The sequence below is a fragment of the Rattus norvegicus genome, chromosome 1 (assembly GCF_036323735.1).
Source record: "Rattus norvegicus strain BN/NHsdMcwi chromosome 1, GRCr8, whole genome shotgun sequence".
NCBI lineage: Eukaryota > Metazoa > Chordata > Mammalia > Rodentia > Muridae > Rattus > Rattus norvegicus.
Window position 1 is genome coordinate 130,197,602 of NC_086019.1, and position 260,000 is coordinate 130,457,601.

At 41.3% G+C, this 260,000-nt stretch overlaps 3 protein-coding genes and 1 long non-coding RNA gene across 23 annotated transcripts; 1 reads left to right on the forward strand and 3 right to left on the reverse strand.

The window, feature by feature from the left end:
• Window positions 1-48,450: 48,450 nt before the first annotated feature.
• LOC134483669 (uncharacterized) lies at window positions 48,451-51,635 on the reverse strand. Its single transcript, XR_010060541.1, has 2 exons — window positions 51,496-51,635; window positions 48,451-51,291 (listed from the first exon to the last, which is right to left on the reverse strand). It is a non-coding gene; the product is annotated as an uncharacterized LOC134483669 (long non-coding RNA).
• Window positions 51,636-51,738: 103 nt separating this feature from the next.
• Window positions 51,739-57,756, forward strand: Lysmd4 (LysM domain containing 4). 8 transcript variants are annotated; one of them, XM_017590159.3, is made up of 4 exons: window positions 51,739-51,920; window positions 52,149-52,324; window positions 52,903-53,200; window positions 55,133-57,756. In XM_017590159.3, exons 2-4 carry the CDS (start codon window positions 52,317-52,319, stop codon window positions 55,739-55,741), a joined length of 915 nt encoding a protein of 304 aa, XP_017445648.1. In that variant the 5' UTR covers window positions 51,739-51,920; window positions 52,149-52,316; the 3' UTR covers window positions 55,742-57,756. The 8 variants fall into 8 exon arrangements, with proteins under 8 accessions (XP_017445648.1, XP_063129848.1, XP_038950312.1 ...); XM_063273778.1 differs by lacking the exon at window positions 55,133-57,756 and adding an exon at window positions 53,625-53,870; XM_039094384.2 differs by lacking the exon at window positions 55,133-57,756 and adding an exon at window positions 53,625-53,870 and having other exon boundaries at window positions 52,916-53,200.
• A 2,725-nt stretch (window positions 57,757-60,481) lies between these two features.
• On the reverse strand, window positions 60,482-195,218 carry Mef2a (myocyte enhancer factor 2a). Of its 13 annotated transcripts, XM_063265619.1 has the most exons (13): window positions 194,454-194,746; window positions 167,800-167,852; window positions 140,031-140,224; window positions 124,487-124,564; window positions 119,642-119,845; window positions 95,368-95,505; window positions 93,224-93,443; window positions 92,222-92,281; window positions 79,427-79,614; window positions 73,565-73,588; window positions 69,959-70,085; window positions 65,965-66,091; window positions 60,482-64,527 (listed from the first exon to the last, which is right to left on the reverse strand). In XM_063265619.1, the coding sequence occupies exons 5-13, from the start codon at window positions 119,813-119,815 to the stop codon at window positions 64,158-64,160; spliced, it is 1,428 nt and encodes a 475-aa protein (XP_063121689.1). In that variant the 5' UTR covers window positions 119,816-119,845; window positions 124,487-124,564; window positions 140,031-140,224; window positions 167,800-167,852; window positions 194,454-194,746; the 3' UTR covers window positions 60,482-64,157. The 13 variants fall into 13 exon arrangements, with proteins under 13 accessions (XP_063121689.1, XP_038936753.1, XP_038936767.1 ...); XM_039080825.2 differs by lacking the exon at window positions 124,487-124,564 and having other exon boundaries at window positions 194,454-195,218; XM_039080839.2 differs by lacking the exons at window positions 95,368-95,505; window positions 124,487-124,564 and adding an exon at window positions 95,569-95,700 and having other exon boundaries at window positions 194,454-195,218.
• Window positions 195,219-218,853: 23,635 nt separating this feature from the next.
• On the reverse strand, window positions 218,854-220,706 carry LOC134484897 (glyceraldehyde-3-phosphate dehydrogenase-like). The gene has a single exon (XM_063280767.1). It carries the CDS (start codon window positions 220,583-220,585, stop codon window positions 219,917-219,919), a length of 669 nt encoding a protein of 222 aa, XP_063136837.1. The 5' UTR covers window positions 220,586-220,706; the 3' UTR covers window positions 218,854-219,916.
• Between the last annotated feature and the right edge of the window lie 39,294 nt (window positions 220,707-260,000).

A 260,000-nucleotide genomic window follows, 5' to 3' on the forward strand; every position in this document is an offset into this window, starting at 1 on the left:
GGGTAAAGGAGATGGCTTGTGTGTGTGTGTGTGTGTGTGTGTGTGTGTGTGTGTGTGTGTGTGTGTGTATGCCTGAGAGAAGGCAAAGGACATAGAAATCAGATGTGGATGTGTGGCCTGGCCTTCCCCATGGGGAACAGTTGGGTGGTACTATTTCCCAGCTACACATGTGAAGTTTCCCTCACTGAGTGGACCTCCTTTACCTCAAGGCCTCAGTGTCTTTCTGCAAGTCACAGTTCTCCTCCTGACACTGGAAAGTAGACCTCTCTGTCCATTCAACAAATTTGCGATTCACTGAGGTCTAGAGAGAGGAGCTCCAGGTTCTTGTGTCCCAGAACACAGAATTGTCATAGACATGTGGTTTCATCAGAGGCGGTGACAATCTATTAAGATACACTTCTAAGGAAGAGACTAGCCAGAGCAAAAAAAGATTGTTTAGTAGCTCAAAGGGCCCTGCTATACAAAAGGTATGTGTTGGTATCAGGAATTGCCTTTAGAGCGACACCATTTAGTCACTGTTGCCATGGCAATGGCCATACATTTCCAGAAGACCTTTTGGCTCATTTCACACCTCCACCTGGGATCCTTTACATCACATTCCAAATAAAAGGCATATTCCCTGCCCCCTCACTCTCTTTCTCTTTTCTCTTCTTTCTCTTGCCTCTTCCCTCTGTCTCGTTCCCCCATTAAAATCTCATCATGTGGAACTGTGTTGGTGTTGGTTCGGTGTGCTCTTTCCCCATGGGTGCAGCGCAATATCTGATATTCCTAACAACTGATATCTGATATTAATATCTGATATTAATAACAACAGCATGTCTTTACACTCTCATCTGTGCAGCATGGGCTCTCTTGCCTGTGTTCATTCACATGTTGTTGTACATACAATGTCATGTACCATGTGCCTTATTAGCATTTTAAGTCTGTACTTATGGGTGTGTGTGTTTTCGTATTAGAAGGAGCCACAGGGGTTGGGGATTTAGCTCAGTGGTAGAGCGCTTGCCTAGAAAGCGCAAGGCCCTGGGTTGGGTCCTCAGCTCCAAAAAAAAGAAAGAAAGAAAGAAAAAAGAGCCACAGGTTACCCTCAGATGCTATGCAGTGCCTCAGTGCTGCTGTGGTGACAACTGCGTTCCTCTTTGCCAACTCGTCCCTTTCATGTTAATTCCAACCTTCATTCAGTCTCTCCCAGGAACTCACTCTGTACCCCATTCTTTTGCCTCACGAGATGCCAGGCACGATCCAGGTTACCATCTGTGTCGTAACTTCTACAGAAAACAGAGGAACACATCAGTTACATGAGCTTACAGTCTGCCGCTTTTGTCACAAAGGCTCTGTGTAATGTCGTTCGGGAAGACCATTAATCATAGCCAGAGAGACTGAATTCCAGATGTGGCTCTCATAGTTTTAGATTTTTCAAAGGCTTACTTTTAATGATGGTTCTTCCAATTCAGTCATGTCATGTCAAGATATCAGTGGCAGTGGCATGACCTACCAGGAACAGCCAGCCCTCGGCAGACTAAGGTCAGCAGGAGGGATTAGGACCAGCAGGGACACCAGGAGAAGTTCTCAGATGTGCCTCTCTCAAGAAAGCAAAGATCATTGAAAATGCTCGACCAGGAAGCATTTCAAAGTTAGCTCTATAAGTATGCCAAGCCTCTCTCACAATCTGTCGAGTCCTATTTATATTCCCTCCAAACATCATGTGTCCTCCATGGGTCTTTCCTTACTACTTGTCTTGTCTGAGCATTTGAGTTTGTCTTGAATAAGCCTGGCTCATGGGAAATGGTACTGTGGGGATAGGTATAGCCTTGCGGGAGAAAGGGTGTCACCTTGTAGGCAGGTTTTGAGGTCCTATGCTCAGGCTCCATTCTGTGAGAAAGAGACACCCTCCTCCTAGCTGCCAGTGAGACAGTCTTCTCCTGGTTGCAGTGAGATAAAGATTTAGAACACTCAGCTCCTTCTCCAGAACCATACTTGCCTGGCCACTGCCATACTTCCTACCATGATGATAATGGACTGAACCTCTGACACTATAAGCCAGCCCTAATGAAATGTTGTCCTTTAGAAGAGTTGCCTTGGTCATGGCGTCTGTTCACAGCAATGGAGACCCTAACTAAGCTAGTGCCAGTGAAGAATGACCTATCTGTTCAATAGAATTGTGTGGTAGGGAGCACAATCAGGGCCTACCAGCTATGACCAGCCAGCATCCCAGCAGCTGAGGAAGACACATCATTCTATGGGAGAGAAGCAGATATCCCATATAATCCTATAGGTTAAAATCCCCTGTAGATGAGGAGGATATAGGTTTGTATCACCAGAAAACCTATCTAAGTTCTCTAGAAGCAGAGTCAACCTTAAATGCCCAGAAGGCTCAAAGTATGCTTATATCTAACAGCCACAGCAGTGCAGTTACCCCTTAGGATCCATGGGGCCTGGTTCTAAGAGCCCCACAGATAATAAAATGTTCAGATGCTCAAAACCCACATACAAAATGGCACAGTATTTTTACAGATTCTTTTTTTTAATATTCAAGACATATTTTATTAAAAGGATTACAGAGAAGTCATTGTTTAGAGATGAAACAACTCAGTGTAAAAATATTTCCTTACACTTATTTTATTTGAAGTGATAAAAGAAAAATATATCTTGGGCATTGTACTTTTAGAAAAAACCCGAATATAACAAGAAAATAATACACCTGTTATTTAAAAGCCAATGGCATTTATTCATAGTAATTCCAGAGTTGACATTTATGAGTTATATGATAATAGATACTTTTCTCTTTTTAATATAATGCTTCACAAAATTCAGGAAAAAACCAATTCATTTCTGTGTCCATGAATAATCGTCCTTAATAAAAATAACTACATTTTCACACACAAACAAGAAAAGACAACCCAGGAAACCATTTCCTTTGGTATGTGTTTGTCCTACACCTCACTCTACAAGAGGACAATATATGATTAATACTGATGTGCATTTTGAACTCTAGTGCCTTACTAATGAAGGGATCTATACTAAAATAATACTATGCTATCCAGTACAGTTTGTTTTAACCAAGTTTAGAAACATGACTATACTGATATCTTGAGCTTTAGATATGAAGAGACAAAAAACTTATTACATTTTCTAGAAAGTAAGATGCAAACATTAAAGGGAATCCACTGACATTTAACAGAGTCTCTAGATTTTTACAGATTCTATGCATATCCTCCTCTGACTTTAAATCCTTTCCAGATGACTTGTAAGACCTAATACAACGTCGATGCCCTGTAAATAGCGGCTGTTCTGCTTAGTGTGGGACAGGATGGCAGGAAAACAGTTTGCATTCTCAGTTGCCATTCTAGGGATTCTCAGTCCATGGCTGACCGAGTCTGCAGGTGAGGAACCCATGGACACAGGGGCCAACTGCCCTTGGGTAGAAGTTGTCCTTGTCCCTATTCATGTAGACTTTCTCCAGGTTAATGGAGGAGGAATTCCCAGAGGGGGAAAGCCCCAAGATCAATCGTAGCTCTTTCCTGTGGACAGGTTTCCTGCCTAAGTCTGGAAGGAGGAGCTGAACCAACCTAAAGTGAAATTCAGAGTTGGGTTGTGACGCAGAACTAGATATTTTTATTACCGAATCGGGGCCGTATTTTGCAACTTAAATTGAATTGACAAAGTGGCTGGAGAACTATGTTTACTATTTAGAAGAGTCCAGAAACTTCATGGGACCAAAGTTTTCATCTGGGAGCAGAGGAGGAGCCAGACTCCGAGTGTCTCATAGGAACAGTGAGAAGGAAGGAAGAGCACACTCCATGGGTAACCTTGAGCTTGGGGCTGATACGTCTTCCATGCTGCAGGTACATGACGTACAACTCTCTTGTGGAGTAGTGGCGATACGGCCTACCACGCAAGACTACTCTGGAACTTCAACTGTGTATACTAGTGACCGTAAAATCATTAGGACAATGCCTGGCACGCAGCATGTCCAAAGAGATGACAGCCACTGGCTACTGTGGTTTGTGACAGTAACAGTAATGGGATCAATGGTGTTAGAGAGCCCCTGTAAGTCAGAAATCTCTGCAGCTCCAAGCTTGCTGTGTGTCCTGGCCTCCAAAGTTGACTCTCCTGTTAAAGTCAGCTTTCAGTACTATAGCACTTTAAGGAAGTCCCAAATCGCTCAGAAATATGGCCTCTCTCCTCAGCCCAAAGCAACTTTTGGATTTTATGTGGAAATCTTAGACTTCGACTTCTCATTTGGTCTCTACTTAGAGCTTTGAAAATATGAGATGTGCCGTCTATGACTTCTCCCCAGACTCTCACTGAATACTAAGCACTGTTTTCCAGAAAGCTCAGCATCTGGACAGCTATCTAGCCCCTGGGATCAGCCATGGAGTTGGACTAGTACCAAAGACTGGTTACCACAACACACCATCTATGCATGAATACCATTAAAGCAAGTTTGGTTCTGAGAAACCTTAAACCTTCAACCTTTGGCTCACTTCTGTCCTTTCTCAGTATTATAGAACATGATTAATGGTGACACCATGCCACAAAAAGGTTACGTGTGGCTCCAAGCTCTAATTCACAATTGATGAGTCCTTTAACAATGGCCCCAAATAGTATGTTGTTAATGACTAGCCCTGGTGGTCTACTCTTACCAGAAGCCCATTACTAAGCCTACCTTTACAGCTTCCCTACTGGACCCTGCTATCTGTTCATGGAACAAGAGCTTTACTTAACTGTTAGCAACCATGCAGAATTGACTAGAAATGAATAGACATTCTAGAAGTTACTGCTTCAGCCTCCTGGAGATAAGACAGGAGGTGGGATGTTCTTAAAGTTATATGCCTTCACACAGTCATCGTCCTATAGTTCTGGGGTGTAATGGTTTGCATATGCTCAACCAAGGGAGTGGCATTATTAGAAGGTGTGGCCTTGTTGGAGTAAGTGTGTCAGGGTGGGGTTGAGCTTGGAGACCCTCCTCCTAGCTGCCTGGGGATGCCCAGTCTGTTCCTGGCTTCCTTTGGATGAAGACGTAGAACTCTCAGCTTCTCCTGCACTATGACTGCCTGGACATTGCCATGCTCCTACCTTGATGACAATTAACTGAACCTCTGAACCTGTAAGCCAGCCCCAATTAAATGTTGTCCTTTATAAGACTTGCCTTGGTCATGATATCGGTTCATAGCAGTAAAACCCAAACTAAGACATGGGGGAGAAGGCAATCTGTGACCAGGAACCTTGGGAGGCAGCCAAAGTTAGTGGCTGGCTGGCTGTGCAGGATGAAGTGACACTCTTAAAATCCCTCAGGAGGGGGTGAAAAAGCATTTAAACTGTGGGGAATGAAGACACTGAGAAGCCATGGAAGGAAAGACATGGGAACTGGGTAGGAAGAGCTGCGAATGGACACAGACGAACGTCAGCCCGGTGACTACAAAGGGGATCTCAGCTTTACTCATTCACTTCCATTATCATTTCATTTTGTGGTTTGTTTTGAGATTACATTATTCATTTCCCATTTCCCTCTCCTCCCTCGAACCCCTCCCACGTACCCCTTGCCTTGCTCACTTCTAAAGTCATGACCTCTTTTTCTTTATTTGGTAGTGGTGGTGGTGGGTGTGTGTGTGTGTGTGTGTGTGTATGTGTGTGTGTGTGTATGTGTGTGGTGTGTGTGTGTGGTGTGTGTGTGTGTATGTGTGTGGTGTGTGTGTGGTGTGTGTGTGTATGTGTGTGGTGTGTGTGTGTGGTGTGTGTGTGTGTATGTGTGTCGTGTGTGTGTGGGGTGTGTGTGTGTATGTGTGTGGTGTGTGTGTGGTGTGTGTGTGTATGTGTGTGTGGTGTGTGTGTGGTGTGTGTGTGTGGTGTGTGTGTGTATGTGTGTGGTGTGTGTGTGGTGTGTGTGTGTGAATGTGTGTGGTGTGTGTGTGTGGTGTGTGTGTGTATGTGTGTGGTGTGTGTGTGTGTGATGTGTGTGTGTGTATGTGTGGTGTGTGTGTGTGTGGTGTGTGTGTGTGTGGTGTGTGTGTATGTGTGTGGTGTGTGTATGTGTGTGGTGTGTGTGTGTATGTGTGTGGTGTGTGTGTGTGTGGTGTGTGTGTGTGGTGTGTGTGTATGTGTGTGGTGTGTGTGTGTGGTGTGTGTGTGTATGTGTGTGGTGTGTGTGTGTGTGGTGTGTGTGTGTGGTGTGTGTGTATGTGTGTGGTGTGTGTGTGTGTTCCTAAATATGTAAATATAATCTGCTCAATCTGTATAACAATATCTGTATATATTGTTTCATGGCCGACCATTTGATATTGGATGCGAACTGGAGTGCTCCTCCTTGGGAAAGAGCATTTCTCCTGCTCTCAGCAGTCCTTACTTGTCCATAGTTCTTGGTTCATGTCTGAGGACCAGTTATCATTAAGAACAGTCAGTTTAGGGGCAGGGGCAAAGGGCAAATTACACATCCCAGAAGCAGAAGCAATGGACTATGAAGGCAGTCCAATTAAAGTATCACTGCTAACTTTGAAAATGTCTGTACGACCAACAGTTTCCCTTGGAGGCTTCGAAATTACACCACCTGTGGCCTTAAGGTTGAAGTGTGGTTCAGGGCCTGTGCACATTAGTGGACAGCACCCAGTAGCCGTAGAGGAAGATGCAGAGTCAGAAGATGAAGATGAGGAGGATGTAAAACTCTTAGGTATGTCAGGAAAGCAATCTCTCCTGGAGGTGGTTCCACAGAGGTGCTGGCAAGTAAATGTAAGCAGCTGAGGAAGAGGGAGTCTTCCTTCTTCCAATTTTCTTTAACATCAATCGGTATTTAAGTTGAGGTACTAAAAGAATGTTCCCAAGGGACATTGAGCCATTGTAAATTTACAAATGTGTTTGCAATTATATGAGGAACAGTTATATCATGTTAGGCCTATTCATGACCATGTTATTGTTTCATGTGGACATGAGATAATATTTGTGTCAAGTTAACAAGGGGTGGATTATGATGGCTATTCCTGGTTGTCAATATATCTGGAGTGAACTACAATCCAGAATTGGAGGGCTCACTTGTGATCCAGAGTTTGAGGCTGAAAGGCACAAGTTTCTGACCTGGATCTTGGAATGGAGATCTTGAGGCATAGTGGCCATGAAAAGTCCAGGAAAGGTAGTACACACTTTTAATCCCAGTAAACTAAGGCAAGGAAATCTCTCAGTTCAAGGTCATCTTGGGACAAAGCAAGTCCCAGATCCAGGCGTGGTGGTACACACCTTTAATCTGGTCCATACCTTCTGCCTATATAAAGACATTGGAAGAAGAAAGACTTACTCTTCTTTGCCTGCTTGCATTTACTTGCCAGCACATGTGCTGTTCCATATATGCTATGCGTGCTAGCTAGATTTATGTCAACTTGATACAAACTATAGTCATCTGAGAGGCAAACATCTCAATGGAAAAAAAAAGGGATTCATAAAATCAGGCTGTGGGCCAGCCTGTAGAGCTAGCGATTGATGAGGGAGAGACCAACCCATTGTGGGTGAAGTCATGCCTGGACTGGTGGTCCTGGGTTCTATAAGAAGGCCAGGCTGAGCTTAGGTGGTGATGATGCATCCCTTTAACTCCAGCACTTGGGAGGCAGAAGCAGGCAGACCAGCCTGGTCTACAGAGCAAGTTCCAGGACAGCGAGGACTACACAGAAACCCTATCTTAGAAAAAAGAAAGAAAGAAAAAAAGAAAGAAAGGAGGGAAGGTAGGAGAGAGAGAGAGAAAGAGAGAGGGAGAGAGAGAAAAGAAAAGACAGAAAGAAAGAAAGAAAGAAAGAAAGAAAGAAAGAAAGAAAGAAAGAAAGAAAGAGAGAGAGAGAGAAAGCAAGCAAGCAAGCAGGTTAAACAACTCATTGAAAGAAAGCCAGTAAACAGCATTGACCTCTGCTTCAGTTCCTGCCTTTGAGTTCCTGTCCTGACTTCCTTTGATGATAATCTGTAGGGTAAAAGTGTAAGCCAAAAAAAAAAAAAAACTTTCTTCCCCAACATGCCTTTTGGTCATAATGTTTTATCAGAGCAAAAGTAACCTTAACTGAGATGCTATGTAAAACTCTTAGGTATGTCAGGAAAGCAATCTCCATGGGATATTATTCAGTTGTAAAGGAAAAATGAAATCATAAACTCTACAGGTAAATGAATAAAACCAGAAAAGGTCATATTGAATGAAATAATCCAAACCCAGAAAAGAAGTGTCACATGTTTTCCCACTGTGGCTCCTAGCACCAAATCTTCAGAAGTGAGCACAGAGCCTGGAGTAATTGCAGAAACCAGGAAAGTGAAAAGGGAACAGTGTTGGGGTATGGGGTAAGGGACAATAGAGAGAAGAATGGCAGGTGGTCTGATCAGAGAAGTGAAAGGGGAAGAGGAAAGGGTAAGGTAACAGTAAGGTTATCTGAAAAAGTCACAAGAAATCATATTATTAACTATCTGCCTTAAAACTACAATAAATGTGAGTTTATATGTAAATGGACATATACTGCTTAAGTAAAATTTTTCATCTAAACTGACAATGCTTCCTCCAAGAGCCAAAGACCACTGAACAAAAACCACAACATCAAGCATGAAAATCCCTCTTTTGAGTTATTGGTCAGGATTGACAAAGAAAACTCCCAAAATACTGCTGTCAGTTGCTGTTGACCTTTGTCACCCCTCTGCGGTGGAAAGTTAGTGCCTTTTGCTGAAGACACCACACAGTTCAGTCAGGGCGCAGAAGCCCTGGTCTGAAGATGACCTGAAAGCCTCCTCCCTGCGAACCAGCTTTCATAACACCAGAAGGCACCATGCAAGCTTTCCCAGCTAAGATGCCTATGAACTACAACAAGGACCAGCACGGCATGATAACCCCAGGGTGCAGCAGTGGCCCACACGCCTTGGTGGTGACCAACAGCTCTACAGTTGGACTTAGGACTTCCCGAGAAGAGGGAAATCATAGCTGGTACTGGAAACCTAGCCAACTACTCAGGTCTCTTGAAGTCATGCATCTTGGAGAAGAACCTACAGACACCACTTTACTAAACCAGCATAACCCCTTACTACACTTTAAATGTATGTCCTTGTGCCCACAATAAGTGTAGTTTTTTGTTTTTTTGTTTTTTTTCAGAGCTGGGGACCGAACCCAGGGCCTTGCACTTGCTAGGCAAGCGCTCTACCACTGAGCTAAATCCCCAACCCCATAAGTGTAGTTTTAATCCCTCATCACAAAGATTTCTTTTTGCAGCAGACAGACAGACCATTACAATAAAGCCACAGCTGATCAAAACAGAATTGTGGCATCTAGTCTCAAGTGAGGAATCTATGGCACTAGCACGGTCTCTGCAGCTAAGGCTCAGCCAACGTTTCAGGGCTAAGGGAAAGGTGTGAGTAAAGGGCTAATGACCTACAAGCCTCATGTGGACGGAGGAACTCTAGACAGGAGAGTTGACGTGACTGATCACACCTCTGCAAACTCTGATAAGGAGATCCACACACAAACATGCTGGCATCTACCACTTCCAGACGGCAGGGGAACTGGACTGCAGGTGGCCTCCATCTCCAAAGTCCCCCTTATCCATCCTATAAAACCCCAAGGTCCCACAGCACCTGTGCGGTCTCCATGCCTGCAGAAAGCCTGTGGCCTTCGGTTGTTCTGGTTAAAAGAACCCTTCTGCTCCTGCAGATGCCTGTGTGTGTTCTTCTATTTCTAAGTCAGTTTTGATCCAGTAAGAATAAGAACAGGAAGTCTGCTGTGAGATTGTGTCTTGTTTTCTTTTAAAGGCAACTGTACAATATATTATAACTAGTTATAAGTCTGTACTGGTGGACATATACTGTACAGATGTTAATTTATGAGGAGTATAAGTCTATCTTTAAAAAGAAGGAAATCAGAGTATTTGTAAAAACATGGGTGAATCAGGAGGGCATTGTGCAAAGTAAAATAATTTAGCCACAGAAAGAATAATTCCAAGCCACTTCTCTTACTTATGGAATGTAAAAAAATGTGGGTTAGGCGTTGTGTGGTGGTTTGAATGAGAATGGCTCCCATAGGCTCATAGATTTGAATGCTAGGTCACCAGGGAGTGATGCTATTTCAGAGGATTAGAGGTGCAGCCATATTGGAGTAGGTGTGCCCTTGTTGGAGGAAGTGTGTAACTGGGGGGTTAACTTTGAAATTTCAAAAGCCCATGGCAAGCTCCAAGTCTCTCACTTCTTGCTGCCTATGGGTCCTGATATAGAACTCTCAGATCTTTCTCCAGCACCCTGCCTGTCTGTATGACACTATGCTCTACAGTACGGTGACAGTGAACCAAACCTCTGAAACTTACCCAGCCCCAGTTAGATTTTTTTTCTTTTACAAGAGTTGCTGTGGTAGACAAACATTGGATGGAGGTCGGGGACTCTTATGGAAGAGTTGGGTGCAAGATTGAAGACTCTGAAAGGGATAGGAACTCCACAGGAAGACCAACAGAGGCAACTAACCTGGACCCCTCCCTCCCAGAGACTGGGCCACCAACCAAAGAGCATACACGGGCTGGACCAAGGTCCCATAGCAGATGTGCGCTCAGTTTCCATGTGGGTCCCCCAACAACTGGAGTCGGGGCCGTCCCTAAAGCTGTGACTAGGGAATCCGTTCCCCAGCAGGGCTCCTTGACTGGCCTATGTGGGAGAGGATGTACCTAAGCCTGCAGAGACTCAATGCACCAAGGTCAGAGGAGAAGGGGGGAGGGTATGAGGGGAGGGACTCTGTGATAGGGGACAAGGGTAGTGGGGGAGGAGCAGCATTTGAGATGTTAATTAACTTTTTTAGAAGTTGCTGTGGTCAAAGTGTCTCTTCACAGCAATTCAACACTGATTAAGAAGATACGGAGATGGCTGAAGGGACAACAGCAGTTGCCTTGAAAGCCTGACAATCTGAGTTCCATTCCTGGAAACCATGTAAAAAGCCAAGTGCTGCTGGGTCTCTGTAATCTCAGCATTATAATCTCAGCAGTTCGGAGGGGGACAGGACGATCAGGCTAGATGTTTACCAAACAGCAGCACAAACAGCAAGAGAAGCCCTTCCTCCAAGTGGAAGGATTCAGTCTTGAAATGTGTCATGCATGTATGCCCTCAGAAGTACATAGGTGCACATGCATGTGTGTGCCCACACACATGAACATGTACAGATACAACACATGCACACACACACACACACACACACACACACAGAGGAACATACACACGTGCACACAAAGTGCATAAATAAATAATTAAAACACCAAATTCACAAAAGCAAAGCGTAGAATGGTAATTACCAGGAAGTAAGTCAGTAGTGGGGTACATGTGGACAGGATACACATTTCAGACAAGAGAAATACGTTGAAAAAAATCAACTGTCTGACATAGTGACTATACTTACTAACCATGACAACAGATTTAATGTTTTCTCATCACCAGAAATAAGAAATAGTATGAAGATTCTTATACACTCTTCAGTATATAACCATTCCACAACATGCACATATTGCAGACCAGCGTGTTATATATCATATTGTGATTATTTATTGGTTCAAATCTAATTTTTTAAAGTTCTATTAAATTGGAAGTAGAAGGAAAGGAGCAATCAGAGCGAGACAGAATGAGTCCAGGTCCCTGAAACACAGGCGTCTGTTCCGGCTGTAGAATCAACTTCCACGGTGCTCAAACGAGAGGAGAGAGTGTCAGCCCCACCCAGCTGCAGAGCGCAGACCTGGCACACTGTTACAGCACTTGCGGGAGGAGGTGAGCTGTTGATTAAAGGTCAACAATAAAACTTAGTACAGTCAAATCAAATCTCTCCCCTCAGGGCTCAGGGAATCCTGCAGGAGGAAGAGGCAGAAAGAGTCTAAGGGCAAGAGGGAAGGAGGACACCAGGGAAACAAGACCGTCTAAACACAGCAGGACTGACACACACAGAAATCCCAGAGACTGTGACAGCATGCACAAGACCTGCACATGTTCAAGCCAGACAATATCCCAGCACAAAGAAGGAAAAGTGGATAAATGCCAACATTCCTAACCCAGAAGCTATCTGATAAGCGCACAAATGAAAAATAAGTTTTCTACATGGGAATCTAACAACACTTATAGACCTCTATTATGGGCAGGCCCCATGCCAGCAGGAGGCTTTTCAAACTGGACTCTGTCATCTTCAGAGATTCTTTGTCTCATAGTATCTTGTCAGAGCCTTTTTTTTTTATCTTACAGGTTCTTTATGTGTGTATGTGTGTGTGTGTGTGTGTGTGTGTGTGTGTGTGTATGCGCGTGCGTGTGCGCACGCACACACACATATACGTATATGTATGTGTATATGTATAAGCATATGTATATGTATATAGGCTTCTGGCTTTGTTTTGAATAGATTCCTGTGTGTACAAATTTGTGTGTGTGTGTGTGTGTGTGTGTGTGTGTGTGTGTGTGTCTACATCTTTACATACTATCCATATTTCTCGGTCCTTTTTCTTTGGCTCATTTTCTTCAGTTTGTTTTGTCCTATTCCGGCTTGTTGGGTTTCTTACCTTATTTTATTATTATTTCTTAGATACTTGTTTCTTTTCTAACAAAACACAGAAGTAGTGTTGTTGATTCTGATGGGGAGGAATGGGAAGGATCTGGGAGGAGTTGGGGGAGGAGAAATCATAATATATTCTATTTTTAAAAATCTGCTTTCAATAAAAGAAAAATAGAAAAAGAATAACAGAATCAGAAAAACCTATACTTGAACCTAGACTATGATTTTGAGGGGTAGTGGCGCCTGAGAGAAGTTAGCAACATCTTTGCCAATGTTACCTTCTCTGAAGTGTGACAAACATACCTCACATACAGACTGCTTTAAGAATGACCTGAGTGAGCTAAACAAAGAACTCTCAGCTGAGGAATACCCAATGGCTGAGTAGCACCTAAAGAAATGTCCAACATCCTTAGTCATCAGGGAAATGCAAATCAAAACAACCCTGAGATTCCACCTGACACCAGTGAGAATGGCTAAGATCAAAAACTCAAGTGATAGCAGATGCTGGCGAGGATGTGGAGAAAGAGGAACACTCCTCCATTGTTGGTGGGATTGCAAACTGGTACAACCACTCTGGAAATCAGTCTGGAGTTTCCTCAGAAAACTGGACATTGAGCTACCTGAGGATCCAGCTATACCTCTTCTTGGCATATACCCAAAAGATGCTCCAACATACAAAAAGACACGTGCTCCACTATGTTCATAGCAGCCTTATTTCTAATAGCCAGAAGCTGGAAAGAACCCAGATGCCCTTCAACAGAGGAATGGATTCAAAATACGTGGTACATCTACACAATGGAGTACTTCTCAGCTATAAAAAACAATGACTTCATGAAATTCATAGGCAAATGGAATGAACTAGAAAATATCATCCTGAGTGAGGTAACCCAGTCACAAAAGAACATACTTGGTATGCACTCACTGATAAGTGGATATTAGCCCAAAAGCTCGAATTACCTAAGATACAATCCACAGACCACATGAAACTCAAGAAGAATAAAGACCAAAGTGCGGATGCTTCAGTCTTTCTTAGAAGGGGGAACAAAATACTCAAGGGAGGAAATATGGAGGACAAAGTGTGGAGCAGAGATTGAAGGAATGGCCATTCAGAGCCTGCCCCACCTGGGGCATCCCATATACATACAGACACCAAACCCAGACAATATTGCTGATGCCAAGCAGTGCATGCTGACAGGAGCCTGATATAGCTGTCTCCTGAGAGGCTCTGCCAGAGCCTGATAAATGCAGAGGCGAATGCTCGCAGCCAACCATTGAACTGAGAACAGTGTCCCCAATAGAGGAGTTAGAGAAAGTATTAAAGGAGCTGAAGGGGTTTGCAACCCCCTAAGAACAACAATGCCAAGGGGCTGGGGATTTAGGTCAGTGGTAGAGCGCTTACCTAGGAAGCGCAAGACCCTGGGTTCGGTCCCCAGCTCCGGAAAAAAAAAGAACCAAAAAAAAAAGAACAACAATGCCAACCAACCAGAGCTTCCGGGGACTAAACCACCAACCAAAGAGTACACATGAACAGACCCATGGCTCCAGCTGCATATGTAGCAGAGGATGGTCTTTTTGGGCATCAGTGGATTCTGCCAAGGCTCAATGCCTCAGTATAGAACAATGTCGGGGTTGGGAGGCAGGAAGGGGTGGGTGGGGGACACCCTCATAAAAGGAGGGGGAGGGGGGATAGGAGAGGGGGTTAATGGTCAGGAAACCAGGAAAGGGGATAACATTTGAAAGGTAAATGAAAAAAATAAACAATTAAAAAAAAAAAAAAGACCTGATCTGAGAGTCTAACACTGGGAGGTGCATCTCTGTGATTTTGAGGCCAATGTGGTCTACATAACAAGTTCTAGGATAGCCAGGGCTATACAGAATGTCTCTCAAAAATAAATCAATCAGGGGCTAGGGATTTAGCTCAGTGGTAGAGCGCTTACCTAGGAAGCGCAAGGCCCTGGGTTCGGTCCCCAGCTCCGAAAAAAAAGAACCAAAAATCAATCAATCAATCAATCAATCAATAAATGAAAAAGAAAAGAAAGAAAGAAAAGAAGAGAAAAAGAAAAAGAATGAGTTCTGCTTTCTGGCTCAGAACCAGCAGGGCTAAGGACCACAGGCTGAACCATCTAAACAGTGAGTGAAGTAAGCAGCTCCATCCCCATTCCAGCAATAAGGAAGCTGACAAATGCAATCTGCTTCTGTGAAATAACACCAAACCAAACCTCCTTATTTCCCTGTCTTTGCTGCCATTGTACACTTGTGTGTTCCTCCAGTATGTCTTTCTAGGCTGTACTCTGTCTGGAAACAGAATTTACTATTTCATAGTATACGGAGTATGGTTGTTAGAGTAAGTAGATATTATCTTCTAAAACATGAAGGAGGGATAAAGAAGCAGAGCTGTACAGGTGCAAGGGTTTACCACGCTACTAATAGTAAGCGACAAATCAGGTTGAAGTACACATTAAGTTAAGTCATTAATGGGAACGGTCAAACAAATACTAAACATAAAACTTAAAACCATGCAGAGAAACAATAGGGAATTAGGATTGAACTATGTCTTAATACAAAAAAGACAGTAAAAAGATAAAAGATAGATTTGTGGAAAACCAACAGAATCCATGGAACACCACCCTATCCACAACCACATTAAATATAAATGCACTAAACTGTCCAATGAAAAGGCACAAACTGTCGGCAAGTTAAATAAATGACCACATGATATGCTGTCTATGTGTCAATCCACTTTAGAATCATAGGTGTAAATGTATGATGTTAGCAAGAGACATGCAGTACTGCGAACAGCACTGAATGAGAGAGCCGCACCACCAGCATCACACAAAGCTGAGGGAATGACCTAAGCTGCTACTAGACACAGGAAAAGGTTTATAATGATGCATATCACATGCTAATAGAATAGTAGTAATATTATACATATCAATGGAACTAGATAGAATGCAAAAGGGGGAAATGTGATTATCTCAATAGCTTCAGAAGTACTTAACAAAACACTACACTATTTCTTTTTTCTTTTTCCATTGACATTTGGGCTCTCTCTTTTAATTTTATTTTTTATTATATTTATTTATTTACATTTCAAATGTTATTTCCTTTCCTGGTTTCCTGTCGATAAGCCACCCCATCCCCTCCCCCTCCCCAACACGGGTGTGCCCCCTACACATCTACCCTTCTTACTGCCCCCCTGACATTCCCCTGCACTGGGGGTCCAACCTTGGCAGGACCAAGAACTTCCCCTTCCACTGGTGCCCCAACAAGGCTATCCTCTGCTACATATGCAGTTGGAGCCATGGGTCAGTCCATGTATAGTCTTTCGGTAGTGGTTTAGTTCCTGGAAGCTCTGGTTGGTTGGCATGGTTGTTCTTATGGGGTTGCAAGCCCCTTCAGCTCTTTCAATCCTTCTTCTAATTCCCCAAAGGAGGTCCTGTTCTTAGTTCAATGGTTTGCTGCTAGCATTGACCTCTGTATTGGACATGCTCTGGATGTGTCTCTCAGGAGAGATCTATATCCGGTCCCTTTCAGCCTGTGCTTCTTTGCTTCATCCATCTTATCTAGTTTTGGTGCCTGTATATATATGGGCCACATGTGTGGCAGGCTCTGAATGGCTGTTCCTTGAGTCGCTGCTCTAAACTTTGCCTCCATCTCCCCTCCTATGGATATTTTTGTTCCCCCTTTTAAGAAGGAGTGGGAGCATCTGCATTTTGGTCTTCCTTCTTCTTGAGTTTCCTGTGGTCTGTAGATTGCATCTTGAGTAATTCAAGCTTTTGGGTTAATATCCACTTATCAATGAGTGCATACCATGTGTGTTTTTCTGTGATTGGGTTACCTCACTCAGGATGATATTTTCTAGTTCATTCCATTTGCCTATGAATTTCATGAAGTCATTGTTTTTGATAGCTAAGTAGTACTCCATTGCGTAGATGTACCACATAGTTTGAATCCATTCCTCTGTTGAAGGGCATCTGGGTTCTTTCCAGCTTCTGGCTATTAGAAATAAGGCTGCTATGAGCATAGTGGAGCATGTGTCTTTGTTGTATGTCAGAGCATCTTTTGGGTATATGCCAAGAAGAGGTATAGCAGGTCTCCTCAGGTAGTGCGATGTCCAATTTTCTGAGGAACCTCCAGACTGATTTCCAGAGTGGTTGTACCAGTTTACAACCCCACCAACAATGGAGGAGTGTTCCTCTTTCTCCACATCCTCGCCAGCATCTGCTGTCACCTGAGTTTTTGATCTTAGCCATTCTGACTGGTGTGAAGTGGAATTTCAGGGTTGTTTTGATTTGCATTTCCCTGATGACTGAGGATGCTGAACATTTCTTTAAGTGCTTTTTGGCCATTCGATAATCCTCAGCTGGGAATGTTTTGTTTAGCTCTGTACCCCATTTTTAAATAGGGTTATTTGGCTCTCTGGAATCTAACTTCTTGACTTCTTTGTATATTTTGGATATTAGCCCTCTATCAGATGTAGGATTGGTAAAGATCTTTTCCCAATCTGTTGGTTGCCATTTTGTCCTAATGACAGTGTCCTGTCATTAATTACAGGAGCTTTGCAGTTTTATGAGGTCCTATTTGTCCATTCTTGAGCCTAGAGCATAAGCCATTGGTGTTTTGTTCAGGAGAATTGCCCCAGTGCCCATATGATCAAGACTCTTCCCCACTTTTTCTTCTATTAGTTTGAGTGTATCTGGTTTTATGTGGAGGTCCTTGATCCACTTGGACTTAAGCTTTGTACAGGACATCACACTATTTCATGATGAAAGTATTCAGTACACTGGCAAGAGATAGAAACTTTAGGAGTGAAGTGAAGGTGGCTGATCAGAATCCCTGAGCTCTTGTCCTCAGGCCAAATACAGCCAAAACAGTGAAGAAACCACTCCACTCAAACGAAAGCAACTGAAGGAATATGCTATGGCTGAACTTGAAGTGTCCCCTGTAATCTCGTGTGTCCCTAGGTTGGTGGCACTATCTGGGGAGGCTAAGGAAGGTGGTACCTAGCTAGTGATAGTGGTTATATATTACTCCTCAATCCTTTCTGTCACACTCTGCTTTCTGGTCCACAGCTGGGGTGTAAACAAGCCTACACACACACACACACACACACACACACACACACACACACACACACCACAGAGCCACTACATACACTTTACCTGCTGGGCTGGGCTGAAACCCCCTGAAGCCATGAACGAAATAAATCTTGTTTCTATCAACCATTTGGACACAATGACCATGAAAATTTTAACCAATACTTGGTATGCTCAGACCCTAGGGTTCCCAAAACCACCAGGAGTTGAACTTGTGTGCAAAACCAAAGAGTCTTAATTCAAGTTCGAGTTTGGACCCTCAGGTTCCTCCTGTGCAGGGGAGGGTAGTACAGAAGGCCCCAAGCACCTAAGGTTTAGCCTTTTTGTTATGGTTGCAGCAGGGTGAGGGCTTTTCAACTTGGCAGCTACATGATTGGCTTAGCATTCATTACTGGGACTTGGCACAAGATCATTGGCTAACAAGAATTTCACTTGGCTTAAGCAATCTACATCTATCTATAGTGTCTGGAACATTAGGTATTTTCCTGCTAGCTCCTGATTGGCCCATGTCTAGGATGGTGCCTTCCTGGAAGTCTGTGGTGTTTCCAGTACAGTTTAACCTCAGGACAGAGCCTAATGTATAAAATGGAGGCCTGGTTACAAAATGGAGTCCATCTTGTCAAGTTGGGCCCCTTCAATACCAAGACCAGTTGAGTCTATCAAAGAATAGCAGGTTTTCCCACAGAGCACAGAAACATAAGGTAGCATAGTAAGAAAATGAAATACCTCATTATGTTCAGAATGGGTTCTGAACCAGGAGGCCTTTCCTCCACTGTGGAGAAACCCTGCTAATTAAGGTTGCAGTCTATCAAGACCAGATTGCGCCTCCAAGCTCAACACAAAATGGAGGACTCCCTTTACTAGAAGGGCTTCCCCTTCTCTGACCTTGTCTCTGACCTTGTCCTCTACCTGGGGAAGGTCAAGTATAGTCCTTGGCTCACCTACAAGTTCAACTTCCTGTTTTCCAGATAAGAACTCATCCAGCAAGTACCTAGGGTTCCTGGAATGCCTCTTCATACAATGAGGTATTTCCAAATTTGAGCGCTGAAGACCTCAACAGAGGAAATAAGGATGCAACCAGCAGCCTTACAGCTGGAACAGTCTCTGAATTTGAAGGTAGCGCTTTTAAAATTATCCATCCTGGGGCTGGAAAGGTGGCTCAATGCTTGCTGCTCTTCCAGAGGACCAGAGTTCTAGTCCCAGCACCTGTAGCTCCACTTCTAATGAAGCCAATGCCCTCTTCTGGCCTCCAAGGATATGAGGCAGATATGTGGTGCACATACCCTTACACATAATAAAAATAAAACAATTACTACCCAGTAACTAAGGAAAAATACAAACATTTTTAAGTAAAGATAAGCTGGGATCACTGAGTGAACAAGATTGACAACTCAGTCACTGGCATTTCAGAGAAAGAGACAGACACAGGAACTCATTTTAAACAAATAACCGAAAATTTCTTGCGGCTTAGGAAGGATTTAGGCACCTCTATGCATGAAGTTGAAACCTCCCCCCAAAAGATTCAGCCTGAAGGGGCTCTTGCCAAGGCACACAAGTAAACTGCCCAAAGCCAAAGGCAACACATTTTAAAAACTGCAAGAGAAAGTCATCAAGTCATCTGTAAAGAGATCCCTGAAAGTTTATCAGAGATTGGAATGAAGTAATTTAAGTGCTGGAAAAAAAAAAAACAAGAAAGAAAATACAACAAAACAAACAACAACAAAATCCCCTGCCATCTACCAGTATTCTACCCAGCCAAACTGTCCTTCAGAAAAGAAACAGAAATAAAGGCTTTTCCAGAAAGACAGAAGTTGAAGAAAATCATTGCCAACAAAACAAAGAGAAATCCTAAGGAAGTTCAAGTGAGAGTGAAAGAATGCCAATTACTTATATGGAAATACACAAAGGATTGAAGGGCTGGGTGGTGGTGGTGGTAATGGAGGCAGCACAGCACTAAGGGAGGCAAAGGCAAGAGGATCTCTGGGAGTTCAAAGGCCAGCCTGGTCTACAGAGATAGTTTCTGCGCAAGGTTGTGCAGAAAAACCCTCACTTGAAAAACCAAAGGAAGGAAAGAAGCAAGAAAGGAAGAGGGGAGGAAGGAAGGGAAAAGGGAGGAAGGAAGGAAGACAGACACTATAGGAAGTATGGAATTCATTCACTGAAGACAACCAAATCCAGCAGTGTTATGATTCTCTGTAATTGTGCATATCTTTAATACAAATGTTAAAAATTAAAACCATCAAAAATAATTCTAGGGCTGGAGAGGTAGCTCAACATTTAAGAGCACTGGCTGCTTTTCTAGAGGTCCTGAGTTTAATTCCCAGAAACAACATGGTGGCTCACAACCTCTATAATGTCATCCGATGTCCTCTTCTGGCACACAAATGTCGTCTTTTGGCAGATAGAACACTCATACTTCAAGTAAATAAATAAATAATTAAAAGAAATTCTAGCTACAGGAAATTATTGACGAATATACAATATACAAGACAGAGGACATAGCTCTGCCATAGGACACTTGCCCAGGATATTTGAAGTCATGGGTTCAAGCCCCAGAACTGTCCAAAACTTGTCAAATAATATTATGAAATATTTAAAAATGTATATCATTACATCAAAAATATAAACTGTGTGGTCCAGGTTAAAAGGCTAGAGTGTTTTTAAATTTTAATTAATACATATATGTAACACATTCTGGTTATGTAACTCTCTCTAAGTCCCTCCAAAGCCTAACGACCCTCCTCTTCCTTCCAACAAGTCCCCTGGTCTGAGGAGGATTTACAAACAACTGACCAAGTGTGTGCAGCAGAAACACTCACCACAGGTTCTTCCCCCTGGATAACTATAACCTGAAATTGCCCCTAGAGAGGCCAACAAATGAGATTAGCAGCTCCTTCCTACTCATTCAGCTGTGGTCAATAAACTCACCCTTTTGGTCAACAGTATACAATAAATGTCAAATTTCCAGGCTGCTGGCTCATTTCTATGAGAGTGTAGAGATCACCCAATCCCAGGTTTTCTGTACATATGTCTGTGTGTCTGTCCTCTCTTCATTCCCTATCATCCTAGTCACATCAATCCTAAAGCTGTGCAGGTCACAGCACATGATCTTATATATAAAAATCCCACAAGTGTAAAGAAAACCTATTAGAACTAATAAATTCAACCAAGTTGCAGGATACAAAGTAAATATACAAAATGAAGTGGTGCTGCTGTGTGCCAGTAGCAACATATTTGAAATGGAAATCTAAAGAACAATCCTATTCAAAGAGGTACAAAATATCCAAGAATAAATCTAACCAGAGAGAAAACAGCTCTACAGGACCGCAGAGAATGGAGCAACAACTGGTCTTAGGATTTCTATCACTGCAAGGGAACACAATGAATAAAAGCAGCTTGGGGAGGAAGGGGTTCATTTTACCCACAGCTCCATAGAACTGTTCATCACCAAAAGCAGTGAGGTGAGGGCAGGAACCTGTAAACAGGAGCTGACGCAGAAGCCATGGAGAAATGCTACCTACTGGTTTGTTCAGCCTGCTATCTTTTTGTCTTTTTTTTCCCCAGTGCTGAGGACTGAACCCAGGGCCTTGTGCTTGCTAGGCAAGTGCTCTACCACTGAGCTAAATCCCCAACCCCTCAGCCTGCTGTCTTATGGAACCAGGAACATCCACCACCCACAATGGGCTGGGTCTTCATCATCAAGGACTAAGAAAATGCCCTACAGCTAGATCTTGTGAAGACATTTTCTCAATTCAGGTTGCAATCTCTATTCAAACCAATGACATTCTTCTCAGGAATAAATCAAATGACACTAAATTTGTAGAGAACCTTGAAAAAACCCTAAAGAGACTAAGCAATCGTGGGCAAAAAAGAATAAAATAGGAAGTACCACCTGATTTCAAAATATGTAATAAACTCTAGTCATTAAACCAACATGGCTTCAGCATAAAGATACAGACCATGAAACATAATCACTGAAAAGGTGACTGCGCCTGGAGCTGAATGGGTTTCCACAGCTTTCTGTACTGAAATCCGGTTGGGAAGAGAGCTAGACCCTGAGAAGTGTGGACATTCCTGAGAGCTCAGGAGAGACCTCTACTTCTGCTCACATTCCTGGCCCAAGAAGAACCTGCCTAGTGCCCTCTAGGCACAGGAAGCTAGGAGCAGTCAGAGGCAGGATCCTTCTGGTTTCTGCCTGTGCCTAGAGCTGAAAGCCAGTTGCCAAGGAGCACTGACACACTGAAGAGCAGAGGTAAGACCAACTCTTCTGCTCTGGCAACCTGCCTGGAGGTCTCAAAATACACAAACCCAGGAGTAGTCTGGGAAAGGACCCTTCCAATTTCTGCCTGCACCAGGAGCTGAATTGGTCCCATAGCTCTCTGTACCCAGATCTGAATGTAAAACAGGAGATCTACAGGAGTGCTGACACACAGGCTTACAGGAGGGTCAAGCCACTGTCAGAGAAAGCAAGGCAAGCTAACACCAGAGACAACCTGATGGTGAGAGACGAGCACAGGAACCTAAGCAATAGAAACCAAGACTACTTGGCATCATCACAGCCCAGTTCTCCCACCAAAGAAAACACTGGATATCCAAACACACCGCAAAAGCAAAATTTGGATTTAAAATCACATCTCATGAGGATGTTAGGGGACTTTAATAAGGACATAAACAACTCCCTTAAAGAAATACAGGACAACACAGGTAAACAAGTAGACGCCCTTAAAAAGGAAACACAAAAATCCCTTGAAGAACTACAGGAAAACACAACCAAAGAGGTGAAGGAATTGAACAAAACCATCGAGGATTTAAAAATGGAAATAGAAACAATAAATAAATCACAAAACCTGGGGATAGAAAACCTAGGAAAGAGATCAGGAGTCACCAACAGAATACTAGAGATAGAAGAGAGAATCTCAGGGGCAGCAGATTCCATGAAAACATTGACACAATAGTCAAAGAAAATGCAAAATTATAGAAGAAAACTTCCCTGACCTACAGAAAAAGATGCCCATAATCACTCAAGAAGCCTACAGAACTCCAAATAGATTGGACCAGAAAAGAAATTCCTCCTGTCACATAATAGAACACCAAATGCACAAATCAAAGAAAGAATATTGAAAGCAATAAGGGGAAAAGGTCAAGTAACATATAAAGGCAGACCTATTAGAATTACACCAGACTTCTCACCAGAGACTATGAAAGCCAGAAGACCCTGGACAGATGTCATACAGACCCTAAGAGAACACAAATGCCAGCCCGGGTTACTACATCCAGCAAAACTCTCAATTAACAGAGATGGAGAAACCAAGATGTTCCATGACAAAACCAAATTTACACAATATTTTTCTGCAAATCCAGACCTTCAAAGGATAATAGATAGAAAATTCCAACCAAAGGGGGGAAACTACACTCTTGAAAAAGCAAGAAAGTAATCTTCTTGCAATAAAGCCAAAAGAAGATAGCCACACAAACATAATTCCACCTTTAACAACAAAAATAACAGGAAACAACGATCACTATTCTTTAATACCTCTTAACATCAATGGACTCAATTCCCCAACAAAAAGACATAGACTAACAAACTCAATACATAAACAGGACACAGCATTTTGCTGCATTCAGGAAACACACCTCAGTGACAAAGACAGACACTACCTCAGAGTAAAAGGCTGGAAAACAATTTTCCAAGTAAACGGTCCCAAGAAACAAGCTGGAGTAGCCATTCTAATATTGAATAAAATCAACTTCCAACCAAAAGTTATCAAAAAAGATAAGGAAACATACTTCATATTCATCAAAGGAAAAATCCAACCAGATGAACTCTCAATCCTGAATATCTATGCCCCAAATGCAAAGACACCCACATTCTTAAAAGAAACCTTTCTAAAACTCAAATTATACATTGTACTTCACACAATAATAGTGGGTGACTTCAACACCCCACTCTCATCAATGGACAGATCATGAAAAGAAACTAAACAGAGACACAGAGTAACTAATAGAAATTATGAACCAAATGGATTTAACAGATATTTATAGAACATTCATCGTAAAACAAAAGAATATACCTTCTTCTCAGCATCTCATGGTACCTTCTCCAAAATTGCCAATATAATCGGTCACAAAACAGGCTCAACAGACACAAGAAGATTCAAATAATCCCAAGCATCCTAACAGATCACCACGGACAAAGGCTGGTTTTCAATAACAACAAAAATGACTGAAAACCCATATATACATGGAAGTTGAACAACACTCTACTCAATGATAACTTGGTCAAGGAAGAAATAAAGAAATAAAGACTTTTTAGAATTTAATGAAAATGAAGGCACAACATACCCAAACTTATGGGACACGATGAAAGTAGTGCTAAGAGGAAAACTCACAGCTCTGAGTGCCTGCAGAAAGAAACAGGAGAGAGAATGCACTAGCAGACTGACAGCACACCTGAAAGCTCTAGAACAAAAAGAAGCAAATATACCCAAGAGGAGTAGAAGGCAGGAAATACTCAAACTCAGGGCTGAAATCAACCAAGTAGATATGAAAAGAACTATACCAAGAATCAACAAAACCAGGAGCTGGTTCTTTGAGAAAATCAACAAGATAGATTAAATCCTTAGCCAGACTAACCAAAGGGCACAGAGAGTGTGAGTAAATTAACAAAATCAGAAAGGAAAAGGGACACATAAAAAATTTAAAAATCACCAGTTTCTACTACAAAAGCCTATATTCAACAAAACTGGAAAATCTGGAGGAAATGGATCATTTTTCTAGACAAACAAATAAAATTTTTTAAAAAAAATCCAGAGCTGGAGAGATGGCTCAGCGATGAAGAGCTCTGAGTGCTCTTCCAGAGGTCCTGAGTTCAAATCCCAGCAACCACATGGTGGCTCACAACCATCTGTAATGAGATCTAGTGCTCTCTTCTGGTGTGTCTCAAAACAGCTACAGTGTAGCAACATGAAATTTTAAAAATTCTGTGATTTAAAAGTGCACAGTAGATCCAAATAAATATTTCTCAAAAGAAGACATCAATGTATGAAAATGCTCAATATCAGAAAACATTGAGAAAATTCAAATCAAATCTCTTGAGCGATTACCTCACTCCATAGGAGTGACTAACAAGAAAGAAGGAAGGAAGGAAGGGAGGGAGGGAGGGAGGGAGGGAGGGGGAGAGACAGACAGACAGATGATCCAGCAATCCCACTACGAAGTTTACAGACAAGGGCAATGGCGTCAGTATGTTGAAGACACACCTGCATTTCTATGTCCTTTGCAGCTCTATCCACAGTACCCAAGAAATGGAAACAATCTATGTGTGTATCCACTGACAGTGAACTTCTTCCCCTTTTATTACACATAGATCTTTCCTCATACAGTATAGTCTGAATATAGTTTCCCCTCCCTCTGTTCCTCTCCATCCTCTTCACCTCCTCTCCCCTCCATCTCCTCCCTTTCTGTCTCTCATTAGAAAAGAACAGGCTTCCAAGAGATAGCAACCAGACATATCAGAATAAAATACGATAAAATAAAATAAAAGCCATCATATTGAAGTTGGACAAACCAAGCCAACAGAAAACTAAAAAAGCCCCAAGAGAAGGCACAGGAAATCAGAGACCCGTTCATTCACACACTCAGGAGTCCCATAAAAGTACTAAACTGAAAGCTGCAGTATACATGCAGAGGACCTGTGCAGCCCCTGTGATTCACGTGAGCTCAGCTCATTTGGTTTTGAGAGTCTTGTTCTCCTGGTGTCCTCCATCCCATCTTCCCCATTCCTTCTGTCTCCTCTTCCACAGGGTTCCCTGAGCTCTGAGGGGAGGGATTTGACCTCACATTTAGAGATGTGTGCCCCAAGGTCTCTCTCTCTCTCTCTCTCTCTCTCTCTCTCTCTCTCTCTCTCTCTCTCTCTCTCTTCCTCCTCCTCCTCTTCCTCCTCCTCCTCCTCCTCCTCCTCCTCCTCCTCCTTCTTCTTCTTCTTCTTATTATTATTATTTTATGTAATATCTGGATGTAGGTCTCTGGTTTTGTTTCCATCTGCTGCAGGAGGAAGTCTCTGGTGAAGAGATGTTTAAGTGTGTTTTAGATTCTAAAAATGAGTGTTGACATATGCATATATCTATCTATAACCTATAACTATTATGTATAAAATAATGATTTCTAGCATATATGATTATATTACATAGATATTCTTATATTAAATAATTAAGCTAAACACGTAAAGACAAGCACCATGTAACTGGTCTCACTCAAATGTGGATTCCTAGAAGATGATCTTCTAGAAGGTGGGAGCTGATTGGCCGTTATCAGAGGAGAAGCAGGGTAGAGTTGACCAATAGGAACCAAGTTATAGTTAAGAGCAAAAGTACTGGTGTTCTTTACACATTAGGTTAACTATAGATAAGGATAGTGTACTACATATTTCAAAACACTAGAGGAAAAAAATTTTTAATATTTCTCCATCGATAAATGATGCTTGATACAATGTTTGTTCTGACTTAGACAGTTTACAATGTATCTTTTATACTGAAGCCTCACATTTCATAGATAGATATGTACAAATTTTGTTTTATCAATTACATGCAGAGTCAAACAAAATTAAAGCAACTCACGGACCAGTGATCCCTACCTTTCTGCTTTAGGGAACCAGAAGACCCGAGTAGCAAAAGGAAGACACTGAGCATTGTTAGAGTGAGGAAAAAACAGAGAACTAATCTAAAGAACAGATCTAAAGATCTGTAAGATTGAAACCGCCTTAGCTGGACCATAAACAAGGAGAGAGTGCAGTCATGTCCAGACGCACAAGCCAGAGTGTGTGCTAGCTGGTGACTTTGGATCCTGTGTCACTGGGCACAGAAGGCTACACTTGCGCTGGAGTGGTAACACACTGCCCCCTCTGCCCCAGACAGCAACAGGGTCCAATCACTCCCCTGGAACTTCTGCTCTGGCCCTAGACCCCCTTATTTCCTCTGCGCTCTCAGGCCTGTAAGACCTACATGTGTTTCTAAGATTGGAAGACCCTAAAGGGACCTTTGGAAAGCGAAACCGATGGGACAGCCCTTAGGACCTGCTCCCACGCATCCTGCCCCACTACCACCGCTTTCTCTCCCACCTTGGTCTGCTTTGTACAGCGACTGGATGACCCTGGGCCCTCACGGCTAACCCAGAACAGTCGTACCCAAGCTGATTAGTCACTTGAACTGCTTCTACACTATAATTCTTCCGGGTCGTGTAAGGCAGCTTTTCCAAGCGTTCTAGGGAAAAGGGTGTGGGCATCTGGACGGTACCACTCTGCCTTCTACAGCAGGAGAGACTTCAGACCCTTTGGAAAGGATGTTAGAAACTGGAATCTTCTAGTCTCTCTGAGGTACCAGCTTCAAAGGGCCCCAAGTACCTGACCTGGATAAGTAACTCTAACTGTGGCGCTATACCTCTTTAAGTCCTGGGACAAAGTCCAGCTAAAAAGGAAGTTTCTTTCCTTATTCACCGGCATGGCATATGCCTGAAACAGGTGACTTCCTGGCTCTCTTTCTAAGAAGCGACATCCCATATTCAAGGAAACTGAGCCGTGGATACTGGGACAATCTCCACCATCAGTGAAAACTCAGGTTCTCATGGGCTCCTAAATTTGGGATGAGAAATGCTAGTTAAATTTGGGCTCACGCGACGCCGCAGTGCCCCCTGCCGGCCAGGAACCTCCCTTGCAGCTCATCCCATTGTAGTCCATTCCTGAGCTACACCTGAGCCTCTCAAACCACTCTGACCAGCGAGGGACAACAACCCAAACCATCTCAAGGCATCATCCTTGTTTATATTCAGGTGATCCAAGCAGGATAATGCCCCTGGGTTTGGAGGCTGGAGGTCGATGAGTGGGGCTCTTTAACAGACTTACACAGTGGCAAGTGAGTGGGCATGGAAGGACGTTTTCATCCGAGCAACTCCTAAGGCAAACATTTGACCCCACCAACTCAATGTGAGAAGGATTAAGGGTGGGCATGTTCTGAAAGTATTGTCACAAGCTATTTATTTCATGCCACTCTGAGCCAGTCACCTTCTAGCAGAGGTAGCAAATATAAACACACACACACACACACACACACACACACACACACACACACACGGATTTGCTCAAACATGTTCCTGTCTCCCTGGCTACATCTGCATTGTGCATAGTCTTTCCTACCTAAAATATGGCATGTTTTATTATTATTATTTTATCTTATCATATTATTTTTGTTAACTCTCTGGTACCACATACGTGTATGCATACACACGCTCATACAGTCTTCTGTTGATTAGCACTTAACAGAGTTGCCTAACAAAACCCAAGTGTCCACCCAATGCTCACTGGCCTCAAGGAGTTCACATTTAGTAATCAAGTTGATTCCTCAAATCCTAGGGATTTTACTCTATATTTCACAGAATTAAAACTCAACATGAGGAACGTGGCTTCTGTGTAGCAATTTCAATGCAGGGTAGAAGAGCTGGGAGGCAGCCTGGGTCAAAGGACCAGCTGTCAGGGCTCTGCTAGAATGCCAGCTACTGGATAAAACAGAGACACACAGGTGCTATCTACACGGTTTAATTCTTTTTACTAACCGATGAGTAAAGCTAATGCTGAAAATCACCCCGCATAACAGCATACTGTGTCTGCTCCAAAGCTCCTCCCAGATCCTCAAAGACTAGAAACAGAAACTAAAGAGAATTGTTCTAGATGCAGTTAAATGAATTTACATCACATTTGAATACTATGCATACATTTATAGTTCTGTTGCAATAGCAAAATAGTAGGAAATGTGGGGCCATTGAGAAGGCTCAGAGGGTAACCCCCAAACTCAAGTAAAGACAGAAGAGAGAACTCATCTCCTAAAGCTGTCCTCTGACCTCTACACACGTGTTGTGTCATGTTTCACACACACACACACACACACCATCATTCATCCGTACACACACATATACACAATAATAATTTTGAAAAATCTGCGACTTAGAAAAGTAATTAAAATTATAATTGAAATGGATTCAACAGAAATTTGAACTCAACTGAAGACTGAGAACTGGAAGGCCAAAGGAGATAAATAAATAAGATATTAATAGTAGAGTATTATTAATATGTTTCTATATATTTATATTATATATAATTAGGTTGAGGCTAAAAGGTCAGGAATTAGGAAAAGGAATGTAAGAGATAGCCAGGACACTGTGAAAATGTCTGCTGTGTTGATAATTAGGAGCCAAAAAGAAGAGGAGAAAGGGACAGTGTAGAAAAAGTATATGGGGAATTCAAAGAGAAGAATTTTTAAAACCTGATAATAAGCTATTAAACTATAGATTTGAGCAGCACTGGAGTCCCAAGAAGAATAAAAACACAAGTGAGAAAACCATCTCAGGCCAATTTCTTCGCTGTGGTGTGTGGTAACATGCAGGGTTTTTTAACATGGAGATCCAGTTGTGCCCATGTTGTTTGTGAAAAGGAGTCTTTTGTCCGTTGGGTGAGTCTGACATCCGTGTCCAGACTCCATTGGCCCTCATTTCGACGGCTGTTCTGGATCAGAGCTGGAGTACATTGATCTACATTGGTTCCTGGTCGTTTAGGCTTTGTGTTTGTGTTTTTACTATGGCTTTACAGTAAGTTTTGAAGCAGGAAGTTAGGAGCCTACCAACTTTGTCTTCAATGTTTTCTTTACTTGGTACCCTCAGCGTTCTAGGCATTATACAAACATCTTGTCTGTGTTTGATGCAAAGTAAAGAAGGCCATTGAATGGTCCTGATTTAATATTCATTTCTTCATTCTCCCTCTCCCTCTCCCCCCTCTCTCTCTCTTCTTCCCTCCACCTCCTCCTCCTCTCCCTCTCTCCCTCCCCCTCCCTTTCTCCCTCTCCTCCCCTCCTTCCCTCCTTTTTCCTTTCTTCTCTCCCTCTCTCTCCCTCTCCCCTCTCTCCCTCTCTCTCCCTCTCCCCCTCCCCCTCTCCCTTCCTCTCTCTCCCCTCTCTCCTTCCCTCCCCTCCCCCTCGCTCTCTCTGTCCCTCTCTTACTCTTTTCCCGCCACCCACCTTTTCCTAAACACCTATTACCTTTCCCATCCTTTTAAAGAAGCAACTTTTTATTCCAATACCCTCCCCATTCATCAGCTCTGTCTGTCCTCCGCTCTGGTCATTGATATTTCCAGACATTTTACCACCAGGCAAAGAAAAGGAAAGGGCTTCCCAGGTGGGGACAGTGGCAGGGATAAGGAGCAGAGTGGGTGCTTCTAGTGACTGGTGAATAGAGCTGTGGAATTTTTTGAGGAAGGAATTAGGAGACAGGAAAGGGTGGGGTTGGGTCACAACTAAACTGTGCTTTAGCATGACTGGCCCAGCCATATATGAAGTAAAGTGGAGGAGGCAAGCCATGCTACTGGAGAGCAGCTATGGTGGTAGGGATGGGGAGGGAGCAGTGGGGTAATGAGGTTTTAGGACAGTGGTTCTCACCCAGTGCGTTGAAATCCCTTTGTGGCTGAAGGACCCCTTTACAGGGGTTGCATATCAGATATATTACATATGAGACATTTACATTATGATTCCTAACAGAAGCAAAATTACAGTTATGAAGTAGCGACAGAAATAATTTTATGATGGGGGTTACTATGACATAAGGGACTGTATTAAAGGGTCACAGCATTAGGAAAGTCAAGAACCGCAGTAAGGGATTCAGCTGATCTACCACTGTCCTTGAAGGGGGCGGGGTTTAAGGATGAGGAGCTTGGGTTAGAGCAGGGTGTGTGCCAAGGCATCCTGAAGCATCCAAACAGAATTGCCTACCAGAGAGTGAGAGACACAGATTAAAGCAAGGATGTGGGGCAAGGCAGGACCAGTAGTAGGTGGGACATAGGGTTATGTCCTGCAGGGGTGGGGTGGATGTGAAGAGAACCAAAGAACTACTGATACATCAGTGCTTAGGGTCTGACCACACAAACAGGAGACAGCCAGAGGAGCAATTGGCACTGAGGACACCGGCACTGGAGTCAGTCCCACAAGCCAAAAGGACAAGCAAGATCCAAAGCAGGACAAGGTCAGTGAGGATGGAGTCCAGGAGGACTGCCTTGGTCTCTGCACTTAGCAGTGAGCCATCAATCATCCAGTCTCTCAGTGAGGGTGCAGGAGGCAGAAGCCTGCTGTAGTGGAGTGTAGAGCCACGAGGATTCCCAACCCACCCAGAAGCCTCAGGAACAAACAGAAACAAAGGGGCTGATAGGAAATCAAGACCTCAGGAAGGGTTTTCTTTTGGTTGTGTCTCAGTTGGGGTTTCTATTTGATGCAATAAAATACCATGACCAAAGGCAACTTGAGAAGGAAAGAGTTTATTTCACCTTACAGTGTATAAGTCCGTCCCTGAAGTAAGCCAGGGCAGGAACTTGGAGGCAGGAATGGGAACAGAGGCCATGACAAACATTAATTTGCTTGCTAGCCACATCTTGTTTGGGCTACTTTCTTACACAACTGGGTACCACTTGCCCAGGGGTGTAGGATGATGTCACAGGTGAGGCACATACAGGATAGAAGGAGGCCTGTCATTGGAGGAGAGGGAAGAATGGGCAGGAGAGAAGTTTGAAGGAAGAGGAGGAGACTAGGGGAGAGAGGAGGAGACAGGGCGGAGGAGAGGGGCTGAGAAGCCGTGGCAGGACAAGATGGCAGGCGATGTTAAGATTCTGCTCTGTGTATTTACAGGTTGTTATTAATGTTCTCAAGGGATGGATAGTACCGGGCATTGTATGTTTAAGTGGGCAATTATATCTTATCAATTGGATCTAAGATTATTGTGTTGTGTGTTCTTTTATGTGAGGGTTTGAGTGTAGGAAAGTGTGCGTCTGGGATGTGTTTCCGCCAAGATAATCTAGCAGATATCTGGGCACCGCGGTACAGAGCTAGTGGGGTAAAAGACACCATTACTCTTTATTATTTTTATATTTTTACAACACAGGGGTAGCATCATTCCCTGTAGGCTGGGCGCTCCCACATCAATCATGGAGACAATATCCCACAAACTTACCTACAGGTCAATCTATGGACGTAAAATTACTCAACACGAGTTTATGCGTCAGCTTGAATGGGCTGTGGGCTGCCCACTTATTTGGCCAAGAATGATCCTGGATGTACATGTGAGATGTTCTGGGTGAGGTGAATATTTAAGTTGGTAGAATGATTGAAGGAAAAAGGCCTCCTAAGTGAGTACCGGCCTCATCTAGTCTGCCTCGTGGTCTTCACAATGGCTGCTCTTTTCTGTTTGGAGTCAAAGAGAAACACTTGGTCTCAGGTCTGCCTAGTTTTCAACTAGAATCACACCATTATCTCTCCTGGGTTTCCAGCCAGAGAACCGCAGAATCTGAGTCATGTCAGCCTCCAAGGCTCTATGAACCAATTCTCTAGATTAAGCTCGTATATGGTGTGTGTGTGTGTGTGTGTGTGTGTGTGTGTGTGTGTGTGTGTACACATGCATGTGTGTGCATATGCTCTAGGCTTTCTTTCTCTAGAAGATTCCAATCAGTACAGAGAATGCTGGTGATAATGGTAGAAAGGCAGAATCACCCTACTGGCTGAAAGGAGAGGGGTTTGGCAACCTGAAGAGACATCCCTTTGGATGGTAGGAGTTTGGAACATTCACACCTAGTTCCAGGGCTTGGTGTCTTCGTCGTGTTTATCTTTGCCATTGCAGCAAAGCCCAAGGTTTAGGATGCCTTCATGATAGGATTGATACAGGAACTGGCTTTGTTTCCTTTCTGTCAGCATCCCTTCTCCAACACTGCCCCCCAACCCATGAATATCAGCTCCCTAAGAAACTGTTAGACCCGTCTTCCACCCCTGAGAAGGCAGCTTTTTAGCTGATCTCCCCCTACAAATCTTCATACCAAGAAGACCCATGTCTCTGTGCTAGGGACTCAATCCCACCCGTCTATTCCCTTGTCACCACTGAGCAAGGAAATGGGGTCTTTTTATAGCTACTGTGTCCTCCATAGGCTCAGGACCATCCTCTCTTCTTAACAAGCCTTGGGAAAGAATGAATGAGGTCTAAATTAGAGGTCAAGGCAGGGTAGAGAGAGTCCTATGAAATAGCCAGAGGGCAGTTAAGGATGATTTCTTCATGGAGGGAGGCATCAGGGCCCAGCCAGGCTGAGGACCAAGAGTGTACCTGTGGTCCCAGTGAGGGGCAAATGCCTCCCACTGTCATCAAGTCCTCATTAATTCCTGCATGTTAAAATAGAGACTCTAGATCCTACAGCTAACAGTTCAACTAGCCTGGATGACCAGCAAGCCACAGAGATATACCTCTGCCTTTTTTTAATTGGATTTTTAAATTTGCATTTCAAATGTTATCCCCTTTCCTGATTTCCTGTCAATAAATCCCTATCCCCCCTCCTCCTTCTTCTATGAGGGTGTTCCCCAACCAACCACCTGCCCCCTCCTACCTCCCCGCCCTGATATTTCCCTACTGGGGTGTGGGAGGGGCAAGTCCAACCTTGGCAGGGCCAAGGGCTTCTCCTCCCATTGGTGCCCAACAAGGCCATCCTCTGCTACATATGCAGCTGGAGCCATGGGTCTGCTCATATGTACACTTTGGGTAGTAGTTTAGTCCCTGGGAGCTCTGGTTGATTGGTATTGTTGTTCTTACGGTGTTGCAAACCCCTTCAGCTCCTTCAATCCTTTCTCTAACTCCTGGGGACCCCCATTCTCAGTTCAATGATTGGCTGCGAGCATTGTCTCTGTATCTGTCAGGCTCTGGCAAAGCCTCTCAGGAGACAGCTATATCAGGCTCCTGTCAGCATGCACTTCTTGGCATCAGTAATATTGTCTGGGTTTGGTGACTGTATGTATATGGGCTGGATCCCCAGGTGGGGCAGGCATTGAATGGCCATTCCTTCAGTCTCTGCTCCAAACTTTGTCTCCATATCTCCTCCTATTACCTCTTCCTTCTATGCTCTTGAATTATAGGTGTGCTCCACCAGGCCTGGCTTTTCACATGAGTGTGGGGAATCTAAAATTAGATCCCCATGCTTGCTTTATGGCAAGAACTTTACGAAATGAGCCGTTTCTCCACTCCACTTCCTACTTTCTTGTTTTTGTTCTTTAGGACAGGGTCTCACTATTGTAGCACTCTCTGGCTGTGATCAGACTTAGACTCCAGCTTGCAACGCTCCTTCTACCTCTGCCTCCCAGGCATGAGCCACCATGCTTGGCTTACAAAACTCAGTGCGCCAAGTTATAGCATGCTGTCCGGTTTTGCACTGTTTATTTTTACTTAATAACATGCCACATCATGATCTCTCCCGATCACTTCTTTCTCATATTGTAGCTTCATCAAGCAGATGTTCGCTTCTTCAACCCTTCCCCGCTGACAGACACTATCTCCTTGTGGTGGACTGGCACTAGACACATCTTATGCTTGCCAGTGGGGTGGAGTCTCTGGGTCTATCGTGCAGTCCAGGACTTTTGTGGATTTTTGTTTCTGCCAAGTCAGAAGGGCCCTCCACAGATGTACGACAGCTTCTGATGGATTTCATTGGGATGTATGAAGTTCTCCAAGACCCCATCCCTGCGTGTCAAGAGTAGTTCCAGCCCTCATGCTGCTAAAGGCATCCTGTGGAAGTTTTCCTACAGGAGGAGAAGGTTGCCTGGGTGATAAGCTGGTGAGGAAGGGCCCCAAGGTCTCCTTGGGATAATTCACTTGACATAGAAGACCGTGTTACAAGAGGCAGTGGTTTCAACAGTGCTGCCAAACCTCTCTATGCACCACCGAGAGAGCCCCGAGAGAGCCTCGATTTGTTTGGGAGGGAATGGGAGCCAGGGTAGATGGAAGGGTGACGTCAGCTGTGAGACTTAGTAGGAGTCTCCTCTGAACATAAGGTTTCCAAGTGTTTCCCATTGTCTGCTATCTGGTGGCTGAGGGTCGGTTAGGGTCATGGAGTACCTGAAGTTAACCTGCAGTCTGGCTATTGGTGGCTTTGAGACAGAAGTGACAACTGTAGTAGCCAAGAAAACTGCAGCTGTATCTTGGCAGTGGCTCCTGGAGGTCAGATAATCTTTTGCGGTTAAGGGTCCCTAAGCTATGCTGAAGTTCTTCCTACTTGACAAGATGAAGACCTTTCCCAGAGCCTTCCTCGGTTGTCTCCACCCAGCCACACACAGGCACAAAACATCTGCGTCCTCTAAGGATGTTAGTTTCATTGTTATTAATATCATTTTCATTGTGGTTTTGACACACATACCCCAGTCCTTGTGGACTTTCACAAAGATCATGAGAAGAATTACCCCAAGAGGGAGATCTGGTCCCAACATGATTCACAGGGAAAAAATATGAAAAAGTTGCTTACCTCATAAATATTCATAATAATCTCTTTAAAATTCACAGCACAGAGCTCAGTGAGTTGTTACTCTTTCCCCTGGGATAGCCCACTTGGCTCTTCCCCTGAAGTGCATGCCTTCCTTGCTTTGTAAAATGGAATTCTGCTGAGCTGTGTGTCTCAGCTAAACAACAACAGAAGAACATGAGAAACCTCCCAGTACAGTGGTTGCTTTCTGTGGTTTCAGGTACTTGCCGTCACCAGAAATCCTAGAGCTTTCCATTAAATGGAAAACTGCAGAGTAAAGAACTCATATGTTTTTAACTTGGGCACAATGAAATGTCATGCATCCCAGTTCAGAAGGGATGCTGTGTTAAGACTTCGTGGATAACCTTGCTGTGTCACGATTGTGTGGAATTTAGTTTATTAAGCATTAACTGTTTAAAATTAAGAAAGAAGAATTAGGCCAGACAGTGGCAGTATAGTCTTAAATCACAGGAGGAGGAGGAGCAGGAGCAGGAGGAGGAGGAGGAGCAGGAGGAGGAGGAGGAGGAGGAGCAGGAGCAGGAGCAGGAGGAGGAGGAGGAGGAGCAGGAGGAGGAGGAGGAGGAGCAGGAGCAGGAGCAGGAGGAGGAGGAGGAGGAGCAGGAGCAGGAGCAGGAGGAGGAGGAGGAGCAGGAGGAGGAGGAGGAGCAGGAGGAGGAGGAGGAGCAAGAGGAGGAGCAGGAGGAGCAGGAGGAAGAGGAGGGGGAGGAGGAGGAGGAGGGGGAGGAGGAGGGGGAGGAGGAGGGGGAGGGGGAGAGGGAGGAGGAGGGGGGGGGAGGAGGAGGAGGAGGGAGGAGGAGAAAGAGGCGGAGAAAGATCACTTAAGTCCTTACATTCGAACCTATGGGTCGAGAAGTAGCCATGCAGAGTACAGTGGTCCACAAAAGGAAGAGACTTAGAACCTACTTCTTCCTCTGTGCTCCACCCAGAACCCCAGAAACACTGACCCTGCAGAGACAACTGGCCCACGCTCGCCCCTCCCCTCACCAGCACCATGTGGCGCCTACTAAAGCCAGAAGGATGTGAGAACTTCACCTTTCAACAGAGCTCAGCACCGCCAGCAATTCATTCCTTAATTATTCGTTTCCCGTTAATTTCCACTCCTGAAAATGCGTCTCATGCTGGTTTTGCTTTCGCTTGTGTACCACTCAGCTAGGTTTTCAAGATGGTTATTTGTGTCTCTCCACCCAGTTTTCTAAAACACACTCTGTGCTCTCCAGAGTATACCTCATACTCCTCCCCTTGTTCCTATTTTATCACATCCTTACCCCTCCCTTTTTATAAACCTAATTATAACTTTCTGTAGCTAAAAAGCTATTGATCCTTACAGCATCCCAACTGTCCTCTTCTAACCATTTTATCCACCTTGATTTTCTTTCCAGAGTTAACCTAGTATTTAGTGCTTGTCCTGACCCTCCCTGGATCCCTCCCATTCCTGTTCTTGTTAACTAAAATCTGATGTTACTCCATGCTGCCCTTGGTTGTTTATCTACCAACAGGTATTGAAGTCAGAGGGGTCACTTACAATATTTGAATAACGGTGGTGCCCAGAAGCTGCGGTTGCTCTCCCGGTTAACATACTCAGGGAGTGATACGCAGTCTACGCCAGGAACTCTGAGCTCCCAGACTGAGGAAGTTTGAACTGTACACTCAACTGTACCATATCTGGGCCCCACTTGAACACTGCAAACATCTTAACTGAAAAAAAAACATATAATGGATAATAATATAAATGAAATAATGGAATAATATCAGATGTATAAAATCTCAATGCAGTAATCTACAAATCACACACACACACACACACACACACACACACACACACACACACACACACTAGCTCCTCCAAAAAGATTATTAACCAGGCATGTGTGGGGGGATTATTAACCCTACAATAACATCTAGTAAGAGTGAGCTGGACGAGGTTTCAGACAGAGAACTCGATGGTCTCCAGTGTATTCAAGATACACACAATTGAATGAAATATAGAAGGTGATGAATTGTGTAAAAGAAGAATTCAACGGAGGTAGAAATGCTGAAGACATCCCAATCTGAAATCCTGGAAGCAAACATTTAGAGAGTCAAATAACCATCGCCATGGAAAGTCTCAGCGATAGAACACGCCCAGGAGAAGCTAAACTATCTGAGCTTGAAGACAGCCCAACAGGACAAAGTTAGACTAAGGAAAAACCAGTGAGCATGCGAGGTGCGTGTGGCACCTTGAACTGAAAAGCCTACCTCTGACCTCATGGAAGGAGAAGAATCTCATCCTGAAGGCATATAACACATTCTCAGAAGAAACTTTCCCAGGGTTAGGAAAAGAAATACCAACCCAGACACAGGAAGGAGCAGCCATTCCCTTGATCACCTCTGTGTCAGAACTAACGTCAGGTAGTAAATTAAAAACAAACAAACAACAACAACAAAACCTTTACAATCTATTAATTTAGCAGACCTCATCCCCCTTAAAGCTCAGAATGTCGTCAGATAGTATCAGGTTGTCTCTGATTCCTTCAAAGGGAAGGGGCAAGACTTCCCTTTTAGTTACTATGTGTCCTGTGCAGGCTATGTTACCGGGTGCCTGACTGCTTAGGAGCTCCACAAGCTTTCTTTCAGGAAGGAGTACTGATTCCCATTCTCCATCTGCCTGTTATCTCCCTGGAGCAGAAGTCAGCTTCGGAAGGAGAAAGGAGAAGCGGTGAGTGTGGCCTGAGAGGTCTATAGTACAAATCTAACAAAAACCTCAGCGACTATGCACCAAAATAAACCTCTTCTGGGTCATTCTGTTTTGTGTGAGATGGGGTCTCTAGGCAGCCCAGGCTGTCCTGGAACTTGCTATGCAAATGAAGCTACAGAGATCTGCCTGCCTCTGCCTCTGGAGTGCTGGGATTAAAGGTGTGTGCCACCACACCGGGCCCACGCCCATTCTATTTTTAAATTGATGATCTTAGTTATGTGTGACAGTGTCAAAAGCTGCCTGACACAGGGACTTTGCTCTGCACCACCAGTCCTCACTGCCTTCTACTGAAGTGGAGGGCGTTCCTGCCTCATGACCCCATCCCTCCTCCTGTGAGGGAGAGCTGGCCCTCTTGCTGGTCAGCCTATTAATGTTAACAGTAACATGTGGGACACAGAGCCCACATATCTTGGGAGAGACATTACCAGGCTCCAATGAACCTTCACCCATCCTGAGCCCAGGGTCCCTGTCCTTCTTGTTAAGAAAGCTACATCCTGTCAGCTTCCTCTCTGGTAACTGTTTGGAGCCTGAGGTCATGCCTGAATTGTCCTCTTTTCTTTTCCATGGTGATAGAGTATCTGACAAAAACAACTTGGGAGAGGGAAGGTTAATCTTGGCCCATGGTTGCAAAGAGATGTCACTCGTCTTGGTAGTGAAGGTTCGGTGGAAAGGGTGTACTGTTCACTACATTCTGATAGGAGGCAGGAATATGAAGCAGGTACAACCTTCAAAGGCCTCTACTTCTGCCAGCCAGGCCCCACCTCCTAAAATCCACAGCCTTCAAAACAGCATCGTAAGGTGGAGGATTAGAGGGTAACACATGAGCCGTAGGGAGTCTACATTCAGTGACTGACTCGCAAGCTCGTAGGTGACCCGTTTATAAGTGCTAGCATGAGACACACAAGAAGCCTGGGACAGAGGGCAGGGCTTCATCACTCATTTCACAACAGCAAAGGTACTGTGTGCCTGTGTCACATTGCACCCTGACCCTCTAGTCATTTCCCGAGGCTCAGGGACAAATCAACATGAGTTCTGCAGGCTTCCCCGTGACAGAAGTGTGTGCTGTCAAAATTTCAAAGGCCAGAAATCTGAACTCGATACGATATGAACAGGGCAGCTCCTCCCAGAATCTAACTTCCCCCTGGCTTCTGGGATAGGAGTGGTGGTGAGCGGGTTTGACCTGTGCTGGCCTGTAGCTGCTCCATCACTCCAGTCTGGGCATGTGCGATGGCTTGCTTATGCTTGGCCCAGGGAGTGGCACTATTCGAAGGTGTGGCCTTGTTGGAGGAAGTGTGTCACTGTGGGGTGGGCTTGGAGACCCTCCTCCTAGCTCCTTCTAGGATGCTCAGTCTGTTCCTGGCTTCCTTCAGGTGAAGACGTAGAACTCAGCTCCTCCCTGCACCATGCCTGCCTGGATGCCATGATGCTGCCATGCTCCTGCCTTGATAATAATGGACTGAACCTCTGAACTTGTAAGCCAGCCCTAACTAAATGTTGTCCTTTATAAAACTTACATTGGTCATGGTGTCTGTTCACAGCAATAAGACCCTAAGACAACATGACTTTGTCTCCCAGCATTCCCAGCCCAACAGGACCTCATGTAAACCTGACTACATCTGCAAAGACCATAATTCCAACAAATAGGTACCTGGGGTGGTCAGAACCAGAATATAACTTTTTGGGGGACATACATCAACCTATCACATCCTCAAATCCATGGGCAATGATGGACACACGGACAGCACAGGTGTATAGTTCGCATCGTTCTCTACAGGAGCTGAAAACCATCTGCATGGCTTTGCACAGAGGGTGACATCATATTTGTTCTCCCAAATAGCAAATAAACCCCTCCTTTGTTCCACAGCAGGATGCAACCTGTCTACCTTCCAAGTCCTTTCACTCCACAAACATCCTTAGCTCCACAAACATCCTTAAAAGGCAGAGCAAAAGGAAGCTATTCTTGTGGTGTACTTACAAGATGGGCCACTTCAGGACTGATCCACAGAGGTCTGTGTCCAATAGGAAGCAGCCTCTCTGGGGAGAGAGACAGCAGGTCAGCCTTCTCCCATGAAGCAGGGTATCTAGAGCCACCATCGAGGACATGGCCTTGCCCCAGCTTGCTACTTCCTCCTGCTGTCCTGCTTGCTTTCCGTGGACAGACTGAAGGATCCACTGAGATCTCCTGATGCCCTGAGACTTTTCTCCCTGTCCATCCCTCCTGGCAGCCTATGTCAGGCTCAGACAATGGTCTGAAGCCTCTGAGATCAGCAGGATCTGAAGACCCCATGCCAACCATCTTCACACTACAGTAGCCAGGAGACAGCAGGCTTCCTTGTCCTTACGGCAAGCTCTGAACTAGGAATTGGGTTGGAGGGATCTCACATAGATACTCCATCTTTTCATGACTCTGTTTCCCTGTCTGTAAGACTGCCCTGTGCCTTGGGGATGAGGAGACTACCCAGCAACTAAGAGCACTTGGTGACCTTGCAGAGAACATGGATACAATTCCCAGCATCCACATGGCAGCTCACAACATCTGTAAGTTTAGTTCCGGGGCCTCGAACACCTTCTTCTGGCTTCTCTGGGTACCAGGCATGCACGTGGTACACATGTGTACAGACAAAACACTCATAAACACAAAATAAATAAATAAAAACAGAAAATTTAAAAACTACCACACCCTGACCTTGTGGTGGTGGTGGTGAAGGTGTGGAGACTGGCACACTCTACAGTACCTAGAAACTGGTGAGTGTGGAAAAGGTTGGGATGCCCCTCCCCACAACCCATGCTGCAGTGCAGAAGCCACCCCGGGTGAGTGGAGTCAGTAAAGCTTCATCCTCCTTCAGTGAAGCCAGCATAGAGCTGTGCATCAGGGATGGCGGTGGGCGCCTCCCAGAGCTTATGAAAGTATGGCTCACAGGTCGGGCCCCCCTTTTAATGTTGAAAGTAGTACTTTTAAAATTTATTATTATTTTTTATGTATTCACTTTATATCCGCTTACTGCACCCCTCCTGGTCACCCCCTTCCACAATCCTTCCCCCTCCCCCTCTCCTCTGAGTGAGTGCCCCCCCTCCCCAGCTATCCTCCCAATCCTGAAACTTCTCTGTGAGGCTAGGTGCATCCTCTCCCATGGAGGCCAGACAAGGCAGCCCAGCTGGAGGAACATATTCCACATACAGACAAGGGCTTTTGGGATAGCCTCTGCTCCGGTTGTTCAAGACCCATATGAAGACCAAGCTGCACATCTACATATGAACAGGGAGACCCAGGTCCAGCCCGTGTATGTTCTTTGGTTGGTGGTTCAGACTCTGAGAGTCCCAACGGGCCAGATTAGTTGACTCTGATGATCTTCTTGTGGATTCCTATCCCCTCCAGTGCCTGCAATCCTTCCTCCTGCTCTTCCATAAGAGTCCCCAAGCATCATTCACTGTTCAGCTCTGTCTGTATCTGTCAGAGTCAGCTGGTGAATGGAGCCTCTTAGAGAACAGCCATGTTAGACTCCTGTCTGCAAGCATGACAGAGTATCATTAACAGTGTCAGGAATTGGTGCTTGCCCATGGGATGGGTCTCAAGATGGGCTTGTCATTGGGTAGCCATTTCCTCAGTCTCCTCCATCCCCTGTGCCTGCATTTCTTATAGACAGGATAAATTTTGGGTCCAAAGTTTTGTGGGTGGGTTGGTGTCCCTATCTCTCCTTTGAGGTTTCTGCCTGGCTACAGGAGGTGGCCTCAGAAGAGACAGAGATCTGGGATAAGGAGGTGCCCAAGAATCATTGAGGGTGTCTTTAACTGTGACTCACAGCATGTGGAAACTGAATAGGTCTTTTAACAGAGTAAGCAGGAAGTAAGGTGTGGATGGCTCTGGAGGATGGCCACCTGCCTGGAGTCTCAGTTTCTCTCTGTCTCTGTCTCTCTCTCTGTCTCTGTCTCTCTCTCTTTCCCCCCTTCACCGTGTGTGTGTGTGTGTGTGTGTGTGTGTGTAGTCGTCACAACCAGACCTCATGAGAATGAGAGAGGGTGGGAGGGAGAGACAAGGGAGGAAGTTCTGTAGTGTCAAATCATTCATAGCAAAGTTCCCACCAGCAGCAAGCACCCAAATAGATCCTTCTGTGGGTGCAACTTTCGTGCTCACCATAGGCAGTGCCACAAGTGGCCATCTAGAAGGAAAGCTGCCAAGCCAGGCCCTGTTTCTATAATATACAAACACCAAGTTGGACACCATGGAGCATTTGCATGTAAAGGACAAGTATCGGGACTCAAAGCTTAGAATAAAGACAGCAGAGTCCTCTGCCAGGCCAGGCAACCTGAACAATGTAGCAGAAGAGCAGGGGCAGCGCAATTTCCTAGAGGAAGACTAAGCTCATTTGTAAACACCTGTAGGAAACCATTTTCTGTATAGGATCAGAAGGCAAAGGATACATATCTAAAGGATATGTATCTGCTAGGTTGGATGGAATGAAACAGTTGTTTCTATTCCATTACAATGAAATGTCAACCTCACAGAGTACAAGCTACTGTCAACAGGGAAGTGTGTGTAAACAGAAGGCAGCAGCCACAGTAGCCTCCAGTTGCCTCCTGCATGTTTGCATCCTTCTCAGTAAGACTCCCTGGTTCTACTCAAGGTAACAATTTTATTTAACTCAAGGACCAAGTTTCCCAACCTCATTTACTGCTAACTAGAGTTGTTGATTTCTGATAATTACCAAGACAGAAGTCTTGGGTGTCACAGCCAGATTCTCTCTTTACAGATGGAGTATGCTCTCTGTGTGTCTGCTTCCCCACAGTTTCCTGTGGCATCTGGCATCCTAGCAACCATAGTGGGGCAGGGGGGCTGAGTAGTACATCTGCTCCTGAGGAAAACTGAAAGAGAATCCGGGAAGACATTTGCTTGAAGACTCCCAGTACCAACCTTAAAATGCCTGTCCATGTCCAGACTTATTTATTTATTTTGCTTGTTTATCTGTTTATTTGACAGAAGACATAAATAAACGCCTATCCAATTTCTTGGTTTCTCTGCTACATGCCACCGTCCCTAATGCAATTAGCACCGTGGTCCACAGAGGAGCAAATCCAAATGGCAAGCATAGAGAGATGCTCAAACTTGTCAGTGGTGCAAATTAAACAACATATCACTCACATTCATCAGACTGGTGGAAAATGAAGCCAATGTCAGTGTGTACAGTGCCTAAAGATCCAGGGAGAGGGGATTATCAAATGCACTGCTAAAACATGGATTCTTATCGTTTTTTGGAAAGCAACCCAGCAACACCTATTTAAATTCTAACTACGTATACCATCATTCTAGCAAGCCCCCTCCCTGGAATCTAAGAGCAGGAAAACTCTCTCTCTCTCTCTCTCTCTCTCTCTCTCTCTCTGTCTCTCTCTCTCTCTCTCTCTCTCTCTCTGTCTCTCTCTCTCTCTCTCTCTCTCTCTCTCTCTGTGTGTGTGTGTGTGTGTGTGTGTGTGTGTGTGTGTGTGTGTGTATTCACTTGCTAGTTTTGCATGGAGGCTCCCTGCAAGGTTTGTGCCAAAAACTATGGGAAGGAAATATAGGAACTCTGTCATTGACACTGAGTGACATTGTCTCAAGTGTGGTTCCTCTGGAAGTATGTTGAGTCTGAGGAGCAGGGGGATTGCTGGGAACCTCTCTATAAAAGAGGCTTCTGCTGTATGGTGGGACCATAGCTCCCCAGGCACCCATAACACTGCCTTTTCCCCTGTCTCCCAGATGGGACAATGGCTCCAGTATTATTAATCTCAGGGTCGTCCTGGTGCCTCCTCTCTCTGTCTTCTCCCCTCCTGTGACCGTCATCTCTTTGTTGTGACTGCTCTTAGATAAACCATCTCTGCCACTGAGACTTAACTTTCCACGACCCTGTGATGTGGAAGGTGAGACCCAGGGTCCAGGACAGAGCAGATCCTTGGAGATGGGGGTGGGTGGGTGTCCTCCATGTTTAAAGAGACCATCTGCTCTATGGTCCCGTATTAGTCCAATACACACTCAACCATTATATTTAATAAGGCATGATGCTGTGATCATGTGGCAAAAAGGGAGGCATTCTAAAGAAAGACACCCATGCCCCTCCCTCCCACTATCAGGCTATTGAGACAGTAAATCCCAAGGGACTGGGATTTTCCACAGCCTCATGCTGGGAACAGGAATGGCTGGGACCTTGGCCACAGTCCGAGAGTGTATCTCTCAGAAAGGGATGTCACAGTTTGATAGGACAGCCCAGGATCAAGAGGTGGAGGCAATTATGAGTCACTGATGAGCAGGACCACACCTGGACCTGGCTGCTTAGCAAGGCATACCGCTTGCCTTCTGTTTAAACCGAAGTCTCAGGTCAGGACCCAAAGATGGACTTGGGTATTGCTGGATTTTCTGTTCCTCTTCCTGTTGTGCTGAATTGAATAAATCCTCCCTCTCTGCCTTTTAGCATCCTGAGTCTCTTTAATTGGCTTATTGAGGACAAGGGGCTGATCCTGGCTTGTTAGGCCCCATCCAAGTCCTGAGAAATCTACCACTGGACATGTTTTGTGTACACACAAGATACATGGACTCGATGTCTGTTTTAGGGTAGAACAGTTGGCATAGAACATTGGGGAGTTTACCCCTATCTATAAGCGAGGCCACCTCCATAACCGGGGAACCCTCGGGGGCTCACCCCCTATGGCCCCACTTCGGTAACCCAGAACTTCCGCAAAACAACAATCCACTGAACACCCTGAATGGTCTTTGTGCGATGGAGGTGCAGCCTGTGAGCACTGTGTCTGCCTTCCCCAGACCCTGGGTTTGCTTATTGCTCCCACGTGCTCCTCAGTCTGGGTGAGCCACTCACACTCCAGTCTCATTCCTTTCTGGTAGAAGGGCTCCTGATCATCCTCTGACTTCAGAGGCTTGGTACCTGGCCTACTTCCTTGCTGTGCCTGGTCCTACCACCAGGGGGAGAAGGTGGTGGTGGGGCTGAGGACCAGAGCTAGGAAAGGCAGCGATGTGAGGTGCAGGGGTCTCTTTTGGATCTTTTGACTCTCTTCTTCCCTATGCCAGGGACTCTCTTCTGTCCCTGCCCGCTGACTCCCTTCTGACTGAAATAAGCCTATCTCCATCAGTTAAACACGGCCCGTTAGAGAGGAGACCTCAGCCAGGGACGTCCCTGGTCACTGGATTTCAGCTGTAGCGCGGGGGTGGTGTGGGAGGCAGAGCAGGGCTATCCCATAGAATATGAACCAAGATGTGTTTATATTTCCTAGTAGCCGCAGTAAAAAAAATAAAAGGTGGAATTCAATTCAACAGTATTTTCTGCAACCAATTTGATCTCATAAATGGCACTTAAGTTATACAGAATAATACTTAAGCATATAGCACTTAGGTTATACAGAAAGCACTTTAGGCTATTTCTGTATACCGACTACTTAAAGCCTAGGTGAGCTTAGGATGATCGCTCAGCTGGTAAAGTCACTTCCTCCAAGCCCAATGGACTGAGGTAAACTCCTAGACAGGACACATGGTGGAGAGAGAGAACACTCAAGCAAGCTGTTCTCTGATCTTACATGCACTGTGACACCCACACGTACACACACATACACAGACATACATACACACATAGATATACTAAATGAAAGTATTAATCTTTAAAAAAATCTCGTGTGAGGTTTGTACTTGAGTGTTCCTCAGTCTGAGCAGCCCTCATTCAAAGGTTCAGGGGACCTGGGTGGTGAGTAGCTGCCTTGCCAGGGTGAGAATTTTTGGCAGGACAGCTGCTTGCTCAACACTCATTTCACCATGAGCAGCCAGCAAACCCACCATGCAAATAGAACACTCAGAGTCTTTTTAAACTGTGGTTCAGGATATAGCGTACTCACCGAGCACGTCTGACGCCCTGGGTTTGACCACCAGCACCCATAAAATCAGGCTTGGTGGCTCATACCTGTAATCCTATTATGCTATTGGTAGAAGCGGGAGGGTCAAGAGTTCAAGGTCACCTTCAACTATGTGATGAGTTTGAAACTAGCTTGAGAGCAATGATGAATCCATTCTCTCTCCTGCCTTCCACTACGTGGTCCATTTGCACTGTTACCGTAGAAAACTGAGATGAGGTCATCTATACAGGGCAGAGATGTTTTCTTACCATTCTGGAGGCTGGGGCGTCTAATAGCAAGGTTCCAGGAGAACCTTTTGTTGGCTGCTTGGGGGAGGGCACCTTTGCTTCAAAGATGGCATGCGGGTTGGGGTCGGGAAGAGCCATGTTTTCTCTCATCCCAAAGTAGAAAAGCAAGCAGGCCGATTGCCACTGAGCTTCCTTTATTTTCCCCTGACATATATTTTTATTATTTGGGAATTTTATACAATGCACTCTCATCGCACTTGCTCTCTATTCCTCCCAGGTCCACACTCCCACTCTGGTGCTCTTCTTCCAAAACAACCCCAAAACACAACAACAACAACAAAAGACAACGAACCAAGTTCAACTTGTGTTGCCCATACACTCACTGGAGCATGACCGAACTCCCGGTGGCCAGCCCCTGAAAGAAAGCTAAGTCTTCCCACAGATCCAGAAGCCATCAACTGTAACAGTTACACTTCAGCACCTTTATCACAAGTATTTGGAGGAGGGAAGTTTGTACAGGGCTTTTTTGTGTAACAGTCCTAGCTGTCCTAGAACTCATGCTACAGACCAGACTCAAACTCACAAAGATCCAACTGCCTTTACCTCTTGTGTGCTGGGATTAAAGGCCTGTGCCACCACACCTGCCTCTCTCGATCACAAATTTTTAAGGACTCTCTTCAATCGCTTCCTGTCTGGACTATTTATCTGGGGGGTTGGGGGCTTCTTAAGTGAGGGCTTTAATCCTGTTACTGCTATAATACAGACCACCTGTATGTATCCTAGAGGCCCCTAGCACGAACATGAAACTGTCTCTCAGGTCATATACTCCAAGACCCCATGTGAATGGAGTCGTGGGATATTTGCCCCTTGCTTATTGGCTTTACTCTCTCAACATAATGTTCTCAGGAGACATCCATGCTGTAGTGTGCATCAGAAGTTCCTCCCACTTCAAGGCTGAGTAAGATTTCAAGTGTGCCTGTCACCTTTGCTGTATCCAGGTGCTTGTTGGTTGAACTGGTGCCCACCTGTTAGCTCCTGTGAGAATTGTGCTGTGTGCATTCTGCCTACAGACCTGTTTCCATTCCTGTTTGTTATGTGCCTAGAAGTGGGCTGAACCATCCGGGTCTGTGTCTAACTCTTTGAGGAGCTTCACACCCCCTTTAACTCGAGCTTATGGAGAAGTAACTTAAATCATTAAGTTCCTCTTTGAGTTCCGTGAAACAAGCTTTGACCAGTACTGCAAATGAGATTAGACCATTGATGTTTTCCCCAGAAAGTTCTTTGAGCCACTCTGCAAACAAATCCCACTCCCCACTCCACCTCTGCCTCCATCTCTGACAACCACAGATCTGATTTCTCTTTCTAGTCTCTTGCAGAACCCACAATGATGATCGTTGAAGGACTCTAGTTTCTGAAACCCTTGGCAGTGTTTCTGAGATTTGCTCAGAGGACCACATACGTCACAGGTCACTTTTCATTCTGAGGGATAGCTCCTGAGGGAAAATGCTTTGCTGCTCATGGGTTGATCTAGATGATTATGAATAACCCACCAGTGTCTCTTCCTGTTCTGGTCTTCATGTCTTGGGTAAACACCGACAGAGGAATTTGAATGGCCATCTTCTCAAGAGCCCTAGGTCTTTGCAGCATTGCCACAGAGCACTGATGTCTTGAGGAAATACAAAAATTGGACCTCGCTTAGATTCAAGGGATCTGCATGACAAGTGATCGGAAAGCTGTCCGGTACACCATTTTGGGGAACTTGGGAGGAGACAGGGCCCTGGAGGTATTGAATTAAGCCTTCCAAACCTGGATATAACATCCAGATGCCAGAGCTCAGTTCAAAGGTTAACCAGAGAAAGTTGAAGGACTGGGAAAATGGGGTGAGGGGAGACCCTGGGGATGATGTTTTATTCCTCACAGAACGAAGTGGAGGTGTCAAGCCCCACCTCAAAAACCTTTAAATGCCCATCCACACCATACAGAAAGGAATATGGGTGTGACTCTGAGGAAACAGAGCCACCCTAAGGTGAGGACCTTCAGTCAGCCCTGACTTGTAGCAGGCAAGAACGAATGGCCAAAAGTAACCTTGTGATGGTCCACGAGAAAGCTCTAAAACAATCCATCCCAGAAGGCATTGCACTCCCCAAGGAAGTCTGAAAGGCAGTGACTCCAGTTGACATCCACTTAACACAGCTCACCCTATCCATCAGGTTCCTGTCTCCAGGTACTTCCCCATCCTCGGCCCTGGGGACAATTGTGTGTTATATAAATAAATCCACAGTCAAGAAGGATTAAACTCCACCCGACAAACCTGTCCCTGTGTAGAATAAGGCCGGGCTCTCTAGATGCTCCTGTTAGGGCCTAGTCTCTGTCAGTTTCGGCCGCTTTGATACAGTGCTTCTGACTCATTTTCCCACAGTTCCATGAAAGGAAAACACGAGTCAGGGTGGTGTCCTGGTGTGGTTTGGGGAGGGCCACCATCTAGGCAGCAGACTGCTGTCTTCTCCTAAGGAGGCCAAGCCAATCCCTTCACAAGGGCACTGACCCAGTCCCCTCTTTAAGGCTCTACCTTCTGAAAGCTCAGTTCAGAGGGTAGGATTTCAACAGGAACGAAAGGGGACACAGAAGTCACTCCACGGCAAGCCTGAATATGAATTTCTTTAATGAAAAATGCACGTCTATGCTTCTCATAGTATCCTCTTGAGGACAGTGTAGCTGGCATTTCCCTCTTACCCTGTGAGCTATGCCTGCTGAACACTCACCAGGGATCATCCCGGCAACATTTGATCTTCGGACTAGCTGGGGTAATATCAGATCCCAGTCTGTAGATGAGAAAACTCAAGTGTGAACACGCTTCCTGTGGGTACTAGGCGAGAGTGCTAGGTTCGGAGTAGGACACCTTAACTTGAGAGCGCATGACGTAAATCACTGTGATGGATGGATAGCTCCTTAGAGCAGGCAAGATGAAGAAGGCAAATCACACAACTCAGGCCCCAGACCCTTAAAGAAGGTTGTCATGCGCATGCGCACGCGCCTGCTACCGCAGGGTGGCGCCATGGGAACTTTTCTCTTCATACAGTTTGGTTCATAAGATTGGTTAAGACAGTTCTTCCAATCAATACTGTGTCAATACCTTTGCTTCAGGATTAAGTATGGTTGATCCCACTCCATGACAGAGCATGAAAAATTGTCCTCTCCTGTCCCTCACTGTTAGGAACATTCTGGTAGCTGATCTTCTAACAAGTCCTGAAAACTTCACCAGTGAATCGCTAAGCTCAGAGTCAGGCTTTCATAGGACACAGTGTAAAAGCGACTGCTTCCAGATCTTACAAGTGTTCCCATTTAGACTCACTCGTCTGTCTGCTTGCCCAACCACGTTCCACAGAATACACATGATAATGATGTGCCTTTTGTTACCTACCTTGAAGCCATTTAAGTCGCCACGCCTTTGTACGTGCTGTAAGGATAAAGGGTCTCCTCCTCCCCCGTATTTGTATGATTTGGCAGTTTTTTTCCTATCGAGGGTCATTTCTTGCTTAGATGTGAATGCTTTTTATATGTTGAAGATTTGAACATACCAGAGAAGGCAAACATTTCTATCAAATTTACAATAATTTCTTTGAATTTTCTCTTTTAAATTTCTCTGCCTCTTTCTGTCTCTGTCTCTGGGTACACTCGCATGTGTGTGCATGCATCTTCGTGTGTGTGTGTGTGTGTGTGTGTGTGTGTGTGTGTGCATGTGTGTGTCTTGGCTCATGTATGGCAGTTGAAGGACAACTTCAGAGGCCTGTATGCATTCCAGCATGCTTGAGGCAGGATCTCTTGATGTCTGCCACTGAGTACTCTAGGCGAGCTGGCCTCAGAGCTCCCAGGGATTCTCCTCTCTCCACCTCCCGTCCTGCCATGGGATTATAGACCTGCACAGGGCTTCTGAGGATTCAAACCTGTGCAGCAAGCGCTTTATCCACTGAGCATCCTCTCCACCCCCCCCCCCTCTTTAACTTCTTCATGTTATTTTATGCAGAAATACAACATACTCCTTCTACAAAGTTAGTGCCCTCCCATGAACACTGGCATCATCCTCATGCTTCTTAAAGGCTTCTTGTTTGTTTGTTTTTCAAGACAGGGTTTCTCTGCATATCCCTGACTGTCCTGGAACTCACTCTGTAGATCAGGCTGGCCTCAAACTCAAGAGATCTGCCTCCCCAAGTGCTAGGATCAAAGGTGTGTGCCACCACACTGGGCAAGAGTTTTATTTCCAACATGACTTGTCAACAAGTGAAAACCAGAGACTTTCATTCTCTTCCCTTTATGGGAGGAAGGCTGTGTCCCGGGAGCCACTAGATTTTCCTGAGTCACTAGAGGACACATCACTGTCCCTGACCATCTTGGCTGATTGGTCATGGTTGCCTTGGTTACTGACAGCCACATGGGCCTCTGTGAAGAACTAGCCATTTCTGCTGGGCTTCATGAGGAGTGTGTACACAGACCATGAGCGAATTGCCACACTTAGAAGTGTTAGCATGTCCAAGACCCTAAGAGAAGGACAGTGGCTTTACTAATTGTTGTGCTGTGACAACAGGCATGCTCTGGGATTGCTCCAGGCAGGACTGGATAGCCATCTCAGGCATTGGGTAATAACACAGAAGGGGACAAAGGCCGGAAGGCTTAGGGACTGGGGTCAGAGTCATAGTTGGTGAAAGTGCAACTGGCTTTAGACTCTGCTTCTATCCTGGCACAACTTGTGCCTACTGCTACCTGCTGTGTGCCTTGGGGCAATTCCCCTGTGTCTCTTAAAGTTCTCTCTACAAAAGGAAAAGACGAAGCTTTTGAAATTCCGTGGCAGTTCTGCTGAGCCCTGAAGTTGGAACAAGAAAGCTAAATAGTTGGCCCCTGCTACCTTGCATCCTCTATCCCAGGAGAAGACTGTACATGGGAGGAGACATGTTTGACAAGGGTTGGAAGATATCTGAGTGGACACCTCTGCTGATGGGGTCAGTCTCCACTGGCTTGGGATCAGAGCAGTAGGCCAATTATTGGGGCTGGGCCCCGGACCACTTTGCTAGATGAGACATATCTCTCATACTTCTCAGGCAGCTTCATCCAAGCCTGTAAAATGTCACAAACCACAAATATGTCCGTGGGGAAGATGTGAATGTGTGTCTGAGGGGACTGTTGGGTATATTAGCAAAGCCAGCTAGCCTCCTGGGTTGGGTGGCAAGGTAAACAAACAGCAGATGTTTAAAGCCAGAAAGAAGAGTCCTGTGGATGGCAGAGAGGACCATGACCCGGTGCCTTTTTGGCCTTAGACATTTAGAGAAAGATTCTTAGTTTTATTCTAAACCATAGGAAGAATTTCTGAGCTCTTGTTTTAATGTTGATTCCCAGAGAGGCTTAACACCTTGGTTCAGCTGCCAGTCATCTGCATACTTTGGTGTATTGCCGGCCCATGTCACTTAAGTTTCTTCCTTATTCATTGGCTGAGTCTTACTCCATTAAGGATTTTAGTCTTTGTTACAAAACAATGCCACAGGTTCTCCTCCCTTTTCCAAATAGCTGGGACTCTGACTAGTCAGATGATGATACATATTCTCATTTATCCGATTCTGATCATGACAATATTTTACATCCCTGGACTTTTGTTTATCTCCGAGCAGGGGATGGCAACCATTCGGCCCCTCAAAAGATACTGGGTCGAAGATTCAGGCTACCTGGAACAGGCCTCCCGAGTGGCGCGCCGCCGTACTGGGTACTTCCTAGCCACGGATCAGGATACACATGGGTCAAAGGTCTCTCCTGCCAGGAAGAAGACCGAGGCTTAGCAGAAAGCCGTGGCCACCCTGAAGGAGGCCAAGTTTCACACCTGGCTCAGAAGGGGAAACTGGGCACAGCTGGGACGAACCCACAGAGCAAAGGTCCAAAGTCCACGCTGGAGCCCCGCCCATCAGGGCCCGCCCCTTGAGCAGGGCGCATTCTGACCTCTCAGCACCTCCGGACTCTGTCAGGGCCCGCCCTCCTCTTGAAGTCAATTGGTTGGCTCTTAGTCCCCGCCCCCGGAAGATCTGCTTTTCGCAGCCAATCGGCGGGCGCGGTGGCGGTGGAGCCTGGGAGCGAGGTACCCGAACTTGGAGCGGGGTCTGCTGGGTTGACTTGGGGGGCCAGGGGTCGCTTGTCACCGTGGGCTCGGTGGGGGCTGCCACTCCAGGGCCAGTGCCTGTGTCCACGGAGGGCTGGTGCCGGCTCGCGGGAGTGGCAGGATGTCTAGTCTTTGGAAAGTTGGGTCCTGGCCTGTTTAGGCCCAGGGGCGGGGACATCACAAATTTGTTTTGTCCTCTGCTTAAAGACAGCCCACCTGTCATTGGAAGGAAACTGAAACCTCTTCTGGCCGTCCGGTGACAGGGGCACAGAATTTGAGACCAGAGGGAGATGCGCTGAGGTTGGCTGTTCCCTTAAAGGGCCACTCAGAAGGGACCGCCAGGAATGCCTGGAGTCCCATTCCAGCCACTTGGAAATGAAAAGGTTAGTTGTGTCTCTGGCGTTTGACTCTAGGTGACAATAAGGGGACCATGGGGTGAAATGGGTCCAGAGTGATCGTAAGAAATGGGCAAATTGAAATTTGATAGGTTTTTCCATTGCTTTGCCTCTTAGGTCAAGTCAGCCAGGGTCAAAATAAGAGAGTTATGGTTGTTCTCAGCATCTGTCCTTGGTAGTGGCCTTTCCCCCTGAAGATACCTTGGGATGCCTAACGAGGTTTTTGTCCAAAGGTTCTGAATGTAAGATTCTCAGTGTCAGGGAGCTGAGAACAGTGCTCACCTCTCAAATGCTGAGACATAAGTGGCTTCTTGTGTGTGCCAGGGGAAGGACAGCAGCGGGTGGGGAAGAAGAGTAGGCAATCTTTTTTTGCACATAGAAAGCAGTTAGGAAACGTGTGGTCTTGTTCTGCCTCAGTATCAGGTGGACAGGTGTGTGGATGTTATCCTTCCGTCCTGATGCTGTTTATTGGATATTAGCAATATTAGGAAATTACTAATGAGATTACTAATTCTCTTTAGGAAGCCAGAGGAGAATGAATAACATTTGTGTGGCATTAACTCCAGGTTTGATTTTCAGTTAAGAAAAGAAATGAGGCAGAAGGAAGTGTTAGCCAAGACCTTCCAAGGCCCAGCTGTTGTCTGTAGGACTCCAAACAGTCATGTTTACATGTTCAAGAATGGCAGCGGGGACTCCGGGGACTCCTCCGAGGAAGAGTCACATCAGGTGGTGTTACGACCCCGGGGCAAGGAACGCCAGAAGAACAGCAGCCAACCGCCAGGAACGGGCACCATGGTGCTGCTGCAGCGGGAGCTGGCCCAGGAAGACAGTCTCAATAAGCTGGCTCTCCAGTATGGCTGCAAAGTAAGCTAACTCAGTCTCTGCCCTCCAGGGTTGAGAGAGACACAGGGCAGTCACTGTAGGAGGTTCCTGATCCGCATAGGTGGCTAGAATCCTACAGAGCCAGGGGCTGGAAGCTGGTGGAGGCACCCTTCCTTCATTCGGAGCTCTGGGCTCAGGAAGGGCCGGTTAGAGTTGGGCACCGCAGTTCAGGGTATGCTTTCCTTTGCTCTGCTCTGCACAGGGACACTCTGAACAGGGCTGGAGATGGTAGGTGGAGTTTACAAGTTTCTGTGGCATGCTTCTCTCGCTGCTTTGCTTGGCGGTAGCTAATCTGACTAGTAGAGTTTTGGATTTTTTTTTTCCTTCTCCCTATTAGAACTGCATGGTCTAGCCTCAGTGCTGTGCCTTTGTGTAACCTTTTCTTTCTCTTTAATTATGTTTTTAGCACTCAGAGTGATTAACAGTGGCAAAGTAAGTTGGAAAGTGTTTCTGGAATCGCTCTTTTCTCCTGCAATGAAACAGTTTGTTTCACGCCGTTGACCCCATGCTGTATACATGCTATATACATGCTATACACATGCTATAACCATGCTGTATACGTGCTATTACCATGCTCTATACTGACAGCAGCTTTCACCAAGGCTGCATCAGCTACACAATTAAAAAAAAAAAAACACCTATCTCCTAAAAATTGTCTGTGGTTTATCTAAAAAAGATCCAAATAAGCAAAAAGACTGTGTGGGTGTGGGAGTCTTTTCCAGATAGAGGCTCATCTCCAGGGACACAGAGCATCTTTACATTGTCCCGGCCTTTGTATTTGTATCTTACAGTCTGCTTCCGTAGGCATAGCATATGCTTTATAGACCATGGCCAAAACAGCAACAACAACAACAACAACAACAAAAACAAAAAAAAAATACCAAAACAACCAAACAAAAAAACCCACCCCACCTTCCCAACAAAGTCTTCAAAGATAGACTTATCTTTCATTCATGTCAGAATGACAATCTCTGAGAAAGCCAGAATGGATATTTAATGTTTCCACTAACTAGTCCTGTTGGAGGCGAATACACGTGTTGTTCGTTGAGTGCACAAAAAGAGTGAAAGCTGTCAGGCTCCTCCCGTTTGTCAGTTTTCAGAGCGAGGTGAACAGCATCCCTCAAGCCAGTGCAGTAAGACTCTAAAAGCGGCCACCAAGTAAAGCGATGGCACACGTGATGGACTTGACCGTCAGCTCCGTGGGCTGTGCTTACACTCTACAGAAGTTTTTCCTAAGTAGCTTGAGGGGGGTTTAAAATGTGGCTTCCCATCCCTCCTTTTCTGTTAGAAGCCTTGTGTTATTTGATGAAATCCAGCTACAGTCCCACTACCTTAGTCAGGGAGGAACGTCTCAATCCCCAACTCCTGGCTGATGGCCGATTGCCTAACCTGCTTCTTGGGAGAGGTGTCTTCTCCCCAAGCCGAGTTAACTTCTGTTCAGAGAATAAGGTCCTGCGCCCGCCCTGCTTCTGGGAAAGTGCTGAGGGAGGGATCATCCTGAGGAAGCTCACTCAGGTGGCCGAGACCCTGAATGTGTGCCCAGAGCCAACTCCAGCTTTAGTGAGCTTATCTGGCCACTTGCTCAGCTGGATTCTGGTGTGAGACGGGCACACTGAGTTAGACAGGGAGGGTGACAGTGTTGGACCTGTTTCACCCGAAGCTTTTGTTGTAGTCACAACACTTTCCAGAGTTGACCGGAAATTGTTCAAAGTAGAGCGGTTGGTTTCTAAGCTATTCATTAAGAGGTAAAAACCAAATATCAAAAGCCTAGATTCCTTAGCTGAAATGAAGCTGGCTGTGGGTGTACTTTGAAGCCTTCATGAGCTTCTCCACTGGATCCTCCACAGACCTAAGGTCTCTGCTGGGTACTGGTTTTAAGGAGCACTGCTTGTTTATAATGCCTGGCTTCCGTAGGTCGCAGATATCAAGAAAGCGAACAACTTCATCAGAGAACAAGACCTGTATGCTCTGAAATCGATCAAGATTCCAGTGAGAAATCATGGGATCCTCACAGAGACCCACCAAGAACTAATGCCCCTTGGGGCCTCCTCTTCCGAGACCAGGGTGACCCTGGTAGAACTGCCCGAAGATGGAGACGCCTCTGGGGCAACTGCTCAGGGCAACCAGTTGACAGAGTTCTTCAAGGGCATCGATGAGAACATTGAGCGGGCTGTGCAATCTGATGTCTTTCACAGTGACGGCTGTTGTGTGGAGGCCCCGGATCAGCCGCTGCTCCCCATAACCCAGAAGCCAGCAGCTGATGGTGCGGACTGCGGGATTCAGTGGTGGAATGCTGTCTTCCTTATGCTTCTCATTGGCATTGTGCTGCCAGTGTTCTATCTTGTCTACTTCAAAATACAAGCCACCGGGGAAACCTCAGATAGTTTGAACACAACTGTTGTTCCCAACGGCTCGATGACACTGAGCCCAGTTCCAGGGCAAGCCCCCAGGTTGGCAGTTGCAGTGCCTACCCTCCCCGCTTCAGACAACCAGGTCAGCCCAACCACTGAAGCAGGGGCCTAGGTTCATTCTCTTCCTAGAGTTGTCAGGCTTTGACAATTGGCCCTTGATGTGTGTAACTGTCACCATCTGATTGCAGACGGCATTGCATCTTGCTTCCTGAGATATGTGGACACCGTGGCAATCTGGATTGTATAGGCTTGGCCTAATCCCAGGATGCAGGAGCCCAGACATCCACCACCCCAGCAAGAGAGACATTGACATGGAACTCGTGGCCATTTCTTGAAGATATGTAGGGACCTGCGGTGAGCGCCTGTACAGCCATTCTGTGCATGCTCCTAAGGAGAAGGTGACGGGATCTGCGGTGTTACTGCCCCCCGGTGTTGGATGGGGTCAAATGACTGTCACAGTGTCCCTGCCTGCTAAGGGGAAAGGTGGGCTCAGAGACATGCCCTGTGTCTAGATCAAGGTGCTATGTAGTATGTCACTGAGTCTGTCACAGTTGACAGCCTGACAGGTTTGCCTCACTTGGCCCCACTGAGGCAGTGCTGCTTCAGAAGTGAGGTAGCCCCAAATCCAAACTGCCATCCTTGGATTTAAGCTACACCTCCCAGAGGCAGGCCAGGCAGCTCTCTGGGGCAGCTCCCCGGATTCCCCCGGTTGGTATCTGGGTTGCAGCTGTTACTAGCAAGTGGTTTGAAGGGATTGCATCCACCATTAAGGTTCCAACACATGGACCTCGGAAGCAAACTGGTTGCCAGCCCAGTGTTGTCAAGAACTGTGGGCCTCACCCCAACCCCTACCATGAGTGCCCCTTCCTGCTGCCTCCTTGATTCATCCATTCTTTGGGTCCTTAGAGCAAACTTGCAGGTGCTGCATCTCAGTGTTAAAACCAGCACAGTGTCAGTCAGCTTTCTGTTACTGTAACAAAATCTCCATTGATAAAGGTTTATCTTGGCTCCTGGTACCAATCCATGGCCTGATTTGGGGAGTGGGGGTGGGGGTGGGGGCTACAGTAAGAACATCATGGAGGAGAGTGTGTGATAGAACAGATTGCTCATATGACAGGTAAGAGAGAAGGGGAGACAAGGAGCTTGGGCGCAGGTATCACCTTCAAAGTTCTGCCTGCAGTGAGCTAACTTCCTCCCACTAGGCCCCATTTCTTAAAGGACTTCCCGACACATTCCTTCCCAACACTGAGATGAGGTCCAAGTCTTTAAGACATTTGCCTTTGGGGGACATATCCAAACCCCTTCAAGGTAACCCTGACAGTGAAAAGCTGTAGAGAGGTAGAGGGCGACACCAGATGCTGGAGGGTGCAGGAGGCTCAGGCTTTCCCTGAGGCAATTAGCCAGCCAAGCCCTGTAGGGTGTAGGGGGAAGGGAGAAGCCAGCTTGCCTTGTCACAGCAGGAACAGGCAGAGCTTGCTGGAGCTGAGCCTCGGGCAGTCAGGTTAGCTTCTGTGACGGTTTGCAACTTGATACATAGGCCTAGAAATCTGACCAGAGGAGAAGGATAGTACATGGGCCTCCTGTCTAAACTATCCACCCAGGGTGCAAATACCAAATTTAAATCGCCTTCAGAATTAGTATTTTTAGGCCAAAAATGAACCCATAAATCTTGGTACAGTAAACATCTTGATAATGTGATTCCTATCTAGATGCTCAAGGCCATTGTGGCAGTGAAATTTCTCTTGAATGTTGTCATTAACTCCATCAGGCAGGGCTCAGAGTCCGATGGGAAATAATTTTTTGGCAGAGAATGTCTATATTTTTTTCTGTATTCTGTCTCAAGTTTGGGGACAAGCATACAGCCCTGTGTGGAATCCTAAGTAGAATGTGACAAGGGATCTGCAGTGACAGGGCTCCTGGGGTTGGATGGGGTCAAATGACTGTCATAGTGTCCCTGCCTGCTGAGGGCAGGGGTGGGCTTGGCTCAGAGATGTGTGTTCCGTGTCTAGGCAGACCACGGTGCTACACAATGGTATCAGTATGTCACTGAGTTTTAGACATGTTACAGTTTTAACTTGTATTTCTGTATTTTTCTCAAGTGGAATAAAATTTCTTCTGTGAAGGAAACATGATTCTCCCTCTTTTCATAATATGTGGGTATTGGTAACAGTTAAAGCTGAGGACAGCACTGGAGTAGTTGACAGTGGCCTCTGCCTCCTGCTGAGCCTGGGCAAGTTGCCTCAGGCCCTTGCTGTGCACATCCTTATGTGGCAAGGGAAGGACAGACTAAGTGGTAAACAGTGCATTCTGGCCCACTGACCTACAATAATATGTTTCCTAATTAAGGTAGGTCTGTGAAAGACACACCATGGAGTTCATTTTCTAGTAATTTGTTCTCTGGGATGCTTTTGAAAAGATTTTTTTTAAGGTTTTAAAATTATGTGCTTATGAATTCAGGTTGCTTGACGTTCAGGGGAGAGCGTAGGACCTACTGGGGCTAGAGTTTAGGTGGCTGTGGGCTGATGCTAACATCCTAGGGTCTTCTGCTAAGAGTAGTAAGCACTCCTAACAACGTAGCCATCTCTCCAGTCTCCAAGAAAGCGTACGTTTTAAAGAAGAATTTACCATCTTTTTGTTTGTGGGCATAGTGCTCAATGTTAAACCTAAGTGATTTTCTTAGTATTGGTGTGCTGATTTTATATGAGGGAGACAAGGCCCCAGGATGGGTTGTGCACTGCATGTCTGACCAGCAGGAGGCAGACAGAAGGGGAAAAATGCTCTGAAGTTTATGAACTTCACAGTCATATGGGATAGACTGGGCTCTGGGCCATACTTAACCTGGTAGAGAAAACTCAAAAGTCCCAAGAAAGATGGCTGCAGTTTGGAGCCAAATACACTAACATATAACCTGTGGTGTTTGCTGTTTAATGGATGCCATGGGAGGGCAAGCATTTTGTTCAGGAACTCCTGCCTTCTCAATCCCAGTCCCAGAGTCAGCAGCTAAGTAATCTGGGCTTGGCAGCCTCAGAGCTTGTGTCCTTCCAATTCTGTGGCCTTACTGCCCTGCTACCCACCAGGCTGCTGCTGGTGGCCTGACAGAGGTGCTGATGGCTCTGCCCCCTTAGTGCTACCACCTCACACCTGGCTACATTTGGTTATTTTAAGGTACAGTTTCATTGTCCTGAATAAGGAACACGGGCAACTTTTTATTTGTACTCCATCCAGCCACATACACTTTAGCTCTTCAGAATACGAAGAAGTGATGTGATAACCAGACAGGGCTCTTGTCCCCTGCCCTCAAGGTGCTGACAAGCTAGGAGGCAGTATGATGAAGCCTCTGGCGGGCCCCAGAGAGGTTCTCTAGATGAGCTGAACCAATACTTCCTTAGCTGACACCAGGGAGGGGCAGTGGCAGTCAGTGGGACTTTGGGCAGGTGCGTCTTAGTGTGATCAAAGGACTAGAGGTTGGAACATGAGGACTGTGAGTAGCTGGTGACCTGGTATGTAGGGGGTGTGAATGGAGTCATGGGAAAAGGCTGCTGGAATGGTTTGGGGCCAGATGTGCAACCACCCAAGCTCTACATTTAAGGGCTTGGCATTATTTCAGGGAAATAAGAGGATTCATGATGGCACGGGGAGGTGACACCACTGAGCAAAGTGTCCTTCCGTATTATCCCCATCATTCCTGAATCTTTTGTCTTAGACCTGTGAATTCATATAGTTTCATTTGATTTGGAAAATTGCCGTCATTGTTAAATTTAAATTCTTAAATGCCAACTGGGTAAACATTGGGGAAACCTAGTATTCAAGTTACCTCCAAAATACTTAACTAATTACAGACAGCACTTTACAGTGGAGCCTACAGGGACCTTCACCCTGTAAAAGAACAGCCATCTGTAGGGAGACACACTGACACCGTCCATTCCAGAACCTCGTTAGGACACATCACTTTGGGCTATTTGCCTAAATATAGCACCTCATCCCAGTCTCTATCAGACTCGCCCACAGCTAAGTGGCTTTAGCTGGACAGGTGGCTGGGGGTGGGCTGCAGCCTTCCGGCTGGCACAGGGCTTGGAAAATCACTTTCTTGGCTGGTGCCACTCAGACACACAAATCAGCTTAAAACCAAGATAAAGGTTCAGAGCGAGGCACCCATGGGAGCTGACTAGGAACTCAGAGTGAATTGATAGTAAGTAGCTGCAGCTGTGATTAGAATATTTTTAGCCACAGGACTCGAAACAGCTTTCAAAACCTGCTAATAAGAGCCCCATTATAGCCAGCAAGCAAAACCAGTGCAAAAAATTAACTTGATTTGACACCAAGAATCTGCTTAGCTAGGAGCTGGCTCACACGGCAAGGGAGAGGAAGAAGATTAAAAAAAAAAAAACAAACAAACTATGGGTTTGGACAACTGTATGGAGCTTTTCTGGCTTCTGGCTCGGTTAAGAGCTGAAAGTGGGAAGGATCTGCTAGTGTGCTGTAACAGCCAGCCATCTCTGCAAAACACAACTCCAAAGTCACACCCGTCCTTTGCCTCAACCTCAGTGTTGTGTATGTAATCTGGGCAAAATTAATTCCACACCGTAAACCTTAAAGATAAATGGGCACATGAGCGAGTGCTGGCACCTACTGCCCTCGGCACCTGAAGCTGTTCTCCATGAGTAGTTCTTGGAGACGCACTGGATTTGACTGAGTTGTAACAGCCAGCGGTACTGACAAACAGATGGCTGGCTGCTTCCTACAGGCTCTAGGGCTGTCTAGATGCCACAGGGTCAAACTGGGGAGCAGGGATGCCTGGTGGCCATGCCAGAACCTACTGTTTTCCCCAGGCAAACATGACAGAGTCTGGATGTATGGTCAAAGCCAGGCCATCTTTACTGGAGTGAGTGCAGGAGACAAATAGCTTACAACAACCTCTAGCATTGTCTTAACCATTTGATAAAAACTTCACTATAATATTTATTGTATAATGAAGAAAAAACAACACATTCAGGGAAAAATTGAGATTAACTTATTTTTCTTAAAAGGTTCATCTCAAGGATGGCAACAAAGTCCAGCTTGTGCCGCCAAACGGTTTTACATGATCAAACCGTGTACAGCTTCTTTGTGTGAACTGTTGACTACAAACATTTACCAAATACATAAATCTCTTTTTAAAAAAGCCATTTTAAATATAGCAAAGCAGTGTCTTCTTGCACAGCAAAGTGAAGAAAGTTTCTACAGAGAAATAAAAGTTTTACATCTGTAAAGTTCTTTTCACATTCTAATCATCTAGCTTTTATGATCCGATGCAGGAGTTTTCAGGTTCCGTATTTACTATGTATTTCTTGTGCGCATGATGGTTAATACAGAAATTATGTTAATACATTATCAGTCGTCTTTACAGTTGAAAGGAAATGGTGAGACATGTATTGTTCTTTTAGAACAAACCCCTGATTTAGTTTTGTAACACAATGGATGTAATTAGGGCTCAAAGGATGGAGTTTTGACTGGGACCACCTGTGTTCACAGAGCGGCGACACTCACTCTCAGTGTAGATCCAAAGAGTTCCGAAGGAACGGCCCACGTCCAGTGCAACTTAAAAGCTTTTTTTGTTTTTCTTTTTAATAATAAAATATGTTATCTGAAGGGAGAAAACTTTCTTGTGATGGTGTCTTATACAAAACACATGAGTCTCAAAGGGTAAGAAAAGTCAGTTTAAAGCAACACCGTCAGTGTCCTCCCTACTCTAGGCTGGCTTCCACTGAGAGCTGTGGATGTGGATGTGTTCACACATGAGCATCTGGGTGAAGGATGTCAGACCCATATGCTCCAGATCACACTGGGCATATGGGAAAAGATTAACAGTCAGATATTCAGTTCCTGAAAACGGAATACATTGTGACTTGGTCAGTGTAATTTAAGTACAAACTCCGAGCCGTGTGTAATATTCCTTTAGAAAACAGTAGTTGTACTGATTATAAACCTGCATAGAAAGACTATTGAGATACAGTCAGAGAAGCCATCTCATAAGGCACACAAGAAAATAGACAGTAAATGTGAATGTGTTAACTCCTATCCCAATATACAGCAGAAGTTCATGAACATGCATAAATAATAATGAAAGGGTCACTTAATACTTTCAAAGCTATAAATGGTTTACAAAGTGGTAAGGGGTATCTTGGAAAGTCAGTGTTGGGAGACTGTGACCTTATGAGGAACGTGCCTGTAAGTCAACTCAGTACACTTGAGGAAGAAAACCTAACCTTCTCTGAGGAAGAGCCAAGTGCTGAGACCACAGAGGAGATGAGACACCGTCCCCACTTCCTTGGCTTCCACTAACATGTGCTACCCAGACTGTCAGTGAGGCTCTCCAGTGCACAGCCTGTGCTCACCACGGTGCATGGACCGAATACCTGTGTGCGGCCAGGCAGGAAACCTGGCTGATGAGCTGTCGGGACAGCAGATGAGGAGACATCAAAAGGAGCATAATTTAGGGAATCGAGGGGAAAAGCAAAATGTAAGTAAAAACTGCAGGTAGCTGCTCAACATTGTTCAGTATAAAATAGCAGCCATTTTTAAACTCTTTAAGTTTTTTCAGGAAAAGGAGTATTTAAAAATCTAGGATAAAAGATATACAGGACTTTGAATTTTGTTCATGGCACAAGCCCAGTAAACGGATGAACTTGCCATCACCAACGAGCTGTCTCCCTGTAAGAGTAAGGCCTTGTTCAAAATCCAAGCTGAGGGTGGCACCAGTTTCCGTCAGGACAGCAAGAATTGTGTCGGGGATCTGCACCATAGGAGAGCTGCTCCCTGCACGCCCGTGCCTTCCCACGCACGGGACGCTAAAGCCCTCCTGGATTTTGTAACCAGCTGCATCATTCTATCTTTAGAGTCAAGGAGAAAAGATCCCTTCCCCTACAAATATTTTCCTAATTATTTACCACTTATAAAACCTTTGTGCTCATCTACTACTCAGCCATTTTCTCTAATATTAGTTAAATTAGGTCATCTTTCTACTGTTTTTTTTTTTCCCTCACAAAAGGCAAGTTTTAAATAATGCCTTATAAAATCTGTTACAACACATTTTATATTTATGCAGGATGAACTTAACACCAATTTTTTTGCCACTTTGCTATTTATGTACACATATAAAATATATAATGATGCTCACCCCATACAGCACAAAGATTACAACAGAACATCACACATTCACCACCAGTGAGGGGAAACCCCTTTACACAATCCTCTGAAAAACTGGGCTAATAATTAAAATCCAAAGTACAGTATATTTAACAAAATAGTAAATATTAAACAGTGAATACTCTACTTAAGGACTTCGCCTTTCCCCCCAAATTGGTGGCAATCCACAAAAATATACTTTTTAATCTGGTGACCATACAATACATAGGTACTTACATCAAAGGTGGTAATATATTTAAGATGCTATATACACAAAGAGTTTGGCTCGACTTTTAATTTACATATAGAATAATAATGTTCATGGCTTTTTTTTTTCCAAGGTTCTGCTTGCAAGATATTTTTGTTTTTTTCTTCCCTCTTAAAATAAAACTAAAAAGTTAAAACAAGATAAAGCTATTCTTTAAAAAAAAAAGTTACAACATACAGCTTTGGCTTATATAAATAATTCAGCAGAATGTGTTCAAAAGTAGTGGATATAATTTTATATATAGTCATCAATTCATTAAGGGTGTTTTCTTTCATATAAAATATACATGACCTAAAATCAGTTTCTTTAATTTTTAAAGATATGAATGTAAAAGAAACTTCTGACATATTCCAATTATAACTTAATATATTAATTTTATTTTGTTAATGCTCTATATTTCTAGGCTAGTATTTCTGAATATTTCATGCGTGTTTTCTATTCTCTCTTTTTAATAGCTAAAAATCACTTCTTTGACCCAATACATTTTTTTGCACGTGCAAAACAGTTATGTGTGGGGCTCTTTGTTTACTGTGTCTGTTTAATATAGACAGCCCTTGCCCATGCACCCCTCTGCAATAGACCCATGCCAGGTTGGGTTATTAATATAAATGACTTTATGTACAGTATTGCTTTCTTGGTTCCTGCTTTTCTACTGCTCTGTTCTACAAAGCAATTTTTTTTTTTTTTGAAGTAACTACAGTCACCGCACAGGTAAATAAAACAAATAGGGGCCCCTAGGTTTCTGCAGGCTAATGTGGAAGAATTATATATGGGTACACGTTTCTCTGCAAAAACTTTATCTTAGGAGACAAGTAGTCCAAGGAAGTGCCAGGCTGGTCTGTCTCTACAAGGTGCTCTGTGTGCCGTGTGCACACATCTGCATACCTACAAGGAGTCGCAGTAAGTGCCTGATTCTGTGTATGCAACACACACCCACACATACACACACTCACACCGACATACATATATATGTAAAGGGATATATATGTATGCATGTACATATAAATATATTGAACTCATGTCCTTATTCACCAATTTAAGATATGTAGGGCAGTTCACTGCAGTAACACAAAGAACAGACATGAACCAGGAAGCCTTAGGTCACCCATGTGTCCATCCTCATGCGTTTTACAGAGGGGCTTTCTCTGTCCTCAGCATTTGGAGGTCGGCCAAGCACAATTGGAGAATGGAAGTCGCCCCGTGGATCCTCCCGGTCACTGCCATCGTAGGAGCTGCTAGAGCTGCTCAGACTGTCCACAGGGGAGCGCCCCATTTCCTGCCGGGGTTGGGGCTGGGGCTGTGGAGGTTGTGGCGGTGGTTGCTGCTGTGGCTGCTGCTGCTGCTGCTGCTGGAAGCCTGATGGGGTCATTCTATCACGGGGAGGTGAAATTGGCTCTGACTTAATGTTGATGTTCTGGTTGGTGTTAATGGACAAATTTGAACCCTGAGATAACTGCCCTCCAGCCCTGTAGAGAAACAACAGTGGTGAGATGGTTTGACAGCACATCTGTTTACCTCACCCAAACAAAGCTGTTTACCTCAACAAAGCTCAGCAAACTGTCTGCCTGAGAAGACCTGCGAAGACTGAGGGTCTAAGATCCCTTACTTTTGCATCTCAACTCTGAAAAAAACCCCAGTTTTAGTATCAGGTGTTGTAACAACAACATGGACCTTGAATTCTGTTTTCTATCTCCCATCCCTCAGGATCTTCTGTACTGGGCTCTATGACAAGCACATCTCATGCTTTCCCAACAGCCATGAGATGTACACTGAGTCATCCTCATTTTCATGAGAACAAGTAGTTTCAGAAAGGCTAGGAATGTGCGTGGTAGTATGTGAGACAGGACTTCCGAGTCTAGGGCCTTTCTACTTATTTCCTGGACTTGTTTTTATTTATTCTTCTGTCACCATGCCTCCCGTGTTGCCCAGGGATGGTCTTCAATTCCCAGCTCCCCGCTTCTTGAGCAGCTGGGATGACAGGCAGCACTGGCTGCCCAGCTTTCCATGACTCACTCAGGACAGCCTAGGGCTTCAATAGCACACACCTCCCTAAGGCACTTGGCACTTCCATGCGCCACACAGTTCTCTAGAGTGACACTGGTGACAGTCCACACGTGCAGTTCTTTCACTGCCCAAGAGAAAGGAGTTGCTAGCTCTCTGGGCACTATGTGCAGGAGGCTAGGGTGCCCAGGCCTGATCAAGTGCAAAGCAGCCAGCTAGCTGGTGCTATGCTGTCCCTCTTCGGGATGCCCTCCTGTACTTGTTCCTTCTGATGTTCAGGGAGTCTGGCCTCTTCTTGGCACCATCATAAATCTTCTCTGCTTTATACCTTGCCTATAAGGAACATTCCTCTTATGAATGAAGTAGTTTGTAAACTGGGCCAGAAACAATCAAATGAATCCTATGGCACTGGACTCATACACAGAATATTTTCAATTCTATTTTTCTTCTACTAAGATCCAAGGAGAATGCATAAGCTTGCTGTCCTCTTCTCCAAAGCAAAGGAGAGAATGCAGATGAGCCTAAATGTTTTCAGCTCCCTTTCCTCAGAAAGCAAACTCAGAGATCATGCTGGGACACAATGGCTTATTCATCTGGCAGTGAGTGAGAAGGGAGCCTGCAGGTGCCATCTGCATTGTAGGGTTCCCTTGGTACCATCAGAGACTCTCCACATTTAATAAGAAAAGTTTTGCTCCACAGATCCCTTCAAGGAGCGCCTGGTTCCTCAGCACCCACACTGCTATCTAGAGCTCTGTTAAGAAGACACTCTCTCCTGACCCTTGTGTGAACATAAGCGAGGGTCATGGCAGGGCTTGTTCCTGACAGCCCACAAAGTCAAAGAGGACTGACACAAGTATGGGCAGGCCAAGTGCAAAAGATCAGGAAAATTCCCAGTTACTCACACTAGAGAGCTGAGGGCCGCTTGTCCTAGATGGTGCTGCTGCCAGGCTGAAGCCTGCCCCAGAGACAGCATTCCAGGGGAAGTAAAGCCTTGCAGGGCGGACAGGTCAGCGCTGGTCAATGAGTAATCTACAAAAGAAGGATATTATTACTACACAGATAAATATACCTGGCCCTTGGGAAAAGATAGACACTGGAACACTGTATTGAACCTGCATTGACAGGCGTTGATGCTCAGCAGGACAGGAAGGACGAACCATTTCTTGCTGAACGAATACACAACACAATCAACTACATTTGCTTCAGGAGCTCCCCGACTGCACATGTCACCTCAAATTCATGAACATCTTTCTATGACATACAAGTCATTTTCTACGAATGCTTCAGTCACAATTACTGTGACCAAGGCTTAGGTTGTTAGATACTGCTTACATGTACTTACTTTAATTCATCATCAACACAGGGTTTCCATTTAGTTCTGAAGAAAGGAGGCAGAGACTGCTACTTTTAACTTTTTTCTCATGTTTCAAAAAAGGTGTTTAAAGCAGTTGGTCCTCTAGCCTGATGTCTACTCTAGTAACCCTTCCAGTCCATAATTCTCTCTTGGCTTCTTGGCCTGTCCAGAGACCCACTTGACCATCTCCATAAACACCTTAATTCTGGCATAACCCAAACTGAACTCATGTTCTCAAAGCTGTCTTTCCTTTCTTGATAAGTTGCACCAACATACCCAATGGCTCATGCCAAGAAAAACCGAGTGTTCACATTATTTCTCTGCTGCATGCTTAACCTGAGCTATCAACAACTCTAGTCAATTCTACCTTGCTGTCCCTTTAGCTTGAGGAGGTTCCAATGTAATCTAATACTCTGGTCTAAGCCACCAGTAAACCATTACTTGGACCACTAAACAACCTTTCTACGACCTATTGGCACTCACTTAAAAGACAAGACTTGTTTTTATCATTTTAGTTATGTGTCTGGGTATCTGTACACATGAGTAAAGGTTCCCACAGAGGACAGAAGAGGGTGCTGGACTCCCCTGGAGCTGGAGTTACAGGCAGTTATAAGCTGCCTAAAGTGGGTGAGGGGTCCAAACATGGATCCTCTGCAAGACTAGCACCAAGTCTTAACCAAAGAGCCATCTCCTATGACCACTCGGCCATTAGAGCCAAAACTGACATGTCTGAAAACAACAATATGATCGTAATGCTCTGCAACATACCCAACAAATCCCACTCTTCCAGCTCAACTCTCACTGCCCTTCGTGTGACACTCACCTTGCTCTGGCTGGTGGCCTCCTGCCTATGTCCGTGCTGACACAATAGGAACAGGACTTTCCCAGTGCTAAGGGTCTTTCTTATGGCAGACCTCAGTTCCACTACAAGACTACACACTTTATTTACAGGGCCTGCCAGGGCACCTGTCAGACGTGCTAATGCTTTTTAAAGCTGGAGTGATGTTACTGAGGGCATGAGGAAGTGTCCATGAGACCACAGGCTATTTTTGAAAGTTGCTCCTTTATTCATATCTTTACTTACTGCCTGGCATGGTGGACTTGACACTAAGAATCTACAGAAAAAAAAAATATACACAATAATATGGGAAAAGAGAAAACACAAAAGGAAACAGCTATTCTAGGGAGGAGAATGACAGTGACCTCAGATGGAATGAGACTCATGCTTAGTCATGATTTTAAGGGCGCCCGACTCCACCCACTTTTTATGTGTTTCAGTAATTCCTTGGAGACTCGGTAAAAATATATGTATGCAATATTAAAAAGTGCTTATACATATATACATTCTTTAGAAACTAATGGTGTTTTTAAAAACGAGTAGTATCACAGTAGAATTTTGAGAATGCTGGAAGGCATGCAATGAGGCACACAGAATACTGCAGTCTAACTCTGATACTCAATCCACACTGGGCCTCCTCAGCGACACGCATCTGTGTACCCAACCTCTCTAGCTCCCTTCTTTCCTAGCTTCTCAACCTCAGCACAAACTAGAAAGTCTAACAGTGCAGAACTTTCCTACAAATGCTGACCAACTAAGCTGTGTCTGCTCCTCATCTGTAAAAAAGATCTGCCCTTAACTCAAAATCTCTTCTGCAGCAAGTAACTGATGAACTCGAACAGAATTTCTCTAAGTGTTCAAGCTCTGGTCTTTTCTGAAATTAGTTCTGTGCAAGACAAACAATGGGCTACAATTCACAGGCTACTAAGCATCTGATAGACTGGAGCAGTTTGTTTTCATACAGGTACCTGGGAAGGTAAAGGTCATCCCCTAGGCTTTGCCAACAAGACCATTACAAGTTGTTTGGAAAGAACTAGCCCTGGAGTTAAAGTGCCAATCAGAGGTATAAACTGCTTGACCCTCCAGGTAGCCCCACATAGCAGTTTTAGTACTGATGCCAAAGCATTTACTCTGAAGTCTAAAATTAGGTGATCTCCGCCACAGTCCACTTCTGAGCGTCATAAAGGAGACTCTTTTTTTTTTTTTTTTTAAGATTTTATTTATAAGTGAGTACCCTGTCACTCTCTTCAGACACACCAGAAGAGGGCATCAGATCTCATTACAGATGGTTGTGAGCCACCATGTGGTTGCTAGGAATTGAACTCAGGACCTCTGGTAGAGCAGTCAGTGCTCTTAACCACTGAGCCATCTCTCCAGCCCCGCGATGCAGCCTTCTGATGACAGAAAAGGTGTTCTTTCTTTTTTTTCCTCCGTCCGTCCGTCCGTCCGTCCATCCATCCTTCCTTCCTTCCTTCCTTTCCCAGAGCCACAGGAATTTGGCCCAAATGGGGAGAAAGTGAAACTGCATGTGCTTTCTACCTGTCTTAGAATGATAGACCCAATAGTGAACTCTCTGCTGTACACCAGTTCTTCATATGGGCCATCTGGCTAGGCTAGCAGCATCCCTCCCCATCACTGGGATCCTCCTTATCTCTCTCTGTGTCTGTCTGTCTGTATCTGTGTCTCTCTCGTCTCTCTTTGTGTGTGTGTGTGTGTGTGTGTGTGTGTGTGTGTGTGTGTGTGTGTGCGCTTCAAGACCAGGGGGTTCTCTGTAAAGCCCTGGCTGTTTTGGAACTCACTCTGTAGAACAGCTAGCCTTGAACTCAGAGATCTGCCTGCCTCTACCCTACTCCCCACCACAAGTGCTGTGGTAAAAGGTGTGTGCTACCACTGCCCAGCTACTCCTAAACTTTAACAGCCTTCTGTCTTGAGACTATTTTAAGATGAGAAGTCCGAGACAAAACAAAACAAAGAAACAAATGAATGAAAACCTCTTCTCAGCAGCAAAGCGACTGGCTGTGGGGAGAAACAAGAGCTCATTCTCCTCCACAGGTACAAACAACATAGACCAAGCCAGTAGCTACAGGAGAAAAAACACACATCGCCTGCCACACTGAAGCACCTTCCATACCCCTAAGAGACCTCTACCCTTTCCCAGAGCAGGTTTACAGCATAAAGACAAAACAATCTGATTTCAAAGTTGAGGAGGAACAAGATACTGTGCAAGAAAAGACTTCATAAAAATACCGAAGCAATTTGCCTCCTACCTTTCTTGGCTGAATGTGTGCTAGAGTTGACAACATCTACTTGCTTCTTTCTTAAGAATCAGTAAAAGTCAGACATAGTGGTACACACCTTCAATCCCAGCACTTGAGAAGCAGGGGAATGCTTTTGAGACCAGCATGGCCTACAGAGTGAGTTCTAGGACAACCAAGGCTACACAGAGAAACCCTGTCTCAACCCCCTGCCCCTCAAGAAATAAAAGCAGTAAAAGCTCATGTTGGAGAAATAACTTACTTCATTCTATTATCAACTTATTTTATGCAACTTTTTAAAGTTTTAGCATTTTTAAAAAAATATATTTAAAATTGAAACAAAAAACCCAGAGATAGCATTATCAATAAACATGCTAAAAAATTACAAAAGTACATCTTGTTTAGAAAAGGCCAAGAACAGAGTCAGGAAGGGCCCCGAGTCGGCTCACCAGTGTTGTAGGCTGTCGGCATGGCCGAGTACACTAGTCCCTGCGGAGGCAAGCTTGGAGTTGTCACAGACACCACGGGCGTGGCAAGAGGTTGTGTGGCTTGAGAACTACTTATCCTTTGGGCATTCTGTGAGAGATCAGAAAAAAAGATTAAGTGTAATTATGTGATATTTAGTTCAGACTAAATATTTTAAAAATAACTTCCAATTTAAATGTGACACTTCACAGTTTTATGTGAATATCATTATTTCTTGAAACAGTGATATGAAAACCTTAAAGATATTAATGGGAATAGCTAAATAATTAAGAGATCTATCTTTGTATTAATTATTCATTTTCCCCTTTAAGACTACAGCATATTAATCCTAGATGCATGTCTTAAAATAGAAACTTACCTTATGGGTGATTACACTTTTGTGTGATAGCTTAATGAGGATCTGATATCATTACAAGTATTGTTCAGCTACATTTAATGAGGTCTGCGTGTGTTTTAAATAGCTGATGGCAGCAAAAGTAACTTGTCTATATGAGATTATAAATCTAGGACTACAGGAATCAAAGCTACTTCCTTTGCAGTCCTTATACACTAATGCTTTAGTTGTGGCTTAGTCCATGTAGCTTGTGTTATGGCTTCCCACATGCTCACCCTGCAGGTGATTTAGGTTTTAACAGCACATTCAGATCTGTATCATTCTGGTCTTCCAGTTTTCTGAAAGAAAAGGCTCTAAGTTTCTCAATAATGTACTTTTCAAAAGCTATTAATACTGACTCGCTGTATTGGAATAAAAGTATCTTAGGCAGGTTGGGAATAAATTAAAATGTTGACACCCCTCCTCCCGCCCCCTTTCCTCTTGTCCCCTTTTCCCTCTAGTGACTAGGTAGCCCTGGCTGATCAGGAACATGCTATGCAGATCAGCCTTGACTTGAGCACACAGAGATCCATCTGCCTCTGCCTCTGCCTCTGCCTCTGCCTCTGCCTCTGCCTCTGCCTCTGCCTCTGCCTCTGCCTCTGCCTCTGCCTCCTGACAGTTGGGATTTAAGGACTACCTATTCCTAGCAAAAAAAAAAAAAAAAAGTCAACTCTTAAATGATGAAGCTACATTAGGATAGTCCCTGCCTTCCATGTGTAGTGGTTTGACAGAATCATTTTTTCCTTCACACTGACATAAAGTTGACTTTTTCCAAGACCAAGGATCAGAGAACAGAAGAGACTCCACAGTTTGTATAAAGAAGCTAAAGGGCAGGAATAATTTGTTTTTACAAATAAAGTTATAGCCTGATGACCGATAGTTTAGGGGTCTATGTCGCTATTGAAGGATCTGAATGAGACTGCATTTTCCTCCACTATTTCAGCAAGCACTGAGATGAATGAGGCCTCTGGCTAAATGTGAATGCCTAACAAGTGCCAGTCTTGAGGGTCTCGACTCCAGCTTCTCTTGTGTCAGTTCGGATTTCCTACATATCTTCTTACGGGACATCTGAATACCATATGATATGCGGCTATCACTCCAGTCTTAGTCACTGATTCCCTTCTTCTTAAGCCTGGAGAAAAATCACTTTACTTCTCTGAACCCTTTAATTTGTTACAGAAGGAAGTCAGACATGTTTGTCATGTCTGGCTTTCAGTGCTCCTGCTAATTAAGGGGGTATACAGAAATGAACCCAGAACAGCATTCTTACTGTCCCCAGACTTTGTGTAGTTGAAACTTTACATTATTGGCAATATTGGTGACTTAAACAGACAAATGTATTTATATCCTTCTAGTCCACAGCAATCCCACTAAACCTGTAATGAGATACAATGATTCTAGAAGTACAAGGCTTCTAACCTAGTTGCTGTGGCCTCACTCTTGCTTACAGGCCCAGGAGCTGGCTGCTTTCTTTCCCTTCACTTTGGATCAGAGCCATCAACAATTATTTTAGGGGATAAACTGCTTTGAACAATTTTCTGAGTTCTAGAGGATTGTATTTCTGGTTCTGCTTTGCGTTTTAAATTGATTAATTTTTAGAGTATGGATTAGCTTAAACTTTAAGGAATGTGATCAACTACACTTTCTAGTGATCTTTCTTATTTTCATCATTTCTACATTCAACACATTCAGAAACTATCTCTGAGATTCTGTAGTTACGTGTTATTTTAAAGTCATACATTGGTATGATAGGTGGAGAAATGTAGTAGTCTCAGCATTGAGTCAACAATTTCACTGAGTTTTTTGAGTGAGGGACTTAATCTGGTCTGAAATCAAACTAAGTAAAAAAAATAGTGTTGATAAAGTTTGATGTAGGCTATCCCTACTCTAGGCTCTTTGGAGTTGTGTCTTCATGGCAACTTCCTGGTATGACTCAAAGACTGGAGTAATAATGACTACACTCGTTCTACCAACCAGATAGAGAGAGATCCCTGCAGCAGTGTGGTCCATGAGTGAGTGACTTTCAGAACCACTAGAGGGCAACACAGTGCTAGATAATTAAAGCATGTAGGACAATTACTTAAGGGTAAAGAGCAGGGTCTAGTATAAGACGAATTATTTCAGTTTGAACCATAATGCAACCATTAGTGGTATCCTTAAGTAAAGAATTTCCCCAAAGACATTCACTGTGTAATCCAGCATCGCATTTACAGCTAATCAGTGAGTACATTTCAGATACCAATCCAAAAACGAGCAAGCACTGAGCAAATAAAAGAGCAACTCTTATTTTAAGGATAAAGAACAGAGAACCTTATTTGAAAAGAAACTGCAAAACACACCAGCATGCATAAACATGTCATGATAAGTAAATGAAGCCAGTGATGCTTTACACCCCATGCTCTCATGCACTCCGAATCCCCTGCCCATGCTAAAACCCGGACACTCACAAGTTTTATTCCCCTTAAACTGGAGTCATCTAAGCAGCAAATGACTCAGAAAGCATATGATGGCATCCGTTGAATTTGGGTTTTAGTTCCCAAGAAAGAGCTAAGTTATTTTTAATCAAGTTTATTTTCCAGAGGAAAAAAACAACAGAAAATACTTGTTTTGGAAAAACAGGTACAGCTGCTTTTAAGAATCATCTATCTCCTGGTAAGAAGTAAATGTGTGTATGTTCAATCACAGACATTTCTTTTTGTAAACAGGGAACCCCCTTGTGGTTCAGACTGTCTCATGCAGGATGAAATAATCAACTCTGAAAAAGGTGACCTCACCAACAATGATGTAATCTTTTTGAAAGAAAGAAACATAACACAAGATTCTGTGTTACGATCTTAGGGACTCTGAGGGTGAAGTCATTTTCTAAAAACACTTGAAATAAATTGGAAAGCCACATCTTGTGTATTTCCTTAGCAGAAAAAGCTTAAAGTGTCTTGTGCTCATGGACAGCTATTGTTTTTACAGGCTACTTCAATATGTCTTCTCCTTTACCTCGCAAATAAAAGGGACCAATATATACAGCAATAAATATAAAAACTAGGATCACTAGTACCAGTAGGTAAATTTCTTGATTAAAAAATGTTTGAATAGAAAACAAATAGAAAAATATCCTTGTAGCAAAGGTTAAATAAAGCATTTAAAATAATTAGTACTATTACATATTTTCAACTCTGTTCAAGCAGGAAAGCACACTCACCAGCTCCAACTCCTCTTCCTCCGACTGCACTCAGCACATAGAGGGATAAGAGAGTTAGCTAAGATTGCTGGAGCTCACAACAAGCTCTCTCTTTAGAAAGACATGGCATGTGGATTCTACTAGCTGTCTGAACTTTATGGAGATTATATACATAGCAAATGATGTATATAGTACTTGCTTCTTTTAAATTCTCCAGTCAATGATTTAAAGCCCCATCCTACCCCTTAATCCCACCTCTCCACACACCTACTCTTTTTTTTTTTTAAGATTTATTCATTTATTATATATAAGTACACTGTAGCTATCCTCAGACACACCAGAAGAGGGCATTAGATTTCTTTACAGATGGTTGTGAGCCACCATGTGGTCGCTGGGAATTGAACTCAGGACCCCCGGAAGAGCAGTCGGGCGCTTTCAACCGCTGAGCCATCTCCCCAGCCCCACACACTTACTCTTACATGAGCCTCTCCTACACACAGCCCATGTTTCTGGGACACTTCCAAGGGCAACACTGTGTACTTAATACATTTTAATCTCTGCAGAACTACCCCATCTGGCCAGACAGTCTACATGTCTGTCTACTACCAGCTCTAGTTAGAAAACTGTTGTGTGTTTCATTTTCCCAGTGGCCAACACAGCATCATAAAACTCAATACATTAAAAAAAAACCAAAAAAACAAAAAACCTCAATACATGTTTGCTAATAGGTGCTACAGTTTTGAGTAATAATACATGTTTACCACTTGCAAAGAACAGTGTTCACATGGATAAAACTATCTTAGTGGAGTAAAGCCTTGCATATGAAAACAAAACAAAACAAAAAGACTGGAAGAAAAGTGAACTGTTAAGCTTTACAAATAGTAAAAAAAAAAAAAATGAAACAGGTTTTCTCCTTTTCTTTTAAGTGGTTATGACATATTAATATGCTAGAAACAGTCTGCTCATTGTTATTTTCTACTTTACTTGAGTAAGTCAAGTTTCTTCTAATCTATAAAGTGTCCCGAGCCCCACTGACGGAGTCATAGTCTTAAAGCAGGTCTCTCTGCAAATGAGCAACAAAGGAGCACTCAGTACAAGTGGGCAAACATTTCCGCCGCTCAGTTAGACACAGCACTCATCTCCCACTCACACGACAGGTGTCAAAATAACTCCAACTCTTGTTGCATGAAGAGTACAGAGTACACTTTTCACGGGGTTCATGGTTTTGTTTTGTTTTTCTTTCGATGACCAGATATGATTTTATTAAGCAGTTTCAAAGTCCCAAGTAGTCTGGGTCTTCCTAACACACATTTCTGTGCCTTGAGTGACTTAATTTCAGAAAGTTCCTAGCAGGTACTTCCTACCTCACCTGCAAGGTGCTCAGGGAGCCACCTAAGTGGCTGCTCTTTTCGGGTGTACTTCTTTGTTATACACATTTGTGGTTTAACCATTTTACTTCACAGCCCTGAGAGCACCTGCTGAGAGCTCCTTCACACACCTCTTTCTGAAGTTAATGTCCCCACAAAACTGTTGAGACCAGGGATCCTATTTGTAAAGTTTTGCACTTAGACTCCACCAGCCTGGGTAGGCTGAAGAACACAAACTTTGGAAAGAATACCTGACCTTATCAGAAGGCAGCTGTCTTCTTTTTGTTTTACAACTAGTGATGTTAAGCCAGTTACCTAAACTATGGTAATGTCCTTCAGGATTCCCCACTAAAGCACAATTCCCTTTATAAACCACACATATTGAGGTATGTAAATGTTGCACTTTAAATGGTTGCCTACTAGCTGCAGCATTTACTTTCTGGCTTGCCTATAATAGTTATGGCTCTACTATGCTAATCTAAAGCTGTTTCCTATTCTCGTTTGTTTGTTTTCCAGACAGAGTGTGTCTGTGTTCTCCTGGAACTGGACCTCACTGTTTAGACCAAGCTGGCCTTGCACCTGAGTTCTGGGGTTAAAGGAATGCTTTAAGGTCCAGCTTTCCTATTCTTAGATTTCTTCCAAAAATTACTAATTAGATCTGCTAAGGAGGAGGTTTTACCAGTTCCTTATTTATTTAATCATATTTGTATGATGGAGTCAGCATTTCTTATTCCTTGAGTTATAACCTCAAACTACTGCTAATTTAAAATTTTCTACCTTTGGATTTTTTTTTTTTTTTAAAAGAATGGTCCCAGGAGCCTTTCAATAACTGCATCCCTATTCCTTGGCTCCTGGCTTATCTTGTGCTTCCCTATACCCCACCCCTTCCCCAAGGCAACCCCTAGTCTCTGAACCAGATAATGGTGTTTAGATACTGCAATCTGAGCACAGGTACACTCGGCTACTAGAGGAAATTACTTGAGGAATTCTCAACAGACAACCAGAAAACACACAAGGGCTTCTGTGTCTACAGAGTCCATGAACAACACTGGTTTATAGTTATAAACCAGTTATATTTGCTTACAATGTCTTATTCTGGCTTTGTATTAAAACGGTTGCTGCCTAATAAAATAAAATGAGGGGGAAATGTTCTTTTTTTTCTTCCCTATCTGAAATTGTGAAGAGTTGCTATTAATTCTTCCTTAAAATGTTTGAGAGTTTGCCAGTGAAACCATCTAGATCTGGAACTTCTATTTCAGAAGACATTAAAATGAAAAATCCAACTTCTTTATTTAGCATCTAGGTGAACTGAGTAATTTCCTGGTAGTTTATATCTCGGGACAGTCGGTGCCATTCCCTTTCTCAGCATTTGCATTTTGCACCCCACCCATCCTTGGTATTTAGAACCTGTATCTTCTGCCTGTCTTTGGTCAGCATGGCTAGAAAGTGATCAATTAATCTGGGAAGACAAAAAAAGGGTTTTTTTGTTTTTGTTTTTGTTTTTTTGTCAGTTTGACTGCTTTGACTCTACTCCTTTTCCATTTTAAAGTTCTTGTTACTTATTTTCTTTTGCTGCTCTGGGTTAAATTTTCTCTTCTTTTTCAAAATAAAAGCTACAGGTACTAACTTGGGACCTTCTTCTCATCCTTATCAAGAATTTTATTTATTCTCTGTGTATGCACTCACAGGTATGTGTGCAGGTTAAAGGTCAATGTGCAGGAGTCAGTTCTCTCTTCCTACCATGTGAGTGCTCAAGACTGAGGTCAGCTGTCACCTGTGGAGCAGGAGCCTTTGTTTGCTTGTCCTGGTATGGTTTAATGTCAGTTCTGACACAAGACAAAGTTATCCGAGAGGAAAGAATCTCGATTGAGAAAATGCCTCCATAATTTTGGGTAGTAGTCAAACCTGGAGAAAACCTTCTACATTAGTGATTGATGGGGGAGGACCCAGGCTATTATGGGTGGTGCCATCCCTGCGTTGGTGATCCTCGATTTTAGAAGAAAGCAAGCCATAGAAAGCAAGCCAATAAGCAGCACCCCTCCATGGCTTCTGCAACAGCTCCTGCTTCCAGGTGTCCGGCCTACTTGAGTTCCTGTCCTGACTTCCTTTGATGATGACTGTGATATGGAACTATAAGCCAAATAAACCCTTGCTTTTCCAACTTGCTTTTTGGTCACAGCAATAGAAGACACATGCTATGAAACCTAGTCTGACTCCTGGCATGAAGAAAGAGATGAAGTTTAAAACCTAGGAAATGTGTATGAATATGAATTTTAATTAATAATAATTTATAATACAGGGTCATTAATGTTAATGACTGTGCCATAGTAATATAAACTGTTAAAAACATTGTGTATGAAGTATAAGGAACCATATGATTTTAGTGATCTTTCCAATGAATCAAAAGCTGTTCTAAAGTAAAGGTTTATAAACTGTTTCTTTTATTCCCTCTGTTCTTTGGTTCTCTGCATATAGTCAAGATTTTGTGGACACTAGCATTACTTATTCAAGAAGACTATAACATTTCTTGTACAGTAGTTCTATTGGCAATACATTTCTGGTTTTGGTTTGAAAAGGCTTTTCATTTACTTTTTAAGATAATTTTTGCTGGGTTAGGTGAAGGAAGAGTTTTGTGTTTATTGTTGCCTCATTGATGGCCAGCTGAAAGATCGGCATGGTAGTCATTTCCTATCTTTGCTCTGTAAGGTACATGTTTCTATTCACTGGCTGTTTTTAAAAGTTTCTATTTGCCCTTTGCTTTGAGCAGTTCCAATATGCATGTGTGTTTTTGTGCACATGTGCACTGGAAGTATTATCCTACATGGTGATTATCTCCCTTAGACCACTGTTCCTACTGTTCTCCAATTTGGAACTCCACTTGCAGACATGTTGCACTACATGATAAAGTCTTGCAGCTTTCAGATCATGTTTGATTTTGGTTCTTCTCATGTTTCCTTGTTGGCCCTGCCACTGCGAAGTTTTAGTTACCTTTCTCAGGAACTAGACTAGTTTTAAAAATTATTGTTGCTGTGGCAGACAAGATGATGTATCATCAGTGCACTAGAGGTGACAATATTTGTTGAGCATCCCTCACTGTATTTATCCCATGGAAAAGAAAATGACTCACACAAAGGTTGTCCTCACTGCAGTGGCCAGATGGGTTTCCGGAGATCTTACCAGGTCTTATTTTACCTGGTACACAAGATGGAAAGACAAGAGTCTTTCCTATAGAGAAGTCCTCTATAGGACTTTTATAGGCTCCTAAATAGAAGTCTCCTCCTATAGAGAAAACAGACTTAACCTCCACTGGGGCTTCAGGAGTTTCACTGCATGCTTGACCTCCAGCAAGTCACTAATCACACTAGCACCAATATCTTTCTCCACAGTAACCATCTTCTCTAGCCGTTAGGCCATCTGACCACCACTGTGAATTAGCAGCACTAAAATGAATTTTCTAACAGCATAAAGTTAAAAGCAACTTATTTTAAATTTTCAGTTTTCCCAAATGAAAGAGCCCCTCCCTACACTTTTATTTATCTAATGCAGAGTTTGAGATTTAAACAAATTATGACTTAAAAATCCTGGCCATGTGTACTGCTACCTTGGACAAATAGTAACTCTTAGTTCTGTTTTCTCATCTCTACCCGGCTATGATTAAAACCTAATTGAGAATTAAATGAGAAAATAACCCTAACGAATTACTGGTGTTTTGGAATCTATGAAACACTACACAAATGCAGACTCACTTCCTGAGCCTGACAGCATTACTTGCACTTAACGAAACGCAAATGGCAAACATAGAGAGCACACAGAACAAGCACTTGGTCTATCATTTAGTGTGCTAACAGTCAAACTGTTGATGAACTCAATGTCTTAAAACGTTCATGTGTATTCTAAAATTGTCTACAAGAAGCTAAGGAGCATATACATTCTGTTCTTCAGACAAAAAGACAATTCCAGAGCAACTGACTCTAAAACTATAAGGCACTGTCGAGAGGTAGAGTAGGAAGTACACTCTGGTCAGAGAGAAGGGTTATTTGAAAGGAATAAGCAAAGAAGATTATTTAGAGAATAATTCCTTCCAGTTTGCAAGCATTCTTCCTTAGATATTCTATAATACTTTTCTTTGGTATACAGAATTCTAGCAAACAATTTCATTACTCCTCACTGAAATGCACATATTATTGAAAGTATAAAACAGAAATGGCATATTTAATTCATAAACTGAAGTCAAATGTCTGAAGAAAGTTTTTACCCTAAAAAATTAAAATTGATCATAATAACCTCTCTATATTTAGCTTTTATTTTAAATAACCATGAAGCAGTTTTACTTATTTCAATAATTTGGTTTTTAAGCACTTAAAATAATGTCTTTCTTCAAATCTATTTTGAATAGAAAATTCATTAAGAAAACAAACCAATGGACACCAGGGAGGCTTAGAAGACCTCAGAGAAAACTACAGACGACTATAAACAGTGTGTTTAAAGAACAGAGCTCAAGAGTGGGTCAACTTACAAGTGGGGGCATCATGCCCTTGCTTGAAGGGGGAATGACAACCCGTAGATCTGGTTTCCGACTGTTCATTCCAACACTGCCCCCACCTGGTGGCGGGGGGGACTTTGTAGGCATGACTTTGCCTACACTATTCGCACCAGTATTTCCAATCAAATTTGGAGAGGCCCTTGAGTTTACAAATCCATTCCCTGGGAAAGGGAAAAACAGTTGCTTATTAACACGTAGAGAGTCATTAAAATAGTTTAATAAATTTAAAATAATGCTAACTGCCCATATATATTTAATATATGTTTTTAAAATGATTAATTTTATAAGCTTAGATGATTAATTTTATAAAAAATAAGAATTTTGATTATGACATATAAAGTTTACCATTTATAATAAAACACAATGTGATTAATATTGTACTATTATTTTGACAGATACTCATTTGTATTTACATATTTTAAATCTTTTCTACTTTTGTATTTGTATCTTGAAATCTTGAAATGGGAGTCACCAGCAAAATGGCTCTTAGTGGGTAAAGACACTTGTTACCAAGCATGATGGCTTGAGTTTATTCTACAGGTCTCGCATGGTAGAGAGAACTGACTCCTGTAAGTTGTCCTCTGACCTCTACATGGACACCTTTTCACCTGCATGCCCCCTTCCAATAAATAAATAAGTTTAATAAAAAGAATAATTTATACTATAATATATGTATATTTTTGTACTTTAAGTGTTTGATATGCCTTGGAAAAGGCTCTAAGTTTACCCTTTTTTTCTGAACCTATAAACAATATTTTCTCTACCAATTTTCATACTGCTAGCCCCATATTTTTTCTCACTACTGAATATTGATACCTCTGGCTCTAAAAAAAAACAAAATAAAAGTCTCAACAAATAACATTCTCCAAGTTAGCATGGCTCCCACCTTACAGTAGGGACATGGCGAAGAGCGCAGTGTCTTCTGCAGCGGACACTCGGGACTGTGTCAACCATCACAGTTGCTACTGCACTCAGTTTTCCTGACACATATCCAAAGGAAGTCAACGGAACAAGAGAACTCACAAACAAAAGCAGGAGGAAAGGAAGGAGAGAACCCATAAAGCAGAGCACAATTCCACAGATGCATAAACACATTAAGAAACAACAACACAGGCAGGGCACTGTGCTGTGGCTTCTTCTCAGCACTGGGAAGGATGACAGCTGAGAGAAGGTGAGGCCTACCTACAACACACATCAGTAACCACAGAACCAAGTCAACAACATGGAACTTCATGAAAGGAAGCTACACACTCAACCCAAGACTCCTGCAACAGAGTTAGCCACTGTGGACTAAACAAATAAGCCACTTGAAGAAGAGACTCAAAACGGGAAGGAAACATTCCATAAGAAAAGTAAGAAGGTGAAAAAGGAACCAACTAGAAATTCTGGAAATTAAAGAACCGATTAATCAAATCAAATAAAAGGTAGGAAGCATCTACAGAAAAGATGAAGAAGAGGAACTACTCAGGGATGAAAGACAAGGTTAAGACAGTAAAACATACAGATAAATATAAAAGCAACGAAATCAATTTCCAAGAAACCAAAATAAAGAAAAAGGAGCTAAGATAGTCCATGGCTCAAATAACCTATTCACTGAAATATGTGCTCGGAACTTCAAATAGACATGAGCAATGAACTCCATGATATATCTGAGGCAAAATTTCAAAAATACAAAGAAGGATTGACAAGATGGATTGGTGGGTAAAAGCACTTGCTGCCAAGACTGATGATCTGAGTTCAATCCCTGGGACCCACATGGTGAAAGAAAAACTGACTCTAGCAGAATTTTCTTCAATTTCCACACACATTGCAGAGACATATGCATATACCCCCACACATATACACAATAAATGCAAAGAAACAATACTAAAAGCATTAAGGCAAGGTCAGTGAGACGGCTCGGTAGGTAAATGCAACTGAGTGTAGGCAGGACAACCTGTCTTCCATTCCTGGATCTTATAAAGTAGCAAAGGAAAAACCTGGTTGACTTTTGACCTCAAAGCATGTGTCATGGTACATATGTTTATCCCTCATGTCACCCCCCCCCCCATTTACTTAAAACAAACAACCCAATAAGTTATGAGGGAAAAACATCAACTCACAGAGGCAAAAATATTAAATAGTAGACCAGAAGGCCTAAAAGTAAGGAAAGTAAAAAATAGTGTATTTCACAGCGTATAATAAGCCATTATTGTCAAACCCAGCAAAACCAGCTATTAAAATTGATGGAGAACCAAGTTAAGCACAAGTAATATAATCTGTGGCAACTAAGCAAAAAGTGCAGGAAATGCTTAAAGAATAATATACACAAGGAGATGACAGTTTACCCACAACACAAGAGTACATTTTATGAAAGAAAATATTTAAAAAAGGTGAAAAGAGATAAAATTCATAAGGTACAAAACCAGCAAACTACTCTAAGAAGGAAAAAAACAATGAAAACCAACCAGAACAACTGCCAACAAAAATCAACAGTAATAACAAACCCTTCTTAATAACCTGAATGCAAGCGACTATTTTACCATTTAAAGACACAAACTATCAGACTATGCTTAAAAACGAGGTCTTACTATTCAGTTGGCTCTAAGAAACTCATGTAACTAGAAGAGACCCAAAATCTGAGAGATTGTCCAAGGCTCATCAACCTACCAAGCAACAGAGAGCTGCCAACTAGCTGACCTAGCAATGCTCACACCTGAGAGTGAAGACTTGGAACCACACCCAGTTAGGAGAAGAGAACCACTACATATTAACCAAAGGAACCTTCATCGACCAGCAGGGCAGAACTATTGTAAATGTTTACAAACAAATCCAGAAGCCTTTCAGGTTTTAGATCTGTTCTTGCTACATGGGTTTCTTAGAGGCAGCTGAATAGTTAGACTTCATTTTTAAGTATGGTCTGTTAGTCCACCTTTCAATGGTGAATGAGCCGTTTGCGCTCAGGTTATTATTGACAGGGTTTGCTGTTGGCGTTGATTTTATTAGCAGTTGTGGTAGTTGATGTTCCTTGGTCATTCATACAAACATTAAAAGGCACAAAGACTACATGAGATCCTGACACAGTACCACAGGAGACTCCATTACATAAGCAGGTCTTCCAAAAGGAAAATTAGCAAAAAACTCTTCATACCTTAAGTATTAAATAAATCAACTGGATTTAATAGGTATTTAACAAAGCATTCTAGCTAATAGAGAGAGACTATACACTTCTCAGCAGCACATGGAACCATTACTAAAACTGATATCACGGACAACAAAGGAAGCTTTAATAAAGACAAAACCCCTGAAATGACTCCCTGCAACTAATCAGATCACAAGTATACTAAACAAGAAATCGACAGCAAGACTAAGCTCAGAAAATACATAAATACTTGGAGACTAAGCTATACTTTTTTGAATTTTTGAAAGCTATACGTTTCAATTTTTAAATTGAAGCTCAGTTTTAAAATCAGGTAAGACATTGTAAAACTCTTAAGAGTCAAATGAGTACAACCTACTAGAGCCTCTGGGATCTCAATAGCTCTGTGTTCATACTTTAAAAAACCAGAAGGAGTTCATAAACAACCTAATGTACCTCAAAGCTCTAGAAGGCAAGAAATCAACCCAGGACTAAACGGATTCACCACCAAATTCTCCCAAACTTCTAGAAAAAAAAAAGTATAACATTTCTACCAGACTCATTCTATGATGCCAGTATTATCATGATAACAAAACCAGAAAAAGACACAACCAAAAAGGAAAACTAGAGACTAATCCGTATAATGAACACAGATACAAAAATTCTCAGCAAATACTTGCAAACTGAATTCAAGATCACATTAAGATGTCCTATCATGTTCAAATTTGTATCATCCCAGTGACACACAGCTGATTCAGCAGAAGCAAATCAATATATGTTATACTCCTATTAACAGACTTTAAGACAGAGAAACCCTATGACAACCTCAACAGGAGGGGTTTTTGACAAAGTTTAATCCATATTCATAATTAAAAAGCCCTGAAGAAAAAAGTACGACAGAACAAACCTCAACATAGTAAAGGGTATCTGAGGCAAGCTGAGCTACTCTCCTGCCTCAAATAGTAAAGGGCACCTAAGACAAGCTCAGCCACTCTCCTGCCAATGGAAAGAGCTGAGAACATTTCCTCTAGGAGGAAACAGAATGTCAGTTCGCACTAGTATTCAATATAGTGCTTCAAGACTTACAACTTTCAGTAGTTATAAGAAAAAAAATCAACATATAAAGTTAATACTTTATACACATAGACATAGACACAGACCAAATTTGATACAAATGGACTAAGAAATAAGAAAAAATATCCTTTTTTACGTTTTTAAAACTATAAATAAATCTAACCAAGGCGGTCAAAGACTCCTATAAGGGAATTTTTAAGAAACTAAAAGAAACAACCTGAAGACATGAGATAAACAGAAGAACGCCCATGCTCCTGAACTGGCAGGATGAACACTCTGAAATGGCCACAGTGCCAAAATTAACCCTCACAGTCACTGCAATTCTCAGCAAAATGTTAATAGCTAGTTCCTAGAACGAGAAAACTCTAAAAATTCATGAAGTAGCCAAAGTAATCTTAGGCAAAAAGCACATATTACAGAGCCATAATGAGAAATACAGCATACAGCTGGCATAAAAAGACATGTAGATCAATGGAATACAATATAGGACTTGCAGATAAATCCAAACAGCTATGGACACCTAGCTGCTGACAAAGTGCATGCACTTTGAATAGATATCCTATTCAATAAATGGTGTTGGCGAAACTGGATATACACCCATACAGAAATGAAATTAAACCCCTATTTTTTTTTTTTATTAACTTGAGTATTTCTTATTTACATTTCGAATGTTGTTCCCTTTCCCGGTTTCTGGGTAAACATCTCCCTAATCCCTCCCCCTCCCCTTCCTTATGGGTGTTCCCCTCCCCACCCTCCCCCCATTGCCGCCCTCCCCACAACAATCATGTTCACTGGGGGTTCAGTCTTAGCAGGACCCAGGGCTTCCCCTTCCACTGGTGCTCTTACTAGGATATTCACTGCTACCTATGAGGTCAGAGTCCAGGGTCAGTTCATGTATAGTCTTTAGGTAGTGGCTTAGTCCCTGGAAGCTCTGGTTGCTTGGCATTGTTGTTCATAAGGGGTCTCGAGCCCCTTCAAGCTCTTCCAGTTCTTTCTCTGATTCCTTCAACGGGTAGACCCCTATTTCTAACCCTGCACAAAAATCAACTCAATGTGAATCAAAGACCTTTTAACTGGAATATTGAAATTGCTACGAGGAAAGACTTCAATAGATAAGTATAAGCTGAACCCCAGTATGACAGCAAATGCCCCAGAGAAAATGCCAATGAGAGTATTTGAAATCAAAAACCTTACAAAGGAAACTATCAGCAGGTGGGGAAATGGCTTGGTGGGTAAAGTGCTTTCTGCGCAAGCAGGATGGCCAAAACCAGGTATTAGGATTGAAGACATAGCTCAGTGGTTAAGAGCATTTGCTACTTTTACAGAGTATATGAGTTAGTTCTTAACCATCCACAATCACCTATGGCTCCCCCTCTTCTAGTATCAAGGGCACCTACACACACACTTGGACATGCACACATGGTGCATACATGTACGTACACACACACACACACACACACACACACACACACACACAAAGTAAATCTTAAAAGAAAGACAGGTATGATGATACATGCCTGCAACCCCAGTGGTGATGGTGTGGTGGGAATAATCAGACCCAGGGATTGAAGTACAAGCAACAGTGAGACCCTGCCTCCAAAATAAGATGGAGAGGGTCAAGAAGCCAGCACAACATGAACCTCTGTCACCATCCAGCATACCTGGGCACATTAGCACACACATGCATATACCACATACATCTTAATTTTATAGAATTTCTTGAATGAAACAACCATGTTTACTTGCTATACTGAGTGGAGGTTTACAAAGCAAATTCAGGCATATTAAGTAACATACAGTCAAATGATCGACTGATATATGAATTCTATAATTTAATTTTTAAAGTTATATTTATTTATGGAGGAGAGGCATGCCTGGAAATCAGAGGACAGCTTGTACAGGTTGGTTCTTTTCTGCTCTCATGTGGAATCTGGGGACTGAACTCAGCCTAACAGATCTGGGGCAAGCACGTCTACCTGCTGAGCTCGTTTGGCAGTCCTGAATTTGAAAACTTAGAAGACTATAATTAGGGGGATGAAGAGAGAGCTTGGTTAAGAGTACTGGGTTGCTCTTTCAGAGGACCAGGGTTCGATGCTAAGCATAGACTCGGCAGCTCACAACCACCTGTAACTACAATTGTAAGGGATCCAATGCCTTCTTCAGGCCTCTTAGGGTAACAGGTACATGTGTGGTGCACAGACAGACATGTAGGAAAAACACCCCCACACATAAAAAATAATAAAAATTTAAAAAGAAATCAATACTATGCTTAGGAAGATAATAAAAGTTTGTAAAGGTAAAGTTTTGAAGAAAATAGAGGCCTTACTATAATTATCTGCTTATAAATTTACTCAGGGTTGAAAATACTATTATACTTGTACAAAAACTAGAAAATTAACCCATCAGTCTGACAGGATCATCTCTGTAGACTCCTAGCTACTACACTGATAAGCTGGCACCTGAATACCGATGGCGAAGACAAGAGAGGCAGTGGCATCTAAGATCTGTCCACTTCTGGTCAAGGTGCTCTTGGAACCTCACTATGCTTTTTACCTGCCCTTTATTTCAACTAATTCTCACATTCTCAAAATTTTTACCAGGTGACATAACAATTTTTGTATAAGACTTTACTTTGTTGTGGGGACTGTTATTTTGGTTGATTTTGTGAGGCTATTTCCTGCTTTCTGCTTTCATTGTCTTGAAGGTATCTATTCAATCTAGGCTCAATATCTTTTCCACACTCTGAAGAGCAATTTCCTGCATCTCCTGTAAGCTTCAGAGAGCAATGCGATTGGGGGAAAACATCACCTCTTCTCTAGGTCATTCACTTATGGAGCAGAACAGAACTCACTCAAGAGCTAGTCCAGATTTGGTTATCTGGAGGATAAAAAATATTTTACAAATAACATATTCAAAGTTAGAAGAACTTAATATAATTTTACACTGCAGAGCAATAAGGTTAATGAAGTTTCTGTTAATATGTATGTTCATATGTGTGTTTTGACTCTCCAGTACTTGAAAGGCTATTTCATGGACTTACACTAAAATCTAAACACCCTTCCTCCATTTTAATATTTTTATTCGATGATGCATATATGTAATTTAGAGGCATACATCATTAAGAAGCACGAATGCCACTTTCCCATGTGATATCGATAATGCATTTCACATGAGACCATAGTAACCCATGAGAATCAAGTTACAAGAGTGAAGGGGAGTTAAAAGCACAGTAACTTAGAGTTCCACCAGGGCACCGCAGCAGATAGCTAAGTACAGGATGATGTAAGTGTCTGGCAACTTGCCAGGCTGAAGCTAATCACAAGTGCATGCTTGTTTTTCTTTCAGACTGTATCGGCCATGCCTCTTAGCTTCTGTTTAAGTTCTATAATGGAGACACTGTACAGGATGATTTGTCTTTTTAATTGAACAAATCTAAGTTAGTGTGATTATTGTTAAAACTTGAATAGTAACATTACTGTAACAAAAACACTCCTGAGTAAACCATATGCTTATGCCTCCAGAAGCTTAACAGGCCTCACCTCAATTATAGTCCAACCAGTAGAAGGCATGCTGTTCCATTACATCAACTCAGCTCATATTTCAGAATATGAGTCCTATCATTTGAACCAATGTATTCAAGTGGATGGCAAGTTTTTCCCATGGCCTTAGGACTACTGCTCTTCTAGCACTAAACTGTAGATGACTATGCCATTCATGCTTTACTATGAAGGCACTTCTGAAGTCCAGCTGTCAAGCAAACTTCAAAGGACTCTAAAAGCCTCAAGCAAGATCCAAACTGGAAGTGGTAGCACACACTCTTAGTTTTAGTACTTGGGAGGCTGAGGTTGGCAGATGAGTGTGAGTATGAGGCCAGGCAGGTCAAATTGGAAGCTTCAGGCCAGTCAGGGCTGCACAGTGACAGTAACAACAAAACTGACATGCTCACCACACTACTCAGTACATAGGCTGAAATTCATAGCGACAGATTTTAAAGTGTTATTTATGTGAAGATATAAAATTTATTAAAATATAAAAATCCATGATTTTGAAGTAATCAATGACATATTCACTTAGTTTGATGACAATTCCCATGTAATAGACAATATGGATTGTATCAGAAAGAGTTAATGAAAACCGTTTGTGCCCTACTTTCAAAATACTATCTTTCTTACCCATCTGTCCTGGGTGGACTGCACTAAGGACACAACTTTCTCCTCTGCCAGAGGCTTCATCAATTCTCGAGTAATCTGATGACTGAAGCACGCAATTGCAAATTCCTGCTTTATTTCCCTTAATTTTTAGTTCAAATTCAACTTCCAGGGGCTACTTTCTCCAGATAAATGCTATCATCTCAAACCAATGTTTTAAATCCTTTTTTTGATGTCACCCTCTGCCACTCCTATGCCACCTTTATACAACTGTCCATCCAACACAGTCCAGTTCATCCATCCTTTTAGCCTCCACTGCTCTGGCACCATGCAATCCCCAACCTTCACTTTCATTCAGCACCTAACAATTCCAGAAGTTTCTAGTCCAATATACTTTTTTTCCCCCACAACATGTTTTTAAGAAAAGTAGTTAGAGGCTGGGGAGAAAGTACATGTATATAAAACATACACATATACATATACTATTCTCACCCACCAAGCCCCACAATCTTTTTTAAATGTAGGTGCTGAATATATCAATTGTTTTCCCAATCTTGACATTATAATATAGGTCAAAGGTTAAATAAACATCTGAGCTACAATATAAGCTGAGTAACACATTTATAGTCTCAACATCGAAATACTAACAAATAACAAATAGTCTTGAACAAATAGTCACCATGACAGAGCTATATAAATTATAGTATTACAACTGCCAGTTTAAGTTTTCAATAATGACAGATGGAACACAAAACAAAACAAAATATCAAATCAGAGGGAAAAAATACACCAAACAAAGCAATTTACTACAATAAAAATTTTATGACTTTAAGGATACTGTCATTATTATGTCACATAAAGTTCAAAAAGTGAAAGAAAGGAGGAAACATTTGTTATGATATAACCCTAACTACTGGAATCAATTTGGGGTTCCTTATGTTTTTTTTTCTATATGTATATGTTGTGGTTTCCCCTGAAGTTATCTGTATTTTGATGCTAATTCCACTGCCCCAAGGACAGCTGCCTAGTCACAAACTCTAGAATCAGGTGACTTCACCAGAACCTTCTCCCCATTGAATTTGTAAAGTATAGGTGAGGGGCAGGTATAGGATAGAAGGAGGCCTGTCATTGGAGGAGAAGGAAGGATGGGTGGGAGAGAAGTTTGAAGGAAGAGGAGGAGACTAGAACAGAAAAGAAGAGACAGGAGGGAGAGAGAGAGAGAAGCCGTGGAAGGACAATATGGCAGGTGACGTTAAGATTCTGCTCTGTGTATTTACAGGTTGTTATCAATGTTCCTAGGGATGGATGGTACCGGGCTTTGTATGTTTAAGTGGGCAATTATATCTTATCAATTGGATCTAGATTATTGTGTTGTGTGTTCTTTTATGTGACGGTTTGAGTGTAGGAAAGTGCAGCTGAGATGTGTTTCCACCAAGATATCTAGCAGATATCTTGGGGCACTGCGATGCAGACCAAGCGGGTAAAAGACAAACCATACTTTTTTATTTTTATATTTTTACTACAACATGTATATTTCCTGCATAGTTTTAAATCACAACAAAAAAGCTCATTTGGAATTTACCTAATTTTCACATTGCTTACTATGTTTATTTCACCCCATTTTTCCCTGCCACAAAGTGAGCATGCACCTTTACATATTTTACTTTACTGAAAGATTCATTTATCTTTATGTGAAGGGGTGTTTGTCTTTATGTGTGTCTGTGGACCATATGAATGCCTGGTAACCCTCAGAAGCCAGAGGAAACCATCAGATCCTCTGGAACTGGAGTTAGTGATAGGACTGAGCCTCCATGCGGGCTGGGAACTGAATCCAAGTCCTGTGCAAGAGCAACCAATGCTTTTAACTGCTAAGCCACCTCTCCAGCCCCTAGCTTACTTCTTTAGACAAAGTCTCAGATATTTTATAACCACTGCAATCTTTCAAAGTTTTTTTTTTTTTTTTTTTTTTTTTTTTTGGTTCTTTTTTTCGGAGCTGGGGACCGAACCCAGGGCCTTGCGCTTCCTAGGTAAGCGCTCTACCACTGAGCTAAATCCCCAGCCCCTCTTTCAAAGTTTTTAATAAAGACTATAAGGTGTCAAAAGCATGTATGAAGGCCATCGGCTTCATTACATCTTTTGGGAGTTCAAATAAAAGGGAGTGCCAGATGCAAACTAGCAAGCGAAATTCATACTGATTTCTGGCACTTTAGTTTGAATACAGGCTTGCTACAAGCTGCTGTGTAGATCAGGCTGCTCTAGAACCCAGGATTCTCTTTGTCCCATATGGCCTCTGAAATTCTGTGGTTACAGGTATGCCCCAAATTCACACTAAGACACTGGCTCTAACTAAAATACTGCTGGGTACACAATTTGTGTATACAATGTTGGTGACTAAATTCAATGCTTCATACATGCTCAACAAACAATACTGAATAGTTATATTCTTAATCCACTATGCACAACAGATTCCAAATAACAGACTAACATCATTGAATTACAAAAAGAAAAAAGTACAATACAAATAGTGTGGCTACTAAGAGGGATTGTTTATTTCTGGTTCGCTTTATATAGTCTACAGTCTTCTGGAGTATCAGCCCAATGTGATATGAGTATGCAAGGCTTTCTTAAATACTGGTGGGCTCTACACATACTGTCTTATCGGTGTCAAAGAGGGAAAATATAAGTGATAAGGAAAAGAATACATTTGGATCCAGACAATAAAGCAGGGTTACAATTAAATAAATCATACATATAATATGAAAATACACATACATGATCATAGCAGTCCCAATGTAACTGATAGTAAAACCTTTATATACTTTCCTACGTTTGATCTCTTAGTACCTTATAGCCTTATAGTTTTACTTAATCCAGTTAAATCTGCTAAAACATTATTAAAGTATTTAATGAGGTGCAGACATAACATCAAAATCATAATCTATCTTTACCACATGTCAGGCCTAGAAAGACAGGTTTATGACATTTTAAAATATATTTTAGAATCATTTATTTTATGTGTATGAATGTTTTGTAAATGTGTGTGTATGTGCGTTTATGTATGTGTGTATGTATGTATGTATGTATGTATGTATGTATGCATGCATGCACGCATTTGTACTACACATGCACCTGATGCCCAGCATAGACAGAAGGTATTGGATTCTCTGGAACCAGAATTATAATTGTAAGCCTCCATATGGGTGCTAGAATCCAAACCAAAAGAGCAACAAATACTCCTGACTGTGGAGCCATCTTTCCAGCCCTATTAAGAACCATCTTTAAACCACCGAGAAACCAGAAGGCTAGAGCTTAAGTGAACTAGAAATAAACACTCTTAGTAGCCACACTATTTGCATCACATCATTTTATTTTGTTTTAAATTAGATGGTGGTAATCTGTTGTTTAGGACCTACTGTGCATAGTATATTGGGAATAGAGCTATTTAAGTGTTTGTTGAAGATGTATGAGGCTTTAGATTTAATCACCACCATCACACATGCTGGGATAGTCCCAAAGTGAAAAAGCTTATTTGGCTATTACTATGACGAGCTGTGAATGCTCTACACATGACCACCAAAGCATAGCCTCAAGAGCAATCACTTGGATCTCTAACTTTAGTAGTATACACACATTTCTTTTTACTCTAATTTCTGAAAACGTTTAATAGTTTTAAAATAAAAACCTTTGCCAATAGTTCAACTTTAGTGATGACAAAAGTAACATAAAAGCCATCTCCCTAAGACGTTATCTTAGAAGGCAACTGCCAAACTGCCTTCTATATATGTTAGCTGCTGTCAAGTCTTAGAGAAGCTGCTTGCAGTAGGCAACGGTCAATACAGAGACTCACAGCTAATTCAAGTACTGAGAGAGCGACTGTTGAGTACTCAACCCCAATGGGAAGATCGATTATCACCCTCCCCAGGAAGGCACAGGGAACATCGTGTGAGAAGGGTGGAAAGAATGGAAGAACTGAAGGATCAGGAGGAATACTGAGAAATGCTGTCTGCTGTCTTCCAGCATGACATGACCACCACAATCACCAACGTACAGAAGCTCTAACTACCTGCACAAGATCGAGTCATCCAACATTCTAACACGGATTAGGGAGGAACTCCACCCTTAGTGGAGGAGTTGTTGCAATTAACAGCTATTGGGAGAGGGAAGGCCATTTTTCCTTACGGTTGTAGTTGTTGGTATGGTTCTGTGCTCTGGTGGATTGTCTCACTCCCACTGGCAAGCAGGTAGCACTAACTGAGCTCAGTGGATTACTTAAAAAAGAAAAGAAGGAAGGGGACGATGAAGGTAGGAGGAGGCTGTGTGGGCATGAGGGCATGGAGGGAGTAAGAAGAGGAATGGCAGCCATGGAGATACTCAAGGCACACTATGCATGAGATACGTGTACATCTACAAGATACTGTCAATACTTACCCACAGGACTATTTCCAGCTCCATTTGGTACCGTGAGGTCTGTAGTGCTCAACATCCCACCTAACAATATTACAGAGGAAAGAAAGAATGAATAAAAATTGGCTTTCTTTATTTCACAAACAGCCAAATGAAGTCATCTCACTATAATCTACACTCTGTTCTTAAACATCAAAGCAAAACAAAATTAGCTCAGTAGAAAGCTGCCACTAATGTATAATTTGATAAAATTTAACTCTCTCTATATATTACTATAGTATAATTATACATGTAACATGCTTATTCATGCTATACATAGTGTACACAACCCCCGGGCTTAAGTATTAAGCTCCTGATATAGTGGCATCCCGTGCATCAGTATAACCAGTAAACACTGAGGAGAATGAGACGGTTCACATGGAACACTATTATCAAACTCAGGACTTAGGGGAGGCAATGCAAAACTGCAGGGACTAAGGCGGCAAATACACTGCAAAATCATGTTGAACTAAGCAGGAAGAGGTGCACAGCATCCTCCCAGTCCTGGATCTCTAACACGATGCTTCACATTTAACTTTAAATCTTCACTTACGACACTCAAGTTAAATTCTCTGCCTGCCTGTCACAGCATGGCTTTCACATGATAAGGAAAAGTTATAGGTGTTGTATTCTCTATATTACTGTACTTTGGCCAGAACTTTTTTTTCCCATGAATGTTTAAAAAAAAGTACTTAAAATGGACTTAATTGTATAGCAGCGACTCTTGCACATCCTGACAACTAAGTGGGTTTTGTTTACTTTTGTTTTGTTTTTTTTAAACAAGGTCTCTCGACATAGCTGTGACACTCACTAGGTAGAAGGGTTATCCTCAAACTCAGAGATCTGGCTGCCTCCCAAGTGCTAGGATTAAAGGCATGTGCCAGCACAGCTGGCCTGATAATCAAGACTAAGGACAAACTTTTTTCTGTCAGCAAATCCTTGCTCATCCCCTTTTTACGAGAGCAAAGAGAATACTTCACAACATACCTGCACTGCCAGTGCTTGGTGGTCTCTGCGGAGCTCCTGGAGACACATTTCTATGTAGCGTGGCTGGGGGTGGAGACAGCATGCTGGACTCTGCTAATGTTGAGCTGGCTGCCAAAGACGGTGACACGAGTGAACTCCCTGGGTTAGTGTACGACAAAGCATTAGGGCTGGTCACAGGGACTGTGACAGACATTGAGAAGTTCTGAGGCGGCAAGCCAGGCTGTAAGGAAAGAACAAGAAAGAGAAAACTATGGGTTTCATTTTATCAACATTAAATAACTTTAATTTGACTACGTAGTTCTCATTATCAAAAGTAGAGGATGGGGACAGTTTCTTCATTTGCAATGTTAGGCAATTTTCTCTAGATTTATACTTGAACATGAATATACCAGACATAAACTTTTTCATTTTCAATTTTATACTGACTGATGATGATAATACATAACTATATAATATGTTTCAAATATTCAAAGAGACGAAATGAAAAGTTAAACCTGGAATTAAAATAATACTGTTGAATTAACATTATAAAATATATCACAGTTACCAAGTAAGCATTAATTAGAACTTTAGTGCAAACCAATTTAACATTACATTTCTATTGGGGGAACCCAAATATAACCAAAGGGTTTGGAAAGTATAGGTATCTTATTAATACATCAGATTTGGAATAGTACGAATAAGTCCAGTATGAGTTGATTAATGGGTATTTTTAAAGTAGAAAAGTCAAATAATTATATACAGAACACAATGTAATTTGTATGTAATGAAATATATAAAGAAATCTACACAAGATTAACTATTGCCAAGTTAGAGAGTCTTGATATCTTTGAAACTCTACTAGAAAGAATAAATTATAAACATTAAGTATAAGAGCTATCTTCTTATCAAAATATTTTATGCTTTCTCTGAATGGTTACTTCCTAGTTTCCTCTGGTATTTCCTCCACAGACCAATTTCAATATATTTGTTGAACATGATAAACAGCAGGCTCCTTCATGGTGGGGGAAAGTAAAAATAAAAAACAAAAAACTGCATGAACAATAAAACGATTTTATTATTTTTGCAGCTTAAAGTTTAACTGTGGCAACAACATCCCTGTGAGGTCACCACAATTTTATTTGCTACTGTCTGTTTTTTAAAATGATGGTATGAGGCTAAAAAATGTCCTTAAAGCTATTGTCATGTGATTCTTCCTACCAACTATGTTAAAGACATGACACACATACGATGAGGTCATCCTTTAGGGCATAGTTCAAGATATTAAACCTTGACAATAAACAAATAAATGGCAGAACACCAGCACTGGGGCTGATGGTTCCAGGACAGCTGCGTCTACACAGAGTTAGAGACTGGAGACACAAGGATAGTCTTCCAAGATGTTTCAGTCCAAGTAGAGTTCAGTGAGCTCAAAACTGACTTTTTCACAGTGTTAGCTCTCTGTACACAGTAACATTATAGTGACTATTTGTTTTGTGACTAGTTAAAGATATGGGTACCTAACAATAAATCCAGTCCTCCTTAGAGCTGAGAGTGTAAGAAAAGAGCAGTTATATACTTGGTTTTCTTGCTGTTCAAGACTTTGGTATGATATACAAAGAGCTCAACAGTCAGTTCAGCTCTTCTAAAAATGAAGATAATTATGTAAAATAAGTAAAAATGATTTAGAGGCATGAAATCTTGCAACGAACTTACCTATGTTACATTTGGCATTCTTAAGAGCAAGTTTATGTTTACATATGTATGTATATTAAGTTATGGGCAAGACAGGAACACCTAACATATACTTTATATTAAAAATCAAAAAATTTTAAAACTAGAAGCAATCTTAAAAATTATGTTAGCCAACTCATTTACTTCCCAGATAAAAGAATTGTAATTCAGGGTATCTAGATAGCCTATAAAGGGCAATTAGTGGCAGAACATCAACTAAGATGTTTTTTCTTCATTTCTACACTGAAGACACGCAACATTTATTACTACAAGACTTTGGAAATTTTAAAGTTCTGTAAAACCAAAACAAGTTAATAACTGCCATCTTTTCTCTATACTCACTGTCCTTAATCTTCTGTACAAATGAGCAGGACGTATGGTCTATTTCTTCATGCACATGATAAAAGCACAAACCATACTTTAGTACTCACTGCGATTTTATGATTCCGCATCATATTATCAAATTCCTCATTAATTTTTTTATATTTTTCTTCTGTATGTGGAGTTAGCACATATGAAGTATCAGGGTCTGGGCTGTCGCAGCCTCTGTGTTCCTTCTTGTTCAGAGCCTAAATATGAAGTTAACAAAAAGGATCAACAAATAAAAAGTAAAGGTAAAGTGAAGTACTTACAGGGCCTCGTTTGAAAATAAAATCACTATCTTCATTTAGTTTGCTGAATCTGTCCTCCGAGAGTGGACTGTGCTCAAAGTAATCGTCAGCATCAGGGCTCTCACAACCATTAAGGCCTTTCTTTCTTAAAGTCTGAAATACAATTGGAAAATTCACACAAAAAGAATACTAACTTTCCATGAGTTAGTTTGTTTGTTTTGTTTTTGTAAAATGAGCACAGGTCGAATAAACAGATTATTTAAGAGCCACTGAATGATACTTAAAAGGCTACAAATATATTACAGTTCTCCAAGTCACATAAGCCTAAGATAAGAAAAAACTGAGCTCTCCCAGTGCACATTAAGAAATACAGAGTATTTGCTTGTTTGGACTCTTCCTTTTCAAAGTGCCGAGAGAATACTAAAATCCCTTCGTGTTCTGAGTCACAGTAAAGTCAGTAAGATTATAAAAGAATCTATCAAAGTGGTGTGTTGAGAAACTACGGCATCTTAATGCACAGGCCATATCTGCCATTTTATCTACAGGAATTTCTTTCTATTGAATAAAGATTTCTCTTATTCAATAGGAATTAGCCCAGAATTCCAATAATTTACTGCTAATTTGTTCTCTGTTATCATTTCCCCACATAATCATAAAATATAAAAACTTGAAACCAATGTTTGTGAACAATGACACCTTCCTATGTAAGATAAATGTCAACATTCTTAGTGACTTTACATACTTAAAAAATCTGTAGTGAAAAGTAATTCAGACTACATCCCCTCCCTGTTTACTAGTTTTTTCTCTATAGTTCCTTCAATTTGTTTTAATCCAGAGTTGGTTTCTTGGTTAACTTTGAGTATCTATCAAGTAGTCCCCTGGACCACACTGATTCTTTTTTTCTTACTTTGAAGTAAAAATATAGTGGATGGTTAGTTTTCTTTTCTTTTTCTTTTTTAAAAGATGTATTTATTTATTAATATATAAGTACACTGTAGCTGTCTTCAGACACGCCAGAAGAGGGCATCGGATCCCATTACAGATGGTTGTTAGCCACCATGTGGTTGCTGGGATTTGAACTCAGGACCTCTAGAAGAGCAGTCAGTGCCCTTAACCGCTGAGCCATCTCTCCAGCCCCAATGGTTAGTTTTCTAATTTCTCTTTTAAAGAAGAGTCATCATGAAATAACGTCTTAATTTTTAAAGGAACAAACATCCTAGTGATTTAAAGATTTCAGAATATTAATTTATCTTCAGAATGTTTAATTCCATTTTTGTCCTACCTGGGGATCCAACCCATATACATAGAGCCTCCAAACCCAGACAATATTGTTGATGCCAAGAAATGCATACTGACAGGAGCCTGATATAGCTGTCTCCTGAGAGGCTCTGCCAGAGTGTGACAAACACAGAGGCGAATGCTTGCAGCCAACCATCGAAATGGGAATGGGGTCCCCACTGGAGGAGTTAGAGAAAGGATTGAAAGAGGGTTTGCAACCTCATAAGAACAACAACCAACCAGAGTTCCCGGGGACTACCCACTACCCAAATTCTACACATGGACAGATCCATGGCTCCAGCTGCATATGTAACAGAGGATGGCCTTGTGGGGCACCAATGGGAGGAGAAGCCCTTGGTCCTGCCAAGGCTAGACACCCCCACCCAGTGTAGGGGAATGTCAGGGTGGGGAGGCAGGAAGGGGTGGGTGGTTGGGTGGGAGAACACCCTCATGGAAGAGGGGGTATGGGGGATGGGATAGGGTGTTTATGGACGGGAAACCAGGAAAGGAGATAATATTTGAAATGTAAATAAAAATATCCAATAAAAAAAAATCCTGATGTATCTTGTTTAAGGCAGAGCTATTGACAACTCAACAGTTCTGAACTATTTGAGTTTCTAACACAATTAAAAGTAGCGCTAGAGTTAAGTGTCCCATATGCCATTAGAGCTGAAACAAAGATTATCAAAGACATGTCACCAGCAAGTGATTAACTTAGATGTAATACCAGTGATCTTAGTACCCTGTAAAACTTGACTTGTTTAGCCCCTGTTTTTCCTGGAAATGTAAAGTATGCATGGAACATTACAATTTGAGAACCTTTCCTAAGTTTCTTCAAATGATTTTGAAACTTCACTTTACTCAGTATCACAGTTTTACATGCTAGAAATCATAGGCTCCTAGCAAATGCTTCTCTCACATGTTTTATAACTCTCAAAACTCATTAAAATACAATCATTAAACATAAGTGTGTTACAAACACTACATCTATTGCCCCCAGCCCCCCAGCCACTGGTCTTAAGCTCTATAGACTTACTATATTACATGTACATTTATGTGTACTTAACAAAAAAAAAAAAAGATATCCTCACCATCCCTGGTAGCAAGCTCTACTTGACACATTTCTGAAGTTTGTTATATCAGTAGTGAAAAATATTAACAGTAAGAACGGAACATACTGAACCCTTAAAATCTACACAGCCCTAGCAAAAGAACAATAGAGTAGGTATCTGTACATAATAGCAAAATGAAATTGATGACTTATTGTAATTTTAAATCTCTGGGTACTTTCCCCCAGTTTTCATGTATCTTAAAGGGTACATAATTCATCACTGGGGAAACAAGAACTTACTAAATACCCATTACTCCCATGAAAAAGTTGGGTCAACTGTTAGCACCAAGGTAGCAGAGACAGGAGGATGCCTAGAGCTTATAGACTCAATAACACTTTCAAAAGGACACACACACACACACACACACACACACACACACACACACACTTCAGCCTTGCTCTTCTTATAGACTGAAATGTTTAACACTGAGCATTTTACAAATAGCAATACACAGTATGTATCTCTTATAGAATTTTAAATATACAGAGCAAAATAACACTTTACTTTAAAATACATGTAGTTTTAAATTCTATTAAGGAAGGTTTAACCCTATTGGTACTTATGAGAAAGTAAAGTACTGTGGCTTCCCCGGCTCTGCAAGCCTTCACTTCAGATGGTTCCTGGCACAAGGAGAGAATTTAAGAGGCACTATCAGCTTTGTAGATAATAAGCTAATACAGCTCTATTTGACAGCCAACTCTGTTCCTTATCACCAAACACGAAGAGTGGTTTTGAGGACCCAACTACCATAAAAAGAATTTTTCTCTTTATCATTACCAAATAGCATAGCAGAAAAAGTTTCTCAGCTGTCTCTGGTACTAACAAGTGGAATGCTGCAATCTATTAACAAGGCCAGGCAAGGCATGGAGAGGCCGGTCAGCTTCAGTTTCCTCACAAGCTTCCATAGCTCTTGTTAACCACGGTGAGGAATCTGCTTCCATGCAGAAAAACCAAGAACACTACACTTTGTACCATCTGTGGCTACGCTGATGGTCATCACATTCTTTCCTTAAGTAAGCATAACTTCAGAAAGCCTGAGATCCTGTAAGAGGGCTAGACAATTTATCAGTACCACTAGAAAACTTAAAGAAAGCTCATCTGTGCCAAAAAAAAAAAAAAAAAAAAGAACTAAAATTTCTGGTGTACACTGTTTAAGTTGAGTGTTCCCATTGTTTGTTTGTTTGTTTTTCCTGAAATAATCAGAATCTGAAATATACATTACAAACAACTGAAGGGACCATTGGGTGAGGAGACTTGACGCTGCCTACTGCACACACTGCATCAGTGCTCTAAGCATGCTGATGACACTACTGGTATGAAATACTAAAACGAACACACTAAATCTATTAGAAGACACTTTTAGGGGCTGGGGATTTAGCTCAGTGGTAGAGCGCTTACCTAGGAAGCGCAAGGCCCTGGGTTCGGTCCCCAGCTCCGAAAAAAAAGAACCAAAAAAAAAAAAAAAAAAAAAAAAAGACACTTTTAAAAGGTAAGTCACGTACCTTTAAAGATAAACCTTTTCTATTTATCAGCAATAAAGTTACATTCAATTATAATTTTGATGGCTTTTGTCTATGTGTGTGATTTGGGTCAACTCAAGTACTTTCTTCTCACACTTAAGTACAAAATATAGGGGTTTTAGTAAATGAATGTCATTAGGTAACATATACCTTTCAACTTTAGCTATGTAGGCATATGACATAATTTTTTTAAAAAACAAGAAAAAAACCCCAAAAACCAATGAAGTACCATGGAAACCATTGCTGGGGCACCATCTTCCATGTTGGCTGACTCTATGATGTTTATGCCTTTGTTTCTGCACTATTTTCCAGTGCCGTAGAGATGAGAGTTAATCTGTAGCAAAATGATAATACTGTAGTTCTGTAGAGACAAGCAAGTTCGGTGGACTTCTTTCCCACACCTATGAAGCAAATTCATTGGTCTTCTTGAACTTACATGTCTGCCTCTTTGAATTAACCTGCTAATGAGGAGTAACTTTTTTCCTCACCTCAAAACCATGACAGCATTCTCTCATTACCCACTACATGGGTCAGTGGTTTTATCTTTTATGCTTAGTAACATATGAAGTTTGTTCAATATCACAAATTTCCTCAGGTGTATGTGTGTGTGTGTTTTCACACAAGTCTTGGAATCAGTTCTGTCTGTCGTCTTGTGAGGTCTGGTGAACTTGAGTCATTAGGCCCGTGAACAAATGCCTCTACCCGCTGAGCCATCGTCCTGCTCACATAGATACTTAACTGTTCCTGCACCACTGCTTAAATGTTGTTCTTTCCTCTTTCATCTGTAACATTTGTATCATCTATGTATGGTTCTGTTTCTGCACTGCTATTCCACTGGTATGCTTGGCATTTAGTACCCATATCAATGCCATAGCAACTTACTATTGCTTTCATTAGTTTTCTGTATCAGATAGCATAAGTAATGCTACAGACATAAACAAATCCACAAATTTCAGAGGCTTTACACAATGAATGTTCATTTCTCACTCATTCCAAGTGCAGTGAAGATGCTCTAACTCTCACATAGCTTTCTGTGAGCTGCAGGGTCTATACCATCTTTTGCGGTAACATGAACAAGGTGCTGGCTATTTGAATCCTGAGCCGTAGAGATACTAAGCATCTTTACTATGCTGCACTGGCCAGCCTGCCAGCCTCAGCCAGGGCCTAGAATTCCCACCTGTATTTTCTTTGGCTCTTGTTACCAAGCAAAGGAGGAGGACTATGATGACCATGTAGGAAGCAGTGCACAAGCCAAGCATGGAGGTAGCGTGTGCGACTTATTTTCATTCACAGTCTTTCAATTAGAACTCAGTCATGCAGCTACATTCCTAGTCGTAAGGAAGGCTTATACAGATTCTAGGTATGTACTCAAGCAGTAAAGAAATGGTTCATTAAAAAATAAAATTATCTCCAATAAATGTACATCAACATTACAGAACAGAATAACATATACTAGAATAATTATACTAGGGTTTTACATTTGTTTATGGTGGAGGACTTCTAACTTTTCAGAATCCTCTTTGCTAGTTCTATAATCAAGACTAAGTCTGGTCTCCCATACTAAGGAAAGGAAAGACCCTTGGGCTAGTTTCTATAAGACTGCAAAATATTAACATTTCCTCTCTAAAAATCTGGGGCACTTATAATATAGACTTATTTGATAATCTTGATGGCTGTATTTTCTTAAAGTATTTTCTGGAATCTGTCCAACAAGACAAACTTGGAACAAAGGTAGGACCCTAAGGTTTGATGTGCTCAAAATGCATGTTAATGTGGTAGGGCACAAACCAGACAGCTTATTGTTACCTGGCTTATCTTCCACCTTTATAGAGGAGGGTTACTCAAGTGAGAAGGGACACAAAGACCTAACCATATCCCGGCTCACTGCACTGCTAGTGGAGAGCAGAACCCCAGCTAGAATCTGCTGTTCCCTATGTCCAGTCTCTCTCCACTATGCTGTATCCCTTAAGCTGTTCAATGACTGTATTACTCAACAACAGAGAGAGGCTAGTGATGTGGTCTCATTAGACACTAAGAGAGAGCATTTATTGAGTATGTAGTTGTGGGCATGTCTTTATATTTCTTCCTCAGTTTTTCTAAGATCCTATACATATACCTACTGATAAATGGGTGGTGTTCAGGCTTTGTCTTTGACTTTTTTTTTTTTTTTGGTTCTTTTTTTCGGAGCTGGGGACCGAACCCAGGGCCTTGCGCTTCCTAGGTAAGCGCTCTACCACTGAGCTAAGTCCCCAGCCCCTGTCTTTGACTTTTAAGGTCTTAGTTTTATAATCCTAGGTTTCACTGCAGGAACTGAAAATAAAGACAGCTGTACACCTCTTCCCTACACTGCCCCTCTATCACAGTCACTTTGGGGCTCCTGTTTTCTAAGATCTGGGTACTATGTAGCTAGAGGACAGCTGTTTCCAGAGAGAAACAATGAATACCTTCAAAAGGCACAGCAAAGTACCTCATGCGTTTAGTCTCCACCGAGAGACTGGAAGCAGAGGTAGGCAGATGTCTGAAGGCCTAAGGCCAGCCTGCTGTAGGTATCACATTTCAAGCCAGGAATGACTACTTACTGAGATAGTCTCAAAAAGGCAAACAGACAAAGATCAAGTTCTGGCTCTTGGTCTGTTTGTCTTTCACTTAGCAAACAAGCAAGCAAGCAAATCTTTGAAACTAATTTTTTTTCCTTTTCTACCCAACAAAATGTATTAAGAACATCTTATGTTCTTAACATTAGAAAATATGGCATTTGTCCATATGCAATCTCCGGCGGTCACTCAATGGTTAGTGTTTTCTTATGGTGGCAGCCCTGTTTGGTCTTGGTGAGTCTGCCAAAGCAGATGTTGTTTTAGTTTTAAAGATAGTTTATGATTTTTCCTTCTTTCCTTAAGTTATCTTCCCCAAGTATAAGATTATAGGTTATTTACTTCCTATAATGACTCCAGGATTAATGTGTTGTTGTTTAATAACTATCAGCACAGTTTTGAAGATAATCATCTTTTGTTTTCAGTGTCTTCTTGTTTGCGATGATGCATGTGTGGACATACTATTCTTACTACTTTATTTTTACTGTTTAAGTTTAGACTTGGTTTATGTAAAGACAGCAGACCTTCAGCAATTCTGGAAATTCAGTTATTATCCCTTCAAACAGTTCCTCTACCTCCTACTCATCCCCGTCCTCCACTGCCTTCTTCTGTAGTGTCAGTATAGAGTAGGCTGTCAGATTTTCTAAAAACAATCTACCTTTTAATATTTTTCTTTCTCTTTAACTCTTCATACTGAATTATAGACAATTTCTTCATTCAGTTCAGAATTTCTCTCTGCAATTGTAAGAAATCACTCCCCCGTGTATATTGAGTTTTTTATTTTTGTTTTTGAATTTCTCGATGTCTATAAGTATTTAAAGCTTTTCAATTTTTGTCACTTCTTTTATAATTTCCTATTTCTTGCATGTACTCTCAAGTTTGCTTTTCCCCCCTAAAACAAAGCTCTACAATCTCTGTATAGTCTGAAATAGCCAGGAAGCAGTCTCTTCATCTTATTTCCATGTTTACTTATTGCATGCCTTACATTCTTGCTGTTGTTTCAGACAACGACTCATACTTCAGGCTGGGGGTATAGGCCTATAGGCTTGCACCGCAACAGTAAAATTTGTATTGTATTTCTGAATGCTTGGTCATCTTTGGTGCTCAATAGCTTTGAAAGTTTATTAGATTTGGAAACACAAAAAGATATCACTCTTTAAATGGGATATAAATTTGCTTCTCTGATGCAGTGGCTTTCTTAGACTTCTCATATTATACAAATTTAGCCTGAAATCCCATCTAATGATAACACTTGGTTTATAAACTCTCAGATATAAGCTCTCTTCATTCTTCCTTCCCATTGCACATGTCTGCTCAGCACTAAAGAACTCTTTACTGTAGATCACTGGGAATAAATAGGAGAAAGCACAAGTTTAACATGGAGGGTAATGCATTAGACTCATTAACTTAAAAATAGTAATTCTGGCCTTGCAACTATATCTATAAGAACCTGGTGTTCTGCTTTTCAACTGTTGTGTGAAGCTGGATATATGGCTTAGGGTAGCCAGAACCTTAGGTATTTCTTTACCTTTATATTCTTAGGGTCCCCGAGATTTTGGCCTGGCATAGTCTTTCAGAACTTTTTTGATACCATAAAGAAATTTTTATTAATGGCTCATGTGGTGTTTTTGTCTTCAATGGGAAAACTAGTTCAGATAATTGATGCCTGAAAATACTGAATTTTGGAGTAAAAAAAAAAAAAATAAAGCATTTTCTCATAAAATCCCAATGTAGTTCTTTGTTGTTTTTTGTAGTATATGTTTTTTCACAGTTAAGATATAAACCAGAATTTCATAGCTCTTAAAAAAATTAAAGGTAGAACTTATCATACAACCCAGCAAATTCCACTTCCCATGAGACATCAAGAGAAGTGAACACACATGCCCATACGAAAAAGTTTACACAAATTTCAAAGCAGCAGGTGCACTATTCAGACTTAAGGAAAGTCCTGATACATGCTACAATTTAACTTTGAAAACACCAATAGAAGTGAAAGAAGTTACAAAAGAGGATGTATTATTATTGAATGACTTCATTTAAATGAAATGCCCAAACAGGCAAGCTAATTGGCATAGAAAACAGATTAACGGATTAATCTTGTATATAGATATTTTAATAAATATTTCAAAAATGCACTCAATTTTATTAGCAGTGAAGGTAATCTGGACAATGATTTATAAATACCAGGTAGTATGGGACTACTTAATGTAAATTACTTAAACTTTAGAAATGTTGACTATTCTACAGCAATGATGGGATTACCAATGTTTCAAATACCTCCTGGGGTGCCCAGAGTGCACAGGACAAGTGTCAGTGCCTTATACACGTGGTGAATGGACTCTTTCTGAACAGTCTAGTCTGTTAAACCACCTCCCAGAGGGGGCGGATCTCAGCAGAATAAGCTCATCAGCACATTCAATCTCTTCTCCACTACCAGAACTCGGATACGTGAAAGGGGAACATGAAAGGTGAACATGGCGGGAGGCATGTGTTCAAAATCAGTACAACGAAGTAAATTCTAGAAAACTCCCAAGTAGTTTGTGTCCTGACTTCTTCGATACTTCAGACTGGAGCTTCACTAGTCACTAACCAATGTGAGATGACCTAAACTGACCTGAGTAAGATTAAAACTCATTTTCTCAGCTGTACTAGCATATTTTTGGAGCACAACAGCTACTTAAGGCTAACTGGTCAGCCCAGATGACGATGACCATTTCTGTCATCAAAAGTCTGTTAGAGAGCCCTGCCTATGAAAAGACTATGTGCGTATAAGGCCTAAAGTTATCTTTGCCAACATGAAGAGAGAGTAAAGCAGGGGAATGAAGCTGATGTATGGGCAGCGCAGTGCAGGCCCTAGTCTGCTTCAGCAAAGTCTAAAGTCTAGCATACAGCTGAAGTTTCTGTTATGTGACAAAAATACTCCCATTTAAAGAGTATTTCAGTTACCTCCTGCTTTTAACTAGGTAGTACTGACTAATATGTTATTGTTTTAAAATACTTTTGGATACATTACTTCAGTCAACAGTTAAAGCCCATGAAGTTTGTAACTTAACATTGCTCTCCCCAACTGTTAAACACTCAGCTGAGGAGCACTCAGTAAGTGACTTATGGTAACCAGAACGATAAATGTAAAATTTTACTTTAAATTTCTAGCGAATGAAAAATCAAATACAGTTAAAAAGCCTAAACTGAAATATCTTCACTAAGTGCCTACTCACAACCACAAGGGGGGAGGGACAGGAGACGGAAAGGGAATGGGGAGAGGGAACATGATCTGGTATTGGGTGGGGGGAAAAGGACTGAAGCCCCGAGGGTCAGCAGATAGAATGGAAAACAGGCGACCTTGGGAGGAAGAAGGTTGGTAGGACCCTCTAGAACGTACCAGAGACCTGGGAAGTGAGAGATCTCAGGACTCAAAGGGGGGACCCTAGATGAAATGCCCTACAGTGGGGAGAGAGAACTTACTGAACCCACCTTCAGCAGACATGGGGCATCAAGGAGGGATAGGGTTGCTATCCCACAGTCAAAACTCTGACCCGTAATTCTTCCTGTCTGAAAGAACTGCAGGGATGGAAATGGAGAAGAGCCTGAGGAAAAGAAGGCCAATGACAGGCCCAAAGTGGGATCCAGCTCAGGGGGAGGCCCCAAGACCTGACACCATTACTGCGGCTATGGGGTGTTCACAAAAAGAAACCTATCATGACTGCCCTCCAAAAGACCCAGCAAGCTGAAAGTCAGACGCAGATATGTGCACCCAACCAACAAACAGAAGCTGTGACCCGTCTGTTTAATTACAGAAAAGCTGGAAGCTGAGGAGAAGGGCAACCCTGTAGGAGGACCAGCAGTCTCAAATAACTGGACACCCAAGATCTCTTAGACACTGGATCACCAACCAGGCAGCATCTCAGCAGCTGAGATGAGGCCCCCAACACATATAGAGCAGAGGACTCTGGGGTCTGGGTTTAGTCAGAGAAGATGCACCTAACCCTCAAGAGACTGATGGGGTCATCCTCATGGAGATGGGAGGTGGGGGTGGGGAATGGGAAGTGGAACAGTCAGAGGGTGGACCAGGAGGGGAATAAAATCTGGGGTGTAGAAATTTTAAATTAAAAAAAAAGAAAGAAAGAAAGCATTATTTTTTACTATCTTACGTGTGTGTGTGTGTGTGTGTGTGTGTGTGTGTGTGTATCACCTATATACAAATGTAGCAAATACTAACTTAACATTTAATTATCTATAATACAATAATGCTACACAAATATTAGTAGCATAAAAATCTGATTTTTCTAAATTTCTGTACAACCACTAGCTGTTATTCTGGTTTCTTTTGCATATTTTTATAAACATTTTATATACTTTTTTTTACAATTTTCAAGGTAGAGTCTGGAAATAGCAATTTAAATCTAGAAAATGTAAAAAGAAAAATTCTATAAAAAAAAGCATTGCAGAAAAATATTTTCCACTGAATTATAAAAGATAAATTCTAACAAAGCATAATTAACCTTTATTTTATTCAAGAAGGCTTACACACTCAGTGTACTTGCTAAGTTTTACAAGTTGCTAACCTTTAAAAATAATGCAAAAGGTTTACTTTCTGATGTTTTATTGTACAATAATTAAAAAGAGAGCTACAAGAAACACTTTTTGGCCGAATAAACACACTTCCTATTCAATCTCTTCACCACTGAGCAAGATTCTTCACAGAATGCTCACAGAATATAGTGTTAAAGTACTTAGTAACTGAATTAGTCAAAAAAACAGAAACTCTAAAAACTGTAAGTTATGCATCCAAATGTATACTTATCCACATATAATGCAGCCTAGTAGTATACTACCATTTGGAATTTTTCTAAGTACAGAGCTGAGTTTATAAAAGACCGATCTGATCTACATAAGAAAAGACACTTTCCTTCCTATGTACTTTAGGAACAAAATAACATTCAGAACTGAGCCACAGTATAATTTAAAATATGAAAACGGTATCATTATCAGTGTTTTAAGTCATATATTTGAAGGACTAGGTCTCAAAAACTGTATATCTGCATTAGCCAATGTTCTGTAAAAGAACTGAAATACCATTTAAACTACAGATCGCTCATTTTCTGACACAAAGGCATAACCCACCAGTGGCCCATGAGCTCCACACAGTCAGGAACAGTTATAAATGTAGCCCAACACAAAATCTTAAACTTATTTTTAAAATGAATGTTATTTTTTTCCTGCAATTGAGAGATGGGCTTTCTAATGTCAAATGATTCTCAAGAGTGAATTTTATAGATGTCATTTCTGCAACATCAAAAGGTTAGACACACCTACCACTGAGCTCAAATGATATTCTAACCTAGAAGCAGTACAATACATATACCCTGATAAATATTTGGTGGCAAACATCAGTCTAGAGGCCTTGAACCGTCAGTGAAAAGTCCCTAACAAAACCAGTTTAGTTTTAAAATAATAAAATAGCCAACAGCACCCTGTTAGTAAAGGTAGCAATGTGTCCAACTAATACTACACCCCACTATCTCAACAACAGATGCACATGCAGTATGATAAATAGCAGTGCAGTAACTGAAAATGGAGACTGCTACATACAATAAATTTACCTTTTATTTTTCTGCAACACCTTTTAAAGTAATCTTGCAATTCCTAGTACAACTTACCACCTGAAAGTCCACAAGCTGAAACCTGAGCAGCTGTTCTATTACCCTTCCGGTGGCTGGCCAAACCTCCACAGCAGAGACCGAGCCTCCCACAAGTCTGGTTTGCACTACTTCCCTCCTAACACCACACTTCAGCTACACTTAGTCATATAAACGTAAAACAAAGTGTCGACTAGATTTTCCTAATTTCCACCTAAACCACATCTTGACCTAGGACATGCTTTTTCTTTCCTTTTCTTTTCTTTTCTTTTTAACCCCATTTCCTTCTCTAAGCATATTCTGCAAAGGATTGTTGAGGAGGTCACCGCTATAGCAAATACTTCTCTGACCTTTCTCCTAAGCCTCCTCATCTCTTCCTCCTCTAATCTTGACAAAGATTTCACGAATACACTGTAGACCTTCCAGAGAAGAAATAAAGAACGTTTTCACTTGATTAAAACTTACAATGTTTATTCTTTGATACATGTAAACATAAAAAAACACACAGATATTAATCGACAGTTATAGAAAGTCTTATGGAAATGTGAGTTTTATTATAGTGATTGTGATGGTTTGAATATGGTTGACCCAGGGAGTGGCACTATTAAGAGGTGTGTCCTTGTTGGAGTAGGTGTGTGATGGGCATTAGCCTTATACCTTTGTCCTAGTTGCCTGGAAGTCAGTCTTTTCCTGTTTGCCTTCGGAACAAGATGTAGAATTCTAAGCTCCTCTGGCCCCACATCTGACTGGATGCTGCCATGCTCCTGCTTTGATGATAATGGACTGAACCTCTGAACCTATAAGCCAGACCCAATTAAATGTTGTCCTTATAAGAGTTACCTTGGTCATGGTGTCTGTTCATAGCAGTAAAACTTTAACTAAGACAGTAATATTTCAGTTTTCTTCCAGTGCACTCTCATTTCTGTTTCAACATTAATCTCATGGAGTTAAATATGATTGCAAGAAAGACTGAATTTACAGATGTATAGTTCCTTATAAAAAGCACACAAATAAAAGCCAATCACTGTATAATGAGCAATAATATCAGATAGGTATCAAAACAAGAACAGTAAACTTGAAATAGCAAGAACTATGGTGACTGCTCTGTGAGAGGATGGTGCAAGGACATGTGGAGGAGGCCTCAGGACTGTGTGCCTCACCCTGTGAGTCATCACCCTGCTGTTCCACGCTCTGTAAGAAATAAAAGAGCAGGGCGGGGCAGGGACTGGAGGTGGAGGGAAGCTCTGTCTTGTCTTCAGATGCCTCATTATTTTCTCCTTTGCCTGCTGCTCCAACTGGAGCCTTGTAAAACATTAGGCAAGCCTCTTAAATACTCCCTGTCTGTTCCATTTCTCATTGTAATATGGGGTGGTAGAGGTGGAGGTGGATGAGGGGGCAGTGCTTCCCAAAGCTTCTTTGAGGATAGTGTTAAGACTGTCAGAAAGTACAAATGGAGTTCTGTCTTCCTTACTATATAGTCCAGACCAGATGATACTCAGACACAGGAGCCACTGGACAATTTTTTTCTCTTACCTGTGGTCACAACTCCAAATGGAGTAAAAAAAAAAAAATTGATGTTTATAAAAAATTTGGCAACAATAAAAAGTTTATGAACATGCAATGGCTTCAAATTAATTCAAGGTCAAATGTAAGTTGGGCACAGTGACACACATCTGTAACTTTAGCACTTGGAAGGTGGACACAGGAAGATCAGAAGTCAAGGGTAGCCTCTGCTACAAAGAAAATTAAAAGCTAGCCTGGACTAAATATTGCATCAACAAACACTCAAAACCAAACCAAAGCATAAATTGCCTACTGCACAAATATGGGGGAGTAGTTCAGATGTCCAGCATTCACATTAAGAGGTGGGGGGTTTTGAACTCACACACTGCACTGGGCATGCCATCACACCATGGAACACCAACTAATACTGCCTCAAGGACCTCTGTTACTTAAAACTGCTGCCCACTGTCAAGAGCAGCATTCTCATTACACATGCTGAGTTTTCTGCATACGGACACGTAATAGTTCACAGAAAAACAATTAAAATTATCTACTGTCATTAGTTAGCATTTATCAAATTAGTGTGTCTGGGGATGGTCATATAGAAGAATGGTGAAAAACTGCTGCTTGAGTTGTTAATTTACACACACAGTATTGAGAAGTTTGGCTTGAGATTATGATAGGATTTCTAGCTTCTGAAATAGTCCTTATCATAGTTCTGCCATTTTGCATTCCATATTTATGTGAAATGACATTTTTACACTGTTTTTTATAAAATCAAAATATCAAACAATCAAAAAACTCTAGATCCTGCAGTATTACAAATTCAAATTTTTTTTTATATAACGGCAACTTACACCAATATTTAGTATACTATTTTAAAATTTGAAAAGATTTCTTAAAATTATGGCTCATGTTTGCTCAGTGTCTGAAATTAATTCAGAGTATATTTGTAGAATAAAATGTTTGAAAAGCTAAAAATCACTTTCAAAAAAGTATGTTCACTTCAAGCTGTTGGTTTACAACTCCAATTAGAACAAGTAAACCAAGTTTCTTAGACCTTATCTCTAAGATTTTTCTTTTAGGTCTGGTTGGGGAACAAAACACTAGGTTCTAAAAAAGTTCTCCGGTGATTTAATACTGGTAAGTCAGGTTATCACATTTTGAGAACCACTGTTCTTAAATAATGTATTCCTGGAACAATTGCTTTTATTATCATCTTTTTTTTCTTCTTAAAGAATTCTATTATTATTTATCCATATGTCAAATTCCCTAGAACTGGAGCTACAGACAGTTGTGAGCTGCATGTGGGTGCTGGGAATCTAAAAGAACAGCTTTAACTGCTGAGCCGTCTGTCTGTCTCTAGCCCACCTTGCTTCCTAGTTGACAGGTGCATTTTATAGTAATTCTCTACTTTTGTCCGTTTATTAATCCCAGCTTGCTTTGTATTTTGAATGTAGGAAAAATAAAGCCTAAAAATGGGACATTTCATGGCTGAGGAGACAGGTCTGAGTAAACTGCTTGCTATGCAAATATAGGGATAGTAGTTCCTATCTCCAGCAATCACATTAAAAGGTGGGCTGGTTATAATCCCAGCCTGCATTCTCTGTGCTGGGAAGGAGGAGAGAGGGGACCTGCATGGCAAGCTGGTTAGCTAGACTAAAATGAATTGGTAAGTTCTAGGTTGAGTGAGAAACCTTGCCTCAGTAAATAAAACAGACAACATTCAAGGAAGACACCCAATGTCAACCTCTGGTATCCTCTCTTGCACCCACAAAATATGAACACACATGTATGTCCACATACATGCAAACACAAACATACATTTTAGAATCCAAATTATCATTGTCTTATTCTATTAATCACAGTGCCTCAATGTCCTCAGTTGTATATTAGGGATAATAATATAAACTTTAAGATAATACAAATGAAAATGAGTCTATCAGACCAGGGGGCTCAAGATATAGCCCAATGCATAAAGTGCCAGCATGCAAGCATGAAGAACTGGATTTGCATCCCCAGAACCAGTGCAGAACAGCAAGCACAGTGGTACATATCTGTAACTCCAGTGAAGGGGATGTCAGGAATATGGGAAAATAGGTTGATTCCAGCCACCCTGACCTTATACTAGATTCCAGCTTCAGTGAAGAGACCTTGTTTCAAAAAGCAGGTTGACGATAATAGAAGTAGTCATCCACACTGACCTCTGGCTCCTCACGCATAATTACTCTGCACACAACCATGTACACATGCATACAGCACATGCACACAGTAAGTGTATTAGACTGTAAATATTTAATAAATGTTGCTCATTATTTTTACTGTGATGATACTAATTCTCTGATAACCATTAAAGAAAGCGATCATAGGTACTAATGCTATACATTACTAATGAAATGCATAAAACTAATGTTTCAGAGCTTTACTGGATTCAGTAGACTAGGAAACAAAGGATCCAGCTCTAATATCAGTTATGCCATTCACTCACTGCATAGCCACGGACAAGTCTTCCCACTGCAGTCCCAACTTCTCCTTCTAGAAACCTGTACATTGGGTGTGATGAGTAAATGAGACACAAGTAGATTTCCTTCTTTTTCTTTTGAAACTGCTATAGTCCTGCTGTGGGGATGGGGCACAACTACTACCATCCTCTAGGTAGAAACAGTGTGTAGGATATAAACAAGAAAGAAAATGGCCATGTCCTTCTAGCTTGACCCTTAAGTGAGCACAATAATCTCAATTACCACATTGCTAGGTTCTGAACTTCTCTAATAATACTACATCAGTATTAAAAATATTACAAACAGGAATATTTAATACAAGTATTTCTGCAAAAGGGGGTGGGGGTGGATAAAACAATCCCATGTGTTTCTTGAGTAACAGCTGCTAAAATCCTCACTTCATGCTTATAACTATAATTATTCTGATGAGCAAGTCTGTTTTCCACTTATACAATTACAAAATTTATACAAACATGTATATGTATGTGTGTGTATGTATATATGAATGATGGTGACTATGTGTGTTGGTCATTTTAATTTAGATTTATATATTCTAAGACAGAGCTAATGATTATAGTTACATTACAATTTTTTTCTTAAATTCATTCAAAAGAAACTTGGTATATTTAAGCACTTTTTGCATGACCAGATAAGCCTACCAAGTAGGGCTTGGGTTATAAGTCAGTAGCAGAATGACTGTTAATAATGTGCAAGGCCTTGAATTTGATCTCCTATTATCACACATGGTGAGTGTGCATGTGTGTGTGTTTGTGTTTGTATTGTGTATTAATGTTTGTATGTGTGAACTGACATTTATAGTATGTATTAGTGTTTGTGAGTATTGAAGTTTGTGTTGTGCACTAATGCTTGATGACATGAATATGCATGTCTTTGATAACATGCTTTGTGGAATCAGAGTCATCAGGTTCTGAGTGCATCCATGTAGGTGAGTCTTGTAACACTTCAAAAGAAAAGAGGTCTCTCTCACATCTTACTCTATGGACCCTTCCATCAGACAGTTCATCTGTATTGCAACCTATTTTATAATGAAGTAAAAAAAAAAAAAGGGTTTCCCTCAACTCTGTGAGCTACTCTAACAAATCTATCAAATCTAAAAAGAGGCTCTAGGAATCCTGATTTGTAGGCACTTTACTGTTCCTACAATCATAACGTACTATGTCCCTGAACACTCAATGAGAGCTGAGACTATCCCCAGTAGACAATGTCAAAACTGAGTAAGGAAGGTGGTAATGGGTGTCTACTGAAGAATCATTTGGTGTGTGGAAAAACACGATGAAATTTGATTAAAGAAAATGTTCTGTATATTGAGTATAAGGGCAGAGAGGAGTGAAGCTACTGTTCCCCCAAACCATGTAGTCAGAAGACTATAAGCAATAAAGATATTACTTTACAAACACACATGTCCACATTTCCTGTCTTCACTTCAGGAAAAATCTCTGAGTTATAGTCAAGACTTTCACATAAGAGGTATACTATCAACAACAGTGAGTTAAAGAACTAAAAACTTAGATGCAATTATATTCACAGGAAAAAGTGAAAATAGTTTTCGGGTTATTTCCTAATGTTCAAATGACCTAGTAAAACATAAAATGTTAAGGATCAGAATGTCCGTTTATAAGAAAAATGACATTTTATTTTTATAAAGATGAAGCTGTTAGTAACTCAAGCATTCAATGCACGTCTAGTTGCCAGTTGTCATGCTTTAAGAGGAGAGTGAATTATTCAGTACAGGAAAATGTTCCTTAGCTACCATTTGTAACTGAGGTACTATTCAATGATACACTGCAACATAAGAAAGTATGACTTGCATGATAATTGTAAACATAGACAACAAGATTATCTGTTATTATTTCCTCATCTCTAGTATCTGTTACTGCTCAAAATTCTTGAGCTGGAAGGGTTCCTTTCTGGTGTCCACAGAAACCCAATCCATTAATTTACTTCACATCATTGAATCATCATCCTTTGTCACTTCAATGACAGGACAAGAAGTATGAAGACACATTTCCTGGGCTCCTGAGTAGTGGTGGTTACAGCAACAGATAAAAGTTTAGATTATGCTGCATATCATAGATTATTACCGTTTAATTTTAAAGGTAACATTTTTGGGTATGATTGTACCCATACAAGACTATATTTATATAATAGCTGTCTACAAAGTTTTCTGTGTTCTCTATCTCCTGTATATAACCATGCCTTTGTATGTCCTTTGAAGGACAGGCTAACATGACAAGAACTGAGTGACCAATGAGTACCAAATCTTGGATAAGAAACTACTGCTAGCATTGTTGAATCATCTTTAGATTTTTGCTTACATAATCCTTAAGTATATTTAGAAAACTATGAGTCTTTTTATATATTCTTGACATCTATATTTTACCCTTGCAAATGAACAAGAGTGTTAAGAATGATGTCTCACTATTGACATTCTAAAATCAAACTGTTCCTATTTTTTTTAATGCATCTATCCTAGTCAGCTGCTGGCAGAACCACTCAGAGGACAACCATACCAGGATCCTGTCTCCAAGCACTTCTTGGCATCAGCAAGTGTCTGGGTTTGGTGTCTGCAGATGGGATGGATCCCTAGGTAGAGCAGTCTCTGGATGGCCCTTCCTTCAGACTTTACTCCATCTTTTTTTTTTTTTTTCCAGACAGAAACAATTCCGGGCTAAAAATTTTGAGATGAGTGGGTGGCCCATCCCTCCACTGAGGGTAATGTGTATCTACTGGAGGTGGTCTCTTCAGGTTCTATTTCCCTCTTGCTGGGTATTTCCGCTAATGTCATTCCCATTGAGTCCTGGGAGTCTCTTGCATTCCTGGTATCTGGAACTTTCTAGTGGTTACCCAGTTCCCCATCCCCCATGGCTACTTATTGCTATTCATTCTCCTGGCACTCTGGACTTCTTTCCTATCTCTTCTCATACCTGATCCTGCACCCCCTTCCCTCCCCCCCCAACCAGGTCCCTCCCTCCCTCTGCCTCTCCTGGTTTTTTTTTGTTCTCCCTTCTAAGAGGGATTGAAGAATCCGCTTAGAAGGTCTTTTCCTTCTTGTTAACTTTCATATGGTCTGTGAGTTGTATCGTAGGTATTCTGAGGTAAGACAAATGCAGACACTCACAGTCAATCATTGGGACTGAGACCAGGGATCCCAACGAAAGAGTTAGGGGAAGGACTGAAGGGAGCTGAAGGGGAATGCAACCTTACAGGAAGAACAAAAACAACTAACTGGACCCCACAGAAATGCCGGGGACTAAAACCACCAACCAAAGAATATACATGGTGGGTCCATGGCTCCCACTACATATGTAGCAGAGGACTGCTTTATCTGGCATTAATGCGAGGGGAGGTGCTTGGTTCTGTGGAGACTTGTTGCCCCAACAAAGAGGGATGCTGGAGGGGTAAGCTGAGTGGATAGGTGAGTGGGTGGATAGGTGGGGAAGCACCTTCTTAGATGCAAAAGGGAGGGGGGAGGGAGGGGGCTTCAGAGGGGAGATTGGGAAGGGGGACAACATTTGAAATGTAAATAAATAAAATAATTTTTAAAAAGTATAGTTTGAAAAAGTTTACCATTTAGAACTAAACAGAGCATCCAAATACTGATTTAAACTTGGAAGGAAATTTTGTAAAAAAAAAATCACAGCAATAGCCACAATTTCAATGTCTTTGAGTTTATACCTGTAAGTATACATAACATGAATAAATAGGACATTAAAAAACTAAGATGCATCTATCCAATGGAATTTAAATGTCTTACCTATGTGATAATTAAATATTCTTGATGTTGATATGAATAAACTGATCAACAGTTTTGAAGAATAAAATAGAAGATAAAATATTAAAACTAATTTTGTAAAAAATGTAGTTTTAAAAAGGAGTATATAGGGGTTGGGGATTTAGCTCAGTGGTAGAGCGCTTGCCTAGGAAGCGCAAGGCCCTGGGTTCGGTCCCCAGCTCCGAAAAAAAGAACCAAAAAAAAAAAAAAAAAGGAGTATATAAACATATTAAATAAAATGTGGTTTTTAAATGTAATACTGACTCATCATTTCAATGAAAGAGAACTCTTACTCAAAGAGAACTCTAATGACAATTTCCTAATTAACAAATGTACAAATTTCCATTGCTGCTTACTGATATCCCTCTGCTGGTTTGACTTACAATTTTTAACTGTTCAGTAATACAAAAGCATATGCATTCAGTAGAAAACATGAATTGTGGCGTTTTCTGGGGCTGTAATATGCAGTACAGCACTCTGCCGGGAGGATGGCAGGCAGTCACAGCTCTCAGGCAGTCTGGCATCATCAGATGAACAACCCAGACTCTACAACGTGCTGTGCTGCTGAGCTATGGCATCTGGCAAGTCAGGTGAATTCCAACTCACAACACTTTCCATTTCTGGATTCGCAGGACACAAGCACATTTTAAGGTAAGGGGCATCTGAACTCAACTTCCTTGGGAATAGAAAATGTATGTATGTATGTATGTATGTATGTATGTATGTATGTATGTATGTATATCCCTACTAGACACTCTAGACCTCATTTTAAAATCCCCAAATGAATTTAAAATGTGTAAATCTGTCAATTAAAAAACCTATAGAAAAACTTAATATACATTTTCACTTTAAAATATTAGGACTAGTTATAAAACATAGACATGAAATAAGGAAGAATGATCAATATTCTATGAGTTTGATAATAAGACCAAAATATTCAAATACCAAGTAGACTTATGTAAAATAACTGGTACCAGACACTTCCGATTTAAGAGCACTTCAGGTTTTCAGCTTAGTTGATGCTCACCCTGTACAGTGCTGTGGACTACTTAGTCTCGGGAAGCACATCTGCCCTTTCTCCACTGACTTAATACATACACTCTTGCATAGCGATGTGCAGTGTGGCTAACAGCACAGTGTGCCCATCCTCCTTTTCATAGTAATATCAAAAGGGCCTGTATGTTAAAGATGCAACAGAACAGAATTCATCTAAAGTAGATTATTTACAAATGTTTACACCTGTTTATTCATCCACATGATATAGTCAAGGAATCCAAAGTCTCATGAGAGCCCTCTTAGAAGTTTATTCACATAAAATCTTTAATCACAGATGTGACTTAGGATTAAACCATAGGACTCTTGTGGTTCAAATAACAAATTTCTAAATTTTTCTAATTTTACTCCCTGCAGAGCCTGCAGCACAGAAGACCCTCAATGTTTTAGACATATGAATAAACGGACACTAAAAGTGGTTGCCCACGACTACAAGTGCTTGAGAGGAAACTGTATAAAAGGGAATCAATGACAACGACGATACAGGTACTTTCAGGTTTCCCTCCAGTGAGATTTGTGTAAGGTTCGTTGAGTCTGGCTCATTAGAAGCTCTTTGTTATTACTGTTATCTATAAACTTAACTCTGGTCCACAATAATCCTTAGAGATGTTCAATATGACTGCAGCGTACTTATACACTACTAGGGAGAACACACTACCTCACCCTTTTAAGTGAAAGAATGCCTGCTCGGATAGAAACTTGTAAGGCAGGCCTCTTTTCACTTACAGAGACAATTAAGACTAGCTTGGTAAGGTTTTAATACACAATGAAATAAGGCCAGAGCTATAGCTCAGCTGGTTAAGTGTTTACCTAGCACACATGAGGCTCTGAGCTTGATTCCCAGTAGCATAAAAACTGGATTTGGGGATATATGCCAATAATCTTAGCACCCTCAATGAAGGCAGAAGAGTCAGTCATTTCCCATCTAGTTGGAGGCCAGACTAGAATACATAAGCCCTTATCTAAAAGAAGACAAAGAATAAAGCTCACAAATAAAGAAAGCCTTTAGGTTTTCCCACCACTAAAAAAAAAAAAAAAAAAAAAAAAAAAAAGCCATCGAAATAGATAGGGCTGGAGACATGACTTAAAGGGCAAGACTACTTACTACTCTTACAATGAGGACTGAGTTTGGTACCTAGCAAGTATATGGTACCTTATAACTTTGGACACATGTGGTACATATAAACCCAAGCAAGCACACATATATGCACAAATTAAAACAACAACAACTTAACAATTAATGTCCAATGGGTGACTGCCTATCAAAGTTTCGCTCATATTGAACATACTGAAGCAGACTGTAACATACAGGCTGCTAAAAAGGTTTGGGATTTACTCTCTTACACTTTGACTGCTGACCACAACAGAGATGAAGACTGGGGTAGTTTGAAAATTCTGAGAGGCTTAAACCTGATTATAGTCTTCACATTCTCTAAAAGAAGTTAGCTCTAGGTTGTGCGAAGACCCCTCAATTTCCAGAGCCAAGAACACACTGCTGTAATCAAAGAGTAGAGCGCTAGGGTTCAGAGGGCGCTCACTTTTCCCCATCAAACTAACCAGCACACCTACTTGCTCACAATTCAACTCCTTTGCTCAGGGAAAGGTTGTGGAGCTTTTGATAAGACTAATACATGTAAAAGAAGAAAAACCATTTGAAATATATTAGGGACGTTTTCCATTTCATGTAAATTTAGATATAACGTCTGTGGTAAACATACTAAATTGATCTGCTTTACTATATTATGATACAAAATGTGCTTATGAGGTCTAATAGGGAAAAATGTAAAATATAATTTGTGTTGCACATAAGTTCTTAGAATATATGTGCTAAACAACAGGCATTGTTAAATGACATAAACATAACTGTGTTAAATAGTATTCCTAAAGATAGCGTCATATCAAAATAATTAACAAAAAAATAATAAAAATATTTAAACCCACGTCACAGGCAAGTGTAAAGTAGTACTCCTTAAATAAAACTGGATAAATTGATTGTGGCTATAAATAAGTCATGCTTTTACTTCTCAGTTGAACAATTCATTAATAACCATAAAGTATATATAATGTAAGAATTTTTTTCCAGCAACAAACTAAATCACTGTCCAAAAAAAAAAGAACCTCAAAATGCAAAAAGCCTCAGGGAAAAATTATATGCACTTTTCTTAACTATATTATTATGTGTGAAGACAAATCTGATTTGTATGTAAGACGATAGTTGTAAGTGCGTTCACTTGCAGTTCAACCGCTGGATGTAAAGATATAAACTCAATGGATTTACTCTCACACATTCAGTTCTGCGTCGTCTTTACATGGTCTCAGTACATTCCCAGGAAACACTTAATGCACACGATCTCTTTCTAACAGTTATATAGATAACTAAGTCAATAAAAGTATCTTTAAAGCAATGAAAACATCCCCAAAAGTTGAAATAAGGCAAAACCTCTAAATATAATGAATAATCATAAAAGTACCTGAAGATAATTGCGAAGTTGACTTAAATATCATCAAAAGATGTTCAAAGAAATTGGGTGAGGTGGCTTACAAATAAAACCAAAGTATTTAGGAAGCAGAGGAAGGAGGATGGTTCAAGGACAGTATGAGCTGTATAGTGAAACTCTGCCTTAAAAAAAATCAAAAGCAAATCCAACAGAAAACCTCTGGTTTTACTGAATGAGGTTGACAAAACTATGAGAGATACTAAATAGAATGTGGTCAAATAAGGCAGGACAGGATTCCCTGCCTCTACACATAAGGCGCTGTTAAAAATTTGCTTCCCTTTCATTATGGTTAATGTGAGTTATTACAGATATGCATTATAGTGAAATAATTAAGATGTGTTAAAATTACCTGTATTGTTTTTTAAGCAAAATACATAATTGCTAATAAAAAGTTACACTACTTAAACATTAGGTTTGTATGGTAGAGAGCTTAATTCATTCTGTTTGAATAAACAGGAAGCTTTACAGTCCAACTGAGACATCAAATAGCAACTAAAAGTCCTTCTAAGAAATAGTTGTTTTAGAAATATCAAGCAATGTGACAGTTAATGTCATGTTCTAAGTTAAGTATTATTTGTAACCCACACACTACTGAGTATGTGTTACCTCCACAATATCCGAGTTCGTCCTGCTTTCATGAGGCTCGTTGTACTCGGTGTACTTGAGAAGGACTTTGTCCATGTCAGTGCTGGCGTACTGAAACAACTTGTTAGAGCTGTTGAAGATGATGAGTGCTATCTCACAGTCACAGAGCACACTGAGTTCATAGGCTTTCTTCATCAATCCGAACTTTCGCTTTGTAAAAGTCACCTAGACAAAGAAAGACACAATTTTAATTAAAAGCTTAGTTGTATTTGAAATAAAGCCTCCTTTTTTGAGTCTTTCTTTATACTGAGCCAGATTTTAAAGGTAAAACGTTCTCAGCTTCATGCTCCACACAAACCCCTCTACCCCTCCATTCTGCCACAGGACTATAGAGGTACTAATCCCTTATCTGTGGCCGTGGCTACACTACAGAAGGCAAGGAAATAGCGAGGAGTGGTTCTTATATGTCACCCTAAATTGGTACCATCAGAAAACAACTTGCCTAGATTTCTGTTCCTAACTGGTTAAGTAAAACCACTAATCAAACTTGCTTCTGTTCTCTGGCAAGCCTTTTTACTGTCTCCACTAAAATTCAGTCTAAAACCAGCACAATTATCTGATGCCATTAGTCTTCTTTTACTATTTCTCTAATTAAAATCTGCTAACGGAGGCAGTTCTGAGACCAAAACATTTTTTATGGTTTTTGCTTTATTTTGGGGATTTAAATGTTTATTTTCCTATTATCACACTTGATATAGTTCACTTTTCATTTGGGTAACTATTTGTATACTGGATTTGGAATGATGCAAAGTCTGTAGTCGATACATTTATATGCTTTTTAATATACTTTTCCATAATTTATTTCTTTACTTCACTTTACATCCCTACAGTAGCCCCCTCTCCCTTCTGTCTTCCCAGTCCTGACCTTGACAATATATCCTTTATGCTAAAAGTTCCTAGAAGTTTCTTTTTTCTTTTTCCCTCTTCCATAGTATTTTCCCCTTCTATCCCTTCAAAACTCTCAGCTATTTGAAAGCTTCTACCATGAAATCAAACCATCCAATGACCCTGCCAGTGGCAAGGATGAAGTGATACATAATCCTGACATTACTCCTCAAGAAGTACCACCTGACTGCCTCTCCCCTAGTTCTGCTCCTACACTGAACTCTAAACACCCCCAAACGCTTATCACCCAGTGTCACATCCTCAGTGCTACCACCAATGATAACAGCATCTTTAATTCTCAATTTCACAAAGTTCCCTCTGATGGCTTCTTTTCTAGCTCCTTTATTTTTGTGTTAGCTCTGCAGACCTTGTTTTACCTTACAAGCTCTCAAATCTAATCACCTTACCAGCTTGTTCATGAAGGTCAAGTAACACTCATCCGAACTGCTCAGAACTAAAACATGTTTCACATTTGAGGTTTCTCTGTATTTCTGAAATGTGTGCATGCTAACAATGAGTTATCTTAAAGACACCTAATAAGCTGGTTCAGTATGCTAGGACCTTGACCTAGACATATCATTCATATATACTCCACGCATAAAATTTTAATATAATTTCCCACATTACTTTTAGTGTACCTACATTTTGACAACACCCTCTCACATGAGTTGTGTGAGATTTTTCACTGTGGTACTGTGTCAGAACCCAGAGTTTCAGATTTTGGAGACATTTAGCATTCAGGTTAGAGATACATAACTGTGTCTTCTTACGTCTTACTCTTTAGGGTTGATGGTCTTTCCATAACAGAAAAAGGGTCTCTATCCCTTCAAGCACACATACATCCTTTCCTCTTCTCTCATTAACACACTTGACTGACAGAATGCCAGGCAAGAACTGACTGTCCAAATATATACCTGATTATCACAAGTACACACGCACACATCCAGTGTCTCTGAACTAACACATAAATCCCACATGCAATGATGCCTAATACTTCTAACTTCACATTTGTTATAATTATCTTCTTGTCTCCTACTACTTCATTTTCCTCCAAAAACTACTTTACACTGCGGGAGGGAGTCCTACCTCAACATTCTATCTCCAAATCTCTCCATTTTTAGTTGCTTCATCCACATTCTTCTTAACTTTTCCTTCGTTGCCCTTACTGATGTCTAGCCCTACTCATTTTGGCATGCTTTTCTCTTTTGTGTTGTGATTCTAGTCTGCTCTGCTAGAGCAAATACTATAATCTTGTACACGTACTCTGGGATCTCTACCAACTCTATCTTATCACTCTAGTCTACCTCTCTACTTTAAAATAAAAACACCAGAAAGAAATGTCTAGTTTCTAGTTGACTTCAGTTTCACATTATATACTCTATTTTTAACCAATAGAATAAGACTCCCAGTCCCCAAATTCGACCAAGACTGGTCTTAAAATGATCATAAGTAATCTCAACTTTGTGTTATTAAAGTCAATGATCACTGGTTATCTTATCCACCACAGCAATGTTTGACAAAATTGATCATGCTCTTTAAACATTCCCATCCCAGATAAACTCCTTACTTCCTCTCAGCCTTTACCTACCTCCTCTTCAGACTTCATGTGTTTAGGTGCCTATAGGCTTTCAACTGAGGCTCCTTTCCTTTTTATTCTCACACATTTTTTACTAGTGGCTGTACCATGATTTTAAAAGCAAAATATAAGCTCTTTCTGGTCTTATATGGTTTACTAAATATATTATCATCTATTCAAACAACAAAACTAATTTTAAGTTAAGCTGACTGCTATTTAATACTCCACACCATCAGAAACCTGTTGTCTTTACCTCGGACATAGACCTGATATCTTCCCTTGTCTACACACACACACACACACACACACACACACACACCACTCTCATCTATGTTGTTCATGTAATCATTACTGGATTTCCCAACTCATCCTGAACACCCCAGTAACTGCAAACTAACAACAGCCAAAGTGAAACAATCAACCTGTTTAAGTGAGAGCTTGGTATTTCTCACTACTCAGTATGCAGCAAAAACAATCTATTCTCCAGCTCCTTATTTGACTTCATTGCATCCATCACCCTTATACCGCTGAATAACATTAGCATGACTTTGGACATACATGTGGATACATGTGTTCCTTAGACAATGGATACTGTTCAATTTAGGAACTTTATTATGTTCCTTATCTGAGGAATATATATTAAATAAAGCACATCTCCAGTATGTCTGCTTCTTTTACCTTAAAAAAATTACATAAAACACATTCAACCTGTCGCTCACATGGCAGTTTTCCTCTTACATCATATACAGATGCTTGCATAAACATACAAGGAATTTTACTATCTTACTAAACTATCATGAAGGCATATTTCATACTGGTATAATTAACTACTCATTTTAATCTTTGTTAATGACAGGCATAAATAATAATTTCTTTAGTGTGTACTTAACATACAAATTTGTAACAACTTGGCAATCTCTTTTATCTGTTTTCACTTGGTATTTCCTTTCTTTATAAAGTTACTTATATTTTATCATTTTCCTATTATATAATTCATCCTTTACTACCTAAAATATTGTTATGCATGTAAACTTACTGCTTTACCAAATGCCTTTAATTTTTTTCATTTATGTATTAATCTTTTGTACTATTGTCATTAAAAAGATTTTTTGTTGCTGATTCTTTTTCAACTGGATCTTACAATAATAGCTCTGGCTAGCCTGGAATTCACTTTGTAGACCAGGCTATCCTCCAACTCATAGAAACCAGCCTGCTTCTACCTAGCAAGAACAAGAATTAAAAGCATGTACCATCATGTCCTGCCCAATGTTTAGTTTTTATTAGACTTATGAATACAGATTTTTTTGAATCCTGGCATAACATTTATATCGTTATTAAATACACTATTATTAAATATACTATTTCACAAATAGTAAAAAGCAAAGTATTGTGTTGAAATAGTTAATTTTAAATTACTTACATCTTGATTATCTGATATACTAGCTACAATGAAAATTTGAATTCCACAGATACTTTGAAAATCAGAGAGATTAATATCATAGTGTTTTGGATGAGATAAGTAATGCGTCTTCAAATTATGCACTGGGGAAGCTTAACAAACAATTCTTTAAATGTTCATTATAAGTACAGAGAATAGTTTCTGTTGCTCTTTTTTACTGTGTGTTGTGGGGGAAAGTGTTTATGTGTATGTTCTGTATGTGTATGTTGGCATATTCCACAGGGGTTTATACATGTATGGGGGCCAGAGGTCAATGTAAAGAATCCTCTTTTGCACATTTCCATCTCTCTCTCTTTTTTTTTTAAGATTTCTGTGTAATTATATATACATGTATGTGTGTCTGTGTGGGAGTATGTGCACATAAATGCAGTGCCTGGCAGCTGGGTAAGGCTGCCAGACCCTTGGATCTGGAGCTACAGGTTACTGTCAACTGCCCAAAGTGAGTGAGTGCCAAGAACCAAACTCAGGATCTCTGCAAAAGAAGTACATGCTCTTAACCACAGAGCCATTCTCTCCAGCTACCCCACTACCTTGTTTGAGTGCATGCCATGTATATGTGGGTGTCCACAGTGGCCAGAAGAGGGCACTGTATCCTCTGGCGATGGAAATGCAAACAGTTGTTAGCTGCTCAGTGATGGTGTTGGGAAAGCACGAGCACTGGTAAGCACTGAGTCATCTCTGCAGCGCTTCCATTTTATTAAGTCAGTGTAATCACCAATTGGCTAGTGTGGCTGGCCTGCAGGCTCTACCGACCTCCAGCCTGTTTCTTCTCTTCCATCACTGGGGTCAGAGGTACTAACAATCCATCACTGACTTCTCTTTGGATGCTGAGGATCAGACTTCAGTCCTCATGCCCGAGCAACACGCAAGCACTTTACCCACTTACCCATCTCAGCCTCTCTGCTCTTCCCAAAATTCATTTCAAAAGCATTTGTTTGAAGTTATACATCACAAAGGGTTGATGCTGAAGGAAGGAATTGGCGCATCAAAGAACTCAGCATATTAACAATCTCCTCTTCATTATAACAACTATAGTAAGCTTAGACAATACCTTCTTAGCAACCGATTTTTAAAAATTATGTTTCAAATATGGCACCAAGGCTGATAAATCGAAAACTACTATTAATATAGTACTTGCAAGCTTTCTAAACGCAAACTTCATTTTACCTGAAATACTGTCCATTTTTAACATTAAAGAGTACTTCTTTTAGAGTAAGAGGTACAATCTCCCATCTCTGCATATGCATGCCCTCCTCTGTTGTCAGTGTTCCCTGGTAGAATAGTACATTTATCGTAACTGGTAAGCCCACAGTGGCACATCACAATTTACATCAGAGTCCACTTCTTGAATAGTCTGCAGGTTTGTGGTTATGTGTGTGTAGATATATATCATATATTACACATTTATATTATCATGCAAAGTGTTTCCACTGCCCCAAAACTACTCAATGAGAGTCAATTATTTGAATCTAGTAAAATTCATTTCTCCATTAATGCACTGGAGAACATATTAGTATTTGCCAAATTTTGGCAATTAGAAATAAACATGTTGTAAGCAGGTATGTATAAGTTTGCATAAAATTAAGTTTTTAACTCTTCTAGCTAAATACTAAGGAATGAAGTTTGATAGTTGATCCTATGTTAAAGAGATTTAGTCTTGTAACAAAATGTCAAAAGGATGGTAAACCCAGAATCCAAATTTGCTGAATACTGAATGTAGAAAAGTCTTAAAGTTATAAACTTCAGAAGACTCAAAAGAATACTGAAGAAAAAGAACGAAGTACTTTACAACTTAAAATATGCCTACAATAATTAAGCCTATGTGGCATTGGTCAAAGGATATGGCAAAAGATACAGAACAGCAAAGAGAAAAAAAGAACCATAGACTCAGACAGTCAAATGGTCTTTTACAAAGAAGTTAAAAATACTGAGAAAAGAAGCTTTTTAAAACAAACCATGCTGAAACACCTTTATAATTAAAAGAATAAATTCATTTTCCTGTGTCCATCTACACCCAGAACTGGGGCTGCCTCACAGCCCTCAGACAAAAATCCTGCCCTCAGAGGGCTGGTCTGCCAGGAGCACTCTCCTTCCTAAGCCCACATCCCACAGGTGGGACCCTACTTTCTCTTCATTGACTGCCAAAGGACAGACACTCCAGGATCCAAAACTTGCCTGCACAGAGCTGGTCTGCCAAGAACGCTCTCACTTCAAAGATCACAAGCTTACAGGGTCACAAGCCCACAGGAGGGACAAGATCCAGTCAGAGACAAGACATCAGAGATGACCAGATGGTGAGAGGCAATTGCAAAAACCTAAGCAACAGAAACCAGGACTGCCTAGCATTATCAGAGCCCAGTTCTCCCACCACAGCAAATACTGGATATCCCAACACACCAGAAAAGCAGGATATGGATTTAAAATCACATCTCATGATGATGACAGAGCACTTAAAGAAGGACATAAATAACTCCCTTGAAGAAATACAGGAAAACACAGGTAAACAAGTACAAGCCCTTAAAAAAGAAACACAAAAATCCCTTAAAGAATTGCAGGAAAACAACCAAACAAATGAAGGAATTTAACATCTAGGATCTAAAAATGGATATAGAAACAATAAAGAAATCACAAAGGGAGACAACCCTGGAGAAAAAAAAAAAACCTAGGAAAAACATCAGGAGTCATAGACTCAAGTATTATCAACAGAATACAAGAGATAGAAGAGAGAATCTCAGGGGCAGATACCATAGAAAACATTGACATAATAGTCAAAGAAAATTCAAAAAGCAAAAAGCTCTTAAACTAAAACATCCAGGAAATACAAGACACAATGAGACGATCAAACCTAAGAATAATAGGTATAGAACAGAATGAAGATTGCCAAATTAAAAGGTCACTAAATAGCTTCAATAAAATTATATAAGAAAACGTCCCTAACCTAAAGAAAGAGATGCCCATAAGCATATAAGAAACCTACAGAACTCCAAATAGTTTGGACCAGAAAAGAAACTCCTCCCGTCACATAATAGTCAAAACACCAAATGCACTAAACAAAGAAAGAATATTAAAAGCAGTAAGGGAAAAAGGTCAAGTAACATATAAAGGCAGACCTATCAGAATTACACCAGACTTCTCAACAGAAACTGACAGCTAGAAGATCCTGGGCAGAGATGTCTTACAGACCCTGAGAGAACATAAATGACAACCCAGGTTACTATATCCAGCAAAATTGTCAATAACCATAGATGTAGAAACCAAAATATTCCATGACAAAACCAAATTTACAAAATATCTTTCCACAAATCCAGGCCTACAAAGGATAAATGATGGAAAACTCCAACAAAAGGAGGGAAGCTACACCCTAGAAAAAGCAAGATAGTAAACTCCTTTCAACTAACCCAAAAGAAGATAGCCACGCATAATTCCACCTGTAACAGCAAAAATAATAGGAAACAACAATCTTGGTCCCTAATATCTCTCAACATCAGTGGACTCAATTCCCCAATAAAAAGTCACAGACTAACAGACTGGATATGGAAACAGCACCCAGCATTTTGCTGCATACAGGAAACACACCTCAGTGACAAAGACAGACACTTCCTCAGAGTAAAAGGCTGGGAAACAATTTTTCCAAGCAAATGGCCTCAAGAAACAAGCTGGAGTAGCCATTCTAATATCGAATTAAATTAACTTTCAACCACAAGTTATCAAAAAAGATAAGGCAGGACACTTCATACTCAACAAAGGAAAAATCCATCAAGATGAACTCTACATCCTGAATATCTGTGCTCTAAACGTAAGGGCACCCACATTCATAAAAGAAACTTTACTGAACTCAAAGCACACACTGCACCTCACGATAATAGTGGGTGACTTCAACACCCCATCAATGGACAGATTATGGGAACAGAAACTAAACAGGGACACAGTGAAACTAACAGAAGTTATGAACCAAATGGATTTAACAGATACCTATAGAACATTTCATCCTAAAACAAAAGAATGTAACTTCTTCTCAGCACCTCAGGGTACCTTCTCCAAAACTGACCATATAATTGGTCACAAAACAGGCCTCAACGGATATAAGAAGATAGGAATAATCCCATGCATCCTGTCAGATCACCATGGACTAAGGCTGCTCTTCAATAACAACAATAATGACAGAAAGCCCACACACATGGAAGCTGAACACTCTACTCAATGATAACCTGGTCAAAGAAGAAATAAAGAAGAAATTAAAGACTTTTTAGAATTTAATGAAATTGAAGGCACAACATACCCAATTTTATGGAACACAATGAAAGAAGTGCTAAGAGGGAAACTCATAGCTCTGAGTGCCTCCAAAATTGGAGACAGCATCCATTATAGCAGCTTGACAGCACACCTGAAAGCTCTAGAACAAAGAGAAGCAAATACACCCAACAGGGGGGAGTTGGCAGGAAATAATCAAATTCAGAGCTAAAATCAACCAAGTAGAAACAAAAAGAACTAGACAAAGAATCAACAAAGCCAGGAGCTGGTTCTTTGAGAAAATCAACAAAATAGATAAAACCTTAGCCACACTAACCAGAGAACAGATAGACAGTATCCAAATCAACAAAGTCAGGAATGAAAAGGGAGACATAACAACAGAAATTGAGGAAATTCAAAAATCATCAGATTCTACTACAAAAGTCTATATTCAACAAAACTTGATAATCTGGACGAAATGGACAATTTTCTAGAGACACCAGGAACCAAAGCTAAATCAGGATCAGATAAACCATCTAAACAGTTCCATAACCCCTAATGAAGTAGAAGCAATCATTAAAAGTCTCTCAACCAAAAAAAGTCCGGGACCAGATGGGTTTAGTGCAGAATTCTATATCAGATGTTCAAAGAAGACCTATTCAAATACTCTTCAATGTATTCCACAAAATAAAAAGAGAAGGAATACTACCCAATTTTTCCTTTGAAGCAACAATTACGCTTATACCTAAACACAAAGAAAGAGAACTTCAGACCAATTTCACTCATGAATATCGATGTAAAAATACTCAATAAAATTCTTGCAAACTGAATCGAAGAACACATCAAAACAATCACTAGGGATGGTTCAATATACAAAAATCCATCAATGTAATCCACTATATAAACAAACTCATGGGAAAAAAACCCACATGATCATTTCATTAGACGTTGAGAAAGCATTTCACAAAATTTAACCCGCCCCCCCACCCCAATGATAAAAGTCTTGGAAAGATCAGGAATTCAAGGTCCATACCTAAACATAGTAAAAGCCATATACAGCAAACCATTAGCCAACATCAAACTAAATGGAGAGAAACTTGAAGCAATCCCACTAAAATCAGAGACCAAACAAGGCTGCGCATTCTCTCCCTATTCAATATAGTTCTTGAAGTCCTAGCCAGAGCAATTAGACAACAAAAAGAGGTCAAAGGGATACAGATTCGAAAGGAAGAAGTCAAAAATATCACTATTTGCAGATGATATGATAGTATATTTAAGTGACCCCAAAAGTTCCACCAGAGAACTACTAAACCTGATAAACAACTTCAGCAAAGTGGCTGGATACAAAATTAACTCAAACAAATCAGTAGCCTTCCTCTACTCAAAGGATATACAAGCTGAGAACGGAGATTAGGGAAACAACACCCTTCACAATAGTCACAAATAATATAAAATACCTTGGTGTGACTTTAACCAAGCAAGTGAAAGATCTGTATGACAAGAACTTCAAGTCTCTGAAGAAAGAAATTGAAGATCTCAGAAGAAAGAAAGGCCTCCCATGCTCATGGATTGGCAGGATTAATATAGTAAAAATGGCCATCTTGTCAAAAGCAATCTACAGATTCAATGCAACCCCAATCAAAATTCCAACTCAATTCTTCATAGAATTAGAAAGAGCAATTTGCAAATGCATTTGCAAAAGCAAAAAAATTCAGGACAGTGAAAATTATTCTCAACAATAAAAGAATTTCTGGGGGAATCACCATTCCTGACTTCAGGCTGTATTACTGAGCAATCGTCATAAAAGTGTGCAGAGACACCCAGGTAGATCAGTGGAATAGAACTGAAGACCCAGAAATGAACCCACACACCTATGGTCACTTAATTTTTGACAAAGAAGATAAAACCATCCAGTGGAAAAAAGATAGTATTTTCAACAAATGATGCAGGTTCAACTGGAAGTCAGCATGAAGAACATGCAAACCGATCCATTGTTATCTCCTTGTACAAAGCTCAAGTCCAAGTGGATCAAAGCCAGATATACTCAAATAGAAGAAAAAGTGAGGAAGAGCCTGGAACACACAGACACTGGAGAAATTTTCCTGAACAGAACACCAATGGCTTGTGCTCTAAGATCAAGAATGGACAAATGGGACCTCATAAAATTGCAAAGCTTCTGTCAGGTAAAGGACACTGTGGTTAGGACAAAACAGTAACCAACAGATTGGGAAAAGATCTTTACCAATCCTACATCTGATAGAGGGCTAATATGCAATATATACAAAAAACTCAAGAAGTTAGACTCCAGAGAACCAAATAACCCTATTTAAAAAAATGGAGTACAGGGGCTGGAGAGATGGCTCAGTGGTTAAAAGCATTGACTGCTCTTCCAGAGGTCCTGAGTTCAAATACCAGCAACCATATGGTGGCTTACAACCATCTGTAATGAGATATGCTGTCCTTTTCTGGTGTGTCTGAAGACAGCTGCAGTGTACTTCTAAAATAAATAAATAAATAAATCTTTAAAAAAAAAATGGGGCACAGAGCCAAACAAAGAATTCTCAGCTGAGGAATATCGAATGGCTGCAAAGCACCTAAAGAAATGTTCAACATTCTTAGTCATCAGGGAAATAAATGCAAATCAAAACAACCCTGAGATTCCACCTCACACCAGTCAGAATGACTAAGATCAAAAACTTAAGTGACAGCAGATGCTGGTGAGGATATGGAGAAATAGAAACACTTCTCCATTGTTGGTGGGATTGCAGACTGGTACAACCACTCTGGAAATTAGTCTGGTGGTTCCTCAAAAAATTGGACATAGTACTACCTGAGGACCCAGCTATACCACTCCTGGGCATATAACCAAAAGATGCTCCAACATACAACAAAGACACATGCTCCACTATGTTCATAGCAGCCTTATTTATAATAGCCAGAAGCTGGAAAGAACCCAGATACCCTTCAACAGAGGAATGGATACTGAAAATGTGGTACATTTACACAATGGAATACTACTCAGTTATCAAAAACAATAACTTTATGAAATTCATAGGCAAATCGATGGAACTAGAAAATACCACCCTGAATCAGGTAACCCAGGCACAAAAAACCCACACATGGTATGTACTCACTGATAAATAGATATTAGGCCAAATGCTTGGAATACCTACGAAAAATATTCACAGGTCATATGAAGCCCGAGAAGAAGGAAGACCAAAATGTGGGTGCTTCATGTCCTTCTTAGACGGCAGAACAAAATACTCACAGGAGGAAATTATAGGGACAAAGAGTGGAACAGGGACTGAAGAAAAGGTCATCCAGAGACCAAACCCAGTCACTATTGCTGACGCCAGTGCTTGCTGATAGGAGACAGATATGGGTGTCTCCTGAGAGGTTCTGCCAGAGCCCTACTGATACAGATGAGGATGCCTGCAGCTAACCGTTGGACTGTACAAGGGGACCCCAATAGAGGACTTAGAGAAGAGAGTCAAGGTGCTGACAGGGTTTGCAGCACCATAGGAAGAACAACAGTTTTAACCTTCCAGACCCCAGAGCTCCCAGGTACTAAACCACCAACCAATGAGTACACATGGAGGGACCCATGACTCCAGCTGCATATGTAGCAGAGGATGGCATTGTCTGGCATCAATAGGAGGAGAAGCCCTTGGTCTTGTGAAGGTTCATTTCCCCAATGAAGGGTAATGACAGGGTGTTGAGGTTGGAATGGGTGGGTGGGAGTGGGAGCATCCTCATAGAAGCAGAGAGGAGTGGGTATAGGGGGGGGGGGGAAGGGGATAACATTTGAAATGTAAATACATAAAATATCCAAGAAAAATGAAATTAAAAAATCTTTAAACTGAGGTCAACTTATTTGTTTCCATGCTTTACCCAAAGCATAAAAAAAAATAATAAATTCAGTTATAGACCTTAAGCTCTCAAAGAAATTAACTCAAAATGGATACAAGGCCTTAAATATAAAATGTAAATTTACAAGGCTCACAAATGAATTGGGGCTTGGTATGACCCTTTTCAAAAGGTCTATTAAATATGATCTATTTAGAAGACATTTAACTGAATTTTCCTGAAATTAGAGGCTTCTACTCTATAAAAGACCCTGTAAGAAAATAAAAAGAAAAATCAAGGATACCTTTGATAAACAGTACCTCACACAGTACATTATCTAACATATGCAAAACACTAAAACTCAATAAAAGAAAATTAAAAATCTGATTTTCAAAGATAGACAAAAGATATAAGTAGGCAACTTACCACACAAAGGAGATCTACAGAAAATTAGCATATAAGAGAAATAGGAGAGCACAGAGGTCAATACCATTATATAGATATATTTTTATGCTATTTTGTTCTGAACTTAAAAATGCCATATAGCTTTCTTCTTAGGGACTCTCAACTGTTGGTCTAGACTAGACTAGTGAAGTGCTGCATTAGCTCCCTAAGAGCCAGGATTTCCTCTGTGAGAGAAAGCTACTGTGGACACTTCAGTCGTTTCTCACAGGCATACGATTACTACAACGTACTTCCGAGTTACAGCTGTAATATGCTTGTCCAAAAGAAGAGCAACAATAAAGAAAATGCTTTTGTTTCACTTCCTCGTAAAGTGAAAAAGTTAAAGACGGCAGAGTAGCCTAACATTTATCATTAAGGTAAGGTGTCAGCTTTCCTTTCTTTTGGTAATACATTTAAACAGCTACAACTCTAGGAATAAAAATTTTATCTTAATTTCACAGATCTTAATATGCTCAAAGTCATCTTATGGTCTTCTATTTCTCATGTGCAGAAAGTATAATCTATGATCATTTAAATATCCCAGTGGCCAATGAACTTCTACTTAACTAAAAAAATTAAGTAGCTAATACAATGTACTGTTTGAAAGACAGACTGGATGCGTAAAATTTGCTATATATCCAGACCACTTTTTATGTAATATCTGTCAATATCTATCTTAAAGATATTTTAGTTTTTATAAAATACTGTAGTTTTCTTCTAAATATAAAAGACAGAAGGTTGTTGTTGTTGTTGTTGTTGTTGTTTTTATAAAATCTCAACAGCTTGGGCCCACAAGCAAACCAAACCATCTAAGTTCACTCCCAAGATCAAATTCACAATGGAAGGAGAGAATTCCTAAAAGTTGTCTCCTAAATTCTCTGTGTGTACAATCCAGCACATGCCAGCACTGTCACATACACAAATATAAACACACATACTAATAAATAACTTCTAAAAATATGTATTTAAATTTTCAACATCTTGGTATATTTGTTTTCAGATACATTTTAGGAACAAGAAAACAGAACACAGTGGGAGAACAAGGGCAAAGAATAAAGGAGACTGACCACAGCTTAACAATACAGATACTACACAGACAACCAAAGTTCAGATCACAGAGAACTTCTAAGAACTGTTACTCTCTAAGTGATACGTATCACAGAAGTGTTCCTTGCCCACTTGTCAGGAAGTTATGCTCTCAAGTACATACAGTGAGCTATCCGAACAGCACACACATGGTCTTTGCTATGAGCATGATAAACAAGCAGCTGAACTGAAGGAATGAGTCAGATCACAAAAGTCCAGCACTAAACAAAAGCCAAGAGAAACTACCATGCCATCATGTGAGAAAGTAAAGCCATTCAGATACAATGTAAAATAATATGCTTTCAATGAGTGCATGTTAAGGAAAACAAAGTGAATGACTGATTACCTTCATAAGGAAAAGATGAACAGGTCTATGGAAAAATTATAGACTGAATATCTCATTTTCTTTTACAGATAAGAGTATCTGTAGCAAATATGTCAGGACTGACATGACTTCCAAATAACGAACACAACAATCTTTGTGCCACTATTCCCTATATTGAACCTTTGAAAACAGAACCTTTGAAAAACATTGTAATGTTTTCTTCCTTAGTCTATGAAGGCATCTGCATCTTAATAAACAGAAATACATATCAAGTATTAGAAGCAGCAGGTGATCTCAAGCAAGGTTACTGGCTAACATTCATATGAAAAGAACTATACTTTTATAAATAGTACTTAGCAACGAAACTACAGAAAACACAAACTGGGGGGTTAGTGAGATGACAGCAAAGGCACTTTCCATACAAGTCCAAGAATCTGAGTTCAATCCCTACAACCCACATGAGGTGGAAGGAGAGAAACAACTCTACAAAGTTGTCCCCTGGCCTCCACAAGTGTGCTGCACCTCACATGTACCAACACGAACAAATTATACACTCACTCAAAGTAATAATGATAAATAAAATTTTAAAAAAGAAAATTTGGGGAACTATGTTTTTTGGTTTTTGTTTTGAAGACTTATTGATTTTATGTATATAAGTACACTATAGCTGTCTTCAGACCCACCAGAAGAGCATCAGATCCCATTACAGATGGTTGTGAGCCACCATGTAGTTGCTGGGAGTTGAACTCAGGTCCTCTGGAAGAGCAGTCAGTGTTCTTAACCACTGAGCCTTCTCACCAGTTCCTAGGAACTATGTTTTTAAAATCAAATATCTAGAAATAAGTTTAAAATGCCTAATATCTATATACTCAAAAGCATCAAACCCTATGGGTAGAGCTAATAAAAACTAAATGAAAAGTAAGAATGTTCACAGGTGATAAGACCTAATAATTATAAAGTCTTCTGTGTCCTTCAATGAATGCACATATTTAGTGGAGAAAACCCGAGTCCAGGAAGATTCCTGATTGGTTACCTTTGTGCAAACATTGAGCTGACAGTTTCGTTTGGAAATAGAAAGGGAAAGACAGTCAGCTTATTCTGCAGAAAGACAATGGCAACCAACTATGCTACCAGATAGCAAATTATAGTAATTGCAACAGTGTGGTGTGGAACAGAGCAAGGATACACAAATAAGCAAATACAACTGAATACAGGATCCAGAAAGAGACCACAAATACATTTTATTTTATTCAAACTCAGGCAGGAGAGAAATGCAAGAAATTATATGGGTCACTGAAAACCAATATAATAGGAAAATAATAATTTTTCTACCCTTCAACTCAAACATAAATTCCAAAAGGATAATAGAACCAAAACATGTAAAGTGAAACAGAAACACTTCTAGAAGAAAGTAGAGAATAATTATCTTAGCCCTTGTTTGGAGGTCTGAGCAGGGAGTGTGTCTGAGTCCACCTCTACTGGTAACATGATCTTCTTTACCAGGCACACACCAGGGACAGCACAAGAACTAGTCTAGACAGCCAATTTAGCTGAATCAGCCCTGGTGATTAAATGATGTGGCGTGTAACAGTCAGACTGTCCTTATATTTTAAACAAATTCTCTTCACTGCCTTTGGCAAATGAAAGTTCTCAAATAGGATATAAATAGCATCAGCAATAATGAAAAGAACAAAAAGGTAAGCCTAGCAGAACCTAAAATGCTATCCTATGCTTATAGCCTTAGAACTGAGGAGACTAAAGTAGAAGGGACACTGGAACCCACAAATGAGACCGGCTTGAGCACCTTAGTAAGACTCCCCCTTTAATCTATAAAAAGAAAAGTGTGTGAGGGTGTAACTGCTATTTTTCATTGCCAATGTGACTCCATCTGGCATTAACCAAAAGTCAAACTAATGGGTATACCTGTGACAGATTTTTCTTGATTGAGTTGATATTCATAATTCTATCAATTCTGTTTCTCTAGAGAATCCTGACTAATACAGGAAGTATGTAATACTGATTTCTGAACAAGGCATGGTTACTGGACTCTCAAACAAACAGCAGCTATGATTACCTACACAAACCTCCATAAGAAGAAGCCTGTTAACACCTTGTCATGGAGGAGAGAAGGCCTCCCTGCTCCCTAACGAAATCTAAGCAGTTAGTGCAGCTAATGATTGGTGAGGGAGTAAAAGACATACTTTTTTTTCCAGTAATATAGCCACTAGTAAGGTAGCCATTCTCTTGTAAACAAACTCTCATCCATGCTCAGATACACAACCCATAATCCTGATGAACTCATTGGGACAGACAGACAGACACACAGAGAGACAGACAGACAGACACACACACACACTCTTCTGATAACATAAAATCATGTAAAGAAAAAACAACTTAATCAGATACGACTGAAACTTCGGATTAAAATTAGTTGCTATTGCTTGTCTACTAGTCTACTAGAATGGATTAAGTGGAAAGGGTAATTCTAAGTACTAGTACAGATTGTAAGTAGCTAGCATCACACTGCTAGCTAAATAGAAATTAAGCACTAACACTTTAGAAAACTCTTGTGAAATCCAGGTAACTGCAAAGGTTAAGTAGGGGACCAGGGAGGAGGAAGGGACCTCTCAAGTAAGGGAAAATAGAACACAGTGTCAAAAAGAGATCAAAGGGATACTAGGAGGATTGGGGGTGGGGGATAAAGGAGGAAATATGGGAAGGACAATTCACACTAAAGACCCTCTGAAAAACATACAGAACCTACTACTGTAGAAGCTAAAATATGTACATAAATGAAAGGACTTTAAATGGAGTCACCATATACCAGAAGAAACAGTGTCACAACTAGACATCTTATGCCACTAAGTAAAATCTTTAATTCTAGGAATAAGCTACATCTTGTTGAGTTGTTGGTCAAAAGGGTTCCCTGGCCCTACTCTTTAAACACCACAGGTATTGCCAAGGCTATTGGTGGCTTTCCACAACCTGATAGTAGGGCATACTGATGAGGACCTTTACTTATGTCACTGAGCATGAAGACATTAAATTGGTTCCTAACTAGAGGCTTTACCTCTACCAACTAGCATGCGTGGTGTTAGAAGGTACTCTACATGCTAACACAGTGAAAAGTAGTCATCCGTATCACCAGGGACAAATCCTGCAACATGCAACATATATAAAATATCCTGGTGTACAGTGGCACAGATGTTATGGGAGTACTCAACCACTTTCTGCCTGGATTTAAGGCTTACTCTGTGACACAGAACCCGTAGCTTATACTGCTATAGTACCGAGAGCCTGTCTAGATAGGTGCTGGGCCTACAGGAAAATACACTATCATTCTGCTAACGGAACATGGCAATGACACCCAGTGACATGCTACTCTACTCAGCTCAGTGACCCCTTCAGCCTTTATCAGAGAAGTGTCTTGGCAGAAGATGGGAATTAATAGAGACCCACATTAACTGGACTATGCAGAGAGTGAGAATTTGAATCACTCTGTCCTAAATGGAATGTCTTCATCAAATCCCTCTCCTTAAGGTTTGGAGATCTATGGAAAGGAAGAGATGCAAAGATTATAAAAGCCAGAGTGCTGATTCCAAGGAAACAGTTTCTTCCAAATACAACAGGACTTACACAGACATGAATTCCAAATACAACAGGACTTACACAAACATGAATTCCAAATACAACAGGACTTATACAAACATGAATTCACTGAGAATTTGGCAGATGTGTGTTCAAGCCAAAGGCCCAGCACTGAGAAGGGAGAGAAGCTGCGAAGTCCTCCTCCTAACCCACAAACTATTTGAAACTAATTTCTGGAAAAGAGAAATGTTTTCATGTGTACTGAGATTGGAGTGTTTCTATTTTGTTATTTTTGTCTTATTGGTTTGTTTTTGTGTGTGTTTGTTCAAATTTGTTTAAAAAAAAAAAAAACAAAAAAGGAAGCTCTTGTCCACCTTCACAAAAGCTGATCAGACAAAACCCTTTTAACTCAATTACTGTACTGTAGATATAAGACCAAGTATTTGTGTGCGCAAAATAAGAATGAAGTGAACTCTTCATGATAGCATGAAAGCAAAAGAAAAAAGTCTATTTAAGACAGATAAATATAAATATAAATTATGTTACATTGTTATACACTGATAAAAATATATAAATAAGCTGACACACATTTACATGCAAAGGCAACAGTCATGAATTTTACAAGCATAGAACTGCTCGAAAGAACACATACCGGACAAGTGAATGGAAACAACAGGTGAATTTATGCGACAGTGTGGAGGATTAGTTAAAATGACTTCCCTTGGGGCTGGAGACCAGGAGGTAGGACAAACAGTAGCTCTGGGGTAGTGCATCAGGGCATGTCACAAAGACTTTTCCATGTACTTTTTCAGACCTTGAGTATAGCTTTATAAAGTTAATTCATACTTAGAATTCAAAACTCTACTTGCTATTAGCTTTTCTATTATATTTCCCTAAATTATTTATTATAAATTACAGATTCTAACATAAACTCTCCCAGTATCTGATCTCATTTTTATATGCTATATACTTAAACTTCTAGAGAGAATAAATATTTATATTTTAATGATCTTCCAGAATCTAATTTAGTCTCTTAAAAGTATACTTAATTTGGGTAAATTAGAAACTATTTTCCCTTTTATGGAAGAAAGAAAAAATTCGAACCCCAACTCGAACTCTGAATTCGCTTTTTGAAAAGTAAAATTAAGATACCATTTTACTTTATGACAGACGTGCCTATACCAAATTTAATCTACAAAACAAATTGCCCAATTATATCTTCTCTCCTTCTTCCTTTGCAGAGAAAAAGAGGAGAGAGAGAAAGAGAAAGAAGGAAGTTATTTACTTGTAATATGTATGTAAAATACTGGCCAGAATGTTAAAAATACCTTTCTCCTCCTCAAATGAGATGCCTTTTTCTCATACATACAAACAATTTCTGAGTTTACAACATAAGCCAATTGGAACAGAATTTGATATATTATACTTTCTCTAGAACCAACTGGTCAAGAATGCATTTATTCTACAAAACAATGGAGACTTTATTTTCATCTCAAGTCTATAGCTATTTCAGCCACAGTAGTAACAGGACTTGTAAGATGTCAAAATTATTTATTATTTCAGTGATAATTTTGTACAGTTTCTTCATCATATTCATCCCCTCCCTTCACTCCTCTCAAATTCACCCTCTCTCCCTTCCTGCCCAACTTTTTCTCTTTTTAGACAAAGTCATCCTCTCAACTTATCAAGTCCCCACTACAGAGCTAAACAGGCACCGTTTCTCTCTCCCTTTGAACATTCAGTCTTTAGCACATAGGTCTAGACTAACTATGCCCAATTTAACCGTGGGTATTCATGAGATGAGAGCTGGGAGATGTTATGCTACTTCTCACCTTGCATACAAGCAGATTCTCCTTCCTCTACATGTCACCATCTTCACGTGTTGACATGCGGTAGTCCTTGGACTCATTCCTTTCCAATGATGGGATAGTTATTTCAACCTCCCCTATTTTATCAACCATCCTAATGTACTATACAAACTGTGGAGGCCTTATTATATCCTTTTGCTTAGCAGTTGTTAGGAGCTGAAACAAGAGCTGAACTATGGTGATGACTCCCATTAATACCCGCTCCCCCTGCAACTCACTGAGCTGTGTCTACGGTTCCATCTGAATTCGGTAAACGTCTACACTGACCTTCTGAAAGCACATTCTGAGTGCTACTGCAGATCCTACTGAGCTTGCAGAAGCTGTTCTTCAAACCTCTGACAAACTTCCAGATAACATCTCTCCCTGTGGAACATGCTTTGAACATGAGGAGTGAGCTGCTTACTATGATAGTCTCTGAAATTCTTTTTTCTTCTTTTCTCTAAATCAAAAAGTCAGTCAACTTTTCTTAAGACTGCAGACAGATATCAAAGATTTAGAGCCTAGAGGTCAGAGAGTTTTATGGCAACTACTCAATATAGAAACTATGCAAATGAATAGGCTGCTGGTGCTAAGAACACTTGGGAAACCAGGCAGCTAGTTTTGAAAACATTGTCAATCGGTTTTAATACAACAATTGGACTCTTCATGGATCAGAATCATACCGAAATTATCCTAAATCTCAAAAAATCAACTCACACTGGTCCGGCAAAGGTATCAGTTAAAGCTGATAAATATGTGCTTAAGAAATATGTGAGATAATATGGCTTCAAATATGTTCACTTCTTCTCAGGTAAGCCCAAAATGTAAGAGAGTAGAAAGCATTACAGTCCTTGGTATGGTAAGAGGTGATACTCTGACAACAATCACAAAAGACTAGCAAAGTGAGTTGTGTACCAGAGACTAGGCACTGTATGCAAATTCATGAGTAAAAATGAAAGGGTTACAGTGACTTGACTTTTCTACTGCACACATGGAAAAAGATACTTTCTACACTATGGTTTAAAAATATGATGACAAATTAAACAAATAAAAATTTGATTTACCTGTCGGTTCCTCTCATCCATTATGCGTGTAATTTGTATTTTCTTTCGCCCCATTTTCAAAAGTCACCTTTTCTTCCTTATATTCCAAATAATTAATTCAGAAGCTAATTTTCTTCAATATCCTAATGCATCGTACACAGTTCCTATTATTTAACCTTCCAGTCCAAGGCTGCCGCTGAAATTGTCTTAAAAATCTAAAAGAAAACACAAATTACAGGATTTCAATTCTTCACAACTTACAAATCATTAAATGCGATACAAGCTTCCAATCTGCTTTTATGCTAACACAGTAAAACAAGCATTCTTAAGCTGTAATTTCTATTTACAAAACTAGAGTAAACAGGTTGAAGTCTTAATGACTTTACCCTTTAAAAGTTTTCCTGGATCTACTGGTGCCTTTTTCTCTAAGCAAATGCAGCTGGTGTTTGAGATTTCTATAATGTACATAACAATAATGATAATAATAACAATAATAATTAATAATAATAACATCCAACATTGCTGAGATTTTCTATATGCCATGCATTTTTCTAAAAATAGAAAAATCATTCATTCATTCATTTTTATCTAGAATCTCATTGGGCGTTACTATCTCCATTTGTAAATATGAGGACTAGGAATATAGAGACACAGAAGGAATTAAGTAATGTGCCAAAGGTCATCCAGTAAAGGGACAAACATTGGGATTAGATTTCTGTTTTATGTTGTCAACAACATATGATATTCTTCATAGCTCCTGATGACTTTAATGCGAAAGATAATGAATACGAATGGCCCCAATTTGCCCTTAAAATTCTTCTAAATCAATTTATTCTACAGCTAAATTTTTAATACTATTCAATCCACAAAGATACTATATAAACTTTACATTATTATACATTTAAGTGAACTATTTCTCTAGCCATTGAATGATTATCTCATCTGTTAAGATTCAGTTGAAATACTACCTTCTTGATCTAAATCAAGACCAATTCAACTTGGTAAAGGAAACTATAAGCTATTTGGGGGATGGGTTGAATATGAATGTGTAAATTCTTGAGACCAAACCTTTGATAATATTACATATACATGGCTATAAAATTCATCATGCAAATTGAGGCCATATAAAATGTAAATCTGCTGTAAGTACTGGGTTCTTCACTTCCTAGCATTAGTGCCTCCCTGCTTACTAATCTTCCCACGTTCATCATTTTACTTTTTAACTTACACAATTATAACACCTACTACAATGTCATCTTACTAACTCACTCTGTAGACCAGGCTGGCCTCACAGGAATTCACCTGCCTCTGCCTCCAGAGTACTAGAATTAAAGGCTTGTGCCTCCACCACCACCAGCACATTAGCTTTTACTAATGTCATATTGCCAGCAACATCAGAGACACATTCTTTTACTACCCAGGATAGGGACTTTAAAATGTCTACATGAGAGTCTAATATTCTACCAAATGCATTGAGGATGTGTTTTCTTTCACAGTGTTACTACTGTACTGATTGTTACTTCTATATAAATTGGCTTTTTCCAAATTAACTAAATCTGAAATAGAAATTTGACTGTACAAAAAGCCAACCTCCAAAGGCCTGTCTGAACCGAGTTACAGTAAGTTGATTTTAGCAGAGCATCTCAGCGACTCATGGAACAAGCAGTTCACAATGAATGAGGCACAACGAGATCAACAACTTCACTGACACACAGAAACAGTACTTCTGACTGCCAAGGTCTTTATAACTTTATAATAAGGCTCCAACATACAACAAAGATACATGCTCCACTATGTTCATAGCAGCCTTATTTATTTATTTCCAGAAACTGGAAAGAACCCCAATGTCCTTCAACAGAGAAATGGATACAGAAAATGTGGTACATCTACACAATGGAGTACTTCTTAGCTGTCAAAATCAATGACTTTATGAAATTCGTAGGCAAATGGATGGAACTGGAAAATATCATCCTGAGTGAGGTAACCCAATCACAAAAAAACACACATGGTATGTACTCACTGATAAGTGGATATTAGTCCAAAAGCTCAAATTACTACAATCCACAGACCACATGAAACTCAAGAAGAAGAAAGACCAAAGTATGGATGCTTCAGTCCTTCTTAAAAGGGGGAACAATAATATTTATAGGAAGGTATATGGAGGCAAAGTTTGGAGCAGAGACTGAAGGATTGACCATTCAGAGCCTGCCCCGCCTGGGCATCCAGCCCATACACACACACACACACACACACACACACACACACACACACACACACACACAGAGCCACCAAACCTAGACAACATTGATGTACCCAAGAAGTGCATGCTGACAGAAGCCTGATATAGCTGTGTCCTGAGAGACTCAGTCAGAGCGTGACAAATACAAAGGTGAATGCTAAGCAGCAAACCATTGAACTGAGAATGGGGTCTATGTTAGAGGAATTAGAGGAAGGATTGAAGAAGCTGAGGGGGCTTGCAAGCCCATAAGAACAAACCAGAACAACCAACCAGAGCTCCCAGGAACTACCCACTACCCAAATCCTACACATGGACTGACCCATGGCTCCAGCTGCATATGTAGCAGAGGATAGCCTTGTTGGCACCAATAGGAGGAGAAGCCCTTGGTACTGCCAAGGCTGGATCCCCCATTGTAGGGAATGTCAGGGCAGAGAGGTGGGAAGGGAGGGTGTTTGGGGAGAGGCAACACCCTTATAGAAGAGGAGGGGGATAGGAGAGGGGGATTATGGATGGGAAACCAGGAAAGCGAATAACATTTGAAATGTAAATAAAAAATATCCAATTTAAAAAAGAAAAGAAAAGAAGAGAAGAGAAAAGAAAAGAAAAGAAAAGGCAGGGCATCAAGTGGAGGGATGGTTTGCCATCTTACAATCAAAAATTCTAACCCAGAGTTGTTCCTGTATAAAAGAACTGCTGGGACAAAAATGGAGAAGAGACTGAAGGAAAGGCAGTCCAGTGGCCGACCCAACTTGGGATCCATCTCAAGGGGAGGATCCAAGGTCTGACACTATTACTGAGGCTATGGTGTGCTTAAAGACAGGAGCCTAGCATAGCTGTCCTCTGAGAGACCCAACAAGTAGCTGACTGAGACAGAGGCAGATACTTACACCCAACCAATGGATTGAAGTTGGGGACCCCTGTGGTTGAATTAGGCAAAGGCTAGAAGAAGCTGAGAAGGAGGGCGACCCCATACGAAGACCAGCAGTCTCAACTAACCTGGACCCCTGAGATCTCTCAGACACTGAGCAAACAACTAGGCAGCATACACTAGTGTGAGGCCCCTGACACATATATAGCAGAGGACTTCCTGGTCTGGCCTAAGTAGGAAAAGATTTACCTAACCCTAAGGCCCCAGGGAGTGAGGAGGCCTGGCTGGGTTAGAGGGGTTGGGGGGGATGGGGGCATCCTCTTTGAAACAGTGGGGGAGGAGAAATGAGATGAGGAATTGTGTGTGTGTGGGGGGGGGGGGAGGTACCAGGAGAGCACAACAGCTGGACTATTAAAAAATAATAAAAAAAAATGAAAAACTGATCAATAAAAAAAAGTTCAACATCACTAATTGTTAAGCAAACGCAAACCTCCTCTCCACACAACAGAAGATATTTACACTTTCTGACTGGGGGGATGGGGAGGGGAAGGGAGCTAAGTCATAGACTATGGACTGAGTAAAGATCCATCATGTGAGCTCTAGGGATCAAACTCAGGAAGTCATTAGGCTTGGCAGAAAGTGCTTTTACTCACCCAGCCATTTTGCCAAACCCAAATCACTATTACTTTTTAAAATATAAAAAGGAAATATTAGCATGGTTATATACCTGAGACCCCTGTATAATTTATGAGAACACAAAATACAGCAGCTGCTGTGGTAAAAAGGTATGGCAGATGCTTTTCAAGAAAAGAAAAGAAGTAAAAGTACTATTTGAGCCAACAATTTTACTTCTAGATGTTATCTATTAAAGAATTTAAAGTACATACTGATATGCAATCAATGTCCATGAAGTACTAGTTACAATAGTTAAAGAAAGGGCCAGCAAGATGGCTCAGTGAATAAACGCGCTTGTCACCAACCTGGAGCACCTATGCTTGAGTCCTGGTAACCAGATGGTAGAAGGTGAGAAATGACTGACATTGTCATTTAACTTTAAGCACTTAATGTGCCACTTGCAAACAATCATTGTCAATCAGTCAGATAGTCAGTCAGTCAGTCTGTCTGTCTGCTCTACTGCCTCCTCCCTCTCTAGATGGGGGAAATGAGCGCTCCTGTCTTTAGATGTATACACTCAGTGTAGCATGTGCAAAAACAGTTTGTCTGCTACTATCTCTCTGTCTCTCTCTCTGCCTCTCTCTTCCTTCCTCCCTTCTTCCCCCTCCCTTCCCTTCATCCCCTCCCTCCCTCTGTGTGTGTGTTTCAAGTAAATGAACAGATAATTTTAAAACAATGGGGAATTAAAAAATAAATCCAATTTAAAAAATTTGAAATAAGTATTTAGGTGCACAGACATTAAAAATAAGGTAAAATCTATTAATAAACTTGACTAGTATTAGTATCAATTACTGAACCAATCAGGCCTCTACTTTTGTGATTCTAGTGAATCAACAACATATCAAATGTTTCAAAAGCTACTAAAACATACTCTGTAATAAAACAATTACTTATAAACAAGCAACAAAAACTTCATTTTAATAAATAAATACTATGAGAAAATCTTTTATAACTCACTATTTCTTTACAAACTTAAGAATTCCATTTTGGACATATAAACTTGAAGTGGCAACAGACAAGTGGAATTATCAATGAGAAATTCAACCTAAGACTCATTCTGCAGGCCTAAAAATTATACATTTGGGAGTCTCAAGAATACAGGAGAAATTAAGAAGACAAAATATAAACTGGAAAGAAAATAAAGTCCACCGCAAGAAACAAAAAAATTTATTTTTGTTACATAATAAAAGTTCCAAAGTATGCTTTAGACATGAGATTGTAAACAATTTGGTCAACACTGAACTCCCAATATTTATGTGGGAAATGGACTCTCAACTTAGAAAAGTCCATTTCAAGTCTACTTTCAAGACTTATTATAAGGAAACAACACCCAAAGCAAAGAGGCAAGAGATCCATGTTTATGCATGTTTACCCAATGCAATCAAAGCAACAGGGATGTGAGGAAGGTAAGACAGAAGCACACAGGACGGCCTGTCCACACAATGTTACAGGCTTAATAATCAACAGCCTATCTTCACAATTCATTTATGGTATAAAATAAGATCTAGTTTTGTTTCTAAAAGTCTATGGATAAAACATTAAAAAAAAAAAACTAAGTGACACAAGGCAGGAAACAGAAATTAGTAACTTCTGGGAAGTTTTTTTTTTTCACTGTTTTCATTTAATATAATCACTGTGATGAGAAAAAAAGTAACTACAAATGAAAACTAAGAGCTGCTTTTAAAATTGAGAAAGAAAAAATCCCCACAGCAAAAAAAGTGTTTAAGAATGAACCTTTAAACATTCCTAAAACTTTGCTTCTACTTCAGCACCTTGTGCAATTTCCAGGTTCTATTTCTTCACTCCATTATGTCTGAGATAGCATACCACACCTAGAATGAGAAAACCCAGATCCTTCTAGCCCCAAACATATAATACCACTAAACTAGCTAAAGATCTTGGCAATTTCTAAGTGAAAATAACCTGTTTAACAAGAAAGTTGCAAGTATATGCATTATATGTACCATGGAGGCTAAAATAAACTTTTTAGATATTTGGGGTAATATAATCCAAATATATGATATTACTACTAAAAACTGTATATCCAAGTATGGCATATTATTACTATTTATGATCCCAAACCAAAATGAGTTTTGGTTGACCATACAACGGAAATCAGAAAACATAAAATAAAAGACATCTAATATTAATTTTCAATGACTGGAAGTAAACCTGGATATGTAAAAGGTACTTTAAAAACTAAAAATATTATATCAAAACATATATAACTTTTTTGTTTTAGGTACAGCAGCTACATTCATTTGATTCCCCTATTAACTGTAAGATATCAAATGAAAAAGAAAGATAATACTACCTAAGTCAATATTATTCTGGGACTCACTTTTATCTGAAGCTGTCCTTTATAAAACATCAATAAAGCTGCCTTTAAAGGTACCTTATAATTTTCAAACAATTTTAGAAATCATTATGTTTCCTTCAGCAAAAGAAAATGAAATCTACAATGACTAGTCCAAATTCTTCGTTTAAATAGTCAAGAACTTAGTCATTAAAATATTCAAAAACTTAGCAGTTATTCACAAACTTCTAATCATTAATATACCAGTTTTTTAAATTATATATTAATCATCACTGTTACTGACTCTTCTTTCTATCAATCTCCTCTTTTGCTTCTAGTAAATATATTTGAGTAATCATTATTATTTTTATAAAAGAAAAGCTAGTATAATTGGCTATAATAGGCAATGGCCTCAAACATAATGAAAATACAATTAAATTAAAGCAAAATGGAAGAAATTTACTATAGTCATATGTATCTATGTGTGTATATCTATATATATCATGATATATTACTTACCTTAATTATAAAGTAAAAATATATAACATACATATATTTACATAGCTACAACAGTAATAGTGAACCCAAACACTTAATTTATAAAAAATGTATACACAAGAAAGGGGAATATTTCAGCAATCTTTCCTGGTAAAATTAGAATGTTGAAAATTAATTCCAAAATTGAAGATTCAAGAAAATAGCTGTTATACAAAAAACTTTGCTTCAGGTGATTTCCAGAGCCTTTCCCCTAAACCTGAAAATAGTTTGTAATTTTCAAACAGTAATGGGAAACAAGTATTATCAATCTATCTCTGCCATCTATTTTTGGTTGAGATTCTAAATATTTTTAAGACAACAACCTTGCTATGTTTGGCCTCAAACTCACAATGGTTTGCCTGAGCTTCCTGAGTGCTAATTCTAAGTCTAAACTACCACACCAGGCTTTGTAAATGACCAGGCATGGTAAATAACTTTAAAAGGTCTCTTATCAGGCCCTTCCAGTATGTTTTTGTAGTATGTTCATATAAAAACATTTTTTAATTCACATAACCTCTTTATAAAATTGACATATGAAACTATACCAGAGACAGTAAATTACTACTTCAAAGTCACAGATGCCAAATACAGGAGCCCAGAGTCAACCTAAGTAAGCATTCTAACAACAGAAGTGGGTCTAGGGACATGGTGAGATGGTTCTGTGGTCAAAAGTACTTATTTCTCTTCCAATGTACCCATATCAAACGGCTCACAACCACCCATAACTCCAGAGCCAGAGGTTCTAATGCCCCCATCTGGCCTCTACCTGCATGGGCACACAAGAAGCATAAAATCTCTCTCTCCCTCCCTCCCTCTCTCCCTCCCTTCCTCCCTTTGTCTCTGTCTCTCTCTCCTCCCTTTCCCCCTCCCCACAGACAGGCAGACAGACAGACAGACAGACAGACAGACACACACACACACACACACACACTTTTTTCTTGAAAAGGAACATATACCTCAGAAATCCTAGTTCCAGGTGTCATGCACCTGCCTTGTGCTTGGGGCTGGGACTACTCTAGAACAATAAGCTGCAACCCAAGTTTTGTCATAGATTATCATTGACCTGGCTAGTAGTTTACAAAAGGAAAAGAAGTCGAGAATATCATACACACCAGAATTGTCAAAGTCTGATGCTTTCCTTCCATTTTACATTCTCAGTGGCCATGCCAAGGACAGCACAATCCTACTTCTCTACACTTTGAGATAAAAATTTTAATCTAGTCTATCTGTCCTTTCTCCCCATGTTTTATAGAGCAGTTTTAAGTCTGCAATTAAATTAACAGAAATAGTCAATGCTTTCTGCAGTATACTATATATGATATAAACATTAGCCTTTTATATTATTAATATTACTACCAGGTTAGGATTCTTATTATATTTAATGATCCTATACTGATATATCATCACAATCACAGTGCCTCGTTAACATTAGAGTTCACTCTTGGTGGTATGTGTTTTATGAATTTGTATAAATATATAATAGAATGTATTGCCTATTTACAGTGTATCACACAGAATAATTTAACTATAAAATAAATCATCTGTACTCTTCTACACATCTCGTCCCTTTGCACTGATTCCTGGAAACAATTCATCACTTTACTAACCCCATAATTTTATCTTTTCCAGAATGTCATCTCATTAAAACCATACTGAATACATCTTTTCCAGATTGGTTTATTTCACTTAATAATATAATTTTTATTCTGTCTCTTCACAGCCTGAAAACTCATTTTAAAAGTTTTAATTAAAACACAGGGGCTCAGCAGTTAAAAGCACTGGTTTGGTTCCAGTACCCACACAGTTGATCTCAACTATGACTCCAGCTCTGGACATCCAGTTCTAGGGGATTAAATGCCTCTTCTGAACTCCCTAGGCACCAGGCACAAACAGAACGCACACACATACTCTCAACCATACCATACACTACGTGCACGCACGCATGTGCCCCCCCCCACAATCTTAATAATTTTTTAAATTCCCAGTTAAAACAATTCCAGAGCCAGATCATGCAGTTGCTTCTCTAAGATCTATCAGGGTAATGTAGTCTTCCACGAATATACCCCCAAACTCTGCATATCAGCCCAATGCCCTGTGTTTACTGGACTACATTCCATCTAAGCCAGGCATCTGAGCTGTAGTCCAACCCAACCCGCACATTCTCTCTTCTGTCCCAACCTACTGTGCCCACATCAGACACAGAACTAACAAAAGATGTTCACATGCCTAGATCTCATCACAAACATCATGAGAGCACAAAGCAGTATCGCACCCCCAAACCCACAGCAATGTTTGTCAATGAGAATTATCTACATGAACCCCAGGACACAAAATTTAAAAGAATAATCATAAAATTCAAAGAATGGAAAGGAGTTTAAAGACAAAAAGCAGCAGCTTAATGAACTTAAACAACTCAGAGAATAAATGCTTAATTGATGTCAAAACAAAGCAAAACCAAAAATAACAAAGGCAATCCAGAATTTGAAAATTCAATTCAATAAAGAAATAGAAATATTGAGGATTCAAGCTAAAATGAAGGAATTACAAAACCCAGAGCCCAACTAGACAACTCAAAGGAAAGCCTCACATGTAGAATCAACCAAGCAGAAGAAAAAGTATCAGAACGTAAGTCAATGGCATATATCAGATCTTCAAAAGAGCACAGAAGAAAATTTCCCAAACTAAGGAAGACAAACCCAAACAGATACAAGAAGCACACAGTACGCTAACAAGCCTGACCAGAAAAGGCATTTGACAGTTAAAATATTAGAATACAGCACAAAGAGAAAGTACTGAAACCTACAAGAAAAAATACAAGTCACATATAAAGAAAGATGCATCAGGCTCATCAAAATACCATCCGATTTCTCAATGGAAACTGAAAACCAGAAGATCTGCAGCAACTCATTTCAAGTCCTAAAAGACAATGACAGCCAGCCTAAACTCAGCAAACACTATCTGCCAGAGTTGAAGGAGAAAGAAAAACTTTCCCTGATACAACCTAAGGAAATTTATATCAATAAATCAAACCTAAAGAAATTACAGGAAGCATTATTGGGGCGGAATAGAGGAATGCGAATAGGCAATACACTGTAGAAAGAAATACTAGGGCATAATTACTAAAATATGAAGTACCACTGAAAGCACAAACAGCAGCATCAACTAACAGCACAAGGACTGCAATCAACAGATATCTTCCAATAATAACTTTAAATATTAAAAGACTAAATTCTCCAATCAAAAGACACAGGCTAGCTAAATGAATCAAGAAATAAAAATCCATCTACAAAAATCACAGCTTTTCAAGATAGGCACTGCCAGGGGTTGGGGATTTAGCTCAGTGGTAGAGCTCTTGCCTAGCAAGTGCAAGGCCCTGGGTCCAGTCCTCAGCTCCGGGAGGGGCTGGGGAGGGGGGGAGATATGCACTGAACAAAGGTACTCAGGGTAAATTGGACCAGGAAGCAAGCATCGTTATAGCAGCATCTGACAAAATAGACTTCAAACTAAAACTAATCAGAAGGAATAAAAAATAGCACTCATACTAATCAAGGGAACAGTTGACCAAGAAGTCCAGGACCACATTAACTCACAGCAAAATTCTATCTGACTTTCAAAGAAGGATCCATAACCAATCTTTCTTAAACTAGTTTTAGACGAGCCTTTGCTGTTCCGCCCGCCGCTCTCTAACGCCAGTGCCACCTGTAGCATGCTGAGCTCCAGCCGAAGGAGAAGGGGATAAGTAAGGAGCTGCCCACATCATAGCTCCTACAAAGCAGACTGCCTGCAAATCCACCGGTGGTAAAGCACTCAGGAAACAACTGGCTATGAAAGCTGCTCTTAAGAGTGTGCCCTCTACTGGAGGAGTGAAGAAACCTCATCGTTACAGGCCTGGTAGTGTGACACTCCGTAAAATCAGGTGCTATTAGAAGTCCGCTGAACTTCTGATTCCCAAGCTCCCCTTTCAGTGTCTGGTGCGAGAAATTGCTCAGGACTTCAAAACAGACCTGCGCTTCCAGAGGGCAGCTATTGGTGCTTTGCAGGAGGCAAGTGAGGCCTATCCAGCTGGCCTTTTTGAAGATACCAATCTGTGTGCTATCCATGCCAAATGTATAACAATTATGCCAAAAGATATCCAGTAAGCATGCTGCATACACGGAGAGTGTGCTTAAGAGTTCACACTATGAGGGGAAACATTTCATTCTCAAAAAAACTTTTTCCTCTTCTTCCTGCTATCAATAGTTCTGAATGTTAGGTATTTTTTCCATGGGATCAAAGGTACCTAAGTATATGATTGTGAGAACATAGGGGACAGAATCGGGTTTTGGCAGTTTCTACATGTTCTTTTGTGTGTGAGTTTTTAATATAAATGCAAGATGTAAAGCATTAATGCAAGCAAATGTTTCAGTGAACACATTTCAACAGTTCAACTTTATAACAATTATAAATAAACCTGCTAAAATTTTCTGGACAATGCCAGCATTTGGATTTTTTTTTAAATAAGTAAATTTCTTATTGACAGCAACTAAATGGTGTTTGTAGCATTTTATCATACAATAGATTCAGTCCATTCATTCACTGTACTTTTCTAACGGAGTTGTCCTACATGCAAGTATATGTTTTTAATGTTGTCTGTGTTCTGTGCTATTCTGTAAGTTTGCTATTAAAATATATTAACTTATATTTTAAAAAAAAGCTAGTCATAGACAGACAGACAGACAGACACACAGAAGTACTCCCAAACTTCTATAAAGCTAGTATCATTTTAATACCAAAATCAGGTAAAACTACAACAAAACAAACAAGCAAAACAACAACCCCTACAGCCTAATACTCTTGATGAAGATAAATTAAAAAATGCTCAATAGAATATTTGCAAACCAAACACAAACATATATTAAAAGATTATGCATCATGACCAAGCTGGCTTTATATCAGAGTTACAGGGAGAGTTCAAAACATGCAGGTCAACAAATGGTAATAAACCACATAAATGGATTTAAAGACAAAAATCACATGATCATATCTATAGACGAAGGGGAAAAAAGCCTTTTAACAAAATCCAACAACCCTTCATGATAAAAGCCCTACAGAGAGTAGGACTAGAGGGAAAAGACTTCAACATAATAATTCTATATGCAAGAAACCTAAGCCCATATCATCCTAAGTGGAGAAAATTCTGAATAACATTGAAATCAGGATCAAGATTATATAAGAAAGTCAAATTACCTTTTTTAGCAGATGACATTAGAGATCCCCAAAATTCTACCAAAGAACTTCCAAAAACAAAACAATTCTGCAATGTGGCAGGATATACAATCAACTTCATAAATTAATAGCTTTCCATACACCACCAACAAACATATACAGAAAGAGATCACAGGCACACTCCCATTTGCAACAGTCTCAAAGAAAATAAAGTAAGAATAAATCTAGCCAAAGAGGTGAAGGACCTTTATTATAAGGAAAATTTTAAACCTCTGAAGAAAGAGGTAGAAAAAGATACTGGAAAATCAAAAGACATCCCATGCTCATGTAGTAGTAAGTAAATATTGTGAAAATGTCCATTCTACCAAAAGCTACTTACAAATTCAATGCTCATAAACTCTCCATCTTATTCTTGACAGAAATATCATACGTATCCTAAGATTCATATAAAACTACAAAAGGCCCCAGATAGACAAAACAATCCTGAGCAAAATGAACAGTGCTAGAAGAACTACCATTCCAGACCTGAAAAGTATATTACAAAGCCACAGTAATAAAACCAATATGGCACTGGCACAAAAACAGACATATAAACCATGGAACAAAATAAAAGACTGAAACATGAGTATACATAACTTCAGTCACTTAATATTTTACAAAGATGCCAAAAATATGCTCAAAAGTGGTACTGGGAAAACCATATATCCACATGTAGAAGAATGAAACTAAATCCATGTTTATCACTTCTCACAAAAAAGAAATTAACTCCAAACATATCAAAGACCTCAGGTGAAACCTAAAACACTGTAACTGCTGGAAGAAACATTGGCAGTGTCCTACAGAACACAGGTGTGTGAAGAACTTTCTAAATACAACTACCAAGAATTATCCAACAACTGACCTGTGAGACATCATAAAACTAAGTCTTCTACAAAGCTAAAAAAAAATCAAGTAAGAAGGAAGGCCTCAGAATGGGAGAGAATTTTGGTCAGCTATATATCTGACAGAGGACTAACATCCATTCAAAATATAGGCCTTGGAATTAAACCAAGTTCTCAAAAAGAAGAAATATCTGAGAAAAAAAGTTTATTGTCCCTAGCAGTTAGGTAAATACCAATCAAAACAACTTTGACATTCCAATCCTGCACCAGTCAGAATGGCAAAAATCAGGAAAATCACTGTAACGATTGCTGGAGGAAGTGTGGGGGCACACACACATACATCACCACCACCACCACCACCACCACCACCACCACCACCACCACCACCACCACCACCACCACCACCACCACCACCACCACCACCACAACAACAACAACAAACACTAATAACTACACAATTAAAGAAAAAGACCATGATGTGAATGAGAATAAAAGGGGTGATATGTGGGAAGAAGGAAAGGAAAGAGGGAAATGATGAAATTATAATCTCAAAATCTTTATAAATACAGTTATATCATTTCATTCTTCCTCTCCTCCCTTCAACCACTCTCATGGCCCCCAAACTGCTTTCAAATCCATGGCCTCCTATTCATTATAGCTATATACATAACATGCAAAAAATACAAAATGTAACCTGCTGAGTTCATTTAATGTTTCCTGGATGTATATTTGTAAGAGCTGACAACTTGGAATTGGAGAACCATTTAAGGAATTCATCTCTGGGGAAGATTAATATTCTCTCTCTCTCTCTCTCTCTCTCTCTCTCTCAGCAGCTTGTAATTTCTTGTAGCTCTTTATTCGGGAGTGGGGCTCCTGTGATTTCCCTTATTTATGTTAGCATATCAACTGTTCAGGTCTTGTGTAAGCAAGTATATTATTATGCTTTTAAGAGTGTAGCTTTTCTGTCCAATCTAGGAAACACAATCTTGAAGCAAACTTTTTGGTCCTCTGGCCCTTAATCTTTGCACTCCTTCTTCTATGCTCTTAACCAGAGTCACCTCTCCAGTCCTTTGAAATAATCGTTTATTTCATTTTGCAGTATAAATTTAGCTCATGGTTAAAAATAATATCAAATATATTAAAAAGTTTCAAGAACAGTATAGAGAATTCATTTCCCTGGGCCTTAGGTGTAGGGTTATGTTGCCCTTCTCTACATTTTGATTGGTTACAGCTTTCTGTAATAGTCTCCATCAGCTGTGAGAAGAAGATACTTGAGGAGAGGAGTGTCACTTTTATCTGTCGGTACCAAATGCAGTTGGTTCATAAAAGTGGCAGTAATAAGTTCTCCTCTGAGATGTATAACCTCACTAGCCATGGGTGGCTGGGTAGGTGAACAAGATCAGGCATAATTTCCCTCCTGTTGACCAGGCTGTAAGTCCAATTAGACAACTGTTAGCTATCACCAAGATCTAAGCACCACTACTGCACCTTTAGGGATAGTTTGCTATCCTGATACCTGCTGTGGTTCAGAGGCATCACAGCTAAATAGGACTACCAAATAGGGTATTCATGCTCTAACAATTAAAATCCAGGCCTGCCTTACGAGAACATATAAAGCATGTTCTCAGCAAGTGTGCTTAGATTTATTTTTATGTATGTGTGTCAGTATGGACTTTTTTTGCATGTGTGCGTAAGTGCTATTAAAACTGGAAGTGGAAATTAGAGGCAGTTTTCCTGACCAATTTGAGTGCTGGGAATATAACTTGAGTCTCTACAAGAGCAGTACATACTCTTAGCCACTAAGATACCTACCTCTCTAGCCCTTTGAAATAGTTTTTTACTTTAATTTTTCAATGTAATGCTTAGCTCTGTGTTTAAAAATAATTTCAAATATATTAAAAAGTTTCAAGTACAGTATAGAAAATTCATGCAACACTATTACCTAGGTTGACCAATTTTTTTAACATTTTACTGTATTTTTTACTTATAAAAATGTTTGTGTCTTCTTTATATCTTTATATAGATACAGATATAAACACATCTGAACTGCTTGAGGGTGGGTGGTACTGATCATGCTCTTTACAACTTAATACTTCAAGTATAAATTTCCTAAGAGCAAGTATATTCTCTTATATAGCCAAGCACACTAACCAAATTCAAAAGCATAGGTCATAGTTTCAATTTTGTTAATTACTAGTATTCTTTAGCATTTTTACACTCTTTTATAACATAAAGCCACAAAGAACTGAGATACATTATGTGTCATCTATAGGAAAATAAGGAAAAAATGACAGTGTAAAGGGAAACAGGGGTCAGTATATTGAGTCAAGAACTTTATTTTAAATATAATAAAAAGCCAGCATTTGTTTTATCTTGGCTTTGTTATTGTATGGCTTCAGCAATGTCCTGTGACTTTTCTAAGCCTAGACGTAAGAATAACAATGTCCTCTATATCATACTGGTACATATTAGTGTGCATCAAACCAAGTGCCAGACATGTATAAAGTGGTCTGTATTTTTATTATTTCAAAACTCTAACATATATAAGGTACTTTCTAAATAAAATGTGTAATTTGAAAGTTGTAACCTCTTCTGAACATATTACATTTTGCAACTCACAAGCATCATATTAATACCTACTAGCAGAATTCTTTATAGTGTCATAAACTTCTGATTACTGAAAAACAGTCACTATGCTTTTTAAAATACTCATTCAATGTATGTATAATTGTGAAATAAACACTGCTGGATGCTTATAAGACAATTACTATTTCTATGGTTGAAACTACATAAAAAGAAGAAACGATTTAAAACAGGATCTTTAGAAGCAATCCCAAGTAAAGGAGTCCGTGATTAATTTATTGGTTGCCCCTCCCCCCTTGGGCATAAAGGTGTTCTAGCCAACCACACAGCCCTGGCTAGCCTTGTAGTCCTGGCTGTCTTGAAACCTGTTTGCAGACCAGGTTGACCTCAAACTCAGAGATCAGCCTATCTCTTCCTTCCAAGTGTTGGGATTAAATACCTGGCTAGTATTAGTGATTTTAATCAAGTAATTAAATCACTCAGCCAGTTTTTTCACTGTTAAAAATGAAGTAGGAACTGTACAATTCTCTGGCTATGGGACTGTTAATGTAATAAGAAAGAACACTCAAGCACATAGCCCCTTTATGGTAGATTCAAGTCTTACACAAAAATTCTATAAATGGTTCTCAGTCATTCTCAATTTTATTTCAAATATCAAAGATGTGAGGCATACAGCAGTACATAATACGACAGGGTCTGCCATAAAAAGACCTGTATTTAGAGCTAAGCTTCAGGTGACAAATCTTTACAATAGAATAAAATCTAAGATAATATGTGTATGAGTCAGTCAGTCAGTCTCTCTCTCTCTCTCTCTCTCTCTCTCTCTCTCTCTCTCTCTCTCTCTCTCTCTGTGTGTGTGTGTGTGTGTGTGTGTGTGTGTGTAGCCATCCAGAAGATTCATATTGTGATAAGTTAATACTGAAAATTACAATACTATTTAATTAATATAAAAACTATGAAAGCACTTTTGAGAGCTTATATGGTGGGGCTGGGGAAGCCAGCTAGGATTTTTCTATGAATTGTGTTGAATCTGTTGATCACTGAAAGTAATATAATTTTAACACTGACCATAATACCAGCTCATATGTAGCACGTCATCGCATCTATCTGAGGTTTAAAAAACCTCACTCAGTGACGTACTGTAGTTTTCAGAATAGAGGTGTTCCACTCAGTTTGTTTAAGCAGTACCAGGCTTTCTATATGACTGAGGCTGATCTGGGCTTCCTTCCTGAGCCTCGTTGCTGAGAATACAGGTATGGACCATCTCTCTTAGCTAATGTTCTACTTCTTTCTTTAATAATATATTCCAAAGAAACTTATTAGCATTAGAAAAAGTTATTGCAACCAAGTCCAATTATATTGGTTCCTCTAAACACAGACACTCCTCAACTTGCAAAGGACTAAATCCTGATAATTCCATCATCAATTAAAAATAGTTTTAAGTAAAAAATGTAGGCAATATATCTGACCTTTGAGGACCACAGCACAGCCTAGCCTTGCCTAGCTTAAAATATCCCTAAAACATATATGGTAACTGAGCAAACCTGACCTAACACAAAGCCTATTTTATAATGAAGTCCTGGTCACCTTGTGTAATTTACTTAATATTATATAGAAACTGAAAAATCAAAATTGTAATTATATATGCTTTTATACCATCTTTAAAGACTTAACAGATTAGAGACCTTATTACATCCTAAAAAGGGACAGTCTACTCTGACATTCAGAATCAAACAGTATCAAGTAATTTTAATCCCAAAATCTACACAAGGGAACACAACTATATGCTACAAAGAAAAGAGAGAGAAAAAAGATGTCCTATAGTCTCTTACAAAAAAATTAACAATATATTAGACACATTTATTCTATTGTAATATATAGTAAAACCAATGATTCTTTCCTCTTAAAGAACTATCTCCCAATCCCATTTAATAAGAGATATTTCCACTACTATTTACCATTAAATCCAGTCAGAAATTCATGTTCTAAATGAAGATTATCATAAGCTGTTATTTAATGAAAAACAAGTAATATTTCACACTCTATTGTAAATTACATTTAAGTGAGAATGTTTACAGAGAAAATAAACAAGCCTGCTGAATAAATATAATGGTGCTATCAGTCAGTATGTTTCATAACAAAAGGAAAACACAAAATTATTTTGAATACTATTTCTATATGTTTTAAAAGTAATAACTTTATTTCACTTTCACTGAAGAAAAAGAAAGGAAGGAAGAAAAAAGAGAGAAAGAGAGAAAGAAAGAAAAAGAAAAAAGGAAGGAAGGAAAAGAAAAGGTAGGACACATCCTGCAAACACATTTAATTTTACAATTTAAGTTTTTGCAATTAGAAATACTATAGATTCAAAAATATGAGCAATAAAAAAGTATACAAAACACTGAAGAGGGAATGCTTTTGCCATCAGTGATGGTTATAGGGTTCTCATGGTAAATACTCTGGTCTGCAAGACAACTCAAACACGATTGAAGAAACCATGACTCAAAGGCCACTGTGAATAAAAATGCTAGACACATCATGCACATGAAAGTGAGACTGTAAGGGCTGTGCTGAGCTGACCCCATCCCTCACCTAAACATTGGTCTGGCCCCACACCCACCGCAGCACTCAGGAGAGTAAGTCCTGCACTGTCTGGATAGCACAATAGAGCTGACCTGAATGACAGGGACCTGGGTGAGCTGGCTTGAGGGTCTGAGTGTGGAAGCTGGCCCCTGCAACGTGTCTGTGTGGTCAATAGAGAAGCCCTTCCCTATCCTTACTCCTTACTACGTACAGCAGACAGGAAAGCTGCCATGAGAGTAGAAGAGCTGTCCCTGTCTCTGATCTGCTGTAGCACTCAGGAGAATAGACCCTACACCTCACCTAGACAGCATAGAAGAGCTGGCCCTGGATGTGAAGGCTGCAAGTGAGCCAGTTCCAAGGGTGTGAGCACAGGAAAGGTGGGCCTGCTTTTAGTCTCCGGAACAGTGGCAGCAGGGATGAGGGAGAGACGCCTTCCTCCCCTTCCTTACCATCTATGGCAGATAAGAGAGCTGGCCCCAGGGTCATGAGAATGGGAAACTTGTCCTCATCCCTCACACTTGGGAGAACAGGCCCTGCATGTTACCTGGGCAGCAGGGTAGAGCTGGTCCTGGTTTTGGAGATTCGGGGGCGGGTGCTGGTAAGCTGGCCCAGACGTCATAAAAGCAGGAGATCCAGCAAGCTGAGGAGCTCAGATACTTTTAATTGGCCCACCTCAGGATCTACCCCATCAATGAACTGCTGGAGTGCAGGTCCTAAAGATCCAAAACTAGAGGATCTCCATAGCACAGGGCAAGAAAGAATATACAAGAGGAGTTCCTTCGTGATTCCAGTATTGATAGAGTAAACAAGACCAATAAGTTACTTCAATGAGTATTTGCAAGCAAAGAAATTGTGGACAAAGGGGTATACTGTGGAACACACTATAGCTTCCAAAACTATATTTTTTCGCTCTGTTGTGGGGGGAGATTGCAAAGATAGAGGGTAAGTAAGGGCTCAGGGTAGTGAGTGGGATTAGGGAACACGGTGTGAAGTTCACAAAGAACCAATAAAACAGTTTGAAAAAAAAAAAAACACTTAAGAGCATCAGGATTCCTAAAATATCAGAACCTTTCTCAATAACCAATCCTCATTTACCTCCAAAAGAGACCATTTTCCGGATTAGTTTGGTAGTAATGCACAGTAACTATTTAGTGAGTTCCCATAATTAAGTATCCTCTCAAAACATGTATTATTAATCGCTTAAATCTCATTCCCTCTACTGGAGTTATCAGAGAATCTCTTTATGGTATTTTCTAGACTAGTAATAGGCTAAGAATCTCTTTGCCTGCTTTGTAAATCTTTAGATTTTCTTTATGAGGTGCTTTTCCAAATCTCTTTTCCTTTTTTCACTGAACTGTCCATGATTGACAAGAGTCTGAATCTTTGGATTTGTCTCTTTTGTCTGCTAAATGTATTAAAAATTATCTTTATATTCTCCTATAGAAGCTTCTAACTTTTATAGTTTTGCCTTTGAATTCAAAATGATTAATCATTTTCTGCATTGTGGAAAATAAGAAAATAAGGTACTTCTTTTTCAAATAGATTATCAATTATTCCATTATTAGTTACTGAATAATTCTTTATTCTGCTGTTATAATTCCTGTCCTAAAGCAATGTCTATATACGCATGGATCCTTTTCCAGGCTTTTGCCTCATTTTGCTTAAGCCAGTATTTGTTATTTTATGGAATTAATCATTGAATATGTTTAAAAACATCTGATTCACCTAATATAATACTTCCCCTCCAAAAATGTCAAGCTGTTAAGATCCAGCATCCGAACAAAATATAGAAAATAAAAAGTAGCAAGAAAACATAAGAATAGTTGATCAATATTGAGACCCAGAAATCACGAGCTTAGATGGGAAGTAGACAAGGCTATCACAACAACAGTTAAGAGAGCAGGGCTTTGTGGGTAAAATGCTTGGTGTGCAAGGATGAGGACCTGAGTTCAGATCCACAGCACTCACGTAAAAGCTAGGCATGAATGGCAGTACATGTAACCTCAGAACTAGGAAGCAATAGCAAGCAGAGTCCAGGGCTTGCTGGCAACCCAATCTAGTCAGAAATGGCAAGCTCCAGGTTCAAAGAGACACTAGCTTAAACAATAAGGTAGCGAGAAATCGAAGAGGACTATGAACATCAGCCTTTGGCTTCTATGCATTCACATAAGCACGAACATTCCCACAAATATGATCACACACACACACAAGCCTCATCTCCTACACATTTTTTTAAATGATTACAAAGAAATTTAGTATGCTTGGAAAGATGAGGACTCAGGAGTTAGTAAAGTGCTGATTTTGAAAGCATAAGGACCTGAACTTGATCCCCAAGACCCAAGTAAAAGGCCAGGCACAGTGCTCACATTGCTAGTCCCAGAGCTAAGAAGGCATAAACAAGTGGATCCCTGAGGCTTAGTGGATGACAGTCAGCCTACGCCAGCAGGTGAGCCACAGGTCCCAGTGAAAAACAAAGTGAATGGATGTCTCATAAGAAATGCACATCCAAGACAAACCAATGACTTCTACTCATATATGCACATGTGCACACACACCACCATGCATGTGCATGAAGGAGAAACAGAAGAAAAACTCTGAAGAAAAAACTAACTATACTAATAACTTTGAAACCATCTTGGGTGGTATATACTTCTAGAGTAAAACCGTGATCTTAGACTCATGTATTTACCATACAAATAAATCACAGAAGGAAAGGAAACTGAAAATAAGAGATGAGTGGTAGTATCGTGGCAATGAAGACAATTCAAATACATTACCATTTGAAATTACAAAGAAAAGACTAGAATACTCAAATCGTGGCCAAAACATTTCTACATTTAATTTTTTTTTTAAAAAGGTAACCAAAGTCATCTCAAAGAAAACCATCCAAGATACAACACAATCCAACTGCTAAACCTCACTAACAGCCCCTCCCAATCCTTTTGAGGCAGGGTCTGTGCAGCCAAGGTATGCTTGAAACGCACTATGTACTTCAAGCTGAACTTTAACTCAAAGCAGTCTTCCTGTCTCAGGCTCCCGAGTCCTGCCTGGATTGACAGGTATGTAACATCACATGTCTCATTTTAAGTCTTAAAAGAGACTGTAGCAATGGATGACTGAGAGGTTAAGAGCATTGAATGTTCTTGCAAAGAATCTGAGCTGGGTTTGGCTTCTAGCACCCACCTGGCAGCTTACAGAGGTCTCAAGACCTCTTCTGGAATCCATCTGCATAGGGAACACATAACTGTACTGACATATCCCAAGTGTAACACAGAAAATAAAAATACAAGACTCAATCCTTCTGGTTTCTGTATGTGCCCGGAGCTGATCTTGTGCAACAGCTCTCTGTGCCCAGAACACACCGGGAGAGAGCTGGTCTCACACGGGTGCTGAAAAACCTGAGAGCACAGGTAGGATGACCACTTCTGCTCCAAGGGACCCACATGGAGATCTCAGGAGACAGGAACCAAGAAGCAGTCTGCGACAGGATCCTTTGGTTTCCATCTGTGCCCTGAGCTTACCCTGTGCCAAGCTCTCTGTACCCAGAATCTAAAACTGGAAATAAAACAATAAAGAAATCACAAAGGGAGACAACCCTGGAGATAGAAAACCTAGGAAAGAGATCAGGAGATCACAGATAGAGGCAAGCATCACAATGGAATACAAGAGATTGAAAAGAGAATCTCAGGGATAGAAGATTCCACAGAAAACATGACATAATAGTCAAAGAAAATGCAAAAAGCAAAAAGCTCTTAAACTAAAACATCCAGGAAATACAAGACACAATGAGACGATCAAACCTAAGAATAATAGGTATAGAACAGAATGAAGATTGCCAAATTAAAAGGTCACTAAATAGCTTCAATAAAATTATATAAGAAAACGTCCCTAACCTAAAGAAAGAGATGCCCATAAGCATATAAGAAACCTACAGAACTCCAAATAGTTTGGACCAGAAAAGAAACTCCTCCTGTCACATAATAGTCAAAACACCAAATGCACTAAACAAAGAAAGAATATTAAAAGCAGTAAGGGAAAAAGGTCAAGTAACATATAAAGGCAGACCTATCAGAATTACACCAGACTTCTCAACAGAAACTGACAGCTAGAAGATCCTGGGCAGAGATGTCTTGCAGACCCTGAGAGAACACAAATGACAACCCAGGTTACTATATCCAGCAAAATTGTCAATAACCATAGATGTAGAAACCAAAATATTCCATGACAAAACCAAATTTACAAAATATCTTTCCACAAATCCAGGCCTACAAAGGATAAATGATGGAAAACTCCAACAAAAGGAGGGAAGCTACACCCTAGAAAAAGCAAGATAGTAAACTCCTTTCAACTAACCCAAAAGAAGATAGCCATGCATAATTCCACCTGTAACAGCAAAAATAATAGGAAACAACAATCTTGGTCCCTAATATCTCTCAACATCAGTGGACTCAATTCCCCAATAAAAAGACACAGACTAATAGACTGGATATGGAAACAGCACCCAGCATTTTGCTGCATACAGGAAACACACCTCAGTGACAAGACAGACACTTCCTCAGAGTAAAAGGCTGGGAAACAATTTTCCAAGCAAATGGCCTCAAGAAACAAGCTGGAGTAGCCATTCTAATATCGAATTAAATTAACTTTCAACCACAAGTTATCAAAAAAGATAAGGCAGGACACTTCATACTCAACAAAGGAAAAATCCATCAAGATGAACTCTAAATCCTGAATATCTGTGCTCTAAACGTAAGGGCACCCACATGATAAAAGTCTTGGAAAGATCAGAAATTCAAGGTCCATACCTAAACATAGTAAAAGCAATATACAGCAAACCAATAGTCAACATCAAGCTAAATGGAGAGAAACTTCAAACAATCCCACTAAAATCAGGGACTAGACAAGGCTGCCCACTCTCTCACTACCTATTCAATATAGTACTTGAAGTTCTAACCAGAGCAATTAGACAACAAAAAGAGGTCAAAGGGATACAAACTGCAAAAGAAGCCAAAATATCACTATTTACTGGCGATATGATAGTATACTGAAGTGACCCAAAAAATTTCATCAGAGAACTCCTAGAGCTGATAAACACCTTCAGCAAAGTGGCTAGATATAAAATTAACTCAAACAAATCAGCAGCCTTCCTCAACTGAAAGGATAAACAGGCTGAGAAAGAAATTAGGGAAATGACACCCTTCACCACAGTCACAAATAACATAAAATACCTTGGTGTGACTCTAACCAAGCAAGTGAAATATCTGTATGACAAGAACTTCAAGTATCTGAAGAAAGAAATCAAAGACCTCAGAAGATGGAAAGATCTCCCATGCTCATGGATTGGCAGGAATAATATAGTAAAACTGGCCATCTTGCCAAAAGCAATCTACAGATTCAATGCAATCCCCATGAAAATTCTTCACAGTATTAAAAAGGGTAATTTACAAATTCATTTAGAATAACAACAGGATAGCAAAAACTATTTTCAACAATAAAAGAACTTCTAGGAGAAATCACCATCCCTAACCTTCAGCCTTATTACAGAGTAACAGTGATAAAACTGTATGGTACTGGTACAGAGACAGACAGGTAGATCAGTGGAAAAGAATTGAAGACCCAGAAATGAACTCACACATCTATGGTCACTTGATCTTTGACAAAGGAGATAAAACCATCCAGTGGAAAATAGACAACATTTTCAACAAATGGTGCAGGTTCAACTGGCTGTCAGCATGTATAAGAATGCAAATTGATGCATTCTTATCCCCCTGTACAAAGCTCAAGTCCAAGTGGATCAAGGACCTCCACATAAAAGCAGATACACTCAAATTATGGAATGGCTGAGTAGCACCTAAGGAAATGTTCAACATCCTTAGTTATCAGAGAAATGCAAATCAAAATTCCACCTCAAACCAGTCAGAATGACTAAGATCAAAACCTCAGGTGACAGCAGATGCTGGCAAGGATGTGGAGAAATAGGAACACTTCTCCATTGTTGATGGGATTGCAAGCTGGTACAACCATTAGTCTGGTGGTTCCTCATAAATTGGACATTGCACTACCTGAGGACCCAGTTATTCTACTCCTGGGCATATACCCAAAAGATGCTCTAACATATAACAAGGACACATGCTCCACTATGTTCATAGTAGCCTTATTTATAATAGCCAGAAGCTAGAAAGAACCCAGATGCCCTTCAACAGAGGAATGGATACAGAAAATGTGGTACATTTACACAATGGAGTACTACTCAGCTATTAAAAACAGTAACTTCATGAAATTCTTAGGCAAATGGATGGAACTAGAAAATATCATCCTGAGTGAGGTAACCCAGTTACAGAAAAACACACATGGTATGCACTCACTGATAAGTAGATATTAACCCAAAAGCTCAGAATACCCAAGATACAATTCACAAACCACATGAAGCCCAAGAATAAGGAAGACCAAAGTGTGTATGCTTCAGACCTTCTTAGAAGGGGGAATAAAAATACTCACATGAGGAAATATGGAAACAAAGTTTGGAGCAAAGACTGCCCCGCCTGGGGGAATTCAGCCCATATACAGATATGATATAGCTGTCTCCTGAGAGGCTCTGCCAGAACCTGACCAATACAAAGGTGGATGCTCACAGCCAACCACTGAACTGAGAATGGAGTTCCCAATGGAGGAGTTAGAGAAAGGACTGAAGTAACTGACAGGGTTTGCAGCCCCATAAGAAGAACAACAATATCAACCAACTAGACCCACCAGACTCCCCAGGGACTAAACCGCCATCCTAAGAGTACACAGGGATGCACTTATGTCTCCATCCACATGTGTAGCAGAGGATGGCCTTGTTGGGCATCAATGGAAGGAGAGGCCCTTGGCCCTGTCAAGGCTTGATGCCCCAGTGTAGGGAATGTTAGGGTGCGGAGTTGGGAGGGAGTGGGTATATAGGTGAGGGAGCACCCTCATAGAAGCAGGTGGGGGGGATGAAATAGCGGGTTTCTAGAGGGGGAACCAGGAAAGGAGAAAACATTTAAAATGTAGATTTAAAAGATATCCAAAAAACAAACAAAAAATAAAATTCTTACAAACAGCCGAAAGGCCAAAAAAAAAAAAAAAAGGAAAAGTTGCAAGTAAAAAAAAAAAAACAGGATTTCAGGAACTACAGAAATTATTTCTGTAACTATTTCATAACCTATTACAGAGATGAAGAGAGACATGAAGAGAGACATTTAATGGCAAAAGAGCCAATTCCTCATCAAAGACACTAAATAATTGTATGTATCCAATAATAGAGCTTCAAAATACATGAACCAAGAAGTAAATGAGAAAAAATTCCATTTATTAAATTCAATTATTAGATCAATCAGAATGTCAAGATATATGCTTCAAGTGTTTAAAAAAAAAAACCACTCAAGTAATTTGACCTATCAACTTTAGAAATTTCTACTCAAACACATTCTTCTTGGCACACATTAAATAATGACCAACACAGTCCATTTTCTTTGCCTTCTCATAAATGTCAAAAAGTTCAAAAACTTATGTCAAACAATGTATCTTCTAAAATTAAATCAGTGCCCTTTCAAAGAAATACATCTGGAAATGTGTATAACTATCTGGAAAGTAAATAGAAAAAACTCACAAAGGAAAATTTGTATGTTTAATTCAATGTAAATAACCATGTGACACAAGGAAGAATATGAAAACAAAGAACTCAAGATTAAATGTGTACTCATACACAAGCATGCTCTGTCCTTCTCAATAACTACTCTTAAACCTAAATCCAAACCTTTGTATGGGCTGGAGAATTAGTTAGGTGGTAGTGCAACTGCCTAACATGAACGAGGGCTAAGTTTCATCCCCAGCACTCTAAATAATCTTATCTAAACTCCAACTATCCTTTAAGAACAAAAAACAAATTTAGAAAGGAACTTGAGTACTTCACGAAGATTTCCAAAAAGAAAGACCTGCATTAATCTGATCTTTAAAAAAAAAAAAAGGTTAGAAGGATAGGAGCTGGAGGAATGGCTCAGAGGCTAAGTCCTTGCTCTGAAATCAGGAGGGCTGGCATTTGAAACCTAGCATCCATAGAGCAAGCCTGGCCATCATCACAAAGTAAAAACTAGAACTGATGAAGCTTGTTGCCTTCTCAAGCTAGCCACATACTCAGGGAAGAGACTCACTTCAAATGAACAAATATAAACTGACAGGAGGCCATCTGATAGCTTTTTCTGCACACAGGTGTGCACAGCCACACATACACACACACACACACACACACACACACACACACACACACACACAAATAAATTTTTAAAAAAAAATTACAAAAAAAACTTCTACAAACCAAGGGGTCTTTTATAAACACAAAAGAAACCAGGTGGTAGAGTAGCATGCCTTTAGTCCCAGTACTCAGGAGGCACAGGCAGGGGGAAATCTCTGTGAGTTCAAGCTCAGTCTAATCTACAAAGCAAGTTCCAGGACAGCCAGGATTACACACAGGGAAGCCCAGTCTTGAAAGACCAAAATGAATGAATGAATGAATGAATGAATCTGGGGGAAGGAGTGCTAGTGGGAGGGGAATTTGAAATGCAGCCAAGATTGTAATATATGAGAGAAAAATAAAAGTATATAAACATAAAAAAGAGTTATATTTTAAAAGTGAATCCAGTATACACAGAGATAACTAAACAGGGATTACCTTAAAACTTTTATCAGTCCCCATGAAAAGCCTCTAATTTCTATCCACAATTAAAGGGAAAATTCCTAATCTGAGGTTCTCAAGTATATGTATCTTTAAAGCATTTCCCATCTAATACATATTTTAGTAACTTCCAAGCAAGTCTTAACTCCAATACAGCCCATTAGCCACAGGAATATAGGTATGAACAAGACACTCTACGTACCCCCCTCATGGAGGGAGCAGCAGACTGACTATAACTTCAATAAGTCTTAAATCATAAAAAACTCCTTCAGAGGACTGCTAAATAGCAAAAGTATTCCCTTTAAGACAAGGTCTCATTGTATAGACAACACTGGCAAGAATCTTCTGATCCTCTTGCCTCAGCTTCCCTGAGGTAGAATTAGGTATGTCACTATGCCCAGCAGCAGAAGTATTCTTGAAATGACAAAGGGAAAAAAACCCAAAGAAACAATAACAACAAAGCCCATACCTTCCCTGAGATTTTTCTAATATAACTACCAGGTTCAATCCCCATTAATGTTTCTAAACTACTTAACTTTAAATAATCTAATATTAACAAAATTTATGTCTCTTCTACCTTAAATAAAAAGTAAAGTTCAGATGAGGTTTTACTTATGAAGGCTCTGAGGACGACCATCTCACTAGCTTATTGTAAGCACTTACCTAGGCTGATGTGATCAAGGTAACTTAATCCATACCTTTGTAAACATGGGCTCAAGAAGGCAGCAACTTCAAATCCTCACAAAATACTCAATCCTCTAAACAACCCCTCAAATGTATTCTCATTTTCTCTTTGACCTTCGCCTCTGAGTCATGGATAGACTTCCTTTGACTTTTTATTTAAAAATCTTCCCTTGAATTATTTAATTTATGTCCTTTAACCTTATTTTTTTCCTATTTATTATCACCAGAAAACCGCAATGTTCTAATGAAGATGAAAATTAACATATTAATTAAAATTTTACATGGAAGTACACGAAGTGAAAAGTTTAAAGGTTATCTTAGGAAGGCCAGATAAAATAAGAAAACTTGATAACATACGTTCAATATTACACATTTCAGTGAGATCTTACAAATTCCTCAACTGATCTAAACTAATCCTCCAGATAAACTCTAAAATTACTGTCATCCAAGGTCACAAAAATAGCTTAATTTTTAGGAAATGGTTCACTATGGTTACATTTTATAACATGGTTAGAGGAAAAATGTCTTACTAGATACCAATTAGTCTTACATTTTATCCTTGCAGAAAGTTCTTCTTTGTTCCTTTTCCACAAGATGCAATTCCTTAAGGAAGAAAAAAGGATAAAGAAAGGAGCTGTGTTATTATTCTTGACTCTAGAGAATCATTATTATAAAAGTCTAATACTCAATTCCATTCTTGGTAGATAACTCCAAAAATATTTGATGAATGATGCAAAGTTCAGTTGCCAAAGGGCATTTGTTTTGCTTAGCCAATTAAAGCCAACCAATAGTGTCTAATGTTACACCCATTTTTTTTTTCAGGAACTATTGCTTAAATGTTCAGTAATAAATGCAATATGTGATTCAAAATTGGAGTCCTAGGTCCTATTTTCCTAGTCTCTATATCACATGGTATCTTTATGCTTAAAGTTGTATAAAATAGTTCAAAATATTGCATTATGTTTTTAAAAAGAAAACACACTAGTGGCAATGATTTGCATTATGCTAAAATGTGTCTATGCCCCAATACTAGATGCACACTTATACTTTCACCAGCTGTCTTCTTAAGCAAACAAAAAAATAAGATAATGAATCTAGAAGGGCAAAAATGAATAGAAAACATCATTTTAACAATTCCGCTCAATAAGAAAACCACCCAATACATCAGGCTCATAAAGAACATCATACCTAGAGACATCTGAGTAAAAGGTAAAAATGGCTAAATCAGACCCCACTCCTCATCTCAACCAGGATCAACACCAGTGTTAACACAATGATACAGAAAGTCACTAACCACCAATTAAATCTGCTTTATCTATGAAAATGAAACATGACTTTAAAGAAATCAAGTGTTCCCACACCCGCAGATCCCAGCCCGCAGCAGCTCTCTGCTCCCAAACCCTGTGGGAGAGAGACCTCACCGCCTGGTCAGGTGGGCACTCCTGAGGCTGCAGAGCGGAGGAGACCACCAACACTGCCCACCCCTGCCCACATCCCTGGCCCAAGAGGAAACTGTATAAGGCCTCTGGGTTCCCGTAAGGGAGGGCCCAGGAGCGGCAGGACCCCTGCGCCTGAGACACCGCCGGAACCTGAAGGAAACAGACCGCATAAACAGTTCTCTGCACCCAAATTCCGTGGGAGGGAGAACTAAACCTTCAGAGAGGCAGACACGCCTGGGAAACCAGAAGAGACTGCACTCTGCGCACATCCAGACGCCAGAGGAAAACACCAAACGCCATCTGGAACCCTGGTGCACGGAGGCTCCCGGAAAGAGCGGCGCAGATCTTCCCGGTTGCTGCCGCTGCGGAGAGGACTTAGGCAGTACCCCACGAGCAAACTTGAGCCTTGGAACCACAGGTAGGACCAACTTTTCCCCTGCAAGAGACCTGCCTGGTGAACTCCAGACACAGGCCTACAGGAACAGCTGAAGACCTGTAGATAGGAAAAACTACATGCCCGAAAGCAGAACACTCTGCCCCCATAACTGGCTGAAAGAAAACAGGAAAAGAGGTCTACAGCACTCCTGACACACAGGCTTATAGGACAGTCTAGCCACTGTCAGAAATAGCAGAACAAAGTAACACTAGAGATAATCTGATGGCGAGAGGCAAGCGCAGGAACCCAAGCAACAGAAACCAAGACTACATGGCATCATCAGAGCCCAATTCTCCCACCAAAATAAACATGGAATATCCAAACACACCAGAAAAGCAAGATCTAGTTTCAAAATCATATTTGATCATGATGCTGGAGGACTTCAAGAAAGACGTGAAGAACTCCCTTAGAGAACAAGTAGAAGCCTACAGAGAGGAATCGCAAAAATGCCTGAAAGAATTCCAGGAAAACATAAATAAACAAGTAGAAACCCATAGAGAGGAGACACAAAAATCCCTGAAAGAATTCCAGGAAAACACAATCAAACAGTTGAAGGAATTAAAAATGGAAATAGACGCAATCAAGAAAGAACACATTGAAATAACCCTGGATATAGAAAATGAAGAGAAGAGACAAGGAGCTGTAGATACAAGCTTCACCAACAGAATACAAGAGATGGAAGAGAGAATCTCGGGAGCAGAAGATTCCATAGAAATCATTGACTCAACTGTCAAAGATAATGTAAAGCAGAAAAAGCTACTGGTCCAAAACATACAGGAAATCCAGGACTCAATGAGAAGATCAAACCTAAGGATAATAGGTATAGAAGAGAGTGAAGACTCCCAGCTCAAAGGACCAGTAAATATCTTCAACAAAATCATAGAAGAAAACTTCCCTAACCTAAAAAAAGAGATACCCATAGGCATACAAGAAGCCTACAGAACTCCAAATAGATTGGACCAGAAAAGAAACACCTCCCGTCACATAATAGTCAAAACACCAAACGCACAAAATAAAGAAAGAATATTAAAAGCAGTAAGGGAAAAAGGTCAAGTAACATATAAAGGCAGACCTATCAGAATCACACCAGACTTTTCGCCAGAAACTATGAAGGCCAGAAGATCCTGGACAGATGTCATACAGTCCCTAAGAGAAGACAAATGCCAGCCCAGGTTACTGTATCCTGCAAAACTCTCAATTAACATAGATGGAGAAACCAAGATATTCCATGACAAAACCAAATTTACACAATATCTTTCTACAAATCCAGCACTACAAAGGATAATAAAGGGTAAAGCCCAACATAAGGAGGCAAGCTATATTCTGGAAGAAGCAAGAAACTAATCGTCTTGGCAACAAAACAAAGAGAAGAAAAGCACACAAACATAACCTCACATCCAAATATGAATATAACAGGAAGCAATAATCACTATTCCTTAATATCTCTCAACATCAATGGCCTCAACTCCCCAATAAAAAGACATAGATTAACAAACTGGATACGCAACGTGGACCCTGCATTCTGCTGCCTACAGGAAACACACCTCAGAGACAAAGACAGACACTACCTCAGAGTGAAAGGCTGGAAAACAACTTTCCAAGCAAATGGTCAGAAGAAGCAAGCTGGAGTAGCCATTCTAATATCAAATAAAATCAATTTTCAATTAAAAGTCATCAAAAAAGATAAGGAAGGACACTTCATATTCATCAAAGGAAAAATCCACCAAGATGAACTCTCAATCCTAAATATCTATGCCCCAAATACAAGGGCACCTACATACATAAAAGCAACCTTACTAAAGCTCAAAACACACATTGCACCTCACACAATAATAGTGGGAGATTTCAACACCCCACTCTCATCAATGGACAGATCATGGAAACAGAAATTAAACAGAGACGTAGACAGACTAAGAGAAGTCATGAGCCAAATGGACTTAACAGATATTTATAGAACATTCTATCCTAAAGCAAAAGGATATACCTTCTTCTCAGCTCCTCATGGTACTTTCTCCAAAATTGACCATATAGTTGGTCAAAAAACGGGCCTCAACAGGTGCAGAAAGATAGAAATAATCCCATGCGTGCTATCAGATCACCACGGCTCTGAAACAGAATACTCACTGCCTTGCTCCTTACAACTTGCTAGCAGAGTTCTTAGACCATTCAAGACCATCTGACCAGGGATGATACTGCCCATCCTACCCTGAGCCCTATCACGTCAATTATAAATGAAATAATAAAATATTCTACTACCTTGCCTACAAAAAAAAAAAAGAAATCAAGTGTTAAGACTCTAATCTAGCAGTTTTAATTATTGTGAGTTCATAATTTTTGTTTCTAAAAGGGTACATCCTTTAAAGGAATCAAACTGCCAAATACTGTTTTTACATTTGCAAATTAAATATTAAACATCAGACATTAAAAGACACACAAAAGCAGCCTCTTTTCATGGCAAATGTAGTAAGAAGCTTATTTTTAAAAGATACTTTAGGCTTTTAGCCTAATTGTATTAAAATATAGAAAGTAAATAAATACCTCAACTTTAGTCCAGTAATTTAGAGTGCTATTTTTATTGGTCCTCCATCTAAATAGTTATTTTTAGTACTTGCTTTGTGTATCAGAGTGGACATAATGGTTTAGCAGATTCCTTTATGGTAAGTTACTGATTAAGTAGAAATTTAATATAGCATGGGGTGTGTGTGTGTGTGTGGTGGGTGTGTGTGTGTGTGTGTGTGTGTGTGTGTATAACATGTATGTATATATATACATACATACATATATATATACATATATATATAAATTTGCTCCTCAAATTTATAGAAAAACCAGTATTACTCATGTTTTGATCATATTTCTCAAATAATTTCCAAAAGGCAATTATTAAAAATCAAGTTTTTACAATTCTTTTATAATGATCTATAATGAAAAACACTCTCAGAAACTAACTTTGAAGTTTAATTTAATGTTGCAGACAGTTATAAAATATCTAACTGAGCCCCCAAAACTCACTGTCACATGTAGCTGAGAATAAAAAACCTGCGGGTGTGTAGTTGCTAGTCCTATCCTCCTCTGCTATCCATTTATCTATATTGTCCTTAGCCTGGACTACATATATTGCCTAAACCATCAAGCTCTGTAACTTTACACACTTACCCCTTCCAGGAAATGACCTTAAATGTACAGTTCACTGACACCATCAGTCAGGCCAAGCCCAGGAAACCTTACAATCATCACCACTTCAAATGAGCAAGAGCACTGCAGTGCTGCAGGTATAAACCTCCCCCACTACATGGCACGTACATTCTTAACGATCTCTGTACACCACTCAGTTTTTATATCTTCAGGACTTAGGTCAATATCTGGCACACAACTCAGAATATAGTTACTTAGACTGTAATACATTCCACATATTTCCAAGTTCTAGGGATAAATCCCTACCTTTATTTCTCACCTCAAAGAACTTGTATCCTAGTGGAAAAGAACTTAACATAAAACAGATAAGGATTAAATGTGGTAGGTTAGTGGAAAAACCCTTAATAAGAAAATACTAGCTGGGAAGGAAGTACTATTAGAAGAAATTGAAATTACAGAGAAGATGCTCAGAGAAGGCCCAATACAAAAATTGCAACACAGTGTTACAATAAATCAGTACACTAATTACTTGGCATATATTAACTGATAAAGGCCAAAAAAGTCATTAGTGTCCTATTTTTGATACAATGAAATGGACATAATAAAGAAGCAACTTTTAAAATCATACAACTGGAAGGTGGTGAAGCCAAGGTGAACATCTAGGGATGATTTCAACTGCCATGTAAAACCACATTTCAGTTACTGCCTTAGCTGAATCGAGTAAAGTGGAAAAAATTCAAACTGTTCAAGACAATATAGGCTAATGACATTACTAGGAGTAACACTGTGATATACCAAGAATAAATATGTGATCTCTGTTCTCTGTCCTCGCTCTCAGCCTAAAGTTTCACTTCTTGGAATCTCTAGAGTGGTAATGATATCTTTTTAAAATGAGATGACTGGTGACTTGGGGATCCTGAAATAAGACCGGATATGACTGGTCTTCCCAAACAGACCAAATAATGATTAAAATTACCATAAGATATACTCCAAGTTGTCTAAGTAGAAAAAAAGGCTAAATGAGTTGGTCACTAACAGCTAAGATATAATAAATCATACCTAAGTAATGAAATCTTGTAAAAACCCAAAGGACAGACTACTAGACACATGGCTGTCTAGAGGACAGGTAGCATGTGTAGAGAGCTCCCTATGCCTATCCATATACCTTGGACTCTGCAGCTCCTCTCTCTGGCAGTTCATCTGTGCTCTCTGCAATATTCTTCCCTACACCCTTCACAGATTAGCACCCAATTCAAATATTCAAAGTCAGACATTTTGAGTACTGACATGACTAGAGATGCAGAAAATCCCATATCTAGTCTTCATGTTGTTGAATTAATATCTAGTCTTCCTGTTGGTTGAATTAATAACATAGTTATACACAAAATATTATATAAAATTATATATAAGGTATGTATCAAACAGAACTTCTATGTTCAGAATGGTACCTCATTTCCCAAGGATACTGCCTTATATTCATGAAATGTATTACGAAGTCTTTTGTTGTGGTTTGCCCTGAAGGTATCCATATTTTGATGCTAATTCCACTGCCCCAAGGACAGCGGTCTAGTCACAGACTCAGAACTCAGGTGACTTAACCAGACCACCTCCCCATTGAATTTGTAAAGTATAGGTGAGGGGCAAGTACAGGATAGAAGGAGGCCTGTCATTGGAGGAGAAGGAAGGATGGGTGGGAGAGAAGTTTGAAGAAAGAGGAGACAGAGAGAGAGAGAGAGAGAGAGAGGAAGAGATAGGAGGGAGAGAGGGGCAGAGAAGCCGTGGCAGGACAGTTTAGCAGGTGACATTAAGATTCTGCTCTGTGTATTTACAGGTTGTTATCAATGTTCCTAAGGGATGGATGGTACCGGGCTTTGTATGTTTAAGTGGGCAATTATATCTTATCAATTGGATCTAAGATTATTGTGTTGTGTGTTCTTTTATGTAACCATTTGAGTATAGGAAAATGTGCAGCGGCAGGAGAAAATGGGCCGCCGCGGAGTTGGGATGTGATTCCACCAAGATATATAGCAGATATCTTGGGGTACTGAGGTGCCGGACCTAACGGGATAAAAGACAGCTATACTTTTTTTTATTTTTATATTTTTACAACAACAATCTTTAAAAATCTGATATGCTTGATATAAAATATTCACATGTACAATAGGTAAACAAAGAGAAAGTAACCCCTGAGTTCTATAGGCTACTCTAGCAAATCAATCAAACCTGTGATGAAGCTTTGGTAATCCATGCTTTATAGCCAGTTGTTCTGAAATAAAGACCACAGCTGGGCATGGTGAGGCATGCCCTTAATCTCAGCATTGGGGAGGCAGAGGCAGGCAGATCTGTTTGTTCAAGGCCAGCTTCTGGTCTACGAAGTTCAAAGGACACCTGGATTCTGTTACAGAAAAACCCTTTCACAAAAGGAGGGGGAAGGAGGGAGGGAAGAAGAGAGACAGAGAGGAGGAGAGGCAGAGAGAATGCACAAGTAGGTACAGAACCTACAACTTGCAGTGAGCGTCTAAATAGGGTTTAAATAGGACTGAGCCTGCAACAGGCAGAACAGAGTATCAGAAATAAATTTAGGTCGTGCACCCGGTTCCCACTGGAGAACGATTTCAGGAGTTGGACTACTACCAGGAATAAAAGGACAGTTCATAAGTCAGCCTTTCAAAATTACAAAATAAATTACAAATGTTTACATAGCAAGTTACAACATACATGAAGCAAGCATTACAGAACCAAAGAACAGATAAATCACAATTATACTTCAAGATCCAAAATCCCTTCACAACAGTAAATTAATAGACAGGAAACTCAGTAAAGATATCTAACCCATGACTAATATTATAAACCAACTTGGATTAACTGAGCACTACAACTAACCACATAAACAAATATTCAAGTGCATATGTCTCCTGGCATATTCAACACAAGCATATACAGGACTATAAATGTATAAGGAGTGAACTCACACAAAAAATTATTTCTGACTACAAAGTAAAGATTGATAAAAAGTTACTTGCAATTTTAAAATATTTATAAGTATATACGGTTCTAAAACATATACAACTCAAGAATCATAAAAAAAGCTAAGTGGTAACTAAATTATCAGATTATAAAGTAAAGCTAAATACATTTGGAAATCTACAACTCCAACTCAGAAAAAGAACAAAGTTTTAAGAAAAACAACACATTAAACTTAAAGCAGAACTGAGGAAATAACAGTAAAAACTGCTCGAGTACATAAAAACATGTACATAAAGAAATATATGCCAAATCACTAAAATAAAGGTGACTGGTTCTGAGAACCCCTAGCTAGACTAGTTAAGAAAAGGAAGAAACAAACTACTACTATTATTATTTTTTTGAAAAAGCATATTGCTGAAAATTCTTCAAATATGAAACATATACTAAGGACAACTTGTGCCGGTAAATTTGACAACTTAAATGAAGCAGAGAAAATTCCATGAAACAGATTATCGCAGCAAACAGCAAACAAACTATATATAAATTCCAAGTCTAATGAAAAATTAAAATCATAATCAAAGGCTTTTACTACAGAGAAGATTCTAGACCCTAATGGGCCCAGTAAATTCATTAGTGAATTCTTTAAACATCTAAAGATTTCTGAAATAGAAACTTCTAGTTAGTTTATGTTAGTTGTGTCCAATGATGTTTTGCTGGGGCACACAGGTGAAAGGAGCAGACACGTGAAAAATGTTTTCCTAAAACAGTCACGGGTGAAAGAATGTTTTGATATAGCAAACATGTGAAAAGGCCTGTGATGAAAGAGTATAACTATGACCCCACAAATAGTGGGAGATGAGCATTGAGCATTGGTTTGGTTTGCTCCCCCCCCCTATTCTTCACCAAGGACACTTAGCATTGTTGAGTTCATCTTGTGATGCACCACTGAGAGGCAGTTTGTTGCTTCTATGACCTCACTCAAGTTGGTCAGTGAACCCTGCAGTTCCCTCAGGATTGAACTACTGCTGCTGGTTCGTGCCTGGTGTTGCCTGCCTAGAGGACATATTTGATGTTTGCTACAGGACTGAACTGCTAAGAAAGACTGAGCTCACCTACAAAGAACTGTTGCTGAATAGGTCCACTCCCCCCGTATCCTAGTAACTCTTCCTCTGCTGGGTAAGGAAAAGCTGAACCCTTATTAAAAGTAGGTTGTAAAAAATTTATGCCTACAGATTTCATGTCAGTATTATACAATCTCTTTTAGGAAAAAAAAGAGGAAATGCTCTTTAATCTATTGAAGAACAAGATAAATAACCCTCATATAAAAAAGAAGCAAAGGGACACAAGAAAAAAAACAATATATTAATATTACTAGTGTGTACATATGCAAAGATTCTTTACAAAATTATCAGGCCAAATATATGAAAAAGGAACATAATACAATTGAGGTTCATCTCAAGAAAACAAGATTGGTTCAACAGTCCAAAAAAATGTAATTCACTATATTAAGATTCTAGATTAAGATACTACCCATTCACTTAATTTTAATCCATGTACTGAAAGCTATGTATTCACAACAAAACACCCATTCATAAAGGGAGGAGTAGAAATCTCAGCAACTAGAGATGTACCGGTAATTCTTCATCCAGAAAGGGCATCTACAACTTAACCATCCTTGATGGTATAGATGGACCTCCCTCTTTAAGAGTAGCAGCAAAAAAAAAAAAAAGGCAGTTATGTCCACTCGTCATTTCTAGTCACCATTTTGTGGGTGTCGTAACCACTTCAATTAGTGCAAGGAAAACACACCCAAACTGTAAAATAGCTTCTCTGCACACTAACATGACAACATATACAGAAAATGCTCAGAGTATATACTAAAGTGACTAAAACTAAAAGGTGAATCTAAAAGAGTAGGACATAAGCCCTAAACTAATTGCATTTTTCTACACTAAAAATGGCAAATACAAATTTAATTTTTTAAATGTATCATTACATTTATTATTTATGTACATATAAAATTGTTTAAGATTTAATTATTTTTAAATCTATGTATATGTCTGCCTATAGGTTTATGCAGGAGAGCAAAGGTGCCGATGAAGGCCAGAGACCACTGGAGAGGGAGTTACCAGTGGCTGTAAGCCACCCAGTATGGGAGCTGGGAACCCAAACCTGGATTATCTACAAAAACAATGTATGCTCTTAATCCTCTGAGCCATCTTTCCATGAAGGCCCAAAATTTAAAATTTTTAAATGTCATTTATTTGGGCTCAAAATCATATTTAGAGATAAATTTAACAACACATATGTAAGACTATGGTAAATACTAAGAAACAGTAAAAGAAACTCAGTTAGTTGTAAAATAATGGCGATGCCATGCTCATTCATGGACATTCTCCAAACTATCATGGCACTGCTTCTCAAATTACCAAAGATTCAACACAGTCACAATCAAAATCCCAACAAACATTCTTATAAAAACTGACATGGGGGGAGGCAGTAGTGGTGATGCACACCTCTAATCTCAGCACTCAGGAGGCAGAGGCAGGAGAATCTCTGTGAGTTCAAGACCAGCACTGTCTACATCGTGAGTTCCAGGAGAGCCAGGGCTACAGGGAATCCCCATCTCTTGGGGGAAAAAAACAAACCAAACCAAACCAAAATTGACATGGTGCCCAGCACAGTAGTACACACCTTAATCACAGCATTTGGGGGGCAGCAAGAAGAGAATTTCTGTGAACTTAGGGCATTAAGGGTGACTTAAGAGAGGCCTTGTCTTGACAACAACTGACCTGGCAATTCACAACTGGCAACAGAGACGCCATGGTTTGAATGAAGTATGTCCTCCACAGGCTCATGTGTTTTAACACTAGGCCCCCAGCTGCCAGCACTGTTTTAAAAGGTTGTAGCTTTAAAGGGAGGAAGTGAGTGTCTGAGGGTTGGGCTTTGAGGTTTATAGCCACATTTCTTGCCCCTTCTCTCCATCCTGATGTCCCCAGAAGTAGGCAAGCAGCCTCCTATTCTTAACACAACAGCTAAGTGTCACTCTGGCCATCACAGTTTCCACAGCACTGGAACAAAAACCCTGACCCACAACAGATCCTTCCTCTCCTGTGTTGCTTTTGCCAGTTCCTGGGTCAGAGTTAAAAACAGCACAACCATTAAAACAATTTTAGGAATAAACAAAGATATGTGGACCTACTCTACCTGATTTTAAGACAATGTAAGCTCTTGTAATTAAACATAAACACACACAATTCAGTGTAAAGCAACAAATAGTAAATGTAGGACCACACACAGACACACAGACACAGACACACACACACACACACACACACACACACACGATATTCAACACAGGTGTGGGAAAAGAAAAGTCTCAGCAACAAATGATCCTTGAACAAACACACCGACAACAATATTGTCATTTACAAACATTTACTCAAAACGAATCATAGGCTTATATCTAAAAGTTAGACAATTATACTTCCAAAATAAACACAGGGCAAAAAGTGTCCTCTACCAGCTAGAGGGCAGTGTGATGGCTCATCAGGTGAAGGTTCTTTGCTGTCAAGCCTGACACATGAGTCCAATAAGGACCATGAACCAACTCCTGCAGGTTGCCCACTGATCTGCTGCACGTGTTGTGTGTGTGTGTGTGCATGTGTGCATTTGCGTGTGTGCAAGGATAAATAAAAATAAAAAGGATATATATTTTTTCACACACCTTAATTTTTTTTTAATTCTGCTAAAAGACATAGATTTGGCAGGTAGTATACAGAAACCAGGTACCCTAAATGAAAACACTGACAAAGTAAACCAAAATTCAAAACGGTTCTTTCAAAGAAAATATTTTTTTTTAAAAAAATCCAAAATAAAACAGAGACAAGTGAAAAAAGGCTTATCAGGAACTGTTCTTGTTTCCTGTTTGTTATGTGATAGGGTCTCACTATGTGGCCCAAGCTTACCTTCCATCTACCTCAGCCTCCAGAGCACTGGGACTGCAGGTGTGTGCCAAGCCCAGTGTATCTTGAAAATATAAAGATCACTTATATAAAAGCACAAAAAAACTAACTTAAAATAGGCAAATGATTTGAAGAGACATTTCACCAAAAACATGAATAGCCAGTAAGTAAATGAAAAATGTTAAATATTATTAATCACTAAGGATATACAATTTTAAGTTATAGCATGATGCAGACATACTCCTTAAAGTTCAGCTTTAAAGACTGACAACACATGTTGGTGAAAATGGAGAAACCAGAACTTTCACTCACTACTGGTGAGATGGTAAAACCACACAATTACACCGCAAACCATTTGTGTGACCAGGAATCCTACTTGTTTGTATTTTCCCATGAAAATAAAAGCATATATCCACATAGACTTGTATTTGTTGAAATGTTCAGGTTTTATTCATAATTCAGCTTCAAACTTGAAACAACCACAATATCCATCCCAAGTGAATGCAGAAAACACAACCTACACAAAATGGAACATAAAGTATATAGACAATAGACATGGCTACATTGGGAAAGTAGTCCAGTGAGGGTAGGAGGAGGCAGGTACCTATAGAAGTGTCTAATCTGTGACCTCAATAAATACCAGGAGAATTATGAATGTAGCCCAACATACTAGAAAATGACATGCTAGTAATTAGGTCCCACAAAAGTACATATTATTTGATTTCATTTAAAACTTTCAAAAGTTTGGGCTACCAACAAAAATCACTCATGATACACAACTCATTTACCATGAAAGCCAAACATCTCTATTTAAAAATATTTTTAAAATTAAAGAAAAAAAAAAAGACGGCCTAATTAGGTGTGGTCTAGGGGAAGAGATCAAAGAAGACAACAGAATAGAGGGAAGACTGAGAAAGGGGCCCTTGCCTATGCCTTCTACTTCAATGACACATGTATCTATCTCTAGCAAACAAAACATGAACCTAGCTCTATGCTGTGTAAACCACAGCCCTAAACACTGACTCCTTAAGAAAGAAAGCTCTACTGATATGAAAGGACAAGCACTAGTCGTTATTCATTACGAGCATATAAAAGAAGACCCACCACTTCCAAGTCCATTTCTTCACCAGAAGAACAAAATCCAACACTCAATATTTAGGCCTTTGTGTGAACATCTACAATCTGGTCTCAAGCTCTGACTCCCTTAAGCTCTTCTATTTCTGAAAAGTCCTCCATTCTAGTCAAAACATGAACTCTGTATACTTCTGACTTTTACTCTTTCAATTCTGAGTCTTTTACTCAAAGTCTTTGTATGTAAAATGCCTTTATACATGTTTAGTTTTTAAAACAATTTCTATCCAGATCAGATACTATGCATCATGAAGCATCTCCCATCACCTGCACATCCCTCCTTCCTGAACTCTGTGCCTCATCACTATGTCTAAGAATTACATGTATCAATAAATCATAATTAATAGAAGTTATCCTTTCCAAGCCACTACCTCCTAGTAGCAAAGAACTATATCATATGTGTTTCTATTCTAAATCAACATAAAAGGGGTAAAGAATAAAACCTATAAAAGGAGATAGGGTTCAGGGAACAGAATCAAAACTAATTACCTTGGGGTAATTTCAGCCAAAAATAAAAGAATTTTGTGGTAGGGACTCAATAAAAACTATTAATTTTGGCAAGTGACCAATAAGGAAGAAATAAATCTAAGATGTATCTTTTCTAGTAACATGGAACTAGAACTAGGCACTGGAGCTGGACTCTACTCCATGCATCATGCCCACAAAGTCCACAGAGAACGTGCCCAAACTGTAGAAGAAATGGTGAGCAAATCTCACAAGAATGCCTGTTCAGTGCAGAGCCATGAGGTCTGCTTAATACTTATGGAAACTAAGAAAAATGACTATGATAATTCATGTTATAAATTGAAAACAACATACAATTCTCAAGACCATAAAACTGAAACAAACAAAAAAGGCAGAAGGAACAGTATAACATGGTTTTCAAAGATTAACATCAGAAGCTACCTTTTCAGAAAATTCCACAGAAAAGATTGCTATCAGAATAAAAAGTACCATGGGGAGCTCTTGGCTGAATAGAGTAGGTCCTAAAACTCCCATTTTAGTAAAAGCAAGGCATTCTTAATTTATATCAATGGACATAAGCCTTTAAATTAACAACACTGCTTTTCAGGAAAAAAAAAGCATTATGATTCTAATAACTATCATGCACATGCTAGGAGAAAGAGGAAAGAATATTCAGTGTTCGTTTATTTATTTCTACTCCAAAACATTCTAGAGCCTCTAGCTAGCTCATCAGTGGAAGGTAAAAGCCATAGTCTCTCCCTAACTAAAAGCTTTATAGCAACTGACAGTATAAGTCAATGGATTCTCCACTTGAAGTAAAGATTTCAGAGTGCAACCAATGGTGGCAGTATAACTTACTCTAAAACACTCCACATTACTGTTGTTAATGAAAAGGAAATCACACACTGTAACCACACACTAACCAGTAGCAAAGAATGAAGTACACACGCAGATGTAATGCAGAGCATCTGTGAATGAAGGCTGTAAAACCAAAACCTTGCACTTGATTTCTGGAGCTCTAACTGACCCTGGGCTCTAACACAAGGCTTTGTAGAAAAGAGGATAGCAAAGGAGCTCGAGGGCCATTCTGAAAACACAAAAGCCACTCTAAATCTTTAAGTATTGTAAGAGTGTCTGGGGAGATAAGAACACATAAGGAAGAATTCCAAAATCCTGGCGTTATGAAGAAACAGGAGTAACTTAAGAAATCTAGGTGCCATGTAAAAGGAAACTCTGAAACACAGCTCCCAGAGGCAAAATGTAGGGGGGGGGGGATATCACTGGCAGTTGTATAATAAAACAAAATAGAAAACGGGAACATGTATGGTTGTAAAAGAAAAATCATAAAGCTGAGATTCTTTAACCTTTCTCCAGCCACTGAAACAGACAAAAAATTTTAATTACTTAAAAGTAACAAAACAGTTCACACTGACAGTAGAGGAAATTATTAACCTATGAGCACTGTATATTCCCTCAAAACATGAAAAAGTTTAAAGTCCAGAAAAACAGAAAACAGAAGTTGATATATATCAAGTGGGGAACACCCTCTGAGCCCAAAACAACCACCTCTGAGAAGAAAAAAATGATTACACCATTACTTCAAAGAGAACTGAGATATGTAAGCAAGCCACCCTGAATTTTAACTCTAAAATTAAAAACAAATAGATAAAATACACAAAGAAATAAAGGCCATAGCTGCATTTAGGCTGAAAAGAGAGGAAAGAAAAAATCATTACAGAAGTGCAGCACAAACAGCAAGACCTCTCTAACTCAGCAGAGATAAAACAGTTCACCACACAGCTTGTTTGTTTTGTTTTCCTTTTTGAGGCAGGGTTTCTCTATGTAACAGCCTTGACTGTCCTCTGTAGACCAGGATGGCCTCAAACTCAGAGATCCACCTGTTTCTGCCTACCCAGTGCTGGGATAAAAGGTGTGAGCTGCCACTGTCTGGCATGATCTAGGTAGATGCCATCCTCTAAAACAAGAAGTCACGGCTCTCTAGAAAAGCTGGTTGAGATGGGGAGATGGATGGATGGATGGATGGATGGATGGATGGATGGATGGACGGACGGACAGATGGACGGACAGACGGACGGACGGACGGACAGATGAACAGACAGAAATAATGAACCTGGAGTTTCTCATAAGAAAGGTTCAAAAAGGATAGGGGGCATGTCAGAATGACACAGGAACAAGGGAGGAGCTTTCTAGTGATCTGGGCAACATGATTTATAGTAACATCAACTATGACCTACAAAATAATATTCTTACTAATAAAAATGAATCAACATTGAAGTGAAGGAAAAGGAACGCCTCTTCATTACAGAAGACTGTCAATTAATAAACGTTTAGGGTCAAAGAAACTACAGAATCACCACTAGGTAAATTCTACAGTGATAAATAGTGCTGTAAGTCCCACTGATAGATGCTAAAATAAATGGATGAGAGTTTAAAGAGAAACCGGAAATTAGCAGATCTTCAAAAAAATTCTCCCTGAAGATATATATATCAATTATAAAGAGGAAAAACTCTGACTTCACAGAGAAGACAGCAGACACCTCCTTAATTAAGGAAACAGATTAACATCAGTAATAAGACACTGACATTATATACTCCAGATACAAAACAAACCTCCTGCTAGAAAGCCATTACTTCATGTCACAATCACCCCCACCCTTTGTAGCAGGAACAGCAGGGCTGCCTCTATGGAAACACTGGGGGCTGTGCAGCTGCAAAAGCATCTCCTGCAAGAAGACCTAATTGAAGACTGCCTATGACACCAGCATTCCTACAGGAGGACCTAATTGAGGACTGCCTGAGAGAGCGAGAATTGCCAGTACAAACAATGCCAGCGAATCAGGAACTGCTGTTTAGAAGAGACGCTTTCTTGGAACCAATGGGGAGCAGGTGGAGGGATTAAGGAGTTCACAGCAGTGCTCAGGTGAGCTTGCCGCAGCACCTCCCACCTGCTCCCAGGGTCTGTGTCCTTGACTCTGCGCCAACTCACCCCCAACCCCCAATGGGCAGGTAAAGTCGGGCGGGGGCAGAGAGCTGTCCAGGGCACAGGCAACATCTGAGGTCTTACAATTCTGGGAATCTCACCTAGAACTTTACACATACTGCCATAGAGCTCTAGATCAATCCCACAAGCATTACCCTTTTGACTAATTTCTTTTGAAGCTTAAGATGTTAGTACAAAGAAATACCTTAACAGAGTTTAAGGTTTTCCATAATCTGGTCCCTATTTATCTTCTACTACTATTTGTGCATGTCCTCTCTTCCATGTCCACTTTGTTTCTTTAAAGCAATTTGAGCTCCTGCCCCTCACATTTTTTGTTTTGTTTTTCTTGAAAGATGGTCTATCTTTACTTATTTAAAGGATTTGTAATGAGTGGAGCCTTGTGAAATTTCCGCCTTCCATGTTAAGCATGTCTACTGGTTCTGTACTTCTTTGAGTCTTGTTTAGACAGCCATGTTGTTAAGGTACCACAGGTTTACCTGTTGCTGCTTGGAGACACAATGGAATTCCTAGTCCTTGGATTCTTACAACCTTGCTGCCCACTCTTCTTAGATGTTCCCTGAGCCTTAGGAGCAAGAGTTGCAATGAAAATGTATCAATTAGGCTTTGATTCAGCTATCAATTCCTTGGGGCTAAATATTCCAGGCTTCACTGAAACTTGACTAACTGCTCCTTTTATGTGTTTTTATAGTATTCCACAGTGCATGCATTAAACAAAACCAAGCAATCAAAGCAGATTACAAACACATTATTTCCAGCACTCTCAAGCTAAGAAAGCCAAGTCTTGTTCACCTTCCCCACACTTCACTCAATGAAACAAATAAGGAACTGAAAACCAAAGTAACAAAGTAGTTAGAAAAAGGTCTGTCTTTTTGATTTCTAACTCAAGAAAATATTCTTTGCCCCAAACATTGTGGCACTTATTTCAACCTCCATAAAAAAAATGTTAACTGGATATACAACATGTGACAAAATTAATAAAGTTTTAAATGTCACCTAATTTTATAATTAAAATGACACCCACAAAAATTACTATTTGGTAAAGAACAAAACATTATAATGCAAGATTACATATTGATGTTCGCTGATTATACATTTTAATCACAATTAGATATTTAAAAGTGGAAAAAGTTTATCATTTATTCTATAATAAAGTTTAAAACCAAATACATAAATTAGCAACTCACTTAAAAGAACAGATTCCACAAAATTAAAACATAACAAACATCAGAGAATTAATTTTGATATGAGACAACACTGAATCATTTGGATATTACATACTATAAAACATATGGCTAACCACCATGGCAAAATATTATAAAACACACTCATTGAGCATATAAAGACTTGTGAAATAAGATTCTTACTCTCATAACGTTCAAAACACAATTTGGAAAACAAAGACAACCACTGAAGTATCAAGTGCAAAGAATCATGCACTGCCTGAAATTTTTAACATTTAAAAAGGCTGAACACTTAGCTTTAGTGACAGCAAGCCTGGTATGCACAAGCCCCTGGATTCGATGGTAGAGAGGGGGACTTTTTTCTTCTAAGTTTTGAGAATGTAAAGACAAATTAAAATCTACCAACATAAACCCAACATTCCTTAGCTTGACAAATTAAAAGGCTCTAAAACAATACAATTCCGAACTATCTACTACCCAATTCTTGGTTTCTTTATACTTAAAGGGAGGGAGGAGAAGTGTTGCTGAAGAGATGGCTCTATACTGGCTGCTCTCTCAGAAGCCCTGGTACAACTGTCTGTAATTCCAGTTCCAGAGAATCCAAGGTTCTCTTCTGGCTTCTGGGCACCAGGCACACAAGTGATACAAAGATACACATACAGGCCAAACACTCATACACATAAGATAATTTTTTAATAAAAATAATCATGTTATGGCAACAAGAAAGTAAAGTAGCAGCAAGAAAATCGTAAGATTAGCCCAGACTATCTTACTGTTCTACAAAACAAGGAAGCAATCAAAAAATAAAACAGAACACATCAAAACAATGAGTTAAGTCAAAGAGTTTCAAATGTGGGTAAGTTTGAAACATTTTTCAAAATGAGTTAAGAACAATAATTGAGAAAAACCCATGTGATAAAAAAAAAAAAAAAGAACCCATGAATTCATACTGGTTGGTATCAACGAAACAGTTAAGAAAAAAAAAAATCCCTTTACAACGGAAAGGAGTACCCACTGAATAATGTTTAAAAGGTGGGAAGGAACAGAAAAACACCATTTGCAATCACTGTATGTGTAGCTGACTCAAGCAAGAATCATCAAGGAACACTACAACCAGTAACTGAACATTTTTAGGTAAACTGAAACAGATGCTTCAACAACGACAAAGGAGATGGTGGCATCTTTTATAATGGAAAAAACTGGCAGGTAAAACTTCCACTCAACAGTCCAAGTAAACAGCAGCAGCAGCATCAGATGGGCATCGAACTACCTCCAGAAGCACATGTCAACACTTACCAGGAGACTATGCCAGAAGGCCATTACCTTAATATAACAATGAAGAGGCAAAAAACAAATCTTAACTGACAGACAATCCCTTAACACTACTGTTAAGGAAAGACCAAAAATATTTGAAGAACTGTTTCAGATTTAATCAATGCAAGATTTATTAACAGCTACATGCAACACATCAGGAAAAATGTTATTAAAAATAGTAATGGCACAACTAGAAACTATTTCAATATGAATTCTATCAATTAATAATACAAGATTATATTTCTTACACCCACCATATGGTTGTTATAGAAGAATGTGTCCCAGTTATTAAGAGGTACTAGATGAAGCATTTAGGAGGAAAGGATCACAAGGTGCATAACTTACTCTCAAACAACTCAATAATAAAAATGGAAATTAGAGGAAGACAAAAGGGGAAGGGCAAAAAGACAGAAAAGGAAAAGGAGAGCAGGTTCCTGGCATCACAGAACAGTGCATGCTAATGGCATATGATTCTTGCATGATTTCACTGTTAGCAATGTACACTTCTAACCATTACTATATAGGCTGTTGTACATTTGGTCTTGGCTGTGTTTCTGATTTTAACCAAACAAACATGCATTCCCTGGAACCCACAAGAAGATGTAATCAGGGAGCTTCTAACTGTAAGTAAGGTCATGTTTCTAGAGTCTATAGTCACTTTGCAAATACAAAGAGTGATGGAAAAGAAAGTGACCAAGCAAATGTGGCAAATGTTGACAGCTTATCAACCTAGGAGAGAGGTGGACGGGAGGTCACTGTGTCTGTCACTCTTTTGCTTTCGCAAAGCTGGAATGTTTTCCAAAATAATTTTTTAAGTCTTCTGTCAATACTAAAATTTTACATTTCGGAAAGTAAGCCATATCTGAAAGAAAAGAAAAATAACCTTAGCTACTAACCTCTTCATTCCCTTTCATAATTAGTGTCATCAATTAAATGTATCAGCATTAACAAGAGGTCTTCAGTATCAAAACACTATGGAAAGTAGCACCTAATTTCCAAAAGTCCACTTCTAAGTCAAGTGTTCATCATGTGGAATGATTTTCACTACTACAAATGATCAGAGGTTCCTACAGTTGGCCACAAGTTTCAAATTTTTCTTTAACAATACAGGTGAACTGGCAGTATGTTTCTTGAACGCTGTGTTAAATTGGAGCCTTTCTAAAACAGCATGTGAAATTAGCTGGATAAAATGAAGGGGAGTAGAGGAATAATGTTTGTTAGTAAAGAACAATAAGATCATCATTTCAAAATAATACAGTCTTTAGATAGCAGGGCTACCATCACCCTATGAGAAGGCAAACTGACTCCCAGGAAATGCCACTAATCCCCAAGAATTCTCAAATTCCTTTACAATGCTGATGAAAATATGCTAATTCTTACAGAAAATGCATGTTAGGGTTTATGATCTAGAAATTGTTTTTAATCTTAGTTGAGAAAATAGGTTGTTGATTATTTCAGTTGATTAGGGCAACCAAATTCCACTTCATCATTCCCTCAGAATTTACTCCTTATCAATAGGATGGTGGATCCAGACCATAAGTGACCTGGTTCCTGATCTAGCAGGAGAGAGTGGCATCAGTTACAATACCCCAAAATGAGATTTATTCTGCAAATAATGTATGTATCCAGGGCTTTGGAAAGCATACAAGAACAGGAGAGAAAATTCATCAAGAGAGATTAAAACTGGAGTCACAGATGAGATAACATTTGAGGTAGTACTTAAAGGATAAGTAAGTAGTTCAGTAAGTCTATGAACAAGGAAGTATTTCAATCACTGGAGGAAAAAAAAAGTTAACAAAGATACAGAAACACTCATTCCAAAATGTCAACATCTTCCAAGTGCAGGCAGTGTACTGTTAATGACTGACAAGCCTGATCTGCCTTTGTGGAGCTCATAGTCAGACAATGGAGAAAGATCACAAATATAGAGATAATTGAACAAATCACACTACACAAATTTTTAAAGGAAATAATCCATGTGTAAGTGTCTTCATTGGATATTTTTGTGAGGGGGATAGTCAATTTGACACTGAAAAGAATTAATTGAGAAATTGCCTCCATCAGATTTTCCTATGGGTAAATCTGTGAAGTATTTTCTTGATTACTTGGAGAGCCCAGCCTACTACAGGTGGTGCCACTGAGTTCCAATGTTGTCTAAGAAAGGACAATGTTGTCTAAGGGTCAGGGGGAGAGCTGGCTGGTGAGATGGTTCTACAGTTAAGAGCACTGGCTGTTCTTTTAGAGGTCCTAAGTTCAATTCCCAGCAACTACATGGTGGCTCATGAAGATCTATAAAGGGATCTAATGCCCTCTCCTGGCATGCAGGTAGATGAGCACACAAAGCATTCCTATCATAGACAGACAGACAGACATTTAAAAAAGGAAAGAAAGAAGGCTGGGCCAGGAAGTAGTGGCATATGCCTTCTATCCCAGCACTCAGGAAGCAGAGGCAGGAGGATCTCTGTGAGCCTGGTTTGCAGATCAAACTCCAGGAAACCCAGGGCTGTTATACAGAGAAACCATGTCTCAAAAAAACAAAAAGATGAGCAAACAAAAGCAGGCTGAGCAAGCCATGGACAGCAAGCCAGTAAGCAGCATTCCTCCATGGCTTCTACTTCAGTTCCTGCCTCCAATTCCTGCCTTGAGTTACAAGCACTTGAGGGATGAAAGCTGGAGGATCAGGAACTCAAGGTCATCCTCAGCTACATGGCAAGTTCAAGACCAGCCTAGGTTTGTCTCAAAAGTGAGGGAGCAGGTTTGAGGGTGGTGGGAGAGCTCACAGGAGGCTACTGGAATAAATTACATAAAAGACAGTAACTTAGAATGAAGAAACAATAGGAACTAAAAGATGTGCTGAAGATCGTGAAGAACAAGACTTGCAGGTAAGTGAATTAGATTTGAGAATGAAACATTCTCTGGCTTGAATGAAATAAGGTACTAAGGTAGGGAAGATCACTAGAAATACAAGATGGTGGAAGAAAGAGGAGGAGGAAGAAAAGGAAGAGAGGAATAAGGAAAAACAGAGAGGAAAATCTGGCTCTACTTCAGTTGTATTATGTCTGAGATTCTAAATGGATGTCTAAGTAGACAGCAAGCTCAGGAGAATTCTAAGCTAGAAAGTTAAAAAGTAGGGAGTCATCATCTTGAAAACACATGGCTATTTCAGTGAAGAGCACACAGCTGGTCTAGGATAAGGCAGAGAAACCAAAGGTTAATGGCTAAGGTATATCTGGAAAGTCTGAAATGGAAGGATCTTATTAGGTAAGCCATTGACTAATAACTACAGCCACAGCAGCAGAAAAATAACAGTGCCGGGTAAATTACTGCATGCTATAAAATCAGTCTACTATACTCACATATCTTACTAAATCATCTCAAAAAACTCTACGGAGTGGATGTTATGATTCGTACTTTACACAATGAATGAGCCTCACACATATAGAGGACTTCTCAAAGAACACTAAGTAGACTGCTTATTTTCACTTAGTCTGATTTTAGTGGGCAATCTCTTAAGCTTGCCTTACAGCCCCTCTACTGATCTTTCACACACCTTCAAAGTTTTTGTTTGGTTTTGGTTTTTAAAACAACTGGCATACAGGTGTGGAGAGAGCTCTGTTATTCAATGTACTTACTGCTCTTGCAGAGAGGACCTGTCCTATCCCCAGCATTCACATGGTGGCCTACAACCATCCTTAACACCAATTCCAGAGGATCCAACACCCTCTTCAACCTCTGAGGACACATGTGGTATACATACATATGCAGCCAAAGTACACGTAAAATATTTTTAAAGAGAGAACTGGTACATTGGTCTGAATTTTAGGAATACATTCCAATCTTACATAGTAGATAAACTTCTGGGAGTATGGACCAAAGGTGAGACAGGCAAACACGGCATTATGCAATGCCAGACAGAGTAACTTGTTTTAGTAAGCCCACATTACAAGTTATCTTAAGAGGGCAAACAGAAAGTAGTTCTTTGCTCAAAGAGTCACATCAAAAACAAAACCCAAGTCAAAACTGCATATGCACACTGCTGGTCACAAAACAAGAAGGAAAAAGGACCAAACACCATTCATTACTGAAAACATTTCTCAGAGCATAAAACTTTTACCGATTTTTTTTATCCACAAAGTCTGTATTTCTGCTTAGAGAATAAAACTAGCATTAATTCAAAACAGCCATGAAAAGATGTGCTTGCTTTGAAGGCTGGATGTGGCTGTGGTACAGAGCACCTGACTCACATTAGTGATACCCTGGGTTTGATCCATGTAAGAAAAGATATGCCTTAACCGGTATTTGCTAGCAAGGCAATTATGTCTGATTTTCCTCTATGTTAGAAAAGTGCCCTTGTCAGAGTTATCAGGCACACATGTGGTATATATACAAACATGTATGCAAATACCTAAAATAATAAATATTTAAGGAAAAAAAGAAAAAGAAAGTGCCCTCGGGTTTCTGCACCATCAGTGTTAACTAGTTTTAGTAAATTACTTACATACAACATTATATAAATAATGGTATTCCATTCCACCCACACAATCCAATGTTTTAAACTTAGTTATGTATGATATTACCTTTGGTTACTATTAAGACAACCCACATTAGAATTAAATGTGACATTTATCAATTAGGTTCAGTTAATACAAATATTGTTAAAATCTATAAAAATTAATATAAAATATTTATTAAATTAATGCCAGTACAGATCCTATGCTGTAATGTAATACTTTCTAATTAACAATGAGCTTACACTGTTTAATTGTAGTAAACTGGTAGAGGGCACACTTATCATTGGTACACAGATAAAATAAATACAGATGAAGTCATTTAGCCTCACAGACCAGGCAAATGAAATATGAAAAAATTATAGATTACTTACTAATGAAAAGCTTTTCAAGTATGTTTATTTCAGAAAAGTTAAATACTTTTTTTCTGATTTCAAATGTTAAAGACTACATCTTGAAAAGAGCTCTGATAACTAATACAAGACTTAATTCACTGAAGAATTGGAAAATTACTTATATTCAAATCTAATTCTAAACAAAATTAGGGGAGAGCAAGACTAGAAGTCACAATTGCAGATCAAAACCTAAAGTAAACTAATCCAGTGAACATTGTACGATGATCTGAGCGTGAACTGACACTGGCACTGGGATATTTTTTCAAAATACATACATGAGGTTTTCCTGTACCAAGTCCTTTGTATCACAGAGCTTTCTCACACTAGCTTACATACAAAACGGCCACCGAAAAAGATCCATGGAAGCAGGAAGGAAGGAGACTGGGTAGCATGCATTCTTGTGCATCAAAGCTCAAGCAGAGATCTATGAACTCGCCTCATTTAAATTCTACTGCCACGGGACAGGTGGCACAGTTCTTTTTGCCATTTTATTGATGTTATTTCATTAATTTTGTTAGTAGTAAAGTTAGCATCTAAATCAAGAACTGACTTTTAAAAAAATCAAACAGCCTTTCTTCAAGGTTTGCAAATCAGAATCCTTTCATGAGATTATCTTAAACATTCATTCAATTTCCCTATTTACTCTTCCTTAACTACTTAAACTGGAAATGAAATCATGTCTCAATCTATAGAGACCACATTTACAGATCTTTTTACTCTTGGGAAAAGGCAATAGTAATCATTTTCAACCCACAAAGCAGTATTCTCGTTATCCCTTCAGTACTAAAAAGCTTAGCACTAGACTTTGTAACATTCCTAGGAACCTTGAGCTTATCTTTAAAGGGGGAGTGTGATATAAGAAACAATGTTTGAAATTTAAGTGCCTCAGAAAATCCATGATTTCATCCACGAGGGTTAGAATGAAATCCTCTTCTTATCAAACTAAAAGATGCAAGAGAAAACTGAGGGTTTTCCGAACAGACTGACAAGCATGCTACTTCCCCAAAACAAATCTGACTGTGGACCCCTCCTAAATCATAAGATAACCTACTAAGATTTAACTACACTAGCAAACTTCACCTTCAAATATAAAGCTGCAGTGAAAAGAGAGAAAGAAAAAAAAAAAAAACAGAATCAGCATCTGAAACAACTCAACATTTAAAAAACTTTATTTCCAATTACATTTACAAAAACCAAAATAAAGAAAAACAAACACAAAACCAAAAACCCTTTGTCATTTCCCTGTAGTGAAAACATAAAAACCATATAGAGAATTAAATTGTTCTCAAACCATAATTCAAATACTGACATTACAATCATTTTTAAGCCTCAGAAAGCTATCCCTTTCTTTGGTCAGTCTCTAGTTCTTCAATTTAAAATCTTAGAGGGTGAGCCAAGTGCAATTTACCTTCATGAAAGACTATGATCTTGTGTAGCAACAGTATGAATTGAAGGAAATAGGGAAGTACAGTTGAATTTAGAAGTCACCATTCTTCACAAACATTGACTGTTTTAACACATAAATATCTTTGGAAACTTTCTCACAACAAGAATTATTACCATGTAGTGTGTAAGCGTGCAATAGCCAGTTTTAGCTTTTCAAAGTGCTTTCACGATTTTAACATTATCCTCTCAACTTTTGCAGCAATAATTAAAGTAAAAGTAATTCCAACTCAATGAAGCAACAACAAATACTTAAGTTACTGTCTTAGACAACACACAGATGTGTCCCAGTAAACATTCTATTTATATAATATTATACTACATTTACTATAAATCATCTTTAAGGGAGAATGTCTCCCTAAAAGTTGCCATTAAAAAAAAAGGCAGAGCTGTCCAAAAACATATAAAAAAACCAATACAAATATCATAATGGCATTAACAGTTACTTCATCCTCATTTCCTAAATTTACAGGAAAAGAAGTGTCATTTTAGTATGTTTTAAAAAAAAAACAAAACACTACTTTGTTTACCTTTTCCTCAGACTGTCCAAGTACTGCCAAGGTAACATAGATTTTAAAACTGACAACTAGACTACTTAGCAGTTGCCAAAACAACGCAGCTGGATTCTTAAAGGGAAAGTACTCTTGTGTAATATACACCTAATTACTGCTTTAGGGAACCTCACTGTCATACAGTAGTGGATGTTACAAGAAAGACATAAAAGAAACACAATGTGCTGCGCTACAAATCTGAAAACTGTTATACAATATTAGTTTTTAAAATATGTATACAGTTGTCAACAGTTCACAGCAGGTCTTTCTAATTTCAATTTCTGGAATCCCAATTTCACAGTAAACTAACACACAGGTTAAGACGATGGTGTATTCAGTCTACACTCAGTTCCCTTCTGGATCACGATGACAGGAGCTTCAGAGCTCAGGGACCTATTTAAGATCCGAGCGAGCAAGAATTTGATAGTTAAACTTTCCCAGGGAGAGGGAGGAAATGCTAATTCAGAAATGCTCACCTTTCCCAAACTTGCCTGCAATATCACAGATCTTTAATCCTCAACTGTCCAAAAAACAGATGACATCGAACCCAAAAGCAAAGTTTCCATCACACCCTGCGCCCCCTGTGCGGCGGGATCTACCCAATTGCAAGGAGCGGGTCCCTTCAGCAGCCCCTAGTCCTCTTTCCCCGCACCCGCAGGTGCTCGAACCCGGCCACCGCCCGGGCCAGCCCCGGACACACACCCTACCACCGACATCACCGCGGCAGAGTTCAGACCCCTACCTCCCGCCCCAGCGAACCAACCTTCCCCACGAAGCAGAAGCGGGGGAACTTTAAGTGCGACCACAGGGCCGGACGCCCCCCGTACTGACTGTCTACCGAACGGGGAGACCCCGAGGTTCGCGATGCTGGAGGAACGGACCGAGTGGCTCCGCAGCCCCCTGGGAACTCCGTCAACTTTCAGGGAGGAGCGGGGCGGCGCGGCGGGGGGCCCCAGAGGTGGCGCGCCCAGGGAGGAGACTCACGACGGCTCCGGCGGGCCCCCGCCGCCGCGCCCGCCGCCCCCCGGGCTCGCCCCGAGGCACCCCGCCCCCACAGCACGGGGCCGCGCCCCTCCGTTTTCCCGAGGGCCCCGCCGCCCGGCGCCCAGCCTCTCCCCGGTCCCAGGAGCCCCGCGGGTACCCCTCCTCGGCCTCGCCGCCCCCCCTCTCCGTTGCAGCGTCCCCCCGCTCCCAGCACGGCCCGACCCCCTTCCCAGCCGCCGCCACATCTCCGCCACCCGCGGCCTCTCACCGAGTCTCCGCTACAGCCGGCGGGCGCGCATACGCCGCAGCCCCGGCCCGGCCCGCCACAGCACTCCGCGCCGCCCGGAGCCGCCTCCTTCAGCCCGGGACTCGCCGGGACATCCGCGCACGGATCCCCACACCGGGGCTATTTTTAGGAGTCAGGCCTCGGCCAGACCGGAACTCGTTCTTCGCGGTGCGCGTGCGCACTGCGAGGACGTCTTGGTGTCCCTCCGCCGGCCTCGCCTCTCCCTTCCTCTCGGCTTCCTCTCTTTCTTCTCTCTCGAGCTCTCCTTTTAGGGTATATTTCTGCTCTCGGTGGGTCCTGAAGGGTTTGTCATGGGCAAGACAAGGGAACAGTCAGAGAGAGCCGCGCCTTCTGAACAGCTAGCGCTATTCCACAAGGACATGAGGGGCGGACTATGTTTTTCCGGGTGGGTGAGGCGACAGATCACCCGGCACAGGAAGGAGATGACGGCGGCTTGGCGCCGGGGCTGCAGCCTGGAGCGCGCTTCCCTCTGAAGGACCGTGTTCTCCTGGAAGGGAGACTGGTCACTTGATGAGGGCCTGGGCGTGGCGGGCCGGCGGTGTTGCGCCCCCGCCGCCTCCTGGACCAGCTCCGGCCCACGGCTCCGGTGACGCGGCGCGTGACCGGTCCCCGCGCTAGGTCCGCGACCACAGCGGGGGCCCGACACCGCGGGACGGCCCAGACGCCCTTAGCCGTGCTCGGGACCGAGGCCAGCTCCCCGCCCTCGTGAGCGCTGGGCCTGCCCAGACCTAGGCTCGCCACGCCCTCACTGTGGTCAGGGCCACACCTGTGTCCGGGCCTGGACAGCTGCTGGGCCAAGCAGTTGGACCCTGTCCCTGGCCACTCAATCCCAGCAGAGGCTTGGAAAGCAAAGACACCTTGAGAATGAGGCAACCTGCCTATTTGGGCTATTAATACTAGCTAGTATGGCTTTGCAGTAAACTGTATCTCACTCAATCCTCACATCCCAGTGAAGTTCACCTCACTTTCTGTTCCCATTTGACAGATAAGAACGGAAAAAGTAAAAACCACACTGACCAGGCAGGGCTACACAGCGTCAGAGAAGGGCAATGAGGATGTGAACTCCTAACAGCTCAACAAACTGATTTTTCTAAGGGGAAAAGATGTTCTTGAGACAGCACTTGTGTTTAGTTAAGTTACTGATTTTTGTCCAGTGAGGGCTTCTTAGGGTGAGTCTCTGCTGATCCTCACCCCAAAAGTTGCTACCTTTGTAGAGGTCCTTAGAATTCAATTGTTTGTACCCATATAATGGACACAAACCCAAATGTATGTTTTCATTCGAAAATGAGAGACTCAATCCTGTGTTTAGGACTTTAAAACAAGTCTTTGGGGTGGGTGAGCAGATGTACAGAGGCTGTGGGCAGAGGAACTGGGAAGTTACAAAGGAAGCTAGAGGCTCGCTGGCTTCCTCCCTCAAGGACAACAAGGCAATGTGCTGGGGAGAGTCTGACACAAAGGCAGTACAGAGATACCAGATACCAGACACTGGAAAATAAGCCCAGAGCTTCTGCTCAGAGCCTCGCTTCAGTGTTAAAGGGGAGTTTGGTGGAGGCGGATGGCAGGGGGCTGTTATCTTCCCCTCTAGCCTGTCAGGCCCTTTGAAAGAAAAAGGCCTGTGCCCGGACTGCAGGGAGGATTTTAAAACACTAAATCTGGTGTAAAGCAGCAAGGTATGTGGAAATGCATGAGTTTTAACCCACCAGAAGCTGCAGCAGCTGTAATCAACTGCTCTACTCCAGGAGAATGGCTGCTTTGACGATTTCCATCAAAACTAAGGGTAAAGGACAGTGAAGACTCCTCACCAGCTTTCCATCCTGAGAGAGGGAAGGACAAGGAGGACAAATTGTTTCAGAAGATGCTTGTCCCTCTCACAGCTCCCCCATCCCTGCCCTCTGTATGCAATCCTTCTGGGACACCCGACTCAATTCCAGACTGCCCACCCATTGCCTAATACCAAGGCGTTTGGTCACCCTAGAAGCCAGGCAGAAAACTTGGCCATAAGTGCAGCCAAGGGAAAACTGCACAGTTTTAGAGAGAACCCTTTTTCTCCGCATCTGCATCACAATGTCACTGCCTAAGAATCACTAGTGATCAGAGGATTAAGAGACAGGAGAGAAAGGAAAAGAAGACAGCAATTGGAAAATCTATTACCAAAGCACACTCAACTGTTACGTATAGTTAAAATAAGTATTTGGTGGAAGGTGTTGAAGCCTCTTCAGATCTCAAAAATCTGCACCTGAAGTCCAGTATCCAGCAACTTCCCAGCACTCAGCTTGGCATGGACCATATGCCCGGCACGTCCGTGTGCTGCTGACTCCAGAGGAACTACTGAGGAGGAGCACTTCATCCTCCTACTCTGTCTGGCCACCTTAAAGCCACAGTGACCAGGCTACGGGGGCTCAGCATTGCTCTGGCACTGGACCTGAGTGGAGAACAGCCCTTCTTTCTACAAAGAGGCTGTCAGGTTATAGCGATGATCCAGCTTAAAGTACAATCCAGCTTCTCAATGACCTTGAAGGCGACTTCTTCCTGTGACACAGCGTAGTCAGGGAGTAGCTAAGGAAGGAAAGCCATTAGGGAAGGCTTCTTAGAGGAGGCCATGCCCATAGTGAACCTAAAAAACCGATAGGATGCAAAGGGACCCTCCCTCTCCTTAGCTCTTAATATGGAAGCAAAAGAAACAGGATTCCTGATGACCAGGGCCTCCTCTTCCTGCCTGTTACCTAACTGTTCCCACTCAGACACCCCCCCCTCCCCCGTCAGCTGCTTCGTGCACATCAGCCTGTTCGCCATCTGGAAAGTAAACCTTTTCCTAGCTGGTCCATTTCTGATTGGGCACCAATTTATATTATGGTCCTTCTCTAAGCTAATGCATGAGTAGAAGCACAGCCTGTCATCTGTCTGTCTGTCTGTCTATCTGCCTCTCCCATTCTAGAGAGGGCACCTCATGAAGAAAAGAGCTGTGATTCACTTCATATAGTCACAGTTGGCATCAAGTACAAGCAAATCCTTGTTATAATTTGAGGAGTCTTTCAGCTAAGAGTGTTCTCCTTGGGGCCTCTTGTACATGGCACAAGAGAGGATCCATGGCTGACGTGTACAGCCTCCAGATGGAGGGCCAACAAGTCGTGGTGCGTGAGACTAGCAGTGCTCAAAGTGAGGTAATAAGGTACCTGAACATGCTGTCATTTTGACTTTTACGTTGGCACCAGTGGAGTGCTACCAATAGATATGAAGCAGGTGAAAAGCTTGAGGTGTTTGCCATGTTGGGGAGCAAAACCTTTCCAACAGATCAGAGGAGACGAAGGGAAATGGCAATGAAACACAGAAAGGCACCTTAGACTGGGTTCTTGTATTAAAAAGAGACACGAATGGGAAATTGGTGAGACTTGACTAAGGTCTGTAGTTCATACTTCTATGATCAATTTTTATCAATGTTAGCCTCCTAGTTTTGATAATTGTATCTTTATTTTAAATAAAATGGCAACATTCAAGGAAGAATGTAGTGAATTACTATGCCAGCTTTGAAAGGTTTTGTCAGTCTAAAGTTATTGTAAGATAAAATAGTTTTGGAATAGCAAGATAATTGTTTGAGTCTTTTACATAGGTTACAAACTCCCCAGTTATAATCTTTGGAGTTAAGAGAACTGACATGCTGGTTATGTGGCATATTTTTACAATATAAAGTAGTTATAAGTCTCACCTCAATTTGAGCAGTATTAAAACCACTGGTAGATGTTGATAAGTATTTTGGGGTGACCAATGTTCTGAGTAGAGGAAAAAAACGGGAAAAATGCATCTACTTCCAACACAAAGCAGTGGGGTTTCATGTCTGCATGTACTTGTTCCTAAACTTCAGAACCTGACATGTCCACACGTGTAACTTCTAACATCGTCTGATGCCTCCTTTCCAAGCATTAAAGGTGCTGTTTTCACTTTCCTTATTTTAATATCACATGGCTTTTATTCTCCTGTGACTGATGATGAAAAGGATGAATGCAGGCTCTCTCAGAAGGGGATAAAAGAGCTTCACTTGGCTCTGTTTCCATTCTTCCATGTGAAAGTCTACATAAAGATCCAATAAACTTGAAGAACACAAAAAACTCAAGTCTTTGACAGCAGGGTGTTTTACACGATCACACTTCAAATAAGTCTTTCAATTCCTATTATATGTTGTCATTTTGTTACATTATAGTTTTTCTTTTCTTCTGTAAAGAGTTTATTCAGATTTTGCGATGCTCTCCAATAGCCAGCTATAGATTCACATGTCAATTTTTGTGAGCTTATTATCTTTTCACTTTCTGCATTGTTCCGAAGAGAGGCTGTTATACACACACACACAAACACACACACACCTCAGCATCCCACCTACATCAGCTGCTTGCATACGAAACGCTCACGATGGCTCTTTGCCATTCTGCTCTTCTCACGGATGTGTTTCTCCTGAAGGCTGGCAATGTCCTTTGGTCCCACCTCAGTAATTTCTTTCACAGTGCATTCCACCATGACAAACCTCTGCTATGTCTACTAGGATGTCTGCTTAGACTCATTCTGGGTCTAGATGTCCCCAAAGATCCCTCATCCAGAGAAAATGATAGAGTCTCTCTATGACACATTTGCAGATGATTCTCAAACGACAACTCAGAGTCTAGCGGGAATTTCTATCTGTTAGAAATGCAAGGTGTTGAGATTTGGGAGTCGCCAAAAAGGTAAAGCTGCAAATTTGGAATCAAATAGTCTTTTGTTTATGTCACATCCCTAACAAAGTTTTCCAGGTGTGTTACACTGGGTAAATTGCTCAGCTTCTCAACACAACTTCCCCAGGTATAAAGCGATAGAAATCCTTGTGTTTGTTTTGAGGACTGAGTGAGCCACGTAAAGTGCTGAAATGAGCTCCACCTTCCTACGCCAATGACAACTTTATATTTGATTGCTCATCAGTGAATTCCATGGACTTCTACGAAGACCCTAAAATATGCCAACCCCTGTCCTGTGCCCTGAAAATACAGCCAGGACCCATGTGCTCAAGGGGCTTGTAGTCTTGAAGGCAGATCATAAATGGTACTTAAAATATGTAAATAAGGGCTATGATACAGACAGAAAAAAATGCACCGACACTTCAGCTTTGGGCATAGGGAAGGCTTTTCTGAGGCAGTGATATTTAAGCTGAGTGTCCAAAGTCAAAGGCTGACTCGAGCAGAGGGAAGAAAAAAGTGTTTGGAGAGAAACGAGGTTGGTCTGTTCAAAGTACAGAATGATCACAACCATGTAAGGGCAGCTGGGAGATAATCTTAAAGCTATGAGAAGGCTGCAGTTCGATGTCGTTACTTAGGCAGAAAAGGTAAAAGAAAGTAGATAAAATTACCAGCAAGTTAATACCGGCTGCTTCCTTACTGTACGAAACAGGCTTGAGGCACCCATCTGTTGGACCACTAGCTAGTCAGCTATTTATTTATTTACTTATTTAATTTATTTGTTTTAGCTATAAGAAACTCAAGTCAAACCAACGTATGCCATAAATTATAGAGAGAGCTGTATTGGTTTGTTCTCCCGAAGATTTGAGAGCACAAGAGTTGCGTCCTTCACCATAGATTTGCTATGTGTGGCTTTAGCTATTGGTGGTCACTGGGGAAAAAAATACAATAGAATATTTTGAAGTAGCAAGAGATCACATTCACATGACTTTTATTAAACTTTCCCATTATAATTATTCTATTTTATTATTGGTTATTTTCTGTTTTACATTTTCTATATTTATTAATTCTGTGCATGTGGACGCATGGGTGCATGACTGCCATGCATGTGGAGATCAGAGAACTTCTGGGAGCTGGTTCTCTTCTTCCTCCATGTGGGGCCCACAGATGGAGCACTGGCCATCAGGCACAGCCAGCACCTTACCACACCCACATCTTGCCAGATCCCTACTTTTAATCTTTGCTTTCCCTAATTTATGAATTAAATTTTATCATGGATGACTAGGCATTAGAGGGGAAACATATCAGATCTAGGGTTTGGTAGTATCTGAAGTTGAGGCTCTCCCTGAGGGTCTTTAGTGTATCCTCTGCAAATGAAGGGGGACCATTATAATTCTAGTTTCACCATTTCTGGTGGGACTGAGTTGGCACCTCCACTTATGTCCTTTCTCCGCTGTCTTCTACACCTCATTATTTTTCTCTCCCTCGTGGGCAAGGACACCTTATGAATAATTCTGCAGCAACCCTACTTAGCAATTTCTTTCAAAATAGAGTTTTTATTTATTTATTTATTTTTACTAGCAAAGTTTCACTTGAGCCCGGTCCACTTGCATGTTTCTGAACCAGTCACGACAGCCAAGGTACTAGGATGGTCTGATTGGCCAAATCTGGGTCACTCAACCCCCTGGAGTCCTGAAAGGGTTCTAAGTCACCCAAAACCCAAGGACAAGGTGATTGACAAGGAGGGAAACAATTCTCCCCAGATTAGAATGCTTGTATCACAAGAAGAGGTCCTGCTTTCCAGACGGTCCGAAAGAATACAGAGCTCACAAGAGTGCATCAGCAAATGTAGGTGGTATGTTTATGTTAGGTGAGCTGTAAGTGGCAGAGTCGTGGTCCATGTTATTGATGCTAACCTTGTCCTCCTGTTAGGAAAGAAACAGGGAAGTCCTCAGGAACCTGACAGACGCTATCATAGCTTCTTTGACCTTTACAGGACCTGGAGACTGACTGCACTCTCACTCCCGCCCAATCCTCAACCTAAAAGAGGTTTCACATTCTTTGTAACCTGCAAACATTTCAGACAAATCCATCCCCTCTTCTTGCAGGAACTATGGCTACTGCACCCCATTGTCATACAGAGCTTGCCTCACTTAGGCCTTTCTGAGTCTTACTGCTCTTGAGTGTCATCCCTGTGTAGCCTCACACAGTATGTAGTATCCTTGTCTCCCAGGTGGTGAGTATTTGTTGCTTATTTTTCCAGTGCCTAGTGTCTTGTGTTACTTACGGCAGGGAAACCTCTTCTTCAGCATGGGGTAGCTAGCCAGTGATCGCATCAAGCCTTCAGCTGACTTTCCAGAAGACCTTTCTTTAGGTTATCTCCTGCGGGCCCTAACTAAATTATGCTAAGCTTCAGAGGCTAGGAGTTCCTGAACGTAGGCTAGAGACCACCACACACACCTAGCTCCAGACCCTCTCCTTGGATCTCCTTTCCTTTAATGGGAAGTCCAACCAGTCCTCATAAGGTCTTTCTCATTAATACTTTCTCTACAGTCTGGCACATAGTAGGCTTTCAATCAACATCCTTGGCAAGAAAAACAAAACAACTCTATGTTCAAAATCAGGCAGTGAAAGAACACTTTGGTCTACCTAAAAATCTCGGTTTAACTTAGAATCAAAATGAGCCACTCAGAAAATCCAAGAATGGAAAATTTATTTCATGCTGGGCTTTACTGAGGAAATAAATCCTAGAGATCAGAAAGCCATGGTTTCCAATGTCCATGTTAGTGAAATATCAACATGGCCTCTAAAAAAAAAAAGAATAGGCTTCATTTTGTGCTTAGATTTTTCAATGAGGTTCCTGTTTTTCTCAGAAATCTCAACCCCTGCTGGGTAATTGCACAACTCCTGACTTTGCTCAGCCCGTGTAGTCTTGGCACGATCAACATTTCTTGGTACATGCTGTAGGCAAGAGTTTTATGAGGCTTGATTCTTGTCTTGGCTTCATTTGATCATGTGTATCTGTAACTCAGCGCACAGATGAAAGCAGACAGCACCTCTCAGCACCCAGAGGGGCGAGTGCCACAGAAAACGATAACACGTTTCTCGTCCACACACCTACAGGAATGCAGAGAGCTTTCCAGCAGCCACGCTCTGGCACGTACTGCGCCGTCAGCACGCTGTTGGAAGGGGCTGGGTCCTCTCCTGAAGAATCATTTACAATTTACAGAAGCTTACACAAGTTGAGCATAGCCCGCAGAAAGGAGAAGGGACAGAAGAGCCCTCTCAGAGCTCCTTGTTGGAGTTCCTATACCAGCCACAGGATCTCAGAGAGGGCGCGTTTTGAGCAACTTCTCTCCAGAACCCCGTGCTAGAGCACAGGGGCAGAACTGAGATTACTGGAAGACCACGGTTTTTATCCTTCAGGCTAAAAAAAGATGAAAAGGTTTTTTGTTATTGTTGTTGTTGTTGAAGGCACTGAGTTGGCAAGGGTTTATAGAATTCTTGTACACTGTTAGGGAAAGTGAACATTGGTACGATTTTTTCAGAAGATGAGCTGACTAATATTTGACACTATATTAAGTGTGCATCCCTGTGGCCTAGCCATTTCCTGTTGAGTTTTCTCCATGGAGTTCTTACCTGCATTCCTCACAGAATTATTTATAACAGACAACTAATTAAAAAAAAAAAACAAATCGAAAGAGGGTAAAACATTTTTAGTACAAACACACAAGAGAATACTATTCTTCTGTCTTATACATACAATGGTCCCCCTTCATCCAAAGGGGTTATATTCTAAGGCTTCAGTGGATGCCTGAACCTGTGGCTCATTTCTGAATTCTATGTATACCGTGCCTCACACATACCAGAGCACTGCTACACAGTTTCAGAGTCAATCCACCCTTTCGTGTGCTATGATCTGATACTTCCTTTGCAGCACTCTTTTGCTAGCTGAGGCCATACTTAACTTTAAAATAAGGCTTATCTGAATGTAAGCACTGTTGCATGGTTACAGTGAACCTGATAGCCACGAAAAGTGCAAGGTAGCTAACAAGAGGGTAACATATACAGTGTAGATACACTAGACAAGGGGATGAGTCATATCCCTAGCAGGACAAAGTGAGATAGCAAGGTTTCACGTTACTTAGAAGGTGACACAAGTTACAGCTCATGGATTTGAGCATTTGTGAAAGTTTCCATTTCTATTTCAGACCATGGTTAACCATGGGTACCTAAAAGCACAGAGTGAAACTCCAGATGTGGCGGAACTATGGCTTATGACAAGGGAATAGTGTCAGTGTCCCTCAACACAGTCATTTCTGGAGGCAAGACTTCTAACCCCAAAACACCATTGAACATTCTGGAGAGCACAGAGCAGCCCTCTACAGTGACAGGAAAGAAGTATCCCAAACAATCCGTTGTCAATGCTCAGATAAGAGATCCTTCTAGAGAAAACTTTCAAGTTTCCATAAAGAAAAGCAGTAGCTGCCTGTGAGAGAGGAGGTTGGGTGTGACCCTTTCACCTGGAGGTGGGGGTGGGGTTATGTGTGCAGATTCTCCATATGTATTTTTAAAGTTGGTTTTAAGCAGTTTTCAAATGTGCATTCTTGACTTTTCTCCTGCTGGGTGTCAGGTGGGAGACGGTCCCATAGCAGGCATGTGTTTATCTTGCCTCACATCCCTTCCTTGCTAAGAGTAAAGAGAAGCAGGGAATGAGGTGGAATTGAGAGGAACAAACTGGAAATTCACACATTTCTGGGCCATTTCTGTCACCGGGAGAGAGAAGCATCCTGTTTCTCTCTTTGTTCATTCCGAAAGTAGATATAGACGAGCAAAGCATGTAGATTTCGCTGCCTGCCTCTCCTCACGCTGACTTCAGAGCTTGGAGACCCAGATACAATATTCTGTCCCTTCTCCCAGCATGTGCACATCGGTAAGGTAGACCAACAACCCAGAGCTCTGAGAGTCTGATAGCCTTCAGGTACAAATTCTGTAATTCAAATAGCAAATTATCTCTTGAACTATCTTGAACACCCATTAAGAGTATAGCCACAAAAGTTTCCCAGATTAGGTCTCGGTAAAAATGCTGACTTCAATACTGTCTATGATGACAAGAATCTGAAAATAATAATAGAGCCAGGAAAATCTTATATAAATGATGTCACAATGCTCATAGGGGATAGTCGTCTTCTGCTAGACATGAGCCAAACCCCACCTGTCCATGTGGAGTTATCTTAGGGTAGTCACAGAGAATATTCACACCAACACAGGATTTCCATTCCCTTCTCCACACACACGGTTTGCTTTGAAGAAAGAATATGAGAAGCTCATCATACATTTTCTCTTGGAAGAGCAACTGAGGCAAGAAACTTCCTCTTGACATTTTGTGCTGTGTCACATGCTGTTTGTATAGTTTTACCATGCACATGTGCAAGCATTACCATTTGAAATTCCTTTATGACATCAGGATGGTAAAAACATTATATAACCCATGTAAGTAGTATTTTCTCCCATGTTTTTATTTTTGACAAGTACCCACAATATACAAATTCAAGTTTTCTTATGATGCTTCAATTTATACTTTTTGACGTAGTGGTTCTCTGTATGGAAGGAAGTGATATACATTCAATAGATTTTGAAGTTTGGGGCCAGCAAGCTAGTTCATCATGCAAAGCCCTTCCCACACAAGCCTGATGACCTGTGTTCAACCTATGTCACAGTGGAAGGAGGGCCTGACCTCTTCTCTGATCATTCCATGTGCTGTGGCATGCATGTACTGATATGTGTGCAGCATACACACATAGATTTAGAATTTTGTTGTTTCTGGGCTGGGGACACACACACACACACACACACACACACACACACACACACACGGCCAGAGTCACCAGCAGAAACAACCTGTGTGCTATATAGTAAGTTCTAGAATTGATGGAAGGTTGTTTTGTCTTGTGTGTGTGTGTGTGTGTGTGTGTGTGTGTGTGTGTGTGTGTGTGTGTGTGTTTTCAGAGTACAACTTGCAGAGATAAATTTTCTCCTTCCACCATGTGGGTCCCAGGGATCAATCTCAAGATTCATGATTGTTAGCTGTGGCAGCAAGCACTTTTGAGCCATGTCACTGGTCCAATGACAGGTCATCTCAAGATAAAATTCTTGTGATGAAAGTGTACTTGAGTAGGTACATGAGCCCTGTGTCTCAATATGACATTTTGTGTTTCCTCTTGATAGGAAATGTAAATCTTAGCCAATAGTGGGCTATTTAAGTTGAATCTTATTCAATCTAGAAATCACATCGTAGTAGTATGAACGAGAATGGCCCCCATAGGCTCCTACCTGTGAATGCTTGGTTCCCAGTTAGTGGAACTGTTTAGGAAGGAATAGGGGGTGTGGCCTTGTTGAGGTAGGTGTGGTCTTCTTGGAGAGGGTGTATTGCTGGTACACAAGAGCTTTGAGGTTTCAAAAGCCCATACCAGGCCCAGGCTCTCTCTGCCTGCTGCCTGTAAATCAGGATGTAAAGCTCTTAGTTACAGCTCCAGCAACATGCCTGTCTGCTTCCTGCCAGGATGATCCTGAACTAACCCTCTAAAAGTAAGCAAACCCCTATTTACTTAAATGCTTTCTTTTTATAAGAGTTACCTTGCTGGTGCTGCTTCTCCACAGCAACAGAGCAGTAACAGACACCCATCTTTCCCCTTTGCGTGGACAGAAAGAGACTCTGGTTCATGGCCACTCTAACTGTCTGCATTGCCAGACCTCTTGGTTCTTAAGCACAGTCACTCTGGTGTCAGTGTCTGCTCAGATTGTGATGTAGCGTTCCCTCACCTAGCCAGAGCGCTCCTGGATCAGACTCCTCCATATTTCACAAATTATGTTTCAGATGCCACTGGACCAAGATCTGTGAGACAGCTCTGCTCCGTTTGCTTCTGAGGTATGGTTCTTAAATTGGCTACCTTAGGATCATCTGAAGAGCTTCAAAGAATGTCAGAGCTTCAGGTTTCCCCAGTATCTTCTGCCACAGCCTTGGCAGCATTTTAAGAGTTCTTAGGTGATTTTTGATGTGCATCCAACCATGAGAACCACTGTTCTCGTTTCTTCATTTAACCCAGTCAGCTAGCTGCAGCCTTAGTTAAGGAGACCACCCCTCATGATCAGTCCATTCTGCTGATACATTAGTTTCTACTATTTTCTTCTCTCTTTATTCTCTAACATAACTCATCATTTCTGGACTAACTAAGCATGGTTTTGGACATACCCAGATACATAATGGCTCTATGTAAAAGGAATGAATTGCCACTTCCACAATGCATCAAGTGTCTACTAACAACCAGAGAAAGGCACACCTGAATGAGCTCTCAGGATATCCCAGAACCACATTGGAAGGGGTCAGCTCCTAGAACAATCCAGAGACAGATAAGTCACTGAGCAGCTTGGAATAGATCCCAGGCCAGAACTGTCCAGTGCATAGGAAAAGAATGCCTACGAGGCCTTTGATGTGAATGACTCAAGGCTATTCCAGAGTTGCTGGAGCAGAACCCATCTTGGCAGCATGGCTGCTGGGGGATGGGAGGCCAGAGAAAGAAAACCAGCCATCAGGACACTCGCAATATTCTGTTGTACATCTGCTAGAAGTAAGTCTTTCATCCGAATTCCTTCAGCACATCTCATGCCTGTGTGGTGGGAACAGCTGTTCTTGCTTTGCAACAGGACAGTAGGGTTCATGGAGTTCCCACAGCAAGTACTGTGGGTGTGCACATAGAGCTCCTACAAAATGTTCGTGTAGGCAGTAAAAGGAGCCCATGCTACGCTAGGGCTCTATCCTCCATCCACTGAGGAATCTCTATGGAGGCTGAGGTATAATCATGGTCTACTTCAGGAAGGCAGGAACCCACAGGAGGGACGGCAACTCTTGATGCCTGATAGCAGGTGACACACAATAGTCCAGTCATTGGCCCAACAGGTGCTGAGACTTCCATCTCTGTAGTTACTACAAGCTCCTGCCTATGTCACAAAAGCATCCGTGGTCAGCCATTTGGTTTGCATAACTCCAGGAGCCCCAACTGCAGCTCACAGCTGTCCCTAGCTTCAGGCAGGCGGGCCAGCAGCCACCAGCAGGTGTCTGCCATAATTGCTGTGGCGCAGAAGCTGATACCTTGATCGTTCAGCTGTTGCGCATTATATGAAGCATGTGTCGTGTGTTGTTTAGTAGATGGTGCCTGTACTACACGTTTATAGATGGGCTGCGACCTCGGTAATCTATTTATAAAGGAAATAGCTTTCCTTGAAAGGCATGTAACAACAAGGGAATAACACTCCTTGACCCTGCCGAAATCTCCTTGGAATGGATATTTCCTTGTTTTAAGAGTTTTGTTGTCCCCAGCTCCGAAAAAAAGAACCAAAAAAAAAAAAAGAGTTTTGTTTTGTTTTGTTCGTTCATGGCTTATTAAATGCATTTTAAAAGACAATCATCAGGATTGCACACAACTTCGGTTTTAAATCAATATCATAAAAATAAAATTGAGACTCCACATTGTTTAATAGATGCATTGAAAGCAAAGCTGGGGATGACATAAACTAACTTCGGGAGAGAGAACTCTCTCACAGCACTAAGGAAAAGGAGGAGAGAGGGGAAACTGAGTCAGGACTTGGTGATGCCATATATTCAGATTTCACACAGAAAGGAGCCAACAAGATGGCTTAGGAGGTAATGGTGCTTGTCTGACAACCTGACTCCAACCCCCAGAACTCATAAAAAGTCAGGTGTAGAGGTGTACGCCTGTAGTTCCAGCTTTCCTATGGTAAGAGGGGAGACAGAGATAGGAAGTCATCCGAAAGCTCAGGGGTGAACTAAGGCTGAAGGCACAGGGGCAGAGACAGGAAGAAAGACTCTGCTTCATTCAAAAGATATGGAGAGAACAGCTGCCCAGAGGTTGTCTTCTGACCTACACATGTGTGTACACACGCACAGACACACACACACACACTCACACACACAGATACACACACACAGACACAGACACACAGAGACACACACATACACACACACCGACATAGACACACACAGACACACACACATTAACTAATTAATCAATTAATTAATTAAATTGCACAGAAGGAACTGAAAGAAATAAAGCAAATATATATTATACCAGTGTAGGAGAAGCTCTACAAATATGTATTTACATATGCTTTCCTGCATTTTTTTTGGTACCTTTGCAGTTTTTAAAAATAGTATTAGAGATCAAACCCACACAGCCTTACACGTGCTAAGCAGGCAGAGTTAGATACCCAGTCCCCCTTTCCCTTTCTCTTCTTTTTTCTTTTGAGATATGGTGCCACTAAGTTACTCAGATAGCCCTTGGACTTGCCTATAATCCTCCTGCTCCAGCTAGGATTGTAGCCTATGCCTTTGGCTCATCCCTCTGAAACGTTGTAACCAAATAGCACTTTTTCTTTGAATGAGAGGGTAGAAAGAAAGTGTGCTTGATATAATCTAGGTGTGCACTGCCATTTCTCAAAGGTCCATGCATCTCAAAAGGTCCTTTGCCTGGAAGATGATAAAAGAATGAATGGATATCAAGTTTGGGCACATAAGACATAATGAAATTAGACAGCACCCACATATTTGCTTAGTTCTAAACACCATCTCACTAATCCGCTTAGATACTGGGACAAGCCTGCACTTGGGGACACACTCACCCAACAACAAAATGGTTTCCTACTAGAGTCCTACAGTTTTCCAATGCATAAGTCTTACCATAAATGAGACAGCAAGTCTCAATCTCTATGTAGTACTGGGTGTGAGAAGACTCCTCAACAAAGAGGCCTTGATGCTAGAAGGGTCGAGACCAGACACCATAGAGAGAGAGCCTCTCAGTCACTCCATGTCCCCTTCATTGTCACTGTACTCCTGACTGCAGACACCGAAGATTGCCTTAGCTTGTCTGTGAAATTATAAACAGGATTGTTTGGGGTGTCTTATTCTACTTAAAATAGTTATGAAGTTAATGTGTATGATCATTAGTGGGCAGTGCATTTTCATAACTGGAGAGTTTTCTGTTACATGAGTAGACTACAGTTTATTACTCCGCGGTATTGTTGATGAACACTTGGGAAGTTTCTACGGCGTTAGGCTGCTGTGTCTGTTTCACTGGGTGCAGACACCCACCACTTTCAGTACAATGCATTCTTACATCTTCCTTTAGTTTTCACAGATACTGCCAAAGCTGTCTTTCAAGATGGTTGTACTCGTGTACATTCTCTCCAACAATGAGCAGTCATGTTCTCCCTGTAGCATCGGTTGGTCCTTACATGGTTTTCATTCCAGTGGTTTTTTTATGTCTTCCTTTGGTTTGTGTTACTAGGACAAAACACCATCATGAAAATCGACTTGGGGAGGAAAGGATTTATGCATACATCACAGACTTTCACGAAGGGAAGTCAGGACAGAAATCTCCAGGCAGGAATTGAAGCAGAGGCCACCAAGGGGTGCTGCGAACTGGCTTGCTCAGCTTGCTTTCCTAGAGACCCAGGACCATCAGGCCAGGGGTAGCCTCACCCACAGTGGGGTAGGCCCTCCCACATCAATCACTAACTAAGAAAATGCCCCAAAGGTTCCCATATAGACCAACGTTAGGGAGGCATTTTCTTTTTTGTAGTTTCCTCTTCTCAGATAATACTAGCATGTGTCAAGTTCCCAGAAACATAAACAATCAGGACAATTAACTTTTTTGATCTTTTGATTCAGGGTCTCACTTTATACCTTAAGGTGTCCTGGAACTCACTAGTTAGCCCAAGCTAGACTCCAGCCCACAACGATCTTCCTCGGTTGGCTCCCTAAACGTTGGGGCCACCACACTGGTTTGTGCATTTTAGAAATAAATATGTTTTGATTACATTCTTTGTATTAATTAATTAATTAATTTGGGGACGGGGGAGTTGTAAAAGCACAAGTATAGATACTTGCAGTAGTTGATACTGTCTGTGCTGATTTGAATGAAAATGGCCCCCATAGGCTCTTACATTTGAATGCTTAGTCTCCAGGAAGTAAAACTGTTGGAGAAGGATCAGGAGGCATGGCCTTGTTGGAGGGGTGTGGCCTTGTTAGAGGAAGAGTGTTGTGGAGGAAGTGTTGCCAGGCCCAGCAGCTCTCTCTTTGCCAGTTGTGTGTAGATCAGGATGGAAAGCTGTCAGCTACTGATCTAGCACCATGGATGTCTGCTTCCTACCAGGATGCTTATAGAGTAACCCCTACAACTGCAAGCAAGCCCCTAGTTAAATGCTTTCTTTTATAGGGGTTGTTTTGGTTATGGTGTCCCTTCACGGCAGTAGACAGTGGCTAAGACACTGTTCTTTCTTGTGGAACCCGGGAATCAAACTCATGTCACCAAGTTTGGAGGCAGGTGCTTTTACCTGTTGAGTCAGCTTTAAATGCATTAAAAAAAAAATCTAATCTTCACGTTTATGATTATGTTCAGTATTTCTCTAGGAAAAGGTATTTCTGGTGTGACAATAACTTTTCCCCATAATTATTAAGTTCCATAAAATGTGGTAATCATTACAATAAGGTTACATACTTTCAAAATTTTAACAGAACTTCTAAGTTATGCATGCCTGCGACTGGGCCCTGGATATTAATAAGCTCTAACATGTCTACTTCCCCAAAAGACATCTTATTGAGCTGATTTTGTATTTTCCTAGTTAATAAGGAAACAAGTCAGATCTGGTGGCTCAGGCCTATAATCCCCCTTACTCGGGGGGCTGAGGAAGAGGATGTCAACTTCAATGCCTTCCTACTCTTCAGAGAGAATTCACAAACAGCCTGGGCAACCTAGGAGACTCTTTCTCAAAGTAAACAATTTCAAAAGCCTGAGTTCATAGCTCAGTGATAAAGCACTAATCCAGGATCCACGAGGTCCTGGATTCCATCCCTAGTACATAAATAGAATAATCACTCAATAATCAATTATTTATTTCTTATATATTTATTGTCCCTTTGTATTCAGTCTGTGATCGATATAGTCACTTTCTTGGATGAAAGAATTTTAGTTCTCAAGTTACACATCCAGGCAGGTAAAAAGGTGGAAATTAAATCCAGACCACCTAATCATGAGCTCGTATATATTTTATGATATTATGTAATGTGCTCTATACTGTTGACTATATATAGACAATGCATACCAAACAGTGTTATACCATGTGTAGCAATATAGATAATGCTATCCACATCATTCTATATTATATATCCCGCTGTACATGATACCTATACATTGAGCACATTGTTGACCATACTATCCTGAACACCATGGTAATACACTATACCACTTCCTCATACATGAGACTCTAGGACACAAGACACTGTGTTACACCATACCGTCCACATGAGGCAACCTCTTTATTGTGTGGAATGAATTTGCATCTCCCGAAAATATACATTCCACAGGGTTTCACCTTTACCAAAGAGCTAACCACTTGGCAAAGTCATTAGTTTGCTAGTCATACCCAATCGTTCTACTTAATTTCTCCACAGTAATGAGAAACAACTTTTACATGGGAAAGAGCTGGTTGTTGTTCTTCACATTTCAAGCTTCCCCACAGGGACAAACATTTAAAGATGTTGAATAACTTAAGTTCGAAGGCTGGGGCACACTTCCTGCTCGGCAAGCCTGGGAACTCCTCTCTGTTTCTCCAGGGTCAGGAGGCAGAGAGGCCAGGACCCTTTCTGCTCATCTGAAAATGAACCCAGAGAGAAGGAAAATGGGTGGATCATGGGACAGTGGGATGCGGAGGCAACAGTCCAGGCTTCCATTCCTGACTCTGGCTCATGAGCTGGGAGCCATGGGCCGTTACTTTCCCCTTGGGATTTTTGCTATTTCACTTTTAGAAAGTGTGTGTTGGACTAGCTGGTTTTATATAGTCTCCTCGCGGGCAGAAATGACATAATTTTGTGTATTTTATAATGTAGACTGTGGGAGTTCTACTGTTTTCATTGGAGGGGGAAAATCCCACAACTTACCAAAGTATTACATCCACTACAATGTGATGGCATCAGAAAAGAAACTGTAATGGGTTTTTAAAATCTGTATCTCTGGGTGGTATAATTTTGTTCTTTTTTTTTCCTGCATTTTTTTTCAATTTCTGTACAATGAATATGTATTACATTGTAATCTTAAAAAATGTATTTTGCTTTTCTTAACACATTGGAACTGTGGAAGATCCAAAAATAGAATAAAACAACCCAAATTTTAGTGTAACCAGATGGGAGGCGTAATGTCCCACATATTATGGAACATTTTAAGATGTCAGGGGGTCAGGATCTCATCCGACAGATGAACTCATTAGCAACCCAGCCCTCTCAGCAGCATCCGGGGACAGTGTTTCCACAATGACTCATAAGCTGGTGCCAGCCAGGCCCACATCTCAGGCTTTTCCATTTCCAGCCCCAGAGTTGTGACGACCTGACACTGTGGTTCTCATGGAATTCTGAAACAAGCCTGGCCGCATCGTAATGACGGCTTACTCAGGGCAGCAATGGGACGGAAGGTATGACTAATAACATTTGGGGAGAGTATGGGGACAAAACCAAAAATTATAGTGACTTTCTGGTTGGGGCACACTGGATAGGAAAGGAACGGTGTATCCACAAACTCAAGAGGGTCTGCCTGGCTGAGGAACCAGAGGCGGAAATAAAGAGCAGCAGACTTAGGCCGGTGATGTTTCCAGTTCCGGTGATGTTTTGCGATCCAGAATGGGATTGGCGTAAGAAGACACTTGATAGGTGGACCCCTCAACATGAAAAGCAAACTGTTTTAGCCTCACGACCCCACAGAGACCCATCATGGCACAAAGGACATTCTCAGTTATCCTTCAAACACTGTTTTTTGGCCTCTGCACCAAAACTCCGCCCACTGCACCTCAGAATATCAGGCATGCCAGTTACGTTTACATTATCACGGCCGAAATACCTGACAGAAACGAGGAAGAGAAGGTTTATTTGGGACTATGGCTTCATAGCTTCAGTCTGTTGTCGAGGAGCCACTGGAAACGTGCAGCTGAGAACTGCTCACATCAGTACAGACCAGGAAGCAGAACCAAGGGCTGGGTAGACCCTTCAGAGGCCTGCCCTTGATGACCCGACACACTTCCCCGGACAAGCGACCATCAGTGAGAGGCTCCCCAGCTTCCCAGCATAGCACTACCAGGAGAGGGGGCGCACACAAGTGTTCAAAACAGGAGCCTGGGGGCGGAGCACATTTCAGATTTAAGCCGTATCAGATTGAAATCAAATCCTTGCCAGTTTACAAGCTTAGCCAACTGTGTAAAATGTGCAGTTTCTAGGTAATCCAGTTTCCATCCGAGTTCATATCCTGGATCCACATATTGTTAAGGGATCCACAGTCTTTGAACTTAGGTGAGTTATTAATGTTTTACTTAAAATTTAGCCTTTCCCCCATAAAGCGTGAAGGCAACAAATAACATATAGAGTAAGTACCTCAGCCCTGTCATAAACAGCAAGCATGATCATATTTAAATCCTAGCGCCATCGTTGTATATACCTCAGAGTAATGTTCATCTGTATTACTACTGGAAAAGCCATGGGGTATATTAGACTTAATAACTAGATATTGTTACTGCAGTCCCTAAGAAATACATTGAACAAAATAGCAAGATTTAACTTAGCCAAATTCTAATACAGGTATCTGCTATTTTGATTTCTCTTTATTTTAATGTGTGCATCCCACAACATCCAGAGGACAGTTCCTGAGTTGGTCAGGAGTCTGCAGTGTCATATATTCAAGAACGGCATTGAACTGGACATGGCGGCACGTGCCATAATCCTGTCATTCAAGAGGTGACATCAGGAAGACCATAAGTTTGAGGCAAGTCTAGGCTACATAGTCATTCAAAGCCAGTCTAAGCTATAAAATATGACCCTGTCTCAAAAAACAAACAAACAAACAAAAAAAAAACCAGAACACAAAGTCTTAAGTCTCTTAACTGAACTTTAGAGCAACTGTCAAGAATGTTATGAGGAACAAGGCACAGAAGTTCCCTATGTCCAAACTGTGACATCTACACTTGTTGGTTTCCTAAGAACAACTACTAATCTCTCAAAGAAGCAGGACATATGGACCACAGTGATAAAAAAACACAGTAAAAATGCACCCCTCAAATGGCACAGTAGGGATAGTGGCAGCCACGTATATACCATATCTGAGATTAAAAACAAATTAACAAAACAGAAACCACTCTAGAAGATGAACACTCCTGAGGATGGAATGGATCAGGTGCTGCCTCAGGAAAGTTCAGTGAATTCAAAGCCATAACAATAGAAACTCAAATACTGGGGCGGAGCGGAGAGTCGGTGAACTGTAGAACAATCTCATGTGGCCTATAGATGCACCTTTGTGCACACAGATGTATCGAATGTGTGCAGGTGACTTCAGAGGCCAGAGTAGAACATGAGATCCCCTGGAGCCAGAGTTACAGGCAGATGTGAGGCGCCCACCATGAGAACTAGGACCTGAACCCTGGTCTTCTGCAAGAGCAATGAGCGATCTTAACACTGAACTGTTTCCACAGCCCAGTGGGCATTTTAACAATTTAAATCCTTCCCGATTTATGAAAGCACGGTATCTTTCCATTAGTTTGTACTTTCTTCAATTTCTCTTATCAGTTCTGTAGATTTTGATGCGTAGTTTGAGATGTGTTGGCTTTAATTCTTCTTGGAATGCTTGCTAGAAGTCCTAACTAAAGCCACCAGATCCTGAGCTGCTTGGGTTTTGTTTTTGTTCTTTTTGTTGTTGTTTGTTTGTTTGTAAGTTTTTGATTATTGATTGAGTATACCAATTCACACTGAACTGCTCAGACTTTCTACTTCTGCCTTGTTCTGTCTTGGTAGGTTACATGTTCTACGGATTTATCTATTTTTTTTCTGGGTTACCCAATTTATATAATTGTTCATAATGAAGAATTATCATTGTTATTCTTTCGTATATAGACATATATAGATATAAACAAGGCACATATATACATATATAGATATAAATGAGGCCTTATTTGTACCAACAAATGCTTTACTACAAAGCTATGTACCAAATTCAAAACATAAGCCTTTATCCAGAAAAAAAAAATCTTTCTGAAATACAGGCATTTTAAAACATATAGATGCTGAAATGACGCCCTCACTAGCAGACCTGCTCTACAGAGCAATATCAAGAGACAAACCGAGGTTGGGGATTTAGCTCAGCGGTAGAGCGCTTGCCTAGGAAGCGCAAGGCCCTGGGTTCAGTCCCCAGCTCCGAAAAAAAGAACCAAAAAAAAAAAGAGACAAACCAAAACAGGAATAAAAAATAGATGAGAAGAAGAAAACAAATGACTATTTGGTAAATTTAAACTCGAACATATTAAAATTTACATTAAATTGAAGTGGCCAAAATATAAAATATTGATGATTGCAGTGAATATAATTACAAGACCTGGTGACAGGCTCCCTATGAGAAACACTAGCATGCTAAATATAAGAAGCAGACAGGACAGAAGCGCAAATAGGAAGAGATACACGATCCTGATGCTAATTAAAGGAGAACTGGGTGGCTACATGAATTTCAGAATAGGCCTCAGACATAAGACTGTACTGTGAAAAGGGAGTGTTGTTTCCTAATGACACAGTAGTCGGCTCCCCAGGAGGACACGGGGATGAGAAACGTGAACCATCTGATAGCAGAGCCAAGAACCATTAAACAGAGCCTGGCTAGAAAGGAAAAAATACAACGAAGAACTGTACTGAGAGATTCAAACCTCCTTTCTCAGTACTGATGAGTGCCCAGAAAATCTAGAAAGGCTATCAAACACTATGGCTATCTGTAAATCCCGAGTGTCCCCCAAAAGCCAAGGTTTGATGCTTGGCCCCCAGGGTGCTGTGAACCTAAAAAAGAAGGAGCCAGGGCTGGAGAGATGGCTCAGTGGTTAAGAGCACAGATTGCTCTTCCAGAGGTCCTGAGTTCAATTCCCAGCAACTGCATGGTGGCTCACAACCATCTGTAATGGGATCTGATGCCCTCTTCTGGTGTGTCTGAAGACAGTTACAATGTATTTGTAAATGAATAAATATTAAAAAAAAAAAAAGAAGAAGGAGCCTTGGATGGGAGCCCCTAAAACTGAGGACCAAAACCAAACAAAAACCAAAACCACTTTTGTTCCTATATGCTAATTACCTCTGATTGCGCCGATGGACAGCTGAATAACATAACTCCCAAACACTGGGCTGATTGATGCTTATCGAGGCCAACTCTACCTGACAGCAACAAAATACACATTCCTTTCAAATGTGACTATTTACCAAAGCAGACATTATTCTAGCCACAACGAGTCGCAGTACGTTTAGAAGGATGAGGGTCATACAAAGTAGAGTTGAGCTATTTTTTGGAACTAAGTTAGAAATCAATAACTAGAAGATACCAAGCAACACATTTCTGTAGAACCCATAGGCTGAAGAATCAACCTTCCCAAAATTTTTATTCAGCACAACTTTCCCCACACAATATATTCCAATCACAGCTTTCTTCCCTCATGTCCCCCAATAATCTTCCCACCTCCCCGGCTGTCTACCCTGACATCTTCTTTTTCTCTCTCTCTTTAGAAAACAAACCGGCAAATAAAACAACAATTAAAAATATCAGGCAGAAAGCGAAAAAGAAAAAGAAAAAGCATGAGAAACACATATACACTCAGTGACATGTATGTTCAAGTGCATACACAAACACACACACACACATACACACACACACACATACACACACACCATACAAGCACATAGTTGGAAACCATAATATACAAGCTAAAGACCTGTAAGGTTAAAGAAAAGGAACCGTATGTTTCTTTGTGTTGGTTGTCTACTGCTGGAAATGGGGCCCTGCCCCTCAGTGTGATCTGTATACTCAGTAAGACTCTGTTGGAGAAAACTGACCTTTTCTTTGTAAAAAATGGTCAATTGGAAATAGCTTCTGGGTTAGGAGAGGAGATTAGTATCTAGTTCCCCCTCGGCATTGGCACCCCATCTGTCTTGGACCTGTGAAGGGTCTCTGCACACTGCCCCAGTCTTTGTGAGGTCTTGTGAGTGTCAGCCCTATTGTGTCTGTAAGACACTGTTTCTTTGCAGTCTCTCATTGGATCTTACAATCTTTCCTGAGGGGAAGAGTTTGACAAAGGCTTTTCATTTTGAACTGAGTATTCCAAGGTCTCTCATGCTCTACATTTTGTCCAGTCATGGGTCTCTGTATTAATTCCCACATACAGCAGGAGGAAGTGTCTCTGGTGATGGCTTAGCAAGACTCTTGATCTAAAAGTGTATCAAAATGTCATTAGGAATTCTTTTATTGCTATGCTTCTTTTGTAGAACAGGAGTATTGGGTTTTCCCCTAGGTCCATGGCCTATCTAGTCTCAGACTCTTGTCCACTGGAGCAGTGTCAAGAATGAGTTCCATTTCATGGAGTGGGCCTTAAGTCCAATCGGTGGTTACTGCCATAACTTTTGTGCCACTAATGCACTAGTGTATCATGCACTCAGATCACCATGGTAGATCAAAAGTTTTGTGGCACATAGCATGCAGAGTACATTTCAATGCCATAAACACTAGTGAGTTGGGGTAAAGGCTTTAGTTAGGCATCAGCTTGACTTTTTCTTGCCAATGAGATATACAGGTGTTGCAATAGGTTTGTGGAAAGCAACCTGGAAATAGCTTGAGTTATTTGAGGGCTTCCATGGGGCCCCTTTGGCCAACAACTTTACCAGATGGAACCCATTCTTGGCACTGGAAGCTTCACTCGGTGGTGACAGAAGTCTAGTTGGGGCTCTGTCTCCCCCACTGGTTGGTGATACCACTTACATTTTTTATACATGTATATATTCTAAGAAGCTTCTGCTGTAGTTGATTGTTTTATACGACACAAAAAAGTCCAAGGGCTCAGATGGCTACCATGATTGGCCTGGTAACCACTGAAGGAAGCCATACATCAAATTGTACAGGCCTTTGCAGAAAAGTGAAGAGCGAAATACATCCTGACTCCTAAAGTCAGCATTACCCTCATTCCAACACAGACCATTAACCAGAAAGAATCTAGAAATTCAAATCCCTCATAACCACATTTATAAAATGTTTAATGAAATTATAGCCAAACAGAGCAATTCCTTCAAGAGTGAGTCATTGCCACATTCTTTATTATTAAAAGCAATGTTGTCGCCTTATGTTGTTTATTGAGGCCTCTCAATGATGCCAGCCCATAACGGGGACTACTGTATATCATGGATACTTTTGAAGGTAGAGCTTGTTCATCCTGCTTCTAGATGAGAAAAAGCAGAGATGGTCAAGTCCTTGAGGTCACAATCCCACAGGGTAGATTTGATGCCAATCTTTTTAATTATTCCTCTCCTTGCCAAGGAACACAAGGCTTTTCCTGAAGGTATACCCCACTCTACCTGCAGTATGGAAAGCTGTCTGTCTCCTTTATACCTCCTATTGGACATTAGACATTAGCTTCTGATAAAACCCACTTCTCTAATTTTGTCAAACTGGTTCCTCTGACAAACCTTATACCAGAACCCAGTAGACCCTTAGCCACAGGGTTTTCCAACAAAACTTAAACAAGAATCAAGTGGACCCTTACCCACAGTAGTCTAAATATTCCCAGGAGATGACTGAAGCGCCCGTACTGAGCCCTTAGAGTTGTCCCTCAGTATCTGTAGAACAGCTCCATACGCTGTGTGAGAACCAGAAAACACAGCAGTCGCTGTTCAAGTTCCGCATGTGTAGAGTATCATCTCTGCACATCCTCCCAGAAGCTCCAAAGCATCTCTTATTCTTCTAACACTGAATACATGGGAAATGCGACGCCCACTGCTGTTATGCCCATTGCTGCTCTCAGGCAGCAATGACAAGAAGAAGCTATGCACATGTTCAGTATAGACGTGGTTTAAAACCATTGGTTTTTTTTTTTTTGAATCATGGTTGGTTGGACCTGTTGATGCAGAACTTATACATTGAGAGCCTGACCTTATATGCTTTGTTTTCCCTTATACCAGCACATCCAACATCAAGTTATAAATTAGCTCAGCGAGAGATTAAGAGTGATTAATAGAAGTAGACAGTTGTAACAATACACAAGTTCAGCAAATGTGAATATAGTCCACAATGCACATGTGGAGGTCGGAGGAAAACTTATAGGAATCTGTCCTCTCCGTCTACCAGCTGGGTCCTAGGAATTAAGTTCAGGTCATCGGGCTTATGAGCAAATGCTGTTGCCCACCGATCCGTCTCATTGGCCCTCTCCCATAACATCTTTTTTGTTTTGTAGGTGCAGTGAACTTTATTGATGGTATTCAAGAGAGTAGAGAGGGCTCCTTAGGCCCCTCCTGTTATTATGAGGGTCTGGGATGGAAATTGTGAGGGAGATACTCAGTGTTGGGGTCCAAGTTCAGAAAGGGACTTCTCAACAACCAAGGGTCTCTCTCTTGCTCTCAGTGTCCTTGCTGGGGTGAGTAGTCCAGGGTTTTTTCACTCCTTGGAGACCATGTAGGTCATGAGGTCCACCACCATGTTGCTGTAGCCGTAGTCATTGTCATACCAGGAAATAAGCTTTACAAAGTTGTCATTGAGCAATGCCAGCCCCAGCATTAAAGGTGGAAGAGTGGAAGTTGCTGTTGAAGTCACAGGAGACAACCTGGTCCTCAGTGTATCACGGGATGCCCTTTAGTGGGCCCTCAGATGCCTGACTCACCACCTTCTTAATGTCATCATACTTGGCAGGTTTCTCCAGGCAGCATGTCAGATCCACAGCAGATACACTGGGGGTAGGAACATGGAAGGCCATGCCAGTGAGCTTCCCATTTAGCTCTGGGATGACCTTGCCCACAGCCTTGGTAGCATCAGTGGATGCAGGGATGATCTTCTGGGCTGCACCACGGCCATCATGCCACAGCTTTCCAGAGGGGCCATCCACAGTCTTTTTAATGGCAATGATGATATGAACTGTGGTCATGAGCCCTTCCACAATGCCAAATTTGTCATGGATGACCTTGGCCAGAGGGGCTAAGCAGTTGGTGGTGCAGAACGCATTGCTGACAATTTTAAACAAGTTGTCATATTTCTTGTGGTTCACACCCATCACAAACATGGGGACATCAGCTGAAGGGGTGGAAATAATCACCCTTTTGACCCTACCCTTCATGTGGATCCATGGTGGTGAAGATGCCAGTAGACTCCACAACATACTCAGCACCAGCATCACCCTATGTGATGTTAGTGGAATCTCACTCCTGGAAGATAATGGTAGGCTTCCTGTTGATGTCAAGCTTCCCATTCTCAGCCTTGACTGTGCCATTGAATTTGCCATGGGTAGAGTCATACCAGAACATGTAGACCATGTACTTGAGGTCAATGAAGGGGTCGTTGATAGCAACAATCTTCACTTTGCCAGATGCAGAGCAGAAGGCAGCCCTGGTAACCACATACCCAGCGGTCAAATCCGTTCACACCAACCTTCACTGTCTATCTTGTCTGCAGGACGAGGCTGGTACTGCATGAGGAGATATGGCTGTCTCTGAACAGGGAGGAACAGAGAGTTAGAAATATCTTATTGTACTGGTAGCTATCTCTTTTGTTGACCACTGGTGATCAAGACTGTTGAAAGCAAACCCCCAGGTCAGGGAGAGCTGCTGTAGAAGCCCTACAGGCACTGCCACCACCATTTTGCTCACCAGAGTTTCCCCTAACACCACTCACTGCCTTGTAAGCCAACCGAGTCCATGGCACCCTTACTGCAGACCAAGAGAAGGCTTGAGTTTCGTTCCTGGCAAATGTCAACTAGAGGCGCTCACACATCCACCTGCTCAACCAGCCTGTGTGGAATGAACTAGAACGACATAAAGACCAATGCAGAGTAAATAGCCAAGCCTTCAGAAAAGCCAAGGAAACCAAATCTTGCTGTTACCATTAAGACCTAGAGAGGGGTGTGCCTATAAAAGAGTCTCGTCTGAAATCAGAAACAAGAGGGAGTCAAAGCTTCTATGACCACTAGATTCATAAACATTGTTTTAGTTATAGATATCTTCTTAGGACAAAGCCCCAAAGAGAATAAAAAACTGCTTCTCAGATAAAATCCAATGTTCTTGTTTTTATTTGATTTATGCCAGCTTGCTTTTCCAGATACCGTATATCCAATTTGATTGAACAAGGAAATCATCATCTTCACACAAGGAGGAGGAGGAGGAGGAAGAAGAGGATAAGGAGAAGGAAGAGGAAGCAGAGGAGGAGGAAAGGAAGAAAGGAAGGAAGGAAGGGAGAGAGGGAGGGAGGGAAGAGGGGGAGGAAGGAAGGAAGTGGTTTCCACCTTTAATGGTTCAATTTGCAGTCACTGACTTCATGGTGATGTGAAAGGGACATGTGTACAGTAATAGAAACCATCGTTTGAAGTTTGAATGTTTCCTTTTTCTGGGACAGAGATCTGGGCATGGACACTCCCTGACAATGGCAGGCAGGAGCAGAGGCCAGCAGCTCCCAGGCAGCTGCAATGTTCGCAACAGAACTGTAGTGCACTGTGTTGTCCCCATGCTTCTAAATAGATATTTAATCTGTCATAAGAGTTTGTCAATATTTTATAATAAACAGGTTTTGTGTTAGGTGAGTTTGCCCATGCTTAGGCTAGTGTGAGTGTTCAGGGCATGCTTAGTGAGCCAGGCTCAGCTATGATACTCGGCACACTAGATTTGGTGAGAGCATTTCTACTTAGTATATTTGTATCCTGCATTGGGTCCTTCAGGACTCAGCCCTGCTGTCCACCAAGGAGTGTCTGTACAGTATATGGATCTGGCCACAGGCTTCGGTAACTTAATCATCACAATTTTAGAGTGACAACACAAAATGCCTGAAATCAATGGCTGCAGAAATGGCTCAGTGGTTGAGTATTGGCTGCTTTTCCACTACCTGGTTTGATCCCCAGCACACACATGACAGCGCAAAACCATTTGTAGTTCCAGTCCCTAGGACCTGATGTCCTTCTCTGTCCTTTTTGGATACTAGGCGCCATCCCAGCTATGCTGAATAGACATGCAGACAAAGCATCCACACTTATAAACTTAAATTAAAAGGAAGTTTTAAAGGCATGAAATCAAATATTTCTAATTTACAAAATAGCAATCCCTTGGTTGATCACAGAATGAGTGTAACTATGGCAAAATAATTTTTACCTGGGTGACAATCTGAGGAACCCAAAACTCCAAGACTCTAAAATACACTGGATTTTCTGCCTTTTGTTTTCTATGCTATGCCAGAAAAGGGGGATTGCCTTATTGTTCTTTTTTTTTTTTTTTTGGTTCTTTTTTTTTCGGAGCTGGGGACCGAACCCAGGGGCCTTATTGTTCTTATTGGACACTTGGAACGTATTGCCACGCACTTTAATATAGCAACAGTTATATTGTAGGTAAAGAAGTTGAATGCCCCAATTTTTCATTCATGAAATTTGTATTAGTAATTATAGTAATTACACAAACCACGTAGTTCTGCTTCAGGTCATGATGGTATACAGGTAACAGTCTTTGCACATGGACTACTAGAAAATCAGGCCAAATATACGGAATGGCGGTTTTAAGATATCACCAATAGGCAATTCAGACATGTGATTCTCAAGATAAACAAATGAAATCAGCACTAAAGTTTGCCCCAGTTTGCAGCTTAGAGGCCAGTTTCAAGCTGCAGTGTGAGGAGAGCAGATCCCTAGAGAGCCAAGTGGTGTCACTGAGTTAGGCTAAGAATTTCCAGAGCTAGAGAGAGGAACTGGATAGATAAAAGGCCCTGAATATGGGGGAGGGCACTCCTGAATATTTGGTTAAGATTTCCTCTGTACATGTACGAAAAGAAACTACTCAAGTCCAGAAGTAAAAATCACTCCGTTAGAGGCTGAATGTGTCTTTGAAAAATTCATGTTGAAGGCCTATCCAACTGCAGTGATCTGCATTAGGAATAAGAAAGTAATTAAGGTTAAATGAGATGATAATGATGTGGCTCTCACCCTCTAGAATTACTGTCATTACAAGGAATATGAGAGCTCTCCTAACACACTTCGTCCACATAATATGGAAAGGCCATGTGAGGACACAGCACGAAGATGGCACAAAGACAGAAAGAGAGCCCTTGCACTAGGACTTTGGTTTCCGAAACTCTGGGAAACACTTTTACACTATTACACAGGCACCAGCCGGTGGCATTTTGTCATGCCAGCAATAAACAGATTAATATAACAGTACTTGAGACAATTCCTGGAGATAGCACAGTATCGGGGGCTGGTTCATGATCTCAGTACCCACCATGGTGTTTAAGGCCCAGAGCACTGGGTAGTGATGGGGGTAAATTATCTTAAGCCTCTCTCATCTTTCCCCTGAGACCTAAGCCTGAGCTTGAAAGGGTCAGCCGTCCTTATTCTCAGCATTCAGAAAGTATGGGTTATGAACAGAATTAGGAAAATGTGTTCCATAGAAGAACAAAAACTTCAGATGGGTAAGCAGCCATATTGTTGAGATTTCATGAAATCCTAATGCTATGGCTATGCGAACAAGATCGGAACAATGACAACACCAGTTGCTGTTCCAACATGGATGGAGGAATCTTGAGACCCTACCCCTAGATAAAGAGTTATAGGCAACTGGTGACTGCTAAGAGAGGAAAAATTTAATCTTCCTCAGGATAAACCCCCTAAATGTTTATCCAATCCCAAGCAGTCAGCCCTAAAATCATATATACATGAATAACACTAAATGGATTTACCAGGTAACAATTACTATGAAACAATACAGAACATAGGCCATGACATTGAAAGAGAGTAGTGGGGTGGGGGGCGAATAAGAGGGCGAGGGGTGGAAAGAGGAGAGGGGAGAAAAATGATGTAAGAATATATTTTAATTAAATACAAAATCTTACATTTTGTTAAAGATAAGTAAATTATTTTAAGTGACAATAAAGTTTCCACTGGTCATGTGTTGCAGATGCCCAAGTAGATAATGGAACATTGGTTGGAAAAAGAAATAGAAGATTTAAAATGACCCAAATGGAACTGCTAGAGATTAAAAATATATATCTGAAGTAACAGAAAAAAATATATAAATTGAATTAAGAAATTAGATACCACAAGAAAAGAGATCAATTGTACTTGGAGACAAAGAAATAGAAAATGTCCAGAATGAGGATCTGAGGGGGTAGTGATGAATAAAAATGAGCCTGTGAGACCCAGCAAGAAGGAGAAGGAGTGTGTGGTTGAGATCCCAGAGGGGAGAGGTAGGAAGAAAATAGAAAAAAATAATGACCAAGCAAATTGACAAAGACTCAGTTATAAACTCATGAGAAAACACAGCAAAATTCAGGCAGAAGGTGACATTTAAAAGAAAGATTTAGCAGAGGGTTCCAGAAGATTAGAGTTCATGATGGCCACTTTGAAGGCATGGCAGCAGGAACAATTGAGAGCTCACATCTCAAAACCTCAAACAGGAGACAGAAAACACACTGGGAATGGCCCACGTCTTTGGAAACCTCAAAGCCCATGCCCAGTGGCACACCTCCTCCAACAAGGACACACCTCCCAATCCTTCCCAAAAAGCTCCACCAACTAGGAACCAAACATTCCAACCTATGTGGTTTATGGGGCTGTTCTCTTGCAAACCACCACAAACATTCTAACTGCTGAAAACAAGCGATCAAGATTTTGAAAAACTTAAGCAGGAAGAAGCAGGGATGCAGGAGTAGGGGCACAGGGAGGTCCATGAATCAAGGATAAGAATGACAAACAAAAATGATCACAGACTAGGCAAAGCATTAGAAAATGAGACATGCCCTGAATATAAGTCCTGTCTGTACAGAAAGCTACGCCTGGCAAGATGAGTTGTCAGTAAAGGCAGAACAAACCAACAGAAAATGACCAATAAGAGGCAAGAGGCTAGATTCCTGGTAGACAAGACAGCAAAGGAAAAACCAAAGTTTAAGTAAGCGTGTGGACAAATAGGGAAGACTTAAGATGTCTTTGCCCTGCAAAGTGGCCATGTGCCGCGCCCAACCTTGACCAGCAAGGAAGACACGACCACAGGAGATCTTCTTCAAGCAGTTTTACTCAGGAACCTTGATACAATCTTCTGACCTCTTATCTCTTCTGACTCTCTCTCTCTTCTGACTCTCTCTCCCAGGGAACGCCCTGCACCACACTTAAATAGCTAGCACTGGCCAGTCCTAGCAAGTCACGTGGGTCATGTAGATAGGCTGTCACTATGCGGAAGCTAGCAGGTCAGGCAGACATAGCCAAATAAGGACTTGTTTACTGCAAGGAGCGCTCACCGTTGGGAGGGTGGAAGGCGGAAACCAGCGCCATCTTTACAGCCATGGGTCTGTTTCTTTCCACCTGGCAGTTTGGTTGGGTATGTGACTGCCTGTGGGAGACAGTGCAGGGTTCTACCAGGACGCCTGCCAGACGTCAGCATTAGGACTTCAGAGCTTGCCTTAAACAATGAGCCAGCTAGAGCTGCCAAAGCAAGTGTGTGACTTCAGCACTATTCTTGCTGGGGATTTGCTATTTGCTATTCCAAGGACACTGCCAGCTTCAGTTCTGATGGGCACAATGGGGGTGCTGAAGCCACCATACTTCTATGAAGGCAGCAGGGACAGGTTGTGGGCCCAGGTGAAGGTGGCGCTCGGCATGCCTGACTGATCCTTGCTACACTTGCTGGTCTTTGCCACGTGCCTCCTTCTGTTTAACTGTCAGATATCTTTGCATAGTGTTCTCGCCATGTAACAGATGAAGAAACTCAACAAATAAGTGTCTCCCAAGAGAAGCAAGTACAGAAGAGTAAGCACAGCATACCACCTTGCATGTTGGGAAGAAGGGGAGAGGAAAGATGTACACCTCTCCCTAACTTGCAAAGAATGCACAAGTTAAAGAAAATGAAGGGGTGCATGGAAGTGTGTTCAAGAGGAGCTCTCTCCTCCTTTTTAATAGCCCTGAGCTTTGATCTACATAAATACTTTCCATATTTAAAAGTAATTAAATTGAAGCAAAATGATGGAGAGAATTAAAACAGAACGTGAATTTACAAACACTGCAGCTGATTGATAACATGTATATGGAGAAAATGATTACTTCAAGTCACTAAAGCTTACTAGAGGTGAGTTAGTAGTTTACATGAACGTTAAAGTTCTAAAGGATTATGGTACAATTCAAGCACAGTGGGAAAGCCCTGACCAAAGATCTTTTGCCTTTTCAAATTTACTTATCTACTCACTTTACAACCCAATATTAGCCCTTCCTCTCTTCCCAGTACCCCTCACGAAAGTTTCCCCTATTCCATCTCCCCATTCTCTTTTGAACAGGGGAAGCCCCACCTCTGGATGGCAACCACCACCACCTAACACTCCCTCCATGCACACACATCAAGTCACTGCAGGACTAGGCACATCCTCTCCCACTGAGGACAGACAAGGAGGTCCACTTAGGGGCACTTGATCCACACAGAGGCAGGCAGGCAACCGGTTCAGAGATAGCCCCAGCTCCAGTTGTTGGGGGACCTGCATGAATACCAAGCTGCTCATCTGCTACATATGTGCAGGGGCCTACGTCCAGCCTGTGCTTACTCTTTGGCTGGTAATTGAGTCTCTAGGAGCTCCCAAAAGTCCAGGCTAATTGACTTTGTTGGTTTTCCCATGGAGTCTCTATCTTCTTCTGGACCCTCAATCCTCCCAACTCTTCTGGAAGACTCCTTGAGCTCCATCTAATGTTGGAGTATGAGTCTCTGCATCTTTTTCCATTGGCTGCTGGGTGGAACCTCTCAGAGGACAGTTATGCTGGGCTCCTGTTTGCAAGCATAACAGAGTAACATTAATAGAGTCAGAGATTGGCTCTTGTCCGTTGGCTGGGTCTCAGTTTGTGGCAGTCATTGGTTGGCCATTCCTTCGGTCTCTGCTCTATCTTTGCTGCTGCCATTTTGTAGACAGAACCACATTTTGGGTCAAAGGTTTTGTGAGTGAGTTGCTGTCCTTATCCCTCCACTAGGAGTCTTGCCTGGCTATAGGAAGTGGCCCTACCTGACTCTTTCCGGATGAAGGTCTTCCTTTATAACTCTTGCTTTTCTGTGTATATCAAAAATTTATCAGTAAATAGCAACATGGGCTGTCATTTTGATGACCATTTCCTAAATAAAGAATTTGTAATAACAGGGTGCCAATGCAAATATTGAGAAGGTATTCAATTAATCTAACGAGCTGATTGGCACAGTGTGGAGGAAATCCCGGAAGCTCTTGCTGTGCTGACTCGGCATGAGTTTGAGCTTCAGTCATTAGTTAATTTATGGTACTCAAGATAGAGAATCTTCATAAGAACCAATAAAAGATGAGCATTTAACTTTCAATGTTGGACATTTGGATTAAAGGGGTTATGATTTTATGCTTTAAAAAAAAGCCCTTTGGGAGACATTAGTGTATAAAAACATCCTAAGTGGGAAACAAATGCTTATAAACTAGATACTTGCTCAAGCTATTGTATATATTTTGTGACTGAAAGCGAAGAAGGGTGAGTCCTAACTAATGTCTACCTAGCAGTATTCAAATTAATGGCTGAAAGCTTGCTTATATCTGAGTCAAAAGGACCAGAAGATTTTTAACCTGGGCGTTGTTTGTTGATATCAGACATGAATGTCTTTCTTTTTACAGACACAGTTTCTCTGTATAGCCTTGGCTGTCCTGGAACTCACTCCTTAGACCAGGCTGTCCTTGAACTCAGCGATCCACGTGCCTCTGCCTCCTGAGTGCTGGGATTAAAGGTGAGGGCTGCCACTGCCCAGCTAGACTTCAACATTTTACTCTCCCAATGTTTGAATAAAGTTCATTAGCATTGAACAAGGATTTTTTTCTATTTTTGATATTTTAAAAGACATTTGACTGAGTGGCACATGACTTTAATCCCAGCGTTTGTGAGACAGAGGCAGGAGGATTGCTGTTTGAGGTCATCCTGCCTGGTCTACACAGTGCGTTCCAGGACCACAAGAACTACATAGTGAGAACCTGCCTTAAAAAGAAAATGAATTTGACTATTTAAAGCAAAAATAGATAGGGTATTGTAGATTTGACCTATATGTAAAGAACAAAATGAGAGTTCAACACAAAGCTAAAGAGAATCAAACTGAAACTACACTGTAAAAGGTAGGGTCATGTGTTGCGCCCGTTCAGGAAGCATTCATGCGAACCCCAAAAGACCACCAAGGAGCCGATTCTGATGCAATCACACTAGGGTCTTTATTTAAGCTACAACTTGGGCCACACTGACACTCAGTCTCATGCAAGCATTTACAGAGGCAAGCAAACAATCAAGGGGGCATCCATTTTGGCACACATCTGACTGGGGGGCTACTATGGAATTTGCTGTCCTTTAGAATGATTGGCTGGTGCTGGGAGCCAAACTATAAACCTTCATAAGTAAATGTCTTTAGGAACAACTGTAACTTCTGCTTCCCTCCTGATTGGTGGTTGCTAGGGAGTGACCTGGAGACTAGTGCTAGGTACAGACTTGGTTAACTAGAGTTCAATCTTAGGTCAGGTTCTCTAAGACGTAACCTGAACCCAAGATGGAGTTGCTCTGGTCTCTCACATGCCCTATATAAATTATAAAATACTATTTGAAATAAAATGAAGATAATTAAATATATAAATGCTATGGATATATAAAAGTATGTATTTCATATAGCCTATATGTATATCTACATATATTGTTAAGCCCTAGAGTAGCCACTGAAAAAATAAAATCAAGAGATGCAAAGGATAAGATGACCATGGAAATATAACAGGATTAGGAAGATTAGTCTAGGGGCTAGACACATGGCTCAGTGGTCAAGACCACCTATGGCTCTTCCAGAGGACCTAAGTTTGGTTCCCAGCATCCGCATCTGGTAGCTTACGACCATGTGTAATCCAACTTCGAGGGATCTGAGGCTTCTAGCCACCAAGGGCACCAAGGTCATATACACATGCCTACACGCAGACACACACACCTGTACATAATTTAAAATAATAAAAATTAAAATGGTCCCAACTAAAGGGGGAAACACAAGATTAGAATCTGTAGCAGTTAATCTTGCTTGTATACATATGAGATTGGATTAAGACACTTGGGGACTATAGGACATTTCCAGAGAAGATTGGCTCACGGGTAAGTGACCCTTTTACAAATTTATAATAACATGATGGTATTATTAGGAGGGATAAAAGTAGGAGGTGAGTCCACAATGAGGAAACAGGTACTGGGAACATGTATTAGGGGCTGTACCTCCCTCCTCTCCTCTCCTCTCCTCTCCTCTCCTCTCCTCTCCTCTCCTCTCCTCTCCTCTCCTCTCCTCTCCTCTCCTCCCCCCTCTCCTCTCCTCTCCTCTCCTCTCCTCCCCCCTCTCCTCTCCTCTCCTCTCCTCTCCTCTCCTCTCCTTTCCTCTCCTCCTTCCTCTCCTCTCCTCTCCTCTCCTCTCCTTTCCTCTCCTCCCCTCCCCCCTCTCTTTTTCTTTCTCTCTCTCTCTCTCCTTCCTGGCCATCATGATATGAACCACTCCATTCTGCCATGACTGGTGTTCCAACATGAGCCAAAATAAATGTTTCGTAGGAATTTTGAAATAATTACATAAAAGAAACTTTAGTAAGCCAATAGTAAAATTGTAGCAGGATAGAGTAAGTTGAATCATGCAGATAATGATGTTAAATGTGGATAACATAAAGTCTCTGTAAAAAAGGCAGAGTGCTAGATTAGATTTTACAGAGGTGTCCAAGAGAAAGCCACTTTACAGGGCTGGAGAGATGGCTCAGTGGTTTAGAGTACTGGCTGCCCTTCTAGAGAATCTGCTTTAGATTTCCAGGACTTACATGGCGGCTCACAACTGTACTCTAGTTCCGGAAGATCTGATGTCCTCTCTTGGCTTCCACAGGCAGCAAATGGCACCTAGATGTGCACACAGGCACAACATCTGTGGCAGTTTGAATGAGATGTCCCAATAAGTCTTGTAGACACTTTGGATATCTAATCCCCAGTTGGTGGCTATTTGGGGAAGGAGTAGGAGGACTGGCCTGGCTGGAGGAAATATGTCACTGGGGACCAGGCCTTGAGGCTTCAAAAGACTAGTGCCATTTCAAGTTAGTGCTCTCCTGCTTTCTGCTTGTGATTCAAAATGTGAGTTCCCAGTTGCTGTTCTGCCACTGTGTCTGCTGCCTTCTGCCACAATTTCCCACCTGATGGTGGTGGAGTCTTAGCCCTCTGGAACCATCACCCTGAATAAAACCTTCTATAAGTTGCCTTGGGCATGACATTTTATCTCAGAAAAGTAACTAAGACATACTTATATGCATTAAATTAAACTGGGAAAAAAATTAAAGTCACTTTAAATAAACAGTTACAAATGAATCTTTTTTTAAAGGATAGGGAAAAAAAACAAAAACAAAAACTGTATCCATTCAGAAAAGCGCTAATGTAGAAGACCTAAGATGGCATTCTTAGATAAATCTTTGTGTGGGGCTGGCTTTTGGGCTCCTGTTTGGATTTAGAGAATGACACTCTTTTCTCAAAACCAACAGTAATGGCCCTCCAAGCCTAAAACAGCTTGTACAAACAATTTAGCTTATGCTGAACTGCTCGCCATCTACGGGTCTAGAATTTTGCATGCTAGGCAGGCAGTGTCTACATAACCAACTGCAGCTACCTCCCCCCAGCAACAATAAAGACTTTGGACCCTGGATCCTTAACTTCCCTAACAAGGTAGGCGCCTTGTCAGTGGCTAGAGAAATCGTGAGTATCTGTACACTTGACTTTGCGTTTGAACTAGAGCCATAAACACAACTATGCTGAACTCCGTCTCTAGGCGACCATGGAACCCGGGAGTTGTCTTGGGGGCTACATCACGGAAACACTTGTCAAGGGAAAGGCTGTAGTAGCTGTTTTAATGTCAAAATATGTTAGGAGTGGTAATAGTGTTAGGAACACACATTGATCAAAGTGTCTGTGTTGGCGACTTTTATGTCACCTTGATGCAAACTGGAGTCATCTGAGAAGAGGGAATCTCAGTTGAGAAAATATTGGCATGTAGGCAAGCCTGAGGGGGCATTTCTTGGTTAATAACTGACGTGGAAGGGCCCATCCCATTGTGGGTGGTTTCATGGCTGAGTAGGTAGTCCTGCATTATATATAATATATAATATCTATATATCTATATCTATATCTATTATAATCAGGCCAGCTGGGTAATGGTGGCACACACCTTAAATCCCAGCACTTGGGAGGCAGAGGCAAACACTCACACACGCACGCACGCACGCATGCATGCATGCATGCATGCATGTACATGCGTGTACATGGATCAAGCCAGTCAAGCCATGAAGAGCCAGCCAATAAGTAGCCCTCCTCCATAGCCTCTGCTTCAGATTCTGCCTCCAGGGTCCTGCTCCGTCTTCCCTCAGTGATGGACTACAAGCTTCAGTTTCAGAATAAAATTAACCATTTCCTCCCCCTTGTTGCTTTTTGATGTTTTATCACAGCAACAGAAACCTACTTAAGACAGGGTCAAAGTGACCAGGGTACACGATGATTCCAGATGTGCGTGCAACCATCAGTACTTCAAACTAGATGAGGCAAAAATGGAAGGAACTGTAAGAGAAAGCACAGGAGGCCATTTTTGTAGATTGAGATTTCAACATTCCTTTGTCTGTAATTGCTACAAGGACATCCTTAGGAAAACAATCTGAACACAATTTTAGAAATCAATAGGTCAATACTTGAGACATCTTTAAATATTTAGAAATTAAATAAAACACTTTAAAATTCAAGAAAAAATAGGAATTAGAAAATATTTAGAACTGAAAGTAAAATATCACATTTTATAGGCAGAACATGTAGGCTGGGCCTGGTGGCACGGGCAGAATTACAGCCCTGTAATTCCAGCTACACAGGAAGCTGAGGCAAGGGGATTGCAAGTTTAAGTCCTGCCAAAGCGCTGTGGAGTTAGTTCAAATCCCACATAAGGTACTAGCAAGGGTCTGTCTCAAAAAAAAAACAAACAAACAAAAAACTCACATACCAAAAAAAAAAAAACACCAAAAAACAAAAAACAAAAAAAAAGTGTTTTTAACAGGATAGAGTTTGTTCCATGACAGTGTTTGTCTAGTGTGCAAGGCTCTGGGCACGATCGCTATTATGGGCCCCAAGGAAATAAATAGTTGCTAAGCCCATGTTTGCAAGAAAATTAATTTCATTAAATCTTTATGTTAGGAGAAGGGGTAGTCATCGAGCTGTAAGCTAATGAATTATAGAGCACTAAATTCCAGTCAGTGCCAGGGAGACACCTGGCTTCTCACAGTACATTCCACGAAGAAGAAATCAGACCAGCGATGGTGGTGGAGGTGGTGGTGGTGGAGTCCTCTGCTCTCCTGGTCCTTCACCCGTGTTCATCATTTCCAACTCACAAAATTACAAATGTACTGCTCTTATAAATTTTTTAAAAGTTATAACAAAAAGTTCTTGGCCAGATGGCATAGCACAGCAAAAATCTGTCTATTTGAGAGGAAACATGGATAGAAGAAAAACATGCCTAAGCTTACTTCTGATCTAAAGTCCATGACTCCCCATTCCTGGTGGTTAGATACGACTCAGAGCCGTTGAAGTCGAAGGCTAGCGTGTATTCAGTGTGTATCCCTGGGGACAGCAATGGCCTCCTGTGTCACATCCTTGCCCAACACCAACACTGTAGCCTCTCTCCAGCTCATGTTTTTACCTTACACTGATAGCAAACCTGCTTTTTAAAATTACATTTATTGATTTATTTTAGGGCAGGGCTGTGAGCTACAGCCCTGTGTAGAGAACTACAGGAGTTGGTTCCCTGTTTCTCCCCCACCCCCACTCCCACCCCCACACACCGATTCTGGGGATGAGACTCAAGTCACCAGGCTCTGTAGCAACCACCTTATACCCAGGGCCATGGTGACTCTGATAGGTAACTATTTCCCTGAACTTGGGTGAACTGCAAGCCAGTGTCTTCCTTTGGATCTTGGGCTGGTGTTTAAAAATATTTGAGTAATTGCCTTGATTTTCTGAAACCATAGGAAACCAGGAAGGATGTTGTAGAAAGTCTCATAGGAACACATAGAACTATCTAGCTCACCTGTCTGAAGTTATCACTACAGGTTTTTAAAATCAAAGGTGAAGGCGACAGGCACATAACCCTCCCCCGCCTTCCCTTTCTTTTCTAATTTCTACCAGGAATCTTCTTGTCTCCTTCACCCAGATGACTTCTTTCAGAATTTAGCCAAGCCAAATTCCTACGAACTCAGGTCAGTCTTTCTGGGCCTCCCAAGCTAGATCTGGCCCAGTTATAGTTCTTAGATCCTGGTTCTTTCTAGAATTGCATGAGGCAGCTGAATATTTAGAACTCCACTGTGTCTGCCTAACACCCTACCCCCACCCCCGGAACCTCTCTTCATCAGATCTCTCATCTACTTCCTAACGCTTTTGTACGTCGGAATTCGGCCTGCGTTTGAATAGCTGATTCAATTTTTCATTCAAATCAATGCAGTGACTACAGTTTCCACCAGTAAGATTGAGTTGAGGGCCAGTGAGATGACTCAGCCCACGAAAGGCACTTGCCACTGATCCTGACCAATATCTGGAACCCACACGGTAGAAACAAAACTGACTCCTGTAAGATGTCCTCTGACCTCTGCCGGGACATGCCCCTTTCTCCCTGCAATAATTAAACAAACATGTTTAAAGAAGATTCAGTTGAACATGACACAATGACATAACGTAGCTAAGACAATTCTTAGCTGTCTGAAAATTAAAAAAACAATAATAACAACCATCTGCTAATAATGCCAAAACCAGTGGATTGACATTGCCCAGCGTTTGGAGATTCCAGCCTCCCGTGGTGTGGTGTGGTGAAAGCTGTGGGCTACATGGAACAATGCACCCCCAGAGAATTAGGTGGGAACCCTGGGCAGGGGTTTATGTGGAGCGTAATATATAGGAAGTAGTAGAAACTTAGTTTGGCTTATCCAAGCCTGTGATGTGTCATTTTAGGATGTCATGTTTAGAGATGCTGGACAGAATCTGTGTATGCTGGAAAATGGTTCAGTCAGTTTGGGAACTATAGGTGATCACCTTTGGAATGGAAATTAATACAAAACCTGTAGCTTGTAACTTTTTACCCAGGCTCCTGTTTCTACTTGATTGCATTTAGTATTAAAGCAACCCTGAGGGGCAGTCATCTTTGAAGATTCCAATCTTCAAAGATAGAAACTGAGGCTCACACTCAAATTGAGACGATGTGGTTATGAAGGTGTGGAGCCAGAATTCCAGCCAAGGTCTGGCCAGTGCACCAGCTCCAGAACACCCTGTGGTCACCCACGCCTGGGATTGCTTGTCAGACTTTGTCCATCACTGCAGATCCCCCAACCTCATCTCCCGTGGCTCTCGGAATTGTTATAGGTTCTGAGGTACACCCTGTACTCTGAGGCACGAGTGCTTTGAGCACACAGTGTCTTTTACCGTATTTACTACATCTCTTTCTTTATTTGCGTGTGAGTGCTGAAACACAAGTGCCACAGTGTGCCCACGAAGGTCAGAGGACAAATCGGGGACTTGGTTCTCTTCTACCATGTAGCTCCTGCTGCAGGTGGAACCCATGCAATCAGGCTTGGTGGCAAGTACCCTTCCTACTGAGCCATCTTTCTGGCCAAATTTAAAAATTGTTCTTAGTATGTGAAGTAGAACATTGTGATAACAATAAGAAAATTGAGTGTTGGGATAAAAGTAAGAGAGGTCATATTTTCTATGCCATTCACCTCGGACAAGATTGCCAAGTCCTACTGTGGCATTGGCTATTCTACTGCAATATTTATTATTATTATTTGTATTATTATGACAAGAAATGCAGACCTAATAAAGCAGTTTAACCCCTATTATACATACTCAATGCCTTTATGTATGTCTATGATTATATAATAAAATTCGCAAAAATTCAAAATCATGAGCAATACTGCATTGGATACGATGCAAAGAAGAAATCAATTCCAATAAAATGATATGTACATCTCAATATCTACGTTCTCCGGTAGGTATGTCTGGACGAGGAGACACAATGATCCAACCTGATCATGCCCCACACATAAACAAAGTTGAAGATTCAAAGATCATGAACAATGTTGCTACAATGTGTTGTTTTTTTTTTTTTTCTGAAAGGATGAACGACTGTCAACAAAGTTTCCAACAAGAAGCGAAAGTCTTCTTAGGGCGAGGATAGGGTGATACATTTCTGAAAAGTTCAACACATATTAAATCTCTTCAAATGCTCCTCTCTGCTCAGATGGACACAGTGCTCCAAAGGCAGATAGTTCCATATTCCCTTATTGATTTCTGGTAGGACCTTCTGAAGCTGTGTGGGACTTGGGGGAAATTCTTCCCTTTCTAGTTGCTCTTCAGGTGTTGTCTAGGGGTCCTTGTTCCACTCTTCTTTTTTTTTTTTAATTTTTTTCTTTTTTTTCGGAGCTGGGGACTGAACCTAGGGCCTTGCGCTTGCTAGGCAAGCGCTCTACCACTGAGCTAAATCCCCAACCCCTGTTCCACTCTTCTAATAGCCAGTATTGTTTTCCAATTTTGAAATAACCACAACAAACTCTCTCCCCACAGACTCAATTCACAACCTCCCCGCTATCATGTCCCGGGTACAGTGCAGCATCGCCTAGAAATACTGTCTAGTAATTTGCTGATTTTTTTTCCTACAAACTAATAGTTTACACACCTCTGGAAGTCATAAGGCTCGGTGCTCTGGAAACAAGGCTGTGAACAAGATCATCAATGGTTCCTGACCCTGAAGACCAAATGACCTAATAAACAAGATGGATGACAAACACAACACATTGATAAACCATGCCAAGGGCCATGGAAGAAAGGATTGCTACTGAGAAATGGAGTAACACTTGACTCTAGTTTAAGAGGTGTCGCTGGCAAAGGTTCTCAGAACCAATCACCTGCAGCTGAGGCCGAAGGCTGTCCAATGGCAGTGGGGTGGGGTTAGGGAGGAGTCACTCTGTTTTCCCATGATTTCTAACCAGCTGAAACTCTCTTGAGCTCAAGTCACTGTAGTTTCAGGGGCCACAAATTCTAGATAAAAAATGAATGGGTACTTTTCCCAAAGAAGATAAAGAAGCAAAGTATGAGAGAGAGGGAGAGGGAGAGGGAGAGGGAGAGGGAGAGGGAGAGGGAGAGGGAGAGGGAGAGGGAGAGGGAGAGGGAGAGGGAGAGGGAGAGGGATGTTCTTCATGAAAATCAAATCAGAACTACCTTGAGTATGGCTCAACACAAGAACAGCTACAATCAATCAATCAATCAATACCCAACGTGTGAGCCGTGATATGGAGGAACCAGTACCTTGTGCATTGCCAATGGGACTTCAAAATGACTTAGTCATGGTGGGGGAAAAAAACATTAAAAAGTGGTGGGTGGGCCTAAAACTGGTCTTCAATAACAATAAGGGAAGAATGCCCACATATACGTGGAAATTGAACAATGCTCTACTCAATGATAACCTGGTCAAGGAAGAAATAAAGAAAGAAATTAAAAACTTTTTAGAATTTAATGAAAATGAAGGTACAACATACCCAAACTTATGGGACACAATGAAAGCTGTGCTAAGAGGAAAACTCATAGCGCTGAGTGCCTGCAGAAAGAAACAGGAAAGAGCATATGTCAGCAGCTTGACAGCACACCTAAAAGCTCTAGAACAAAAGAAGCAAATACACCCAGGAGGAGTAGAAGGCAGGAAATAATCAAACTCAGAGCTGAAATCAACCAAGTAGAAACAAAAAGGACCATAGAAAGAATCAACAGAACCAAAAGTTGGTTCTTTGAGAAAATCAACAAGATAGATAAACCCTTAGCCAGACTAACGAGAGGACACAGAGAGTGTGTCCAAATTAACAAAATCAGAAATGAAAAGGGAGACATAACTACAGATTCAGAGGAAATTCAAAAAATCATCAGATCTTACTATAAAAACCTATATTCAACAAAACTTGAAAATCTTCAGGAAATGGACAATTTCCTAGACAGATACCAGGTATCGAAGTTAAATCAGGAACAGATAAACCAGTTAAACAACCCCATAACTCCTAAGGAAATAGAAGCAGTCATTAAAGGTCTCCCAACCAAAAAGAGCCCAGGTCCAGACGGGTTTAGTGCAGAATTCTATCAAACCTTCATAGAAGACCTTATACCAATATTATCCAAACTATTCCACAAAATTGAAACAGATGGAGCCCTACCGAATTCCTTCTATGAAGCCACAATTACTCTTATACCTAAACCACACAAAGACCCAACAAAGAAAGAGAACTTCAGACCAATTTCCCTTATGAATATCGACGCAAAAATACTCAATAAAATTCTGGCAAACCGAATTCAAGAGCACATCAAAACAATCATCCACCATGATCAAGTAGGCTTCATCCCAGGCATGCAGGGATGGTTTAATATAAGGAAAACCATCAACGTGATCCATCATATAAACAAACTGAAAGAACAGAACCACATGATCATTTCATTAGATGCTGAGAAAGCATTTGACAAAATTCAACACCCCTTCATGATAAAAGTCCTGGAAAGAATAGGAATTCAAGGCCCATACCTAAACATAGTAAAAGCCATATACAGCAAACCAGTTGCTAACATTAAACTAAATGGAGAGAAACTTGAAGCAATCCCACTAAAATCAGGGACTAGACAAGGCTGCCCACTCTCTCCCTACTTATTCAATATAGTTCTTGAAGTTCTAGCCAGAGCAATCAGACAACAAAAGGAGATCAAGGGGATACAGATCGGAAAAGAAGAGGTCAAAATATCACTATTTGCAGACGACATGATAGTATATTTAAGTGATCCCAAAAGTTCCACCAGAGAACTACTAAAGCTGATAAACAACTTCAGCAAAGTGGCTGGGTATAAAATTAACTCAAATAAATCAGTTGCCTTCCTCTATACAAAAGAGAAACAAGCCGAGGAAGAAATTAGGGAAACGACACCCTTCATAATAGACCCAAATAATATAAAGTACCTCGGTGTGACTTTAACCAAGCAAGTAAAAGATCTGTACAATAAGAACTTCAAGACACTGAGGAAAGAAATTGAAGAAGACCTCAGAAGATGGAAAGATCTCCCATGCTCATGGATTGGCAGGATTAATATAGTAAAAATGGCCATTTTACCAAAAGCAATCTACAGATTCAATGCAATCCCCATCAAAATACCAATCCAATTCTTCAAAGAGTTAGACAGAACAATTTGCAAATTCATCTGGAATAACAAAAAACCCAGGATAGCTAAAGCTATCCTCAACAATAAGAGGACTTCAGGGGGAATCACTATCCCTGAACTCAAGCAGTATTACAGAGCAATAGTGATAAAAACTGCATGGTATTGGTACAGAGACAGACAGATAGACCAATGGAATAGAATTGAAGACCCAGAAATGAACCCACACACCTATGGTCACTTGATTTTTGACAAAGGAGCCAAAACCATCCAATGGAAAAAAGATAGCTTTTTCAGCAAATGGTGCTGGTTCAACTGGAGGGCAACATGTAGAAGAATGCAGATCGATCCATGCTTATCACCCTGTACAAAGCTTAAGTCCAAGTGGATCAAGGACCTCCACATCAAACCAGACACACTCAAACTAATAGAAGAAAAACTAGGGAAGCATCTGGAACACATGGGCACTGGAAAAAATTTCCTGAACAAAACACCAATGGCTTATGCTCTAAGATCAAGAATCGACAACTGGGATCTCATAAAACTGCAAAGCTTCTGTAAGGCAAAGGACACTGTGGTTAGGACAAAACGGCAACCAACAGATTGGGAAAAGATCTTTACCAATCCTATAACAGATAGAGGCCTTATATCCAAAATATACAAAGAACTCAAGAAGTTAGACCGCAGGGAAACAAATAACCCTATTAAAAAATGGGGTTCAGAGCTAAACAAAGAATTCACAGCTGAGGAATGCCGAATGGCTGAGAAACACCTAAAGAAATGTTCAACATCTTTAGTCATAAGGGAAATGCAAATCAAAACAACCCTGAGATTTCACCTCACACCAGTGAGAATGGCTAAGATCAAAAACTCAGGTGACAGCAGATGCTGGCGAGGATGTGGAGAAAGAGGAACACTCCTCCATTGTTGGTGGGATTGCAGACTGGTAAAACCATTCTGGAAATCAGTCTGGAGGTTCCTCAGAAAATTGGACATTGAACTGCCTGAGGATCCAGCCATACCTCTCTTGGGCATATACCCAAAAGATGCCTCAACATATAAAAGAGACACGTGCTCCACTATGTTCATCGCAGCCTTATTTATAATAGCCAGAAACTGGAAAGAACCCAGATGCCCTTCAACAGAGGAATGGATACAGAAAATGTGGTACATCTACACAATGGAATATTACTCAGCTATCAAAAACAACGAGTTCATGAAATTCGTAGGCAAATGGTTGGAACTGGAAAATATCATCCTGAGTGAGCTAACCCACTCACAGAAACACATACATGGTATGCACTCATTGATAAGTGGCTATTAGCCCAAATGCTTGAATTACCCTAGATCCCTAGAACAAAGGAAACTCAAGACGGATGATCAAAATGTGAATGCTTCACTCCTTCTTTAAATGAGGAAAAAGAATACCCTTGGCAGGGAAGAGAGAGGCAAAGATTAAAACAGAGACTGAAGGAACACCCATTCAGAGCCTGCCCCACAGGTGGCCCATACATATACAGCCACCCAATTAGACAAGATGGATGAAGCAAAGAAGTGCAGACCGACAGGAGCCGGATGTAGATCGCTCCTGAGAGACACAGCCAGAATACAGCAAATACAGAGGCGAATGCCAGCAGCAAACCACTGAACTGAGAATAGGTCCCCCGTTGAAGGAATCAGAGAAAGAACTGGAAGAGCTTGAAGGTGCTCGAGACCCCAAAAGTACAACAATGTCAAGCAACCAGAGCTTCCAGGGACTAAGCCACTACCTAAAGACTATACATGGACTGACCCTGGACTCTGTCCCCATAGGTAGCAATGAATATCCTAGTAAGAGCACCAGTGGAAGGGGAAGCCCTGGGTCCTGCTAAGACTGAACCCCCAGTGAACTAGACTATGCGGGGAGGGTGGCAATGGGGGGAGGTTTGGGAGGGGAACACCCATAAGGAAGGGGAGGGGGGAGGGTGATGTTTGTCCGGAAACCGGGAAAGGGAATAACACTTGAAATGTATATAAGAAATACTCAAGTTAATAAAATAAAAAAAAAAAAAGTGGTGGGTGAAAAAAAACCAATGTAAGATAATGATGTGATCCAACAATAATACCAGGTATATGCTCAAATTGAAAGCAGGTACCCAAACCCTACATGGGCGCGTTCATAGCAGCACTGTTCAATATCCAGGAGCCTCTAATGCCCAATGCTGTCTGTCAGCAGATGGATGGATCAATACAATGTGATACAGACATACCGTGGAGTGTTAGTCAGTCTTAAACAGAAAGCAGCTTATGTCTTTGTTTTCATGAGGCAGTATCTCGCTGTGTAGATCAGACCCGTCTCATGCTTGCAGTCTCCCACTTCAGCCTCTAGAGTGGCTTGGCTTATATTCCTAGCTGTGCCATCTAGGAATTCGGTTTCAACATGTGTCACAATAGATGTGAATCTGGAGACTATTGTGCTGTGTGCAAGAATTCAGACACAAAAGATCAATCCCATACCGAATAACCCCATTTCTGGGGATGTCTAGAACTGATAAGTCTCTGGGAAGGAAAATCAGATGGGGGTTGTCAGGGACCGAGGGTAAGAGGAAGGTGGTGGGGATGGTGTTTATCTTGTATTAGGATTTTACTTTGAGATGATGAGATCTCTTGAAACCAGGAAGAAGCTGTGGCTGCTATAAGTGTTGTGAATCCATCAAGTGCCACTGAGGGCTGGCAAGATGGCTCCCTGAGTAAAGGCATGTGTCACCAAGCAGGGCAGTGCATGTTTGATACCTGGAACACATGTGATGGGAGGGAGAGAACTGACTCCCACATGCACAGCGTGCCTTGTGTGCACACACATGCACGCACATAAATAAGTAAAATGTAATAAAAACTGCCAGAGTTCACTTTAAAATGCTGATATTGTGAGCTTTATATCATTTTTTTAATGGACACAACCCCTAGCCTTCTGGAGCTTTTTTCCTCTCTTTTTGTAGTTAGGGGCCATTCTCTTCATATTCATACACTTTGCATGCAACCCGGCTTGTTTGCTCACTTCCTCCCAGTATAAAGGGATGCGTGTTACTCACCAGACACCTTCTCATGTGAACAGCAGTTGGAATGGTGGGGGAACTCCTCTCTCTAGCTCAGAGCCTATCTGAGCATCCATGAGTGAGTTGTCTAGTGCTATGGAGTGTCCCGGAGAAGGGATGGTGCGCTCCCTTCTAAGTCCCACAGTCCAGATGCTACCAGGGGGAGGAGATGGAGCATGGTGGGAAAAGCCACAGAAGCATGAGGAGAACGGGGGATGGAGTGGGATGGGAAGGAAGCTGACTGTGGTGTGTGCTAGAGAAGACCCCTAATGTCAACCTTATAGGAATACTCAAGTCTCTATCAGAAAAATCCCCAATAGTGGGCAGATTTGCTTTCTTTTTGTTTGAACAAGGAACTCATTTAGATACACGTGAAAATTCCAAGTTGAAGGAGTTAATATGTCCATTTCCCCTATGGAGATGGGGACTGTGATCTTGGTGGTTATAGGGGGCGGGTGACATGAGACCCAGAGAGAGCAAACATCTCAGATTTTAAGGAAGTAACTCAAACCAGAATCCAGTTTACTCTCCATTTTCTAGGTCAGGGTACACTGTAAACACCAGAAGCCACAGTCTTTTGAACAGAAAGGGATTTGGTACAAGGATGTGTGCTTTTAAAAGGCACTGGAAGGTTCCAGGCGCAGACCTCAGGATGGGTGGGGAGGAACTACGAATACAGCTGTGTGGGGCTGCCACTGCAGGAGGCGGGGAGGAGGGACACCCACAAACTGTGCAAGACATGCTGCCTACACACAGCACTCAAGTGAGCGAGAGTAGAAACTTGAGCTCACACGTCAATGGGTGGTTTTTAAAACAAATGTTTTTATACTTTATTGATTGATAGATTGACTGACTGACTGATTGATTTAGTGTGTGCACACAAGAGCCTCTGTGCTCATGTGGAGGGCAGAAGTTACTTTTTCCCTTTCCTTCTACATTATAGGATTTTCAGGACCACACTCAAGTTTTCAGGCTTGGCACCAAGCTCTTTAACCACAAACCATCTTGCTGGCTCCCAAAGAGTAGTGTTTGGCCCGCAAGCAAAAAGACAAAAAGGGTAAGGGAGCTTCCTATGTCCTGACGCTGCAGAAAAAGCCTGAAATTGTATTGGCTAAGGCAGACTCCAGCATAGCCCCTGTATCATTCTTTGGTCAGCAAAAGAAACAGAAGGTGGTTGGCATCTGAATTTAATAGGCATCTGAGTTTAAAAGGGAGTGACCAGCACCCAAAAGTTAAGCTGCAAGGGATCCTGGAAACATTAAATTAAAAACAAAACAAAACAAAAACACTTACAGAGAGGAGAGAGAGAGAGAGAGAGAGAGAGAGAGAGAGAGAGAGAGAGAGAGAGAGAGAGACCATGTATTACATTAAACTCCATTTGGAGATTCGAAGGCCACTAGTGAGAATTGATGTTCTCCTACTGCATGAGTCCCAGGGATTGAACTTAGGTCATCAGGCTCGGCAACAGGTACCTCTGCTGAGCCATCTTGACAGCCACAAAAGTTAATGACCTTCTAGTCTTGTGTAAACGAATTGCAGCTAAAAGACAGAATAATGGAGTCAGCGCAAGTACTCACCTCACTCAGCTTTCCAGCAGGCTTCTCCCTGCCCCCTCCTCTCTGTACCTCCTTCTCCCTTTTCTTCCTTCTCCTCTCCCTCCTTTTGCTATTGTTTGTTATTTTGTGTGTTTGCTTGCTTGCCTTTTGCCATAGAATGTCACAATGCAGCTCAGGCTGGCCTTGAACTCAGGATTCTCAGGCAAGTGTCACCACGCCCAGCTCCATGAAACCTTTTCTTAATGTTGAAAGTATTGTACAAGTGAGAGTAGATTAAGTTTGTACTTAAAACATAGGCTCTCTCTGACATTTACCCTTAAAGACCATATAAGTCCTGAAAGAGATTGCTCCCACCCAGGCCCAAAAACACTCAGAGAATTTTTGGGGCAGGAAGCCCAAAGAAGTCCAAGAAGAAGGAAGACAAAACTGTGGATGCTCCATTCCTTCTTAGAAGGGAGAACAAAATACTCACGGGAGGAGATACAGGGACAAAGAGTGGAGCAGAGACTGAAGAAAAGGTCATCCAGAGACTGCCCCACCTGGAGATCCATCCCATATGCAGCCACCAAACCCAGCCACTATTGCTGATGCCAGAAGTGCTTACTGACAGGAGCCTGAGAGGCTCTACCAGAGCCCTACTGATACAGATGAGGATGCCTGCAGCTAACCATTGGCCTGAACAAGGGGACTCCAATGGAAAAGTTAGAGAAAAGACTGAAGGAGATTAAGGGTTTGTAGCACCATAGAAAGAACAACAGTATCAACCAACCAGACCCCACCAGAGCTCTAGGGACTAAACTACCAACCAATAAGTACACATGGAGGGACCCATGGTTCCAGCCGCATATGTAGTAGAGGATGGCATTGCTGGGCATCAATAGGAGGAGCAGCCCTTGGTCCTGTGAAGGCTTGTTTCCCTAATGTAGGATAATGCCAGGGCGTTGAGGTTGGAGTAGGTGGGTAGGAGTGGAAACATCCTCATAGGAACAGGGGGAAGGGGGAGGGGGTACGGGAGAGGGGGGAAAGGGGGTAACATTTGAAGTGTAAATACATAAAACATCCAAAAAATAAAATAAAATTTTAAAAAAGCTAGGGGAAGAAAAGTCCAAAGAATTCATGGGAGTTCACTTTGGGCATTGAACACTCAGAACCAAATAATCCCCATTTGTATAAATACTTGCTATTCTAGGAGGAAGCTCCTAAAATTATATTTTCATAGGCATTGAGAGAGTTTACCCACCACAGAGGCAGATGTGTAACTGAGCAGCCTTGTCATGCCTGGGGCAAGCTGCAAGTGCCCCTCCGATTTGCCCCCTAATTTGCCAAACCATGGGATGACAAACCTACAATTGGAGCTGTATTTTTAAATCATCTGAATTTTATGTGGCACTTTTCCCCTCTGCACACAGTCTGGCCAAACGCTGTTATTTTCACAGAGGAAATACAAAGAGTGGGCTTAAAATTACTAGGCACATTCAAAGTCAGGAAGGGGCAGCGGGTTTTCTGGGGCCGCCACCGAGCTGGACTCCACTCAGTTGTCTCAGCCGCATGATGCCACAAAGTCTAGCACCTGGGACAGCCATGGCCTGACCTTGGAGTGGAGAGAAGGCTGCTTCTAGACTTTCTATACAAATATCTGTGTGAGACCGTGTGAGACCTTAGCAGCCATTAGACAATTGCCTGCACTGGGTTTGGAGTCTGGCCCTGGATTCCATGTCATAGAAATGTCAGCTATGTTCTTGTTGCTTCCGTGGTAGAGTGTTCTTACTCCAGCCCCCCACCCCACCCCCAGTGAAGCTCATGACATTTCATCTGTTCTAGAAATGACAGAAGACAGGTCCCTCTGGGATTCACGCGCCTCTGCTGGGATTTTCACACCGTTCGCCATGTTAACATGAAGCAACAGCTGGGTTGAAGAGAGCTGATAAAAATAGCAACGTAACTCTGCAAGCAAGCTGCACGAGGAAGAGGGGGAGTCAGGCCTACGGTGTGGGGTGGCAGGGATTTCTTTGTTTTTCTGACTCTGGACTTGCTCATCACAGAACCCCGCTTTTTTCAGAAAGGGCCAAGCAAATTGATTTTCCATCTATATGTTAAGTAGGAGACTGAGAACATAGCCAGACTGTTTCAGTCTTCTGCAGTGGCCCCCATTTGTAGGCAACTGGTCGACCCGCTGGTTAGTCAGTAGATCACCTGGGCAGTGCAGTCCCTGAAATGAGTGAGCTGAGCCAACTTTGGGGATTTGACTGTTTAAAGTTGCCGTGTGTCGATGCAGGAACTTCCCACAGTTTCCCTGTCTTTCCATTCATTAAAGTGAAGCTTGCAACTGAACATTCTGACATACGCAGCTGAGATTTTTGGCAGCAGCATTAACCCTACTCAAGAGTTTCCTCAGACGATGTTAAATTTTCATATCCTCAGGCATGCTCGCCACCTTTCTTTAATAACCCGAGCAAACACACCTCTCTCAGGACTTCATTGTTCCACCATTTCCCCCCACTGCACATAAGTTCCTTTTAGAAGTATGTTGGGTATGTGTATTTATAGAATCCGGATATACATAGGTGGGCTAGAATTTCACATCTTATAAAAACTGGCCGTCTGAATGGACCTTACAGAAAAGTTGGCAAAGTTGTGTGTGTGTGTGTGTGTGTTACATAAGGCCATATTTTTCTCTCCTCCTAAACTATTTGATCATTTTACCACAAAACTATATATTTTCAAAAAGCATATATTCATGAGCTCTCACCCTTAGGGTCTGAAAATATTTTTTTTACATTTTTTTAAGTCAATAAAGAAAGACGAGTTTAAATGGAAAGGTGGCAAAATGGAGGTGTCCTTCTTTTCCTCTATACTGAAAAACAGAATCTTACTATCTGCCTTTATTCTGGAAAATTTTTAAAGTGAAAAACTAGTTGGTTTACCCAGCTGGTTAGTTTTCTTTTTTTTAATTGCTCTAAGACTTATTTTCATTAACATGCAAAGCAAAAAGTGCCAATGTCAGTGGACAGTCAGAGGAATTCATGCGTTTAAAGCACCCGCACAATGGGAAGCTTGTATACTTCTTGGATGGCCAGTGGTCCGGTAAGTTCTTTCTTTCAAATGTGGTGGTTGTAGCCTGAAGGACAGAGACTGGCAGCAGCTGCTGTTCCCTCAAACTTTAACATCATTACATAACGTAACACAACGTGGCTGACTGGAACCATAACCCAGTTTGTGGCATTCCGGAGCCTAGGAAGCCCTACTCAAACTTGGCAGTTGAGCCGTGTCCGTAGTTCGGTTACCCCTCACCAACTACTCGGCGTAAATGCACGGAGGTAGTTAGACTGAGGTCTGAGTAGCAATGGTATTGTGTTTCAAGCCGACACTTTACTGCCCTTACGTTTTAGATAGGGGAAGAAATGCTTAAAGAATTTAAAAACTCAGCTGAGCTGATGCAGCTAAACCAGGCTCGAATTCCTGCTGCAGTGGCTCCACGGTTGACACAGTGGCCAGCTGCGGGAGCTTGCATGTGTCACCTGAGTCTTTTGGACTCATCACGTCTCACGTCTCTGTGCAAATTAAAATTAAATGTGATGATTTCCATTGACTTCTTCCCTAAACACATGTGGCACTAAAGAGAGAGAAAGAGAGAGAGAGAGAAAAATCTCCCAGATGGGATTTTTGGAATCTGATTTCTTCAGCCAGTGATTTTTATAAATGTACCAGGCCCAACTTGCTTGAAGATCCAGATGCTAAAATTGTGTTGCAGCAGTTTGGGCAGCTTCTGAGGAAGTGGGGCTGCTTCCTGTGTGCATTTGTCAAGGTGTCTGTGGCTTCAGTCCTTCCACCCACCAAGGCACACCTGGCCAGAGTGGGTGCCTCAAACAGTTGGGTCAAGTCCAGTCAGGTCAGCAGAAAGAAACCACAGAGAGTGGGGGAATGTGGGCACCTTAGTTTCCTATATTAAAACAACAACAACAACAAAACAAAAAACAAACAAACAAACAAAAAAAAAAACCCCAAACGTGCAAAGTGTCATAGCAGCCAAGGCACCCACGACTCAGGAGGCTGGTGGACAAAAAGATGTGTTTAAAACGAACCAAAGAAGTGTAAGAATAGAAAGACTGAGAGAGAAACGGCAGAGGGAGGAAACCGGAGCTGTGCAGGGACGATCAAGCTCAATTACCCAGGACAGCAAGACTATCCTTGGTTTAGCCAGGTTGTACCTGTTTGTGGCTGAGGGTTTGAAGGAAAGCTTAACTAAACAAATAGTAGCTAAAATAAGAGAAGCCATAGCTTCAGGCAGCCAAGCCACGAAGAAGACGGGTTGGCACCATCCACTAGGACAACGGAGCCCACAGAGCTGAGAGCAACGCCTTTCCTGGACCATCCTTCCTCCTTCTCCGCTCTTGCCTGGGCCTCTCTTTGAGGGTGGGTTTCATGGTCACAGAGCACTCCATGCTCCATGTGGTAGCACAGAGTTTCCAACTCTTCTCCTCTTCCCCTCTTCCCCTCTTCCCCTCCTTAACTAGCCCAGGCACCAACATTTCCAAAGGTCCATGCGGGGACGAGATAAGGTGATAAACCTCCTGAACCAATCCCGGTAGCCAGGGATAGATAAAAGGTTCTGTGGTTGGTCCAGATGTGGGATGTGCCCACCTCCTGGCCAATCACTTTGTCCAAAAGGAAGGTAAGGTTTTTTGATGAGTCCACCTTTGACCATTTACTTAGCAGTGCAAGGAGGGCATTGATAATATAGGTTTTTCACAGGGTTCTGTGCAGTTTGGGGTATTTAGTACATGAAAGAAGTGGAGGTCTGGCTTCCTGCCCATGTGCTGTCACCCCATTCGGACAGTTGCTTCATCTTTTTAGACTCAACTGGGAGCAGCCAGGCTGTCTTTGTTGGTATCAAGATCTCAAGTGGTAGAGACAGTTTCACGAAGCATATTAAATTTATATAATTCATTTGTCTTTGAATCATAGTATTTAGCTCCATTAGAAATTTCAAATAATATTAAGGATGCAAAAATGCTTCCTTTTTTTTTTTATGCGGATGAATTAAAGATGTTGAGACACAACATTTAAGGGAAATTTTCTCCAACTCCCTTGCCAGTGGGAAAACCCTTTCCAGTTTGGACAGTTTGTCTTGCCCTTTTCAGGTGTCTCTGGGACAAATGGAAGAAACCGATCAGTGTGTCCAGACACATTCAGAGAGAGATAGGAAGGGAGGAGAGAGTGGGGAGGGGAAAGGGAGAGAGACACGGGGAGAGAGAGCCCCTGCACCATGGTTCTGCCATGTATCAGCTGTGTTGTGTGCACCGTCTTTAAGTGACCTCATTTCATCCTTTTTGGCATCTCAGAGAAAAAGGCAAGCACGTGGGCTATTTGTCACAGGTGCACAAGTCTTAAGATGAGTGTCTTGGCAACTTGCTTAGTCTCCCAGTCTGCCGCGCGGCTAACAGTGCCTCTTGTCTGTCTGCATCAGTGTGGAGAGGGTTGAGGAGATGGCGTCTGCAAGCTGAGCGTGAGGAAGAAAGACACTGCTTTCCGTTCTGAAACCCTGTTAGGGTACAGGAGCGCTCTTTCAACCCAGCATCTGCTAGGGTTTGGTCCTGATGGAGCATTAGAAACAACCAGCCTGTTTCCACTTCCTGCCTAAGGCTGCAGAAAATGGTGGGGGTGAGCGGAGGGCTGAGCGGCCATAGGCAAATCACTATGGCCACTTCACCCTCCCCCGAGCGCCCTGAGGGGAGCAACCACGCCAGGTTTCTGACATAGTGCCTAACGGGCACTCGGGATGTAGGGATCTGTGTAGCTAGTGTTACAAAGGGAGCCGAAACAGCTGCCAACTTATTTTTATTTATTTATTTATTTATTTTTACCCCGAGCTTGGAGGCCTTGCTCTGCTCAGCTTACTGGATGGCAGCCAAGCTAAATTAACGCTCTTATCTTCTGGCCCCTGCAGCTGGAAGCCTCTCGGCAGGCCCTTCCAACATTCTCTTCAGGCTCAGCTATGAGCTGCTAGGAAGCTATCCTGGGCCATCCAAGCCTGTTTCTACCCTGTGCTCCTTCAGCTACTCGTAGGCAAGACTTCCTGAGCTCTGCTCTAGGGCCAGATGAGGTCATGCTTTTACACAGGAAAAGGAAGGTCACTGGGGTGGCCTGGCCCCTGACATAGTGGAAACCGGGCACAGATCATCAAATCGTTACCGGCCTTTGTCACCGTGAACTCCGCTAGGTGCTTTGAAGCTAGGAAATCCAAGTCATGGCAGGGGATTCTGCCCCAGGGTTTTCTTAGACAATTTTCTGACATTCTAAAGAGCCCGCCAACCTCTTAAGAAATAAGATTAAAACGTCAATTCCACCCGAAGAGCTCTGGAACGGAGCAGAGACCCAAATGATCTACTAAGGTTGTAGGTGATGCTACTGAGCTGGCTGCTGGACCCCTTGGGAGACATGTGTCTCTTGTCACATGTCATTTCGTCGTCGTCGTGGTCGTTGTCGTCGTCGTCGTGGTCGTTGTCGTCGTCGTCGTTGTTGTTAAATTGTTTTGTTCTGTCTTGTTTTTTTGAGACAGGCTCTCACAGAGCTCAGGTGGGTCTTGAATGCACTATGTGGCCCAGGCTAGCATCTAACTCGATATCCTCATACCTTCAGCTTTGCGAACGCTGAGATTACAAAGCAAGTCCCTCTTTGTTTACGTGTGCATAAGCTCGCGCACGCATGCGCGCGCGCGCGCGCGCACACACACGCACACACACGCGCACACACACGCACACACACGCACACATGCATACAGGTACACGTGTGTGGGGGTTGATATTGGTGTCTTTATCAGGCTCCTCCTTGGTTTTTGAGACAGTCTTGCTAAACTTGGTGCTCCTTGAATTGTTGGGTAGACTGGCCAGTATTGCATGGAGATCTGTCTCCAACCGCAGTACCGCCCCAACCATCCCTAACGCCACACCAGGTCTTCCCAGGCTGGGATTACAGGTATTCACAGCCACACCAGGTTTTTATTACATGGGTCCTGACATCCAAACTCAGGCCCCGAGGCCTGTTCGGCAAGCACTTTGTCCACAGAGCCAGCTCTCTAGTTCTTTGTTTAGCTTTTACTTACCTTAAGGTTTACTTTCCAAAAATGTGTATAGTTTTCTTCGAAGTGACCTGCCTTTATAATGCAAATGTTTGTATATTGCCATGAAATCACAATGGTTCTGGGTGCTTTCTGTTTTATTACACCTTAAGCATTTAAATGTAGATTGTGATCATTTTTGTCTAGCACTCCTGTGGCATCATCCTGGGCTGAGAAATATCACTTGCAGGGGATTAGGGGAAACTACATACCCTGGACCACCCCAATCTTGTTTTTGAACTCTGTAACTTCAGCAGCTGCTTTAGCTGCCTGAGACTGTGGAAAGGGATTGGGTGGGTTTTGGAAATGTGCTAATTGCAGCGAAGAGCATCTTCCCTTGCCCAGCAGGCTGCTCAGGAACCCGATATCCCATCCCAGGCCAGAACACTGAAGTACTCTCCTTCAAATGACTGTATCCGAATGACTTTTGGGGGGTGGTCGCCATTTTTTGAAAAGCCCTTCAGTGACTAGAGACTATAGAGGGAGGGGGGGGAGAGAAAGAGAGAGAGAGAGAGAGAGAGAGAGAGAGAGAGAGAGAGAGAACTAAATTCCCTGCGGAATCCAAGGTGCTTGTTTACAAAGTAAAACATCCCTGGTGAATCATTTCATTTATAATTAAATCTAATAATAAGCTATTGTGGCTAAATTAATTTTGAGCTAATTACATGGGAACTCCATGTCCTGTATAGCTCCTGAAGTAAAGAGTTGGGTGTCAGGTAGTGTGTTGAATTCCGAAGCCAAAGCCTCCAGGGACAATTCCAGAAGGCACATGAATAAAATGCTATGTTAAGAGAATGATAATCAACACCATGCTGGCCAGAGACACTTGTGTGATGGCTTTGGGGTACTCTGGAGACTGAGTGGGAGTGGCTGCCTCTGCATATACCAACCTCTGGATAGTCCAGGCAAGTTTCTGCTTGACCCTCGCCGGTGCTGATGATATCCAAGAGGAAGCAACATTCTGATCACCAGTGTTTCTGAATGACCTCTTAGTACAATGAATAGCTGACGTGCTTGGGAATCTTCACAAGCAGGATCTCATTCCATCCCCCAGCAGAATCTTCATGGAAAGCACAAGAATAAGGAAGCTCAGAGCTGGGATTTCCACCTCTGCTCAGTGAGTGGCTGTGCTATCCCTCCATCCTCTGAAATGCTCACCATGAAGAACTGCTGCCCTATTCAGGTGGTTCAGTGGGCATCTGTGGTCTTTCCTTGAGTTTCTGATTTAGTTTTAGTTCTCCACTTGGTTGATGCTGACCCTTCACATTTGAATATGAGTAGTTCTGGGGATTACCTTGAGTTCTCCACTCGGAGGTGGTGAGGATGAGGCTGGCCGAGGGAACTACTAATGTGGAAACTTCAAGAAAAGGAGTCTGAGGACATGGACCAAACCTGCTGAGATGACTTTATCCTTGGAAGAAAGGTCACCTTTCTCTTCTGTCCTCTCATTAGCTGTTTGTCCTTTGCCTGGTTGCTACATTCCTGCCTTTGGTGTACTTGGGTAGTGAAGCATCCTCCCTGTTCATCTACAAGTTTCTCTTGTGTTGTGTTTATGATGTATTCAACTTGATGTAGGGCGACTGTGTCCAGTAGAAGACCCAGGGCTATTGTACCAGGAAGGGACAAACAGAAACATCCCATTATCTGGAATTGAGGTTCTAAAAGTGTGTGCCTTACCCCTCTCCCAAAACCAGCACCTACCTGGGGGTGTTTTCAACTGCCCCAGGCTAGTATACTTTCTTGGTTATGTGGCTGGCTTGGATTATTAAAATGACCTTTGAAAGAATTCACAGAGCAGGTCCTCTTCAGGGTTCAGAAGTAATGCATCTGAATCTGAGTTTTCTCTTCCTGAGTTTAATTCTTTAGAACAAAGAGATTATGTCAATGATAAAATCTGTGTTTCCTGTTGGCTTGTGACACTATGGCCTCCTGAACATCTTGGCCTTTCCAAGTGGCATGGGTTGTGTCTGAAGCAATAACAAAGTCACTGAGTGTGGAGAGTTTGGGATCCTGGGGAATGAATGCTGTGAGGTGATTTGCCCGTGTCAGTGCTTGGGGCACATGACGTTTGTGTTCCGGGGCAGGGTGTCATTTCCCATTGAATATTTTGAGCATTTACCCAGCCTTCACTTTGGCCCTGTTTGTGTGTTAAGTGAACAGATGCATCTTTGAGTGGCCCCTCACAACCACCCAAACTGATGTGGCTGTTTTGTTTCTACTCAAAGGAAGTCTGTGGCATCAGCAAACAGGGTAACAGGAGACACAGGGGAGCTAAAGATTTAGAAAAGGACAGGAAGAGCCACCCAGCCAGGCTGACCGGAGCTACTCCAGGACAGGAAACGGAAGCACGGTATGTGGAAATACCTCCTTCTCTTCCTGTCTTGTGTCTGCTTTGACATCTGGTGGCTGGCTCTCCCTGACCCCCACCCCACACAGTAATAATTGCTTCCCTGGGGGGGCAATGGCTTTTTAAAAGGTCTCTGTGTGGACTCACAAGGTACTGCCTGCCCTTCTTTCCTGGTGCAGTGCAAGGGCTGGCAGTCTGTCCCTGACAGTCACACCCAAACACTGAGTTCTCTCTTTGCTCCCTCTCCTGTGAGCTGAGTGTGGCAGAATCTAGTTTGTGTCACTTTACCTCTGAGGAAATGGGAGGGGTGGGTGGAGCAGTCATCAAGCAGCTCTGTTGTTAGGCAGTGGCACCCACTGGTCACAGTGGCCCTTCCTCCTGTTTCTTCATCTCTCCCAGCGGCACTAGGGGCAGGGTTCCTTTCTCTGGCTCAACCCAGGCCTCTCAACGGGCTCTTTCCTGGTACTTCCCTTGACCCTGGCCACGCCCACATGCTTTCTCCTCTTTACTGAATCTCTGTGCCTCCATAGTGTCCCACTTGACTTGGTTTGGATCTTTGGGTGGAGCATCTTGAAGACGACAACCAGAGAACCTTCTTAGCAACCTAAACCTGAGTGTCTTGTGGGAAAGAGAACCCTTGGGATTAGTTTTCATTTCTCAGCATCTGAACCTTGCTCTTGACTAGGAAAATCCCCACTGCTGCTGCCACCACCACAGTGGTGCTGGTGCTGATGCTGGGGGTATAAGAAGAGGTAGCTGCTTCCACCTGGCTACCTAGGGACCACAGACTGTGGGCGTCAGTTGCTAGAGGCAATAAGCATTGAGGGTCTTTGTCAGAGTTATACTGTTCATCTCATCCCAGAATGCATCTTACCCAAATGTGATATCTGGAAAGAAGGGGAGAAGAAAGTGATGGGGGAGACTCCATAAGTGATTCTACTCTTATCCAGGAGATAGAAAAAGATTTAGTAGTGGCCTAATGCAAATAAGGGGAGGGTTTTTAAGTGAGCTACTCACTCGCACAAATCAGCAAAAGTTATGCCCTCTTTACTTCCGGGGATCACCCTAGATCTGATACGTGGTAGGTCAAGAGGGGTGAAGATAAGAGGTTAAAGACCATCCATCTTTCAACTCAGCATCCTAGGTGTGAGGCTTAGGTAGTTAATGGTGGGGCACCTGTATAGCATGCAGAAGACCCTAGATTTAACACACACACACACACACACACATTTCCATGTCACTATTTTTCCTCCCCGCTGTGTCATCTCTTCATGCAGTGGACACATTAGCTTGCAAAAGTTAACATTAGCAAAAGTTAAGCATCATGCAAGTTCTCATTAAGATTTCAAAAGAACCAGGACTGAAGAGATGGCTCAGTGTTCAAGAGCGTTTGTTCTTCCAGAGGACCAGAGTTCAGTTTCCAGCATCCACATGGTGGCTCACAACTGTCCATTCCAGGGGCTCTTGTGCCTCCTGGTGTACATAGAAACATTCAGGCAAAATAAATATCTAAGAACAAAAACAAACAAAACCAGCCACACATATAAAATTCTTTTAATCATCTCAAAGGAAAGAAGAATATAGTTTTTCAGAGGGGAGTGAGTTCTTAACTTGGGACTACACTTTGGGTTATATTAAGGTGACTTCTCCTTTCCTCCTACTGGTGGCTTGATCCCATTTACCTGTAGTTGCCACTGTCTGTGGGGAGTAGCTGCAAGCCCGGGATAGCAGGACTGATAGCAAGCTTTCAAGTACAAGATTCTGGCCCTAAAGAAAGTAGATTTCTCCCAAATGTGAGAATCTTGGAGGTTGGGCGGGGAGCTCTTGCTTCACACCACAGAACAGGAAAGGACACAGCCCAACATAGTAAATCTCCTAGGAGAAGACCAGTCTTCCTCGTGCTGGGGTGAGGGATGGGGCCGAGAGAAGAGACATTTTTGATGGAGGAGACTGTAAGAGAAGACACTATACTGAAAGCGCAGGGAGAGACTGTGAACACCTTAGGTGTGGACATTTCTGATCCCAAGGAAGGACCTGAAAGTGTGCCTTCACCCTCTGTTTGGGAGTCCAGGCAGAGTCCACCGTGCAAGGAAGACCTACATGCAGGCACAGTGCCGTCAAGAAATAGCGGTACGGCACACCTAGGTAGAGAGTTAAATCTGAGACACAGTGGGCCCATCCTGCTCGGTGGTTGTGAGGCTTGGGTAAGATTTACAATTTCCTGTGAGGGGCTGGCAGTAGGGAGCAGCGGAACTAAGACAGCTGAGGGAGAAGATGAGGGGGGCTGGTAGGAGCCAAGATTACCATGGGGGATAAGAAAAGAGCATGGGACCCCAAAGGGTGACCTGTAGGCACCTCCCACATGCTTAGTGGAAACTCCAGGACACTGAGGAGGCCCCAAAGTAGCAGTTTGCTCAGTATGGACAGAAACCACTTCCTAGCCATGTTGGGGGAGGGGGGGCAGGAAGACAGCTTTGAGAGGATAGAGTCCTGAAAGGAACATTAACACTTCGATCAACTTAATTAAATCCTCCATGGCAGAGCAATGATCCCAAGGAGGGTCAGTTTTTAAATGCGAGAGAATTTACTTAAGAGCAGAAAGATTCGTTTGTCTTTGTTGTTGTTTTGTTTTGTTGTTCATTTGTTTTTGTTTTTAGGGTTTGTTTGTTTGTTTTGTGGTGTTTTTTGTTGTTCTTGTTTCAGTAGAAATGGGTCTTTGTGAGTTTGATAGAGTATAATTTAGGATTTCAGCACATGACATGGGTCATGTGCATTTTAAACCTAGCACACCACCTAAAGGGTGATGGTATGACATAGAGTGGGAGAGGTGGCCATGTGCCAGTGTAAGGGTCAGTAGTAGCAGGACTAGTGACTGTCACTTTTCTTTGGAAAGTCTTCCTGGGGTGGGGGTGGGGCACACTTTGTTCAGTGTGTAGTCACTGGAAAACTGTCTATGCTCCTACGCTTCACCCATGCTTCTCCAGGTAACCCAGCTAAGCTCATTGACTTACCGCCCTTCTCCACAAAAAACCCAGGAAGTAGGAAACTAGTTGGAGAGCAGTAGGGATGAGTGGGAGGAGACTAAGAGAAGGGAATGGAGTGGGCAATATAATCAAAATACATTATATAGATGTATGAGTATGTCCCAATGCAACTCACTGTTGCATATAATTAAGAAAACTTGAAAATAACAAGTAAAAACCTCCCTCTGGTGGATCTACAATATATAAAAATCCTTACAAGTCAATAACAGCAAAAATAAGAACAGTCTTGATTTTTGTTTTTAATGGAGCTCAATAGAATGCAATAGGCATTTCACAAAGAAGATGCACGGACTGGCTAATAAGCTCATGAAAAGTGTTTATGACCTCTGATCTCATTAGAGAATTGTAAACTAGAGCGGTGATAAAACTCAGTTCACGTATGACACCATGATCACAGGACAGCCTGTGGAAGTTGCTGAGAAACCAAAGGGGATATGTCACGTGGCTTCATAAGCCGTCAAACGGCTTCTTAGAGTGGTAAGCACATGGTGACCACCTGACCCCATCATCCCACTCTTAGTGACCAACCCTCAAGGAACGGAAGTTTACAGGTGTGCGTGTGTGTGTACAAGAGTGTTCATGGCCTAAAAAATATACAAAGAATTAATTTTTTAAAGTCTATAGATAGGTTAGTAAAAAAAAAATTTACTTGGGGGTTGGGGATTTAGCTCAGTGGTAGAGCGCTTGCCTAGGAAGCGCAAGGCCCTGGGTTCGGTCCCCAGCTCCGAAAAAAAAAAATTTACTTGCCACACAAACATGACAATGTGGCTTCAGGTCCCTGAATTCCAGGCTGAGGGATGAGAACGGCTGTCTTCTGCCCGCCAAACACAGACCACGGTGGTCCTAGGTGTGCATATTTGCATGCAGGCATACTCATGCACACATGTTAATAATAGATAAAATCTAAAAATAAAAAAGAATGTATGTAGGGGTCATACTAAGAATCAGACACTGGAAACACTCTGTCCTGGTTAGATTTTTTCCCCCCTTTGTCAATTTGATACAAGCTAGAGTCATTTGAGAAGAGGAACCACAAATGAGAAAATGTCCCTACCAGCCTGGCCTGTGGGGCATTTTCATGATTGGTGATTGACGGAAGAGGGCCCAGCTCACCCTGGGTGTCGAAGGTGGGTAGTCCAGGCTTCTATAAGAAAGCAGGTTGAGCAAGCCATGGAAAAAGTCAAGAAGCTTTTCCTCAGGGACGGAGTGTGACCCGTCCTTTGTAAGCTGAGAGAAGACGTTGATTTTGGTCAGGTGCTGTTATCGAAGCAGTAGAAACCCTGACTCGTACACACAGCGGAATGCTACTCAGCCTTGCCAAGGCTCCTCATTCTACCCAACACATGGATGAGTCTCTAAAACAATGCTGAGTGAAGAATCCAGATTAAAGACACACACACACACACACACACACACACACACACACACACACACACACTGTATGATGCCACTTCTGAAAGCCTAGAACAAGCAAGAGGCAGCTATACTGATACAAGTTCAAAAGTAGTTGATGCCAGAGATGTTCCAGGATGAACGTATCCTGAACCTTGTTTCCAGGGTTGGTTACATGCTACACACACGTGCTGTACACACATGCTATACACACTGCCAACTCCATTAACCAGAACATGGTAGAGCTGTGTGTTTTATTGTCAGTAAATTATGCTAATATTTATTTTTTTAAAGTAAATATGGACAGGCGGTAGTGATGCACACCTTTAATCGAAGCTCTCAGGAAGCAGAGGCAGGCGGATCTCTAAGTTCAAGGCCAGCTTGGGCTATAGAGTGAGTTCCAGGACAGCCAAGGCTACACAGAGAATCCCTGTCACAAAGAGAGAGAGAAAAGTAAATATCAAATAAAAGCTTAAAGATTTGGCTCAATTTCTTACTGGCACAATTTCTTATAGCATGCAGCCTTCAGCAAGACCCCGCCCCTCCATTCTATCCCCATGCCCAACCCTTGCAGACCCTTGCCTTCCCTCTCATGATTTCTAACTACTCAAGAGTCATCTCCGGTTCTAAACCTCAGCTCTAAATCATAGTTTGCGTGTCTGTCTTTTTCAGCAAAATACGGATGCTTTGAAACCACTTTCCCCTCTAACGGCCTCCTCCTTCCTTGTTAACTCCGTGCTTGGCCATTTCATAAATAATGCAGCTGCCTTTCTTGTTTCAGTTACAAATGCAGCTCTCTCTCTCTCTCTCTCTCTCTCTCTCTCTCTCTCTCTCATCAGCCCATCGCCCTCTCCCCAGTGACCTCTCCATTTCTCAAGGCCGTCTAATGGCCATCCTTGCCTTGTTACTTGGATGAGGGGCTCACCTGGCTCCGGGAAGAGCCTCTGCTTGGGGCTTAGCATATTTCGGAAGGGATTCTCACTCTCCTAAGTTTCTTCTGCCAGAGCCAGGTGGCTGCTGGGCTTCCTGCTCTAGCCTGACAGTCTGCACGGGAAGTCCCTTTGTGTGTGTGGTCCTAGGAGATACTCTTTCCGCAGGGTCTGTGCGAATGCCGTGTGGCCAGGGCAATGCCTTCTGTATCAGTTTCCAAATCGCAATGGTCTTGAGCCCGTGCCTGCTGTACTGGAAGAACCATTCTGACAGTCACACTTTCCAAATACTTTCTAGCACCATGCTGACCAGGCGTACAGCTGCCCACACTCAGCAAAGCTGGACGTCTATGAAGCCAAGCCTCCAGCTCCACAGATGGCCTCAGTGAGGTTGAGGCCTCCTTCCTGCCCTCCTCTAAATTGCTCTCCTGGACCTCATTTGGGTAGCAGATAGCAGCACTGTGCCCTGGGCTGGCTCCACCTATGACCAGCATCAGTAAGGTCTACTCCTGAGAGAAGGCCAGTGGGTGAAGCTGAGGTCTCAGGTCAGGCTGACGGCTGGTAAACAGACTTTCCAGAATCAGCCCTATAAGGTGGCACTTTCCGCCTCTAGTTCAAGGTGTTCCTGGCCACATGGGTGAACAGTAAAAGATCGAGTAGGGTAAAGGTTAAGAAGTGAAACCATGGCGGGGGGAGGGGCTCATGAGCTCCTACCCCTAGCTGAGGACTTATTAATAGTTGGTAGCTATTGGAAGAGGGAAGATTAGTTTCTTTAAGGGCATTCCCTTGGTAGGAAAGAATAGGAAGTGGATATGATTAAAAAAACATTTGCATGCATGTATGAAATTCTCAAAGGATTAATAAAAGTATTATATTAAAAAAGAAGTGATGCCCAGGAGTTGCCATGGTGTCCTTGCAGGGCCAGCATAGCTTTGTGGTAGACAAAGGAGCCCTGGGGAGGAGGGAGGCTATTTTTCCACAGGAGAATGTAGGCCAGGAATAGGGTGAGGTGAAGGTCGTGTCTCCCAGGCCCAGCCATGAGTTCAGGGTAGTTTCCTTGCTCTGGGGAAGCTAATTCTTCATGGTCTGAGGGCAGGGAAGACTGGTGGCTACATCTGTGGTCCGGCATGGTAAAGGGTATACTGTGGTAGGGGGTCATTCCTAGGCTGATGGCATCCTAACTCATCCCTCCTCTGACCCCCTGTCTAGCCCAATTCCCAAAACCAGTCTCTGGACTTAGAGCTTGGAATATGGCCTGACCCTCTCTTAGGCTCACCCATGTTGGTAGGTTGCCTTGGCCAACCTGCATCTTCTCAGGAACTGCTGACCCTGGACTTCCCCTCCTTCCTGGGCCCAGAGTCACGCATGGGGAGAATCATGTGATACCAAAGATAGGGTTTCAAAGAGAGACCCGAAAGTCACGCCCTTCTTCCTTAAAGATGGTGAAGAGATGTCCCCGGTTGTTGATGGGGACTGAGTGAGAGCAGAGTTTCTGAAAGATGCACCCAGGCCATGGCTATGTGGCCAAGGACTAAAATCTCAAGACCTATCTCCCGGCCGCACTGTGCCTTCCAGCTCTGCTACTGCAGGGCTGACAGCAGGCAGTCTTCACTGCTCTGCCTGGCTCCCAAGCTCTTTGATGCTCCGCCCACATTCTTTTCTGCCCCACCCCCTCCTCCTTCTATCCAGCTCCTTCACCCTCTCAGTCTCCAGCTGAAATCCCTCCAGATTCCCCACAGTGGGACTATCCTCCCCATTCTCACGTGTTAGGAGCCCCTCCTCCCCGATGGGATCTCTTTTGATTGGCTACTTTGAAAGTAGAAACAATAGATACATCCACTTGTCTTTTGTCGGGGAGGAGGACTAGTTTAGCCCTCCATGAAATGTCTCTATCAGAGGGGCCCACTACATATTCTTAATTAGTTAATTTTATCCACTCCATATCCTAAGTTTACTAATTCCAGAATTAAATTCAATGTTGAGCCTTTAGTTCCAGCATTTTAAAGATACTTC

Excerpts from the sequence above, each read along its gene's own strand:
- Lysmd4 (NM_001401374.1), top strand. The coding sequence starts at position 52,286 with ATGCCTGGAGTCCCATTCCAGCCACTTGGAAATGAAAAG. Across the intron at positions 52,325-52,915 it reads AGCCACTTGGAAATGAAAAG|TTAAGAAAAGAAATGAGGCA; the intron begins GTTAGTTGTGTC and ends TTTGATTTTCAG. Across the intron at positions 53,201-55,132 it reads CTCTCCAGTATGGCTGCAAA|GTCGCAGATATCAAGAAAGC; the intron begins GTAAGCTAACTC and ends TGGCTTCCGTAG.
- Mef2a (XM_063265624.1), bottom strand. The coding sequence starts at position 140,084 with ATGGGGCGAAAGAAAATACAAATTACACGCATAATGGATGAGAGGAAC. Across the intron at positions 95,701-119,641 it reads CGAACTCGGATATTGTGGAG|ACTTTAAGAAAGAAAGGCCT; the intron begins GTAACACATACT and ends ATTGTATTTCAG. Across the intron at positions 79,615-92,221 it reads AGCTGGAAATAGTCCTGTGG|GGAATGGATTTGTAAACTCA; the intron begins GTAAGTATTGAC and ends TCCCTTTCCCAG.
- LOC134484897 (XM_063280767.1), bottom strand. The coding sequence starts at position 220,585 with ATGACTCTACCCATGGCAAATTCAATGGCACAGTCAAGGCTGAGAATG.